At 36.7% G+C, this 288,358-nt stretch overlaps 5 protein-coding genes and 1 long non-coding RNA gene across 13 annotated transcripts; 2 read left to right on the forward strand and 4 right to left on the reverse strand.

Moving 5' to 3' along the window:
* Positions 1–4,517: 4,517 nt before the first annotated feature.
* On the reverse strand, positions 4,518–21,794 carry PLK4 (polo like kinase 4). 2 transcript variants are annotated; one of them, XM_067735100.1, is made up of 16 exons: positions 21,510–21,794; positions 20,748–20,843; positions 19,913–20,008; positions 19,717–19,831; positions 16,480–17,506; positions 15,656–15,762; positions 13,390–13,526; positions 12,431–12,535; positions 11,955–12,057; positions 10,604–10,753; positions 9,554–9,687; positions 9,367–9,458; positions 9,068–9,215; positions 8,137–8,277; positions 6,561–6,667; positions 4,518–5,147 (listed from the first exon to the last, which is right to left on the reverse strand). In XM_067735100.1, the coding sequence occupies exons 1-16, from the start codon at positions 21,537–21,539 to the stop codon at positions 5,045–5,047; spliced, it is 2,691 nt and encodes an 896-aa protein (XP_067591201.1). In that variant the 5' UTR covers positions 21,540–21,794; the 3' UTR covers positions 4,518–5,044. The 2 variants fall into 2 exon arrangements, with proteins under 2 accessions (XP_067591201.1, XP_067591200.1); XM_067735099.1 differs by having other exon boundaries at positions 13,390–13,757.
* Positions 21,795–21,801: 7 nt separating this feature from the next.
* On the forward strand, positions 21,802–108,236 carry LOC137223418 (uncharacterized). Of its 2 annotated transcripts, XR_010942860.1 has the most exons (4): positions 21,802–21,954; positions 60,117–60,290; positions 106,312–106,377; positions 108,018–108,236. It is a non-coding gene; the product is annotated as an uncharacterized lncRNA (long non-coding RNA). The 2 variants fall into 2 exon arrangements; XR_010942861.1 differs by lacking the exons at positions 106,312–106,377; positions 108,018–108,236 and adding an exon at positions 98,446–100,285.
* On the reverse strand, positions 56,347–110,876 carry HSPA4L (heat shock protein family A (Hsp70) member 4 like). Its single transcript, XM_067735101.1, has 19 exons — positions 110,460–110,876; positions 99,690–99,747; positions 97,584–97,724; positions 94,152–94,274; positions 91,263–91,362; positions 90,767–90,900; positions 88,650–88,894; positions 88,431–88,507; positions 87,643–87,794; positions 87,062–87,168; positions 85,704–85,837; positions 83,866–84,065; positions 77,991–78,089; positions 75,938–76,075; positions 72,095–72,220; positions 71,689–71,796; positions 69,174–69,293; positions 64,616–64,777; positions 56,347–61,621 (listed from the first exon to the last, which is right to left on the reverse strand). The coding sequence occupies exons 1-19, from the start codon at positions 110,564–110,566 to the stop codon at positions 61,430–61,432; spliced, it is 2,523 nt and encodes an 840-aa protein (XP_067591202.1). The 5' UTR covers positions 110,567–110,876; the 3' UTR covers positions 56,347–61,429.
* Positions 110,877–117,753: 6,877 nt separating this feature from the next.
* Positions 117,754–143,562, reverse strand: SLC25A31 (solute carrier family 25 member 31). Its single transcript, XM_067734661.1, has 6 exons — positions 143,319–143,562; positions 134,676–134,803; positions 125,571–125,688; positions 123,309–123,463; positions 121,508–121,633; positions 117,754–118,065 (listed from the first exon to the last, which is right to left on the reverse strand). Exons 1-6 carry the CDS (start codon positions 143,560–143,562, stop codon positions 117,865–117,867), a joined length of 972 nt encoding a protein of 323 aa, XP_067590762.1. The 3' UTR covers positions 117,754–117,864.
* A 3,185-nt stretch (positions 143,563–146,747) lies between these two features.
* INTU (inturned planar cell polarity protein) lies at positions 146,748–228,322 on the reverse strand. 5 transcript variants are annotated; one of them, XM_067735115.1, is made up of 16 exons: positions 227,849–228,322; positions 204,898–205,436; positions 194,272–194,357; positions 185,600–185,803; positions 181,132–181,250; positions 177,884–177,973; positions 175,480–175,557; positions 172,955–173,144; positions 169,144–169,197; positions 162,418–162,480; positions 161,366–161,587; positions 160,283–160,738; positions 159,171–159,268; positions 155,162–155,351; positions 152,287–152,444; positions 146,748–149,788 (listed from the first exon to the last, which is right to left on the reverse strand). In XM_067735115.1, exons 1-16 carry the CDS (start codon positions 227,935–227,937, stop codon positions 149,677–149,679), a joined length of 2,748 nt encoding a protein of 915 aa, XP_067591216.1. In that variant the 5' UTR covers positions 227,938–228,322; the 3' UTR covers positions 146,748–149,676. The 5 variants fall into 5 exon arrangements, with proteins under 5 accessions (XP_067591216.1, XP_067591215.1, XP_067591213.1 ...); XM_067735114.1 differs by lacking the exon at positions 227,849–228,322 and adding an exon at positions 218,344–218,601 and having other exon boundaries at positions 172,955–173,096; XM_067735112.1 differs by lacking the exon at positions 227,849–228,322 and adding an exon at positions 218,344–218,601.
* Positions 228,323–280,438: 52,116 nt separating this feature from the next.
* On the forward strand, positions 280,439–282,321 carry LOC137223420 (ski-like protein). Of its 2 annotated transcripts, XM_067735119.1 has the most exons (2): positions 280,439–281,926; positions 281,996–282,321. In XM_067735119.1, exons 1-2 carry the CDS (start codon positions 281,150–281,152, stop codon positions 282,152–282,154), a joined length of 936 nt encoding a protein of 311 aa, XP_067591220.1. In that variant the 5' UTR covers positions 280,439–281,149; the 3' UTR covers positions 282,155–282,321. The 2 variants fall into 2 exon arrangements, with proteins under 2 accessions (XP_067591220.1, XP_067591219.1); XM_067735118.1 differs by having other exon boundaries at positions 280,457–282,321.
* The last annotated feature ends 6,037 nt before the right edge of the window (positions 282,322–288,358 follow it).

Genomic DNA, 288,358 nt, shown 5'->3' on the forward strand with positions numbered 1-288,358 from the left:
TTCCTTATCCATTCATCTGTTGATGGACATCTAGGTTGTGCATCGTTTCTTGGCTGTTGTGAATAATGCTGCAATGAACATGAGAGTGCAGATATCTCTTTGAGATCCTGCCTTCATCTTCTTTGGCTATATACCCAGAAGTGGAATTCCTGGATCACATGGTAGTTCTTAATTTTTTGAGGACCCTCTATACTGTTTTCCATGGTGGCTACACCAATTTACATTCCTATCAACAGGACATGAGGGTTCCCTTTCTCTACATACTTGCAAACAGTTGTTATTTGTATCTTTTTGATAGCCATTTTAACAAGCGTGAGGTGATATATTTCATCGTGTACCTCTGTTTGACTTTATTTTTAGGCATTCTCCATTTTGTGGCTTGTCTTGCCAAAAGGACCCAGGAATCAAATAAAGGGACTTATACTAGCCAAAAATGGGACAATTAAAGCATTGAGAATAATATCTGCAGCCAATTTAAACACATCAAATGTGTGAAAATCTGTGAGTTCATAATGATACTAAAAGTAAGAAACACACTGGTCACCTTTGGAGGTTGCTAGGGCTTTAACTCTTTACTCTAAAAACCAGGAAATAAAGACTTAAGCTTCTCTTCTGCCTTTCCTGTATCTAAACTTCAGGGTAATAAAATATTGATGAGGGAAAGTTATCTCCTATAGAATAATCCAAGCTAATAAATACAAGGGACTAATAGAATTAGAAAAACCCCCATCTAGCATCCTTTAGTGAAATAATATTATAGATATGGGCACCATTCATCAGTGAATGATAAAACTAGTGAGGTGGAAGATTATTGAGGAACTTTCCAAAGGCTGGATGAAGCCAACACCTGAACGCACTGATCACTCTTAACATCATTAAAAGTGGGTAAGCGTTACGTGCCTCCTGATTTGATGCAGCAAGTACTCAGCACCACCTATGTAAGTGTTCCTGCCAAAAAACACTGAGTCAGAATCTAATTAAGCCTGTAGATGTAAACTACCAGTTTATATAGGAAATACGAAAGCTACAACTAAAAGCCACCTCTAGGAAGTAATCATCTAAGCCCAGAAGATGATATATTCTATAGACAAATGGTCCAGTTTCTTAAAATTAAAAAAAAAAATGCCGTGGAAAAAATAAAAGTTGAGAGATCAGCAGTCATAGATGAAAAGAAACTTCAGATATATAAGTCAAATGCATTATATAGATCTTATTTTGGATCTTGTTTTAAGTCAAATGTAAAAGTATTTTTGAGGTAACTGGAGAAATTTGAAACTGGACTCACCATTAAATATTAAGGAATTACTGTAAATTCTGAGATGTGTGTTATTGGTTATGCTTTTAAAAGCTCCTTATCTATTAAAGGTACTAAAGAGTTTATGATAGAAATTATATGATTTCTGGGATTTGCCTCAAAATACTCCAGTGGGGGAAGGATATCAGTAAGAGAGATGTAACAGGATTGGCAAAATATTTGTTGAAGTTGGGTGGGAGACACATGGAGGTTCCTTATCCTGGTATATCTGTACTTCTGTTTTTAAATTTCCACAATTAATTTAACGTAAGTTAATAACATAATCAGCTGTGTATTTTAGAATGAGCTGGCTGCAGTGTGAAGTATGAATTGGAATGGATGTGGAGGACATTTATCATGTATGTGACCACTCTTCACTTCCTGCAGACCCTTCTACATTTGGAGAATTTCTCACATTGAGCCTCTCCTTTTAGATAGAAGCCAAAATGCATTCGTTCTCTCTACCTTTGCAGCCAGGCCATGAGCTTGTGTTTCTGGCTCTGCCAGTACACTCCTCCAATGTGAAACTTCGTTAAGGAACTGAGCAAAAAGAGGAAGTGAGCAACGTAAGCAAAACTTACTTTAGTGAGGGAGCAAGGTCAGTGGCTAAATTCTCGAGAAAGCCGTCAGAGCTCCCAGAACCTAGTCCCCTAGCTTCATCAGCATGGCTGTGGGATCTGTGCTGAGCAGCGTTGTTAGGATGTCTTCTTCTGGGGAAGCTCCTACATTATGATTCAGCCATTGTTTTTAGCTGCAAAGCCTGAATCTCTTTCCCTCCTCGAGGGTCTGTGAGCTGATATCCTTTAATAAATATATTCTCTGTGTAAACTAACTAGGTTAGATTTTGATGTTTGCAAGTAAAAACCCTGACTCGTATAGGAGGCAAGAGTAGATGTTTAGAGACGAGCAGCAGGCTATTGCAGTAGTTCAGATGAGTGATGCTGGTGACTTGAATTAGGGAACTGACAGTGGAATTGGGAATTTAAAGCATGTAAAATATATTTTAGAGGTAGACTTGGATTAACTGGTGATTAGATGAGGTAAAAGAAGGTGTTAAGAATGAGTTCCAGGATTCTGACATGAACAGCTAGTGATGCAGATGCCATTTACTGGAATAAATACTGAGGAGAAACAGGAAAAGTGCAGTTGAACTAATGTTGTCATAGACAACAAAGGCATGCCAGACAGATATGCCCATAAAACAGATAAAAACAGAATGTATTATAAAATGAGATGAAAGAAATTACGAAGTAATGGAAAGATTAAAAAATAACATCGTAATTTGAAAAACTGAGAAATGGGAAAATTTCCCAATGAACTAGAGAAGATAATAGGAAGGTATGAAAATATTGCTGGCCGAGCTCAGGAAAGAATACAAAACTTAAAAAATAATTTCAGACATGAAGAACAAATTAGAAGGAACACAAGAGTAAATAAGATGCCATAGATAACTTCTTAAGGGAAATTAAAGATGGAGGAAAATTAACAAATAAAGAGAAAAAAATGATGTGGAGAAAGTGATGGATATAAAAATTAGGCACAGGTGATTTAACATACATATAGCAGAAGTCCTTGAAGAAGAAAACCAAAAGCAATGAAACAGAACAAATTCTAAAAACTTTAATTCAGGAAAAATCTGCTGAAAGAAAATTTAAATATGCATATGAAAAGGAAATTCAACGTGAAAGAAGGGAGGAAAGGAAAATAAAAGCAAAGAAGTATGGTTAGTAGAAAACACAGAATAAGATGGGAAGTAAATGCAATAGAACTGTAATGACAAACAGTGAAAATAAATCAGAAATGATAATAAATGTAAACAAAGTAGACTACAGAGCTTATTACATTGGATTGAAAAAATTCAGCTGTATATTATATATAAGAGAAATACCTGAAACATAGACACATTAAGACTTATTAAGGAGATGATAAAAAAAATACACCTAAATTCTGTCAAAGCAAAATGTATTTGAGTCTTTAGCTTTCAAAATTAAGCTAGGACTTTAATTATTTCCATTTTTAAGAGGAAATTCTTTCTTCTAATCATATTTTTATCCCTAAGAGAAGGGTTTACATAATTTTCCTCCCCAAAGTTGGATTACCTATGTATTAAAATAATTCTAATAGATATTACCAAATTGCTTTATCATTTACACCGTAATCAACAACACCTGAGAAAGCCCTGCTCATTGTACCACTATTATTTTTTTTTACGAATCTTTCATAAAGGGAAATGATTTTTGTTTTAATCTTGTATTTCTCCAACTACAGATGTGGTTGAGTATATTATATGGATTTTGATTCATTATATGGATTTTCTCCTTTGTGAATTATCTGTTCATATCTTTTGCCTATTTTTTTATTGGGTTGTCTTTTCCTTATTAACTGTGCAACTTATGTTACAAATTATTATTTTTCTTCTCATTGCCATAGGTAACAACCTCCAAAACAATGCTGAATAATTGTGACATTGGGTATTCCTGACTATTTAATGGAATTGGCTCCAATATTTCTCTGATTATAAAAATCAGCAAGAAGCATTAACAGTCTTTATATTTAAGTAGTTTCATTCTATTCCTATTTTACCTTGAGTATTTCATTAAGAATTGCTGTCCCACTATCAAATATTCTTTTTCCTCATGTTAGTTAATTGCATTGTTGAGGTCTTCAGTGTTAAAATGTTTATCATTAAAATATACAGATATTTTCAGATAAAGGTAGAGAAACAATGTACTTACCATTTGAAAAATTAATTTAAAAAATTTAATTGGGTCTTAAACAGGCAAAAAAACTAAAAATGAGTTTACTATGTAAATTATTTTAAATTATATATTTTTCTTTTTTAAAAAAAACTTTTGGCTGTGTTGGGTCTTCATTGCTGCACGCGGGCTTTCTCTAGTTGCAGCAAGCGGGGGCTACTACTCGTTGCGGTGTGCGGGCTTCTCATTGCGGTGGCTTCTCTCGTTGCAGAGCACGGGCTCTAGGCGTGCAGGCTTCAGCAGTTGCAGCATGTGGGCTCAGTAGTTGTGGCTTGTGGGCTCTAGAGCACAGGCTCAGTAGTTGTGGTGAACGGGCTTAGTTGCTCTGCAGCATGTGGGATCTTCACGGACCAGGGATTGAACCCCATGTCCCCTGCATTGGCAGGTGGGTTCTTAACCACTGCACCACCAGGGAAGTCCCTAAATTAAGTATTTAATTAAATAAATCAAAAGATAAAGTAACACTGTATTTATTATTTTTTAATAAAATGCATTTTCAGAAATGTTTCATCACAAACTAGTGCTACAAAAATAAATATAAAACAAATATACATGTTTACATATGTTACTTGTAACATAAATACACATTATTTACATGTTCAAAATTCTGAAACTCCAGCATGTTTTGTCCATGATTCTTAACATGTCTAAGAAGTAGGGAAAAAAATAAAAGCACAAATATACTACACACCATTTATATTTTTGCTTTAAAAGATTGTTCAATACAAATATGTGAACACAGTAATTTTAGGAGTATATGTTCTAAGAGCAAAGTTAGGTGTCCTATTTTAGTCTACGACCACATTTTGTAAGTGACTCAAGTTTCATTCTGCTTTGTTCTCTCATTAGAATACATCTGTTATGGTATAGATTAAAATTCTCTTTTATAGAAGGGCTTTCTGAAGAAGTTTTTTAAAATGAAAAAAGTCACTTTACTTGAAAGCCAACAAAAACGTTATTTATTAAACATATATATATCTAAAAGGAGCTTTAATCAATGAAGACTAGGCGTTGAATTAGAAAACATCAAAAGGATGGAAGAAAGACACTGTAATTTCTGTCTGATGTATTCTGGTAATTTTTCATTTTCTCCATACCTAAGTGAAGCAAAAGAGAAAAAGATAAAATTATAACTTAGTCACCTGGTTTGTAAGAGTACCAAAAGTCACATTATATTTTTCAGTAATTCTTCAATGGCAAAGGCACTTCAGAGAGATCATACAAAATTATTAGATACTTAAATTAAGCATACTCAATTTGTTTCCTTTACTTATTTTTTAAAGATTTTTTTGATGTGGACCATTTTTTTTAAAGTCTTTATTGAATTTGCTACAACACTGCTTCTGTTTTATGTTTTTATTCTTTGGCTGCGAGGTATGTGAGATCCCAGCTCCCCGAACAGGGATTGAACCTACAGCCCCCTGCATTGGAAGGTGAAGTCTTAACCACTGGACCGCCAGGGAAGTCCCTGTTTCCTTTTAAAATAGACCAATTTCTAAATGTATTTAAATAATAAAAAGAAAATTAGGTCAAAAAACTTGAACAGACTTTATAATTTCTAAAGCAAGCTGAAAATCTGGATTCTTCATTCAATTGAAGACCCTAATTTAAAGAAAATACTAAGCTAAACACATTATAAATACATTTCTATTAAATATTAAAAATTTCCAAATGACCATATCAAGTAAAATCTGAACTTTTATCTTCTGAACATGGGTTCTACCCATTTTATATCTGTATCTTTTCACTTTCTGGATCATTTGAAAGAGTTGATTTAACAAAACCTCTCACTTTATGAGTTCTTTAAATGATGGTACTGCATATATACACACAAAAGCAGTTGGTAGATATCCACAAGTTATATTTGTACCAAGTATTTTCTCTACAATATGCACTTTTCATAAAGTAGCATGTTTGTACTGGTACTGTCGGCACCCTACCTCTTTTCAGTAGGTTATGGTTTGAAATGTGGAGACCAAACTACTGCTTATTGTTACTATTCCCAGATCCTCCTTGTTAGCATACTTATTAGCCTGGCATACATCCTCATTTAGAATGAATATATACATTCAAAAAAGTCTTTTAACATTAATCACTTTACATTAGATCAGGGGATACAGCCTTTCATTTGGGAAAAATAATCTGGTTACCTTTTAAAAGAAAGCTTCCTTGTTTCTATGTTCTTTTATGTAAATTTTCTAAGTATATTTGAACTTAGAAGTCCATTACTTATGAAAAGGGCCAACCTAGTTAGACTGAAGGAATAAGAAGGCTAAAGGAGTCTAACCACTTGGAGTGGATAATCCATACCAATTACCCTGCATTCCTGTAAACACTCATAAAATATGCATTAGACTATATGAGCTGCTATGAATATTTAACAGTTTAAATAATAATATGAACTTTGTCAACATGAAAATAGTAACTTTATTAAGTCATTTATTTCATCATATAGATAAAACAAAATTAGAGCAAAGAGCTGAATCTCAACCAGTATTTTAAGAACTTACCTAGTTGTTTGACCATCTGGAGATGTATAACTAATAGAAGACACTCCTGCTTGCACGACCAACTGGGACCCATCATTAAACTGAACCCACACAGCTCCACTAGTTAACTAGAAAGTAATAAGCAAGCAAAATTACTACAGAGGATATGAAGTTCTTAAAAGGTACTCATGTTTAAAAGGATTTTCATATAGTTTAAAAAGAAAACAAAACAACCCTTCAGGTAACTACAAATTTGGGGCTGTGATGGTAGTAACATTTGAGAATATTCATATCTTTTTCAGATTATTCCTTTAATGGATAGGGCATCATAAATTAAAATTATTCTACATAAATCCTGTTTCCCATTCATTTCCACTAGGCTATCTAAGCAACCTTTTTTTTTTTCCTTTCCCATAGTATTTCTAACCAAGAAGAGATTTAGGAAATAACCAAGCAACACTTTCTTAAATTAGAATTTCCCTCTATTCTTTGTTCTTAGGCCAAAAGAATTTCTATTCTGCTTGAGAATGTTACATCTTTGCTTTTGAAATTGGTTTCTTTAGTCACTGATGTTTACAATGTGCCACTCCAAACAGAGTACAGAGAAGACATGGACACTGGAATCAAATAGACCTGGGTTTACATCCAGATTCTGCAAACTAGTAGGAATGTGCAAGTCAACCATACATTATGAGCCATAATTTTACTATCTATGAAAGGCGATAACATCAACTTTACTAGGTTTTATTTTGGGAAATGAGACAATGTATGTGGAAAACATGGTACCACATAGCATGTACTCAACAAATGCTGAGTTCCCTTCCCGATATTTCCTACCCCCCATAAAGGACTAGGCTATATTTTACTTCACTGGTAAGTAAAAATTACATGTGCTGTGCTCAAACATCTCCAAAGTTCAAGCTTTCAGAAAATATACAAATCTAAGTTTACACCTACATAAAATTCTTTAAGTTTGAAACTCAATGTAGACCTAATTTTTAAATGCAAAAATTCTTTTCTGCCAAATAAAAATTACTCTATTAATATAGATTACAAATACTTTCTAAAACTTACGATGCCCTGGGCATTCTCAAATCCTAATGTTTAGCCATCATCATGACCTCTACTTTAAAAACAAATGGCAAGGGCTTCCCTGGTGGCGCAGTGGTTGAGAATCTGCCTGCCAATGCTGGGGACACGGGTTCGAGCCCTGGTCTGGGAACATCCCACATGCCGCGGAGCAACTAGGCCCGTGAGCCACAACTACTGAGCCTGTGCGTCTGGAGTCTGTGCTCCGCAACAAGAGAGGCCGCGATGGTGAGAGGCCCACGCATCGCGATGGAGAGTGGCCCCCGCTTGCCGCAACCAGAGAAAGCCCTCACACAGAAATGAAGACCCAACACAGCCAAAAATAAATAAATTAATTTTTAAAAAAAATGGCAAGAATAGGTCACCTAGGCCCTAGCAGGCAATTTGTTATCAACAATATCTAGAGCTTTCCATCTGTATACAAATAAAAAAATGTGAAAATTATTAATGATATAATCAATGCAAAAAGTGTAAAAACTGTCTTGCAAAGAGAAATCTAACTTCTCACCTGTGTAGCCCAACCGACATTTTTCACAAAAACAGACTTGAAAAGTTGTGCTGATTTAGGGAGACAATCTTTTAGACTACTAGGAGAGCTGTTAGTTCCAGAAGCTGCACCTGCAAGGCCAAGTCCTTCATTTGTAACCATCTACAAATAATAAAAGAAAGAAAGATATTATTCCTTAGCATTCTAATAAGCCAACTTCAGCAAAAGTAGATGATGACCAGATTTTCATTATCTTAAATTAATTTTTAAAGGACAAAATTAAAAAAAATACAATCACATTACAGAAAATTGGAAAAGTATAAAATAGGAAAAAAAATCACAGAACTACTGTTTTGATTTTGGTAGATTTCTTTTGTCTTTTTTTCCCAAGGTATAATTTTTCATAGCTTCAATTATAGTATGTATGTTTGTGTGTGTGAATACACCCATACCCATATACACAAACAGAGATCTATTTCTTTAATCTTGCATTTTACTACATTGCTATATAGTTTTTATTGGCATGATAGTTCATTGAATAAAAATATAAGTTTGTTTAACCATGATTCTATCATGGATATTAAGGCAGTTAATGATATTTTACTAGCAAAAATAAAGCAATATATATGTTAATATATTTAGCTTTTTCCCAGAGGAGTCAGGTTAGGCCTTGCTGACGTAATATTTAAACTGAGTCCTGAAAGATGAGAAAGAATTAGCCATTAAGAGGTTCAGGGAAAGAGTTCCAGGTCAAGTGAAGAGCATGTGAAAAGGCCCTGAGAGTTTGGCTTAATCAAAGAACTAGGCACAGAGAGTGTGGGGTAGCTCAGGATGAGACTGGAAAAGTAGGTAGGTGATAGTAAGGCCACAGTAGGGTGTTTTAGTTTGATATCAAGGACATTAGGCAATCATTGAAGAGCTTAAAGTACAGAAGTGACATATATTTACTTACAGAAGGATTAAGTATTGGTGCCTGTTTTGGAGAAGCTGCACTATTTATGATCATTCTATTCAGAGATGGTGTCTCTCTCATTGGGTAGTTTGGATCCACAGAAGGAGGAGGTGTTAAGGCCTTAGGTGAACTAGTACTACTAGGTTTTCTGAAGGAGAAAGATATGTCAAATACATTCTTTTAAAGCTTTCAATTTATAGAAAACAAAAGAATGTTCATAATGTAAACATTAAACTGTTTTTTTTAAAAAAACATTTCTACACATTTTAGCCATATTTAATAAATTTTCAAACATTTACCTTCCTACAATTATTGGGAAAAAGGGAGCACTTCCACTTTTCTTTTCCTCTTCTGAAATTATGGATTCCAGTGCTAAACAAATACGGTGGCCCTATTTCAAAAGAGTGCTTTCTGTCATTACTTCATCTATGTCATTTGTATTATTATTAATTGGTAAGAAAAAACCTACTAAAAGTCGGTACATACCTCATTAGCATGGTTCATATACATTTTTATTTCCTCTTTCAAGCTATTAACTTCACTTTCACCTTTTAAGGTGTAAGATTTGCCAGTCTTTTCGATCACCTGAATTAAATCTTCTGTTTTGTGTATCTTTGCTCCTTAAAAATTAAGCAGAAAACCCTTTATTATTTCTTTAAATATTACTAGATTTATATTCATTATCATACCCCAGTACATAATGACTCCCAGATCAAGGTAACATTTATATTCACTTATTGGCCATTAATAAAATGAGGCTCTCAAAGTAGTATTCAAAAAATAAAGGCCATTTTTCTTTTCCGCATATAACTGGCTTAAGTTTGATACTTTTATATTTTTAAAAAACCACTACTCTCATACAAAAACATAAGTGAAGGACAGCTATAATTATGTGTACTGTGTGAGTGCATGTACTATGTGTCCCTTAAAGGAGGAAACTTTACAAATTAAAAAGTAAACATCTTTATAGATTTAGAAAATAAAATTCTCTGGTTCAACCTTATCCTTTTGTGATATTTATTATCCTAAAAATTTGGTATGTGTCCGTTTAAATTTCTAGTAAGAAACAGGATATTGTTTATTTCATGTTATTTTTTTATAATATCAATCAGAATGTTGTTAAACTGGAGCCAAAAGGGGAAAGAGAATTAATATACACATTAGAAAATAAATTGTTTACAAGCAAGTATATACAAATTTTGATTAACATTTGACATATAGTATAGTGTGCTGTATAATTTTTATGTATGGATACACACACACACACACACACACACACACACACACACACCTCGCTGTGTTGGGGAGTTCCCTGGTGGTCTAGTGGTTAGGATTCAGAGCTTTCACTGCTGTGGCCTGGGTTCAATCCCTGGTCGGGGAACTGAGACCCCGCAAGCCATGCAGCGCAGCCATAAATAAAATAAATAAATAAATCTCATTGTGTTGAATTTACAACAAACAAAAAACCAAAAAACCCCACAACTACTAAGTTACAAACTAAAGGGAAAAAAATTACCATTTCTAAATGGCACTTACCATCATAAAACCAAACCTCAAAATCAGCACCAGGGGAATTCTCCATCAAAACACATTTAGCATATCTTGTAAAATAAGTGATTTTGGGAGATTTAGATCTTACAAGCTGCACAAATCTGGAAGCATATTGATATTTTCGCCAGTACTTTTCTAGGGAGAGAAAACAAAAAAGTTACCTAACATTAGGGAATAAAGTGTTGACATAAATTCCGTAACAGTCTAACATTTATTTCTACTCTTCCTCAAAAATTCAAGTCGAAAGTTAATACTCCCATTACCCAAAGTTAACAGTTCCATTATCCAAATAAAAATATTTTAGAGATGTAAGTCTACTATTTTAATGAAAACTAAAGACAGTATAATAAAATTCCTAAGAAGTATATAACAAAATCTGATGATTAGTATCATGATTATTTATTAAAGATTTTTTTGATGTGGACCATTTTTAAAGTCTTTATTGAATTCGTTGCAACATTGCTTCTGTTCTGTTTTGGTTTTTTGGCCATGAGGCATGTGAGATCTTAGCTCCTCGACCAGGGGATAGAACCCGCACCCCCTGCGTTGGAAGGTGAAGTCTTAACCACTGGACCACCAGGGAAGTCCCAGTCTCATGATTATTTTAAAAATCTCTTACTTTGAATCACTGACTCCTTATTAAAAGTAAGATAATGACTCCAGGAAAGTTTTAATAAATGAAATGAAAAGAGTTCTACCTGAGATATCAGAACCAAATGACTTTAGGAAAAGAAATGTAGCACTTTTTATATTAGTAAAACATAGAGTAGTAAATTTTAGCAGTTCCCTGTAACTATGGTCATTTATAATATTTGATAGTCTTGCTATGTGTCTTAATTTCTAACAGAGTTAGATTAGATAGGTTCTCTTATTTGCTTCTAAGTTACCTTAGGGAAGTCTTACTACTCAGTAGTTAATTTCCCAATTCATAATATCCAGAAGCTAAGCTAATTTAGTTAACCACAATTACAAGTGATCATTATGTAGCACAGTAATGATTTCAAAAGTCAAAAACCAGATACTTCATGTTGAATTTTTAACATGATTCTAGACAAATTGTAACTATACAAGTGTACAAATTATATTTGTGTGACACATGACTAATATTCTAGAGTTAGTTTTTACTTAAGTAAACAATAAAATACCATTATAACACAGAATATGACTAAATATTGGATTAGTAAGGTATAGCACATCTCACCAGATATAAAGTTATAAGAACATAACCTGCATCCCAACTGAAGCCAAAATATTTACAATTTATGATACCCACAGTATAGAGTTTATGTATATATAAATCCATTATCTAAATTTATTCCCTGGTAAATTTACATACCTGGTAAATTGTCAAAACTGTACCTACTGATGTTGTCAGTAGGTGAGGGCGGTCTGTCTGCAAGAGGAAAACCTCTTCCGTCATTTGGATAATAAATAGTGATCTGGCAAAAAATTTTTAAGAATTCTGATTATATGCCATTAAGTTAGAGCACTATATTTTGTTACTAAAATTATAAAAAGAGCTCACATGTATATTATTTTTATTGAAAATGCTAAATATTCTCTAAAAGTAATTTTTTTGCTTTTTAAACTTAAGCCTAAAGTTTAGATTTTGTTCCTGGTTATAATTATTTTTTACACCACACTAATTTATTTAAAGGTATGTAGTATACTATTTTAGTTTTTGAATTCCAGAGATACTATCATATCAGGAAAAGCGACTAAAAGCTGTTTTTTAAGTATCATTATAGAACGAATGGAATGATAAATGCTTAAGTGATAAAGCTGCAAGATAATAAAGGAAATCCACATTACCATATTTCCATCACTAGATATATGAAGAACTTCTTTCACATATTCTTGAGATGCATACTCCTTTAGAAGCTCCACACATACCTCCTCTGAATCAAGTATGCTCACCTAGAAAAAAAAAAACTAAAATCAGTAACAATTCTCTTATTTACCAGAACAGTTCTGACATACATATTAGTTAAGAGAAAAGTACTTAACCATGGCAGAAACAAAAATTAAAGTAAAAATCAAATAGCCGCTTCACTGCAATTGTCTAGACCACAGGTGTATTTCAGCACAACTGTGAAACATAAGGAGCAAAGGAAAGAAGATATAATGAATGAAGTGTGAAATGATAACCAGTGAACAGAAAGAAAGCAGAAGGTAGGGTGGAGAATTTAAGGGCTTGAAAAGACAATAGCACGCCAAATAAAGGCAAGACTGGGTGAAAGGGAAAACAGGGACAAACAGGATGAAGACAGAATTAAAAAATCAAAATCACCATTCCCAGTGCACACATGACATTAAAAAAAAAATGCTGTACTTAATTTTGTGCATACTCCTTTTCTTTAAATAGTTTCAGATGTTAAAAAAAGTGATATTTTCTAGTTTGTCTTTTTGAGACTAGATTAAATGTAGAAACAATGAAAACAAAAGCAAAAGATAGTATTAAATATTAACTTAGTTATTAGGATTGTGGATAATATTTAACACAGTATTTAGCCAGTATTACTTTTAAATGTTTTTCATTATCAATAATTTAAAATTCAAAAATTACTATCAATTCACCATTCTTAAAGTATCCAGAAGGAAACAATAGCTATTTTCCCATAAATACCCAGTCTCTTTTAAGTGAGTTTATCAAGTACGTATCAAAAATACAGGGACATTATAGGGAACTGAAAAGATATTATTATGTTTGATACCAGAAACCATATACTCAAGGAAAATATCATCCAGTGATTTAGAAAAATAAGACATACCACAGCCTTCTTCGTTTTCTGTCTGATTGGTTTTAACCTGTAAGCAGTCAAAGGAGATGTAATGCTTCGTAATGTATGTTTCTGATACCCCAATGGTGGCTCCACACCCCTCGTCTTGCTTTGTTCGGAAGAAGGATCTAAGCCAAAAATAGATTCTTGTTGAATTATCTCAGGTTTACTGTGAAATGCAGTCATGTATTTCATGGTATTCAACTGTTTTGCAGAATGTGCATTATCAGAAGCATCAGGGCTCTTTTTGGCTCTTATATCAGTCCAGGCATTTCTTGTTGTGTCCTGCAAATCTGGATGGCCCTGGAAATCTCTGTTTGGGCTAATGCTGTTGCACTCAGTAGTTTCTCTTAAATGAGCTATAATATACATAGAATAAAGCAATTTAGTGAATAATTAAAAAGTCAAGTCTACACAAAACAATGTCATGCTGGTTACAATAGCATTCTTTTTTCCTGAGGAACAAAAGAAATCTAGTTTTAAAAAAAAGCTTGTAATTTTTCAGTTTAAGATACGGCATAAGGGAATTCCCTGGTGGTCTAGTGGTTAGGATTTGGCGCTTTCACTGCCAAGGGCCCAGGTTCAATCCCTGGTTGGGGAAATAAGATACCACAAGCTGCACGGCTTGGCCAAAAAAAAAAAACCAACAAAAAGATATGGCATAATAAAAGTGACTTTAAAAGGACATTTTAAGCCAGACTGCAAAGGAATACCTTTAGTCTAAGACTAAGAAAGAAAAGATATTAATATGAAATTAATGTTTCAATCAAAGCAAAAACTAGTCACCTAGGGTCACTTACTAATACTAAAGCAACTGCCAATGCTGCAACAAATAATAGATTTGAGAGGAGTTCCCAGGTAATCATTCTACATAACATGTAAATTCACTCTCTTTAAGCTAAGGACTATTTCATCTTTACTTACAAAATATGCAACTAAAACCAAAACACTCTAAAATATATGAAATAGGTTTATTATTAATACTTAATATTATAAATGTATTTGTACCCACATTTCTAAAACAGTTCTTGAACTTTATCCATTTAAATTTTATATAGTTTTAGAGTTCACATGGGAACATTATTTTTTTTAAAGCCCTTAAAATGATTAGACTATATAAAACTTTGTAAGGCAATTTTTCTAATGCTAAACTATAAAAATCTATATCACAGCTTTCCCCTTAAATGACTTTTAAGTGCCTCCCTCCATAATTCCCATTATGACAGAAAATATCCTACATCAAATAATATACTTTAAAATTGTAGCAGCACTACTAGAGTATTATAAACAAAGTTACTTCAGACATGTCCATGTTTACCAAATAAAAGTATCTATAAACACAATAGAAGGTTAAGTGCAAGATTAAGCACATGGCAGTTCTGTAGTTTTAAAAAACATAAACTTGAATTATCATCTTTAACAAGTACACATGAGAAGATTAATTCTCTTTTGGGCCCTTGAAAATAATATACATGAAAAAAATAGACTCTTGAGGTGACATAACTCTATGCTTAAATTACAGCCATATTACGCACTTGTCTGAGGTAACATGATACTTAGTAAAAAATTCTCTCCTCCTCTCCATGTTTCTTTTTTATTCTCTTTCTTCCATCATTATTTTCCAACCCATCTTCTGTGAATGTCATGTTCAATAATGAGAAATGTTTAACTTTCAAACTCTGTATCTATAAATAAAATGACTTGGATGAAAGCTGTTTAAAAATGTTTAGGTTTTAGTAGCTGTGTATTTTAGTGTATGTGAGGTCCCATTGGTACACTATGATGGTCCACATCACCTTCTACTTAAAAATAAAGTCAACCATCTTTTGATTATTTTATAGGCACTGATAGTAGGTACTTATTACAGAGAGGCTGCAAGAGCGGAGGGGTTAAGAGTAAAGTCTCTGAGCCAGACTGCTTGGGTTAGACTCCTCTCTCTTGTATTTATGGACAGTGCAGCTTGGCAAATTAACCTTTGCGTACTACTATTTCCTCATTTGTAAGACAGGGCTAATAATAGTATCTTCCTCATATGGTTTTTGTGAGAATTATTAATAAGTTAATAATATATGTTAAGCATTAAGGACAGTGGCTGATACAGTAAATACTCAAACTGTGTTAACAGTAATTATTACTATTATTGTAACAGTTTATTGAAAATGTACTATTTTCTTAAGAAAACCCAAATAGAAAACTGCAATGCTTGGTAAGTGGCCAAGTCATTAACTTTTTATTAAATAGTCCATTAAAAACTCACCATTTATTTGCAGATTCCCAAACCACTGTTGCACCATTTCAGTCTGAGCTGTCTGGTCTGGAAATGGAAAAGGAGTTTTTCCATTTTTTGGACAAAGATGATTGGAGCTAAACAAAGAAAAAAAATTTCCCATAAACTAATAAAAAATTAAAAGGTAGTAACCTTTTAAGATAAAAAAACACTAAAAAAGGGAGCTCTCTTCTGATATGAATACCTAAAAATTTTTACATTAACTGTAGAACCCAACATTTGCATAACTAAATTGTGTCTATGAAGCTAAATTCCCATGCCAAAATGCCCATGGCACTGTGACATTTCTATATGGCTACTGTCCTCTTTTAATTTAAACATAAAAATCAAAGATCAGAAAAAGAAAAACACTAGTCACTAAAAACTTGCCTTCATGTGAGAAGCAGTCAATATGATTACTCATCACTTAGGGTCAACTTCTCTTTCTCTATTTGTGTGTGTGTGTGTGTGTGTACAGTTACTGTTAAGAGTACTTTAGGAATCAGACATGTTTAATATATGATACATCGCACTGGAGACCTGCTTCATATAAAATTTAAAATGACACTAGAAATTCCCAAGTATTAAACACATACTACAAATACATTCATGAGCACATATACTCATTTTAAGAGATTCTTAACCACAATTCAAAATCATCATTCTGATTCTCTTCCTATTAAAAAACAGAAGTCATAGTTAAAAGTGCCCCAGGAATATGTGACAAGGTAACCCTTAGTTAGATGCAGCTTCATGTTTGTGCTAATACAATGTTTATTGAAAAGTAAAATGCTTTTTGATAGAATTATTCTTACAGTGCTTGATTGTTATCAGGTCTTTCAAAAGATCCAGAACCATTGGATGTCTTTTCTTTAAAGAAGTGAAGAATATTAGCATTGCTGTTTGTGGATGAGTATCTTTCTTCATCTTCATCTACTCCTGATCTTTTGGATTTTGGAAGCATTTCTGCTGAGTAACATCGTTCCATTGGATACGTTTTCGCTCGCGACTGACTATTAGAGATGCCAGATCTATCAGAGGAATGGGCTCTACGAAGGTATCGAGAATGTGGCCTTTCTTCTGCCTCTTGGATTGCTCTTCCCCTTCCACTATTACTGGTTTCTTGTTCTTGATTTCCCCACTGAGTATAAAGGCTGCTTCCATCTCCTGAAGAAGAAAAATCACTTGAATTTTTATTCTTTGGAAATATAGTCATTTTATTTGGGAGTGGCTGGTCAATCAAAAGTCTTCTTCTGTCAAATAAACTACCACTCATACTGGTACTGGAAGAAGCCGTAATTGCAGTAGAAATTGTGGCATGTCCACTATCAATAGAGTCTTCTACAGTTCCTAAATCTTTACTTTTTGTTGAAGAATTTCGGGACATAAAAGGATGGTCTAATACTGAAGACAGACTTAAACGATCTGCTGGATTTCTACGAAGTAACTGGTGAATAAGGTCCTTGGCTTCTCTTGACAAAAAAGTTGGCATTTCATAATCTGCCAATACAACTTTATTTAACGTGTTCTTGATGGTGTCAGTGTCAAAAGGTGGTCTTCCAATAAGTAACGTATAAAACATACAGCCCAAGGACCAAATATCAGATTCAAGTCCATGTGCACTTCGAGTTGCAATTTCTGGGGAAATGTAATTAGGAGTTCCACATAAAGTATAGTGCTTTTCGTGTGGCATTTTCAATTGAGTGGCCAGCCCAAAATCAGCGATCTTGATGTTCATATTACGCGTAAGTAAGAGGTTAGAAAGTGTGAGGTCCCGGTGTAATATACCATGAGAATGGAGATACAGCATTCCTGTGATGATCTGGTGCATGAAGTGTCGAGCTATTAGAATGCAAAAATTAAAACTACAATTTAGAAAATCTGAAGATTCAGTATTTAGAATACATCATGAAACCCAAGTACATATGCCAGTATGACAATTAGTAAACTGGTTTGTAGCTTAGTTTTACCAGCCAAAATACCACTCTGATAATTTCATAATATTCTTTAATAATTCCTATTAAGACAACTAGGCACTCCTTTTAAACTCTGTCCTTTCCAACTAATGAGTTTTCTAAATACAGTTAAGGGAGGCTTAATTTTAATAGGAACTGGGAGTGACCAGAGTTAACTAGGGTAACCAGAAGTCCATAGAAAGAGAAAATATTTATAATTAAACAATTCATAAATAATTCAAATTGTAAAAAAGAGAAAAAAAGAAAAGCAAGCTGTATTTCCTTTGATGTCCTCCCAAACCCTCCTAAAAAGTAGTCACTATTAACAGTTTATATATATTCTTTTAAACTTTTCTTCCATGTGCTTATGTACACTTAAATCTATAGAAATACACTGTAATAAATGTTTTTAAAATATAAAAATGGTATAAAAATGGTATAAAAATATAGTTTATTACTTTTTTTTGCCACTTCACAATATTTCTTGGAGATATTTCTATGTCAGTACACATAGATCTCCATCTTGTTAAATTGCTATTGATTAATATTTGGGTCATTTCAAGATTATAAAAAAATATAGCAATAAACATTCTTGTACATGCTTGTTTTCTTGTGCATATAAATGGGGTGCTTCATTATGGTAAATTCAAGAAGTAGAATCACTGGGTTCAAAGATAAAATTTAGTATTTTAATACCTTGCCAATCGCCCTTCAAAAGGCTGTTATTTTCAAGCATATCCTTGTTGAAATTAGGTAGTCTCAATCCAATGGGTAAAAAAATGGTACTCGTTATTTTAGTTGGCATTCTTATGATTACTACTGATTTTGAGCATCTTTTCGTATGTTTATTGGCCAATTATACTTTCTCTTCTGTGAACAGTCTGCTTACATCCCCTGTCCATTTTCCTATACAATTATCTTTTCTTTTAAGGCATGCCTTACATTTTAAAATTAATTGGACAGCCACTTGTTATACAAATATTTTCTTCCTATCTTTAACTTTTAAATTTGTTGACAGTATCCTTTGTCATACACATTCTTAATTTTAATTAGTCAAATTGGTAATTCATTTCCTTCCTATCTTTTGCAAGTTGTCTTATTTAAGAAGGCCTTACTATTATACAGTATTATGAAAAATGCAGTACTCATCATCAATATGTATATGAATTTATTTTCTTATTATGTATTATGTTCTTATTTTCAGTCTAAGGATATGAACATTTCCTTAACTCTTAACACATATGACCAAATTGTCTTCCAAATGGGTTAAATATAGATCAAATGGACAAAAAGCCTATCAGCAACCACCTTTCTTAGCTTTCAATCTTAGCCTGCAATGTCAGTTAGCAGGGTAAGATAATTTGAAAACAATCATTTGTGTGATGATATACGGACCTTACTTGATCCTGATCTGAACTGTAAAAAAAGTTACTTATAAGAAACTGGGGAAGCTGAAACTGACAATGTGTTTGACAGTAAGGAATTATTAGGTGTGATAGTGACTTTGTGCTTACGTTTTTTGTTTTTTTTTTAAAGTCTGCATTGTTTAAAGATAAAAAGATGTCTATGATTTGCTTCAATATACTCTGAGGAATTGGGGGAATAAGAAGGGTACAGATGAAACAATGAGTTGATAGTTTTGGAAGCTCAGTGGTAAGTTCATAGGGGCTCATTATATTACTGTCTCAACTTAAGTGTTTGACATTTTCTATAATAAATGGTTTCAACAGGTACTGTGTTTGACTTAGAAACTACTTTATAGTCATCAACAGCATCCTAAAAAGCTTTTTCTAAATTTGAAAAGATACACATTCAACTGTGACCAATGACTTAATTTAAAATGTTGTTTTGGCAAAAGATGGATAGCAAATTTCTTCTTCTACTTTATTTCTGTAATGCCTGAATTACTTACATGAATTAACAACTTTCTTAATTTGGGGGGGAAAAATCTCTTTTTATAGCCCAAGTAATAAGTGAAACAGTTTTACTAAATATTATAAAAAGTACATTCTTCAAAACTACAAAGAGTAAAATTTGTATTTTCCAAAACCAATTTTTTTTAAGAAAAATGAAAGAAAGAAAAGAAGCACAGCCTACCTTCATTTTCTGAGAATGGTTTTCTTCTGTTTTTTATATACCTGTTCATCTCTCCATTATGGCACATTTCTAATACTAGGTACACATAATTGTTATCTTCAAAATAGTTATACAGCTGAAATGTAAAAGGGCATAATAAATTATAATACAGAAAAATTCAATGCCCTTGGCCACTTTTAAAAAATTTGTATCTTACCTCCAAGATAGAAGGATGTTTCAATTGGCAATGTATTTTCACCTCATTTTGGACTCTCTGTACCATTCCAGCTTTGTACATGGCTTTCTTATCTATCTAAAAATAACATGAGAGGTTTAAATGTTAATGATAAACTTTCAAATGTGAAGTTGTCATGTTAACTTTGAAAAGAGAAAGTATACTATAAAATATTCTGAAGTCCTTTTATCTTCTTTTTGAGATCAATTTATTTCGTTGTCTATTTTCCCCATGCACCTAGCAAAGTGCTTGACAGGGTGGACATTCAATAAACTTGCCCAATGCATTCTAATACACTCTACCAACTTAAAGAATTTAATAGCTCAACCATCATATCTATGATAATAACAACAAATAAAATTTAGCAAAGCTTTAAAACAAATCTTCCCTTTTCCTACTGGTTTAGGTGTTTCTTAATTTCCTTATGTTACTCCTATTAGACTGACTTCTAACAATCAAGAATAGTATTTTAGCTTTTTACAGTGTAATACAGAACTATGCACAGTGTATTCTTCTTCTTATAAACAAATTATTATTTGTTCTTTGACTGCTACCAATTACTCTAAGTACATATAATTAGAACAGATACCAAATCTAATGAACACGAGTAAAGATAGAACACTTATTTAAGCATGGTTAAGGATCTCCTAAGAGATCCTTAAGTTTAACTGTTGGAACTACTGTCTTCTGCCTAAGCAATGGGTTTTTTACAGCATAAAGAAAAGGCTGGCAGGTAAGGAGTTTCTAACATCTCAAGTAGCAAACCTCTCTAGTTACTTGCAAAGCAGAAGTGAGAAACTGATTAACATATTCTTACCATTTTGATTGCAACTTCCAAACCAGTGTGAATGGACTCAGCTCTATAGACACCAGCAAATGATCCTTTACCAAGCAGATTTCCAACTTTAAAATCCTTAAAAGTTAAAATTAAAGAATATGTGTAATGATTTGCGACGCAGAAAGGAAGAAAAAATAGGAAGGGGCTGGAAAAAAGAGGCTAAAATGGATCGGGAGGAGAATTTGCATTCAAAATTCAAGCAGGTATCACACCTCGATACAGCAGGTGTCTGGGGTGGACAGCATGTTGACGCCTTGCGGGTCTCTGAGCTTCCAGGCTGGTCTCTGGATAGAGCACCCTAATGGTCTGGTTCCTCAGCCTCAGCGTAGCCTCAGCATCCTCGTCCCACCCCCAGCCTGCCCCCGAGAGCTAAGGCCCTGAACGGAATCCCGCCGCAACTCCCGCCGGAGGTAACCGCCATCCCCTTGGAGAAGGGGAAGACAGCCTTGCCCTGCTCTAGCGCGGCAGCTCCGGCGGGATCCCTGACAGGAAGCCGCGGTGTCTAGGGACAGAAGGGCGGGGCCGCGAGCAACACACCTGTCCCACCGCCCCCGCGTCTCAGAGGGGCGGGCCGCTCCGCCCTCAAACAGCCGGGCCCCCGGCGGTTGGGACCCTCCCAAAGCACTCCGGCGTCCAACCTGCAGCCGTTAGCTGCGCTCTATCCCCTTCCTGCCAGGGTCTCGACGAGTCCCGGCACTCCGACTCCCACCCGCCCTACTGGGGACTGCCGAGTCTTTTCACCTCGATCTTCTCCCCGATGCAGGTCGCCATATTTCCAGGCCGCGGTCCGTGCTCCCTGGATTAACTCCCTTTACGCAGTCCTTTCGAGGCAGCGCTCCAAGTAGGCAGCGTGTCTTGGCGTCCATCAGGCTCGGCTCTTTAGGCCGCCGCTCCCGGCGACGACACCACAGCCACCGAAAGGTCTCCCGGGCACCTTCCGAGGCCTGGGCGGCGCCTCCGCGCTCCCATTTTGAAAAACTCCCGCCGGTTGCCGTTCTAGCGAGGTTGGAGGGGACGTAAGGAGGCGGGGCGTTCCGCAGAAGCTGCGCCTGGGCGCGCATGCGTGGCAGGCTCCTTATCCGCTCGCCTCCGGGCCGAGGACCGGAAGTGCTTCGGCGGCCTAGAACTTGGTTGGGAGCGTTGGCAGTTCGGCTCTTGGAAGACCCGCGCAAGACGGATAAAAAAGGTAGCCTAAGATATGAGATATTCACAACTAGTCAGTTACTCACTTCACGGTCTGAAAAGCTACTTCTTCCAATTCTGTAAAGGGTTTAAAACAATTTTTGAATTCCAAATGCTTAAACTTGACGGAGCAGCGTAGGGGAAAAAAGTCAGTACCTGACTTAACCACCCGTTTACACCTCTGTACTTACTCCAGTTTTTCATATCTGTAATGAATGGATACGGTGCTTTAAGAAAATTGACTCCATTATTTATTTTGGTAAATTTCTATTAATTATAATGCCATCTGTAGAATAACACATTTGAGAGTTCTCACACACGTGCGATAATGTATTGATCAAAAAAGACCTCCGACGGGCTTCCCTAGTGGCGCAGTGGTTGGGAGTCTGCCTGCCGATGCAGGGGACGCGGGTTCGGGCCCCGGTCCGGGAAGATCCCTCATGCCGCGGAGCGGCTGGGCCCGTGAGCCATGGCCGCTGAGCCTGCGCGTCCGGAGCCTGTGCTCCGCAACGGGAGAGGCCACAGCAGTGAGAGGCCCGCATACCACACACACACACACACAAGACCTCCGAGGGCTTCCCTGGTGGCGCAGTGGTTGAGAGTCCGCCTGCTGATGCAGGGGACACAGGTTTGTGTCCCGGTCCGGGAAAATCCCACATGCCGTGGAGCGGCTGGGCCCGTGAGCCATGGCCGCTGAGCCTGCGCGTCCGGAGCCTGTGCTCCGCAACGGGAGAGGCCACAACAGTGAGAGGCCCGCGTACCGCAAAAAAAAAAAAAAAAAAGACCTGAAATTTTTAGAAGTTTATAAAAATCTTATATGTTCTTGTATAATGTTATGTCATAATTCTTGTTATTACTTTAAAATGTATATCTCAGAAATAACTAAAAAAAATGACCTCTGAGGTTGGTATGATACACTTTATGCAGATGAGAAGATGGTGATATTCAGCAAGGACATGTAACAAACTGAGAACTACTCCACAAACTTAGGTCAGTTTCTAAATGGAAAGCTCTTTTCTTCTACATTAATGGGTATATCAGGTTTATGTAAGTTTGTCTACCTGCAAGCTGTATAAAAGCCGTTCAGAGAAAAGTCAACTTTTCCCTTCGTTCCTGGAAATCTTTCCTTTAGGGTTATATATTACAACGCTTGAGCGGTTGGTTCCAGAGTCCAGTCTTCCAATTAGACTTGCTTTTGCTGTTAAACTTTCAGAAGTTCCTGTAATTTGCTGTCACTGTGGGGTTTTTTTTGGGGGGGGGGGGTGTGGAGGTTGTGGTGTTTATCCTTTATTCTGTTAGTATCAGGGATTATATCGACTTAAAAAGAAAAGAATGTTTTAGAGCGGTTATAGGTTCACAGGAAAACTTAGTGGAAGGTACTGAGAGTTCCCATATACTCCCTCCTCTCAAACATGCATAGCTTCCCCCATTATCAACATCACTCACCAGAAAGGTACATTTTTAGTAAGGATGAACCTACTTGACTCATCATAATCATGCAAAGTCCATAGTTCACCTTAGGATTCACTCGTGATGTTGTATATTCTATGGGTTTGGACAAATGTATAATGACATATATCCATCATTATAGTATTTTCACTGCCCTAAAAATCCTCTGTGCTCCTCCTATTCACCACCCTCACCCCACCCCAGCAACCACTGATCTTTTTACTTTCTTAATCGTTTTGACTTTTCCAGAATGTTGAATAGTTGGAATCATATAGAATGTAGCCTTTAAAGATTAGCTTCTTTCTCTTAGTAATATGCATTTAAGTTTCCTCCATGCCTTTTCATGGCTTGATAGCTCACTTCTTTTAGCGCTGAATAATGTTCCGTGGTCTGGATATATTACAGTTTATTTATCCATTTACCTATTGAAGGACATCTGAGTTGCTTCCAAGTTTTGGCAATTATGAGTAAAACTGCTATAAATGTCCACTTGCAGGATTTTCTGTGGACATGTTTTCAGCTCCTTTCAGTAAATACCAAGGAAAGCAATTGCTGGATCTTATGGTAAGGGTATATTTTAGTTTTGTAAGAAACTTCTAAACTGTCTTCCAAAGTGGCTGTACCACTTTTCATTCCTACTAGCAATGAATTAGTATTCCTGTTCCACATCCTCACCAGCATTTGATGTTATCATTGTTCTGAATTTTAGCCTAGAAATTCTAATAGCTGTGTAGTTGCATCTTGTTTTAATTTGCATTTCCCTGATGATACATGATGTAGGACATCTTTTCATATGTTTATTTGCCATCTGTATGTCTGTCTCCTTTGGTGAGATATGGATTAAACTCTTTGCCTTGGTTTTTTAATCGTGTTGTTTGTTTTCTTATGGTTGAGTTTTAAGAGTTCTTTGTATTTTAGATAACAGTCTTTTATCATTGTTTCTTTTGCAACATCCTCCCAGTCTGTGGCTTGTCTCTCATTATCTTGAGATGTCTTTCGGAAGGGCAAAAGTTTTTCATTTTAAAGAAGTCCAGCTTATCAATTATTTGTTTCATGGATTGTGTCTTGGTATTGTATCTAAAAAGCCATTGTCATACCCAAGGTAATCTTAGTTTTCTCCTGTGTTATCTTCTAGGAGTTTTATAGTTTTATTTTTAGGTTTGTGATCCATTTTGAGTTAATTTTTGTGAAGGCTGTAAAGGCTGTGTATAGAGTCATTTTTTTGCATGTGGTTAACCAGTTTTTTTATCACCATTTGTTGAAAAAACTATCTTTGCTTCATTCTATTGCCTTTGCTCCTTTGTCAATGATTAATTGACTGTATTTCTGTGCATCTATTTCTGGGCTCTCTGTTCTTTCCCATTGATCTATTTGTCTGTTCTTTCACCAATACCACACTGTCTTGATTACAGTAGATTTATATGACCCAATACCCTTAGTAGTATCGGTCCTCCAACTTTGTTCTCCTTCAATACTGCACTGGCTATTCTGGGTCTTTTGCCTCTCAGTATACACTTTAGAATCAGCTTGTTGATAGCTATAAAATAACTTGCTGGGATTTCAGTTGGGATTGCATTGAATCTGTAGATCAAAGTTAGGAAAAACTGACATCTTGACAATATTGAGCCTTCCTATCCATGATCACAGAATATCTCTCCATTTATCTAGTTCTTCTTTGATTTCTTTCATCATAGATTTGTTGTATTCCTCGTATAGATCTTGTACATATTTCGTTAGATTTACACCTAAGTATTTCATTTTGGGGATGCTACTGTAAATTGCATTGTATTTTAAATTTCAAATTGCACTTGTTCAGTGCTGGTATATAGGAAAGCAATTGACTTTTGTATATAAACCATATATCCTGCAACCTTGCTATAATCACTTATTAGTTCCAGGAAGGTTTTTTGTTGTTGTTGTTTGGTTTCCTACATAGGTGATAGAATAATCGGTGACCAAAGACAGTTATGTCTTCCTTCCAAACCTGTACATGTGTTCTTTCCTTTTCTTGTTTTATTGCAGTAGCTAGTACTTCCAGTATGATGTTGAAAAGGCATTATGGGAGGGGGCATACTTGCCTTGTTTCTGATATTAGTGGAAATGCTTCTAGTTTCTCACCATTAAGTATGATGTTAGCTGTAGGTTTTTTTCTTAAAATTTTTTTTCTTTTTTGGCCATGCCATGCAGCATGTGGGATCTTAGTTCCCTAACCAGGGATCGAACCCCCCCCCCTTGCATTGGGAGTGCGGAGTCTTAACCACTGGACCACCAGGGAAGTCCCTGTAGGTTTTTTATAGATATTCTTTATCAAGTTAAGGAAGATCTCCTCTACTGCTAGTTTATTGAGCGTTTTTATCATCAGTGGGTGTTGGATTTTGTCAAATACTTTCTCTGCATCTATTGATATGATCATGTGATTTTCTCTTTATCCTGTTGATGTGATGAATTACATTAATTAAATTTTGAGTGTTGAATCTCACTTGGTCATGGTGTATAATTCTTTTTAATTCAATTCGCTAATATTTTGTTGAGGATTTTTGCATCTGTGTTAATGAGAGATATTCGTCTGTAGTTTCTTTCCTTGTAATGTTGTCAACTGGGTTTGGTGTTATGGTAATGCTGACCTAAGAGAATGAGTTAGGAAGTATTCCCTCTGCTTCTGTCTTCTGAAGGAGATTGTAGAGAATTGGTATAATTTCTTCCTTAAAAGTTTGATAGAATTCAGCAGTGAACGCATCTGGGCCTGGTGCTTTCTGTTTTGGAAGGTTATCCATCATTGATTCAATTTCTTTAATATAGATATAGGACTAAACATTGTCTGTTTCTTTTTGTGTGAGTTTTGGCAGATTACGTGTTACAGAAATTGGTCCATTTCTTCTAGGTTATGAAATTTGTGGGCGTAGAGTTGTTCAAAGTATTCCTTTATTATCCTTTTCATGTCCATGGGATCTGTAGTGATGTCCTCTCTATCATTTCTGATATTAGTAATTTGTAACTTCTCTCTTTTTTACTTAGTTAGCCTGGCTAGAGTCATATGAATTTTTTGATCTTTTCAAAGAATTAGCTTTTGGTTTTGTTGATTTTTCTCTATTGATTTACTGTTTTCAATTTCATTGATTTCTCTAATTCTTTTTTTTTAATATCTTTATTGGAGTATAATTGCTTTACAGTGTTGTGTTAGTTTCTGCTCTATAACAAAGTGAATCAGCTATATACATATGTATATCCCCATATCCCCTCCCTCTTACGTCTCCCTCCCACCCTCCTTATTCCACCCCTCTAGGTGGTTGCAAAGCACCGAGCTGATCTCCCTGTGCCATGCAGCTGCTTCCCACTAGCTATCTATTTTACATTTGGTAGTGTATATATGTCAGTGCTACTCTCTTACTTTGTCCCAGCTTACCCTTTCCCCTCCCGTGTCCTCAAGTCCATTCTCTACGTCTGTGTCTTTATTCCTGTCCTGCCCCTAGGTTCATCAGAACCATTTTTTTTTCTAGATTCCATATATATGTATTAGCATACGGTATTTGTTTTTCTCTTTCTTACTTGCTTCACTCTGTATGACCGACTCTAGGTCTATTCACCTCACTACAAATAACTCAATTTCGTTTCTTTTTATGGCTGGGTAATATTCCATTGTATATATGCGCCACATCTTCTTTATCCATTCATCTGTCTATGGACACTTAGGTTGCTTCCATGTCCTGGCTATTGTAAATAGTGCTGCAATGAATATTGGATTTCGCTGATTCTTATTGTTTCTTTTTTTTTGCTTACTTTTGATTTAACTTGCTTTTTTATTTTTCTAGTTTCCTGAGGGGGAGGTTTAGATGATTTTATTTACTTAATTATTTTATTTTTTTCTTTTCCATTATGGTTTATTACAGGATATTGAATATAGTTCCCAGTGCTGTACAATAGACCTGTTGTTTATCCATTCTGTATATAATGGTTTGCATCTGCTAGTCCCAAACCCCCAATCCATCCCTCCCCTACTCACCCTCCTCCTGGGCAACCCCAAGTCTGTTCTCTATGTCTGTGAGTCTGTTTCTGTTTCATAGGTAAGTTCATTTGTGTCATATTTTAGATTCCATTTATGTGATATCATATGCTATTATCTTTCTTTTTCTGACTTATTTCACTTGGTATGATAATCTCTAGGTCCATCCATGTAGCTGCAAATGGCATTATTTCATTCTTTTTTATGGCTGAGTAATTTTCCATTGTATATATACCACATCTTCTTTATCCATTCATCTGTTGATGGACACTTAGATTGTTCACATCTCTTGGCTTTTGTAAGTAGTGCTGCTATGAACATTGGGGTGCATGTATTTTTTTGAATTAGAGCTTTGTCTGGATATATGCCACAGAATGGGATTTCTGGATCACATAGCAACTCTATTTTTAGTTTTTTGGGGAGCCTCCATGGTGGCTGCAGCAATTTACATTCGCACCAACAGTGTAGGAGGGTTCCCTTTTCTCCACACTCTCTGCAGCATTTATTATTTGTAGACTAGACTTTTTACTGATGGACATTCTGACCAGTATTAGGTGATACCTCATTGTTGTTTTGATTTGCATTTCTCTAATAATTAGCGATGTTGAACATTTTTTCATGTACCTATTGGCCATCTGTATGTCTTCTTTGAAGAAATGTCTAGTTAGGTCTTCTGCCCATTTTTTAAATGGATTTTGTTGTTGTTATTGAGTTGAATGAGCTGTTTGTATATTTTGGAGATTAACCCCTTGTTGTTTGCATCACTTGCAAATATTTTCTCCCAGTCTATAGGTTGTCTTTTCATTTTGTTTACTGTTTCCTTTGCTGTGCAAAAGCTTATGTTTTATTAGGTCCCGTTTGTTTATTTTTGCTTTTATTTCTATTGCCTTGGTAGACTGATCTAAGAAAACATTGGTATGATTTATGTCAGAGAATGTTTTGCTGTGTTCTCCTGTAGGAATTTTATGGTGTTACGACTTATATTTAAGTCTTCAAACCATTTTGAGTTTATTTTTATATATGGTGTGAGGGAGTGTTCTAATTTCATTGATTTACATGAGGCTGTCCAGCTTTCCCAACACCAGTTGCTGAAGAGGCTGTCTTTTCTCCATTGTATATTCTTGCCTCCTTTGTTAATTGGCAAGATTAATTGACCGTAGGTGTGTGGGTTTATTTCTGGGCTCTCTATTCTGTTTCATTGATCCATATGTCTTTTTTTCTGACAATACCATGCTGTTTTGATTACTGTAGCTAATTGTAGTATTGTCTGAAGTCTGGGAAAGGTATGCCTCTTGCTTTGTTCTTTTTCCTTAGGATTGCTTTGTCAATTCTGGTTCTTTTATGGTTCCATATAAATTTTAGGATTATTTGTTCTAGTTCTGTGAAAAATGTCATGGGTAATTTGATAGGGATGACATTAAATCTGTATATTGCTTTGGGTAGTATGGCCATTTTAACAATATTAATTCTTCCAAGAGCATGGGATGGCTTTCCATTTGCTTAAATCATCTTCAGTTTCCTTCATCAATGTTTTATAGTTCTCAGCATATAGTTCTTTCACCTCCTTGATCAGGCTTATTCCAAAGTATTTTATTTTATTTTATTATTATTTTTTTTTGTGGTACGCGGGCCTCTCACTGTTGTGGCCTCTCCCGTTGCAGAGCACAGGCTCCGGACGCACAGGCTCAGCGGCCATGGCTCACAGGCCCAGCCGTTCTGCGGCATGTGGGATCTTCCTGGACCGGGGCCTGAACCCGTGTCCCCTGCATCGGCAGGCGGACTCTCAACCACTGCGCCACCAGGGAAGCCCAGTATTTTATTTTTTGATACCATTTAAAAAGGGATTTTTTTTTTTACTTCCTCTTTCTGATATTTCATTGTTAGTGTAAAGAAATGCAACCAATTTTTGTATGTTAATCTTGTGTCCTGCTACCTCGCTGAATTCGTTTATCAGTTCTAGTAGTTTTTGTGTGGAGTCTTTAGGATTTTCTATATATTAGTATCATATCATTTGCACATAATGATAATGTTACCTCTTCTCTTCCAATTTGGATACCTTTTATTTCTTTTTCTTGTCTGATTGTTGTGGCTAGGACTTCCAATACTATGTTGAATAGAAGTGGGAAGGCCTTCAGCTTTTCACCATTCAGTGTTAGGTTGGCTGTGGGCTTTTCATAAATAGTTTTTACTATGTTGAGATATGTTCCCACTGTACCCACTTTGGTAAGAGTTTTTGTCATGAATGGATGCTGAATTTTGTTAAATGCTTTTTCTGCCTCTGTTGAGATGACCATGTGGTTTTTGTCTTTTCTTTTGTTTATGTGGTGTATCATACTGATTGATTTGCATATGTTGAACCATCCTTGTGACCCTAGGATGAATCTAACTTGGTCATGATGTGTGATCTTTTTTATGTGTTGTTGGATTCAGTTTGCTAATATTTTGTTGAGGATTTTTGCATGTATATTCATCAAATATATTGGCCTGTTATCTTCCTTTTTGGTAATGTCTTTGTCTGGTTTTGGTATTAGGGTAATGGTGGCTTCATAGAATGACTTAGTGTTCCCTCATATTCAGTCTTTTGGAAGAGTTTGAGAAGGATTGGTATAAGTTCTTCTTCGTATGTTTGGTAGAATTCCCCAGTGAAGCCATCTGGTCCTGGACTTTTGTTTGCAGGGATATATATATATTTAAATTACAATTAAGTTCAGGTTTATCCTTACTGATTTCTTCCTGCTGTATATGTTCATTTCTAAGAGAGTGTTTGAAGTCTCCAACTATGATAGTGGTTTCATCTATTTCTCCTTGCTGTTCTATCAGTTTTTGTCTCACCCAGTTTATGCTCTGTTGTTAGGTGTATACACATTAAAAATTGTTATGTCTTTTTGGAGTATTGACCCTTTTATCATTATGTAATACCTTTCTTTATCCCTGTTAACTTCCCTTACTTTGAAGTCTGCTTTGTTGCAAATTAATATAACTTCTCCTGCTTTCTTTTGACTAGTGTTAGCATGATATATTTTTCTCCATCCACTTACTTTCAATCTATGTGAGTCTTTATATTAAAGTGGGTTTCTTGTAGGTAAGTTTAGATAGTTGGGTTTTCACTCTGACAATCACTTGTCTTTGAATTGGTGCATTTAACTATTGAGCTGCAAAGTAATTATTGATATATTTGGATTAATATTTACCGTATTTGTTGCTGTTTTCTATTTGTTGCCTTTATTCTTTGTTCCTATTTTTGTCTTCTACTCTTTTTCTGCCTTTTAGTTTTAATTGATCATTTTATTTGATTTCATTTTCTCTCCTTTCTTAGCATATCAGTTATACTTTTTTTTTTAACATTTTTTAGTGTTTTCCCCAGAGTTTGCAGTGTATGTTGACAACTAATCTTAGTCCATTTTCAAATAACACTACACCATTTTGCTGTAGATTTAATATTTGTGTCCCTCCAAATTCATATGTTGAAACCTTATGGTATTTGGTGATGGCACTTTTGTGTGGTGATAATGCCATGAAGGTGGAGACCTCATGAATGGGACTAGTTCCCTTATAAAAGAGAACCCAGAGAGCTCCCTTGCCTCTTTTACCATGTGGAAGTGAGAAGACAGCCGGCTCTGAACCAGGAAGCAGTTTCTCGTCAGCCACCAAATCTTCTAAAGAACTTCTTTTAACATTTTTGCAAGGCATTTTTGTTTTCAAACTTTTTATTTTCAAATAATTTCAAACTTAGAGAAAATTTACAAACATAATAGAGAAATTTCTCTATCAGTGACTTCACTGTGTAGCCCCAGGTGTGCTGTGTACTCTGTAGGACCTGTGAGTAATAAACCTTGTTGTTTTTTTCAAAGTTTCCTGATGTTTATTGCTGAAGGCATCTTGCAATCATAATAAGAACCACAAGGGCTGATCCAGCCACAGCAGTGGTTCTGAAAGGGGAAATGTCTGTGTGTGGGACTCACTGTGGGCCTGGGTGAATGCCTCGAGGCATTTCTAGCCCATAGCATCACTATTGATATGCTGATACTGGTGCAAAACACACATATGTTTTATATCACAGGTTACTAACAAACAACAAAGAAGCATCCAAAAACAGCCGTTTCTGTTCCTCAGGTGCAACCATCTTCAATTTATTTAACACCTTAGTTTTGTATATTTTACCTTATTACTAAATAGCATGCTTATGTTCTTTGTTGATTTTTTAGTTTTAGATTTAAATCTATTTTCTATTGTAGATGAGGAATTATGTATTTAGTTGTTTTTACTTTCATCCTTCTCTGTCCTCCCTTCATCTAATCTCATCCTCCAAATGTAGTTACCTCATAATTTTTGTTTATCACAATATTCAGTTTATATTATAATTAAGTAAATATCACTAACTTCCAGCTGAGACATAAAATCCTTTTTCCTTTATTTATGTAACTTTTGGTTTTCCCTACAGTTAAAAAGAATGAGAAACAATGCTAGTACCCTGAACAATGCAAAGAATAGTGATGTATAGCTCTGAAGAAGCTATTTTAAGAACATCTCTGCTTTAAACTTATTCAGTGATGTATGTCAATTATTTCTCAGTAAAACTGGGGAAAAATATCTAATTTCTTAGGACAATTAGTTTCCCTCTGAAGTAGCCCAAGTCAAGAGATAAGAGTACTTTATTACGACAGTCTGTTGGCTATATATAGTATTTACAAATAAATGTGAGGATCGTAGGGAAGCTTCATTTTCTACCTTCTGTAGCCTATAATTTTTAAAATATTTATGTTGAACAAAATTCCCTCTCTCACTCTCTCTGTCTCTTTCTTTAACCAAGGGCTGGGTTCTCAGGGTAAATGCTCCTAGTTGAAATACATGTCCTCAAGTGGCTTACCTATGTGTCTCTGTCCATGGGTGACTTTGAAGTGTGCATGCTTTTTCAAGCAGGATCATGCTGTATTTTATGAGACTAACTTTTTTCTTTGTGGTCTGTGGCTTAGTAACTGCTCTTATTCTATAGCAAATGACGAATGAGGACAGGCAAAAATGAGTTTTCATGGCTGCTTGTCTCAGGATGTGAACAGACTGTCTCCAGCAGCTGAAAACATTTGTGTCCACACAACAGGCCACCAGGCCTGGGTGCCGAATCTCCCTTACATGGCATCATTTGCCTCTAATCAGGATACATTTTACTCTTGTGGAGTGTTTGGTATAGAAAACTGGTATGGGTAAACTGACTTTCTCCACTGCTTATAATAAAATATTCCAGTTGACTTTATGAGGTGAAAACAGTTTTCATTTGGTGAGCTAATCAGTTAACAGCTACACCGAGTGTCTTTTTTGCAAAGGATATAGACACCTCAAACAGATTCATTGGAAAAAAATGCTGTCGTTGATTAGTTATATATGCCTAGGTATATGTAGAATGTAGCATATGTGCTAACTCTTATATAGCACCCTTATACAGCTCTTATTCTATTCTAAGTGCCTTACATACATCAACTAATCTTATCCTCTCAATAACTATATGCAATAGTTATTATTTTATAGATGAGGAAACTAAGGCATAGAGATGTCAAGCAACTTCACCAGGGTCACATAGCTAGTAAGTGGCCAATGCATGATTTGAATCCAGGGAGTCTAGTTTCAGAGTTTGGGTTCTGAGCCACTATGTTTCTTTGTATTTATTATCCCATTTTGTATTTATTATCCCATTTTGATCAAGACAGACTACCTGGGTCGGCCTGGTTCAGTAAAGGCCTCACATTTTTTCCTGGCCTAGAATGCAAGAAGCAGTCTTCTCCACTGTGATGCTTACTAAACATGAGCTTCATAGGTCTCTATCACCCTTCTTTCCCTCCAGGCTGATAAGAATTTAGGTTCCTTACCTCACAAAATGAGGTGACTTTTTCAAACAGAAAAGTAGCACCCAGAATGAATAGGTGCTCAGAGTGCACGATGGTGACAGTTCACCCCAGGTCATTGAAATGCATTATGTCTGAAAGTGACAGGCAAAGTTGAAGACAATGCTATAGTGTAAAATGTTTCAAGCCCGTTATTCACCCCAAGTTAGGTGACCCTTTTGTCTTTTAAGTGACCATTTATTAAGTGCTAAGTGCTTAACTGCATTATTTCATCTTATCCTCTCAACAGCGCTTGTAGGTTGTGGTTTATCTGCATTACACAGATGAAGAAACTAAGACTCAGGGAGATTAAGTAAATTTTCTTTGACTCCAAAGTCCCTTTCAATTGTATCAGAAATTTTCAACTTCTTTTGTTTTTGTTGCTGCTGAATCCTAAGTTTAATGAAAATCCCAATTGCAAAACAGACAGTGGCAGTGGGGTCCCAGAAGTTCACCTGTTAGCCTCATAACTCCCCTTTCCCAGACTCTCTAGTCCTTCACAGACCACATTTGGGAAACCACTGAATGTCCCCTGCAGTTTAACAGCTGAAAATCACATCCTGACTTGGTGTGGTTGACTGTGGTTGATGTCTCGTCTTGTAGGAAGATTTTCCAACCTGGGACACTTTGGGGACATTCCGCAGCCACTTAAATGTAGACTCCCCTTTAGACTAAACAGGAAGATACAGAAGGAAGTACACCTTCCTTGTCTACAAGGTTTTCAGACTTCTCCAGCACCAGGTGTTTTTTTCAAATTTCATTTTAATTTGTATGTAATATACTATTATTTTGAAAATATTTGTTAAACTATTACTCTCTCTTAGGTAATCAATGTTAACTTTGAAATGGTTCCTTCCATACCTTGCTATTTTTGTACAAATATATACATATTTCCTGTTACTTAAAGAAATGGGATCATTATATGTACTGCAATTTATATTTTTAAACTCCCAGTGTATCAAATTAATTACCCAAGATCACCACATATAAATTGAACTTATAATTTCCCATAGTATGGACATACCAAAAGCCTGATATTTTCATATAAGAACTTGTCACATTGGCTACTGGAAGTCTAAGGCCTTGTATTTTTGGTACCCCCTCCTTTTTATTCCTGAGAGAATTCTGAGTGGGGCTTCTGAATATTCTTGGGGCTAAGCTGCTTACAACATAAAGCTGGTGACCCCAGGAATAGGGGACTGACCTACCTTCCATGGTCTAAAGTGCAGGATACCTTCCTTTCAGGCACTTTCCAGTATCCCCTACATTGGAGGGACCCATTGTCCCCTCCATACCTATTCTTTTTTTCTTTTTTAAATTTTTGTTTAACCTATTTAAACTAAAAAAGAAAAAAAAAAAGCACCAACCCCCCCCCCCCCAGTTCATCTATTTCTCCTACCCCCACCACCTGCCTCTTGGAACCACCAGTCTGTGTTCTGTATCTATGAACTTGTTTTGTTCATTTGTTCATTTTTTGTTTAGATTCCACATATAAGAGAAATCATGTGGTATTTCTCTTTCTCTCTCTGACTTACTGACTTGTTTTACTTAGCATAATGTCCTCGAGTCCATCATGTTATCAATTTGTGCAAGATTTTTTCTTTTTTATGGTCAAATAATATTATAGTATATATGTAAAATACCATATCTTCTTTTTTTTTTTTTTTTGCGGTACGGGAGCCTCTCACTGTTGTGGCCTCTCCCGTTGCGGAGCACAGGCTCCGGAAGCGCAGGCTCAGCGGCCATGGCTCACGGGCCCAGCTGCTCCGCGGCATGTGGGATCTTCTCGGACCGGGGCATGAACCCGTGTCCCCTGCATCGGCAGGCAGACTCTCAACCACTGCACCACCAGGGAAGCCCACCATACCTTCTTTATCTAATTATTTATCAGTGGACGCTTAGGTTGTTTCCATATCTTGACTATTGTAAGTAGTACTGCAGTGAAACATAGGGGTGCATGTGCATGTGTAGTTTTGACTTAGTGTTTTTTTTTATTTGGATAAATACCCAGAAATGGAACTGGTAGTTCTATTTTTAATCTTTTAAGGAAACACCATACTGTTTTCCATGGTGGTTGCACCAATTTATATTCCCGCCGTCAGTGCACATGGGTTCCCTTTTCTCTACATCCTTGCCAACACTGGCTATTGACTTTTTGATGACAGCCATTCTGACAGGTGTAAAGTGGTATCACATTGTGGTTTTGATTTGCATTTTCCTGATTAGTCATGATGAGCATCTTTTCATGTGCCTGTTGGCCATCTGTATGTCTTCTTTGGAAAACTCTATTCAGATCTTCTACCCATTTTTCAATTGGGTTGTTTGTGTTTTTGCTGTTGAGTTGTGTGCGTTCTTTCTATATTTTGGATATTAACCCCTTACCAGATATATGATTTGAAATTATTTTATCTCATTCAGTAGGTTGCCTTTTTGTTGATGGTTTCCTTTGCTGGGCAGAAGCTTTTTAGTTTGATGTTTTGCCATGTGTTTTTCTTTTCTTGGCTTTTGCTTTTGGTGTCAGATTTAGAAAGTCATTGCTAAAACCTATGTCAAGGAGCTTACCACCTATGTTTTCTAATAGGAATTTTATGGTTTCAAGCCTCGTGTTCAAGTCTTTAATCCATTTTGAGTTAATTTTTGTGTATGATGTAAGATAGTGGTATAGTCTCATTCTTTTGCATGTGATTGCCCAGTTTTTCCACCACCATTTATTGACAGCTTGTCCTTTCCTCACTATATATTCTTGACTACTTTATCATGAATCAGTAGATTGTATAAGTGTGGGTTTATTTCTGGGTTCTTGAGTCTGTCCCATTGATCTATGTGTCTTTTTTTTTTTTTTTTTTTTCCTGCACTGTGGGATCTTAGTTCCTTGACTAGGGATTGAAACCAGGCCATGGCAGTGAAAGTGCCAACTCCTAACCATCGGCCCGCCAGGGAGCTACCTATGTGTCTTTTTTAATCCCGGTGCCATACTGTTTTAATTACTATAGCTTTGCAACATAGTTTGAAATTAGGAATCATGATGCCTCCAATTTTCTTATTCTTTCTCAAGATTGCTTTGGCTATGTGGGTTCCTTTGTGGTTCTATACAAATTTTAGGATTGTTCTGTTTTTGTGAAAAATACCATTGGAATTTTGATGTTTTAACAATATTAATTCTTCCAATCCATGAGCACAGCACCTCTTTCCATTTATTAGTGTCTTCAGTTTCTTTCATTAATATCTTGTAGTTTTCAATATATAGATGTTAAATTTTGGGGTCAAATTTATTTCTAAGCATTTTATTCTTTTTGATGCAGTTGTAAGTGGGATTGTTTTCTTAATTTCTTTTTCTGATAGTTTGTTATTAGTGTATAGAAGTGCAACTGATTTTTGTGTATTGATTTTATATTCTGCAACTTTACTGAGTTCATTTATTAGCTCTAACAGTTTTTTGAGGGAACCTCTACTCTTTTCTATATATAGTATTATGTCATCTGCAGATACTGACAGTTTTATTTCTTCCTTTACAATTTGGGTGCCTTTTATTTATTTTTTTTGATTAATTGCTCTGGCTAGGACTTCATGTACTATGTTGAATAAAAGTGGCAAGACCGGGCATCCTTGTCTTGTTTGTGATCTTAGATGAAATGCTTTTAGCTTTTCACCTTTGCATATGATGTTAGCTGTGGGCCTATCATATATGGCCTTTATTATGTTGGGATATGTTCCCACTGTACCTGCTTTGTTGAGAATTTTGTCATAAATGGATGTTGAATTTTGTCAAATGTTTTTTCTGCATCAGTTGAGATGGTCATATGATAATCCTTCATTTTCTTAAAAAAGTTATGTGTATCACATTGACTCATTTGTGGATGTTGAAACATCCTTGCATCCCTGGAATAAATCCCACTTGATGGTGTATGATCCTTTTAATGTATTTTTGGATTCAGTTTGCTAATACTTTATTGTGGATTTTTGCATCTCTTTTCATCAGGGATACTGGCCTGCAATTTTCTTTTCCTTTGGCATCCTTGTCTGGTTTTGGTATCAGGGTTATGCTGACCTGTGAAATGTGTTTATAAGAGTATCCCCCTCTTTTATTTTTTAGAAGATTTAATTCTCCTTTTAATGTAAAAATTTATCAGATACTAAAAATTTTCAGATATCATAGAATGATAATGATTTCCAGTAGTCAACAAAAATTTTTAAATGTGTGGTGGAGTTTTTCTTTTTTATGGAGGAAAAAATAGCTCAAAAATTCCCAAAGTTTTTGAAAGACATTATTAAGTATACATATTCAAGAAACTCTTTAGATCCCAAGCAGGAAAAATACCATGAAAACCACACCTAGGCACATTGTGATCAAACCTATGAAAACTAGAGAAAATGAGAAAACTTTGAATGCAGCTAGAGAAAGGCAATATATTGCTGCAGGGAAACAATGATGTAAGTGATGCTGACTTCTCATGAGAGATAATGGACCAAGAAGACAGGGAATTGACATATTTCAGTGCTCGGGCGGGGTTGATGGGCAAACCCTGCCAACTCAGAATTTTGTGCCTAACAAAATATTAATTCAGATGAATAGAAACAAAGAAAATTCATCATCTGTTAACCTGCATTACAAGAAATGCCAAAGGAACATTTCAGGCTGAGTGGAAATGATACCAAATAGAAATTCAGATCATGAAGGAATAAAGAACACCAGAAATGGGAAATATATGGATAAATATAAACAAGTATCACTTTTTCTTAATTTCTTTGAAGTTTACATCAGTAATTAAAGTAAAAATCAAAACCTTTTACTTCGAGTTTTATGTTGTATATAAATGTAATATATATGACATTTACAGAATAAGTGGAAATTGGGTAAGTTAAATATGTTTGGAAGATTCTTTGAAGTGGTACAAAAGTAACCCCCAAATAGACTATGAAAGTTAAGGATATATATATTGTGATCCCTCGAGTGACTGCTAAAAACAAAAACAAAAAATAATGCAAAGAGGTGTGACTAGTAATGTCAGTGAAAATGGTGGAGTAGGAAACTCTGGGGTTTTGTACTTCCCTAGAAACACCCACAAAAAAACTGGCAAATTGTCAGGATCAAATTTATTGGAATCCTGGAAGGTAGTCAAAGGTTTATAGCAATGAAGTGAATGCTTTATTAGGAAAAGGGTGACTTAAGCACATAGGAGAGCTTTGTGGCATTTAAGTTACCTTTCCCACACTTCTCTGTTCCCAGATTGGTCCTGGTTTTGAAGGCATCAACCTGTGTTCTTGGTGTGGGTTCCTAGTCCCAGAGGGAACAGAATAGACCTTGTTCTCAAAGAATTTTGATTGTCTGTTTTGATTTGTCTTTGGTTCCTTGACATATAGATGTTTGCCTTTGTTTTACCCAATGTGGAACTCTCTGGGTGGAGAATTAGCTCCATGGAAGGCATCCCTTAAACACATTGAGAGACAAATGAATGAACCACTGCCACAAGTGAACAAGATGCTGTGGCAAAAGATAACAGTTGGGACAAGCAATAGTTGCACAGTAGTCACACAACCTCAGAGGACAAACTGGGAATTAGATACTTTGGGGCAATAGGAACTTTCAGAATTTCCTTTGTATACCAGGGAATCTAAAAGGTTATCCACATGACCAGGGCAGAACACATACAAAATACTTGAGAAGACCCTAGCCTTTCAATATTGGTTGATCTTTAGTCTCAGCATAAGCAGGAAGTGAAGGCTAGAGTAGAGTTTTATATGGCCCAGCTAAATGTTGAAGGAGTGCCCTCAAATCTGAAAAAAGAGAAGAATCCTTTTTTATCTTGTTTCTTTTCTTGGCTCCAGCATCCAGAAATCTCTGTCAAAGCATTAGCTGAATACTAAGCTAAAGAAACATATACTTCTGAGAAAAAAGTATAGTCTTCACAAAAATAATTTAGAAAGTTTACTAAACAGTCAGTTACAACCCACCGTGAGTAACAACAAATTCTGAGGAGGGGGTGGTGAGAGAATATTATTTCCAGAGATACCACATTATAATACTAACATGTCCAGTTTTCCACAAAAAATATGAGGAATGCAAAGAAACAAGGTATGGCCCATTCACAGGAAAAAAAATTCACAGAAACTGCCCCAGTGTCTGAGGAAGCCCAGACATTGTACTTACTAGACAAAGACTTAAAATCAAATGTCTTAAATATGTCAAAGTGCTAAAGAGAACCATACACCAAGAACTAGAGAAAACCAGGAGAATGTTGAAATGTCTGAACAAATAGAGGATCTTAATATAGAAATTATAAAAAAGATTCAAATGAGAATTCAGTAAATAACGAAAATAAAATTTCACTAGAGTGTTTCAACAACAGATTTGAGCAGGGAGAAGAAAGAATCAGTTAACTTGAATAGGTCAATTGAAATTATCCAGTTTGAGGAGCAGAAAGAAAAAAGCATGAAGAAAAAGGAACAGAGGTTAAGAGACCTGTGGAACACTATCAAATATTCCAACATACACATAATGAAAGTTCCAAAAGTAGAGGAGAGAAAGGGACAGAAAGAATATTTGAAGAAATAATGGCTAAAAAGTCCCATATTTGATGAAAGACATGAACCTTCACATCCAAGAAAGTCAACAAACTTCAAGAAGAATAAATTTAAAATGATCCACACTAAGACACATTATAAACAAACTATTGAAAAACAAAAACAGAGAAAACCTTGAAAGCAGCAAGAGAGAAGTGAATCACCACAAAGAAGGGATCCTCAATAAAATTATTTCTTATTAGAAACCATGGAGACCAGAAGATAGTATGGTGACATATTTAAAATACTGAGAGGAAAAAAAAACAAAACAAAAGTGAAAACCCTGTAAACCAAGACTTCCATATCTGGCAAAACTATTCTTCAAAAATGGAGAAAAATGAGCTTCCCTGGTGGCGCAGTGGTTGAGAGTCCGCCTGCCGATGCAGGGGACACGGGTTTGTACCCCGGTCCGGGAAGATCCCACATGCCGTGGAGCAGGTGGGCCCGTGAGCCATGGCCGCTGAGCCTGCGCATCCAGAGCCTGTGCTCCGCAATGGGAGAGGCCACAACAGTTGCCACAAGAGGCCCGCGTACTGCAAAAAAAAAAAAAAGAAGACGTTCCCAGATAAACAAAATCTGAAGGAGTTTGTTGGTTATAGAACTGCCTAAAAGAAATGTTAAAGGGAATCCTTTGATTAAAAAATGAAAGGACAGGGACTTCCCTGGTGTTCCAGTGGGTAAGACTCTGTGCTCCCAATGTAGGGGGACTGGGTTCAATCCCTGGTCAGGGAACTAGATGCTGCATGCGTGCTGCAACTAAGAAGTTCGCATGCCACAACTAAGAACCAACACAACCAAAATAAATGAATAAATATTTTTTTTTTTAAATGAAAGGACATTAGACAGTAATTTGGAGCATATGAAGAAATAAAGAATACTAGTAGGGATAATTACATAGTTAAGTATAAAATATAATGTATTTTTTTGTTAGTAAATTTTTTCCTATATAATTTAAAAGACAAATGAGGAAGTGATAATAATAAGCCTATATTAATGGACACACCATGTATAAAGGTATAATTTGTGACAGGAACAACATAAGAAGAGATGGAGCTATAAAAGAGTAGATTTTTTTTTTTTAAGAGTAGATTTTTTGTATACTGTTGAAGCTAAGTTGATAGTTATTGGAACTAGGTTGTTATAAGTGTAAGATATTAATTGTAATCGTTAGGGTAACCACTAGAAAAATGACTTAAACTATATATATTGAAAGGAAATGAGAGGAAGTAAAAACAGCATGCTATATAAAAATCCATTAAACACAAAAGGAGGCAGTAATAGAGGATAAAAATGATATGACATACAGCAAACAAATAGCAAAATGGCAGAAGTCCTTCCATATCAGTAATTGTTTTGAATGCAAATGAAGCTGAAAGGATTTTAAAAGATAATCAAGTATATACTGTCTATAAGAGACTCACTTTGGATTGAAGGAAACAAATAGGTTAAAAGTGGAAAGATGAGAAGATATTCCATGCAAACAGTAACCAAAAGAAAGGTGAGTGGCTATACTAATATGAGATGACATAGACTTTAAGTCTATGTCTGTAGTTATAGGAGGAAGGGGGATCAAGTTGGCACAGTAGGAGAACCTGGAGCTCACCTACCTCGCAAACATCAAAAATACATCTATATGTGACACAACTCTCACAGAAAACTAACTGGAAACTGGCAGATCTCCTATACAACCAAAGTTGCAAGAAAGATCTCCATGTAACTGGGTAGGACAAAAGAAAAAAAAAAAGGGCCTCAGGTTGGGACTGGTGCCCCTGGGAGGGGTCTGGAAGGAAAAGGAGGTCCACATGGATAGTTCCTCAGACTAGGGAGCCCCCTTGCCTACTGGTAAATCCACTGAGGCAGATAGAAGGGCTGGAGAAGCCTAGACTCTACTCAGGAGCAGTGTCACACGTGCTGGCTTGCTAACAATCAGGGTGGAAATAGACTTAACACTGTCAGCTGCCGCCTTGCTGCATTTCCCAATCTGAAGGGGTGAACACCCCCATCCCCCTCATTTCACACCACAGCCTGGCACAGATCAGGGCAAAGATTCAGTGTCTCTGCGTAGAGACAGACCAGGGTGCCTGGGGTGTGATCTCGGTGGAACCACAGAGAACATTGTCAGTGCACCTAGCGGGGTGGTTGGGCAAGCCAGGCAGACGCTGTCAGTGTGCACATGGGGTGGTACCACAAGGACACACAGCAGCTAAGTGCCGAATCTCAGGCAGACAGGCCCTGGCAGAGGACTCATCTAGCCACGCAGAGACAGCCTGGAGGGCCTGGGGTGTGATTCACGGGGTGCTGAGGAGCTCTTTGTCAGCCTGTGCATGATGGTGGGCCCAGCCACAGCACACATTGTCAGCACATGCCCCGAGCAGCACCACAAGAATGTGCAGCAGCTAGGTGCTGAATCTCGGGTAGTCAGGCTCTGTGCAGTAGCATGTGGCAATTAGTTTCCCAGCAGGAGTGCCCCAGTTCTGCCCACTCTATGCCACAGCTTCATGCCAGATCTGGGGCAGATGGGTTTTGGGAGAGGTCGGCCAGAGGCAACCCAGGTCTCAGGTGGCAGCATAGCTGCAGTGCCTCAATCCCCAGCCACAGCCTATTCCACACCACAGCCTTTCACTACATCTGGGATGAACACAATGGAAAAAGATGCTACCTTGGGCTGCTGAGCAGAACCATGGATGCCTGCACAGGCAGCGCATAGGGTCACTGTGACCACAGGGGCCTCGTTTGCTTCAGCAATCACCTCCTTTGGGGTAGGGCACACACTCAAGAGGACGGAGCCTGATTAAACCCAACCCTCAGGGCTTCTACTTCAACAACTGGGGAGTAGACCCTGCCCCCAGCAGGGTGGTGACAGCCACAGAACAAAGAGGAGGCCCTGCCTCACATCCAGCGCAAGCTTTGAACACCACAACAGCAGTCACACCCCCTCTCAAGGAGATAATGACCAGCACACATTGAAAAAGACATGGCTGGCATCCATACCAAAACCAGCCCTTGCATCAAAAATATTGGACACACACAGTCTACACAGGGACTCTCCTACATAAAAACACCCCTTCAGAACCGTAGTGGGTAACTGTTTCTCCTAAATTAATAGAGACAGAGAAAGTTAAGTAAAATGAAAAAACAGAGGAACTACTCCCAATTAAAGGACAAGAGAAATTCCTTGAAAGAGAGGATTCTAAAGGCAGCAAGAGAAAAACAAGGAGTTACAAGGAAACCCCCAGTTCCCCTATCAGGTGAATCTTTTGCAGAAACATTGCAGGCCAGAAGGAAGTGGTATGATATATTCAAATTACTGAAAGGGAAAAACATGCAACCTAGGATACTCTGCTCAGCAAGATTATCATTTAGAATAGAAGGGAAAATAATTTCTAAGACAAGCAAAAACAAAGAATTCAACAATGCTAAACCTACCCTAAAAGAAATATTGAACGATCTCTAAAAAAGAAACAAGAATCTAAAGAAAAGGGGAAAATCCCAGTAGGAAAGGCAAATATATGGTTGAAGATCACTTAAGCCATTAAGTGATCTTGCTAGTATTCCGTTGAGGATTTTTGCATCTATGTTCATCAGTGATATTGGCCTGTAGTTTTCTTTCTTTGTGACATCCTTGTCTGGTTTTGGTATCAGGGTGATGGTGGCCTTGTAGAATGAGTTTGGGAGTGTTCCTCCCTTTGCTATATTTTGGAAGAGTTTGAGAAGGATAGGTGTTAGCTCTTCTCTAAAAGTTTGATAGAATTCGCCTGTGAAGCCGTCTGGTCCCGGGCTTTTGTTGCTTGGAAGATTTTTAATCACAGTTTCAATTTCAGTGCTTGTGATTTGTCTGTTCATATTTTCTATTTTTTCCTGATTCAGTCTTGGCAGGTTATGCATTTTTAAGAATTTGTCCATTTCTTCCAGGTTGTCCATTTTATTGGCATAGAGTTGCTTGTAAGATTTTAAAAAATCAATTTTTTTTTTTTTGCGGTACGCGGGCCTCTCACTGTTGTGGCCTCTCCCGTTGAGGAGCACAGGCTCTGGACGCGCAGGTTCAGCGTCCATGGCTCACGGGCCTAGCTGCTCCATGGCATGTGGGATCTTCCCGGACCGGGGCACGAACCCGTGTCCCCTGCATTGACAGGCGGACTCTCAACCACTGCACCACCAGGGAAGCCCTCAAATAATTTTTGTAAAACATTATAACTACAAGTAGCACTAAAAGATAATCATGAAAACGTAAAATAGGACATTAAAATAAAAAAATATGAGGGAGGGGAGTACAAAAATGTAGATATTTTAGAATGTGTTTAACTTGTATGACTATCAGCTTAAAGCAAGCAGATATTGTTATGGGTCGGCATTCTTGAAATCCAGAGTAATCACCAATCAAAACCTTACAATAGATTCACAAAAAGAAAGGATCTTAAGCATATTATTGGGCTGACCAAAAAGTTCCTTTGTTCTTTTTCTTTTTAAATAAATTTATTTTAGTTATTTTATTTTTGGCTGCATTGGGTCTTCGTTGCTGCACGCAGGCTTTCTCTAGCTGCAGCGAGTGGGAGCTACTCCTCATTGTGGTGCACAGGCTTCTCATCACCTATGGTCTCTCTTGCTGCGGAGCACAGGCTCCAGGCGCACGGGCTTCAGTAGCTGTGGCTCTTGGGCTCTAGAGCACAGGCTCAGCAGTTGTGGCACAAGGGCTTCGTTGCTCCAGGGCATGTGGGATATTCCCGGACCAGGGACCGAACCCGTGTCTCCTGCATTGGCAGGCGGACTCCCAACCACTGTGCCACCAGGGAAATCCCATTCCTTCAGTTTTTAAGTAAAAATAAAAGACATTTTTTATTTTCACCAGGAACGTTATTGAACAACATATTCACCATTTTGTTCTACTACCTTCTGCCATTTTTCACGCAACTTCATAATTCCATCTTCCCCAAATTTTTTTTTTTACATCTTTATTGGAGTATAATTGGTTTACAATGGTGTGTTAGTTTCTGTTTTATAACAAAGTGAATTAGTTATACATATACATATTGTTCCCACATCTCTTCCCTCTTGCGTCTCCCTCCCTTCCACCCTCCCACCCCTCTAGGTGGTCCCAGAGCACCGAGGTGATCTCCCTGTGCTATGCGGCTGCTTCCCACTAGCTATCTATTTTACGTTTGGTAGTGTGTATATATGTCCATGTCACTCTCTTGCTTTGTCACAGCTTACCCTTCCCCCTCCCTATATCCTCAGGTCCATTCTCTAGTAGGTCTGTGTCTTTATTCCTGTCTTACCCCTAGGTTCTTCATGACATTTTTTTCCCTTAAATTCCATATATATGTGTTAGCATACGGTATTTGTCTTACTCTTTCTTACTTCACTCTGTATGACAGACAGAGTGAAGGTCCATCCACCTCATTACAAATAGCTCAATTTTGTTTCTTTTTATGGCTGAGTAATATTCCATTGTATATATGTGCCACATCTTCTTTACCCATTCATCCGATGATGGACACTTAGGTTCTTTCCATTTCTGGACTATTGTAAATAGAGCTGCAATGAACATTTTGGTACATGACTCTTTTTGAATTATGGTTTTCTCAGGGTATATGCCCAGTAGTGGGTTTGCTGGGTCATATGGTAGTTCTATTTGCAGTTTTTTAAGGAACCTCCATACTGTTCTCCATAGTGGCTGTACCAATTCACATTCCCACCAGCAGTGCAAGAGCGTTCGCTTTTCTCCACACCCTCTCCAGCATTTATTGTTTCTAGATTTTTTGATGATGGCCATTCTGACTGGTGTGAGATGATATCTCATTTTGATTTGCATTTCTCTAACGATTAATGATGTTGAGCATTCTTTCATGTGTTTGTTGGCAGTCTGTGTATCTTCTTTGGAGAAATGTCTGTTTAGGTCTTCTGCCCATTTTTGGATTGGGTTGTTTGTTTTTTTGTTATTGAGCTGCATGAGCTGCTTATAAATTTTGGAGATTAATCCTTTGTCAGTTGCCTCATTTGCAAATATTATCTCCCATTCTGATGGTTGTCTTTTGGTCTTGTTTATGGTTTCCTTTGCTGTGCAAAACCTTTTAAGTTTCATTAGGTCCCATTTGTTTATTTTTGTTTTTATTTCCATTTCTCTAGGAGGTGGGTCAAAAAGGATCTTGCTGTGATTTATGTCATAGAGTGTTCTGCCTATGTTTTCCTCTAAGAGTTTGATAGTTTCTGGCCTTACATTTAGGTCTTTAATCCATTTGGAGTTTATTTTTGTGTATGGTGTTAGGGAGTGATCTAATCTCATACTTTTACATGTACCTGTCCAGTTTTCCCAGCACCACTTATTGAAGAGGCTGTTCTTTCTCCACTGTACATTCCTGCCTCCTTTATCAAAGATAAGATGACCATATGTGTGTGGGTTTATCTCTGGGCTTTCTATCCTGTTCCATTGATCTATTTTTCTGTTTTTGTGCCAGGACCATACTGTCTTGATTACTGTAGCTATGTAGTATAGTCTGAAGACAGGGAGCTTGATTCCTCCAGCTCCATTTTTCGTTCTCAAGATTGCTTTGGCTATTCGGGGTCTTTTGTGTTTCCATACAAATTGTAAATTTTTTTGTTCTAATTCTGTGAAAAAATGCCAGTGGTAGTTTCATAGGGATTGCATTGAATCTGTAGATTGCTTTGGGTAGTAGACTCATTTTCACAGTGTTGATTCTTCCAATCCAAGAACATGGTATATATCTCTCCATCTATTTGTATCATCTTTAATTTCTTTCATCAGTGTCATAATTTTCTGCATACAGGTTTTTTGTCTCCTTAGGTAGGTTTATTCCTAGATATTTTATTCTTTTTGTTGCAGTGGTAAATGGGAGTGTTTTCTTCATTTCACTTTCAGATGTTTCATCATTAGTGTATAGGACTGCCAGAGATTTCTGTGCATTAATTTTGTATCCTGCTACTTTACCAAATTCATTGATTAGCTCTAGTAGTTTTCTGGTAGCATCTTTAGGATCCTCTATGTATAGTGTCATGTCATCTTCAAACAGTGACAGCTTTACTTCTTCTTTTCCGATTTGGATTCCTTTTATTTCCTTTTCTTCTCTGATTGCTCTGGCTAAAACTTCCAAAACTATGTGAATAAGAGTGGTGAGAGTGGGCAACCTTGTCTTGTTCCTGATCTTAGTGGAAATGCTTTCAGTGTTTCACCATTGAGGACAATGTTGGCTGTGGGTTTGTCATATATAGCCTTTATTATGTTGAGGAAAGTTCCCTCTATGCCTACTTCCTGCAGGGTTTTTATCATAAATGGGTGTTGAATTTTGTCAAAAGCTTTGTCTGCATCTATTGAGATGATCATATGGTTTTTCTCCTTCAGTTTGTTAAGAATGTGTATCACGTTGGTTAATTTGTGTATATTGAAGAATCCTTGCATTTCTGGAATAAACTCCACTTGATCATGGTGTATGATCCTTTTAACGTGCTGTTTGTTGGATTCTGTTTGCTAGTATTCTGTTGAGGATTTTTGCATCTATGTTCATCAGTGATATTGGCCTGTGGTTTTCTTTCTTTGTGACATCCTTGTCTGGTTTTGGTATCAGGGTGATGGTGGCCTTGTAGAATGAGTTTGGGAGTGTTCCTCCCTCTGCTATATTTTGGAAGAGTTTGAGAAGGATAGGTGTTAGCTCTTCTCTAAAAGTTTGATAGAATTCGCCTGTGAAGCCATCTGGTCCCGGGCTTTTGTTGCTTGGAAGATTTTTAATCACAGTTTCGATTTCAGTGCTTGTGATTTGTCTGTTCATATTTTCTATTTTTTCCTGATTCAGTCTTGGCAGGTTGTGCTTTTCTAAGAATTTGTCCATTTCTTCCAGGTTGTCCATTTTATTGGCATAGAGTTGCTTGTAGTAATCTCTCATGATCTTTTGTGTTTCTGCAGTGTCAGTTGTTACTTCTCCTTTTTCATTTCTAATTCTATTGATTTGAGTCTTCTCCCTTTTTTTCTTGATGAGTCTGGCTAATGGCTTATCAATTTTGTTTATCTTCTCAAAGAACCAGTTTCTAGTTTTATTGAACTTTGCTATCGTTTCCTTCATTTCTTTTTCATTTATTTCTGATCTGATTTTTATGATTTCTTTCCTTCTACTAACTTTGGGCGTTTTTTGTTCTTATTTCTCTAATTGCTTTAGGGGCAAGGTTAGGTTGTTTATTCGAGATGTATCCTGTTTCTTAAGGTAGGATTGTATTGCTATAAACTTCCCTCTTAGAACTGCTTTTGCTGCATCCCATAGGTTTTGGGTCGTCATGTCTCCATTGTCATTTGTTTCTAGGTATTTTTTTATTTCCTCTTTGATTTCTTCAGTGATTACTTTGTTATTAAGTAGTGTATTGTTTAGCCTCCATGTGTTTGTATTTTTTATAGGTCTTTTCCTGTAATTGATATCTAGTCTCATAGCATTGTGGTCAGAAAAGATACTTGATACAATTTCAGTTTTCTTAAATTTACCAAGGGTTGATTTCTGACCCAAGATATGATCTATCCTGGAGAATGTTCCATGAGCACTTGAAAAAAATGTGTATTCTGTTGTTTTTGGATGGAATGTCCTATAAATATCAATTAAGTTTATCTTGTTTAATGTATCATTTAAAGCTTGTGTTTCCTTATTTATTTTCATTTTGGATGATCTGTGCATTGGTGAAAGTGGGGTGTTAAAGTCCCTTACTATGAATGTGTTACTGTTGATTTCCCCTTTTATGGCTGTTAGTATTTGCCTTATGTATTGAGGTGCTCCTGTGTTGGGTGCATAAATATTTACAATTGTTATATCTTCTTCTTGGATCGATCCCTTGATCATTATGTAGTGTCCTTCTTTCTCTCTTCTAATAGTCTTATTTTAAAGTCTATTTTGTCTGCTACGAGAATTGCTACTCCAGCTTTCTTTTGGTTTCCATTTGCTTGGAATATCTTTTTCCATGCCCTTACTTTCAGTCTGTATGGGTCTCTAGGTCTGAAGTGGGTCTCTTGTAGACAGCATATATATGGGTCTTGTTTTTGTATCCATTCAGCTAATCTGTGTCTTTTGGTGGGAGCATTTAGTCCATTTACATTTAATGTAATTATCGATATGTATGTTCCTACTCCCATTTTCTTAATTGTTTTGGGTTCGTTATTGTAGGTCTTTTCCTTCTCTTGTGTTTCTTGCCTAGAGAAGTTCCTTTAGCTGTTGTTGTAAAGCTGGTTTGGTGGTGCTGAACTCTCTCAGCTTTTGCTTGTCTGTAAAGGTTTTAATTTCTCCATCAAATCTGAATGAGATCCTTGCTGGGTAGAGTAATCTTGGTTGCAGGTTTTTCTCCTTCATCACTTTAAATATGTCCTGCCAGTCCCTTCTGGCTTGCAGAGTTTCTGCTGAAAGATCAGGTGTTAACCTTATGGGGATTCCCTTGTGTGGTATTTGTTGTTTTTCCCTTGCTGCTTTTAATATGTTTTCTTTGTATTTAATTTTTGAGTATTTGATTAATATGTGTCTCAGCGTGTTTCTCCTTGGATTTATCCTGTATGGGACTTTCTGTGCTTCCTGGACTTGATTAACTATTTCCTTTCCGGTGTGCAGAGGCCGGTGTGATGTTGCACCAGCCTGAGGCGCGCTGTGTGTTCCCCCCGGGGAGTTGTCCCTGGATCCCGGGACCCTGGCAGTGGCGGGCTGCACAGGCTCCCCGGAAGGGGGGTGTAGATAGTGACCTGTGCTCGCACACAGGCTTCTTGGTGGCAGCAGCAGCAGCCTTAGCGTCTCTTGCCTGTCTCTCGGGTCCGCACTTTTAGCCGTGGCTTGCGCCCGTCTCTGGAGCTCCTTTAAGCACCCTTCATAATCCCTTCTCCTCACGCACCAGGAAACAAAGAGGAAAGAAAAAGTCTCTTGCCTCTTCGGCAGGTCCAGACTTTTTCCCGGACTCCCTCCCGGCCAGCCTTGGCACACTAACCCCCTGCAGGCCGTGTTCACGCTGCCAACCCCAGTCCTCTCTCGGCGCTCCGACTGAAGCCCGAGCCTCAGCTCCCAGCCCCGCGCGTCCCGGAGGGTGAGCAGACAAGCCTCTCGGGCTGGTGAGTGCCAGTCGGCACCGATACTCTGTGCGGGAATCTCACTGCTTTGCCCTCCGCACCCCTGTTGCTGTGCTCTCCTTTGCGGCTCTGAAGCTTTCCTGCTCTGCCACCCGCAGTCTCCGCCCGCAAAGGGGCTTCCTAGTGTGTGGAAACCTTTCCTCCTTCACGGCTCCCTCCCAGAGGTGCAGGTCCCATCCCTATCCTTTTGTCTCTGTTTATTCTTTTTTCTTTTACCCTACCCAGGTACGTGGGGGGTTTCTTGCCTTTTGGGAGGTCTGAGGTCTTCTGCCAGCATTCAGTAGGTGTTCTGTAGGAGTTGTTCCACGTGTACATGTATTTCTGTGTATCTGTGGGAGGAAGGTGATCTCCGCCTTCTAAAAAGTTTTGATACAAATATTGAATCATGAAGTTGTACACTGGAAACGAATACAGTGTTGCATTTTAATTATACCTCAGTTAAATGAACAAACCTGTAGTTTTGACTTTCACAGCTAAGTCTTTAGTCTACTTGGATTTGATTCTTCTTTATACTGTGACATAGTACTTAGTTGTGTTTTCCCCCATGTGGATGACAACTTTCCCCTGTACCTTTTAGTGAGAGTCTGACCTTTGTCCAATGTTCTATATTGTCACCAAATGAATGGTCTTTTTGTGGGCCCTCTATTCTGTTCCACTGCATTCCTGCACCAATATTACGCTACTTTAACTAAAGCTTAATAGCTTTATATGTATAATGCTGTAGCCAATACCCTGTTTTTATTTTTCTTTAAAAGTGTCTGCAGTTCTTGGCCTTTTGCATTTCAATATAAATATTAGCTTGTCATTCTCCAAAAGACACCTGCTGAAATTTTGACTAGACTTGCATTGCATTGAAATTGGAACTGTATTGAGTCTATGTAGCAATTTTGGGAGAACTGTCATTAACAAGATCAAGTCTTCCAATCTTTGAACATAGTATTTTTCTTCATTTAGGTCTACTATAATGTCTCAGTAATGTTTTATAATTTTTTCTATCTATGTAGATTATATAGAGACCTCTATATAGAGGTCCTTTTTTTTTCCCCTGAAACGTTGATTTATCTTTTAATCTTTGTATTTTCCTGTTTTTACAGTATTTTTACAATGAGTATGTTACCTTTTAAAATTTTTATTTATTTATTTGAGGTATAGTTGCTGTCCAGTATTCTATGTTTGAGATATACAACAGTGATTCATAATTTTAAAGGTTATACTCCATTTATAGTTATTATAAAATATTGGCTATATTTCCTGTGTTACACAATATGTCCCTGTAGTTTATTTATTTTATCCATAGTAGTTAGTTTGTACCTCTTAATCCCCAACCCATAACTTGCCCCTCCGCCCTTCAGTCTCTTCATGATAACTACTAGGTCGTTCTCTATATTTGTGAGTCTGTTTCTTTTTTGTTACATTCACTAGTTTAGTTTTTAGATTCTACTTATAAGTGATATCATACAGTATTTGTCTTTTTCTCAGCTATTTCACTTAGCATGATACCCTCCAAGTCCATCCAGGTTGTTGCAAATGCAACATTTCTTTTTTATGGCTGAGTAGTTTTCCATTGTATATATATACCACATCTTCTTTACCCATTCATCTGTTAATGGACATTCAGGTTGTTTCCATATCTTGGCAATTGTAAATAATGCTGTTATGAACATTGGGGTGCATGTATCTGTTCAAATTAATGTTTTCATATTTTTCATTTATATACCCAGTGTGGCATTGCTGGATTATATGGTAACTCTAAGTTTTTTAAGGAACCTCTATACTGTTTTCCATAGTGGCTATACCAATTTACATTCCCACCAACAGTGCAACTGTTCTCCACACCCTCTCTAGCATTTGTTGTTTGTAGAGTTTTTTTATGATGGCCATTCTGACTGGTGTGAGGTTGCTACCTTATTGTAGTTTTGATTTGCATTTCTCTAATAATTTGTGATGTTGAGCATCTTTTTCATGTGCCTATCGGCCATCTGTATGTCTTCTTTGGAGAAATGTGTATTTAGATCTTCTGCCCATTTTTTGATTGGGTTGTTTGTTTTTTGATATTGAGCTGTATGAGCTGTTTGTATGTTTTGGAGATTAATCCCTTGTCAGTTGCTTCGTTTACAAATATTTTCTCCCATTCTGAGGGTTCTCCCATTCTGAGGGTTGTGTGTCTTGTTCATGGTTTTCTTTGCTGTGCAAAAGCTTTTAAGTTTCATTAGGTCCCACTTGTTTACTTTTGTTATTTTCATTTCTCTAGGAGGTGGGTCAAAAAAGATCTTGCTGCTATTTATGTCAAAGAGTGTTCCGCCTATGTTTTCCTCTAAGGGCTTTATAGTGTCCAGCCTTACATTTAGGTCTTTAATCCATTTTGAGTTTATTTTTGTATATGGCATTAGGGAGTATTCTGATTTCATTCTTTTACATGTAGCTATCCAGTTTTCCCAGCACCACTTATTGAAGAAACTTTTCTCCATTGTATATTCTTGCCTCCTTTGTTATAGATTAGGTGACCATAGGTGCATGGGTTTATCTCTGGGCTTTCTATCCTGTTCCATTGATCTATATTTGTTTTTGTACCAGTACCATACTGTCTTGATTACTGTAGCTTTGTAATATAGCCTGAAGTCAGGGAGCCTGATTCCTCCAGCTCCATTTTTCTTTCTCAAGACTGCTTTGGCTATTCAGGGTCTTTTGTGTTTCCATACAAATTGTAAAATTTTTTGTTCTAATTCTGTGAAAAAATGCCATTGGTAATTTGATAGGGATTTCACTGAATCTGTAGATTGCTTTGGGTAGTATAGTCATTTTTACAATATTGGTTCTTTCCTGGGCTCTCTACTCTGTTCCATTGATTACTGTAGCTTTGTGGTACAGTTTGAAATCAGTGACTGTGCTACCTCCAAGTTTGTTCTTCTGTCTCAAGATTGCTTTGGCTATTCGGGGTCTTTTGTGTTTCCATATAAATTTGAAAATTATTTGTTCTAGTTCTGTGAAAAATGCCCTTGCTATTTGATATGGATGGCATTGAATCTGTAGATTACCCTGAGTAGTATGGTCGCTTAAATTATATTAATTCTTCCAGTCCATGAACACATTATCCCTTTCCATCTGTTTGTTTTGTCCTCAGTTTATTTCATCAGTGTTTTATAGTTTTCTGAGTTCAGGTCTTTTACTACCTTAGGTAGGTTTTATTCCTAGGTATTGTATTCTTTCTGATGGGATTGTAAGTGGGATTATGGGTAAATTTTTAACTCAATCAATCTCTTTAATGTTTATGTTTGTTTTCCTTGATTAACTTTGGCAGAGGCTTGTCTGTTTTTAAAAATATTATTTTCAGGGCTTCCCTGGTAGCACAGTGGTTGAGAGTCCGCCTGCTGATGCAAGGGACATGGGTTCATGCCCCGGTCCGGGAAGATCCCACATGCCGCCGAGCGGCTGGGCCCGTGAGCCATGGCCGCTGAGCCTGTGCGTCCGAAGCCTGTGCTCCGCAACGGGAGAGGCCACAACAGTGAGAGGCCCACGTACTGCCTCTCTCTATATATATTATATATATAATTATATATATATATAATAAAATATATATTACTTTCAGATACATGTTTTCATTCTTTATTCCATTTACTATTGATTTCAGCTCTTATTTCCTTCTTTACCTTTTAATTTTCTTCAGGTTCATTTTGCTGTTACCTACCTTTTTACTGGTATTCTTAAGTCATTACATCTTTTACATCATTTTAAGTATATGCATTAAAGCATACAGGCATACCTCAGAGATGTTGCAGGTTCAGTTCCACACCATGGTAATAAAGTGAATATGACAAAGTGAGTTTCACACATTTTTTGATTTTCCAGTGCCTGTAAGTTATCTTTGGGACCTCCCCAGCAGTTCAGTGGTTAAGACTCATGCGTCCACTGCAGGGGGCACAGGTTTGATCCCTGGTCGGGGAACTAAGATCCTGAATGCCATGCTTGGTGCAGAAATAAAATAAATAAATTAAATAAATGAATAAATAAAAATAAAGTTATGTTTACCCTATACTGTAGTCTGTTAAGTGTGCAATACCATTAAGTCAAAAATTACATACATACCTTACGTAAAAAGTACTTGATTGCTAAAAAATACCTACCATCCTGTGACAACACACGGTGGCCATAAAGCTTCAATTTGTAAAAAAAACAGTAAAATGAGGTATGCCTGTATAAAATTCTAAATTAGTGCTTCAGCTGCAAGTTACCAAGTTGCATTTTATATGCAGGTTCATTGACTTAAAGATTGCTGAGTGCTTATTATGTGCATGCTCATGTACTGCAATGAGAGAAAGAGTAGGTCCAAAAGAGATTGAGGTTTAAGGGGTACAGCTGCCATTTAAAGCAGTTTATATTGTCATTCAAGTAGAAGTATGTTCTGATTTTCAACAGGATTTGACTTTTCTATAAGTTCATTTTTTTTCAATTCAAGCATATGGAATTTCTTTTGGCTATGGTGTCATGTTTACTAAATATTACATATTTATGTAAAATAGTTTTACCTGATAGCTGAGTGACAGTTCATATAATTATATTAGATCTAGGTTTTAAAGTTCTATTCATTTCTGTTTATACTTATAGCCTACTACCAGTTATCACTGATATTGTGGGCCTAAACTTCTTTTCGTAGTTGTCCAATTGCTTTATATATTTAGAGGCTGTTGTTTCAGAGTTACATTTCTGGTGAATTGCTCTACCATTATTAAAACTCTGTATACCAATACTCCCCCCTTTTTTTCCCCACTGTAAAGGCAACTTAATCTGATTAATAAGTTTCTTTTGATTGGCATTTTTTCATTAATTTACTTTCAACTATTACATCATTATGTTTAAGAAGTGTATTTGTAAACACTACATGTAGTTCTTAAACTGCTAAGTTTATGGTACTTACGTTGTCATAACTAGTGATATTTGGACTTCTATTTTATTTCTCTTTGTTCTTTGCTTCTCGTTGCCTTCAACAGGGTTAATTTTCTTTACTACAAATTCCTAGTTATTTGTTCTTAATTTAACGTGAATCTTGTTATGTCTAAAACGAATACACAAATCCTTTTCAGTGAGGTTAAACAGGAGACCAAATATAATTGTGAAGAAAAGTAAGGAAATGCTGCTCAACAGAACTGCTTCAAATTGCCTTTTGGCATTTGCAGGATGCATGAACCATCCTGAACCGATTTCTTTACCTTTCAGCAGAGGGGAGAGCTTGAGGATAAAGTATTAGGAGGTACTTACAGTCAACGGACATTCCTTCTTCACCTCGGGAAGGTTATCAACTCTTTGCTGTTTAATCACTAGGGATTGTGGGTTAAAAAAAAAAAGAGCAAAATCCTCTCCAGTTCTTCCCCAAATCAGGATAAGATGAACAGGAATGAACTGCCAACTGTTCAGCCTTCTAGACTTTGAAAGTACTCATTTCCATTTCATTGGAAAGTTAAATGGGGGTATAAATATTTTTCTGAGTTGAGGATTTATTATCCTTCTTATTCTCACAAATTGTTCAAGCACCAGAAGATTAAGCACCAAATGCTGTAATCTAGACCAGGGGACCTCAGTTGTTTCCTTATCCCAACATGCTATTTGACACATGTTCAACTGGAATAGCAATTCTCAAAAAGAGGTCAGGAGAAACTTGGGCAGGGAGCTCCTCTTTGTGTACTGAAAATTTCTGAAGTCTAGTTCATTTATCGCTAGATTTTCTCTTCTAATATAAAGTTAAGTTATTCGCTGACAACACAGTATTAGCAAACTACTATTGTAGTTTTCAGAATCGATATCATTTGATGGTTTAAAAAGTTTGTCAATTTACTCAGAACCCTCACTGCCAAGCAAATTTATGTAAATGACTCTGATGACCTGTCCACAAACCACCAAGTCAGTGAAGTTCAGTATGTGAACATTAAGCCTCAGGTGTGTAAAACTCATGGTTCAAAGAGTAAGTAGATAAATATATTTATAATTACATAACTTCTTGACAATGTGCACTTGCCATCCAAAACTGAAATGCATTTATCAATTGCTATTTGTTCACTAGTATGAAGATGCCATTTTATATATATAATGTTTTATATACTTTGATTCTGTGAAATGTAAACATTTTAAATGTGAACCAAAATTGTATGCCAGATATATATTAGCATCATATATAATAACATTAACGACTTAACATTACAAACCATTCTCAAGTCTGCTTATTGAAACTAAGGGTCTGTTATATGCAGTTTATAGACACATCACACTTCATTATGATTTTCTGCTTTGCACTGGTCAATCTGTGCTAAAAACAAACTGGGAAATTGAGAAATCAAATGCAGTAGTTTTCTTTAAAAAAAAAAAAAAAAGCTAGTAGGTACTAAACTGCCAGAAGGTATTTTATACTAATGACTGGAGTCGGAGTCACTATGTGTATAAATTATTTTAATAATGGTTGGAGAAAGGAAAAATGACTTGGATGCCATTTTAGTACTAAACAATTCAGTAACTTCATTAAAAATTTGCTTCTATATTAAACAACAATGGCTTCATCCTGCCAAATATAACATTTTTTACTTTTAATGTGAGTCTCCTTCCAAGACACTAAGCCATAAAAGTATTATTTCAGGTGAAGAAACCACAACACTTTAATGTTTCCTTTGCTTAGCTCTCCATTTCTAATTACATTTTTACATCTACATTCTGGGTGGGTCCATAAGATTTCAAGAGCATGTTAACTCAAGGTCTTGGAAGCAAAAAATTTAAGAAATTCTGAAAAAAAACAAGAAGGATGCACAACACATGTACGTAATCAGAAAGCAGCAAAGAATTGAAGTTGTCTGATCTTTAACAACTGTTTTGAATTTCTGACCCTTTTTGTTACATTGATATCTGGATTAAAAACGAGGGACGTTGGTTACTTAATACACAGTACTCACAAAATTGACCTCTTTTGGTCTAGAACTACTTAAAAGTATTCAAAGGCCAGAATATGAAAAATCTATTAAGCCTTATTAAATTTTAGAGAAATTACATATGGAAACTTATAACATGGCTTTTCAAGTATAAATTTAAGAGTCAAAAAATTCTTAACAGTAAGATTTGGTTTTAAAGTAAAAAGACAGGTAATAAAATTAGCCATCAAAGTGATCGTAAAAGTATTTTTTTAAATCCATGAAATAAAAGGCTTAAAGAATAATCCAAAATAAAACAAAATATAATTGAGAGAAATATAATGATTATTTAAGAGTCCAGAACTGAGAGATAAAACAAGGTAACTGGAAAGACTAAGATAATTTCCACTTATAGTGTAATATACTATAAAGCAATTAAACAATCTAAAACATGTTGAGGTTCACTAATCTCTTTATAGGATGGGTAATCAATACACTTCCCTAATACTCATCATGTGACCTAGGACATGACAGTAAATTAGAGATTCCAAAGCAAAGATCATTACCATTTATTTTTGTTGCTGTTGTTGATATGGATTTTGACCTGCCTGACAGACTAAGTCAAATGTTCGTGATTCAATTATTAGTTTTCTTTCTTTGACTTGAAAGCTCCAAGTTATTTCATAATGTATCTGAACAGACATGCCTTTTGTTTTAATGCTTACTCGAACAATATGCTAGAGGTACCCCTAGAGATCTGGAAGGTGAAAGAGCCATTACCACTTATAGGTACTGACTACTGCCATAGACATTTAGGGGTTTTTCTTCTAAGCAGTTTGTTAATATTCTAAAAATTCCAGGTACCCTGTTATTGTATGAAACAATCACCCTTGAATTTAACAAGGGAAAAAAACTTAAGACATCTGGCTATATTATAAACCCAGAGCTGTCTGGTTAAGAAACATGGAAGAATATTAATTTTAGTTTATTGTGTATTAGAGATGTGAAAGTAAAATAACTAAAGCTTTTGTTTTGGTTAAAGACCTGGTCTTGATCTGCATTAAATCTTATTACTTTTTATCAAAAGAAAAGATTATGTGCTTCCTGGAAGTTGTCTTAAAATTATACTTTGGCTTAACCTTGACAAAAAAAAAAAGGTAGTTTTAAAACTGTTTTCTTTTTTTTGATCAAAAAGTCTGTCTCTTCTGAAATTGACTAAGAAGATTAGTTTGGTAAATGACTGATAGTTATAAAACATACTGTAGTTAAGAGGATAATAAAACATTAGAATCAGACTTTATAAGCATCCTGACACCTGTGTCATTTGAAAAGATATCAGTGGCTGACTTTAATCAATGCCATCAGATTTTAAATACTGAGGTATCAATACAATTAGATATGCCTCTCATTAAGTTTTACAGAATCCACTATCACAAAACCAAATTCCACTTAGAAGTTCTGAAGTCTAACCACAAAATAACATCTACTTTAGAACTGAAGTTTTTTTGTTGTCAGATTCTAAAAGTTGAGAAAGATGAAGTTATATTTGTCTATCACTTCTAAATCTGTGATATGTAAAGTTAATGCCAAGACTTTAATTGTTGTGGACTACCAAATACCAACTATTAAAAACAAAACAAAATCCTAATGGGAATGTTTGTAGGCTTAGTATTACAATTCAAATTTATGAAAACAAAGGGATGGTTAAATCTGTTTTGGGTCAATTGAGGGTCAATTGAGCACTGTATTCAAATGTCTATTATCTTTAAATATAGTCTTTCAAAACAGTTGCATCTGTGCTAATTTGGATAAACTGTTTTAACATATCACTTTATTATATTGATAATTGATCCCCAAAATTCACTTTAAAGACTTCTAGCTAGGAAATATAATCATAAGTATACTAAAAATTGACCCCCCAAAGTCTAAGAAATCTTTATTTCTTCTTAAAGTCTAATTTTTACCTTTTTAAAATTGAGATTATCTGTTATTCCAATAGCCTCATTCTTTGGTGTGCTGTTTGTATTGATAGTTGTTTTAAAACTTAAGTATTCTGTATATTGCTAAGGAATTAAAACATCACAGACTTTCTTTTGTTACATTATTTAGCAATCTGTTTTTAAAATCACCATGCGATTGGCTATCAGGAGTTGATTTCTAAAACCAAATAATTTATACTTTTCCAGAGTCGTAGTGTATTAGATTAATACATTAAATTAATCATTTCCTATTAATCCTATTAATCATTTCCTACATACTTAGTTCTTATTTGTTTACTACAGGAATACATCCTATTTTGCAATGTATTTTTAAAAATAACTTCTAAAATAGTGGCTTTTTATTTTGAAAAAAGATCTTTAATTTTTCATCTAAGCACTGCATATTTCATACAGATTAAAATTAAACTGAACCCATGCCTTCTACCCAAAACTATATTGAGAACATTTTCTCTTTTATTACTGTATTCAATAAATAATTATAAGGTTAAGGGCTTTTGAAAATCATTTAAGTTGAATAAATGGGTAGGAAAAGTATACATATTATCTTTGGATATATTTAACTTATTAAATGAAGTGTTACATAACTGCAGGAATTGGAATGTTATAATTCTGACTAAAACACAGAACTATATAAACTGACTTATGGAACTGGAAAATGTCAGGAGGTACTACACAATTCAGATGCAGAAAGCTTTGTTCCCATATATTCCCAATTAGTTTTGGAGGTACAGCTCCTAACAAAGTGGGTGGAGATTTTCTTCTTAAAAAGCTGTGAATGCCCTATGTGTACTGTTATATATTCCCTTTCATAACTTTTATGCTCTTACTGAAGTGAACCTATATATTCAACATACAAACGAAAAGTAACAAACATGCTTTTAAAAAAATGTATTATTTCATCATTACTAATGTATATAATTACTTCATTAGTTTGAAAACATTAAAAAATATATTGGGTCTATATGATTTTTTAATGCAAAAAAGGGACATCTCCCTCAAAAATGATGAATAAAAATCCCTGCAAAATGCACTGCTCCATACTTTCCTTTCAGTGCAGACTACACTGTAGAAACAGAATCTCTTAGAGAACTAGTTGTGAGAAGTAACGACTATCCCTAAAGATATTAAACTCTCAATTTTTATTACTTAAGAAAAGTCCATATTAATTTTTTTTTAATCCTTAATATAAAGATGATGTAGCTTTGGGGAAAACTGAGCCTTTCAAAATTTTAACCTATGTCAATCTAGTCGATTGGCATTAAGAACACAAGTGCCCATGCATTGTCTATGCTTCTTTTTCTTGTAGGTTGAAAAGTCATTTCATTCTGCTCCCGTATCAAGCTTCTGCACAGAACTGAACAGTGTGAACAAGTCTGGTGATGAAGCACAGATTAAGTCTTTAAAATATCTTAATTTCACAGCCCTTCAACACATATAATTTATATATGAAGCACCAAAACTGGAGCCAAGGTCTGAACAGGTATTGTAACAGCAGGAACTATAATTTAATCACATCATATCATATTACACTATGTAACATTCTATATTTTGCCTGTTGATGTGTAACACAGTTAAGTTTATTACAAGCAGTATTTCCTAAGACCTATGGTATAAGTGCTTCTTTTCAAGTATTACTGCTTATTTAGTGTTTATATGTTAACATTAAGTAAATCAGTGATAAATGTATACAATGCAATACACATTGTGCCGTTTCTCCCTGCCCTCTGTTAACATATTAACAAAATCAACTAAGAAGACCAAAACAACTATTAAAACTAAAACAAGGTTATCAACATCACAGATGCATGTCTGAGTAGGTCAACAGCATTTTCCCCTTAACATGAAGGTATTTTCATCAAAAATGCTTCATCATTTTTGGGCCAGCATCACTTTAGCAGCAACTGGTCTTCAGGACAAGTAGATCAGAAGTTTCAAGTGCTAAAGACACTGAATTACTCTAAGAAACATCAATCCACATGACTAATGAAAAGAAGCTAACTGCTGGTGTCACCTTAACATAAAATTGTGCATTTTCCTTTTCAATGTGTGATTTAGTTCATTTATATGATGAAAACAAAGTTTTGAAGTTCTCATGGCACACCAACGAGATGGACTAATTTGTCAAGGAACCTCTTATTTGTTTTAATATTTAAATTATAACAATACCATAACTAGAAAAAGGTCAGTGACTTGGTGGCTTTAAACCACATCAGTTTCAATATTTGTTTTTCAAAATAATGATGCAATTAAATCTATGCTTCTGCAACAGTAGCACAATACAGTATCCTTTCCTGAATAAAGGAGCTGAGGTTTATCCAAGTAGAAGCTTTAAATAAGGTTGCCAGCTACTTATCAATCTTGCATGTTTGACATAAAATATATTAGGAAAGCTTAAACTGACTTGTTAATGTATATTCAGCTAAATCTTCACATTAAGCAGCAATGGAAATGAACAAGAGGTGCACTCAATATAAAACACTTTTCAAAACTACTCCAAAAAACAAATGACAAAAAGTGGTTAAGAACAACTAAATGTCTGTTGTGTGTACCAGATGTAAAAGAAGAATGGACCCTGTGGTTACTTGCACTGTTTGAATTACGTGAAGGTGAAATTAAGACTTAGTCCACTTCCATCTCTCCAGAAGATTTAGTATGCTGTGTGCTGTCTTTTGTTGTATCTGGTTTAGTTTCAGTCCCACTCTGTCCATCCACTGGTCCGTTGTGTTCACTATTAGCTTTTGCCTTGTCTTCAGCAACCTCTACTTTTGGTTTGGGCTTATAAATGATGGGGTTACAGAAATGATCCAGTTCCTAAAGACATGAAGAAAATTGATTATATTAAAAATATTATGTAACAAGTTACCATTAACATTCTAAAGTCCACATTAACTTTCTAAATTTCCACATAATTCCACATTCCTGAATAGCTGTTGGCTCAGCTAGATAACCAACTAATTCTTAAACTACCGATTTACCTTCTCAGCTAGTGTTTGTCAGGGGTGATAAGAAACTATTCAGTCTTTAATAATATATTCTGTATTTACTGTTCCTAAAATTTTTTCCTCATAATTTGAATACAGTGTATTTTGGCAGGAATCGTTTTTATTTTATTTATTTTTTTGGCTGCACTGTGCAGCATGTGACATCTTAGCTTCCCGACCAGGGATTGAACCTGGGCTCTTGGCAGTGAGAGCGCAGAGTCCTCACCACTGGTCCGCCAGGGAATTCCCAGGAATAAATTTTAATTCATTCCTTTAAATTATGCCGAGAGCTCTGTTATGAAAATTACATCATGTAATACCTATTGCATAAATTAAAATTTCTCAACATTTACAAAAAACAGTTTTAATAAATGGAATTATATAAATATACACACTGACTTCATTTACTTTCTGAAAACAGCTCAGTAGCCTTTTCTGTTGAAGGAAAAATAAGCCATGAAAGTAAATTCAACTTAATAACTTAAAAGAGATATATTTTCCATATCCTTGCTTTTTCTACACAGAAATAAAAGACCATTTCAGATAAAGCTACTGAAACACTTTAAGTTCTTTCAAGACCAGTGTCACAGATATTGGGATAGGGACGGAAACATAGAAAGTAACATCCTTGGAGAGTGTTTTAGTGCAAACTGTTCTTATCACACTCTGCATCTCATCTGATTAGGAGTAAATTACTATAGATTCTTTGTCAAACTTTCTCAAAAGGAAAATACTCTTATTTTATGATTTTAAAAAATACCCATTTTGGTACAGGAAAAGTTGCTCAACATCACTAATAATCAGAAAAATGCAAATCAAAATCACAATGACATATCTCACACATGTCAGAATGGCTATCATCAAAAAGAATACAAATAACAAATTTTGGCAAGGATATAGGGAAAAGGGAACTTTAGGTACACGTCTGGTGGAAATGCAAATTGGTACAGCCATTATAGAAAACAGTATGGGGGTTCCTCAGAAAGCTAAAAATAGAATTACCATATGATTCAGCAATTCTACTTCTGGGGAAATATCCAGAAAAAATGAAACTACCTATTTGAAAAGATACATGCACCCTAATGTTCCTAAGCAGCATTATTTACAATAGCCAAGATAAGAAGCAACCTAAGTGTCCATCAACAGATGAATGGACAAAGAAGATGTGGCACGTATATACAATGGAATATTACTACTCAGCCATAAAAAAAGAAAGACAATTTGCCGCTTGCAACAACATGGAGGGTATTATGCTTATAGAAAAAGACAAATACTGTATGTTATTACTTACATGTGGAATTTTAAAAATAAAGCAAATGAGTGAATATAACAAAAAAGAAATAGATTCACAGATATAAACAAACTAGAGGTTACCAGTGGGGAGAGGGAACTGGGGAGGGGAAAGATACGGGTAGAGGATTAAGAGGTACAAACTAATATGTATAAAATAAATAAGCTACAAGGATATATTGTACAACATAGGGAATACAGCCAATATTTTATAATAACTTTGAAGTATAATCTATAAAACATTAATCACTGTGTGTACACTTGAAACTAATCTTGTAAATCAAATACACTCCAATTAAAAACACCCTAAAACCTGTTTTTGTTTTAAAAATGAATCAAATACCTACAGACATAGTGAACTAGATTAAAAAGAATCACCTGAAATTCCATCTCCTATAGATTAACATAACTAACCTTTTGGTGAACATCCTAGATGTATGTCCATGCACACACACATCTCCAAACATACAAATCTATGAACATGCTAATTGATACAGTGAGATTACAGAATCTATATAAAGTTATCTTTCCTTTTTCACTGAATATGTTGTATAAATCTATATATCTAAATAGATTTACCTCTGATATCTTAAATACTATATTTAATTGTTGAAATGTGTTTTAATATTGAAATATGCATCAATTTATTTATCTAGTTTCTTACTGATAGGTATTTAGGTTGTTGCCAGTTTTTTGCTATCATAAGCAAGGGTATTTATCTGCATATACTTATGCAACAGTCAAATTAAGGTGAATTCCTAGAATTGTGATTTCTGCATTAAAGGGTAAACTCATTTTAAATTTCTATACATATTCTGAAATGATGTCCCAGAAAAACGGTAACAAATTTAACCAAGTTGCTCAGGAAGAGCATCCATTTCTTCACACCCTTGGCAATTATGGCAAAGATTGTGAATGTAAACACACAACCAAATCAGAAGAGATTCGCATTTCTTAGATTAGTAATGAAGATGGACACCTTTTCATGTTTATTGGATATGTATTTCTTTCTTTGTCAGATGTTTTACCAATGTCTTTACTCATTTTTCTACTTAGATGCTGATCTTTATTATCATGTTTGTCCCCGTGTTTTTCATAGTGTTTTCTATAACCTCTGATATTTTCAGTAGTAGTGTTTTTTAAACTGGAAAGTTTATCTCATAAGTAAGATTTTACCATGGAATTTTACACGTTTCAAACTACGTCAAAGACAAACATATATTGCAGTTTTACAATGGAGGCTCAGAAGTATTATACAGCCTAGAAAAATCGGACATATTTGGAGTTGTCACATTGCTTTACTTCATTCTGTATTACACTTAAAATCTAAAAAACAGCTTTGTGTATATGACTAATTAAATCAAGGAACAGAGATGTCCCACCTAGAATGTTTTTTTTCCCCCAAATTAAAGATTAGCCTCAAATTCCTGTTTTTCTATATTCTTCTGCCAACTGATTATTTCTCAAAGTATGGCTCCTACTAACAATGTTTAGTGACTGAACCCATGAAAAAGCGAAGTTTATAGTTTCTTACCTTTGACTTTGCGACTATTTCTGAAACTTTGACCACAGGATCTTGAGTGAGACTTAGTTTGTTCTGTGCATTCATCTTACTGTTCAGCCAACTCATGGCTTCACTGATATATTTTTCAACTTTTTCCATTTCAGCAGGATCCAAATGATCGTATCTTTCATCCTATTAGGAAAAAAAAAAAACTTTACTTAATGTAACAGGTTTTTCAATAAGCACCAATTTATTGATAATTTCTGCTTAAAAGAGTTAAGACTCTTATTGAGTGTATACCTCACACATACGCATGTGAAGAAGCCATTTACAGACTACACAGAACTGAAGAAACTGGGAGAAAGAAAAATCAGTATGGGGTTTTAAAAGGAAAGGCCTTCTGAAGAAGTCAGGTTTGGAAAAGAATGGTGAAGAGTATTAGAGGAAAAAGTAGTATTTAGCCAAGAAAGAAGCTGCATGGACTTAAATTTGTCAGGGAGTAAAGAAAAATAAGTTAAGCAGGCACATAGCAAGCTAGACAGAAAATTCTGACTGTACAACAGAATATGTTTAAGTTGTTGACAAGAATTACTGGGTTGGCCAAAAAGTGCCTTTGGTTTTTAAGTAAAAATAAAAGACACATTTTCCATGTTCACCAAGAACTTCACTGAACAACGCATTCACCCTTTTGTTCCACTACCTTCTGCCATTTTTCAGGCAACGTCATAATTCCATCTTCCCCAAACTTTTTCTTTATGAGCAAAGAACCGTTCCAGGCCTTTTACAGTCTTCCAGGGAACTGAAATTTTTTCCATTAAGAGAATTTCGTAAAGACCAAAATAAGTGGAAATCCGAAGGTGCAATATCTGGTGAATATGGCAGATCAATTAGAACCTCCCAGCCAAGCTGTAACAATTTTTGCCTGGTCATCAAAGAAACACGTGGTTATCCTGATGGAAGATTATGCGTTTTCTGTAGACTAATTCCGGACGCTTTCCATCGAGTGCTGCTTTCAGTTGGTCTAACTGGGGGCAGTACTTGTTGGAATTAATCTTTTCGTTTTCCAGAAGGAGCTCATAATAGAGGACTCCCTCCCAATCCCACCATATATGCAACATCACTTTCTTTGGATGAAGCCCGGCCTTTCGTGGTGGTGGTGGTGGTTCATTTCGCTTGCCCCATGATCTCTTCCGTTCCAAATTATTGTACAGTATCCACTTTTCTTTGCCCCTCACAATTTGTTTTAAAAACGAAACGTTTTCATTACATTTAAGTAGAGAATCACGTTTGGAAATATGATCAAGGTTTTTCTCGCTTAACCTATGTGGAACCCAAACATCAAAGTGATTAACATAACCAAGCTGGTGCAAATGATTTTCAACACTTGATTTGTATATTTTGAGTATGTCGGCTATATCCCGCGTGGTATAACATTGATTGTTCTCAATGTCTCGATTTGATCGCTATCAACTTTAACTGGTCTACCTGATTGTGGAGCATCATCCAGCGAGAAATGTCCACCATTAAACTTCACAAACCACTTTTGACACGTCTGTTCGGTCACAGCACCTTCTCCATACACTGCACAAATCTTGTTTTTCAGCTGCATTTTTACTTTGCTTGAAATAATAAAGCATAATATGCCAAAAATGTTGCTTTTTTCTTCCATCTTCATTATTAAAATGGCTACACAAAAATCCACCAATTTTGATGTTGTTTTTAAAATGCATGCTGATATGACAGCTGTCAAAATACAATCTAATAAAATTGTTTTGAATGAAGTTTAAGACAACTAAGTGCTAGTAGAGCCATCTTACAAAAAAACCGAATGAACCTTTTGGCCAACCCAATACATAATAAAATTTTGTCTGAAAGAGACAACTGCAGCTGTCACATGTAGGCAGCGATCTAAGATGTGATGATTTAGACTGGCAGTCTCAAAACCAGAAAGAAATGACAATGCAACATATAGAAAGAGGATCTCCTCCCCATTCATCCCTCTATCTGCATGCTTTTTTAATTTATTTTTTATTTTATTTTTTTTATTTTTTGCGGTACGCAGGCCTCTCACTGTTGTGGCCTCTCTCGTTGCGGAGCACAGGCTCCGGACGCGCAGGCTCAGCGCAGGCTCACGGGCCCAGCCGCTCCGCGGCATGTGGGATCTTCCCGGACCGGGGCACGAACCCGTGTCCCCTGCATCGGCAGGCGGACTCTCAACCACTGCGCCACCAGGGAAGCCCCCTGCATGCTTTTAAAAAAATCTCTAGCCTGAACCTCTTCCCTGAACTCCCTACTCTATAGCCAACTTCAAACTTGAATTCTTATTTGTAATGTTTGAAACGACTTACCTATGTTTCAAACTCATGATTACCTCCCCACCTACTCTTCCAAGTTCTCCCCGTCTCAGTAAATGGCAACTTCACCCTTGCAGGCCAAAAATCCTTGGAGTCATTTGACTCCTCTTTCTGTTATATTTACATAAAATCTATCAGTGAATCTTATTGGCTCTGCCTTCAAAATATATGCAGCAGAAATCCAACCACTTCTTCCCCCTCCACTCTCCGGGTTCAGGGCTCCGTCACTGCTTGCTTGTGTTATTCTAATGTTTTAACTAGTCTCTCTGCTTCCGTAGCCTTTAAAAGAAAAGTCAAAATTTAAAATTCTATGCTCAAAAGCCTCCAGTGGATTCCTATCTTAGTGTAAAATCCAAACTTTTATAATGGCCCACTAGGCCCTTCATGATCTGGCAGCTGATAATCCCATCCCCCAATGTTCTGAGCCACACTGGCTTCCTTACTGTTACGCCAACACATTCTCCCCTTTGCAACTGCTATTCCCCCTTTGTTAAGGACATTCTTTTTATAGTTATCATACGTCTTGAACCCTCACGTCCTTTAATTCTCCCCTCACATGATGTCATCTTATTAGTCTATATTTCTGACAAATCTCCTCCACCTATGGCAGTCCCTTACTTTTCCCATAGCCCTTATCACCATCTGACTACTTCATAGTAACTCATTTATTGTCTATCTCTTCCCACTGAAGCATATTAGAAACAAGTTCAGTGTTTTGTTTGATGCTGTAGTTCCAGCACCTTGAAGAGAGCCTGGAACGTAGTAACTCAAAATTCTTGAGCATAAGTGAAATCTTGCCTTGCTTTGAATAATATTTTAAACCTGCATCCTCAAGAAGACTGCTACAGCCTGGCGAACACTAGGTTATAGTAGTTGTATACAGATCTTCCAATACCAGATGTGAAATACTCTTGGTGTTTTTATTTGTCTGCTTGTTCCTTCTTACTTTTCCATTATCCTTACATTCTATTTGTACTTATATGGACACTGATATTGGCAGGCACATTCACAATCAGTACCTGGATTATTCTTTTAGGCAGGCTGGATTGCACTCTTTATTTTACAGAATTTACAAATCTTTATTTCTAAAATAAGTAATCACCCTCCACATTGTGTAGTGAAAAGCAGTATAGTTGTTAAGGGTCTGCATGTTTCAGATTGCTTAGGTTTTATCCTGACTGCTTCTCTTAACCTACCTGTGTAATCCTTGACAAGTTTGCTTAAGCACTCAATTCTCTTACATAATACATTCTTGTGAGAATAAAGTGAGATAATTCATGCAAAGTGCCTAAAATTTAGTAAGTGCTTGATAAATGTAAGCTATGATAATACCCTGCCTAAATCTTTCTGGTGCTGGCCTCTGCAGCCCACTGATGCAATTTTAACATCAGTGGTAAAACCTGGGGGAATTATAGTGGATATCTGTTTAAAACAGGAGTCAGCAAACTTGTCCTGCAGGCCAAATCCAACTTGCTGAATTTTTAAATAAAGTTATTCTGGAACACATCAATGCCCATTCATTTACACATTGTGTGCTTGCTCTTGCGCTACAATGGCAAAGTTGGGTAGTTGTATAGAGATGGTAGGCCTACAGAGCCTAAAATATTTATTATTTGTTCATTTAAAGAAAAAGCCTACTAACCTCTGATTTAGAGGGCAAAAATCATCAGCTTAATTTTGTCAAATCTTACTGTCACATCCAAATGGAGATATTATCTATACAACTAAATATTTCAGGCTGAAAAACAGTGGAAAGGTTAAGGGTAGTAAGATAGATTTGGGCACATATATAAAACAATAAATGATACGGGAGTTACAGATGACTGAAAGACCGGAAGACAAAGTGCAACCAAAAGAAAAAGAGGCCAAGGGACAAAATGAATGCTAGCAGAGTCCAGATTCAAAGAGGCCTGTAAAGTAAAAAAGGTCCAAAAAAACCTTCTGCACTATAATGGAGCACCTAAGAAGAAAACAATGCATTTGGTCACTGGATTAAATTTATAATATAGTTTTAGGGAATTTTAAAAGATTAAAGCCACATATCTGCACTGTATTTGAAATTATCAGTATCCTTTACTGATAATTTTACAATAAAGAAAAAAAAGTTTAAGTTTGGTGCACAATGTCTCTGGAATTTGGTAGCAACAACTGCTATAGCTTTGTAGTTGAGAATTTTTAGATTTACCCCACCCTCTCTGCGTAATACACACCAGTTTACTTTATGAATTCAATACCTTGTTTCTGTATGCTTCTATAACTTTCATGACAAGTTGGATCTTTTTTCCCAAGTCGTTTAAAGCTTTTGGTCTCTCTTCATGTTCCACGTACCTCATTTGAATTGGCTGGCCATATTTCTGTTAACACAAGTTTTTTAAAAAGAAAAAGTTATTAACAGAAAACAACTTCTATTGGGCCCTTACAGAATGATGAATAGGAAAGAAAGCTGGTCAGATTAAAATATGTCCCCTCTTGTTTTCCTACGTGGAGATGAGTTCCAGTTGTTATTTGCTTACTGAATCCTACACAGGAATGCCTATCTTCTCTCATTCATTAAGATTACCTCTTGATTCCTCTCAAATCCAAAGAAAAACTTTAATTACTTTAAAGTTACATGTTAAAAGTCTATAAAACCATTAAGAAAACCATAAGAACTATATACTGTGTGCAGGACTCACGTATTTGAAACTTGGTTTCAAATATTTATAATGCATATAACTCTCTAAAAGCAACATGATTACTGGGATTTCCTGATATTTAATACCTATTGAATATTATTTGTTATATTTATTCATTAGATTAAGATGTGTATTTTAAGTATAGTGCTTAAAAACAAAAAAACCCATTCAGCCCCTTGCCCCAGGTGCCTGGTAGGAGGGAGTTTCTAAATTTTAAAACAGCCTCCTATAACTTTGAGGAGGGGAATGCATTAGAAAGACAAATATTTTCTTTCAAATCCTTTACATATTTAAATAAAAATCAGCTTATTTTAGAGCAATTTTAGGTTTTCAGAAAAGTTACAAAGGAAACAATAAGAGCCAAGCACCTTTTCTCTAATGTTAACATCTTATTCCTCGTGGTAACATTTGTCAAAAATAAGAAACCAACACTGGTGTATTACTATTAACTGAACTCCAGATTATGTGGATTTCATCTTTTTCTGTTCCAGGATACCATATTGCATTTAGTCTCTTTACACATCATACTTTTTATTGTTAATGTTTTTGAAAGCATTTTAATTCCTAAAAGCCATCTCAAAAAAAACAGTAAAGCCTGTGAAAACATCTGTAACATTCATTTCTATGGTTACTTATATATTTGAAGTGAAATAATCCATTCTGGGAGCTGCTGGGCTTTTCAGTTATTTCTATTAGCCTCAGCTGCCTGGTTTGCGCCTCCAGCCCCAAGTATATATATTTTAGGGAGATGGGGAGTAAAAACCACCAAGATAAAATACAGTAAAGCTAGTTTTGCGTTCATAAGCTTAGGTTTTCAAGTTGCTTTTTAATTATTCCCTTTGAAAGTAATTTATTGGCATGAAGGTAATTTTTGCAAGGTATTAACTTCTTTTGCTTTTAAGTTAAGTAACTTCTTCTGCACACACCACCCCCGCCAATCCCTAAAGGGCTTCCTTTTCCCATACGCTAGAAGTCCTTATTAATGTCATCACCTAGCATCTGTGTATTCACTTGCTACTCAAAGAATGGTTCAGGGACCAGCAGCATCAGAATCTCCCAGAAGCTTATTAAAAAGTGCAGAATCGGGCTTCCCTGGTGGCGCAGTGGTTGAGAGTCCGCCTGCCGATGCAGAGGACACGGGTTTGTGCCCTGGTCCGGGAAGATCCCACATGCCGCGGAGCGGCTGGGCCCGTGAGCCATGGCCGCTGAGCCTGCGCGTCCGGAGAGAGGCCACAACAGTGTGAGGCCCATGTACCGCAAAAAAAAAAAAAAAAAAAAAAAAAAAAAAGAGTGCAGAATCATGGGCCCAACTCGGATATACTGAACCATAATTTGCTTTTCAGTAAGGGCCCCTGGTAATTCATGTGCACATTAAAGGACTGCTATGATTCACACTAAGAAGGAAAATTTCCTGTCATCCTTCCAATCTGAACTTCTAATCTTTTAAAGCATTTTTTTTTCTGCGTGGGGGGAGCGCTGGGTAGCAAGCAGGAGGAAAAGAGTAATAGTGGTCTTTTCTTAAAGTCAGACCACTGACCTAGTAGAAGAAGGGCAGCTGGTGGACACATCTCCTTATTTCTTTGTAAAAGGACACTGAAGAGCAGGGGTACTATTTCTGAAGTTCTTTGCTGGCCTGGTGTCCCACTAATTTCACATTAGTTATAATGTGAAAATAGGAAAGGGCAGTGTATTACTCCTCAAACTCAGAGCAGTCAAGGGGGAAAGAAGCAGAGCAAGGGTAACTCCTTTAATGGATAAGGGGTCAGGCTGACAAATCACTTATTAATGACATCTCAGAAACATATGGCTTGTATGAAAGTAATATTAACACTCTGGTCATCTGCTAAATTTTTATATCTGAGTATCATGATAGACAAATGTGATTATACATTATTTAATTTCAGTTATCATGTAGCATTACTCACCTCAAATTCAGAGAACACTTCCTCTTACACACACCTGCCTTAGTAATTTCTTATATATTTATTAAACACATACACTGTGCTCTTACACCATAATTTTTAGGACAACTTAATGTTCTGTTCAACACTAACATGGACTTTAAAAAGTTTACCTTTAGTTCTTGAAGCTTATCCACATAAATCTGTTTAGCTTGGTCCTCTCCTTCTTCATAAAGCCAATTTTCTGTGTCTTCCAATATTGCAGACAGTTTTCTCAAGTCCTAGTTATACATTTAAGAGATACTGATTGAAAATGCTCTCCTTAGAAATAAAAGTCATCAAGGAAGCACAAAATGTTTTTCAAGTGTAAAAAATTATTTTTTTCTGACTTTTTATTTATAAACATCTTTCTCACCAGCCTTCTGTAATTTGGAAAAATAACTAAGAACCATTCCTAAATGTGCTCAAAAAGATTGACAACAATAACACATTTGGTACATTTATTTACATAATTCGTATTAGCATTCTCAAGCAAACATTTAAATAGTTCTCATAAAAAACTACAAAATTTAGACTTACTTCTAGAGTGATGAATTTTTCATAGACAGTGCCAAGCTTGTCCCTAAAATCATATACATATTCTTCAACAGCATTCTTCGCATCATTTCTTTCTTTCTCTAATTTGTCCTGCATTATCATCTTCCCCTATTCAAAAAGTTTCAGATTAGCTGCCATGAAAACACTAGGGAAATACAAACCAAAACTGCAATGAAATACTACTTCACACCTACTAGGATGACTATAATCGAAGAAATGGAACATAGTAAGTGTTGGTGATGATTTGGAGAATTTGAAACCCTTGTACATTGCTGTTGGGAATGTAAATACTGCAGCTTAGGAAAAAACAGTATGGTGGCTCCTAAAGAAGCTAAACAAAGAATTACAATATGGGGCTTCCCTGGTGGCATAGTGGTTCCAAGTCTGCCTGCCAATGCAGGGGACACGGGTTCAAGCCCTGGTCTGGGAAGATCCCACATGCCGTGGAGCAGCTGGGCCTGTGTGCCACAACTACTGGGCCTGTGCTCTAGAGCCCCCAAGCCACAACTACTGAGTCCATGTGCCACAACTGCTGAAGCCCGTGCACCTGGAGCCCGGGCTTCGCAGCAGGAGAAGACACTGCAGTGAGGGGCCCCCGCACCGTGGCAAGGAGTGGTTCCCCACTCACCGCAACTGGAGAAGGCCTGCGTGCAGCAACAAAGACCCAATACAGCCAAAAATAAATAATAAATAAATTCTAAAAAAAAAAAAAAGAATGACACTATGACCCAGCAATTTCACTCCTAGGTATATAACCAAAAAATTGAAAGCAGGAACTCAAACAATTATTCGTATGCCAATGTTCACTGCAGCATTATTCACAATAGCCAAAAGGTGGAAATAACTCACTTGATCTGTAACAGATGAATGGATAAGTAAAATGTATATATACAAAATGGAATATTACTCTACTATAAAAAGAAATAAAGTTCTGATACATGTTACAAAGTGGATAAACCTTGAAAACATTATGCTAAGTGAAATAAGCCAGACACAAAAAGACAAATATTCTATGATTACATTTATATGAGTTATCTACCAAATTCATAGAGACAAAGTATCGATAGATTGGTTTACTGGGGATTGGGGGAAGGGAGGAATGAGAGTTATTACTTAATGGTTACAGTTTCGGTTTGGGGTGATGAAAAGGTTTTGGAAAAGATAGTGGCAATGGTGGGACTCCCCTGGTGGTCCAGTGGTAAAGAATCTGCCTTAGAATGCAGGGGACACGGGTTCGATCCCTGGTCAGGGAACTAAGATCCCATGTGCCACCGCTATTGAGCTCACGTGCCTCACCTACAGCCTGCGTGCCGCAAACTACAGAGCCCATGCACCACAACTAGAGAAGAGAAAACCCACACACCACAACGAGAAAGAAGCCCATGCGCTGCAACGAAAGATCCTGCATGCCTCAACTAAGATCCTGTGTGCCGCAACTAAGACTCAATGCAGCCAAAAATAAATAAAATAAATGAATAATAAATAAATCTTTAAAAAAGATAGTGGCAATGGTTATATAACTGTGAATATAATTAATGTCACTGAATTGTACGCTTAAAATGGTCAAAATGGCAAATTTCACGTTATATATATTTTACAATTTAAAAAATTAATAATACCAAAAGCCACTGAACTGTACACTTTAAATTACTGAATTGTATGGTATGTGAATTATACCGCAATAAAAGCTTTTTTAAAAAAAAACCATAGGGCTTCCCTGGTGGCGCAGTGTTTGAGCGTCCACCTGCCGAAGCAGGGTACATGGGTTCGTGCCCCGGTCCAGGAAGATCCCACATGCCGCGAAGCCTGCGCCTCCGGAGCCTGTGCTCCGCAACGGGAGAGGCCACAACAGTGAGAGGCCCGCGTACCGCAAAAAAACCCAAAAAAAGCAAAAAAAAACCCCATAGACTATGTCATTGTACATATTGGTGTTCAAATCCCAGCTTTCCCACTTACTACCTTTGAAATTGCAGCGAAGTCACCTAACCTAAGCCTCAGTTTTCTTATTCTAGAGCGCTAACTTCTATCTGTCTCGTATGGCTGTTAATAAGATTGACGTAATTCACATAAAATATTTAGTACAGTGCCTGACACATAACTGGTACTGAATAAATGTTGGTTTTGGTAAGTGACACAGTACAGTGGCTGTGATCTTGAGCTTTGGAGACAGACTACCTGGCTCCAAAACAAAAGGTTACTCTTTGAACTTCGGTGATTCAGTCTACCTCTGCCTGTTTCCTCATCTATTAAATGTAGATCTCTAACAGTACTTACACTTCGTAGGTTTGAGGATTAAATAAGATATCAAAGTATTTAAAGATGTTAGCAAAAATCATTATTGTCAAATCAAAAGCAAAGAAAGAATCTGAAGACTAATAAAAAACAAAATTTGTACTTTAACAAAAACATAGTATTTTAAACGTAATACTACAATGCACTGATATTTGTGAATTTAAAATAGTGAGACAGGAAATCTAAGAAAGAGTGGATATATGTATAGGTATAACTGATTCACTTTGCTGTACAGCAGAAACTAACACAACATTGTAAAGTAACTATATTCCAATTTGAAAAAAAAATAGTGAGACATGGACTTCCCTGGTGGCACAGTGGTTAAGAATCCACCTGCCAATGCAGGGGACACAGGTTCAATCCCTGTTCTGGGAAGATCTCACATGCCCCAGAGCAACTAAGCCCGTACGCCACAACTACTGAGCCTGTGCTCCAGAGCCTGCGAGCCACAACTACTGAGCCCGCATGCTGCAACTAGTGAAGCCCGTGCACCTAGAGCCCATGCTCCACAACGAGAAGCCACCGCTTTGAGAAGCCCGCGCACTGCAATGAAGAGTAGCCCCCGCTCACCACAGCAACAAAGACCCAACGCAGCCAAAAATAAATAAATAAAATAATTTTATTTTAAAATTTAAAAAATAGTGAGCCATTTAAAAATTTAAGAAAAAATCTTATACACAAAATTTATCATTAGCTGCACTTCCCCACAATTCATTCCTTTGAGAAAATTAGTCTCAAATCATACAAATTCAGAATTATTCAGGATTATCTCAGAATTATTTCTAGAGATAGAAATGCTTCACATAAAGTGTAGCCTTTAATAACTAATGAATAGGTGATATACTTAGGTACTAGAAAGAGCAGCATTGTAAAGTCAAAAATCTCTTTAGGAAATTCCCAGAATAACATGCAGCAAGTGGAGAATATGTGGCACTTCAAAGAAAACTGACCTTCTTTAATGCCAGTCAAGCCTGTAGAAATTAGTAACTACCACTTAAGTGTAAATTTTAATATAAAAAAATTACTTTTACACACAACTATTGGTAAAGAAACCAAACTCTTTTCCTCAAGAGACTGTAAAATGAAGCATGTAAATACGTAAAGAAAATTTCAAGAATGACAACAGATTCTAAAAAGTATTAAATGGAAGTCAGAAAACATTCTGAATTGAACGTTAATCTTTAAGGACAACACATTAGAAGAGGGGAGCTGGTAATACTTTCCTATACAATGTCTGCTGGGTGTGCTACTGTTAAGACATAATAAAAGGGGGTAAGAATTACTAGTATTGGAAAGGCCTTTCTCTGTAGTGGAGACAATCCATGTTTTTCATGTAACTAACGTGAAAGTTACACTGTACATGACACAAATACAGCTCAGCATTTTGTCCAAAATAAAATAGTTCAATAATCTATTTAATAATTCCTTATGAGTTATAGCCTAGTTCCACAAATTTGACGGATAATCATTTACTTCTACAAAAATTTCAGAACACGCCACCACCTATTTCAACATCAATTCTGATTTATATACCTCATTTTCAATGTAGATGTTGAGAAGATCTTGGCCCAATTGCCTACACAGGCTACTCTGGATGGGTAGATCAATACTCTTGATTCTTCCTTTTTTAATGGTCTGGTTTAATCGCTCTTGTTTATCTGAGGGTACAGACTGCAAAAGAAATGCAAGAAAAGTATAAATTTCTAAAACTAGCTTAAAAATATATTTAAGAGACTGATTTCTGATGAAACAAAGTAAAATCAAAACTATTATCATCTACTATACTTTAATTAAAAACATTATTTTAATATTGATAGTATTTTACACCCTGTATACACTAAATATTGTGCTGGAAATGCAAATTAAAACCACAATGAGGGCTTCCCTGGTGGCACAGTGGTTAAGAATCCGCCTGCCAATGCAGGGGACATGGGTTCGAGCCCCGGTCCGAGAAGATCCCACATGCAGTGGAGCAACTAAGCCCGTGCGCCACAACTACTGAGCCTGCACCCTAGAGCCCGCATGCCACAACTACTGAAGCCCGCATGCCTAGAGCCCATGCTCCGCAACAAGAGAAGCCACCACAATGAGAAGCCCGCGCACCGCAACGAAGACCCAACCCAGCCAAAAATAAATAAAATAAAAACCACAATGAGGTGCCATTTCATACCCACTAGGATGACTATAATAAAAAAAAAAAAAAGAGGAAGAGTTGGTGAGGATATAGAGAAATGGAAACCCTCATACATTTTTGACAACATAGTAAAATATTGCAGCCATTTTGGAAAACAGTTGGGCAGTTCCTCAAATTGTTAAACACACAGATACCATATGACCCAGCAATTCCATTCCTAGGTACACGCCCAAGAAAAATGAAAATATCCATCCACACAAAACCTGTATATGTTCATAATAGCATTATTCGTAATAGTCAAAAAGTAGAAACAATCTAAGTGTCCATCAGCTGATGAATGAATACATGTGGTATGCATCCGTATGATACATTACTCAGCCATAAAAGGGAATGAAGTACTGATATATCCTACAACCTGGATGAACCCTGAAAACACGCTTAGTGAAAGAAGCCAGTCATTAAAGGACTACATATTGTATGACTGTTTTTATATGAAATGTCCAGAACAGGCAAGTCAATGAGACAAAAAGATTAGTGGGTGCCTAGAGCTGGCAAGGGGAGGGTTGGGAGGAAAATAAAGAGTTACTGCTAATGGGTACAGGGCTTCTTTTTGGAGTGATGAAAACGTAAAATTGTGATAATGATTGCATAACTCTGTGAGTATATTAAAAACCTTTGAATTGTACTTTTAAATGGGAGAATTGCATGGTATGTAAATTATATCTCAATAGAGCTGTTGAATAATTAAAGGCAAACATATTGAATAAAATAAAAAAATTAGAAAAATTAGTTTCAGGTTTTATATTACTTGAGCAACTAGGATTTATAACTGAATCTTTATAGCCTTTGGAAAAAAATCTATACAGCTAACCATCACAGATTAAATTCTGCTCAGGTTAGAAAAATCTGTCAAAGATCATAGTTTAGAGCTGTAGCCACATTCATCGGGGTGACTGGGGCAGGGTGTTTCTCCCTTCTCTTCTATCAGCAATCATTTTCTTAATAAAATAATGACTCTTAATAAGAGAGTCATTTATCCTTTAAAATTTTACTTCAAAAATATTATTTTGCACAAAAAAACAGCTTTATGACATGCAGCAAAATGCTTAGAGTGGTTAATATTCAGATGCAGCATTATTGCTAATTTAAGTTTTCTTCATTTGTCCTATTCTGGTTTCTATTTTCTGAGATTACATGATTATTAGTGAGGAAAAAAAAAGTAATGAAAAACATCTTTTTTCCCCGCCAAAAAAATAATTTTACTCATATTAGAGTTCATTCTTTTAAAAATCTTCTATAGTGAGTCACTGAAGTGTATTTATTCTGGTTATATACTTTCATAATACGAAATTTAAAACACCAGGTGTATTAAAAGCATGCATTACACAGCAAATGTATTAACTCAAAATATCAATCTCAAAAAGACACAACCACAGTAATAGTATAACAAACCTTTGTTTTGGTTCCTGTATGATCAATTTCTTCTTCTGGAGTGTGTTCAGCATGACATTTTTGATGACCCTCTTCTTCCTGGTCAACCTGCATTTTATCCTGCAAAGAAAATATGTAATTGACAATATCTGTAGTCTTTTTCTTTCTTTCTTTTTTCTATTTGTTTGGTAATGAACAGCATCTTAGAGTTCAAGCCTGTTTTCAAATATGTGAACACAGTGAAGTAGAAGCTGTTTTTGAGAGTAACTATAAATAACTAGATTAACAGGTAGTAAGTAAAATGAAAAGATCTATCTGATGCTATGTGAATAAATCTTGTTTCATTTACCTGTGGCCAAATAACTGCAAAATAAATGGAAAATTGTTCTCAAGTCAAATTCACAAACGAAGATTCACAAAAAAAGAGAACATTAAACTTGACATGAAAAATGTTTATAAAGAACTTAATGTGGGAAAATAAAAAGATACAAAATTTAAGTATTAACATAAATTCAATTACATTTTTTAAATGTAGGAAAATACTCAAACGAAATGTATCAAAACTGTCTAAGTAGATGTCTCTGAATTATTACAATTTAAACTTTTAATATTTTTCTTAATGTCTAAAAGACAAACTTTCAACCCATAAGATTGCCAAGATGGACTCTCCGCTTGGCAAACAATCACAAGTATTAAGTTTTTCTGGTCTTTCATAATCTCACCCACCACCATCCTCCTAAAAAGGAGAAAGCTTGGAATTCAGGAATCAGGATAATTTAGGTCTTCATATATATATATATATATATATATATATACACATATATATATATATATATATATATAGTTAAGTATACATATAATGTCCAGAAGGCTATCTTGAATAAATGCTTATTTGTGCCAAAGAGAAAAACAAGTTAGAAGATAATTTACACCACTGTTCTTCGTAATTAAAAGGTCAGCTACTGAAATTCCACCCCCAATCCTCCCTGCCCTACCACCTTCCAACTCTACAATTTTCCCAACCCTATGATGGAAAAGCGGTGGAAAATGTGTTATAGTGGTGAGTTGCGGTAATGCAGAAAGACACAAATACATTAATAACTCTATTTCATGTAATACTAAGAAAACAATGCTGCCAATTAAGGCCAAAATACTTTATCACTTGGCATTTTTATTTTATACTTATTGAAAAAGTTCTTCTATTGTGTATATATTCATATCTCTAAAAGAAATAAACCAAATAATATGGTTAAGGTATTTCTAAAACGACTCCACATTAAGAATCCAACTCTTCTAAATCACTTAAGTTGTTGATGTCTGAATTTTTCTACACAATATTGTTCTCTGTGCCATCAAGAGCATTAGTGACCCAGCCATTTGTTTAAAAATTGCTCCTGTATGGTCTCTAATGTTTTTTTATAAGCCACTGACACATCTTCTACAAGTTTTTTTTTTTTTTTGGCCGCGCCATGTGGCAGGCGGGACATTAGTTCCCCGACCAGGGATTGAACCCGTGCCCCCTGCAGTGGAGTCTTAACCACTGGACCGCCAAAGGAAGTCCCCTATTCTACAAGTTTTATGATGTTTTTTTCTCTGTCTTACCAGAAGGAGTCAATAGATTATTTTCGGACAACAACCAGGACTGATATTCCTTCCTTGAATGGTCCTTAAGTTGTTTAATGTCAAGGGGTTGCAATTGCCTACTCATGCCATTAGGAATAACAACCAAGTTCACACATGTACAGATGATGAGAACTTCTCATGATTACTGCCATAGGCAACAGTGAATATAAGATATTATCATTTGCATGACCCATCCCAATTTCAGATATATTAAGTGGAAAACTGTACATCTTACAATTGATATGAGAGTAATTTGTTAGTCTTTTAAAATAATTTTAAGAAGGTTCATAGGAATATTATCACTAGTGGGTAAGTTAATGGACGTGCCTCTAGGCTGGCTTCTCTAATTGATTTTAAACTCCACGAGGGCTGAGACTGTCTTTCTATTCACTGCTATATCCAAACACACAATTTAGGTACTTCTAGTTATTTGCTGAATAAATGAAAAAGCACTTAAGAATAAAATCCAGAATAATTATCTAATCTGTCCCTTGATCTACCTTCTCAATTTCTTTTTTTTTGGTCACTCTCCCCTTTTCTGTATTTTATATTATCAGCTACCTTAGTATCTGTAACAATAAAAAAGGATATCCTGCCATCAGGGCCTTTGTTATTCTCTCTGTCTGGACAACTACCTACCTGATCCTTACTCTCAAACTGCCTTTTCATCTTTCAGGCTAGCGTTCCTTTTCCTTCCTCACAGGTGGCTTTCCTCATCACTTAATTTCCACTATGCATCCCCTGCTGTTAATTTCCTTTATATTTATATGGTATCTTGTTGCTTCTAGCCTATCCTCTTCCATTAGAATGTAAGTTACAGATGGGTGGGGACCTTCTTTATCTTGCTTATTACCACTGTATCCTCAGTGCCTGGAACAGTACCTGGTACATATAAGTAATCAGATGTTTTGAATTAAAAAATAGAAAGATAAACAACCCAAATTGTCAACAACTGGGGAATAAATTGTGGTACATTAGTACGATAGTCTCTTTGATCCTTCACTGTGCCATGAAGCCTAAGTTGTAATACCTTCCTAAAATGTCCAGATATTAATAAATACCTAGAAGAAAAGTGTCCATTTTCTGAGATATCCTTATACTGTATTGAAGAAAAGTTGGCAATCTATGTTATGGTTTTTCAGGAAAATCGAAGCCATCTTAATTTTTAATGAAAAAATGAGGCCCATAAAATAATCTCTCATAAATTGACTCTCATGCAAAGAAAGACAAAAACAAAGAACTCCTACTGTTGCTCACTGATATATGTCTGGGTTTCATCGACCTAAGAGCCAGCAATGTCAGCAAATAGGGAACAGTAAAAAAGAACTTATTATCTTCTTACCTTCTGCTGTAAAGCTTAAAACAATTAGCTTCCAGAGTCTACTTTGAATTTGTTCACATTTTGGGAGCGGGTAAGGGAGAGACTGCTTTATAATGGTATTTAAGCCTTAAGCTTTTTTTTTTTTTTTTTTTTTGCGGTACGCGGGCCTCTCACTGTTGTGGCCTCTCCCGTTGTGGAGCACAGGCTCCGGACGCACAGGCTCAGTGGCCATGGCTCACGGGCCCAGCCGCTCCATGGCATGTGGGATCTTCCCGGACCGGGGCACGAACCCGTGTCCCCTGCATTGGCAGGCGGACTCTCAACCACTGTGCCACCAGGGAAGCCCAAGCCTTAAGCTTTTAAACTTCTGGATACAGAATTAAAGAGAAAAGTCCTAGAGAGAACCATTAAGCAATACAGTACACAGGATGTTTTCTACACAGTAGGGTACTCAACATCACCCCTTATGTTAAAAGCAATGACAAGGAAATAATTTACGTTATTAGCAAGAATAAGGAAATAAACTACAATTTATTCAACACCTATTGTATCAGCTAAGGTAGGGATTTAAAAGGAGATTAATATATGTGAATGTGCTCACCAACAATGCTAAGTATATGATCCATAATGTTAGTTACCTTTTTTTTGGCTCTTGATTATATAAATTATAAAAGAAATAGGAACATCTCACTTAAGAAGAAGAAATACCTTATATGGGACACCAACTACCTGGGTTCTAGTAAGCCGAAAACACTCTTGTAAGCAAATCAATCTATGAATGGCCAAAGCAGATGTTATAAATTCATACATTTTATTCACAAGTGAGTTTTTTAAGTCCACATTCAAGAGATCATCCTAAAGGACTGGCTAACTGGATTTCAAGCCCACAGACAAATAGAAGCAGCAAATAAGAAATGCCAGGAGAGGTAGAAAATGGGTGCCATACTCTCCTTGTTTTTAGTGCCCAGGATTCACTAACATTACACAGAGAAAACTAAAGGTCTAAGACATTACACAGAGACTTTGAAGAAAAAGAGGTGACGAAAGTGAAACAGCTTTTAAAGAACTCACTCTAAAAGGCACTGCTGGTGGGAATGTAAATTGATACAGCCACTATGGAGAACAGTATGGAGGTTCCTTAAAAAACTACAAACAGAACTACCATACGACCCAGCAATCCCACTACTGGGCATATACCCTGAGAAAACCATAATTCAGAAAGAGTCATGTACCACAATGTTCATTGCAGCTCTATTTACAATAGCCAGGACATGGAAGTAACCTAAGTGTCCATTGACAGATGAATGGATAAAGAAGATGTGGCACATATATACAATGGAATATTACTCAGCCATAAAAAGAAATGAAATTGAGTTATCTGTAGTGAGGTGGATGGACCTAGAGTCTGCCATACAGAGTGAAGTAAGTCAGAAAGAGGAAAACAAATACCATGTGCTAAGAAATATATAAGGAATCTAAAAAAAAAAACGGTTCTGAAGAACTGAGGGGCAGGACAGGAATAAAGATGCAGATGTAGAGAATGGACTTGAGCACAGGGGTAGGGGGAAGGGTAAGCTGGGACAAAGTGAGAGAGTGGCATGGACATATATACACTACCAAATGTAAGGTAGATAGCTAGTGGGAAGCAGCCACATAGCACAGGGAGATCAGCTCGGTGCTTTGTGACCACCTAGAGGGGTGGGATAGGGAGATGCAAGAGGGAGGAGATGGGGGATATATGTATATGTATAGCTGATTCACTTTGTTATAAAGCAGAAACTAACACACCATTGTAAAGCAATTATACTCCAATAAAGATGTTAAAATAAAAGGCATAAAGAATGCTTTCAATTTTAGCAAAAAAAAAAAATATTGAATGGATTAAATGTCTGCCATACATTGTTGTGAACTACAATTAGGAAAATTAACTTTTCACCTATTACTCTTATGTTTATTTATGAAACATTGACTGTATCTTCACTAACATATTAGGACAGTATTTCCTTCTCCTCAATTCAAGGAAGGGAGGATGTAATAGGAAAATAACACACGGGAAGAAGAATGAAAGAAAATGCCATGGTCCTTAAATGAAGTACTTTAAGGAGTAGTGGTAGAATTCTGATCAATCTGGAAGAAAAGATTTTATAGTAGCTGTTAGTACAAACAGACAAAAAGACAACTTTCACAAAAGGGAGAAACTGTCTTGAAATTTAAAATCTTAAAATCCATTCTTAACATGCAGAAATATATGAAAAAGCTAGGGCAGACCTCCAATTATGATTTGAAAAAAATCCAGCAAAAGCCATTAAAAATAACTTACAAATAGTATACATAAAAAGACGAAAACTTTATGTAATGGAATATAATAACTTTCTCCTAAGATTCCTTCATTCATAGTATGCCAAGAGTAAATACAATGTTAGAGTCATATAACTCTTTCATAAAGAAACTGTCAAAAATCTGTTTTAATGTTACTGAATGTACAGCACATTCTTCTGCTCAACTGCCACAGATATCTCCTAACTAAGCTCTGAAAATTTCTTTATTAAGCATGTATTCTCAATCTAAAAACACATATGTATACAGTTCAGAATTTATCATTCCGAATTGGATTTATGTGTAAGCTAAAAAGCTAGCTATAATAAATGTTTTTAATAGAAATAAAGAATTTAGGAACAATGACTCCAGACACACATATGCACATTTTCCATATAATGCTACGAAAAATACACAAACCTCCGAAAAGCATGTTACAATGTGAAAAGATGTAGAGCATTTAAAATAGAATTATTCTTTAATGATTTTATTTTTAAAAGTTTATATACTTATTCCTATAGCAGAACTTCAGAGCAAAACCTCAGATATTAATATTTTCAACTATTAAAAGTACCAGGTAGAATTAAGATACTGCATATATTAGAGGAACCTTTTTGAAACAGAATTTCTACATACCACATCATCTTTGCTTTCATTCTTAAAAGAAGTTTCTGTCTCCATAGGAACATCACTGTGATCCCCTTCTATATTCTGCTTCTCAATTACTGATGCACTAGCCACACTGAAGATTCCATGGATGTTAATACGAACTTTAACCTTAACTTTGGAACTATCACCATCAGACTGTGGGAAAACATTCTGAATAGTGAAGCTCCCTTAAGGAAAAAAGAGCTTTGATCAGTACATAGGCCTCAGATTAACTCATTCAATTCATTTATTCAATAGTTTTACTATCATCTTTCAGATGCTGGCAAAAGAAAATCATAAATTATCATATGCTGATTAATTTCTGTGGGACATGCATTTCCCCCAGATTACCTTTTTAATATACTAATAAACCTGGTATAAACACTCAGACAGGTTAAGCAACCTGCCCAAAATCATCAACAACAGGAAAAAGGAGAGTTGGGATCTTAACCAAGGACAATCTGACTGAAGGCAATATCACTTTTAAGTTTTACAATGTTGCTACACTAAAACCAAAATAACAAAACACAATTTCTGAGTTTGAAAACCAAACAGATATTACCTTTTTGCTATAAACTTTGCAAATCATAATCATCTTGGTAATTCATAAATAAAGCAATTTAAAATTTTTTCTGGATTTTTCCTATAGCAAAATTGCTAAGTTATCCAGTCACTACTACCTACTGAGGTCACTTTAATTTTTCACTTTAAGAAATCTGATGTTTTATTTTTCAGAAAAAAAAAATCTCAAATATATAATGTTATCCATAGTAAAGAGACACTACCAGGCAGAAAAACTGTATATAAAAAATCTGGCTGACCTATATTAGAGGTTGAATTGTGACCTCCCTCTGGCCCCAATTCATATATTGAAGCCCTACTCTCCAGTAACCTCAGAAGATGACCTTATTTGGAGATAGGGTCTTTACAGGTAATCAAGTTAAAGTGAAGTCATCAGGTGGGTTCTAATCAAATGACTTGGCGTCCTTATTTGGAGACAGATACATACACAGGAGAACGTTATGTGAACATGAAGAGAGCCATTTATGAACCAAGAACAAACACCTGGAATGGATCCTTCCCCCACAGCCCTCAGAAGGAACCAATCCTGCCAACAACTTAATTTTGAACTTCTAGACTCCAGAACTGTGAGATGATAAATTTCTATTGTTGAAACCACCTAGTTTGTGGTACTTTGTTCCAGAAGCCCTTGAAAACTAATACCATTTTCAATAATGTACTTCTACTGCTTTAAATAATGTACATGAAAAATTAATATTGTCTCCTTTTTTAGTCTATCAATAAAAGTAGCACATATAGAAAATTTTTTAATTTACTATTCCTTTTCTTTTAAATGATGTAAATCATACTTTGTTTTATATCTTCTAAAAGATTACTCAGCTAAAATGGATATTACAGTCTCCTATTTCCACTTTTGTATTAATCTAATGATTAACTGGCTTCTAGTTGTTGCCAGTGAACATAAGTTTAAAATCAGAATATGTAGTCAGTCTGGCAGCACAATTTCAGTTTACCGATTAAAGAGTTCTTCCATTAAAAAATAACCCTCACCCAAACTTTTCAGGTCAATTACAGAGCATTTTAAATATACATTTCAAAATGAATTAAAAAGATTCAAACTTGCTGTTATTCCAGAAATAAACTCTGAGCACTAAAAAGTGCACATTTAGAAAAAAGTATGATTATTTTTCTTTAAAAATCCAGTGCTGGCTTAGCTGAAATGTTACTCTGTTTCCTTGATTCAAATATTAACATATTTGTAAGAGGCTAAAATTTATGAAAAAAAAGTTTTGGAGTTCTCTTACCAATTCTTGGATCTGGATAAGGCACTTCATGTAAATTAGTATAAAATGCTTCTAGTTCAAATGGTTCTTTCTTGTGGAAAGTAATGACTTTTGAGAATGGGGCAGGATGGTTCTTACAGAATACTTCACATTCCCTAAAATGGAGCGGGAAAACAGTTTAAAATAAATAGAAAGTTGCCTATGAACCTAATTACAGAATCCATCTCATTTTTAATTCATGATAAGCAGCAATTTTAAAGGCCTCTGTGCACAAATTTTAAGAAAAAGCATTACTGGTTTTGCTATAAATAAACATGCCTTTTGACAGGTTTAGGGCTCAAAGTTCTAGAACGTCTGACATAGTAACAGACAATTCTATCCTACTGAGAAAAATTATCTGAGAATAGGTATATTTTGTTTGTTTGTTTGTTTGTTTGTTTTGGCGGTACGTGGGCCTCTCACTGTTGTGGCCTCTCCCGTTGCGGAGCACAGGCTCCGGACGCGCAGGCTCATCGGCCATGGCTCACGGGCCCAGCCGCTCCGCGGTATGTGGGATCTTCCCGGACCAGGGCACGAACCCGTGTCCCCTGCATCGGCAGGCAGACTCTCAACCACTGCACCACCAGGGAAGCCCTGAGAATAGGTATATTTTAAGGCAATATATAAGGATGTTTTTGCTCACATCTGAGGACCAAATTCTATCGATATTTTTGAAATTTGTGCAAAAATTTCAATTTCTTGGGGGTGCAGATGTATAGAACACAGAACAAAATCTTAAAAGCAACTTCAAAACCTAAATACAGGTTTATTTTATTATACCAACTATACTTCTGAAAAGCAGTCAAATATAATATTTGAAATACAGATTTTTATTTTAGTAGGAAAGTAAACAATTTATATCCTGGGCAGTTCATGGAAAAGGAAATGTTAATGTCAAAGCAAGAAAAGACTTGCAGCTCACAACAGTCAGAAATGCAAATTTAATAATAAAGTACAATTTAAAAGTGATGCTTTTATTTGGATATTCAAAGAAAATGACTGGATAGATATATACCCAGCTGTTAACAATAGTTAGTTACCTCAATAAAATGGGCTAAGGGAGTTGGGATATGGCAAATGCAAATTTTTAAGTTTTTATATTTCTATACTGTGATTTTCATTTGAAAATGAGAATGTTTTACTTTTGTAATAAAATACTAATTAAAAAATATGCCATAATGGTTTACAGATAATATATCATTTTCATATTCTCCTTGTTTCTAAGATAGTATTCTAAAGTGTTTGACAAGTTTAAGAAGTATAAATTCCTCTAATTTAGAATAGTAGGTTCAATTGATTATTTATGACAAGCTCTAACCAAGGCTTTAGAAGTAACTTACCCAGTCCCATCTTCAAAAGAGGTCTTCCAACTTAATGTGATTGAATAGGGAACAAGGTCTGTTATGGAAAATTCACGCACTTTAAATGCTGGTGAGAGAATCGCACACTGAAAATAAGATGTATACCATATTTAAATCAACAAACACCAAACATATCCTAGGTTACCATGATTGAACTGCTTAATAAAGTTCTTATAATAAAATAGTTACATTTTAAAAATTTCTGGGTTTTTGGTAATAACTAGTTAAAATTTTAAAGTGTCAGAGCACTCTTTCTGTGACTTTACAAAAACTGATGTAAAATATGTTTAAATCTCAAAAAAAAGAATTTTAAATAGGAATAATTATAAGAATTAATAAAATAAATGCTTTTTCGGTATAATTACAGACATACTGTCCTATGATAGTTTAAAAACAAATGGGACAGACACAACCCTTATATTTTAGGAATAATTTCAATTTAATTTTAGCTTATTGATAACTGGTTGGACAAGATAATATTAAAAAGTTCTTTGAGGCCTATCACCATATTTCTGGCAAAATATACATTCTAAAATTAAAAAAAAGACTAATAATCATACCTGTAATGCACACCCTCTTGCAACAGCTTCATCAGCATTTAATGTGGTACTTATGTCTTTAAGAAAGAATTTAGTGATTTGTTCCTTCACAGCAGGAATTCGTGTTGCTCCTCCTACAATTTCTATACTACTTATGTCTTCACATTGTAAGTCTGGAAAATGAAAGGTTTAATTGAGAAAAATAAGACAGTCTTTATAAAAATGTGAACAGTAGACCCCAGAAAGTACTTTTTTAAAAAAATGTATTTTTTTATTTGCTCAAAACGAGGTAAAATGGAAAGAAGTTAAAAATAAATTTTGGAAAAAAGCAAAATTTAATAGATATTAATTATCTACTTATCAGGCACTGTACTTGGTCTAGATGATGTAGTGACCACAAGAACAGACATGCACCTCATGGACTTCAGAGTCCTTCAGTTTTAACTTCCACCTCACAAATTGCCACAGAAGGTAATTTTAATTGATTACAAAAAACTCTAACAAAAAGCAGTCATGTCCTCATTTCAACTTTCAATCAATCTTTAAAATCTTACATATAGACATCTTCAAATATAACTAGCATTAGTTTTATGATGTAAACAATATGAGTCAGAAGGAGTTCTCATAAACTTTGATTTCTAGTGGCCCTGCTCTTATGAATAAACAATGAGTTATAATCTCCTTCTCTAAAACAAGAAATATAAGTCTTCAAAAAGCACATGAATTTTTTATTGTTTTTACCATTTTCTACCCCATTCAAGTAACACCATGGTACAGTTTTGATGGTTAGTTCAGTAACTTCCACTTACTAGCTTGTTCCATTACTGCTTTTAATGGTGGGTCAACTCTGGCTAAGAGGGAAGCACATAATTGTTCAAACTGAGCCCTATGGGAAAATGAAATAAAATTCATTATTTGGGGATATAAAAATTGAGCATATCTTCTAAAATAACAGAACGAAGAAAAATCAGACATGAACTAAACATAAAATAAGGAAACACTTTTCAAACTGAAAGCATGCATGGTACCTGTTCATTTTACTAGAAACATCAAGGTCATTCATGAAACACTCAATGTTCAGTGGAAGGTCTGATGCATTTGCACTCATTAGCTTCTTTAGTTTTTCACATTCCTGATATAAGCGCAACAAGGCCCGAGAGTTTTCTTTTACATTTATCTTATATTTTGTCTTGAACTCATCACAGAAGTAGTCTACTAAAACCTCATCAAAGTTCCTGCCACCCAAATATGGATCAAAGGTAGTAGCCAAGACCTGTTTAATTGAAAAACCAGAACTGAATTTTCAGAAATATTAGATGTTTTCAGCACCCCCTCCAAAATACCTTTTAAAATTAAAATCAAAACCAAAGACCTTGACAAAAATCACAGGGGTACCAAATTTGGAACCAGTTATATTAATTATTACTTATATTTAGCCAACATATCTAACCACTCTGAATTATCTGCTTTAAGTTATAGATCTATATACCTACGTGAAAGAATAATTCTAATTCTGAAATAACTGAGTTACAATGACTAAAACTTCATTATCTCACAACCCATGGTTCTATAACAACACTGAACAGGTGGGCCAAAAACCAAGTTTAAGAGAGCAAAGAAAGGGTCCTAAGTATGTAACCAAAAACAAAACAGCCAAGAAGAGCCAATCCAAAGATTAAATCTAAAATATTGTAATTGGTCAACTTACAAATCAGGAATTAGTGCCCCCATCCCTCATAAATATACAGAAGGAACAAAAAAGCACGCGAGGGAACAAAAAAGAAAACAAAAAAAATGAAGAGGAGAGACAAAAATTTAATAAGCTTGTTGAGCAATAGGCCCCAGTTAGCAGTCGAGTGGAAAAGGAATAGACGAGTCACAGCACTTCAACGATATAGTTCTTGAAAACAGGACCAAGACATCTAGTCTCTCTCCCCGAGGTAGAGGGCAAAAATAACTACTTATAATAGTCATGACTAAAAAAGTAGAATCCCACTGTTGGTGTGGTTCATCAACTTCTTTTTCACAAGGATGGGTGGTGGAATAGTGGTAAACATCACAGTAGGATGTGAGCACAGACTGATTGGGATGTTATCCCAGATTAGCATGAAGAATCCATGGACAGACTTCTCATGAGGTCCAGTATTACCCAAAATTAGATGTAAAATTGTGTAGGTATGTGACTAGTGCAAATGTGCATCATTCTGAGAGAAGGGCCATAGCTTTTATCAAACTTCCAAAGGGGCCTGTGATCTAAAAAATTATAGCTCTATACTCTAGGGTATTCACTAAAAAGGAAGAAAGGAAAATGTTCTTTTTTAATTAAGTTAAAATTCAACACTAAATACCAAGGATTAAATCAATTTGCAAGAAACTATTCTACATTCACTATGAGTCATTTCCCTTTAATTTTCTTTTTTTTTTTATTTTTATTTATTTATTTATTTATTTTTATTTTATTATTATTTTTTTAAACATCTTTATTGGAGCATAATTGCCCTTTAATTTTCTGATTACAAGGATGTTAACATAGTACTATAAACGGCAAGACGAAAGGCTCTAAAAGGTGCTGGATAACCCAAAGCATTTACTCTTCTGAGCTAATCTATACATGTGTGTAATGGGGGGAGAGAGAGAGTGTGTGTTAAGTCTGGGTAAGATAATCAATGTAGAAATGAATACAAAACCAAACAAAGGCTGTAAGAAGATAAGCATATAGAGGTAAATAATACCACACTGTAGAAAATTTTGATTAGGACTCCAGGATAGAAAGGTTTCTAAAGACAATGGGAATCATTTTAGAAATGTTTCCTATGTACATTTATAAATATGTAATTTATGCTCCCTGATAGGTGACTGAAAACCTCAACAATAGTAAAAATAGCTAACACGTAATATCTGCTATATGGCATTCCAAGCATCTTATAATCATTAACTCATTTTATCCTCAACAAGTCTATGAGGTACTTACTGATAATATCCTCAGGTGAGGAACCTGAGATTTGGGGAGGTTAAGTAACTTGCTCAAGGTCACAGTTTTTAAGTGGCAGAGCCAGGATTTAAACCCAAGCATTAGGGTTCTCTATATAGTCTCATATGCTCTTAGACATTAAAATTAAATATAGTAAATCATTTATTTACTTACTTTAAGTTTTCCTTTGTTAAAAGCACAAACTGAGATCTGGTAGGCAGAATGTCCCATATCAATAAATATTACATTTCTTGGTTTCTCATCTAACGGAGGAAGATCCTGTTTATAAATTCCATATGCCAGTGCAACTATGTAAGAACAAAGAATTAGGTTAATTCCAGCCTAGCAATCACTTGGGAAACAATAGGCAAGTCATGTTGATACTACATTTTAACATACAGTAGAGTAATACAAATTATTAGTTTCAAAGTAAATTCACTTTTCACAAATTGGTTAATGTTTTTCTCTCTACCCATCTATAACCCTATAATATTAATGACTCTTATAGCCAATGAAAGACATGTTTAAACTCTGCCATAATGTTGTGCTCCAAAATGACAAGCTTATATCAGTACATAATAGAGTTAAAAAATAAATGCTTTGTATTAATTAGAAAAAAGACTATAATAATATTTTTCTGACAGTAATTTTCAAATTGCAAACTGCTCACCTGCAGTAGTTTCATTCATTAGCCTTAAACAATTTAAGCCTGCAACCTGGGCTGCAGCCATCACAGATCTTCTCTCAGCATCAGTGAAAAAGCTCGGAATCTGGTGTTGCAAAACAATAATTGTTATTAGTTCAATGTAATAGATTTTACTTAAACATTTCATCAATTGAAAAATGAACTTATGTACAGCTTAAGGCAAAGACTGGTGTTCTAATAAAATAAATGAGGAAAAAATACTAGTTTCTTTTTTAAGGTTGGCAATTTCTACATCATAAAGTTTGACCTAAAGTATGAACACAAATTTAAAGCAATTAGTAAAACAGAATTAATATTGTAGGATTTCAAAAATATGTTAAATCCTTCTCATGTTGGTCTATAAAAATACTTGTTAATCTTTAATAATGAAACACTAAAAACCCAAGAGTCTATTAAAATGAGATTGGTTAAATATGTTATATCCACATAATGGAATCCTACATAGATGTTAGAATCAGATCGATCTGAATTGTCATGGAATAGTATCTTTATTACATTAAAAAAAGGGGGCATGTAGAGCATGATTTCATTTTTGTGTATGTATGTACTACTAGAAGAATATATTTCCAAATGTTTACAATGGTTGTATTTCAAAGGGAGGGGGAACTATATTGCAGGGGACTTATGATGAGCATGTGTTTCTTTATAAATCACGAAAAAACATTAAATATATTTCTATTAAAAGATAAACTCTTAATTTAAAACTAATAATTAAGATTACATATACTTATTACTGTCAAACTAAGAAGCACTTTCACTTGGTCTACAGACAAATTTCTAAAAAGCTAATTAAGTATATCCATGTATAAAACTTGGGGCTCTTCCAATTTTAAGTAAGTAGTCTCCTCCAATCTTAGTGCTTTTTGAATTTAGAAATTTCATTTAATAGATAATAACACAAAAAGAACTTGAATTTTGATAAGTTTGTATATCCTGATTTTGGTATTATCCTTCAGACAAAAATCTAAATTATAAGGTATGGTTCACTTAATTTTCACTAAGCACTTATGTACCAGTACTCTTCTAGCCATTAGGGATATGACAGTGCATAGAGCAGAAAATACTTCCCTTTGTACAGCTCACATGGGTCTACTGCACTGATTACAAAGTTAATAATGCCCAAGAAGTTCACAATGCCATGTTCTGATACTAATTTCTGACATGAAAGTAAAATCAAGTATGGCTAAATAAATAGGGATGGATTTGAATTTAAGATACATTTTTAAAATGTGCACCATTCTGACATATACTTTCAAGTAGCAGTATAATGGAAGCGTTATGACCACAAGTTATTTAACTTCTCTGTGTCTCAGTTTTTTCATCTGTGAAATTGAGGTTAATAATATCCTACCTACAGAGTGGTTCTGAGGATTAAATGGGTTAATACACGTTAAATGCCTTTAATAGGGCCTGGACAATGGTAAACTCTATCATTTACTATAACAAAATGACTGGAAAACAAAATACTAAGCTAATATTTTTCTCTCATTTAAAAATTCTATATACACCTGACAGGGACTTCCCTGGTGGCACAGTGGTTAAGACTCCATGTTCCCAATACAGGAGGCCCAGGTTCGATCCCTGGTCAAGGCTAGATCCCACACGCATGCCGGAACTAAGGAGCCCGCCTGTCGCAACTAAGACCCAGCACAACCAAATAAATAAATATTTAAAAAAATAAATAAATACACCTGACAAATTTTAATTACTAAATTCATTGAAGAGTTCATAATACGATTCTATTTTTCTGATGACATGAGACTCCTGAACTTACGTAGTCAAGTTTAACAATACTAAGAATATATTCACATTTAGGTGACAACATATAACTTAAAAACTAGTTATCAATATATAATGGGATCTCAAGAGATAAAACAGGGGATAAAAGATTAAACGCTTTGTTAAGAATCTTTAAAAGACAGATCTTTTCTTTCTGAAAAGTACTGCATGATCTCACCTATATGTGGAATCTAAAAAAGTCTAATTCATATGATAGAGTAGAATGGTGGTTAACAGGGGCAGGGAGTCGGGGAAATGGGGAGACAGTGGCCAAAGGGTACAAAATGTCAGTTATGTAGAATGAATAAGTTCTAGAAATCTAATGTACAGCATGGGGACTACACTTAACAATACTCTATTATATACTGGAAATGTGCTAAGAAAGTAGATCTCAGGTATTCTCACCACACAAACACAAAAAAGGAACCACAGGAGATGGATACGTTAATTTGCTTGACTGTAGTGATCATTTCACTATGTATATAAAAGCATCATGTTGTTCATCTTATATAAAAACAATTTTTATCTTAAAGGCTCAAGTGGATTTTGAGGGGTGATAAATGTGTTTATTATACTGATTGTGATGATGATGGTTTCACGGGTGTATGTGTATGTCAGAACTTCTGGAAGTATACACGTTAAATACATCTAATTTATCATTTTAAAAAAAGGATCTTTTATTTCTGATACAGAATATACAGAATCTCAAATTCCCAGCTGGGCATTTTCAACCTTTGACATAAATGTTACTAAGGTCGGTCCCTAGGAGTGGGACATTAAGTGCTACCTGGAAAGATTCTTAGGGATAAGTGGCAGGTACAGCAGTCACCAACTAATCAAATACATTAGTTTTTATTTTAAGATTCACTGATTATCACAGTTAACTTTATGGGAAACTCAATCCTGAACTTTATCAAATAAAATAATTTTTTAACATAAAAGTAAAAATGGATTTAGGTTATTTACTGGATAAGGGCAGAAGGAATAAAGAAAAGGGAAGAAAAATATTTCATTACAACATTAATACACTGGAAAATATGATTCAAGAGTGTTCATTACTGAGGTAAAACTTACTGAAATCACACAGTCAGCCACTGGTTTCTTCAAAGCATTTTCTGAAGTCTCTTTAAGCTTAGCCAACAGCATTCCAGTAACTTGCTCGATTGCAAAAGGTCTCTCTTCTTCTAGGTATCGCGCCTAAAGCCAAAAGAGGAGATATTTATCAAGAGTCATTTATTGACCTAGTATTTTATGAGCACCTACCTTATACATGATCGATACACAACAGTGAAAAAGGCAAAGTCCTTGCTCAATGAAGTTATATACCAAAAGGATTGCTCTCGTATCATTATGTCTCATCTCTGAAGTTCCAGTGCCTTACACATAGTATTACAACCAAATAAATTATCAAGAGTGTCTTTACATGCTCCAGATCCCCATCTCCCAGAAGAGCAAGTTTTATCATTCACTACTCTTATAAACAAATAAGGGGAAAAAGATCAAATAATCTTTCTTTTGGAAGTTAGAACTCTTCTTGGGTTTAAAATGAAAACTTTAGTAATACAGTTTTTGTGAAAAGGAAATGAGAACACAGCCAAAAAAAAATTCCTTATTTAAAAAAAAAGAAATTTAATATATATTACTGTATATAGATGTATACATGGAATTTTTAAATTATTTTTTAAAATAACTACTTCATCTCATACACAGGTTTAAGACTAGGTTGAATTTAAGCACCTAAAATGAAACTTTACAGTGCTTCTTGACCAAGGAATACTGTGCTTTATTCAAGTAATCAAACCCTTTCATAATGACAACCACAATATTTATAAGCAATACAAAGTTACCTTAGAACCCATATGATAACTACATCCAACTTACAGAAGAAAACGCTATGCCTTTTAACTTTGTACCCCAATGGAGTGAATACACTAAACTTTGGAAGAGCTTTAAAGAACTTCTCAAGCAGCACAATGCATGTTTGTATATAAGTGTATAAGTATGCATAAATAATTATTTAAATTTACTTTGAAACAGACTTAAAATTGATAGTCATTTGTTTCCATATCAATTTACAAGTAAGTTCAAAACCAAGCATTACATGAAATTACTGTCTTTAAACATGGGAAGAAATCAAGCACATTGAAACAAGGGAAAATGAATCAAGTACCCATGTGTCTTAGTCTGATTATAGGAGGCACAACAGTACAGTATTTTAAAAAATAATATAAAAGTTAGATGAAATAAACATCAAAGTTTATTCAAACAAATGTCAGAAAAAATAAGTGGATAAAATGCTTGAGAAGTTGAATGCTAAAGATCTTCAGTCTTCAAAAGATGAAGAAACTTAGTTTGACACAGGACTGATTAACGTTTTCAAAGCCTCTTCAGCTAGCTTACATGCACTCACTATGACTGTATAAAAATTGTATCACTTAAAAATTAGGTTTTGGCCTAGTGGTCCGGTAGTTAGGACTTGGCGCTTTCACTGCTGTGGGCCGTGGTTCAATCCCTGATCGGGGAACTAAGATCCTGCAAGCTGCACAGCCTGGCCAAAAAAAAAAAAAAAAAAAAAAAAAAGACATACAAGGTGTTAAAACTTTACTTTGGACTTCTCTGGTGACATAGTGGTTAAGAATCTGCCTGCCAATGCAGGGGACACGGGTTCGAGCCCTGGTCCGGGAAGATCCCACATGCCATGGAGCAACTAAGCCCATGTGCCACAACTACTGAGGCTGCGTGCCACAACTACTGAAGCCTGCATGCCTAGAGTCCGTGCTCTGCAACAAGAGAAGACTTTACTTCTAGTGCATTCTTTCATAAGACATGGCCACCAAAACTAGAGGGCAAAAAAGATAGAGAAAGTTATGGAGTAGGTGGTAAAAGTTCTCATCACAGGGGAAAAAAATTGTGCAGTGATGGATGTTAACTAGACTTACTGTGATCATTCTGAATGTATACATATATTGAATCATTATGCTGTACACCTGAATTAATATAATGTTATATGTCAAAAAAAAATTAGGTTTTGGCTTTCTGTAAAAATAATTTATTTTGTTTTTATCAAACTACTCATAAAGCATAATTTTTAATTTTCTTTTGAAAGAATAAAAGCAAAAGAATTTAAGTAGTTTAGAATAAAACTGCTCCACAAAGAGTCATTAACCAGAAGTTATCATATCTAAAGGACATGTGAATATTATTCTTTATCTCATTTATTGCTATCATGACCCATCCAGCTTCCTAGTCAGAAACTCCTGATCCACAAATTTCACCTCCTGATCCACAAATTTCACCATTTTTCAACTTGTCTTTAATCTCTCATGTTGTCTTTTTTGAACTACTGTAAGTCTCATGTCTCCTTACTATAACTCATCATCCATCCTGTAGTCAGAACCCTCTTCTAAACATGGAAATATATATCAAGTTTAAAATCAGCTATTAAAATTTTTAACTTTGAGATATAATTCATATCACATAAAGTTTATCCTTCTGAAGTATATAATTCAGTGGTTTTTAGTCTATTCAAAGCTGTACACTGATTACCGTTAACTGTAGTACATTTTCATCACCCTAAAAAGAGTGACCCATTAGCAGCAGTAGTAGTAGATTCACCCATTCCCCCTTACCCTTAACTCCTAGCAACCACACATCTGTTTTCCATGTCTATTGATTTGCCTGATTCTGGATAGCCATAAAAATGGAATCATACAATATGCGGCCTTTTATATCTGCCTTATTTCCAGTTAGCATGTTTTCAAGGTTCATCCATGTTCTAGCACATATCAGTACTTCACTCCTTTTTATGGCCAAATAATATATTCCATTGAATAGCTATACCACATTTTGTTTATCCACTCATCAGCTGATGGACGCTTGGGTTGTTTCCACTTTCTGGCTATTATAAATAATGCTATTATGAACATTAGTGTACAAACTTTTGTGTGCACATATGGTTCAATTCTCTTGTGTATATACCTAAGAGTAGAATCGCTGAGCCATATAGTAACTCTGTGGTTTGGGGTATTCTGTTAGTTTTTGTTAACCAATCTATAACTTTCTGTCTCAGGATGTAGAAGTAAAAATTCAGAATCCATCTCTTACTTGGAAGAAGAGTTTGCTTTAATACTTCTGTAATATAAGATTCTTCTAAATTCGAGAAAGCTCATTATAGAAATTAACATACTTTTGGGGTCTATTTTTCTAAATCACATCTGCCTTTATTCCTTAAAAGTGGTTCACCTCTGAAAGTTCTCCAAATAATAATCCTTTTTTCTTGACAATAAAAGTATTTGGATTAAAAAGATTATTATTCTAAATCAGATTCTTTTTTTGCATTCACTAAAGCATATTACGAAAACTGCCTGTATTTTTGGTATAAAGGTACTGCATCCAGAGGAAAGGAGTTAAATTAAAAATTTTTTAAATATTTAAAAACAGGCAATATTATCATATTTGGTTTCTTTAATTTGAACATATGTTTGCATTCTGGGAATATAAGCTTACCTTAACTCCTGCACTTCCATTAGACATCTTCTGCAGCTCATAGGGAAGCCTGATCCTTTCAGTTTGCACAACAGGATCATCAAATGATCGCCCATGAAGCTTTTTGAAACCATGAATTGTATTTCTTACATTCGTGATTATCTGTTGGCAGTAAACACTTTTATTTATCAATTACTTAATTAATGCAAAATAAACACTATGCTAATACTTGAGAATCACCAAGTCTCCTCATCCTACATATCCAAGTTCAGAATCACACACAATCATTCATTCTTCTGGTTTCTAATTGATAGAAAAATTACACTATTGCCCCTCCAACTCTGCTCCTACCTTAGGAATGTTAGATTCAAAAAAGAAAACTTTAAAACTTTTCAAATAATACAATGAAAATCTATCTACAACTCATTTCTGGCTTTCTTCAACACTTTTCGGCTAATAAAGTAGTATCTTTGATTTCTTTCTTTCCACTTTCATTTGTGTTTTTATTTAAACTATGTTTTTTATTTCCATGTTCTTCTTTTACTCTCAATATCTTATTCTTTGTGGTACTATGTTGCTTCCACTGCTGAAAACTGCTCCTAGGCTAGTAAATTAAAACTCCTTCCATGTAACATGATGCTAAGTTAAAGTGTCTTAATTTGTAAATAGCTTGTATTTTGGCAAAGTAATTTTTTTCTTTAACTAGAACATGTAGTTCAAACTATAGAATATTATTGAGATCCAGTTGCTTCCCTCTCAGTGATCTTTAAAGCCAAGTAGATCTTGATCTTCAGTTATGAGATGAAAACTACTGGGATGCTGAATTACCATGTTGATCTCTTTAGCTTTTTTGGAGAAGTAACTCATAGTTTGCTTTCTTCAGAGAGTCTGAGGTCTACGATACACTTAGAACATCAGCCAGGGGACTTCCCTGGTGGTCCAGTGGTTAAAGAATCCGCCTTCCAATGCAGGGGACACGACTTCGATTCCTGGTCAAGAAACTAAGATCCCACATGCCGCGGGGCAACTAAGCCTACACGACACAACTGTTGAACTTGCGCGCCTCAACGAGAGAGCCCATGTGCCGCAAACTACAGAGCCCAGACGCTCTGGAGCCAGAGAGCCCATGCACCACAACTAGAGAGAGAAAGCTGGCATGCCACAACTAGAGAGAAGCCCGCAAGCTGCAACTAGAGAGAAGCCCGAGCACCGCAACGAAAAGATCCCGCATGCCTCATCGAAGATCCTGTGTGCCGCAACTAAGACCCAACGCAGCCCCCCAAAATAAGGAAAATTAAAAAAAAAGAAGAAGAAGAAGATCAGCCAGAATACGAGATGTAAACTTTAGTGAAGGGGTCCTTTTGGCACAAACAACATTTGTTTATATGTAATATGAAAATGGAAAAGAAAGAAAAAAACACATTCATACACAGGCCAACTGTAAGACAATCTTGATTAAAAAAAATCTTAAGCAAAAATTCGTGGATAAATGAGTCAATTGAATAATTGAGTACAAAAAGTCATGAGGAAAAATGCCCCATTAAACAGACTTATTTTGTAATAAAGAAGACTCAGGTATATATTAAAATGTAAGAAATAATTGTTAAGGGTTTTGGTTCATGGTAATAAACAAAGTCCAAGGAAGATGAACCTATAGCATGGAATGTTAAAAGTGAATGTTTTATGCAAACGGATTTCAGAAGCCTAGAAATATAAATACTTAAACAGATTCCATGTAAAGTAGTAGTAAAATAGTAGCCACAGAGGATTACTCTGGATATTAGTTTCTCCATTTTTTCCCACCTTCTTTTACAAAGACATCATTCACTTGTTGTAGAAGTATATATTCTAGATAGGAGGATATCCCTCATAGAAAGTGACCATACAAGGAAAAACTGACGCCATTTGGTAGCATACTCTGACTTCACAACTAAGATTTTTTTAAAATAAAATTCAAGAAATATTTTACAACTCAAAGCAAAACATATCTAATAAGATACAAAGATATAAGGACCAGTCATCTTCTTTATTCTCTTTTTTCACTCTCAAGTACATAAAATGGGAGCTTAGTTACCAATATGAAGTTAACTCTGCCTGTAAGTCAAAACATCTACAGGAACAATTTACCTGGCTCTTAGCTGCATTTCCAATGGCTCGCGTTCTTGATCCCAAAGATATACAGGCTCTAAACAGGAAAAAAACAAAAAGTTTGTTCTCAAGGTTATTTTTATACTAATGTGCTATTACTCTGCTTCTCTCTATATAAAAATGAATTAAAGGAATGAATATAATTATGTATTACTCAAAAAAATAGGTTACTGAAATCAGAATTTTACATATTTTTAAACTTTCTTAAGTAATAGAACAGTGGTCAGAATAAAGGTTAGAATTTTTCTTAATGGGCTAATACTTGGCAACACTGTATTGGTCCCAAAATTGTTTTTCAAATTCTACTGGTCTATGACTTACTAAAAAGACTAACTGTATTTAGTAAGGCCAGGCTCCTTGGATCTAAATCCTGGCTCTGCCCATTAACAGCTGAGTAACCTTGTAGAAATTACCTAACCATTATTTGCCTCAGCTTCCCATCAAGAAGATAGTGTTGATAATAATACCTACTCATAGAGTTGTGTGAAGATTAAGTGAGTGAGTATAGGGAAATGCTTTGAACAATATGATTGTTGCTTTTATTACTGCAAATGTAATTTGGCTTATAAAAACAAGTGTAGAGTAACATTTTTATCAAAAAAACTTTCAAAAAAAAATTTCATGTTGTGATTCGAGAAAATGTTTCCATGGTTTCAGTTGTAATTACAGGTAATTATTCATTCAATCAAAAAATATTTACAGGCATTGTGTGTATACTAGCTACAATCACTATGCTTGGAGAATATAGTCTATCAAAAGAAAATCAACATATAAAATAAAATTATGAATGATACTAGCAAAAAAAGAGAATAATCACTTCTAGATAATAAGGCTTAGGAAAAGCAGGTGGAAGATGTGATTTCTGAATTAAGACTTGAAAGAAAAGAAAGCATTTTAATATGTATCTGTTTTGTGGAAAAGGACATTCCCAGTATATGTCTATTTTCAATATGACAGCCTGAGTGATCCTCTTAAAGACAAACTCCTCTGCTAAAAACCCTTCAATGGTGTCCTATCTCCCCAACAGCCAATAAAGCCCTTCATGGTTTGGTTCTTAGCTGCTCTACTCTGGAACTTCAATCTAGGTACACAGGTCTCCTTGCTATTTCTGGAAGAGGGCAAGCACATTTCTGCATCAGGGGCTTTGTACACGCTGTTCTCTCTTTCTGGAACACATGCCATGAGCTCTCACTTCTTTCATGTCTCTGGCTCAAATGTCAGCTTATCTGAGATACCTTCTCTATCTTATATAGATAACATTCTTGCTCCTCCCCAATACATACATCTCCTGTTTCCCCAATTTTATTCTTCTCCATAATGTATCACCATCTGATACAATTTATTTTTTTACTATCTCCACAGTAGGATGTGAACGCCATGTAGGTAGATAATGTATGTCCCATTGCCTTGATCTGCACTATCCAATATGGTAGCCACTAGCCACATGTAGCTAGTAAAATTTAAATTGACTAAAATTAAAAATTCAGTTCCTCAGCATTAGTCACATTTCAAGGGCTCAAGAGCCAAGTGCTTAACAGCTACATATGGCTACTGGATATGCAGAGAACAGAAAATACATAGAACATACACTGTAGAATAGAAAGTTCTGGATAGCACTGGTCTAGACATCTGGTACATAACCAAGGTACTTGCTGAAAGAAAGGGAAGATGGCTCCTAAGGTTAATGCTCACTTGGAGACTAGGAAGAATACAACTTTGCTAGTTTCATAGGACATTTTGGTAGATACATCAGAGGGCCAGATTATACAGTGTCTCAAATGATATATTATAAATTTGAAATATATTTCAGTAGGTTATGAGAGTTCATTAAAGGCTTTTGAATAATAGAATGAACATTCCATGCTTACATATAACACAAAGTGGAAAAAAAAAAAGATCCCAGAACAGTGCTTTTCAAGGGCTGAACAAGATTATACTGTTATACTGGGGACACAGGATTTTTCAGGGAAGGCAAGCAGTTAAGTTCATTCAGTCAATTTAACAGATGAATGCTGAGTAACTACTACATGCCTGGCACTCTGTTGGGTACTAAAGCTATAATAATAAGGGGAAAAAAGTCAGACATCGTTTGGCTCCCTTGGAACTTATATTGCTATAGAGTCACAAGTGAAAGTAAACTAGGTGGTACAAAAACGGGTACACATGGTGCAACAGCACGAATTGACCTAAAAGAGGATCAGGAATGGCTTATCGGAGAAAGTGATGAGATTTGAAGGAAGAGTAAATGATGATGGATTCAATTAGGGGAGTGTTTGGTGGAGATCATTTTTTTTGGGGGGGGGGGGTTCGCAGGCCTCTCACTGTTGTGGCCTCTCCCGTTGCAGAGAACAGGCTCCGGACGCGCAGGCTCAGTGGCCATGGCTCATGGGCCTAGCCGCTCCACAGCATGTGGGATCTTCCCGGACCAGGGCACGAACCCGTGTCCCCTGCATCGGCAGGCGGACTCTCAACCACTGTGCCACCAGGGAAGCCCTGGTGGAGATCATTTTGACTACAGGAATGGGAGGAGGGCTAGAAGTTATCAATAATCTCTATCAGTATAGTAGCAGCTGAGACAGAAGGAAAAGGAATTAAGAGATTTTAGGAGCTAAAACTCAAAGGACTTTGCGATGAACTAGGTCTTCGCGGTGCAATCCGGCAGCCACCAGACACACGTGGCTATCAGGCACATGAAATGCAGCTAGGCTGTATAAGTACCTCACTAACCAACTGTGACACTGGAGCTCCAGCGCAGTTAATCTGAATTGGATGTATTTATTTTAAGTGTGAAATACACTCTGGATTTTGAAGATTTAAAATTTAAAAAGAAATGTTACAATATCTCATTAATTTTAAAACACTGATTACATGTTGAAATAAGATTCTGAATATAGTGATTTAATCAAGTATATTAAAACTTTGCCTGTTTCTTAGCTTTTTAATGTAACTACTAGAACATTTAAAATTATGTATGTGGCTCACATACATTATATTTATTTTTATTGAACAGTGCTGGAATACATAATAGAAGAGGTATCAAGAATAATGTCTAGGTTTCCAGTTTGTGTAAGAGGGTAGATAGTGGTGCCATGCAATGGGACAGAAAACACTGTAAGAGAGACACGTCTGGGGATGGAACTTCACAAGTTCTATTTTGGACATGTTGAGATTGAGGTACCTTTGAGACATCCAAGCAGATATATATGTAGGACTAAAATGTTAAATGTGATGAACAGATGAACGAAATGGAAGTTACTTTTAATTGTGATCTGGCCAAAACAGGATATAGTAAGAATCAGTGGTTCAGGTGACATCTTCATTTCTCTTGCAAATAACTCCTTGATTCAACACAGTCTTTGCCAGAGTAGATATCTGCATACCTGATATAGCAATCCACGTGGATGGTTGGCATTCCACCCTAAAACTCATCAGAGAAAACATGGATTTGCCATCTCTTAGCCTGTTTATAGTTCATCTTACTCTCAACTCCATTATTTGGATACACTTCTGAATACTTTTTTCAATACGAGGCTACCAACATTTCAATGCACAGAAAATCTTATTCTTAGGTTGATTCTCAAGAGTTTAACTTGTTAGAACACTTAGTTCCAAATAAGATTGATTCAACTATCATTTATTAAGTGCTGTATTCACTGAAATATGTTTTGCACCTGTATCACTTCACAAGGAAAGCTAAACAGTTATCATTATCAGATATTCTTTTAGGTTAAAAGCAGACAACTTTTAAAGTTTAAAAATTTAATGTTATAACTTGGAAATACCCAGTTTCAATACAGAGAAAATTGTCCTCACATACTAAAGTTCTTCAAATTCCTTCCTTCAATTTTTTTTTTTCAAAAAGATTCTAGAACACAGCCATTAAATAAATACCTGCCAAGGATTCTCAGAAAAATCAAAATAAGTTAAATACCTATTCTCTTTCAACACTTTTACCTGACCTTTAGTAATACCAAGGAAATTACACACATATTAGGTTGATATAAAAGTTCTTATAGAAAAGGATATTCAACAGTTTATCCAACTATGTATCACATAATCCAATTATATTATACTTTTTTATATATTATTTCAACTACTATTTAGAAATTCCATTTTATACCTAAAAGAAAAAAAAAAGGAGAGTTCACAATGCAGCTTAAATATATTATATCCAGTCTGATGTTGCCACCACAGTGGTAGTCTTAGATTCTCAAAGAATGCCACAAAACTCTAAACAAATAAGCAAAGCTTCTGAATGTCCTATATCACTTTTAGTAGAGGAGGGGCATAAAAATCAAATGACAGGATATTACTTTAAGAAAGATGTACTTGTATTTTCCCTTAAAATCTAAGATTAACTTTCTGTCTCTCTTATAAAGCCTATTTTTATAAAGCCAAGGCATGGTTAGGTTGGAGAAAACACATACTGCCAATAGACTATGAAACTTCTCACCTAAGAGGGCAACACTAAATTTGTTTGCTTCTTTATAAAGCAAAGGATTCAGAACCTCCTGATCTTACCATTTACACTTTAAAAATAGCCCTATTTTTAGAAATCTCTGCTTTCCCTTGCCAGTCCCATGAGACCATAATTACTATTTATAGCCTCTTTGGCTATCATTGAGTAGATGCTAAGAAATACAATAGCTGAATTAATGATATGAGAGGACAATCAATTAGTTTAAATCAAAAGGTCCGCTCCTTGCATGGCCAATTTGGCTCTGAATCAAATTGTCAACCGCTGATATGGTTGCCAAGATGTCTATAGAGCAGGGTTTCTCAACCTTGGTACTGCTGACATTTTGGGCTAATTTTTTTTGAGGGAGTGGGGCTATTTTGTGCACTAGAGGATTTCAGGAGCATCTCTGGCCTCTACCTGCTGGAAGCCAGTAGCACTCCTCCTTTCCCCCTCCCCGTGTGACAACCAAAGTATCTTCAGATATTGTCAGATACGCCCTAGGGGACAACATCTCCTCCAGCTGAGAACTACTGCATCATTTCCCAAATAGTGTTCTGTACAAAATGATTCCTTAGTGGTTCAAATAACTTGGAGACAACATTCTTAGAGTGTTTCAATGCCTATAAACAAATTAAGGGATCTGAGAGTTTGACAGTAAAGAAAACATCTAGTTATTATTTCTCAAAATTAACTATCTGGAAAAAAGTTGCCCTAGAAGGGGTGGGGGAGGAATGTTCTCAAAAGGACTCATTGTTGCCATTTCCTTTTTAGCTTGCTACTTAAAAGTATAAAACTTCTAGGCACATATGATTTAGTAATAATATAAACTTTCAAATCTTTCAATATGGACAATGCATAAAACATTTTAACAGATAAAAATAATAAAAATTCCTTTAATAGTTTCCAAACGCTTCTAATAAGCATAATTCACAAATTAGTTTATAACTTGAACCCATTAACAGAAATCACAGACATTTATATAGGTAGACACAATAATTAAAAAGCTGATTAGATACATTAAATGAGACATATTGTTTATTTAGATTAATTATTAGATTAGATACATTATTTTAAAAGCTGACTATCTTCCTTAAAATTCATCAGTTCAAAGACAAATATCCATGCACAGTAATTTTAAGTCTTTTGATTATGACTGCCTAGAACAGAGGTTTGCAAATTACCCCTTGCCACTTATTTTTGCAAATAAAGTTTTATTAGAACATGGCTATGGTCATTAATTTGTATTTTAGTGATCACATACTAAAAAGACTACCAATGACATGAAACACCTTCAACTCGTAATAGATATTATGTAATTTGTACCTATCATTCCTTGACTTCTAGAAACTTTTCAGAATTTGTCACCCACAAATTCAAGGCAATGACTGGAGATTCATTTTGTTTCGTGCATAATATTCATACTAAAAGATTTTATAGTTCTAGCTTTGGGCGTGCTTAAGTGTGAGATACCTGCCCACCCACTCCTTTAGGCACAATTTCATTTTTTAAAAAAAGAAGGGTGTGGGAAAGCTGTTCATTGAACTTTGTTTGTCAACAGCAAAATATTTTGAAATGTACACTAATGGTAGTGTATAGATAAACGGAATGCTGTACAACCATTAAAAAGATGAGATAAATTAGAGTCATATGAGCAAGTCTGAGATGTCCACAGTATATTTTGAAAAAAGCAATTGCAAAATATGTATAATGTAATTCTACGTTAAAAAAAAATCCCAGTTATATACATATACTTGCAAATGTATAGAAACACACTAAAGTTTAGGAGGTGTCTGGGAAGAGAAAAAGGAGATTTACTTTATGTAATTCTTCAGTATTTAAAATATTTTAAATCAAAGTTAATGTAAGCTAATAGTAAAACATACAAACAAAACCATTTCATATAGTAAAAGAATATTTAATTAAAAAACTGCAAAAATATTCTCCTACTCCAAACTGCTATTATCATAAAAAGTCCTCCTACCCAACTAGCCACTGTTAATGTCTGTAGTTTTGTCATTTTCTGTGTACAAAAATTTTTATTTTCAATACCCCAAGGTAAGTGATTTCTACTTTTGTGCATTGAAGAGGACATCTCACATATTTGAGGTGTAGTGTATAAATAATATTTTCGCATATTTTCAGATTATACATACACTGGAAAAGAAATAGGGAAAAAGTAATGAAGACAGAAAAACAGAGAATTGAACAGTAAGTCGGATCCTACAGAATGTTGATGACAAAACAAATACGTACACCTAACAAAAATGTCTTGAAATAATAGTTTGATTAAAAGATCCATTTTCCTTACTGTAAAATAAGTTCATAAAAATTCAAAACATTACAGACTATGTATTAAAAGCACACTCTATAATTCTACTGTCAAGAAATATCCATTGTTAATAGTTTATAGTCTTTCCACACTACTTTCCTCCATAGGTTTACACTAACTTATTTTGTGTACATATTTTTTAATGAATTTCTAAATTGAAACAAGATTTTTACATGTTCTTAAAATAACTTAAAAGCATATTAAAACATTTTAAAACAAGATAATACTTCTTAAAAAAACAGCCAAAAATAGATGACTTGACTGGTATTAAAGATCCTTCTCTCTACAGTAACTGCCCAAACAATTTGTCCCATGACACCCCCATGAACCCAATATATAGATACCATCCATATGCCAATGGATAATGTAAGGACATTGGGGTTCAGGGGTCAAAGCAGCCTGAAACTGAATCCAGTTCACTGCTTACTAGTTCTTGGCCAAGATACTTAACTTTGCTTAAGGCTTCTTATGGAAAAAGATAGCTAGTATTATCAAACTCATAGAACTGGTGTGATATGTGTGACAGCGCAAACACAATGCTTAGCACCTAGGCATCACTATTATCAATACAGGCAGGCAGCATGTTTTAGCTGACCACATGCTTTAATCTGATACTGAATGAGGATTTCTGGCTGCAGTTTTCTTTTCCCATGTGTGAAACTAATCACTTTGATATAACTGAGTCTAGCATGGAAATTCCAATCCCTACATCTATACTTAATCAAGCAATACAAACATATCTAAGGCCTTAAGAATGTACACACTCAGTAATTCTACTTCTAGGAACTTATTTGAAGGAATTAAGGGTCAAAAATTTAGTTATAAAGATAGTTATCGCAACACTGCTTATAAAAAGAAAATATAAACAACCTGAATATCCAATAAGGGATGAATTAAATTAAGGAAATGATTATACAGACACTAAAACTAATAGTATAGAAATATATTTTATATATAAAGAGGACACCAAATAGAATATAAAATATAATCTACCCTTGAAATACACACAGAGAAAACCATCTGGAAGTTTTATTTCTGGATGGAAAAATTATAATTTTCATTTTCATCTTTTAACATGCCTATATTTCTACAATAAACATGTACTATTTGCATAATAATTTTAAATAAGAAAATATTCAGAAAAAGTAAGTTAATATTTTATTCAATTTATGCATGTTAATTTCTTTCTTCCTCTTCAATTTATGCACGAGATAAGAGAGGCTAGTACAAGCACTCCCAACTTTACAGAAGGTGAATCTGAAAAACAGGTTTAACTACTTGCCCTTGGTCCCTTAATTGTACACCAAACTTAAGGAATTATCTTTTTCATTAAATTGTTCTTTGTTTATACGTGGGATTCTCCCATGAATCCATAATCAAGTTTGTTAAAGAATGAAACAAATGTGAAAAAGTATGGATGTTGAAACCAACTAAATCAAACATTTCCTACCTCTTTTCCACAGGACCTTTTTATCAATATTTTATCCTATTTTAATCTATTCTATTCTATTCGCCTCAGGTCACGTGGGATATTAGTTCCCTGACCAGGGATCGAACCCGTGCCCCCAGCAGTGAAGCTCGGAGTCTTAAACACTGGCCTACCCAGGAAGTCCTCACAGGATCTTTTTATAATGTATTTGCATCTCAGAAATACCTGTGTCATATTACCTTGATGTCAGCAACTGGAATATGGGAAAAAATTTTTTTTGAAATGCTAGTTTTTGTGTATTATTAAACACTGTGGTGTATTAGAAAAGTTACAGGTCCTCTAATAGTTATGCTTTTTGCAAGACAGGCATTTAACGAATAAATGTCTAGGGATCAGAAAGGGCTATGTTTTCACTCAAAAATGTAAGCCCTGCAAAGCAAATATACAGTATAAGAACACTGGACTACAATGAAGTATTAGTTCAGTAACAATAAAAGACATATTTCTGAGATAAATGACAGTACACAGCCACAGAAAGAAGGGAAGAGTTGCTGATACAAGCTAGGAATACAGTCCTTCCACCTTTAGAACTTTCTACTTTGGATTAGGCTCATTAAATCTAGATATTAGAAGTGACTCTCTTACAATCAGAAAGATCATTAACTCTCAGCCACACAGAATTTGCCAGTGTGCTTAAGAATATTAACAAAGAGACTTTTAGAAGACTTAAATAAGCAGCCTAATTCCTAAATAACTCTCTTTGAAAGTTTGGCCAGGCTCTTTAAATTTAAAGAGTCATGGACCCACTACTAAGATTTCTGAGCCTGGAAATGCAGTATCTATTTTACAATTCTGGTTTATGACCTTTTAGGATAAGGCTTTAAAGATAAGGGGAACGTCCATCCTACCTCTCACTTTTTCTCCATAGGCTAAGTCCCTGAAGCCAAAGACTGCCCCCATTAATCTTTACTCTGCTGAAAGAGCAGAGTGGAATTTCCTAGTCCTTTTCTGGCAGAAGCCCATATCTGCTGTGGCTTAAAACAAAACGTTGTAGAGATGAAGTCATAAATAGTTCACAATTACTACTTCACCTTCTCATTGTGCATAAAAGCCAGAAAAAGATGTAAAAAGAAGAGTTCTAACAGTACTATGAAAATTAACTGACCTATGCTCACATTTGAGAATACAACGATCCAAAATTTCAGTAAAAGAAATGTAATGCATATAATCTAGAAAAACGTGGTATAAAACCTTATAGAATATTCTTGGAAAGAAACCAAAGCACAAAATGATTCAAGTAAGCTATCGTCAACATCTCCTTGACATAATTTAAATTACTCATAAAAGTGTAGTAATATAATTATTTAAAGGCTTAGCTTAACACTGATAAGATTAGTCTTATATTTAAAGTATTGTATTTTGGACCATTCAGAAGGGTCAAATTAACATGTTTAGTTGCCTCTCCATAGGAAATAAGATATGGACAGTTGGTTTCCTCATAAAATTACCGGTAACAGGAGTCTACAATAAGAAGCTAGTTTTTCATACCCTGTCTTACTTAATTCTATTCTTTGCTAACTTCCCAGATCAGAGAAACAATGGAACTATGGAAACATGTTTCCATGACATAATGCGACTCCTCCTAAGTGTTTCGTTAAGTGTTCGTAAAGGAATCACTTCACAGTCATGCTTATACAGGGCAGCGGCCTCTGACTCTCCAACGGTTCATTCTGTAGAAATATGCTTTTGGTAGGTTCTAACTCCCCCACTTTCCTTTAATGGATGAACATTACCAATACTTGAGGCCAACGACTCCCATCCCTGATTCTCTCCCTATTAATGTACCATTAACCTACGCCCCTGGAAACAGATCCGATTACCTCGAATTCTCAAGGACACTGAGATAAAAACGTGAATATCTCAATCTCTTCTTTAAAAACAAACAAAAAAGGTTTTCTGGGTCAGATGAACTTGCAACTCATCTTCTGATATTTGCAGTCTAAGCTTTCATTTCCTACTTTTTTTGAGAGAAAGCTGTCACGCTGACAGATGGGGAAAGCAGGAAGGGAAAAAAGAATAAACAGTTTTTCTACTGAGCGAGCGGCGATGCCCGCCCGCGGCCAATAATCCCACACACGCCCCACTAGGGGTAACCAAAGATCTTTCTCCAGTGTTCCGGACATCGTGGTGGTACCACTCCAATCCCTTTCCCGAAAACTAAAGCAGGGCCGCCGGCGGACAGAGGCGTGGTGGGCGGCGTGGGGGGGGGGGGAGAGGGGGCGTGGGTACAGAAAGGAGAGATGGGCCAGCTTTCCGAGTTAAGTCCCTTGTCCTTGAAGGAAAAGCAGCTGTGCGGAGCGAGTACGTCCGACTCCCACCTGGGCGCGCCAACCCGCGGTCCCTAGAGATCGCGGTTGATGCACTGCACCTGTCATCTCAGAGTTCCGCGCATCAGAAGAAACCAGCGGGCGGGACAAGCGTAAGGGTCGGGAGGAGACGTTTCCTAGGGTTATGACCAGACAAGGCACTTACGGGGTACACCTGTCGCTGTACTCATTGGCGATGGTTTCGATGCCGCCACTCCTCGCTACCGCGATGTAGCAGTTGAGAAAGCCGAGGTCAATGCCGACCACAGACATCCCGCCGCCTAATGGTCGGGGGGATGGTGCTGAAGCCCTCTGTGCGGGGACCGCGTCCTCTTCTAGGCTGTTGTTACTGGAACTGCGACTCCTACGAGAAGCAAAGGAGAGATGACCCGAAGTCGCTGCGCATTAAAACGAGGGCAGCGCGTCGGGGAACCCTGGAGGAGGTGGAGGCCGCCCGCGCCGCAGCCCCCTCCAGCCAGGTCTCTCTCCACTGCGGTTCGGCCGCCTCCAACCGGCAGTTACTTGGGTCTGCGCCTGCGCGTTCGGTCGCTGGGGAGGCGCGCCGGCTCCCCCTCCGCGCCCGAGGCTGCTCCCGGCCTCGACTTCGGCCGCTTCCGTCAGCACTCGGGCAACGGCTGCCCGAGGAGCTACGGGTTCGAGAAAGATCTGGAAAATGGAGGCGGCTGAGGCCGCCGGGAGTGGGAGGGAGGAGAAGGGGGAGTGGGGAGGATCGGGCAGGAGAGGAGGAGGGGAAGCAGAACTAGCTAGCTCGGTCGCCACCGCGCGGCAGCGGGGCGCACTGCGGCTGGTATAGGTGAGAGCGGCCGCCGGCGGTTTGCCCACGTGTTCGGAAGGACCCCTTCCGATTGTTTTGGCAACCGGGGGTGGCCGGTCGCAGGGGCAGGACACTGCCCAGGCCTGCCCGGTGTCGGGCGCGCAGCGTGGCGGTTGATGACCCGGCAACCACCTCCTCGCTCTTTCCCCCGAGGGCCCGCCCGCAGCCTTGGCTCCCCCCGCAACCCCCGCCGGCCTCGCCGCCCCGAGGTGCCCACGTGCCGCCGGCCGGCCCGCCCGCAGTCCTGCCGCGCCGCGCCCGCCCCTGTGAGGTGGCTCCCATTGTGCGGCCGACAGCGGCCTCGCCTCGCCCTACGGGGCACCGCCGATCCCGGGCGGGGGCGTGGGGGAAGGAGTCCTTTTCTCCTCACAACTGACAGTGTCTGGTATGAAAGCCAATGGGACTTTTTTTTCCCCCCCGCCTCACCAGGGCTTGAAATACCAAAAAAAACTTATGTCAAGAAACAACACACTGACAACTTTCCCTTCGTTTAACTTCCCTCATATCCTAAAAGGTGCAGTCTCATCCACTAACCCTTACCTCTGAAAACCAGTTTTACAGGAAAGCAACCTTACGCCTATGTGTCGCCGTGACACCAAGCAAGCCTGTGCGTGGCCTCCAGCCTCTGCCCTTTCGTCCGCAGAAAATGAGCCTCCGCTGCCCCAGCTGTCTGCTTTCTTCATTTGATCAGCATCTGTGTCTGCCTGAAGTTTGGCTGTCCTGTTCCTTCTCATTCGTTTCTTTGTGAGTTTCTTCCTTGTTCACTTCTTCCTGGAGTTCCTGTTCCTTGTCATTCGGTGCTTCGTGGTCCTGTCCCTTGTCGTTCAGTTCTTCTCGGGTTTCCTGTACACTCTCGTCCAATTCCTTGTGTGATTCCTGTTGCTTCTCGCCCGATTCCTCAGGTCTTTCCTGTTTCCCGTTGGTTGGTCTCATGAAAGAGACTTTTTTACGAGGTTTTTCCGTACGCTCATTGTCCTTATTTGTCCACTTTCTAAAAGAACATAGACTTCTTACCACTATCAATGCTGCAACAGCCGCAGCAGCAAGGGTGGCTATAGCTCCTGCTGCTGTTGCTATGAGGAATGTGAAATCCATTTTCAAGGGCGGTACTGTGGAAACCGCAATGTAATGTTTTGGCTCTGGTCTTTCTACGTTAAAGAATCACACCGCTCTTCCGTCTCACAAGCACACCGGAGAAGTTGGTGACACCCGTCGACGCCGTCCTCTGTCCTCTCCGACGCGGCGGGGGGTCGCGGCCTCGCCTCCCAGCAGGCAGTGCGTGAACAGCGAGGGGACTGGGTGCCGCTGCTCCCAACAGACCCCGGGCCCCAGTGCTGCTGGGCGGCTCCCGGCTTCTCCCCGCTCTCCTCAGTTGCCCCTGCGGCCACCATCCTTTTAGGCCCGCCACCGTCCGGATTTTGTCCAGAATATCCTGAAATTCTCCTAGGACCATTTATTTCTCCATGTTGTGTGTACAACTTGAGGGTGTGAGAATAATTTTCCTATTAAAAAAACACAAAATATCAGAGTAAAAAGAAAGATTTGGGGTCAGGCGCAAGGGATTATTATCATTACATTCTCTACATTTACTGGGAGTAAATGAGAATACCTCCTGGCTAGGTTTGGGGTCACATAGACTTGGGTTGTAGTCCCAGCCTCACCTAAGTTACTAGCAGTAGGACCTTCGGCAAGTTACTTAACTATCCAAGTCCCATGTTCAAAACCTGTTAAAAGGAAGACGACAAATACACCTATGAGGCTGTTTTTATTATTAAATAATGTGAGCATAGCCACAATGCCTGGAACCAAAAAAGCCAATACATGGTAGGTATGCCCAGCTGCTGCTACAACATAGGGATTACGTTGATTTATGTATATTGATCAATGTATCCATCAATCCTGCTGTATTCTCAAAAATTCTAATATTTGTAGAGTTTCTTGGATTTTCTGTATATAGAACCATATGGCCTGGGAAATAACCAAATTTTTTCTTCATTTTTAATACTACTTCTTTTTTCTTAATTATGTTGCCTAAGCTCTTCAGTACAATGGTGAATATAAGCTATAGCGGTGAGCATCCTTGTCTTGTGCTTAACGTTAAAGAAAATACTTCTGCGTTGATATAAAAAAGCTAAAATTATCCTCTTTTCCTTGCTAAGAGTTTTTTCTCGTAAGTGGATACTGAAACTTAACAAACGCTATTCATCATCTATTGAAATGATCTTTTTTTCTCCCTAAATCAGTTAATGCACTGAGTAATACTAATAGATTTTTTAACATCCCTGTATTCCTCGGATAAACCTGTTAGGCCACCCATGATGGTTCTGTTTTTAGATATATTGGATTTAGCTTGTGATTATTTTATTTAGAATGTTTGTATCTATAAGGTTTAATTTTCCTTTCTTTACTCTTCTTGCTAATATCAAGATTATACTAGCTTCATAGAAGAAGTTGAGGAGGTTTCCCCTTTTTCTTTTCTCTGGCAAAGTTTTGGTAAAACAAGCCTGAAAACCATCTTGGCCTGGAGCTTACAAGTAGATTTATGATCATGGGTTAAGTTTCTTTAGGGGATACAGTCTTTGTTTTCTATTATTTCTTGTATCAATATTGATTTATATTTTTATTGAAGATTGACCATTTCATGTAAGCCTTCACGTTTGTTGGCATAAAGCTGATTATTCATTTATTTAAAAAATCTTTTCTATATGTCCAATATTCTCATTCTTAATATTATTTGAATCTCTTTTCTTGGCTCCTATCACTAGTGGTTTCTTAAAGTGCTTCTGGGTTTCTTGCCTGTTTATTATGTCTTTGTTTTCTATTTCATCTGCTCTTTATTATCTCCTTCTATATTTGTTTACTTTGTCCTTTTTCCAACACCCAGCTCATTAATTTTGTCTTTCTTGTTTTCTAATACATATATTTGCAGCCATAAATTTCCTTCTACATACCATTTTAGCTGAATCTCTACCTGAATTTTCAAACAGTTGAGCTAGAAGAGTGGGCAGTGTAGAAAAAAAATCAACTTTACTGATATTACAGAAATGTGTCTATGGGCTTATAATTATTGCACTCCAGAATTAAGCAGACTTACCTGCTTAGTTATAGTAATATACCTAGTTTTACATTGGGGCCTGCCCCTGAAAAAATGCAAGAAGAGACCAAAATGTGTGTAGGCTCCCAAGAAAACTGAGAAAGAGTCTAAATTATCCCCCAATTCACCAAGTTACTTCTCCCACCAAAAAGTCTTTTACAGCCAGTGTTTATCTTGGTTTACCAATATGTTTACCAATTTGTTTACTTCATTGCTTCTTGCATACCTCTTTCCTTCTGGGTTTTCTTTCAGTAAAGGTCTCTGAATGGTGAATTTTTTGTTTCTGTCTAAAAATCTTTACCTTTTGAATAATAATTTGGTTGACAATTCTTGATTGACAGTAACTGTCCCTTATCTTTTGGCATCCATTATTATTGATGAGTCTAAATAGTGTTCCTTTGCAAGTCATGAGTTTTATTTCTTTGATATTTTGTAGTTTCATTAGGATGTGTCTACTGTGGATTTTAAAAAATATATGTATAGCTGATTCATGTTGCTGTACAGCAGAAACTAACACAACACTGTAAAGCAACTATACTCCAATAAAAATGAAAAAAAAAATGATTTCCCAAAGTTATACAGCCAATAAGAGCTGAGTAGGGATTTGATTCCAGAGCAGGTATACCCAACCTTTACCTGACCCTGTTTCCTGAAAAGAGGACTACTGCAAGAACCAGATGCTGACCTGATTCCAATGATGGAATCAACAACAACTACCTGTGCCTCTCTGGGCAAGCCACACAATCTCTGGGGTGTAGTTCCTTCTTCTGTAAAATGAAGATGTTGGATTTTGCATTCTACAAGGCCAACTGTGAGCTCTCAGGTTATATTATCCTAAAATATACTAGTTGTATAGTATTAGTAAAACAAATTTAAATTAGATATAGGGAGTCCAAGATTTGCCACTAACTTTTGTGATTCATTTAACCTCCCCAGTTATCATCTACCTTTATTATCTACCTCACTTCAAGGGTTATTTCTAATATGTATGTCAGTGCTTTAGAAATGTGTTTGTGTAATACAGCACGAATATAAAGTACTATCCCAACATCTTCAATAAAATTTATAGCATTATAAATTTTTTAAATTTACTGGGAATTTTTTATTAACCTGAGGATGGATGGATTTTTTAGGTTCTGGAGAAGTCTCAGACATTGTCCTTTGATTACTGCCTCTCACCCCTTCTTTTCAGTTTCTTCTAGATCTCCTATTAGAATGTGTAGGGTCCCTTTATTCTAACTTCTATGACTCTTAGCCTCTTTTTGTCATGTTTTTAATTTCAAGCACTCTACCATTTCTAGATGTTCTTTCAAACTTGTCTGTTCTTTCATACTGTACTATTTGTATTATTTTGCTTCCTTTAAAAAATCTATTAAATCATTTTAAACATTCTAACTTTATAGCCTTTTAGAGTATTTTATCACATTTTTAGTTCTTAGAATTAGGGTGCTAATTGCTAATTCTGATTGTATCTACCAACTCTGCTACACAGTGCTTGTTTCCTCATATGATTTATGTTTTCACCATGAATTCATCCTCAGTAAGGCTGCTTTTTCTGTGGGATTTTTGTGTGCCCTGGGTCATAGAAGTGTCCCAGAGAGGTTTTGTATTTGTTTCTTTCAGAGCCCTTAGGAAGTCTCACTGGTCCTAGAACAGTTTTACTTATTCAGTTTGGAGTTCCTGTATCACAGATAGTACTTATGTATATATTCTATACTTTGTTGTGATACAAGCCTGGGGGTTATGATTTCTCACAGATGACTTTCCTTTTTCCTACTCACTGCTTTGAGATGGTTGGCAATCCTCCTTGTCTATTATGGTTTGGTGCCTATCTTCCTAGTTTTTCCTCTTAAATAAAACTCCTTCCAACCTTTCAAAACTTTATTGGACAGTTTGTGTGGTTGGTAGGCACAGCATGTTCAGTTTCAGTCCCCTAGGTTAACATTTTATTTTCTTTTGTCCTAACTATATACATGTTGCAGGATTCAAAGAACAGGCTTTTGGTCTAGCAATTTAGTAATTAAATTGTTTGCTCTCTATGGATGCCATTTTTAAAGACTTTTTGCCTCTAAGCATGTCCCCAAACAAATTAAAAACTTTCATCTTTTCTTAGTTTATCTTTTTACGGGACACTATTCCTAATTTTTATTACTTTAACTGATTTTCTTTGGGCCATCTTAAATCTTCCTTTTGTTGTGGTAAACAGAACTAATGACAGTATAGAAGCGTCTTCTATCTTGTTATATAACTTTCTGTGTTATGTTGACCACTGCAAGAAATCATGTTAAGAGTTTTCAAAAGAGTTAACTTTTTTCCTCAAGTGATAACACCAAGTATATTAAAAAGTATAGTTTGTATTATTTTCCATGAAATATACTTTGCCCTGTGCACCAGTAAGTTCACTCACCCTATTTTGGTTTTGCCCACTCACAGCCTCACAAAATCCTTCTATAGTTTATCCCCACTAGCTTAACATTCCTTTACCCACTAAAACTTTTAAGTCTTGGGGATTTCAAATGTACTATCTTCTACAACATTTCTGAAAAACAAGACAGACTCCTGTACAAAACCTTGAAAACCCTGCTTTCTGTCTTTAAGCCAGTTCCCAATTCTAACAAAAATTTGGTTACTCTCTGCTTATTACTAAGTTAGAATCAAGGAAAATAAAGCTCAGGAATAAGTTTTAAACTTCCTTTATTATCATCAATACAAAGTACACAAAGTAATTTTCAAGGGGATATTTTTTGTTCAAAGATATATTCACATTAGCAAGAGTTTATTTATTTTATAGATAAAAGTTAGCAGATATGCCATTTTTATATCTTTTACTTTCCAACGACAGTTTGCAGTGTCATTAAAGTCATTATCAATTTTTTTATGATCAGATCTAGAATCTGTGCTTATCAAAAGCTATATGATACCATAAACACAATACATAGTAATAACCTGAACTGCTTTAGTAGAGATGTTGTAGGATAAAGCTTACTTATGCCCACAGATATCACGATGACATCTCCTAATAAGCTCTGAAGAAATATTTGTCATATCATATGATTTTAAAAGATGGGGAGACAGTTACATTAAAAGAATATCATTTTAAAAGAAGATACTTTCATTTCTTAGATTTTAGCATTATAAAATTTACTTTTTTAATCACAAAAGAAAAAGATTTTAAACTAATAAAAACATGTACCACTTAAGTAAAATTCTTCATTAAAGTGAGTTTGAGTCTAAGTAGGAAAGAAACCACATTTATTTGATCTTTTAGTATTTAAATCCTTGAAAAAAGCCTATGCTTTGGGCTTCCCTGGTGGCGCAGTGGTTGAGAGTCCGCCTGCCGATGCAGGGGACACAGGTTCGTGCCTCGGTCTGGGAAGATCCCAGATGCTGCAGAGCGGCTGGGCCCGTGAGCCATGGCCGCTAAGCCTGCATGTCTGGAGCCTGTGCTCCACAATGGGAGAGGCCACAACAGTGAGAGGCCCGTGTACCGCAAAAAAAAAAAAAAAAAAAAAAAGCCTATGCTTCACTGCAGAATTAGCACTTTAAGAAAATACTGACAGTAATAACACACTATCAAAATGTATACAAATGGCAGCTACGTAATTTGTATGTTTAATAAGTTAACTATATCCATTTTTCAATTTAATCTCCCGATGAACTACCTCCAATATCAATATTAAGGAGGTCTTTAATTTTATCATATAATACCAACACCAAAGCACCCCCTGTACCACGAAGGATATTGGAGAAGGCACCACGAAAAAATGCGCCAATTCCCTCATGTTGGTATATCTTCACAAAGCAGTCTAAAGTTCCTTTATATTGCCGTTCAGCCTCACCACTCTATACAAAGAAAGACAAAGAGTTTGCCATTATCTTAACATCTTTTATCATAAGACAGATTTAATTTAGCAACAGGGATAGATTAAAATTAACACTGTGTTGAGTAAGTATGTTGAGTTAATGGTCATATGTTGAGTATTGTTCCCACTGACTGCAAAATACTCACGCTTTTCAGGCACACTTGAAAAATGGCCACATATTACACTTAACAAATTTTAAAAGATTGGCATCACATACCATGATTTATCCTCTCACCACATTGCAATTAAGAGAGAAATCAAGAACAAAAAAGATAACCAGAAAAATATCACGTTTGGGTATTAAGAAAAACACATCTTAGAAAATATTTAAAACCTAACTAACAACCACAAAACTCCTCAACTAAATTTGTAAGACGCAGCTTGAGTGGTAACTTTAACCACCAGAAATAAAGGAAATAATAAATGCAAGAGAAAGCATAAAAAGTCAAAAGTTAGTTATCTGAAATACTTTGACAAATTTCTAGAAACACTGTTTCAGGAAAAACAAGAAAAGGCGCCCAAATTATTAAAAGTGGCAAAGGTAACATCATTGCAGATGACCCAGAGATTAAGAAAGAGCAAGATGATATTATGAACAACTTTATGACAATTATTTTGAAAACACAGAGGAAATAAATTCCTAAAAAGTATAATTTACCAACAGAATATCAAAAAACTTTAGAATATACTAAATTTGTTAAAGAAATTCAATCAGTTGTTATAAATCTTCTCATAAATTAGAAAACCACGTGTCCAGATGGCTTTATATGTGAGTTCTACTAAAAATTCAATGGAAATTTAATTCCAATCTCACAGAAATTATTCCAAAGAAGAGAAAAAGTGGGGAGACTCCCTAACATATTTTATGAGGCTTGCATAGATAGGCCTGATACCAAAATTAGACTAGGATAACGCAAGAAGGAAAAACATGACAAGCTTATGTCACAGAAACCATGGATACAAAAATCCTGAACAAAACCCAGCAAATCAAACCCAGCAAGGGGTATAAAATACAATACATCATGACCAAGCTGGATTGACCCCAGGCATATAAGAAAAATATGATCATCTCGATATAGAAAAAAACATGACCACCATTCATGATTAAGAATTACTGGAATCCATGGGCTTCCCTGGTGGGGCGCAGTGGTTGAGAGTACGCCTGCTGATGCAGGGGACACGGGTTTGTGCCCCGATCTGGGAAGATCCCACATGCCGTGGAGCGGCTGGGCCCGTGAGCCATGGCCACTGAGCCTGCGCGTCCGGAGCCTGTGCTCCACAGCAGGAGAGGCCACAGCAGTGAGAGGCCTGCGTACCACACACACACACACACAAAAATTACTGGAATCCAAAACAGAAAGGACCAGTCATAATATAATAAAGGATAACTACGAAAACCCCACAGCGAACATTAAACTTTGTAATCTGTAACATTGAAGGCATTCCTGGTAAGACTAGGACCAAAACAAGGTTGCCAGTTATTACTTCTTTAATGTAACACTGAATCAGAGGTCTCAACCAGTGCAGAAAGGCAAGAAAAGGAATAAAAGGCATAAGAACTGATAAGGAAGGGAAAAAAGCCTGCTATTATTTGCAGATTATATCACTCTGTGTGTAAAAACAAAAAAAAAACTTCAAAGGGTGTACATATAGATTAGTGTTTGTAATATGGCTTAATAAAGTTGTGGGATATAAAATCAAAATGCAAAAATTAAGGAATACTGTTATGAATTGTGTCCCCACAAAATTCATATATTGAAGAGCTAACCCCAGAACCTCAGACTGTGACTAAATTTGGAGACCGGGTCTTTATAAAAATAATTATGGTTAAATGAGCTCATTAGAGCGGGCCCTAATCCATTATGATAAGCCTTATAAGAAAAGAAACAGAAAAAGGACCATGAGAAGACGTAGAGAGAAGAAGGCCATCTACAAGCCAAGGAGAGAGGCCCTCAGAAGACACCAACCCTGCTGGACACCTTGACTGACTTTTAACCTCCCAAAGTGTTACAAAATAAATTTCTGTTGTTTAAGCCACCCAGTCTTTGGTACTATGTTATGGCAGTGGTACGGTTTTATACATATAGCAATGCACACATATATATAAAAATCCACACCCACAATTTTTTTTCTGAATTATTTTGACAGTAAGTTACAGGTATCATTGCCCCTTATTTTTAAACATTTCAGTGTGCATTTTCTAAGAATATTTTCTTACATACCCGAAGTACAGTTATCAAAATCAGACAATTTAACATTGATACAGTACCATTTACTTAATCCACAGTCTATTCGCAAATTAATTTTCAAAAGTGTTTCAGTTTAGTAAACTAGAGCTAGACATAGATCAAGAGGAAACACAGATATAAAAGGAACAACTTTAAGGATAGTCCATAGATGAAGCAATAGGTTAGATATGCTTTACCCTTTCAGGTGGCCCACTGGGTTCTTCCAGGACCATTTTGTAGAGGATAATGAGGATAACTACACCTCACAGCATTGTTCTGAGAATTAAATGAGTTAAAATGCTTAGAACAGTTCTGACACATAATAAACACAGCTTTCTGGCCTCATTATTTTCACTTGCCCTCATGAAACCTATCATATGGGTATACTGAAATTCTTCTCAAGCCATACCTCTAGGTATGTTTTTTACCCCTATGCTGAGAATGTATTCTTCACTGTCTGGAGAAAAAGCCTATTTACTGAGATTTAGCTCTCTAAGAGGCCATATCTGATTACTTTAAGCACTTGGGTACCCCTCCCCTATTGCATTCCTGGAACCTATGCACATTTCTACTTAAACCATTAACAGTATGCCTTCAATACTATGCTATGAATTTGGGTGCAGGTTCTGCCTTATTTTATTTGTGTCACCAGAGTTTGGTGAATAGGCACTCAATTATTTGTTGAATGAATGAATGTAACAAGTAACAGCAATGGAGATTGACTTTATCAAAATTTTGGTTTGGGTATTTACATTTAGAACATACATCATTATAAACAAGTCTTCATCCTTGGAGTTAAAATTTATTTACTTTTATTAAAATATACTACAACAAATGATTACATATATCAGTGGCCTATGACTGGGCTTATTCTACTTAATCTAATAATATTCAGTTAAGATAGACACATGCTCATCTAATCCTTGCCATGCCCCTCCACTCTCCAAACAACAATACATGCTATAGGAGTAAAAGACATTTCTGTTCTGATAGGAGACATGGAAGAAACTTTGCTGGATGATGGCTGCTTTGGGATAGGAAAGAATACAAGACAGAACACATTATGTATTTATTTTAGTAAGTAAAACAAATGGCCTATGCCTTTCAGCCAAAATGTCTCTAAAATTTTAATAAATTACATGTGAATATCAAATACTGGAAAACTCAATTAAGCTTACAAATAATATAAAATACCTGCATCATCATACGTCTTCTAACTGTGTCAAAGGGATAGGAGAGTATTCCAGAGCATGTAGTCACAACTTGAGCAATGAAAAAGGAGACAAGAAAAGGAGTTTCCTTTGGTTTTGGTAATAAGCCCTAGAAAAGAAAAATTATCAAGTAACCATCGAAATTTCCAAAATATCTTAAATCATTAAGTCAAAGGATAATTCTTATAAATATATGAAAGAGGGCTCAGTTATACTTAAAATGCAGTAAAAAAAAAACAGTTGGATTTAATGTGGTAAGATTAAAATAATAGCGGGAGATCAATAAGAAATGAGAATCCCACACATGGCTATATTTTAAAAGCGTATTTGAAAAAGAATAGCATATCTGCTATTACAGGAGAAATGTTATTAATAGCACTGAAAACTAGAGATGGCAGCCAGTGACCAAAAAAGTTCCTTCCTGGTTCTTCCTCATAGAGTTGGAAAAGATGAAAGAATGCCTGTTATTATTAACAGATGATGTTTGATAAGCAGCTTTAAAGCTCTAAGCTAGTGAAGAAACATTCCTAAATTTTACAACTACTACAGGTGATAAGAGGAAAGCAGAGGGCGATTAAACATAAATTTTTCTGTGATTAAATAAACATATATAAGATCCTGTAATTTCAATTAATCTATTTCTCTGTCTAAAAAAATACACTACAAACTAAAAGTATTATGTCCAGACCACAATAAAAATAACATTCAACTACTGATACATTTATACTAATGAGGGAGGGCCGAGATAATATATAAAACTATTATAAAATTTCCCTCAAGTTTTAATCTTATTTAGTAAATAATACTGGGATTAATTTCATTGCTTCTTTTTAGAAGCATTATGATGTAGTGATTAAGAGCATGGGACCTGTGCTTGCCACATAAATAAATGACTTAGCCATTCCTAGGTTATTTATCTTTAAAATGGGATATATTAAAAGCTATCCTAGAACACTGTGAGGATATAAAGTCCTTAATAAGGTTCTCAAAACTACGCAATAGCTCAAAAAATGGTAGCCATTATTACAATCTTTCTCTTTCCTACCTTATGAAGCGCTATTTACCTCTGAACTGACAAGGCAAATTGCAGAACAACCTGGAAAATACAATACAAAATCTAACAGTACCCAATAGATCACTGAGCTATAGTAGCATTTATCATATTTAACTAATTAATTATGCCTTGCCTGCTTTCCATGGATGATAGTAAACTGATAATATGCATGTAAAAAAGTGATAATAAGGGCTTCCCTGGTGGCGCAGTTGTTGAGAGTCTGCCTGCCGATGAGAGGGATGCGGGTTTGTGCCACGGAGCGGCTGGGCCCGTGAGCCATGGCTGCTGAGCCTGCGCGTCCAGAGCCTGTGCTCCGCAACGGGAGAGGCCACAACAGTGAGAGGCCCGCGTACCGCAAAAAAAAAACGGATAATAAAATGAATGTAAAATCAGAAAAACTCTGTTAGAAGATGCCTTCCTATATACCAAAGATCTAATTATGATATAACCTAATCAGCATGTTTTCTATTTGAGTCTTTCGGTGCAAACAGCACAAAAACCTAACGTTTATATTTATGCTTTATATCCAAAGTCAGATCCATAATACAGTTGTAATTTAATTAGGTTATGGCAAAGTCATGATTAAACAGAATGCTATAATATCTCTTATGTCATCATTTATTTTGATTTCTATAATTAAAAGTAAACATACCTGCTGAACATATTACTAATTAGAATAAAAAGAAACAAACAATTTATTTAATATATACTAGTTAAAGTACCAAATTACCTTAACTGTGTCGTAAGTTCCAAAATAAGAGGCTCGGTACACAATGATGCCCTGAACTGAAACACCAAACCCTCGGTATAAACCAACAATTCCATCTGATTTTGCTATTTTCATAATACAGTCACCTAAACCCTTGAATTGTCTCTCTTCAGGACCTAAAATAAAGCCATTTAAAATTTATTAGCAACATTATATCAGATAAACACTTTAATCGAAGTAAATTAAACATTTTACAGATTTAAATTATCTGGAACTAACATTTAGAAATCTTTATAACAAAAAAAAAGGCACAAGTCAAAACCTTTCCATTCATTTAAAGATAATTAAGATGTCAAGTAGTATCTTAAGATATTTTAACTGAAAATATTAATCTCTTATAAAAGCAATCTAATTCAAGCAATCTGACTGGCTTAAAACATTTCAATAAAATTATGAGAAGTTACTAGTCAGCATTCAGAAAATACTTAGGCATGCAACACTCTACAACTTGCCTCAGCTGAAAAGCAAAAGGACGGATGAAGCAAAAAGACAAAGCTAAAAACTAGTAACTTTAAGGATCACTGGCATTTTAGATGAGGTGTCATATTTTTCTAGTGTTTGCTGGTTTTGTTTTTATTTTCCCTTGACCTAGAACTCCTTGATATTTTACAAATATTATATATAGAATACAATCTTTCAAAATAAACTAAGTTCTCCCAATTTTGAGAGGAAACAAAACTACAGAATTGAAATTAAACCAAGGCACGTGTGTTATTTTCAGTTTCTTAACAATAACAAAAAAATTTGGAATGCCAGTTAAACATCATAGATGAAACTCCTATTCCCATCTTTGTTCAAACTGCCACCCCATCTGAGGCATTTTCTCTAATCACTTATCTAAATTGATGTCACTCTCTTCTCCTAGATTTTTTTCATGGCACTTTTTTGCTGACAGTATATTTTAGCTATTTATTCTTTTTTTTTTTACTACTCGTGATCTCCACTAGACTGTAAGGTACATGAACCAGGAGCTCCATGTTTAATATGGTGTGTGTGTACGTGTGTGTCTATTACACATACACAACCTGTATATCAAGCAGGGCCTGGTTCACCTCACGCACTCAATAATACTCATTGAAAGAATCTCTGCTCCCTTAAGAAATTCTATTAAAATAATAATAAAGAAAAAACAGGTTTAAAGCCAAATAAGCAAAAAAGAGTACATGACAAGAATAAAATCCACAAATTTTAGCAAGATGGAAAGGAGGTGGAGGATGGTAACTCACTAAGTGGAGCAGAGAAAGTTGAAACCTAATTTCTTGCAAAGGGAGATATTGTTGAGAAGCGAGCCATTTGATTCCAATAACCACAGAAAGACTTAAAATTAGAGGAATTAGGTACTATTGTGGTGAGAACAAATTAGCATCCGGATGCTCAAAATCCACAACCTCACCCTGAGTAGCCAAGTGACTTACTCCTCTGTCATCCTCAGAACTGAACACAAGGCTCCAACTTGTGTTGCAGTCACATGGGGCCAACTGAGTGACCTCCACAATTACTGAAAATGACTCACACAAAGATACATCATTGTGAATGTCAGATCATCAGAGATATAAGGTAATTAAAAAGAAAAAAAGCCACATAAAAAGGATCAACAGTAAGAGAATGATTTCTTAAGAGCAGTATTAGAAACTAGAATCCAGATTAATGCTTTCAAAATTGTGAAAGAAAATAATTTTAAATCCAGAATTTTACATATGGCAAAATATTAAAAGGATGAAACATAGACATTTTCAGATATGCAAGATCTCAATTTATCTCCTATCCACCCTTCTCAGAAAGATATCAAAGAACATATCTACCAAAACAAGGGTGTAACAAAAACACAGAAAGATGTGATAAATAAGTAAGGACAGAGGAAAAGGGAATCTCTAGGATGAGAGTTATACACCTAATGTAGAGAGAAGCCACAGTCAAGACAGGAAAGTAAGTGCATGAAGGGATCTAGGGATCTCTCTAAACAAACAAACAAACAAACAAACTGGAAATAAGTTATAAGCAGTCTCTGTGCTTACTCTTCTTGTTACTACAGTATTGGCCTTCCCCTTCCCTCTTTTAAGAGAAAAGAAAAAAGTAGTACTCTTTAGGCTCTATAACTTTATCATTTGGTTGAGAATAAAATTTTTAGATGGAATACAACACTGTTGTTATAAGCATAACTGAAATAGATAATACAGTGTTCAAAAACACAAAGAAGAAAGAGTATTTCTAAAAATCCCATACCTTTTCCAATATCAACACCTAATCGGGTTCGGGCAAAATCTAGTGGATATACTACACATAAGGATGTTGCCCCAGCGGCTCCACCAGAAGCCAGGTTTGCCAAAAACCACCTCCAGAACTGAAACATATTAATTAAAACATGGTTATTAAACTATAGAATCTGATTTTTAAATACCTTTGTTTTTATAAGGTTAAAAAGCCAGATTTACAAACTGCTTTTATAAAGTGAACACCTATAATAACGCATATATTATCATGCAAAATACTTCCCTTCATGTCCATGCAGCCTTTATTTCTTACCAGGTGGTCTGGGAGATACAGCTTAGATGCTGACATACTAAAATTCCAAGATATTTTAATGTCCTCCAGCAAAAGTAGCCCAAGTTAGCAAAAGAGGCCACATAAGATATTCTGCTCTTTAGACTGTATAAAGTTTTTCGTTAATAATATATTTTAGTTATGACTAAAATGTTAGGCATCTGTGGAGGCTTTAGTGGTTCCCCTTCTTGGCGGCAGTGGAGAGGGACAGTAATACATCATAATGCCACAATTTCACTTTGTATTTTAGTAGAAATAAATGTAAGTAGCTCAAAAATATAATTGTGTTCAAATGCCAACATGTAAATTGGCAGAAATCAATTATAATGTGGTTGAGTGGCATGTAAGACCTTATTGATCTACTAGTTCACGTTGGCTGTTGAAGTTCTTTTTTTTTTTTTTTTTTTGCAGTACGCGGGCCTCTCACTGTGTGACCTCTCCCGTTGCGGAGCACAGGCTCCGGACGCACAGGCTCAGCGGCCATGGCTCACGGGCCCAGCCGCTCCGCGGCATGTGGGATCTTCCGGGACCGGGGCACGAACCCGTGACCCCTGCATCGGCAGGCGGACTCTCAACCACTGCGCCACCAGGGAAGCCCATGAAGTTCTTTTTGATAAACCTTTGAAATGTGCCCTGTTTAAGTCCAATAAACTGCTTTTCAACATCTAGAGCTCACTGGAGAAGAAAGGAATATTTGAATTGGAACTGTCATAGAAAATCTAGGGTACAAGGCCACAGTAACCATTCTAGCTAGTCAAGCTCAGTTTCTTGCTTCTCTAGCTCTTATTTCTAACAATTTTAAGTCTCAGATGCTTTGGGACTCTCAATTTTCTCTTGGCCTGGAATGCCCTTATTTTAATATTTTCTTCCTATCTTTTTAAAACAAAAAGTTATCAAGTTATGCTCTAACTCAAATTCTATTTCTTCCACAAATTCTCTGATCCCCAACCCACCCCAAACTGTATGTAATCATACCCTCTCCCCATAAATACTTCATCTCTCAGAGAATTAAAGGTGAATCATGTGATCAATATGTAAAATGTGTCAACATGTTCCAGATTCTCATTTTTTTAAAATAGTATTTACAATAACGTCCTACTTTCAATTTATAATTATTTGTGTACCTGTCTTGTCTTCTACGGACTATAAATTTCTTCAGGCCAGAATTTTTATTTTTACTTGTTGAGATATATTTACACACCATACAGCTCACCCATGTCAAGAATTCAGTTCAATGGACTGTTGGCATATTCACAGAGCCGTGCAACCATTACCAGTTGCAGAACATTTTCTTCACCCCGAAAGGAACCCTGTACCCACCAGCAGTCACTTCCCATCTTCCCAATTCCCCTGAGCCCTACATAACCATTAAGCTACTTTCTGTCTCTACAGATTTGCCTATTCTGGACATTTCCTATACAAGAAATAACACAATATGCAGTCTTTTGTGACTGCCTTCTTTCATATAACATGTTTACAAGGTTCATCCGTGTTGTAGCATGTGTTAGCACTTCATTCCGTTTCACTGGCAAATAATATTTCACAACCACATTTTATTTATCCATTCATCAGTTCATGGACATTTAGGTTGCCTACATTTTTATGAGGCCTAGATTCTTAATTCATTTGCTTATTTCAGAAAGCAAGTCATGGGGCCTTGCCCAGAGTAAGAGTAATGCATTCAATAAATATTTGTTTAATGAAGAGTACTCAGACTCCCATCATGCCTTTTAAGTGAAACTCATAAGTTCTACTGTATAGGTAGCCACGGTTCCTAATCACACAGAGATTAGACCAGAAGGTTGAATCTCACCCCAGGGTAGCTAACCCATAGTCTAGAATAACCTGATAGAAAAAGTAGAACTGGGCCATAGTTTAAGTCTTAGGAATTTGACTCCAGAAGTTCTATGCCGGTTATCAGTAGGACAGAAATGGAAAAGATATTAAATAATTTTTTTTTAGGTTTCAGTCTACTTTGAGACGGCTGAAACCTATAGATACTCTTCCAATAAAAATCACATATATATAAACATATACTTTTAGTGTAAGTTATTCCTCAAGCATGCATGGATCTCTGGTAAAGAACCTCTCACCATCTGAAAGGTTAGAAGGAATCACTATGATAATAACACTGAACTTAAAAGAAACAAAGAAAATATAGGTAAGTAAAAAAGGGCAATAATGAGAAAACACAGAGCAAACACACACAAAAAGCAGATCATTAGAGACAGAGATAGACTAAGTGACCTGGGAGACAAAGATAAAGAATACAGTTTGATCCCTAGAGCTGTCTTTGGTTCAAATTCCAATGCCAGTGTATCATTGCAAGAAATACCCATTTTTCTTGAAGTAATTTAAGTCTCTGTTTCTTACAAGCAAATAAGCCAAACCAAATATGATATGCAGCACAAAGATTTATAAAGTACATCTTAAATTCTATTTAACCTTTTTCTTTCCTTCCTAGATAAAAGAAAACAGATCCATGACTTTCTGGGTGAATGATCATATAATTTATTATTCAAATGAGGACCCCTCTGATAGTGAAAGTGGGGCCTATGAAAAAGCAGGCAGGCACAACATGTATAAACATTATGGCCAAACTACTAATGGAAGGAAGGAAGGGAGGAAGGGGGAGGGTGGAAGGGAGGAAGGAGAGGGAGATAAGAAATAAGAATCTATGCTGAATGATAATCCTGCAAGTGTTTGTGTAACAAGTCTGTCCCTCCACAATTAAGCTTGAAAATAAAACAGACCCAGGAGAGGTTGTATATCAGCATAAATGACTTTTTAATTATAAGTTAGTAATTTCAGATATTACTACACTATAAAAGGAGAGGGCATGAAAAAGAATCAGGCAAGGAGAGGAGAACAAAAGAGTCTAGGGGGTTTGGAGGTAAATAATCCTGTTTATTTGCCACTGCTGACAAATAGATGATAAACAGACTTGATGCCTCCAAGAACAAATACCCTGAGACCAAAGTTCTTTCTAACAGTTTGTCTGGGCATGGAAGAGTGCTGGAAGTTCTAGTCTTCTCTACTGAGGGTTGTGCTGGTAGCTGCTAAGGAGTGGCAGAGGCATATTTTATGCCCAGTTCAGCTAATACTCATCTAGTCTAGTCACCTCAGCTGCGAGAGGAATAGAGTGCAGTAGAAAGAACTAAATTTGGGAATTAGAAAGACATGAACACATGACTAGGGTAAGTGCTTTAAGCTCTGTCTTGCTTTCCTTATCTGTACATTTGGGATAAAAATAAGGATGAGGTAAAAATTCAGTGAAACAGTATATAGTAGGCACACATCTCCCTACCATGGTTATTTTTTTTAAACTTTTTACTTTGAGATAATTGCAGATTCACATGCATCCTAATACATATGGAGTTTATGAACTTTTCAACCAATTTCCCCCAATGGTAATATCTAGCATAACTATAGCAGAGGAAATTAACACTGATAAAAATCTACCTTATTCATATTTCACCAGTTACACACACTTATTTGTGTGTATATTTAGTTCTATGCCATTTTATCACGTGCGCAGATTCATGTAACCACCAATCACCATGGTGAACAGTTCCATGATAAAGACCCCTCATTGCTACCCTTTTATGGCCACCTCCCTCTCTCCTAGCAACCACTATTATAATTTCCATCTCTATAATCTTCTCACCTTAATAATGCTATATACATGAAATCAGAAAGCAAATATAATTTTTGAGATTGGCTTCTTTTCACTTAGCATTCAAAGTTGCTGTAGGTATCAAAAGTCTGTTCTTTTTTAAAACTGGTAAAATATACATAAAATTTACTGTTTTAACCATGTTTCAGTATATAATTCAGCAGCACTAAGTACAATACTGTATAAGCATCATTACTATCTATTTCCAGAACTTTTCATCATGCTAAATATAAACTGTGTACCTATTAAATAATCTCCCTCCCCCCCCAGCTCCTGGTAACCTCTATTCTACTTTCTGTCTCCATGAATTTGCCTTTTCTAGGTCCCTAAGGGGATTATACAGTATTTGTTTTATCAAAGGGTTGTTCCTCTGTATTGCTGAGTATTTGTTTTATCAAAGGGTTGTTCCTCTTTATTGCTGAGTAATCTTCCATGGTGTGATGTACCATAGTTTGTTTAAGCATTCACCTGTTGAAGGAAATCTGGGTTATTCCCAAATTTTTGTCTATAATGAAACAATCTTCTATGAACACTGTATACATTGCTTTTTTTGTGAACAGAAGTTTTTATTCTCTGGGATAAATGCCCTAGAGTTGGACTGTATGATAAGCATATGTTCAGTTTGTAAGAAGCTGTCATACTCTTTTCTAGAGTGGCAATATCATTTTACATTCCCACCAGCAATGTAAGAATGATTCAGCTCCTCTGCGTCCGTGCCAACATCTGGTGTTATCACCATTTTAGCCATTCTGGTAAGTGTGCAGAGATACCTCACTGTGGTAGATCAACCACTTTTAAAGCACATACACTGTACTTGTTTTTTCTACCTTCTCTGCTTCTTTTAAGACCAGGTAAGAAACCAAAAATATTGACTTTTCTTTTTCAGTTCTTTTTTTTTCTTCCCCACTTTTCTTGGTAGGGGGATGGGAGCAGAGATAGGATACAATTTTGATGTCCAAGGGGAGAAATAAAATGGTCATTAGTATCCAGATTTAGTAAATAATATATATTTAAACATTACACTATTACTTGTGACTGAATACCTTTACATTCTAAATAAGATAGCATGCTCTTTATAGGTATACTAAAAATGTTTTTACCTCAGGCTCTACTAATTTGAAATTTATTACAGAATTTTAGCACGGATCAAAGTTAACTTCAAAAATTTTAGAGCTATGTTATTTACACTGTTAGAGATAGATGTTAGTAACATAAATTTTCTGGTTAATTCTGGAGTTAATTGCTCCATTTGGCTTAGTCTTATAGGAATTATCTTTTGGGGGAGATGGGGTGGAAAATGTTCAATAAAGAGTTAACTCAGCTGGCCTGTGTTGCCCAAACCCTATACACACTGAAAAGATCTTCAGGACCACCCTTGCTCAAACTCAAAGGTTCCTTTGAGATAACCGTCTGAGCCCTTGGAATATCCTACCTAATTAGAGTGTCTTTATATACCTGAAGCTTTGGGTAACACCAGATAGTTTATACTAACCTTGATTTATGGTGAACACCCCTTTGTATGCTTTGGGCTAAACTATATCAGTTTGACCTCTTGAGTGGGTGGGGGCAGCGGCTGGAGACTGAGTAGCTAAGGTCAGTCACATTACACATGCCTATGAAACTGACTCCCCAAAAAGCCTGGCCACCATGGCTCAAATGAGCAACCCTATTTGGCAGCACATTATATGTGCTGTCATACATTATTGCTGGGAGAATAAGTGCTGTCCAGGTGACTCTACAAGGAGAGGACAGCTAGAAGCTTGCACCTAGTTTCTCCTGGATTTTGTCCTATGTGCCTTTTCCCTTTGTTGATTTTAATCTATATCCTTTTGTTGTAATAAACCATTAGTATAACAGCTTTTCTGAGTTCTCTGAGGCCTAGTGAATCGCTGAACATGAAGATGGTCTTGAGGACCCTCTGACATAGGTTCTTAGTCAAGAGAAGTTCCAACTATTAGAGTTGTTACCTAAAGATGACAAACATTTTTCTGAGTGCCTACCATAAAAGCACAGCACTGGGACTTCCCTGGTGGTGCAGTGGTTAAGAATCTGCCTGCCAATGCAGGGGACACAGATTCGAGCCCTGGTCCGGGAAGATCCCACATGCCATGGAGCAACTAAGCCTGTGCACCACAACTACTAAGCCTGCGCTCTAGAGCCCGTGTGCCACAACTACTGAAGCCCACGCACCTAGAGCCCATGCTCTGCAACGAGAAGCCACCGCAATGAGAAGCCTGCGCACCGCAATGAAGAGTAGCCCCCACTCACCGCAACTAGAGAAAGCCCACATGCAGCAACAAAGACCTAACACATCCAAAAATAAATAAATAATATTTTTTAAAAAATACCAATTACTTAAAAAAAAAAGCACAGCACTACAGTAAGCACTTTATGTGTCTTTACATGTTTAGTCTCATCTAAGCCTTACTCATCTAAACCTCATGAGGTAGGTATTCTTATGTCCAATTTTCAGATGAGGAAACTAAAGATCAGAGAGGCGATATTCAAAAATTCACACAGCTAAATAAGCTGAGTGCCAGGACCTAAATCCAGATCTTCTGAATCTAAGCGTAAAGAATTTTCTTTGTTACCTTTATACCTCCAACTGCATAATAGCGCAAAGCACTCAATAAAGGAAATAAAGGGTCTAAAAGGAAATTAATGGAAATAGCAACAAAGAAATGTTCCATAAATAGTTGCTTTTAAAGAATCTGCTAGGACAGCTTGGTTGGTTGGCTGGGGGAAGAGAAAAAGACAAAGGATGAAGGGGTAGAGAGACTTTATAAGGGCAGGTGAGGGGAAGATCTTTACAGTAATGTAGGTGGTCTAGTGTATACGGAGGTAACAAAACAAATGGAGACCAGGACAAATGACACATAGTTCATACAAGTAGGAAATTTTGAAAATGAGATTTTATAACCAAGGGAGTGATTACCCTGAAAAGTAAAAGCACCTTTGTGATTAAAAAAAAGAGAATTCTCTAACTTTTTTGAAATTAATTTTTATTGGAATATAGTTGCTTTACAAGAGAATTCTCTAAGTTAAATTTATCATTTTCCTGTATTTGACTTGATCTTCCTACACACTTTAATCTCAGCCAAATAGAGCCTCAGTCATAAAGAAGAAACAATTTGCTTCTTTAGGAAATAAATTACTTCAGAATTAGGAAATACACATTTGTTGACTGCTTTTTTTGCTTATCAAAACCAGATTAAATGCTGAATTTTTCTAGTGCAGAATAGGGATTATAAAATGTAAATTATATTAAAATTAATATTTATTCAGAGAAATATTGTGTTGAGACAAAACATCTCTTAGTTATTAAAACTGTGTTAAGAGGTTTAGAGAAACTGGTAAAAGTTAATACAATTCTATGTTTTCCATATGTCATTTCTATAACTTAATACATATTATAGTATGCTAACAGTTACTATGTTTTTTCTCAGGTATTATTAATCTTTTTTTTAAGGTATTTATTTATTTATTATTTTTATTTATTTATTTTGGTGTGCTGGGTCTTCGTTGCGGTGCATGGGCTCTCTGTTGCGGCATGCGGGCTTCTCTAGTTGTGGTGCATGGGCTCTAGAGCACATGAGCTCAGTAGATGCAGCTTGTGGGCTTCTCTAGTTTTGGTGCATGGGCTCCAGAGTGCGTGGGCTCAGCAGCTGCAGTGCATGGTCTCTTTAGTTGTGGTGCGTGGGCTCCAGAGCAGGTAGGCTCAGTAGTTGTGGCGTACAGGCTTCTCTCTAGTTGTGTTGCACGGGCTCAGTTGCCCTGCAGCATGTGGGATCTTAGTTCTCCAACCAGGGATTGAACCCATGTCTCCCATATTGGAAGGCAGATTCTTAACCACTGCCACCACCAGGGAAGTCCCTAACAGTTACTATGTTTTAACTATTATTTTTTTCCACCATTTGAGCACCTCCTCTCCAAATAAAACCCCACAGGTAATGAATGGATAAAGAAGATGTGGTACATATATACAGTGGAATACTATTCAGTCATAAAAAAGAATGAAATAATGCCATTTGCAGAAAGATGGACTAGAGATCATCATTCTAAGTGAAGTAACTCAGAAAGAGAAAGACAAATACCATATGATATCACTTATATGTGGAATCTAAAATATGACAGAAATGGACCTATCTATGAAACAGAAACAGACTCACAAACATAGAGAACAGACTTGTGGTTGCCAAGGGGGATGGGGGTGGGGGAGGAAGGAGGGAGAGGCTGGGGTTAGCAGATGTAAGCTGTTTTATAGAAAACAGATAAACAACAAGGTCCTACTGTATAGCACAGGGAACCACATTCAATATCCTGGAATAACCATAATGGAAAAGTATATAAAAAAAGAATATATATATATATACATATATGTATAACTGAATTGCTTTGTCATACAGCAGAAATTAACCAACACTGTATTGATAAATCAACTATACTTCAACTGAAAAAAACTCTCAAGTAAGACAAATCCAACTACTTCTTAAAAAATTTTAGAGATATTAAAATATAATTACCTGTTTTTCCTAAAAATAAAACTACCATATGACCCAGCAATTCTACTCCTGGGTGTATATCCAAAAAAATACAAAAACACTAACTCGAAAAGATACATGCACCCCAATGTTCAAAGCAGCATTATTTACAATTGCCAAGGTATGGAAGCAATCTAAGTGTCCATCAACAGATGAATGGATAAACAAGATGTGGTATACATAAACAATGGAATACTATTGTGCTATAAAAAAGAATGAAATTTTGCCATTTGCAGTAACATGGATGGACTTTGAGGGCATTATGCTAAGTGAAATAAGTCAGAGAAAGACAAATACTGTATGATATCACTTATATGTGGAATCTATAAAATACAACAAACTAATGAATAAAACAAAAGAGAAGCAACTCACAGATATAGAGAACGAACTAGTGGTTACCAGTGGGGAGAGGGAAGGGGGAGGGGCAGACAGGGATGGCAGAAAAAAGGGGTTACTATGAGACAATATGAAATCATGTGTGTAAAACTTTTGAAAATTGCAAAGTATTATATAATTTAAAGAATCTTTCATTCAATTAAAAAATAACAAAATAAAATAAACAATAATTACCTGTTTTTCTTTATTAACTCCAGACATGAACAGTTGTTTGTATTTGTCTTTGAAAGCAAAGTTTAGAGCTTGTGTTGGAAAATACCGGATAACATTTGCCAAATTGCCACGCCAATAACTGAAGAAACCTACAAAAGAAAATATAATAAATATAAACTTATATTGTATTATTGTTAAATAATTTGCATAGTTTTAACAAACTTAGCTGTTCAAACTATCTAAAACATCTTTTCTCATGAGAAAAAAAATAAAGTTTATATGTGTCTCCAACTGAAGAAAAAAGGCAGTGTTAACTCCACATACCCCATTTCAATTTTGTTAATTTCCAATAGGAAGCCTTGAATGCCTAAAAACCTATGGAAAGCATTACCAGTTGAATATAGGGCTCTTTAGTAGTAGAAAAACAGAGCTTACTAGTATTTGTCAGAGAAGCTAGTAATCCTTAGCCTCATTTCCAAATCATAAAATACAATTCCTATGGTGACAAGGCTATTGGAACAAAACTGTTTTGTATCTACACTCCTGAGAATGAGAAAGGGATAAAAGAGTCTTATCTTTATATTTTAAAACCTAGCCAAAAAAGAATCAATTTACAATTCAAGGCAGTCTCCAGAGGCTAGATGGAGAGATAGTAGGAAACTTTCAAGGTCAATAATCTTCCCACTTCAAATCTCCATGGAATGACCAAACTTTATAATTCAGTCACTGTGTTACCCTGATAATTCAAAATTCAAAACTGCCTTTATAATCCATAGCTGCCCTGGAATACAACAGGCTAGCCCTTCAGGACCCATAGCTGTTTTTACAGATGGTTTGACTCTGCTACTCTGAATAGGATACCTCTAGTCCCAGCTGGGAGAATAGGATACCCAGAATCAGTCTTCTAAAGATAAAAATACAAATGAAGATAATCTCAGTTGACTAGGCCCGGTGCTCAGAAACTGAAAGTTAGATTAGATAAACACACAAAGGGAAAGATATTTATTTGTTAAATAACTATACTTTGTGGGAAAAAACACTGAATATTGGTGATCCCAAGCTAAATATAAAGCAGTTGCACAAAGGCAATTAAGTACATTAATAGCAAGAAATCTTCTCAGTCCTCACAGCTGATTCAGTTACAAGGCATTCAGTTGTAGGCATAAATGACTAGGGCATTTAACACATAATGGTAATAGCTACAACTTCTTGAGCAATTAATATGTGCCAGGCACTGGCAAACGCTTTATATATTTCATTTCATCACCACACTATGCTTATGACATACGTTCTCCTATAATACCCATTTTATGCATGCATAAATTGAAACTTTTATAAGTTTGGAAACTATAACCAGGATTTTGAATCAAGGCTTCTGTCTGTCTCCAAAGCTCTACTTCAGCTTTGGGTTTCTGGAGAAACAAATCTTAGAGAACTCCTAAAATTATTAAAGTATGGTAAATAAAGCTCTATTTTTTAAAAAATGGAAAATGATTACTGTAAAAATTTTTGAGGCAATATTAACAAAACAATAATACTAATTTCTAGGAACTGCTTTTTATTCATTTAATTCTCATAATCACCCATGATGTAGGTACTATTAGTCTCTCCATTTTAAATATGGAGAACTGAGTTAAAAAAACTTCTACGGCAGAGAGAAGTTAGTTAAGTAACTTGCCCAGTGTCACTTAGTCAGAAAACTGTAGACTTGGATTCAAACTCAAGCAATCTGGCTCAATAATTCAGTCCCTTAACTATAATACTTTTCCATAAATAATTTAATCATACAAATATTGTCTGTACTAAGAAAGGTTAACAATTTTTCTTTAATGGAAGCAAAATAAAAATCTTAAAACATGAGAAATATAAGCAAATTATAAAGGAATATTTCTTGCTAGTTATGGCCACATTGAATTACTGAGGGAAGTTGGTGAATCTAACTTTTGGAGGTATTTTTAGAGATTTTTAAGTTCTTCATAGTTAATAAAAAACATTTAATAACATAGTTAAGCATTTTTATTTTCTGAGGTCAGACCTGTGGAAGAGAAATGTTGAAAGTACAATGTGACGGTGTAAATGATACTGAAGAATAAGGTTTGATTTTCTAGACCATGTTTTATAGTAACACAACAACAGACTACTTGCAGAGGATCTTAAAAGGATAAAGAAGAACATACTGGCTGAAGAACTACAATCTGATCAAATGGGATTTAAGTTGAAATCATCATTTGTTTAAAAAAAAACAAAGTAATAAACTGAGTTTAAAAAAGTGTCATGGGGCTTCCCTGGCGGAGCAGTGGTTGAGAGTCCGCCTGCCGATGCAGGGGACACGGGTTTCTGCCCCGGTCCGGGAGGATCCCACATGCCACGGAGCGGCTAGGCCCGTGAGCCATGGCCGCTGAGCCTGCGCGTCCGGAGCCTGTGCTCCGCAACGGGAGAGGCCACAACAGTGAGAGGCCCGCGTACCGCAAAAAAAAAAAAAAAAAAAAAAGTCATGTATCAAAAATGTATTAGAATTCCCATTTTATACATGGCTCTTATTTATTAATAGTCATTCTGGAAATGGTTGATTCTGCTAGATGGTATTGAGATATTATAGGTTTCAGATTATGAGTTATTAGTTATAATTATGATTATAGTACTGAATTAATATTTATTTCACAAAAAGTATCATATAAATATAAGAATAGGATAAAGGTTTGTAACTTTGGCTAATGTACTGAATATAAATGGAAGATTCTGATGACAAAGACATCTGCAAATTAACGAGACCATGACAGAGTGACAGATTTATGACTAAAGGGGTTTGCTAGCATTGACAGAAGAACATATTCCTTTTAGCAAGATTGTATTTGCATGAAAAAACCTAGAGGATTCATCAAAACAACTGTCAATGTCTCAATGAAAAATCTAGAAATAAAAAAATCCTTAGAAGTATAACAGTGGCAGCTCTTAAAGAGTTATATATGAAAAAGTATCTCACACACATAAAATACTTTTGCATGTATTTCTCAGGATTCATGGATTCCCTGGAGCTACAGATATCAGGTTAAAAACCCCTGCTTTAAACTCTTTTTCCACAGATCATACTTAAAAAACTTATTCCCTTCTTTGCATCTCACTGCTGTACCATGCTTTTAGGAGCTCCAATGTCTTAGTAGGAGTGCAAAGAGGAGGAACCTCAAAGTGGAACTCTGAATGCATCTTCTATAGAAATATTATTTCTGGGGACCAGGTTTCAAGGTTTTATCCACATGTACTCTAAGTACACTGTGTACTATGTAGGTTCTTTAGATAGATTACAAAAATCTACTCTACATGTAATGCAAATTTATCCCAAATACATTCATTTACAAATGAACATAAGGAATACATGTTTCTAAATTCAGGAATGTATTCAAAATGATAAAAGAGTTAAAATTTATTGAGCACTAACTATGCAATAGATACGTGGCTGAGTATTTTACAGGCATTATCTTGTTTAACCGTCGCAACTACCATATGAGGTAGGTAATATTTTTACACCTTGTATAGAACTGAGAAAATTGAGGTTGAGAGAGGTTAAATAAAAATTGTTCAAGGGGCTTCCCTGGTGGCGCAGTGGTTGAGAGTCCGCCTGCCGATGCAGGGGACACGGGTTCGTGCCCCGGTCCGGGAAGATCCCACATGCCGCGGAGCAGCTGTGCCCGTGAGCTATGGCCGCTGAGCCTGCGCGTCCGGAGCCTGTGCTCCGCAAAGGGAGAGGCCACAACAGTGAGAGGCCCACGTAACGGAAAAAAAAAAAAAAAAAAAAAAAATTGTTCAAGGTTACAAGGTAAGGGAAAGGTTGGGACTTAACTCCAGAATTTTCTAGATCTATCTGACTCCAGACCTAGAGCTATTAAATCTCTATTGCCTCTAGGTAAAAATCCATTTTGGATAAAAACAGTACTTTGTGGTCAGAATAAAACAAGGGAAAAGCAAGTGTGATGCAAATGTAGCAGTATTTGACTCTCTAGTTACACAGAACAAAATGACAGTTTCCTAATATATAATCACAAAACTGATAGAGACAAACATAGGGGTTGTGGTATATTTCTCTGCTAATAGCAGAACATCTAAGTTTTTTTTTTTTTTACTTAATTGCTAAGTAAAAATAATCTCTTCAAAATTTAAGGGTGAGAAAAACCTACTCTGAACTTAATTCTGAGAAAATAATTAAGAATACAGAACTGATGGGAAAATGGGAAAAAGTTACTGGGCCATTTACTTGTCCACTTACTAGCCAAGAATGGAAATGCTAGGCATGTTTGGGTATACAGTTGACCCTTGAACAACGTAAGGGTTAGGGTGCTGATTATCCTTGCAGTCAAAAATCCAAGTAATAACTTGTAGTCAGCCCTCCCTATATGTGGTTCTTCCATAACCACGGTTCTGCAACCATGGATTCAACCAACCAGGGATCAAGTACTGTAGTATTTGCTACTGGAGAAAAAAAAAAATCCATGTGTAAGTGGACCCACACAGTTCAAATCCGTGTTGTTCAAGGGTCAACTGTATATTCTAGACTAGCAGGCTCCAACATGCTTTGACAGTCTGCCTATCAGTTAAAAAAATGTAATCATGACTCTCAAATATGTACATACTTAAAAAAGTAAATAATATACCTTTGCTACTATACTACCCTGTTATGTACATTTGTAAAACTATTCCAAAAGAGAAATGAAAGAATGAGTTAAAGATTCTTCATATACACAGCACTGTAAATCAACTATACTCCAATAAAAATTTTAAAAAAAAGATTCTTCATTTAAACATCTTTTATTTGGTACCAAGTGCATAGGAACAAAGTTCTTGGTCTTATGGAGCTTACATTTTGAGAAAGACAGACAATGAACAAATAAATATGTTCAAGAAAAAAATAGTATATGTAGTTGGAGAATGAGGAAGGGCTATTTAGATAGGATGGTCGGGAAAAACTTTTAGATATTAGGGCACAACTGAGCATTTGTTTTAATAGTTAAAAAATAGTATTTTCAGATATCTTGCTAATCATGATGTTTTCATACTATCATCTGCTATTATCTCAAGGCACCCTTAGGATGAGGTCCATTCTTAAAAATAGCGTATGTGAATCTATATTTCAAATAGTATTCTTGACAATTTCAAATATTCAAATAGTCTTCTTATCTCTATAAATCCATTTATCTGAGCCAACATAAACTATAATATGTTCATTATACAATAATTGAGTAAGGGTACCTGTTATCCCCTTTACCCTGTGTAACTCCTACTCTTTTTTTCAGGATACCTTAGCATCCTGTGATATATAACTGACATTTGGCCAACCATAGGTGCCAGTGCCAATTCATTTACTAAATATCAGTAAAGTTTATGTTCCCATTTTATTTAGATAACACATATACCTAACATTTTCTTTCCATACCCCAAAATATCATCTTCAAGATATAAAAACCTCCCTGCTTTAGCCTTCAGGAAAATATGTTTGGAAAAGTTCAGATTAAAGACAGCTGATGAATTCATGGCCAGGAATACCTAAAAGAGAAAAGAGTTCTGGTAGGCTCTTAAACATGAGATTTAGAGATAACATCTTTAAAAGCCTATGTTACAATATATTAAATAAAACAATTATAATAATTAAAATATATTTACCGATGCATAGCTTGCTCAGTGAAAAAAATCACAGCACAGACACCAAAATGTTAACTGTGGTGATGTTAGCAGTGCTTTTTAAAAACTTTTTGTTTCTCTATATTTTTCAATTTTCTATAGTAAACATGCGTTATTTGTGTAATACAGGTTTAAAAAGTACTAAATAAAAGTACACATACAAAGTTGGAAGGTCATAATACCAACTAAAGAATAGAATAAATTTTTAAAAAAGCATTAGTCAGGATAAATCCAGAAGCTTTCATAAGCCAAGGAAAGCTTATAAGAAGTATCAAAGACACCCAAGGAGGTGTTTAAAGCTATGTCCAGAGGAAGAATGAAGAGCTCTCTCCTTGAGGTGTAAAGAAAGAGATAAGGTAAGAAGATAGTGAGAGAGCATCTAGTTGTGCCTTCAGAATTCATTGTCTCTTATGCTTATTCCATATTGCCTAAAGAAAGGGAAAGTTATCAGTAAAACTTGAGCAAACAGGAAAAACAAGAGAAACTTCAGAACACTGAGAATGTAATGTATCTTGACTTTCACAAAAGAGACAGAAGGTAAATTCCAGAAAATAACAGCCTCAGAATATGATTGCCTAGTAAAGTTCCATAATGATTTAGCACAGTGATTCTCAGCGCTACCAGGTTCAAGTCTTCTATACATAATAAATATTTTACAATGTTTCCTTTACTATCTAGAAGTAGAATTCAAAGACAATGACCTCTTCACTAGTTCAAAAAAAATCAATATAATGCCCTTTCTGCTATATACAAAGAGAAAATAAGAGTTTATAATAAAATATATATATTACTTAGTAAATTGGTGAGGCGTGATCACATCATAGACATAACAGTCCAATGCTTGCCTCTATTTATAATGAATCAGTTGTGCTTAAGACACACGTTGACATTTGGAAAAAAGGGCTTAATAAATATATCTATACAATCATCATGAATTCAATAGTTAAAAATGCAGATGATATAAGTAGTGACTAAATATCACACACAGAATTGCTAACATGAGTTTTCACAATGATGAACAACTCTCAGTAAAATTCTGAATAAAACAAAATATAATCTTTCCTCTACTTACAAGATAGCTGCATTACTAGATCACTGTGTGATTCTGCCCCAGACAGTTTGTGTTTATAGGTAAATAGGAGTTCGTTTCTAGGCTTAGATAATCATAAACAGGTTTTACTGCTACGTGAATGTCCAGTGGGAGATCTGAGTCATGAGGTTGCAGGGCAAGTCTTTGTTGTGTAGGACTGGCCATGTACAGCAGCAGCAGGATGTTTAGCAGCCCTGGATTTTGCCTTTCATATCATTGCAATTAAGGATTACTCCCTTCTATCTTTGTGTTAAACAAAAAATTCCTCACAAGTTTCCAAAAATGCCCCTAGATGGCAATATTATCCCTGTTTTGAATTACTAATCTTTTAGCATAGCATATACCATGGTGTACTCATAACATGGCCTTGTATACACTAGAAAACATTTTCTTAAAATTCTGCTTAAAGGAAGCTGGAACCAGAATGCTATTCATAATAGTCTCAATTTACAAGAGCCATACGGAATAAATTTAGGTTTAAATACTACAAAAAACATTTAAAATATCAAACGATTTAGCACTGGTCAGCACAATCTATCCAGAATATTTAACTTTACCTGACTGTATATTTAAAGCAGATTAGCAAATAATAAAGAGGCTCCTACTTCTCCGAAGAGGAATGGGAAGCTTGCTCTGATAAAATGGGAGTGAGAAGATGTGAACCACTCACTTACCATTAAAGATCTAAACTCAGCTCCCAGATGGGCACTTTAAATCCACAGTTTAGATGATGCCTTAACAGTCTACCCTCAACCTGAAATACTCTGCTTGTGCGATCCTAGCTCCCTGACCAGGGACTGAACCCGTGCCCCCTGCAGTGGAAGTGAGGAGTCTTAACCAATGGACCACCAGGGAGTTCCCAGGAATCCTTTTTTATGGGAAGAAGAGTAACCTGCCCTAGACTTAGGAGTGAAAGAAAGGACTGCACTGGAGTTGAAGCCACTACACTTCTTGTTCAGAATACACAATAAATAGACCTCTTTCCTTTTTAGAGTTCATATAGAGGTTTCAATTGAATCCAACTATATCAGAAAATTTCTGATCAATTTATCCTCTTATCCACTTAGCTAACTTAAGGAGCCATTCAGTAAGAAGAGGGCATTGAATGATTAATAAAGCATTTTCATTATCTAGTCCTTGAAATCATTTCAATATTAATGGAAAAAAACTCCACAAAGAACCAAAATATCAAAACTTTAAGTAAAAACAGAGCCTGACGCAAAAAAATTAATACTGATCCCGCCTTTACTTAAAATTTTTATATCTTGCTCATCATGGGTTTTTCGCATTAATTTCGATTTTTAAAAATACTGCATTAAAATATTATTTGTTTCTACCACTGAGGTTTTTGGCGTCCCCCTAAAATTTGGGCATACGTGAGTGCCTCCTTGGTCTCAGCCCTGGTCTTTAGTAGTTCTTGAGAATAAACAGAACCTCTTTTCACTGAATACGTACTAGATACTGAGAGGCCCCAATGCTTCCATATTTGGAATACTTCTCTTAATATTTCAACAAATATTTAAGCAACTTAAAGCACCTATTAACATACAGCCAAGGGCCTGATGGCATCTACCCCAATACGGGGAGGTCAACCATTTTCCTCCTGAGCCAGACACAGGTGCATGGAGGTGCAGAGCCTCCTGCGAAGGAGAAATTTAGCGAAAGAGAAGGTGGTGGTCTCCCCTGTCCCAGGACTGGTCACGTGTAGGCCTTCTTGGCCCTGGGAAACCAGAGCCTCTTAGACCGGTTAAGAAATTGAATTATCGAAGTCAAAGAAAACAAACTCATCACCGACACACACGGCCGTGGCGACCGCAAGCGTCCCCGCCCGGGCCACCCACCCGCTTTTCTGGAAAGCTGAACCGGCGCGGGGAGAGGCTGGCGCGGCGGCCTCGCGTACACACCCTGTTCACGGGGAATCCGCACCAGGCAGTCCACGAGGCCTTTGTACTGGGCCTCGGGGCTGATCTGCTTGGACGACGCCTGCACCTGCAGCAGCAGCTTTACCCGCTCGACGGGCGCCACCGTCGTCTTGGACACGGCCGCCGCCACCCCGCCCGCCAGCAGGTCCTTCCCAAAGGACGCGGCGTCAAAGAGCTGCTTCTCCGCTTTCTTCTCCAGCTTCTTCTTCGGAGGTACACTCTGCATGGTGGGACGATGGACGTAAAATCGGGCAGCAGAAGCTCAAAACGAGAGCGGGGGAGACGGACGAAGGGAAGCCAAAAACCGCTTCAGCGTCGTCCCGGCTGGAAAACGGCGCTCAGCACGCCGGGAAACCAGCGCGCCGGGGGTGCGGAGCTGCGCAGGCGCCTCCAACCGCCTTCCGCCACCCGGCGCCGGCCACGTGACTCCCGACACGTGGCTACTCCGCGTGGTGCAAGTCTCTTAAAGTGTCTTGGCAAGTGTTGGTGCGGGGCTGTCCTTGCGGCAGGCAGGGCTAGGAGGCCAGTGGGTTCTGACCCAGGAAGGTGCGGGAACGGTCGCGGGAAAACCAGTTCTGTATAAGGAAATTTAGTAGCCCAAACCAGGACAGAGCAATAAACCAACTGTGTGGGATTAACCGAGTTTAGTTTTAGTTCCCAGGGTAACCCTTAGGCCAGGTACTGGGACGCTGCCTGTTAAGAACCCTGCGGCAGAGCAGGGGGTGAGCAGCGGGCTATCCAGCGAAGCTTCATCTGCCGCTCCCCATCGCTGGAAGTACCGCCTGAACCATCGCTGGCCTTACTGCCTGAACCATCCCCAGCTTCCCTGTCCTCGGAAAAATTGTCTTGCATGAAACTGGGCCTTGGTGCCAAAAAGGTTGAGGACCACTGCCTTACACCTTCTGTTAGAAATTGCTTTAATTTCTGCTCGTCTAATTTAGCAGGGGTCATTTGTCTAGTCACTGTCTGGTTTTACTGACTGCACCCCATAACACAAGATGTTCCTCTTTCTCCTGTATTTTATTTTAATTGGTAATTCTGTATAGAGCAGTGGTGCTCAAGCCAGACTGCACACTCAAAGGTGGGGAGTGGGGGAGTGTTTAGTCTAACTGATGATTGGCTTAGGTCCTGTTAAATCAGGATATCTAGAAGTGAACCCTGGTGTCTGTATTTGAATTTGAATTCCCCAGGTAATTCTTTTTTTTTTTTAGATTTTTTTTTTTTTAAGCCTTGTATTTTCTTTTCTTCCTTTTTTAGGAATAGTTAAATTTTGGCTGCATTGGGTCTTCGTTGCTGCCCATGGGCTTCCTATTGTTGCGGAGCATGGGCTCTAGGCACCTGGGCTTCAGTAGTTGTGGCACTCGGGCTCAGTAGTTATGGCTCATGGGCTCTCGAGCACAGGCTCAGTAGTTGTGGTACACAGGCTTAGTTGCTCCACGGCACGTGGGATCTTCCCAGACCAAGGCTCGAACCTGTGTCGCCTGCATTGGCAGGCGGATTCTTAACCATTGCGCCACCAGGGAAGTCCTCCCCAGGTAATTCTAATGTGCAGGGCTGAGAATCAATGACCTGTTCGAGAACAGTGGTCCACAAACTTTGATTTTAGGATAGCTTTTCACTCTTAACATTGAAGACCACAAAGAAGCTTCTGTTTTGGTGATACGTGTTGACATTAACCATTTCAGAAATTGAAACAGAAAAGTTTAAAAATCAACTCATTTAAAGTAACAATAGTAAACCCCTACATAAGAAACATTTTAAAATAAAAAATAACTATTTTCAAACAAAAAAACGTAGTGGGAACAGCCTTGTTTTATATTTTTGAAAGTCTTTTTAAATGTCTGGCTTAATAAAAGACAGCTGGATTTACATAGCTGCTTTTGCATTCCATTTGCTGCAATATCACACAACATGTAGCTGGTGGAGAACTCCACTGTACGCTAATGAGTGAAACAGGCAAACAATGTCTTAGTATTATTAATAAAAGAATATATTCCTGATTCATCTTTACAGCTTGTTTGATGGTTTCTAATAAAGGAAGATTCCATCTTATCATCTCTTACTCTGTAGGACTTGCAGTCTTGAAAGACATCTATAAAATGTGAGATGAGTTACTGGCTTTTTTGAACTTGAGGTTACATTTCTTTATTATCTTAAGTGTGTCCGAACTCTTTTAATAGTACCTGTCACTAATAAAAAAACAAATATTTAGGCCAGAAGGATTCCAGAGCAGGAATTCTGTTAATATTTTGATTACCTCACATAAAGCTAGTTGGCAAGTCCTACTGGTACCATGTTTGGTGCTACCTTCCTTTCCATAGTGGCTTATTTGACTCAGCTGGTTTTTCAGCCTGAGTCTCTACATTTTACATGCTGCTGCCAGATTAATCTTTCTGAAGCAATTGCATTAATTATTCCTAGCTTGAAAAATTTAAAGTTTTCTCATTGTGTTGACTTCAAAATCCTTTGTGAAACCCATTGCAAATTCAAGAAATGATGGGCATTTTATCTGCAAAAATCTGAAAAATGAAATGTTTCATTCTCTTTTAAGGTAATTCGGAGGACTTAGGGAGAAATTTAAAGGGTGAATTGCCTGAACCACACTCCAAGCCAGACCGTCTTTTTAAGGTGCTAAGAGAGGTCAACAGAACCATCTCTGGTCACAGGGAACGTAGTATCTCGGAGGCCACAAAAGCAAGTCTTCTGCCAGGGCAATTTTCTGTCCCTTCCTTTCTTGCCTCCCTTGCCCCTCTCCCCTGACATTTGACCCCGTAGTTGACATGTTCATAGCATATTCCTTTATGATATCCTCTAGCTTACTTTTGACATGTATTCTTTGTTAGGAGACAGCAAAAGTGAAAGTACTTAGAAGTGTAGCTTTTTTTTTTTAACCCTATTAAGAGCTCTGAATCAGCTCTTTTCCATAGATATAACTGAAAATGTTTATTTTAATTTGCTGCATTGTATTTTATTTACTGATTTAGGGAATGAAAAAAGTTCTGGTGATTTATATGTTGATATTAAAAGTATAGAGTCTCAGGGCCTTTGCACTGTTCACTCTTCTTTCCTTGGCAATCAGCTTGGTTAGTTTCCTCACTTACTTGAGATGTGGGATCACCTCAGCACCACTTTCCCTGGCCACCCTGTCTCCCACACCTCATATCTTATTTTCTTGCTTCACTTTTTTTTTTCTCTTAGCTTTTGTCAACATAGTTACTTATTTGTGTTACTTGTGGTCTACCTCCCCCACGGGAACATAAGCTCTATGGGGGTAGGGATTTTTAGCTGTTTTGTTCACTGCTGTATCTCTGGCATCCAGAACAGGGCTTGGTACAGAGCAGAAATGTAATAAATGTTTGTAGGGTAGGATGAACGGACAAAAAGGCAACACAACTGCAAACAAACCTCTAAACCATCTTTATTAAAAACTATCAATATAGTATAAAAATATCTTCAATTATATAGAATATAGAAGTATAACTCTACAAAATTAAATTATTTCCACACAGTTTAGTATACAGATTAAAGTTTTAGTAACATTCAATAATATATTTTAAAATATCCAAAGTATAAGTCATCGTTTTAGAAGTGTTTAGTGCAGAATACTTTTTCTTAGCTTTCCAAAATTTTGTACAGTAGAAGGTATGATTTAGCTGACTCCATGGTTTTCAACCAATGGATATTTAATAATAGTAATAATAAATGGTGGTGGTAGTAGTAGTAGTAGTAGCAGCTAACACTTTTATAGCACATAGCATATGCCAGGCACTATTTAGAGGGAAATCACACAGACAACACATGATTATTCACAATATTATTTTCAAGAATGTTCAAAGTGGACAAACCTAGTAAATTGATTTCATAGCCTTTCCCATTTGTATTAGAAATATAAAAAAGCAGGCACTGCAAATTTACTATCTTGCCAGCATGCATCACCATCAAGGGTCCCTTGGCACAAATAAGAAACATTCTCTTCTCTAACCTGACCAAAAGAAACAAAGAGTGATAAAGAGAAAGGGGTTAGAAGCTAAAATGTAATTTTGTGGGGCTAAAAAATATGTGATGGTGGTAAGACAGCACTTGACTTTTTTTTTTTTTTTAAATGCTGGTTATATAGGCTTTTGCATTACAGTCTTTGGTAAAAAAGAACTTTTGCAGGATGCTAATAAACTCCAACTTAAGAATGCTTCTATATCTGCTAAAATATTCTTTGTCCCTCTTTATTTAATAAAATGGCAGATAGGCACTTCTTGTCTAATAATCAGACTGATCTGATTATGTGTGTTCAGATGTGAGTCTGAACATATATGGAAAAATGGGCAGCTAAGTTAACTTATAATGCTTATTTTGATATCCATTTAGAGATAAAAGCCAAGATAATGTTTAGTTTTATTTCTTAAAAATGTAATGTCTCTGCAACATGGTCATTACAGAGCATATCTACAATGTTGCAAATGACTTTGCCCTTATTACCATCAGTAGTCTGCTTTGTCTTTTTATTTCAGTTATTAAATGGTGGTCTCATGATTCTTTGACACCAGGAAAGCAGTTCAACAAACCAAAATTTCATTAAATGAAACAAAAAGTTCCTGATGGTAAAATCCCAAGTCTTAGTTCAGTCTGTTTGAAAATCTGAGGTGATCAATAGCTGCATTTATAAATAATTCCCAGTATTAAAAATAGCTCATGCTGTTTTGGAGGACATATCAAGAAATTTAAGACATTTACTAAATACTTTTAAATAATACCTCAGTACCTATATATGTACACAAGCAGTCCTAAGACAGTAGTAAAGAGTCTATCTACCATTTGACCAATATTATAATCTTAAGGGGGAGGATATTGCAAGCCATTTTCTACATTTCAAGAACCAAAGTTTCTTTCCCTGTTTTGAATGCCAAAATTAAGGCCCACAAGTCACTAATGGGACAAGTATAGTGGTTTGCATCTTAAATGACTGGGTGAAAATCTCTTAAACTCATGACAGAGGAATAATAGTGTTTCTTCTAAGACCAAATGTTTCAAATGGTGCATTCACTACATTTTGCAGTTAATTCAGAGTAAGCTGGAGGTCTCACGTTTGAGGTAGGGGAAAGGCAAGGGACTGGCTTTAGATGTGCCGACATAATTTGCCTTCCAAAGTTAAGTCCTGAAGGATGATGAACCCAGTATTTTAAAGTCTTGGGGGCATCTGAGACTTCAATAGAATTCATTGGGTAAATGTCAATTAAGAATTGTCATGTTCTTCCTTTCTTTCAATCCACCAAATTCTGACAGCCAATGAAAATTTTCATCTTAGTACTTTTCTTTCTCTACTCAAAGTCAAGTAAACTATTGTTCATTAAAATGTCCCCCTTTGGGAAAACCCAATACATAATGATCCATACTTGTAAGGCAAAAATTTGTATTGAACAAAAAAAGTCGCCATAGAATTTCTTTATCAGCTTTTTCAGTGTTTTCAACATGATTAGGTTTTTAAAAAAGGTTTACATACAACTTTCCCAAAATTCATGAACTTGCATAAAATGTGGGTGTATACCTGAATATATTTCAACAAAGAGAAAAACAATGAAAGTTTATGGACAAATAGTTTAAAAAAATATATCCTAGTCAAAATAGAATTGACCTGGAAGAGTAAAGAAAGTCAAATAAATAAAAAAAGAAGTTTAATTTTCACTCCTCTCTTCCCCCACTGTGAGGTATCTACTAAAACACCTAAACTAAAGAAAAGTGTCTGATCTAAGAAGGAATCAGTACTTGGACGTTACAAATTTAGGTACCAAACAATAGGCAAGAGGGAAAAAATTGCACATTTTAAACTTAAGAGGGCCTTTAGACACCTCAAAGCAATCATTTCATTTGTACATGAAAACTCTGAGCTCACAGAGGTACAACAACTTGCTCATGGTCACAGCACTAATCAGTTACAGAACCTGGTCACCTCCTCCCAATTTCATGATTGTTTCGCCAGATATCAATATTAGTCTTAAGAAAAATATACAACGAATTGGGTATTTTTCCCAGATAAACATTCCTATATTAATTTTACATAAAACACATCACAGTATTTCAAACTAGTAAATAAATTAATGGTATATACCAAAATGGAAATAAGTTAACAATCCCTTCTTCATATTTTGATCAAGTATCTTCTTCAAAAGTCTCACAAAACGATTTAGTGCATCAAATCCAGCAGCATATCATCTCAGTCTTTAACAATCTTATGTTCAGTATTGAACAGAGGAAAGAAGTTAAACCTTATCTCTTTGTGAACGGATTTCAGCAGTTCTAACACTACTTTATGGTCTGTACAGTGCTGCTGTACAACAAGAAAACACAGCTACAAGGTTAATCCAAAGAACAATTTAAAAGCCATTTCAATGGCAATTTCTGTGACTGAGTCATGAAAACAGACGTAAAGTTCTTGAAGTCTGGGATGAAGAAAGAGCCTCCTGTAGAGGAAAAGAACACACTCATTTCAGAAATTCCAAAAACAAAAAACAAAGGAAAAAGACTCCAACTCTTCAATTTATTTTACTTAATTTTTTTGTTTCTGAAAGAATAAGTAGTAAATTCAAAACCACTTATCTAAATCTACAGTAGGGGGAAATGCAGCTAGATTTATTGTAAAATAAATAATATATGCCTTAGGTCAATTATGTTTATTTTTCCAGAGTGTAAAAAGCCTATTTTATCAATATGTATAATCATGTCCCTCAGTTTTAAAGTATTAAATATAGTCATTATTATTACAATACAGCCAATGGTGTACCATCATTCTAAGTACAATAGTTATTAGACATTGAATTGGGATTAACATTGAAACTTTGATTGTCTTAAAGAGTTAAAATTTTAGTCTATTTAATCAATACTAATGTATACAAATCAAGCCGTTTAAATCAGGTGTAGTTCTGCGTGACTGCCTTAAATTTCTCTATTCTACATAGATCAGCAACGTCATAATTCAACACCTATTGATTTTTTTCAATTCCAATTGTGAATGTAGTTAAGGCTCCACTGTACACCTGCATGTGTGCCTAACTGGTCTTCTTATCTCTGTTCTCTCCTGTGTCCACACTGTTTTCATATGCTGTTCCCAGCTTGATCTTCCAATAGCACAGCTCTGATCACACTACACTGAGTTTTGATCATGCTGATGCTCCCAAGCTTGGTTGGTTACACATCAGAATCTCAAGTGAGCTTACTAAACATACAGAGTCCCACTCCCATAGATTATGGTTCAGTAGGTCTGGGGTGGGGTACAGGCATCTCTGATTTTAATAAGTGACTCAGGTGATTATAAATCCCGTGGACCAGCACATGGGAATTACTGCTTTGGATAACCTTTGTAAAGCGTTTGTCATACAGCTTAGTACTATATGATAGGTGTCCAGTAACATTAGTCCCACCTTACTCTGTGCTCATTCCTCCACCAATTCTCTACCGCAACTCAAAGAACTGTCAGTGGCTCAATATTTCCCTCAAAATTCAATTCCTTAGTCAGGAATTGAAAGCTCTCTGCAGTGGTCCTAACTTAGCTTTCCAGCTTGATCTTTCACTTCATCTTTGCATATGCTATTCCCCTACCATTCTAGCAAACCAGTCTACTCACTGCCATGCCTTATGATTTCCCTTGTTTGGATCTTTATTCATCCCATCCTTTTCCTAGGATGCTCTATCCAAATCCAATTCATTTTCTAAAGCAGATCAATGGAACCTCTAAGCCTTTCTTTATAATTTCAGCTTAGATTTGCCCCCCTTCCTCGGAATTCCCAGAGTGTTTGGTTGTATTACCTAATTTATTATATATAGCCAGTATCTTTCTCTCTATCTCCATAGAATATGCATCCATATATACATAGGTATTTAAGCATGTTTCATATTTCTTCTGCTAGATGTAAGACCATCAGATGCAATGACTGTGTTTAGCTTTGCGTTTGCCAGTCCACCTACCCACCACCACATTTTGCCAAGCACAGCTCCATTTACTAAATCCTTACATATTTATCAAGTGACTGTGTGCCAGGTGTTGTTGCAGGTGCCAGTGGTGGACAAGACAGATCAATTCCTGACCTCATAAAGCTGACATTCTAGTGAGGGGGAGAAAGATCATAAACAAATAAGAAAATTAAGAATAAAGCGGTGATAGAGAATAACCAAGTAGCCACTTTAATGTGGGCAAGAGATCATGGCTTGTCTCTTTAACAGGGAATGGCATGCTAGCACTGGTCTGAATATCCAGGAGCCAGATATGCAAAGGTGAAGAAGTAGACCATCCCCCATCCAATGTAACTGTGCACAGTGGACGGAGGAAGAGAGTGACAGGAGGTGGAAACAGACAGGTGGGCAGGGGCCAGGGAGGGCAGGGTCTTGTAGTTAGTTGGGGGTAGGAGAAGGAGAGGGGAAGAGAAGAGGGAAAGAAAGGAGGAGAGAGGGAAGAAAGGAAGTAGGGACAGGGGCTTCTCTGGTGGCGCAGTGGTTGGGAGTCCGCCTGCTGATGCAGGGGACACGGGTTCATGCCCCGGTCCAGGAAGATCCCACATGCCGTGGAGCGGCTGGGCCCATGAGCCATGGCCGCTGAGCCCATGAGTCCAGAGCCTGTGCTCCGCAACGGGAGAGGCCACAACAGTGAGAGGCCCGCGTACCGCAAAAAAAAAAAAAAAAAAAAAAAAAAGGGACAGAGAGAAGGAAATAGCAGTGAAAGTGTGGACTCATTACCTTTTAGTGTATGACTAATACAATTTTGTAAGATAACTGAATAAGTTGTCTTCTTTTTTTTGGTAACAGAAAAAGAGTTGGGAGTAATTTAAAGGAGATACTTAGGAAATAAAGTAAAATTCTAAAATACATTAAAATATTATAGTTAGATTAATAATTCCATGCCTATATCTGAACATGTTTATCTCCATTACCACTTTTCTGTCACCTATTAATATTTTTTTCCACTTACCCTACTACCCAGTAAGCCATAACTGGTGGTGTTTTTCTCTGATCAGTCCAGTTTTCAGGTGAGCATTCAAACAATACACCATGTTCTTTCACAGGGTTAAGAGAAGACACTGAATTTGTAGAACCTGAATGATCTCCACCATTTAGTGCTTTCTTCTTCTGTAAATTAATAGGTATTATTAATATTAACTGGTATTAATAATGTTACTTTAAAACGTTTTATATATAGATTTGAATTGGTTGATCGTAATACTTTAAGTGCCTGCAATGACATTCTTCTCTTTACCTGCAGGAAAATTTCTATTCTTCCTCATACTTACTTTATTATTATTTTTTATACATTTATTTATTTATTTTTGGCTGCGCTGGGTCTTCGTTGCTGCACGCGGCGAGCGGGGGCTACTCTTTGTTGCGGTGCGCGGGTTTCTCATTGCTGTGGCTTCTCTTGTTGCAGAGCACGGGCTCCAGGCGCACGGGCTTCAGTAGTTGTGGTGCACAGGCTCAGTAGTTATGGCTCGCAGGCTCCAGAGCACAGGCTCAGTAGTTGTGGCGCACGGGCTTAGCTGCTCCGCGGCATATGGGATCTTCTGGGACCAGGGCTCGAACCTGTGTTCCCTGCACTGGCAGGCCGATTCTTAACCACTGTGCCACCAGGGAAGTCCCCTCATACTTACCTGAAACACCATCTCCTAAAAGAGACTTCACGGATAAAGTCTCTCTTGACTCTCCAAGGGAACATTTTGTTCATAGCCCTACCTTATTAGTAGTTACACTATATTATATCAGCAGTTTAGAGGTTTGTTTTTCCCAGTACATTAAAATCTCTTTTCCAGGGCAGACAAAATATGCTATTCATCTTTGTATTCTTTGAAAGCAGCTGTGCTTGGTACACAGTAGGTGCTTAATGAACAGATTACTAATGAGTTACTAAATGAATAGATGATTTTGTAATATACTTAAAACACATATACTTAAAGCAGTATTGTCTCTTCCTCTAAAGCATACTCTAAATTTCCCACTGATCAAATCATTAGCAAACCAGTGACTCATTTGGAATATAAAGACTTTTTGTAAAGCTCAGGCCAAAACAGTGGAGTGATCCTTGATTCTGCTCTTTCTCTCAAAATACTTATTTAAGACATCAGCAAATCCTTTTGGCTCATCCTCCAAAATATATTCAAGATCCAGAGGCCACTGACTTCTTGCTTTGAGAGTTTCCACAGCTCCTAACTGGTCCCTACCTCCACCCTCTCTACCCTACAAGCTCGTTCACAGTAGCATGAGTGATCCTTTCAAAACTAAGGATCATGTCCCTGCTCTGCTCAGAACTGCCCAAGAACCTCCCATCTTCTTCCAAACAAAGCCCAGACTCCCTAACCTATTGGGCCATGCATGACCTGGCCCTGCTACCTTTGCCATCTCATCTCCTACCAGTCTTCTCCCTACTCAGCCCATTACAGGGCTCTCCCAGCCACCCTACCTCTGTGGCTTTGTACTTGCTGTTCCTTCAGCCTGGAAGCTGTGCCTCCACATCTGCCACATGGCTTGGTCCCTCACTTTATTCAGGTCTCTGTTCAAATATTACTTGACATGATCAGAGGCATCTTTCAAAATAGTTACCCCCACCTCTCAACCTTACTCTGTTTTATTACTCCTCTTGAAACTTACCCTACCTGATATATTACACTGCTTGCTAATTCATTAGCCTCCCCTGTTAGAATACAGGCTTCATGAGGAAAGAGACTGTTTTGTTCACTGCTGTATCCCCAGCATCTTGAGTAGTATCTGGTGTGTAGTAGGTCCCTCAATATTTAAATAATATGGGGAAGCCTAATTTATATTACCAAATATTACTAAATAAGTTAATGAAATAAACCTTATAGAATCTATCAATATGTTAAACAGGAAAGGAGGAGCCTAAGAATGCAAAGCACATAGAGATATATAGTCAAACATAACATTTTGTTGAATACCAATTTCTGATAGCTCGAAGAAGAAATCCTGTAAGACAAACAATTTTACTGCTGAATGAGTCCTAAGAGATGATATAATTCAGCTCACTCACTTTATAGCTGAGAAAATAGGAAGAGTTAATAAGGCTCAGTCCAGGATTCCTTACTCCCAGCCCAATGTTCTTCTACCTTTAAGCCTAAATTCTTCACAAATTTAGCATCCTTAGTACACGTATTGCTATGTGCATTACAATCATTCTTCAGGCAGGTGGTTTTTTTTTTTTTTTTTTTTTGGCAGTATGATGTTTGACCAGTCACAAATAAACTTCTGCATGTTTATCCTTTTCAAGAAATCAACACTTATCTTTCCCTGCTATTAAAACTATCTAATTGATATTTTAATTGTATACAACATTACTACTTCTCCAGAGGTACAATATTAAATGAAACTTCATCCTGGATTGAAAAGCAAGCAAGCAACCAACCAAGTGGCTGAAACATAACAGTATTGCACCTACTGCTATACTTTATTCCATTTTGTTCCAAAATACCTTATCCTGCTGGTTGAATACTTAAAGAATTATCAGTTACCAAGTGGTAGAGATAACTGTCCGAGAAATGGTTGGGTCAAATATGGGAGGCAAGTTTACATTACCAACTATGTTCTACTTTGCTACAGAAAACACACAGGTCCACCGTTTCCTGAAACAGTAATCTGGGACATCAAACTCAGAATTATGAAACAAAGCTTTAAAGTTAAGTACAGTGAATATAATCCTTTGGCATTCAAGGCAGATGGAATGACTGTTAAAAAAATAAATGAAAATAGTCATTGCTGGACATACTGATTAAAGAGTTTTAGAGAGAATATTTAGAGGTCTGGAAATAAACTGGCAGAAAATTATATTTATAGCAGTGCCCTACCTCTTCAACCAGTGTCTGTTGGAAAACTGCACGAATGGAGAGACAACACTGATGGAAATTTTTTATCAGCTGAGGATGGATAGAGCCACTTAGCTGTGCCACCTCTTCGTGGGTAGGAGTAATAAAGATCCCTTGCACTGTTTCTAAAGCGACATAGTGGAAAAGTGTGTTCTCAGGACCAGATGTCAATCTTGAAAAGAAAAAAAAAAGATATTAGAAGTAAACTTAAAAATGTTGCTTCATTTTGAATGCTGTAGACATCTAATAAGCTTTTAACTACAATAGAATATTAGGAGTGTAATTAGGGAAGGGAAACTAGGCCAAACATTGAATTCCTTCTTCCTCCTTATCTGAAATACAGGCTAGGGTTATTGTCAATTCCCTTAATGGAGGCAAACACTACATGTTATGCAAGGATAAATAAACACCAATTCGTTTGCAGGTAACTTAATCATCCCTTTGCTAAACAACCCAAACTGGCTAAACTCCTCTTTTTCCATGGTTGGTAATGAATAACTCAGCCCATGTCTGGGCCAGATATCTACAAGCCATAAACAAGGTATGTCTAGCGTGGACCACAAATAAAAATACCTTCCTAAGCTTTTCAGTTAGTAGCACTAAAGTCTCTTCCCACGATAGTCAAACTGATGACCCTGAAGAAAAATAAAATTATTATTACCAACTGCAAAGCTGAGTTAATATTCTAGAATACCATGGCAATTGCTAGAAGTATTCTACTACTTATCATTACAGTCTTCCTTCTCTTCTATGTTCTCTTACTATTTTCACTTCTCCATTCTTCTTCTCCATCCTTTCTTCCCCTACTGAGATCTCAGACAGGCCAGCAGAACCTATAAATACTGCTTATTTCTACCAGCAGTAAGAAGAGCTAAAGAGCAACAATAACGGCAACAGTGAAATAATGGCAATAGTTATCATATACTGAATGTCTTCTATGTTCCAGGGTAGATGCTTTAAAAATACCTTAGACTTAATTCTCATAATGACCCTGTAAGATATTAAACATTACTATCCTCATTGCAACCGTGAGGAAATCAATGTTCAGAGGACTTGGATTAACTTGTTTGAGGTCACATAGCTAAGTGTCAGAGCTTAACTGACTCTGTTCCACTATACCTTGCTTTTTCCTGATTGGCAATCTTTAAATATATGGACAGCAATTCCCCAGCTGCATCTCACTCAGGCTGCTCTATTCTCATTCTAATGTCTATTAAAAAAATTCATTTAGTTGATTTTTCTTCCAGCCATAGCACAGAGGCAAAGCAAAGGCATATTTCAGCTCTTAGCCTAAATACTGCCTCAATCATCCATGATAACCAAATTCCTGTTAAACTGTTACTTAGGCAGCAAGATCAGAATAACTTTTGATCACTAACTAATGCTCTTGGTTCTCTTTAGAGACCAGGGATAGGCAGGGAAGGAGGTCATCTACAAATTTTTCTCATACTTTTCCATAGGGTGTTTGGCTCATTAATACTGGTGGCGGATATTTTTTCAATCAAGTAAAAAATAATCAAAATGAAAAAAATTATAATTATTCAAAAAGGAAAATAATTTAAAACATACATTTTAATCCTGAGGTCACCAAATTCAAGAAAAGGTATAGAACAGAAATGATTCTTAATAAGAATCATTAATTCTTAAAAGGAATCATTAATTAATAAGATTCCTATTTAGGGAAGTTTAGAATTAACATTTGTGTTAACTTCTTTAATTTTCTCTGAAAACAACCCCATGACAAAATGAGTAGGTCTAGTGCTTGAAAACCATAAATCAACTCAGTGTATATTAACTCACTCAGTGTATAAACCAAAAGTTTAAAAATCATCAAACAAGCAATTACTCACTGGGAAGACAAATATTTGTTCAAAAAAATGTAGATTAAATCAGATTAGTTCTTCAGAAAGGTCACTCCTACAGCAGAGAATGGATTCAGGGTAGGCTGGGAGTTGGGAGCCCATTGCAATAAACCAGGTGAGAGAATAGGAGCTTGATCTAGGGTAGGATCATTAGGGGTTGAATCCATGCAGAATGGATAGGATTTGGTTACTGAATGAAATGTTTTCTGTATATTATTGTTTTTAGTATGTTATATATTTTTATTTTACAAAAACAAGTCCAAATTAGGATAATATATTACACACTGGTTTATATCACACTTTTAAAATTAACTACATAGTTTGAAGATCTTTCCATGTTAATAGAATAAATATGCATCTGTAGCATCCTTTTAAATAGGAGAGCCTATGATTTACATCACATATTACTTTATGCTTAATTTAACATAATTACACATTTATGTTAAGTTATAATATAAACTTAAGTTATAAAGTTGGAAAAAGAGTTTCTTTTTACTAGAGATAAAGCCCAAATAACACACATATATATTTAAAAAATAAGATATGGAGGTAATAAAAATTCAGAGCAGTAGTTTTTGTTAAATGGAAGACTAGGGTTTGTGGAAGGTATTTCAGGCTTCCAACAAAGGTTTGATTTAGATTTCCTTGATTAAAAAACATTTTTAACTATTAAAAAATTAAACATCATATTGGAAGGCATTAAATTCCAAATTTTAACACATTATATCAATATTTCCAGTGTATTATTTTATGTAGACAAATTACCTCGATTTTGCCCTGACTTCAGGAAAAAGGCTTTTCCTGACAACTCTGTGAGATATGTATTTGAACTTATTATAAAATGTTTCAACGATCAAGAAGGCAGTAGCTCTGAACTTCTTTTTTTTAATGGGAATTCTGTTTGTATATGTCTACTTGTTCAAATAAAAGTGTGCAATTGAGGGAATGCCCTGGTGGTCCAGTGGTTAGGACTCTGCACTTCACTGTACAGAGTCCTAACCACTGGGTGCGGGTTCGATCCCTGGTTAAGGAACTAAGATCCCACAAGCTGAGGGTGGGGGTTCGATCCCTGGTTAAGGAACTAAGATCCCACAAGCTGCGTGGTACGGCCAAAAAAAAAAAAAGTGTGCAATTGACTTTTCTACACAAGTTGATACCATGCATGACATCGTAATTAAATAGCAGATGAAGCTCAGGAAGACCAGCTTGTCACCACATAACAGTGCTCTTGTTCTTGCCCAACAAGAAGTAAATATGTAACATTTCATATTTTAATAGTTAAGCTGTTAAACATGCTCCTCTCACTTAGTTCCTTTTACACCAGAATTCCCTACTTACTGTAAATTTGAGGTTTTACCTATTTTCTAAAGAGGGTGTCACAGGCTCAGTTCTCTGGCCCCAGACTCTGATCAGGAGATATGCAGGGAGGAAGTTTATCAGGGAGGATGCTTGGAAACAACACCTGTGGGGGTAAGACTGAAGGACTGAGCAATGGGAGAAGTTGAACCATGCCGCAGTTGAGACAGACGTCTCAACAGATACCACTGGGAACGCTGAAGCTTGGATGGCCTTTTAGAGTTGTCCTGAATTTAAGTAGGGGCCAAGCCTTTGTACTTACTTACTATTAGTCATTAGATGTAGGCTACTCCTAGAGAGAGGTTGTAACCTTGGCAGAGTCAGTAAACTTCCAAATAGGACAAGGCCAGGGGAGGGACTCAGCCATGCATGAGCCATTAGCGGCCATGACTCTCAAGCACTGGGAATGAGTATCCGGGGCTAAGGACTATCTGCAAAAACACAGCATCCACCAGAGTCTAAAAATAGTAAACTCTAATGTAAAAACTAGACACACAAAAGGGAGGTTACCTGTGGAAGAGACATAAGTGGGAACTTTCATATTTTGAAGTATTACTTTGTATGCTTTTTATTTCTTATGAGTATGTTTCCTATATGTATAATGAAAGATATTAAAGAAAGAGCATAGCTATTACCTTCCATATGTAAGAGATATCATAATTACATTTGTTGAATAAAATCTCTATATATTATGGAATAGCACTTTTTCATTGCAACATTTCCTCGAAGACATAGAGTTAAGTGAAAAAGAATAAAACAAGGAAGTTTCTTACTTCATTGTGTTATATATATCCAATTCTTTTTCTGAAAGGTCCTTTTTCAGGTTCCCCGAATGAAATGGATTTGGAAGAGTAGACTTCTTTTTAGTGACCTAAAAAGTATTATTAAGTAGATCTGTTTATATCTAAGAATGGAATCAAACAGGAGAAATGACGTAAAACTAAAAATCCTTCTAAGAGAACTACTTACTATTTTGCAATGTTTCTTTTAAATATTTTTGATGCCAACTTGTACTTCTTGGGTTATCCTATGTTAACAGTGACCCGAGAGCCATGTCATGGGAAGACATGACAGTTCTCCCTGTAAACCTTCTACTGGAGCCATGATGGAGCTATCACCAAATTTTGTTACAATTTATATGTATGCACACTTGTCCCCCTCTCTAGACTCTGCACTCCTCAAAGGCAAGAGCTGTGTCTTACTCATCTTTTTATCTCCTTTGTGTAGCATAGCCCTTGGCACATAGTAGATGCTCCATCAATATTTGTTAAATGGCTGAATCTTAAGAGATTAATTCAGTTTCTTTTAGGAGTTGTTCAGGGCTCTTTAAGTCTATCCAAATCCTATCTTATCCTCCTCCTGTATTTCCTACCAATTTCACAGACTTGGATAATGAGTACCACCAATGTGAGTACTTCCTAAATATACCCACTTAGGGCTCCAAGAGTGCTCTATTGTTTGGAATTAGGAGATCGAATCTATCTACCTATCTATCTATCTAATTTTTTAAGGTTTCTGATTCTTTTGTTTCTACTGAACACTTTCTAGCTATTTAATTAGATCAGCCACCAAATGCCCCACAAGTAGGATGTTTTCTGTTACCACTGTGAATAGAAAAGAAAGAGTTGAACATGGAAAGCGGGATTAAAGAGTTTCCCTACTTGTAATTACTGTCAAGTAGATGTCCTAGCTGTCAAGGGGCTAATGTTTTATTACTTGACATTTTCTTCTTTCTTTGGTCCTAAATCGTTGGTTTGCCAACAGTGACTAAAACCACTAGTACAAATGAAGAAGTATCTGCCATTAAAAATTCTCTTGCAATTATAAGTAAGGACTGGAGAGACAGCTTAGCTCCCAGAACGTACACACTTGAATGAACACACACCTTAAGCAAGGCCCCACTTTCTTCTGAACCATCAGAACCCTGAGATGCTGTAGTGTGGGGACTCAGGCCAACACCTTCTCCACCTTCACAACCACTGTCAGATCCTCCACTTCTGGATGGACTGGGCTTACGTGTCTTTAGGGAATAGTCACCAAAAAGAGCTCTTCTGCATGTTGGAGAGGTTGCTACTTTGGAAGTACCTTGTAGCCTACTGAGGATAGGTGAGGTTGTTAAATTATCTAATTTTTCATGTGATCCAGCAAGAAACCAGTCAGCACAAGACAAACAGGGGGTTGCAGAAGAGGCTAGCCGTTCATTTATGCGGGAATCTACCCCTTCCAGCTGGTGAAGAGTTGTTTTGACCTGATCCACATATATACAGTCCGGTCCAGGATTCCCAACAGCTTTGGATGCACAGCCTCCAGCTTCTAATAGTACACACAACATATAATGTCTCTATAAGAAAACAAATTAATATAGGTTTAGCTACATGAAAATATTTGTATGTAACATGCACGTATATATTTATGAATACTAAACAGATATGGGCATGTGGCATAATCGTGTGATGATTATTGAAAAATCCTCCCTCCCCTTCTTAGTTATCCTCAATGCTTCTTGATCACCTGTGAAAACAAATCTCACATTGCCTTATCCTGATATACCATCAACTGCCACTTTTGGCACATGGAATTCCCTAAGGTAGCTTTCAAAGAGGCTCAATAATTGGTAGTCCTTTCATTTACAATCACATATTTATTCTGTTTCTGGTTCTATATTCTTTTCATGTCTCTCTCTACTTCCCAAAACAAACTAGAAGATAAAACCTCTGTTTTTATAGAAATGGGAACAAAAGATCTTAAGAACCTGCTAAAATCTTATCTTGAGTTTCATTAATATTTCTCTATGAGTATTAAATGGATACAAAAGAGAAGAAATAAGGGCACATAACATTTTGTTTAAATACTACTATTTGACATGCTTATAATTTTAAACTATCATTTTTGTTTGTGTATTTATTTAGTCTGTAAATGGCAAAAAAAAAAAAAAAAAAACCCCGAAGAAAAACTAAGGTAAACTTACCAAGCCAACAATTAGCAAAAAATACCTCCCTTCAGGTTCCTGAAAGACTTCAGTGTTTGAGTCTGCAGAAGGTTGGAGGTGATGTCGAGGAAATACTTCTCTCCATATTACCAACTGACCAATTCTTTGTTTTGCTGCTAAAGGCAGTAGGCAATAGTGGCGACAGTATACAGCAATATCAATAAGATCATCCTTAGGCAAATGACTGCATATCAAATAACCCTTGAATTTAACCACAGAGAATAAAAGTCAACTAGTGACGTAAAGCAATAATCCTATAATACAGTTCTAAGAGTTTTATAGGTATTTCTTCAGTTGGCTTAAAATATTCCAGTTTCAAATGGAATAAATGAAGACATAGTAAAAATAGATGTTTTTTTCAACTAGACATCAAGTATTTGGGAGAACTTAAGTCTATAATAGGTACACTTTAGCATAAAGCAAGATCACCTCTAAGTAGCACTAGCCTGAGAATTTGGCAAAATTACCAAAGCACTGAATTCTGAAGATGAAAAGTGGAGAAGCAGGAGTCAAGGTGGGGAGAGACTTACTTTTCACTGCTTACAGTTCTGTATTGTTTGATTCTTCTTTAGATATGTTTTATATTGTGCTTAAAAATCTTTTTTAAAAATTAAAATACTTAAATTCATTTGATGTTTAACTTGCTTTACATGCAAGTCAACTACTTAATGTTAGAAAATTTACCAGAAAGATGCATAGTTACTTTCTGAAGATAAGGGAAAAAAACACATGATTGTAAAAGGAAATCAACAAAGCAGTACTGCTCTTCTCTCATATACACTTGGTTCTTTGAGTACTGTTTCTCTCTTACACGTTTGTAAATGCTTTAAAATATAATGAAACCAGAAATATTTATTGTATTTGTAAATATGTAGGTACAAGTCTTGTTTTAAGATCTAATTTTATGGTACCTACATTCACAGAAAAAGAGATAACTGTATTTTTCATGTTTGTAACAATTTGAGAAAATTTACTTTCGGTCTGTTCATATAGCAGTATGACATATATAAAAATTTCAAGCTTCAACTTACCTTGTAAAATAGAGAAGAGCCCAAAATTGTATATAGCCGTCTCATGTCATAGTAATCCTCAGACTGGGGGAAAAACCACAGTGGATTTATATATATATAAAATTTTATATATATGTAAATATATGTATTTATATATTTTTTATGATTTTTAAAAATCCTAGTTAAGCTACAACAGTTAAAATGGAAATTACATTCTTAAGTAACTTATCTCTTCTTCTTTTGGTATTTATTTATTTATTATGGAAGTATAGTTGATTTACAGTGTTTCAGTTGTACAGCAAGGTGATTCAGTTACACAAACACAAACACACACACACACACACACACAAACACACACCTTCTTTTTCAGATTCTTTTCCTTTATAGGTTATTACAAGATATTGAATATAGTTCCCTGAACAGCAGGTCCTGTAGTAACTGAAGTTTTCATAGTGCCTTCTTTAGAAATCAATATACTAGGCTATTGGGGTGAGACATATGGTGCCTATATATTTATTTTTGACTGAGAACAATCTTATTTTTGATTCTTGTAAGATAATGTTGATTAGAGACATCTAAGAGTAGAACATAAGATTTGTTACCCCAAGAGGGATTGAAAGAAATCTACCAAGACAAAATGCTTCTACTGGACATCACCTAAAATATCCAATACTACCATATACTATTTTTGAAAGTACAAATTGGTACAACCTATTTGGGAGCAACTGAGCAGTACGTAAAGAAAAAAAATTAAATACACATACTCTTTGAGTAATTCCTCTTTTAGAAATCTACAGAAATACTTGAATAAGAGATTCAAGATGTTTGTATAAAAAGTTAAGAGTAGAATTTTTAATATGCAAAAACTGGAGAGAAAGTTCAACAATGGAAAATGGTTAAGGAAATAAGGTTATGTTCACATCACAGAATATCATACATCTGTTTAAAAAAATAAGGTTGATCTATATGAGCAAGCACAAAAGGTTTTAGAATACATTGTTCAGCAAAGAATGCAAGCTGTGGAACAAAGTATTCATTATGATTTAAGTCTTGTTAAAAACAGCACCCTCAATCACATACATGTATGTATATACATATGTGTTGGTTTGTATGGGGGTATGTATGTGTATAGAGAAGGGTCTGGAAGAATATATTCCAGACTGTAAGAACAGTTGTAACTGGGGATGGAACTGGGGGAGAGGGATGAGGAGGGAGGACATTTGTTTTTAATAGTCATGCTTGCATTTATTTTTAACCAATATGCATGCATTACTTTTGTAAGTTGAAAAAAAACCCCAAAACACAACGAAACCTAAGGAAAACTGAAAACTGGAAAAAAATCTAAATATCCCTCAGTTGGGGAATGGATAAACACTGTGATATCATCATACAATGGAATACTATCAGCAATAAAAAGCACTGAACTACTGACATAGACAACATGAATGAATCTCAAATGCATTATGCTAAGTGAAAGAAATCAGGCCCACCGTTTTTCATTTGTTTTGACTGCCTTTTTGTCCTCATATTTAAGAACAAGGTATTTAGTTCACTGGAAGCTTTTTGAGGGTCTGGAAGCTCTGACTGGCTTCACCATAGGTAAGCTTTTAAAAGCTTTTATTTTATGCATGCAGTCCAAGAGGATTTCAGGTGAGATACATTCCCTTAAGCAATCAACTGGATGTTCTTGGGTCATGGTAGTAAATGTGATTGGGGAAACAGCTGTGAATACCATTCTTTCTGTGCCCCAGAAATGTCACCCTTCTCTGGAATGCGATTAACTGGGTGTTCAGTAATATTAAAAAAGCATGAAATAGAAATTAATTAATTAAAAATTGTTTTATTTTAATTAAAATTTTGATCATGGTAAAATACACATAATATAAAATTTACCATCTTTTTTTTTTTTTTTTTTTTTTTTGCGGTACGCGGCCCTCTCACTGTTGTGGCCTCTCCCGTTGCAGAGCACAGGCTCCGGACGCGCAGGCTCAGCGGCCATGGCTCACGGGCCCAGCCGCTCCGCAGCACGTGGGATCTTCCTGGACCGGGGCACGAACCCGTGTCCCCTGCATCGGCAGGCGTACTCTCAACCACCGCACCACCAGGGAAGCCCATCTTAATCATTTTTAAGCGTACAGCTCAGTAGTGTTATGTACATTCACACTGTTGGGCAGCCAAATCTCCAGAACTCTTCCTCTTGCAAAACTGAAAAACCGTATCCATTAAACAACTCTCCATCCACCCCCTCCCACCCCCCCAACCCGCCCCGCCCCCCCGCCCCGCCGCCTTCCTGCAGCCCTTGGCATCCACTCTTTTACTTTCTGTCTTTATGAGTTTGACTACTTTAGGCATCTCCTGTGGGTGGAATTGTGCACTACTTTGTCTTTTTTTTTTTTAAGATTTATTTATTATTTATTTTTGGCTGTGTCGGGTCTTCCTTGTGGCACACGGAATCTTTCTTGAGGTATGCGGGATCTTTCATTGCAGCGCGCGGGCTCTTCATTGTGGTGTGCAGGCTTCTCTCTAGCTGTGGTGCACAGGCTCCAGGACACGTGGGCTCTATAGTTTGAGGCACACAGGCTCTCTAGTTGAGGCGCGTGAGCTCAGTAGTTGTGGCATGTGGGCTTAGTTGCCCCGTGGCATGTGGGATCTTAGTTCCCTGCCCAGGGATCGAAACTGTGTCTCCTGAATTGCAAGGCAGATTCTTTACCACTGGACCACCAAGGAAGTCCCTACTTTGTCTTTTCATGATGGGCTTGGTTCACCTAGTGTGGTATCTGTCCTCTGGGTTCATCCACGTTGAGGCCTATGTCAGAATTTACTTCCTTTTTGGGGCTGAGTCATGTTCCATTGTATGTATTTTCCATGAATTTGTCTATTTGTTTGTTCATTCATCTGTTGGTGGACACGGGTTGCTTTCTCCTTTTGGCTGTTGCGAATGATGCTGCTGTGAATGTGGGTGTGCAAATATCTCTTCAAGATTGTGCTTTTAATTCTTTTGAGTATACGAAATTGCTGGGTCATGTGGCAGTTCTGGTTTTGATTTTTTGGGGGGCCACCATGCTGTTTTCTATAGCATTTGCACTGTTTTGCATTCCCACCAACAGTGCATGGGGGTTCCAATTTTTCTACATCCTCGCCAATACTTCGTGTTTCTGGGGTGTTTGTTTGCTTGTTTTTAATGGTAGCCATCCCAATGGGTGTGGGCAAGCTGTTTTATGTGTATAGTTTTGGACCCTGCTTTTTCCTTAGAAAATGATCTTGAACATTTTTTCATGTCAATGGACAGTTTTCTAAACATGATTTTAATGGATGTATTATTTAACAGATTCCATAATGTGGTATTTTAATTTGTTTCCAGTAATTTTTCAGGGTATAAATAGTGTTGTGCAGATAATTCCTATGAAGAAAATTTGTGTATATCCCTGATATCTTCCTTAGATAAGGTCCTGGAGGTTGAATTCCGAGATCAGAGGATATATATATATTTTATTTTATTTATTTATTTATTTTTTTACTGGTACGTGGGCCTCTCACTGTTGTGGCCTCTCCTGTTGCAGAGCACAGGCTCCGGATGCGCAGGCTCAGCGGCCATGGCTCATGGGCCCAGCCGCTCCGCGGCATGTGGGATCTTCCCGGACCGGGGCATGAACCCGCGTCCCCTGCATCGGCGGGCGGACTCTCAACCACTGCGCCACCAGGGAAGCCCGAGGATATATATTTTTAACGTATTTTGCCAGATTGCTTTCCTGAAAGGTTGCATCAGTTTATATGCCTACTAGCAGTGTGAAAGCATCATCTATACTGAACATTATCAGACAAAATTACTTCAGTGTATGATCATAAATACAAGGTTACCAACTGTTATCAACTGATAACAATGGTTAACTCTAAGAATCGGGCTGGTTTTGATGTATGAGGGGTCAAGCAAAATGCTAGATTTATTTTTGTTGTTTGTACTTTTCCCTAAAAATGTACTCATGTAATATTTGTATAAAAATACATATTTTAACTTCCTACTTAAAAAAAAGTCAGACCCAAAATATTATCTACCATATGATTCAACTTATATGACATTCCAGAAAAGGTAAAACCATGTGGACAGAAAACAGATCAGTGGTTGCCAGAGGCTGGGGCTAGGGAGAGGGACTGACTATAAAAGGGCACAGAAGAATGTACTGAATATAAATTATACCTTAATAATAATTTAAAACAACTAAAGAAAAGAACACAGAATTAAAATATAAGATTAAATCTTAAATCTAATTTCACAAAAAGTTTAGAATAATCCTCCTTTTTCTTTAAATTAGGGTAAAACTCACTGTGAATTATTCTGCAAATTCTGACAAATGTGTACAGCTGTGTGCCACCAAGATCAAGATATAGAACAGTTCCATCAATACCCCCTGCCAATTTTCTTGCTGAATATTATTCCATTGCATGAATATACCACAATTTGTTTTGTCTATTCACCTGTTGATGGACACCTGAGTTATTTCAATAGTCTCTGGCTATTAAAAATGAAGCTCTTATGAACATTTGTTTACAGGTCTTTGTACTGACATAGCTTTCATTTCTCTTGGGTAATTAGATAGGAATAGAAAGGCAGAATTATATGGTAGGTGTATGTTTAGGTTATTAAGAAACTGCCAAACTGTTTTCCAAAGTAAATGTATCATTTCACATTCTCAATTTATCAACTTTTTTCTTTTATGTACTGTGTCTTGACGTTGTATGCAAGGAATCCCAATAGATCGTTTTCTAGCCATAGTTAGTTCCACTGCTCATTAAAACGATGTTCCATAAAGGCAGGAATTAGAGTTTTAATTAAATCTATTGGATATAGGTTCCTAAAAACCCAGATATTTGCATATTTTAGATCTAAACTGCTCCTAATGATTAGTATTTAGCTAATTTTTTTTCCATTAGTGAAAAAATTTATGACCTATGAAGAGTTCACCTTGCTTAAATTTCCACTATTTTTACAAACAAAATACCCTTCCATTTGCTCAGGATCTTAGCTAAGACTAAGCCACCCCTTAAGCTAATATTCTCTCTCTACATTTACCAGCAATCTGCTGAAGAATGATCCAGCCTCACGGCTTCTACTTCCTAACTTCCCGTTTACTTTTTAAAGACTTTTATTACTGAAAATTTTAGCATATACAAAAAAAGAATAGTATAATTAGTTCCTATGTGCCCATCATCACCCAGCTTAAACAGTGACCAGTACATAGCTAATCTTGTTTCATCTCTATCTCTCTCTCCTTCTTCCCTCTCCCTGGTGAATTATTTCAAAATCAATCCCAGATGTTATATCATTTCATCTGTGAATACTTTAGAATGCATCTCTAAAACAGAAGGACTTGAAAAAAATACATAACCATAATATCATTACCACATCTAGAGAATTATTCCCACCTAATATCCAGTTAACACTGTTTTCATTTCCTTGATTGTCTCACAGATGTTTTAAAAATTTTTGCTTGCTTGAATCAGGATCCAAGTAAGGTCCATATACTGAAATCGGTTGATATGTTTCTTGAGTCTCTTATGACTGATAGGTCTCTCTCAGCTTCTCCTAACCCCACACCCACCCCCCCACCTTCTTCAACAAAGTTATTTGTTGAAGAAACCGTCCTGTTGTGTCTAGTCTGAATTTTGCTAACTGCAATCCCCCTCCCCCAAATGGGGTCATTTAACATGTCCCTCTTCCCCTGTATTTCCTGTAAACTGGTAGTTAGACCTGGAGGCGTGATCAGGTATATTTCATAGGTGGTTTGTGTGCTTCCGTCAGGAACCACATACTATCTGGCTGACTTTCTTTTTGTGATAACAGCTACTGATGATCATTACTTAGATCCTTTAACTTACTGAGGGGAATTGAAAAATGATGGTATTCCAATTCTGTCATTCTTTCTTGATATGTTAGGTAGACCACTTCCATAAAGAGAAACTCCCCCCCCCATCTCTATTTGGTAACCCTGAGGTATGGTTCAGATAGGAAAGACAGATAAATGTTTGATTCTTTCTCCTTAATTACCAGTTTTCACAATAATGAATTAGTTCCTTAGCATCTTCAAAGTTGACCAAGAACTTTCTTTTTTTCTTTAGTACCATTATGAACTCATGGATTTAGACATATCTGATGTGCTTCAATCCAATGCAGTTATTGTCCTTATAGATGCTCAAGAGGGAGCCTCTTCAAGGTCTCTCCTGATTACTTGAACCCTAAATTAACCCTAGTACTTTTTGAAAGCTTCCTGGATGTCTGATATAACAAGATGTTGCCAGGTTTATCTTGTACACTGTCAGCCCTAAATCTGGAATCAGTCATTTCTCATAGGAGTCTTGGTTCCCTTTAGTGAGAAATATTATTTATACACCATGGCCTGGGTGATAGTGGTGCTCTAGTGGACAGAGCTAGGAAATATATCAATAGTTTTTTAAAAAGATTAAAAACCATACTGCCAGCCAATGTTACATGTGTATCCTTTCTCTCAAAGCCCGGTTCCAAACGGTAGTAATGTAATTAATCATTATGTATACATGACGTAACAAATATTTTTAACTGAACAGAAAATCTTAAGGCAAGCAAAATAGATTTTGTCCATTTCAATATAGAAACCTAATGTTATGTATTCCAAGATTATTACATGCCCCCTTGGAAAATACTTAGAATAATGATTGATTCACAAAACAAGAAATCAACAATGAACCTTTCCTAAAATCCACTGCTTCTCTTACCAGTTCTGCAAAATCTGCAGCCTCCAAGTCACTCAATGCTGTGTCTAATTCCACCTATGTGAGAAAAGAAAAAGAGTAACACAAACATTTAACTCATATTACTTACTTTTTAGTAATGACCATATAAAATTGCTTAATAATTACTTGAAGAATTGAATAAATATATATCTCTCCTTTGTGTTATTTAAGAAATGTCCCCAAATGGAACATCTTGCTTTTAAGCTTTGCGATTACAAAAAAAAAAAAAAAAAATTAATGTATTTTAACCTATAGGCATTTTTCAGTTAAATCTCAATTATTGCAAAATGGGCTTCACTCTGTACTCAATGCAAACTAATTTATGATGTTAAAAAGCTGCTTTACAGTTCTGTTAGAAAAATTTTTAACATTTTAAAAATCTTAAGAGGAAAAACAATCAATCTGAATGTAGCCAGTCTGTTATGAATTGTTTTAATTTTTCTATTTCCTATGTATTTTTCAACAGTTGGATTCTTGGAAAATCCAAGAATCCAACATTCTTCCCTGTCTCCCTCCTATGTTCTGTATAAAAAGGCTGTTCATCTTTATTCACGGATTAAATCATGAAGGCAAGTGTTCCCTTGGAATCTGGCACAGTTTAACCACCCTAAAGAGTTATTAGAAAAATCTCTTACTTAGGATTTAGCTTTCGTTTCTATGGAATTTGCCTGAACTCTTTCATGTATTTGTCCCTCCCTGAAGCATTCAAAATTTAAAAACAGAATAAATTTAATCTGCAGTTTAATCTGTAATGCATATACATAAATTGGAAACTACTGACAATCGAAGCTTGTAGCATATACGGTATTTGTGAAAAATAATCCTTGTTTTGTTTTTTAAGGCCAAGGCACTTTCTGCAGGACTGTTTCACAAATGTGTCTTACTGAGACAACAAAAGCTGTGGAAACATTAGTCATGCCTTTCAATGCTTTTCATATGGTATGACTTATTACTCATTTGTGACCTACTTTTTTCTGCATCTAGCAAATACTTCATGTTCTCCTTCTTGTGGCTACAGTTTCCCTTGTGAAAGACTACAGGACAAAAAGAAAATTACCTACTTGTGATTTTCGATCTCAGAGACACTAATGTTTAACAGGTTGCTATTCCTGCTACTGAACTCTACAGGCTAATATACAAGGTTACTATAACTGCTTCTTCATATTCCTTAAGAGAAAAAGTAAAATATCTTTTCTCTTTATTATTCCAGTGTATCTTAGGAAAAATTATTTTTTTAAAAACCTGACAAACAAACAAACAAAATAAGGAAGTTCTCTGGGAAAGAAAACAGAAGTGTGACTTCATCATATACTAAACTCAGAACAAGTACATTTATTTTCCAAGTTAAAAACAACTATTTCCACCTAAAATTTACCAGGCACAAATTACCTTACATACACATAAGTTTTTAACTAGATTTCTCAAGGCATAAAATTCCTTAATATTTTCCATTAGAATATATATAGTCAATAAACCCTACTATTTTTCACACAGTAAGAAATCTCAAAGGCAAAAGGAAAGTGTATGAGTTCTTTGAGTTTGCTGGTAAAGCAAAAACAAAAACTTTAAGGGTTATTATGTATTTTAAACTTTACATTCATCAGAGACTTTTAGATCACTTTATCAGAAGATATCTATCTCTTGGCAAAAATATTGTTCTTAATTCTCTTAACCAGAATACAAAATATAGAAAATGTCTAAGCTATATCCTCATTGTTTCCCGTGTATTAATTCCACCTACCCAACTAAACTGTGAGCATCCAGAGGACTTTTCTGGATTCCCAAAGCACAGCACAAATCTGAGTACCTGGCACAATGAAGGCTGATCTGCATACAGTAGTGTCCAACTCAACAAGGACAAAGACAACCAGAGCTTTGGTGAGATAGCAACAGGTATGGTTTAAGTCAAAAGATTAAAAAATATATACAGTAGAATTCACACAGTGATTTCTCAGACTGATATTCTTTTAGGTTGAAATAAAAGCATACAGTCCTTTTAATCAAATATATGTCAAATTAAGGGAAAAAAACGCCAATAAAAAAGAAATCTGAATACAGAAGGTAGCCTTCATATGGAATTTATAAGACCAAAATAGGCTATATTTTAAATGTCTTAAACAAGAACTCTTAGAAGGAAAATAATATTTAATCTTAATATATCCGAAGTCTAAAAACTTTGCCCCTAAAAACATTAAGTACCTCTAATCTCACAGAAGAGACTATATATTTTGAGGGAAGAGATTGCTTTAGTGAAGAGATTCTGAGACAGGAGAAAGAACTTGGGCAAGACCAGACCGACAGGCCTCATGAGATGGCAACTCTGACTCGCGAAAAGCGGCCTTGTGTCTTTCAGAAGAAAAAGACCCCAGAATGGGCATGAGACAAACTGTGGAAACAGTGTCTTTCTATCTTAAACGTAAGGTTAACTAGTTAAATTCTGTCTATTTTGAACACTGTCTATTTTGTTTTCTTATGAAAACACTGATGGGAGTAGAATTATATATCTCATACTTTTAGTTTTATCTCGTACTTTTTAGTTTTTGTATGATTTAGGAAAATGATAATCATTGGCCTGAGATACAAAATGCAACAGGGGGCAGTTGACAAAGGCAAGGACAAAAAAGAATACAAGAAGGTAAAGTTTCCTTTAAATATGCTTTAACCCCTCAACTCCCTCCAAATAATCATTATATAACAGTACTCTCACAGCTATAATTACAACTACAAAGTGCCAGGCATGGTTCTAAGCATTTTATGTGTGATAACTCATAACTTCTTTATGAAGTAGGTAGTATTGTTGTTCCCATTTTACACATGAGGAAACTGAGCAAAGGGACTGCTATATCTGTTTAAATTATTATTAAACTTCAAAAGGCATTTGTTTGATCATATATTGTAGAATTCCATGAAGCGCAGAATCTTGAATTGGGATATTACAACAACATAACCTGGGTTTCTTCATGGGCAGGGAACTGCTATGGCATAGTGCCTCATTAATACTATTACAAATGCTGTGGCTAAATACATTATTGTTGATGAAAACATCTGAAATGAGCTTTTCAGTCATTCAACAGTAAAGTTATTTTGGATGTACAGAAATGACTGAAGTCACATTGATAATGCTTAACCACCATGAATCTTACCTTTAGCGATCTATCTCTGGCACAGGGCAAAAGCTAGTTACAAATGTTCACGTAAACAAAGATTTTGCTATTATTAATTTGTTAGCCAGTCATTTCATCTACCTAACTTGATGACCCTGCATTATAAAATCTAAATCACAAAATTCAAAAGTAAGACACACCATATAATTACGATTTCTGAAAAGTATTCCAAGTTTGAACAAAGCTTAAATGTTAAAGTAAGATGAGATAGGTAATTTCTATTTAGAAAGAAAAACTTCACTGCACTGAACCTCCTACTTAGCAACCAATTGCCCCTTTAACTCTTACCCATAACCCTGAAAATAACAAAAAGCCTAAGAGAAAAAAAAGAGAGAGAAGATAAAGAATATAAGGCGGGCTTCCCTGGTGGCGCAGTGGTTGAGAGTCCGCCTGCCGATGCAGGGGACACGGGTTTGTGCCCTGGTCCAGGAGGATCCCACATGCCGCGGAGCGGCTGGGCCTGTGAGCCATGGCCGCTGGGCCTGCATGTCCGGAGCCTGTGCTCCACAATGGGAGAGGCCACAGCAGTGAGAGGCCCGCGTACCGCAAAAAAAAAAAAAAAAAATATATATATATATATATATATAAGGCAACTGGCTCTGATTCTTATTTATGACACCTAAGATTACCTTAATATCCTGTGGAAGTGTGAGCCACCGAACTCCAGGGAGATTGTCTAAAAGTACTGCACTGGAAGCATCATATTGTTGTGTACTGGGACTGGCACTGGAATGTAGTTTAGCAGGCCGAAGTGCTCTTTGAAAGAACAAGCTGAAAAAATGATCCAAACGAGGAACATTCTCAGCCTGGCAAAAGGCACTGAAAAAACAAGAGCTGTAAAGTTAGAACAACACACAGAAATGGTAGTCATTGCTTGTACGCTCCTAAGGGGACTGGATCTTTCCTAACTACATAGGTTCTCTTCCTTACTTCTCCTCCCTTAATAAGAATTACTGCTATGTTACTGATGGAGTGTGTTAAGAAATTCACCCTGTCAATATTTTTTACCCTAAAGCCTATTCTCAAATACATAGGGCAGATGGTACTACGGGAAAACCAAAGGGCTAACAAAAGTGGTATATCTGTAACAGAATGGGCTGAAGTTCCCTTTTTGCAAAAAGTGTAACTCTCTTTTACCTCTATCTCTCAACGATTTATATCTTTAATTTGATCACAACACTAAACTTTATTAATGTATAATCAGTTTTCTGTGGCTCACAGGGAACTAACCAGCTCACAACTTGAAAAAGATAATTTAAGTTTTTGGACATTTTAGTCTTTTCATAATTTTTCACAGTGGCCTTTAATATCTTTCATAATCTGAAAAAAACCTTGTGGTTAAAAAAAATGTTGTACAATATCTTGGATCCATACTGCTTCCTGGTGTTAAGAACTCAGTGGATCTTCACATTTACTATCTTAGTTTGCCTTTCAAATTCCCACCTAGGCAAGAAGAAACTACTTAAATTTGCTGTCAACTTGGAGCTATTTCAAATTTCAAAATGAAATTCAGAGAAATTAAGAGGCCCTCTGCCCCCAACCTACTCCATTGGAATTTGCAGAACAACTCCAATTGCTTTATCTTCATATACAGAATTCATTACAGGAATTTAATCTTTGATTATCTCTCGTTTTATGAAAATAGAAAGCTTCAATTAGCGCAAAACATAGTAAGGTTTGCTCATCTATTATAAATTTAAGGAGGTAGTTTATAACCACCTTAAGAGTTTATATTCTTCATTGGTTAAAATTTTTCTTATTAGTAAAAGGTAAAAGCACTGTATATGGCTGCCCAGTCTTTTGTAGTTCACACATTTGGAAAATGCTAATAAGTAATTGGGTTTGAGAGGGAGGTGTCTATATTTTCCTGGAGGAAAATACTGCAAATTAGACACTTTTCCCAGATGGCATCATCATAAAAAAGTCCTTTAGGCGGCTTTGAGAACAGTGACAATAAAGATCCACTCTAGATAAACAGAGATCTGATACTACTATGGTTTGGAAAAAATGTATAAACTGTCTTTGAATCTTTATATTGATATACGCTTAAAGCTTTGAAAGCAAAGGCATCATTTTAGCCCTCTGAAGTACTGGGACTTACAAACATCGATTTTCCATCCATAATTTTACATGTTCAAATATTAAACGGTTACCCCAAATTTCCTCTTTCAGATCAAGAAAGATACATCACATACTGCAAGGTTATAAAAGCAGGAAGCAGGGCTTCCCTGGTGGTGCAGTGGTTAAGAATCTGCCTGCCAATGCAGGGGACACAGGTTCAAACCCTGGTCCGGGAAGATCCCACATGCTGTGGAGCAACTAAGCCCATGAGCCACAACTACTGAGCCTGCGCTCTAGAGCCCGCAAGCCACAACTACTGAGCCCGCGAGCCACAGCTACTGAAGCCGGTGCGCCTAGAGCCCATGCTCTGCAACAAACAGAAGCCACCACAGTGAGAAGCTCGCGCACCGCAATGAAGAGGAGCCCCCGCTCGCCGCAACTAGAGAAAGCCCACGTGCAGCAACGTAGGCCCAAGGCAGCCAAAAATAAAAATAAAATAAGTTATATTAAAAAAATTTATAAAAACAAAGCAAGCAGAAAAATATGCATAATATGAGCCCACATGTGTAAAAAAAGAGAGTATGTATATTCATATTATATAGAAAATATATGGAAGAATATACATGAAACTAAATAGACAATTACCTTCTCTACCATGTCCTTATTTTAATAGCACATTCATTTTTTTTGCTAAAAATTTTTTTAAGGAAAAAGTATCACATTTTAGGATAGTGAATTTGACAATGCTATAATCAGAGGAAAACACAGAAAACTTCTTACTCTTTTCTGTATCTGTTCTGAAGAAATGCTCTTACATTTGCCCCTACAAAAATACATCAAATCAGAATATAATTGTGGTTACATCACTATTTCACAAAAGTAACATATGACACCAAAAAAGAAAAAGCAATGGATCCAATGAAAAACTGCCTGGAGCTGTAAAATAAAAGCCAGTCATGAAGGATGAGAAAATAATAATAATAAGAAAAAACCCAAACAACTAACTTGACAACCAAGGAACACTATTAAGTGCCAAAAAGTGATTTCAAATCATATACTTAAAACTTGAGGTTCAATTCCAGGAAGTACTTACCTATCTAAAGAACCATACATAAATTTTAAGGTTTGGGCAACATCTTCAATCATATTCCTTAGCTGAGGAAGAGGAACTCTAAAAAGAAGCAAAAATACATCTGTTCATTTATAACATAATCAATTGATTCATAATATAAAAGAAGCAGATCATCTTTACATTTTATATGTAAAGAATATGAAAAGCATGTGTGTTAACTTTGAGTATAGCTGTGTATAATGGTTGTTTCCTGCATTAGCAATTAAAGCGTTTGATGTCTAGATCTGGGGTTCTAACATGGGTCAAGGAGGCCAGATCTCAACTTAACCTCTAATTCTTGTGACAAAAAGACACCCCTAAATGAAAGAGAAAGGAAAGAAAGTAGGAGAAAGGAAAGAAATGAACTTAACATTTTCTCATTGAAGACTTGTAAGAATTTTACAAAGCAGGTCTTTTATTCCCATTATACCAGTGGGTATAACTGAGGTTTAAGAAGTTAAGCAACTTCTACAGGCACACCCAGGGAATAGAACCTGCTGGTGGGCATTCATTTCCTTAGCTCCAAGGTTACTCTCTCCACTACCTCACACTGTCTTCCTGGTTAGGTCCCCGCTATTGACTGCAGCTGTCACAGGAAGATGACCTCCCCCCGTGAAAACACATGTTCCTGGAGTATCTGCTCCACCGTATCCTGGATGGGGCAACACTTTTCTCATCCTGCTTGTAAAAGGCACAGTGGTGAAGAAAGAAAGGACAGACTGTGGCATTAAGACAGACAAGGGAAAAACAATCCCAGGGCTGCCAGAATTCAATTACAAACGATCTGTACGATGCTGGAGATACAGAGACATATAAATTGACACTGAGGAGGTGCCTGTGCATGACCTCTCAATACTCTGTTTCCCAGTCTAAACAAAGGAGAATAATAATAACTACCTTTCACAGTCATGTGAAACAAGATGCAATAAGGAAAAGAGTTTGGTATGGGGTGGTGGCTATGAGCAGTAAGAGAACTGGGTAAAGAGGTGGCTAGGGTTACTTCTGACCTGAAGCTCAGGATAGGGAAGGAGGAGGACCTTCGAATTCATTCCAACTTAACAAGCCAAGTTCTCTAGGATAGGGATGACATAAGTATTTAGGGAAGATCCTGCCTCCCCACTCCCACCCTGGGAAGCAAAGGTTGAGAAATCGGCTAGAGCATTCCCTAAACAGCACAACCTGGATCCAGAGCTCAGCAGTGACAGTCCTTTTTTGGCTTCAGGGTAAAACCTCTCCTGGAAACTGCCTCTGTCTGCCTAACTAATCTGGCTGGTGGCATCAGAAAGTGGGGAAGCAGCCTCTGCTCAGTTCCTTAGCTGGGCCTTCCTCTCTGCTGTCTAACTGCCCACGCTACCTTATCTCACCATTGTATTATCTGTGTCTTGTCTTTTGCGTTTTGGGCTACTATGGAAGTCCAAAGGCAGATGTTTCACCCTGCCACCACACCCTAGGGTATCTTATTCTGGATGTTCTCCGATTCTTGTTCTTTCAAAACAACTCAGTTTTTCACGATCCAACCCATTGGCATAGGGCAGTCTCCGAGCAGGGTTTTTAGACAGAAAAGTGCACATTAGCTCGTAAAAGAGAGCCATAATTTAACATATATAATGGCACCACTGTCCCCTCATGTTAAAAGTTCTGAATCCCACATTTATGATAGATCATATCTCTTTCTGTCCAAAATTAAAGACCACTTTAAAACATAATAATTTTGATATTTTTCACTGCAGCCTCCTTTGGAATTCCTCTTTGTGGTGTTAAAACAAGTCCACAATTGTTTGATACTCTTCCCCTTGAGTGTGGGCTGGATTTAGTAACTCACTTCTACCAAATGTATAAATGGTCAGCCCTGCTCTTACCTCCAACTATTAAAATAAGACATTTTTCAAAATACTTGCAAAAAAGTTAAGAAGGAGACCATGATAATATAAGACATACCATTAGAGAAGTCACTTTAAAGATAAATATTCATTATTTGGTCAAAGGTGCTCAATGTCGAGGCAAAACACCTTTCTGCTGACCCTTAATTCTCTAAAATCACCAACAGTAAAAAACTGTAAACATGCAAAATCCAAACCACGATACTGTCAAAAGTTTGAGCAGAGGACAAGCTCATCTCTCAGCCACCTCTGTACTGGCCATATCTCAGAGGAAAGTGTATTGACAGCCTCCACCCTTACTAATTGGTCTAGCTGGGCCTTCCCGGTACCTTTCTGTACTATTCATACCAAATGAACACAGGTAGTCATTATACTAGTGCAGCAAACCTTTAAATCGTAAAACTTCTTGAATTTACCTTTGACAAAAATGTCATCATTTTAATGAAACAGACTTTGTTAGCAGTATTTTAGAAATGATTTTAAGGTAAACAAAAATCTCAACTTACTCCTCAGCAGGCAGGCCAATTAACAACAGCTTGTCAGATTCTTTCCAATAAGCTACATGAATTTGTTTCCCATTTAAAAGAAGGGATGAGCTAATAAGAAATAGAGTCAAAATGAAATTAGAACATCTTTAAATGTCATAAAATTATAAACAGTCATTCATAAAAGATTACATATGGTATGATTTAAGAAATGCATGCTTAATCAGCGAATTTCTTGGCATATACCTGCCACACAGAAAACACAAGGAATTGTACAACAAAAACATATTCTGAAATATAAAAACCCACAAAAAACTCTAGGTCAAACAAAAGTAGACCCATTACAGCAAAAATATGTTGAAATTCTTTTCCTAACATTAAATGACTATATGCAATTTTGTTTTTCAAAAGAAAGCTTCCATCCCAGTGTTTTAATTTAACAAATCTTTTCTGATTGTCTATTTATGAACATGATTTACTAAAAGAGATAACAAAGAAACAAAGATGTGGTCCCAGCTCAAAAGTTGATCATTCAGTATGGCACACAGATACGTAAACAAGTAACCAAAATATAAGTCAGATTTAAACATATTCTCAAGGAAATGTTTGGAGTGATGGTTATATTCATGATGGTGATAGTTTCAGGGTCTATACCATGTCAAAAATGATCAAATTATACATTTTACATATGTGCAATTTACTGTACTTCAATGAAGTTGGAAAACAAATTAAATGTTTTCTAAAAGAGAGATACAACAATAAACTGTGGAAATACAGAGAACATGATTCCTTCTTATAGTGTGAGTAGGTGGTGGGAAGAAGATAAAATAAAAATATAATGTAAAATAACATTTATTGATTTGGGAAAATGTTAAATGATATACTGCCACACAAAAAAAGTTACAATACAGTAGGTAGAATATGATTCCATTTGTATAAAATAGATGGAAAAAATTAAGTGAAAGGTTATCATTTAATTTGGCAATATTTACTGAGCACTTACTACATGCCTGGGCCCTGGAGTTACAGAAATGAACAAGATCAGCCAAGTCCTTTGCCTCGTGGAATCTGTGGTGGTTATCTATGAGTGGTAGCCTTCGGGGTAATTTTAATTTTTTCCATTTGTTTTTATATTTTCCATGTTTTCTTAACTGATCAGATACTTCTTTTTAAAACTACTTTAAAATTAAACATAATTTTTAAAAATTAAAAAAATATATATATATATTGAGTGTTTTCTTTGAAATTAAAATACACCCATCAGTCTTTATCTGTTGAGTCCTAGGATATAGTGTACTTCTATACTACAGTAGATAAGTGTGTGGGATTTTAAATATGAATTGCTAAATAGATTTTTTAAAGGGATATTACTTCTGCCTTAATAAAGTTTTAAAAATGCATATACTTTTAGACAAATATTAGACTCCTTTATAGTCATAATTCATTTCACTATAGTTTCAAAACAGTGTATGCAACAAAAGATATGTTGCTATGGAATCCCTGAAATAATAATTATTTTCATATTCTTTCACAAAAAAGTTTTTCTCTCTATATTTACTGGTTTCCACATGTCTAACGCATATTTTAGCTAACAAGGTCTAAATATGAAGTAAAATATCTATACTTTGGAGAAAAATAAAATAAAATCCACATGGGGAAACTTAAACACATTTTCTTACGAATAAGATTAAAAATGAGTCCTGCACCTTAGAAACATTACGCTAAGTGAAAGAAGCTCGTCACAAATAACGACATATTTCAATTCCATTCTTAGGAAATGTCCAGAATAGCGAAATCTATAGAGACAGAAAGTAGATTAGGGGTTGCTTAGGGCTTGGGGTGGGGTAGGTGCATTGATAGCTAAAAGGTACAGGGTTCCTCTTTGAGATAAAAAAAATGTTCTAAAACTGACTCTGGTGATGGTTTCACATATCTTTGAATATACAAAAACCATTGAATTGTACACTTTAAGTGGGTGAATTGTAAGATATATGAACTATATCTCAATAAAGCAATTTAAAAAAATGTAAAAGGCCTATCACATGCTTTTATAAATATGAATTTATAGACTAAATGGAGCCTCGGTTACAAGTATTCTGAAATGAACTAATCTTTTCTATATACATTATACTAAAAATCCCAGAGTTAAACATCACTTTCATTTAGAAAAACAAGGAAATTCTTCCCGTTATCTTGCAGATCCCATCTATTAAAATCCTAGACAAGGACCTACTATAGAGCACAAGGAACTACACTCAATATTTTGTAATTACCTATTATAGAGGGAAAAGAATCTGAAAAAGAATATATATATGTGTGTGTGTATAACTGAATCACTGTGCTGTATACCTGAAAATGACACGACATTGTAAGCCAACTATATAATTCAAAAAAAAAAAAAAAATCCTAGAGGTGTCATTTTAATCAGAAGATGGGAAAAGAAAATTTAAAGCCTAGAAAATCCAATTTGATATTCTATCAATATTAAGGAGCTTTTAAAGTTTGAGATAAACTTTTTTGGTAAAGTCTAAAATTGTTGAAATATTAAGGAAGAAAAATGGTTTATAATCTATAGATCTGTTTTATGAAATAAAGCAAAAACAAAACTCAAAAAACTTTGAGCCCCCTTTTTCCATAAGTTAACTATAATATTTCAAAGTCAAGACTTGATAAATCAACATGGATTGGGATGTGTGGCTCTATAATCGACTTTCAAAAGGTTATTTAACACCAGTTTGCTTATCCATCACTGAGTGAACTTGCACAGATACTGCCTTCTGAATACTCTTCCTAAAGTGTATGTGTATTGTGTGTTTTCTATCATTGCTCTAAGAACAGAACAAAATATTTTGAACTATATGAAAAATTCAGTATTCAGTCATCCTTACCAACCACAAAGCTATTGTCAAGCAAGTTAATAATCAAGATAAAGTCATAAAAAAGCCCAAACTCATCATAATGCTGTGCTTAAGAGAGACTGCCTTCATGAAGAAAGTCTAAAGTAGAGTCATTAATCCAAGTTTGTTAAAGTCCAAAACATCCAGATCTACAGCTGTTCTCAGAACTTACATTTTAAATAGATGATTAGTAGAAATAACCTAGGTGAGAAACAAAATATCTGCAGACATCATACCTGCCATATAAATATTTACATTATAGATACAAATATATTTGTATAATAGATACCTGTATTAGTATTTTGTTTGTCAGAATTAAGGTAAAGAACTTGGGAGAAAGAGAATTAAAGCTAAATAAAAATCAATTATTACCTAGTAACTTGTGTCCCAGTTACATTTTCCAACATGTCACAGAGTGTGAGAAATATCCCTCTCACACTTTTAAGTTTCTGAGATGCATCAGATACTGGATAATGATATAGGATTTCCTGCTGTTAAATAAAAAGAAATAGAAATGTCAATTCCCCCCAAATTTTCCAACCGTTATATTTTTCATGGCAAGTTCAGACTTCAAATTAAGGAAAAAATAAAAAGATTCCTTTCAGCTTCAGTGGGAGGTTTATTCAAACATAAGGAGAGGAGTATGCCTGGAATTTTTTTTTTTTAATATGCCTGGAATTTTAACACATTACCTAGTATTTAAAATACCACATTTGAAAATAAGTTAGAGACTGTCAAAATTAGTCATGATACATATGCTGAGTAGGATAGTGATTAGTTGGAATAATTACAACTAATTGCAAACAATGTTTCAAACATTAATCTCCCTTTACAATAAATTAAAATATTTATATTTCGTTATATAGATATTCTTATCTCCTGTGGTTGCATATGCACACAGACACCAAATGTAAATTTTAGGAGTCTTTAAGATAAGCTTCATCTTTGGTGACACCGTTAAATCTTTATTTAAACACAAGACAAGACTGCAATTAAACTTACAGAGTGAGAATACAAAATTAAATTAAAGTCATGCAGATAGGAAGAAAGAAGTATTATGATATTATAAAATCTTCTGTTTAAATTTGAAATCGTTTGCCCACCACAAATTAATCTGTATTCAAACTTTAAAAGAGAGACATTTTAAATTACGGAAAATACTAAATCCATAAGATTTTTCACAAAATGCTTAATAGTTTTCTATTTTCAAGAAGAGCATATTCCCAGGAAACACACAGTTTTTAAAAAATTTCATTTTTATAAATTGCAAAATCAAGATGTGCATTGCTAGTACTTTTACATGACGGACTGAATCATTCTCTGCCTCACTTTTTTGCTATTACTTAAAGCAACATGCTATTTTTCTCACAAGACAAATTAAAAGCAGGCAAAATTAAAATTTCTAGATAGAAACCATAGAGAATTCAGAGTAATTTCCAGTTATGCTACTTAATAACAATATTCATAAATATTAACATAGCCATTATTGAAAGCCCAAACTCTTAAAATACTGTATCTTTTCTTTGGTTCTCTCTCTAAAGAGCATTCTACACTTTGCTTTGGTCTCTCTTTATATGAAATAATTATGTGACTTGGAGTCCATGCCTTCGCAACTTTTACATTAGGATAAAATATAAATAATAACAAACTGGACATATCTGTTTTTTTTACTTATTAAGCACATTCAGTATATGAAAATTGCTATGGAATTATGTGGCCAAATACAGTCTGCCTAACAACTCAAAATTTCTGTAATAATGTAAAAATATTATAAAACATTTTAACTCTAGAAATTAACTCAAACACCAGTGAAGATCTTCTGTTACGTCTACTTGATAAATTTAAACCTTAACTGGTAAATAAACTTACTGTATTTAGCCAAATACCAAACACCACTTTAAACAAATAACTATATAGTCTTTGATTCATTTTTTTTAAAATGTCCAAATCTTGTAACTTGAAGAAAACAAGCTGTTATTAAATATGTAACTCACATGAAAACAAAATGACCCTATGACATTTAATTGTAAAATAAGTAATACCAGAATACAAAGGTCATTTGAGAAAGTCTCTATTCCAACCTCTGCTGTGACCAGACCAGAAAGCCTCACAATTCAAGACCTGGCAAGCTCTACAGTTCCTAACCAATGTAATTAGCTGTATTTTAAAGCACTCGTTAGTAGCATGCATTTGCAGCAGTTTCCACTCTGTTCAGTAAGAATAAAAAGCCTCTCCTAATTACAGTGTTGATACAGGGCTGTCACAGACAGAAACCTGTTCATTAAAGAAATATCTACACATTTTCCCATGGAAAGAAAGGCAAGGATGACAAAAGGCCTCAGCACTATCCTACTCCAAGATGACCTTGAAAGATTCAGGATGCTACCATCCCAGAAATATGTTGTGTGTTCTATTTAATACATGGTTAAATTTCTTATTGTTCTAAAGATACAAAGGACTAGTAAAACGTGCAAGAAATTAGAATTATCAACTCTAGGTCTCCATGTATTTTTCAGAACACAGAAAATTATAAAAATATGTAGAAGTAAATCCCTTCCTTTCCAGTTCAATTATTGGCTAAATTTTGACATATGAAGAAACAACACAAGGAAATACACCCTTTGGATAAAACGGGTTTGGCATTGGGAGTATAGGCTGCAAGGATTTCAAAAGGAAAGAAATGTAAACTAGGTAGAAACTTTTTAGATCTCGCTTCTGCTCAAAGCATTATGGTAAACTAGATGCTCTGAGACCCTTGTGCTGTAAAGCAACTGGATTCATGGCCAAAACACACTTGTTAAACTGCTGGATATATAACAAGTAGAGAGGTTTCCAATGATATCTTCTCCATACCTTCCAATGACATCTTCTCCATACCTTTCCAACCCCCTTCCCCAGCACAGCAAAGCAAGCTGGGGCCTCAGCTGGGAGTGGTGAGTAGTGGGCAGAAGGACAGAGGCAGGTTGTCTTGAGGGCTGATACCTACAGTGTCTTCAGTCAGGACACTGAGCATTGGGCCAGTGGCTAGGTAGGTGAGCTGGGCCTAGGACCACTGCATTAAACCTAGACCCTTTAGTGAGGCTTAAGTGCTCCATGTCAGTGATAGAAGCAGAAGAAGCAAATTCTCTTTGAAGGAAGGCATTTCCCATTTAGAACCACAGGACTCCCAAAGATAAAATCAAGCAGTAAGTTTAGTCAATGATACCCAAGGAAATAACAAGGTAAGCCACAACAAGTCAGAGTCCCCATTAGGACTTAGAGATATTGGAATGGGAAGATATAGAATGAAGAAGAGCTACGTATGAGATGCTTAGAGAAATAATATATAGAATCACTAAGACAAGGAAACAACAAAAGACTACTAGGAATATCATGGCAGATTTGCATGTAGATTAGTTAAAAACTTTTCAGGAACTTCTAAAAATAAAAATAGGAATGTTTAAGCAAACAAACAAAAAAAACACTATGGAGAGGTTAAAAAATAGTTTGAACATACCAGAAGCAAGAAACTGAGCAAAGAAAATAAAAGACAGATTCCTTAAAAGAAATGACCAACTGTAGACTTATTAACAGCAATCATAAGTCAGAAGACAAAGAAATACTATCTTCAAACAGATTAGAGAAAATAACTTTCTACCTAGTTGGCATAAGTAATGCTGTGTGTTGACTTCATTTTCTTCCTGGCCACACAGGAAGACTATATTTCTCACCTTCTTGCACTGGGAGAGACTATATAACTAGTTCTAGGCATTGGAACATGAGCAGAAGTGATGTTCCTACTTTTAAGCTAGGCCTCTGAAATGTCCCATGTGATATTGCATGCTTTCTCTCTTCTCTTATTGGCCAACTAGATGGAAAAGATCCAAGAGAGGACTCTGAAGTGCTTGGGAATAATGGAACCACTGGATGAAGGGCTCAAATCATTGAGCCATTTGACCAGGAACATGTACATTGAAATGAGAAATAAATTTTTACTATGTTAAGCCACTGAGACATTAGGATTGTTTGTTATAGCGACTGGCCTATTCTCACAATGTTTAATTATAAAGCTACCCTTCAAGAAGGGGTGAAAAAGACATCATCAAATAAATAACAACAAAAAGAAATTATCACCAACAGATTTTCATTAAAAAGAGATGCCTAAAGTATACGTTTTAGGAAGAAGAAAAATGATCAAATAAGGTCAGCCTGAGATTTAAGAATAGTGAATAAAGGAAATGGCAAGCATATATGTAAATTTAAAGATGACTCATCTGTACAAAATACGATGTACAAAATATGCATTTTATCATATATAGTTTATATATTTTATAATGTATAAAATATGATAATAATAAGTAGTAGTACTAATAGTATAATTATGCCCAACTTGTGGAATTTAAAAAAATGATAGCACTGAAAGATTGATGACAATAGCATGTAGGTGAAGAGGGGGAAATTGGAGTTAAGGTGTACTAAGGGTCTTGAATTATTTTGAAAAGGGGTTAAGATATTATTTAACTTTAGAATCTGTTAAAAGAAATATAAAATTTTTAGAGTAATCACAAGAAAATAGAAATAAGAATATACAGCAAGAATAATAATGATACAAGCAACCAAGTTTAGTTTAAAAAATATCATGGAAAAAGCAATTCAAATAGAAATTTTTAAAGAAGGTAGAAGAAACAAATTCAAATATTTCAGTAATCTCTATAAATGGACCCATTGAGCTTGTCAATTTGAAGACTGCTGTGTGTAAGAGACATACTAAAAACATAAGACACAGAATGACTGACAATCATTTGGAAGACTATAAAAAGGTCCTTACTTTTTTCCTTTGCACTTTTGAGAAGACACTCACCTCTTCCTTTGATGTTTCCGAGTCGAGCTGTAGTGTGAGATACATAACGATGTGAGGAGTGTTTAGAATATTCTGCTGGGTATCTTTGTCCTCGTCCCCCCATGGAAGTTTGATTAAATCACTTGTGTTTGACTGTGCCTTTTTCTGTCTTGGTTGAGTTGTTTGCTTTTTCACAGCATATGCATTTTCGAATGTCAGTTTCACCTTTAAAAAATTAAAACGTGTTGATTTTTCAACAAGGGAAAATCAGCTGTGGTTTTCACAAAGGATCTGTACATGCACATTCACTCAGGTACGCACATTATGCATAAAAATCATTCTAGAGTATGGGCTCCTTGATGGCAGGGACTGTGTATTCTATTTATATTTGTATCTCCAGGTCCTAGGACAGTATCTGGCATGTATTATTACAAATATTTATTAAGAATATATAATTCTCTGTATATAAGTTCATTAGTTTAAACTTAATCATTTTATTCCAAGTACTGACAACAAATACAAGAAATGCCATGGAAAAACAAAAATTAGTATGATCTGATAGCGTAATAGAGAGTAACATTACATTAAGAATGGTAATAGCACTGACTCATCTGGGGAAGGTAAAAGGAAGAGATTCAGGATTAAAAGCAACCTCTTATAACCAGAATTAGCTCTCCTTTCAAGTGAGGTGATATTCAAATATTCTTCTCTTAGACACTCTTTGTGGTCCTTTAAAATAAAGGCTAAGGACAGTAAAAACCATCAACATGCCAGATCTTGAACCATGACCCTAAGAAGACTATCTATCAGTTTTGTCAAGATAGTTTTAATTTCATGGCCTGATGTCAAACAAGATTGGTAAGAGTCCAGAATGTGGCCATTTTCCAGTTGTTGAAAGGTAGCTTCCACTTCTCAATTAACTTTCCTTGAAAAAGGAGATATGTGTCTAGATGCCAGCTGGCCAAAGATAACTTGCTTACTTCAAAGAAGCACCAGTGTGTATCTTGACTAAAAGAACTTTTCACTAAATATAGTTAATTTTGTGTAGCAAGGACATCATCACAAGCTATATAGGCACAAAATGTTCCTAATGTTTAAAGTCTTATCAGAATACAGATAAGTTAAGACAGGACATTCTAACTGTAACAACCTATAAAATTTTAAATTTAGACATTAAAGTGCAACAACTCCTTTAATTAGATTAAATTTTAAAAGTCAAAAAATAAATTCATGCTTGATCAAGAATAAAGAAGTCTGGTCAATATAGGATATTAAATCATCACACTGTACAACCTAAACATATATGATTTTTATTTGTCAATCATACCTCAAAAAACTGGGGGAAAAAGGAAATGTCAATATTTAAAAGAAGATAAAATTGTTTGTATGCAGTAAGTTGCATTTTGAGAGGAAACATTTAAAAATTATTATCAAGACAATAATAAACAATACCTATTTTTAATAATTTATTAAAAGAGGTACTATTTTCAAGGCCAACTTTAACTATATGATAAATATGAATATATTACTACTATCACTCCTTTAAAAAATGAGCCTTACATATTTATACATTTTTATCAAAAATGTTAAGCATATTATTTTAAAAAATTCATTCATAATCCCATCAGCCCATCTAACTATTGTTAGTATTATACTGTAAAATAAATCTATCCTGATGAATAAAATCTTTCAAATGAAGAAATATCTAGATTACTTTTTTTGATTGGCAAAGAGTGACTATTTATGGTTGTATTCAATTTTGCTTATATGTAGCTGTCTGGCACTTCAGAGGCACTAAGTTATCTTTGTCTACCTAAAGTGAATTTAGTTAAATAAACATATTTTCTAAAATAAGTTTCTTGGACTTCCCTGGTGGTCCAGCGGTTAGGAATTCATGCTCCCAATGCAGGAGGCCCAGGTTCAATCCCTGGTCAGGGAACTAGATCCCACATGCAGCAACTAAGAGCCTGCATGCTGAAACTAGAAGATCCCGCATATCAACTAAAGATTCGGCATATCAAGTAAAGATTCCACATGCCGCAACTAAAGATCCTGTGTGCTGCAACTAAGACCTGGCGTGGCCAGATAAATAAATAATTTTAAAAAGTAAGTTTCAGATTTTATTTTATTAACAAGTAGAAAAGAGACATGAGGTCTAAATTCATCAATATATATATATTCAGAGTTAAGATGAACCAGGTCATGACTAGAGAGTAGGAAGGGAGAAGTTCCTCATGAAATTTTTCTGAGGCCAAACGATCATGTTTCTTTACAAAACATTTAATATTCCAAATGGAAAAGATCAACCTTTACTAATTTTTAATGTTTTCTGTAAACTTGATGTTGAAAAATGGGCCCTTGGTATTATTAGAACACTGTATCTAAAAAGGCTAATAGAACACTAGTATATTTTGGGGGAAAATATTAAGTAAGCTAAACAAAAACATAAAAAGTTAGAGATCCTATATGAGAACAATCAAGAGTTATCTGAGGAAAATTAATATAAGGATAAGGTGAGGAGAGATGAAGAGACACTGTTTCCAACATAATCTTAGAAATATGTGAAAAAGAATATCTGGTGTGAGGTTTTGACCCAAACAAGCAACATGGAAGCATTATATGGCCTGAAAGACTATGTTCTGAGGATGGCATCTGTTCTAGTGGGTAATGCTCAATATATGTATACATAAGTAAAAATATAAGCATAAGCATAAATATATTAAATCCTTGAAGAAGGATCCAATGAAGTAAAAATGGCTTGGAGCTCAGGGGGTTCTTTCATTTGAGAAGGAGGATTTAGGAGTGTCCAAAAGAAAATATATGGGAGTCTTTGACGGGAGACATTCCTTGGGAATGTGAGAAATCTTTCAAATTGGGGGAAATCCCGAGTGCAGACTTTGTACCAATATAGAGGGGAGCTTTGAAGATTGTCCCCAGCACTGGGCTTTGGGGAGGAACTAGGTATATGAATGGAGTGGAGGGTGAGAAATCTGACTGTAGGAAGCAGGAGATGAGCGACATCCTAGGGGAGCAGGTGTCACAGAGGCGGGCTGCGTCGGCTGGAACATCTGTGAGAGCTGTGCGCCCCAGTGGTCCTCAGAGAAAGAAATATGTGTCCGAAGAGACAGAAGGGAGGGCATCTTCTCCGGTTGAGATTCTTGTGGGTGGAGAGGTCAAAAGATAGGGTATGACTCACCAAGAATGACAAAAGGAAATGAGTTGGTAGACTTAAAATAAAAATTTACCAATTTTACTTTAGGCAGCAACGGCAACCTAAAATTTAAGAGTGGTTTGCTATGCTTGGTGAAGAACGACACACTTGAAAACTAACTTTAATGCTACACTTGGCAAACATCAGAACTTCTTTTCTGTGGGGCAAGAACCTTTTCCCCTCAGCATGACAAAAACTCAAACAAATACACAAACTACAGAACCATCCATTAACATTCTCTAAGGAACTATCTTACCCACCATTCTTCTGATTTAAGTAAAGTTGGCTCCATAATGCAAAGATAACTACACTTTAACAAGACATTCTGAAATGCTTACATGTTAAGTAGCTATAAATGTCAGGAAATCTGGTTGTCTTGATAAAATGATAAATGGGTAAGACAGACAACCAAATTAAGAGTTAAGTGCCATTTTTAAAAAGGGGTTGATATATGTAAATATTAAGGATACTATGCGTTTTACAGGAAAAAACTTTTATTAAGAAGCATCTGATATAAGATAGTTTATAGCTTCTTATAAAAAAAGGTTTTTATAAGAGTTCATATGAAGGTTCTTATAAAGAGGGTTTTTCTGTTGGGTTTATATGAGGCTTCTTATAAAAAGTGTTTTCTGTTGTTCCTCCATGGACATTAACTGGTGACAAGTTTCATCATCTCCTGTCTCCCTCAAAAGGTTTTCTTATTTGTGCAATTTTCCCATCCTTTCTTTCCTCGGTCCCCCGCCCCCGCCCCGGCCCCTCAGTTCAGGAGCTGATATGTCTTACCTCAGGTCCAAGGATATGCTCTCTATAACTCACCACTTCCAAAATCTTGTTGCTTTAATTATATCCTCTCTCTACTCCCGCCTCCAACCCACCCCACATGACAAGCAATGTCTCTTCAGCCTCTGCCAAACCAACCAACCGACCCTTTTTCCCCATTAGCTACCATGCCATCCTCTTCACACATGGGACCTGGGGAGGCTGTCAGAATCTGAAGCAGCTCCAGAGCCAGACCACACTCTCACTTCTGCCCCATGGTCTGCACTCTCTCTCACAACTTCTTCGTTGCTCTCCATGTGTCTGATCTTTTCTCCTTTCTGGCAGATGCTCTGAATATTCCTTAGTGAAAACTCTGAAGGAATTGAGTCTACGTGGCTCAGCAAATTCTCTCTCTTCCATCCTCCTCTTCCGGGTGATCTCACAAGATTACTCAAGACAAAACTTGGAAGGCATCTTGGACTCCGCTCTCTCCTGCAGGAAGTACTGTCCTCTTTATTTCCCACATACTTTAAATCTAATCTACTCCTTTTCCTCCATATCCACAGCAAAGGCCTTTGCTCAGGCCTTCACCCCTTCTCTTCTGAACTACTGGAAAGTTGACCACCTGGTTTCCCAACCTCCAGTCCCACCCAGAGGGATACATTCCTAAATGCAAATCTGATCACATCAGTCTTCTTTAAAACACTGACATAGCTGGTTACTTCTGGGTTCTGAGAATAAAAAAAACACTTACAAATACTTTTTTTTTTAATTTGCCTATTTCCTAATCTTTCCACAATATATATGAGCACCACTTTTTGTGGAACAAAGAAATAATAAAAGTTAAAATATCCTACTCAAGTGTCATCTCCTTTAAGAAGCCTTTTCTCCTCTCTCTTAGGCCTAAGAAGTACTTGAAAGATGAGAGTCTAAGATGAATGTTCTGCAGGCTGATCTCCCAGAAAAGGAGTTGGTTTCCTCCAAAGTTCCAGGAAACACGGTGATGGCCCAGGGCTTAATGCAATCAATCCCGGTCAACTGCAATGTTTGGACCCAAGTTTCCTGATTAAGCCAGGGGAGGGGATGGCATAACTGCGTCATTATGTGCTTGTTGAATAAATGAGTGAACAGAGCTGTGACAACAGGCCAAGGTCACAAAAGTCAGTAATTAGAAAAGTACTTGCACCTTTGTTCTTGTCATTTTGAATTTTTAAAACATTTTTTTTTAAACCCACAACTTTTTATTCAAAAAACGTTAAACCTACGGAAAGTTGCAAGAAGTGTACGATTATGCATATATTTCTCACGCAGTTTCAGCAATTTTTAACATTTTGCCACATTTTCTTCCTCCCACTCTTCTCGCTTGTGTGACTCCCCTCTCCTTCCATCCTCACCCTCTCTCTCTATTTAAAAAAATTTTTTGCCTGAACTACCTGAGAATTATTTGCAGCTCTTTTAATGCTTCATTGCTAAGTACTTTAGTCCATGTCTCCTAAGGATACAAAACCAAATACAATTATGATACTTAAGAATTTTAATATTAAACACAATACTATTCTCTAGTAAAGGCTGTATTCAAATTTCCCCAAATATCCCAATACAGCTGTTCCTAAGTGCACTACAGGATCAATAAAGGATTAGTCACTGCATTTGGTTGTATGTTAGTTCAGTCTGTCTTAGTCTAAAACAGTTGTCCAGCCTTTTTTTCTTTCATGACATTAACATTTTTGAAGAATCTAAGATAATTGTTTTGCAGAATCTTAAAACTTGGCTTCAAAAGAAATGATTTGGGCTTTTTGTGCCTCATGTAGTATATAGGCTTTGCCTCTGGATTTCATCCTGGTGTTCTGAAACTATTTATAACAGAACTTATTTAAAATTCAAACACAGAACTGTAGAGTTGGAATGGGGCTCAGAGATTTATTCTCTCAAATCCCCTCTGATTATAAATGAGGAAACTGAAACCCAGAAGAGTTTGGAAACTTGCTCAGAGCGAGGTTTAAAATAGAGATCTGCCCTCCTTCTCCTCAGTGACCTTTCTACCACATTATACTCTCCTCCAGGGCATCTTCTGTTGGATGACAAGAAGGCTTTCAGGCTATTTTTATACTCTAAGTTTAAAATGTTACTGTTGGCTATTTCCAAATTTAAATGTTAAGTCTGCTAAGGTATTCTTTATAAACCAGCATTCCTCTCCCCTTATTGCTTGCATAAGGGTTTCAAATGCCATAGATACAAACCAGGTAGAACAGCTTTTTCTGAGACAAGTCCACTGCAGTTAGTTCTGGCCCAACAAGAACAAGGGGATGCAGACACAAAGATCCACCCAGGTTGTGTATGAAATGGGAGTATCACGCTCTGGAGTCAGTTTCAGTTCTAGCTCTGAGCTATTAATTCTGCACCCTTGGACAAATCATTAACTCTCTCTCAGATTTTTTTTCTCATGTATAAAACAGGAATACAAATGATCAGATTCTTACAGTTTGTTATGGGGAACAAATGAAATTATCAAAGGGAATGCTATTAGCAAAGCACTGACACACTTGATGGCACATACAAACACTAGTTCCCTTCCCAATTCTCAGGTTGTATATAGTCAAAATCCCCTTGAAATTGCAGTAGGAAGGCAAGGCCGTGCTGGAGTACAACATACTCTCTGAATAGGCTAATTCCAACTCACAACAGTTTTTCTTCCGTCTTTAAAACAAATGGCTGTTTCCTCATTTCTGCACAAGATGTAAGAATTGGCACTTAAGAGCCATGTTGTTAAAAAATATATATAAAATAAACATAAATATATATACAAATACATATATTTGTGTGTGTGTGTGTGTGTGTGTGTGTGTGTATATGTTTAAGCACAGAACCACATTTAATGCAGTTGTAAGGCAAACCAGGCAGACAGCAGATACACTGCTATTTCACGCTTAATGAGGACATGGAAATGGTGGATGAAATTGGTCCGAAAATATTTAAATCATTATTTCTTTTTCTTCTTTTTCTGCCAAGGGTGCATAGCTGAATTTACAAATGTTAATTAAATATAAGTATAATGTGACTCCACTGGAAACATAATTCTTTTTTTGAAGACAGAACAGATGTGGTTGAACTTTGGTAGTACTGACAGGACACCTGCCACTGACATAGGCAAGAAAGGAGGAGCCCTCACTTGGGGCTGATACGCAGCCAGTTTACTTGGGTGACACTGTTTCAGTCATTAAAATACTGTAATTCTTCATTACTGACTGGCAAGCAGCTGCTGTCTGGACCCCTTAAGGTGCCCTAGTACCTTGGCCCATCCCTGTTCCTCCCCTCATCTAGCAACTAAAGGGGATACCAGCACACCCTACTAAAGCACTATGTTCCCCTGATTGCTATTATTTCACACAGCACCCCACCTCCATCCCCATCTCTCTATCCACTCCTAGACATTGCTAGTCACTGGCTACCACAGTTATTCTAGCACTTTCATTTTGCATTTCTGAAGATAGCTAAATTTACAGAGCATCTGTGTGTGTGTGTGTGTGTGTGTGTGTGTGTGTGTGTGTGTGTTAAGAGAAGGAAGTAAACATAACAGGAGTCTTTTTTCTTAGAAAACAAGAAATTTCATAATGGGTCCTATTATTTCAGAATCTCAAATCAGATGCAGGTATGATTCTGATTTATCAGGCATTCTGTTCTTCATCCTGATCAATCTGAAACTTGCTTCATCCTCTCACTGCCTGATGGAGTCTCTAACCTGTCTAAAACATATCACCGTCCCTACCCCTCGAAAGAGAGAAAGCCAATTCCTGATGATAACAAGAGCAGAACATTCTTAAACAGGAGGTATAGCATTTTAAAAATACATCTAATCGAGGATGGATCTAGAGACTGTCATACAGAGTGAAGTAAGTCAGAAAGAGAAAAACAAATATCGTATACTAACGCATGTATGTGAAACCTAGAAAAATGGTACAGATGAACCGGTTTGCAGGGCAGAAGTTGAGACACAGATGTAGAGAACAAACGTATGGAAACTGAGGGGGGAAAGCGGCAGGGGGTGGTGGTGGTGGTGTGATGAATTGGGAGATTGGGATTGACATGTATACACTGATGTGTATAAAACTGATGACTAATAAGAACCTGCTGTGTAAAAAAATAAATAAAATTAAATTAAAAAAACAAAACTAAAAAAGAAAAAATACATCTAATGACATAAAAATGTCATCTGTAATACAAAATGTCAATGCTTAGAGAATCAAAATAACTTATTATGAAAGAGATTTATTTTTACCTACAAGGAATGAAAAATAATTCATTAAGCTAAAAGCTCAGGAGTAAGGCTAAACTAGATAACATAAAAGAAAAAAAATCAAGAAAATAGTATAGCTTTTAAAATAAACAAAACCACAATAAAAAACTTTATAGCAATTATGATTTTACTAAGTGAGAACATAGAAAATTCCATGACTATTTTAAATGGCTTTTCTAGGAATTGGATTTTCATCAGCAGGTATGGTACTTATAATGGCAAGTTGGTCATTATGTATGTTATTATTGTTCTTGTAGATATTTCTCTCTTTTTGGAACAATCTCTAAGAGCTAAAATTTTAGAAATATCCTAGCATGTTAAGTATAACTCGCCCATTATACATGACTATTTTCAGAATTTCATAAAAAGATAGCACAAAAACTTATTTCATGTAATTCATCATAAAACACAGAAAAAGAATGTCCACACCTGCATAGGTCCAGGAATGCAAGATAGAACTCTCTCTATGTTCTCAGAGGTCACATCTACATCATTCACGGCAACAAGGACATCACCTGAAAACAGAATCACAATAAAAGACAGTTGTGTGAGTATCCAAAATGGAAAAAGATCTAGAATTGGAACATTATAAAGCAACTATTCTGATCTTCAAAGTACAATGGAAAATGTGGTACAGACATTCAGGGACTTGTTCAAGGTTATAAAGCTCATTAGTGGCAGAACTAATCTCCCACCCCACTCTTTCTTAAACTGTAACACAGCCCAACATTGCACCATAACTTAATACAACCTATGAATATTCAAAGAGATGAATATTCTCATTTTTGATACAATTGGGAGAATTACATAAACCCAAGGGACAAATGGAAAATTTGTAGCCAAATATTGCAATTAACAAAATTGAATCTAACCACTTAGACTCACAGTAAAAAAAATGCAGCTGACATTTTAATTAAATCCATGTGGTATATCATAACTCAATATGCTGTGCATTCACTGTTATTACTGATATGTGCCTACACACGTCTTTGTTTCAAAAGCCCCCAACCGCAATAAAACCTATAGCATGTTTCGGTAAAAAATCTCCTTTTCCATGGCTTTTCTTTAAATGTGTATATTATCAAATCAGGTGGCTTTAATAAAGATCAGTGTTAAAATGGAAATTTACTTTCACAACATAAAGGTAATATCTAAACACCAGTCAGTATATTAATAGAAATACACATACCAAGGTTATTTTTTTCTCCTCATTCCCATCATTAGGAAATTGACTAAATAATTCATACTCATCCATTCATTAGTCTATCCAACAAATACTTATTGAGCATCTGCTGTATGCCAGGCACTGTTCTAGGCACTGCAGATAGAGAATTGAACAAAACAGACAAAAAACTCTACTCACATGGAGCTTAATACTCTTTGGGGAAGACAGATAATAAATATATATTGATATATATAGACAAAATAGTGTTGGTAGACAATTCTCCATTGGTCTCTCATATTTTCGTATATCTTAAAAGCCAAGACACTGAAAGTCTGTGTTCTGGATTATCTTTTCAAGGTTGTCTGTATAGCGAACAGCTTTGGATGAGATAGTGTCTCCCTCCAGAGCAAACATACAGTATAATAACAGCAAAAAAAAAAAAAAAAAGTACTGTATAAGATATATTAACAATATCTTATTGTTAATAATTGTTCTTTATAAAAGATTTATGTTCCCTAAGCTCTAAGTTCCTGTCCTTTAATGCAACCCACTATGTGTGTACGGGTCACCTGGCCCTTTTCATGATGCCCTGTGGGAATGAGGGTTGGGGAACAGGTGAAACTGCCATTACTTTAGCTACTGCTATTCCTCACCACCCCCCCATCCCTTCATTCCTTGCTCTCCCTGATGTGTATCATATGGGAAAGGGGCTAAGTGCAGAGTGAGCATGAGTTTCTTAGGCCAGCCCTCTGAAAGCTTGCAATGACCTACACTAGGTTCAAATGCTCAAGAGATGCTATTCAGTTGAGAGTTCCTCAGGTTTGGGCACCAAGCCTTATATGATGGTCTGCTGTTGCAGCACTTTGAGCAACCTGGTAACTTTTCTTAAAAGAATTTTGAAATGTATAGAAATATCGAATCACTATGTTGTGTAACAGGAACTAACATAGGGTGGTAGGTCAATTATACTTCCAAAATAAACAAACAAACTCACAGAAAAGAAATTGGATTTGTGGTTACCAGAGGCGGGGGAGGAGAGAAGAGGGGAATTGGATGAAGGTGGTCAAAAGGTACAAACTTCCAGGTATAAGATAAGTAAGTACTAGGAATGTAATGTACAACATGATCAATATAATTAACACTGTTGTCTGTTATATAACAAAGGTGTTAAGAGAGTAAATCTTGAGTTCTCATCACAAGGAAAAAAATTTTTTTTCTATTTCTCTAATTTTGTATCTATATGAGATGATGGAGGTTCACTAAACTTACTGTGGTCACCATTTCATGATGTATGTAAGTCAAATCATTATGCTGTATGCCTTAAATTTAGTGCTGTATGTCAATTATATCTCAATCAAACTGGAAGAAAAGAGTAAGAACCTGCAAACTAAAATAAGCTTCCAACTTCAATTCAACTTGGAAAAATGAAAAAGCAACATACTCCCCTAATTATTTTTAAATAAGATATTAAACAAGTGTACTATATCAAATTATTTATAGCTATCGTGAGTTTAAAAAGGAAGGAAGCGGACTTCCCTGGTGGCACAGTGGTTAAGACTCCGCGCTCCCAATGCAGGGGGCCGGGGTTCAATCCCTGGTCAGGAAACTAGATCCCACATGCATGCTGCAACTAAGAGCTCATATGCTACAACTAAGGAGCCCACCTGCTGCAACTAAGACCTGGTGCAACCAAATAAATAGATAAATAAATAAACATTTTTTAAAAAAAGGGAGGGAGGGAAAGAGAGAGAGAGAGAGAGATTGGGAGGGAGGGAGGTGAACACAATATAGAAGTACTGATGTATTGATAAAACAAAATCCCTTCTGGACCGTACCAACCATGAGTTCTACTGTCTATAGATTATTCTATCCTCAGGACACCTAAATGGTGAAAAGATTTAAACCTTGCTCCTTTAAACTAAAACTCCATTGGATAATGTCCCAAATGACTCTTTGTTTTTTTTCCCCTCCAAACCCTAATGAATACAGTTCTGTAGTTGAGTGTTGTAGGAAGTATCATCTAAAAGCATCATGTCCAACAAACCTCTAAAAATAGGAGACATGTATCATCACAAAAGATATGAAAATAAATTTTAGAACAAGTGTAGTATATACACAATATTTCTAAATGTTTAGTAGAAAATTGTCTCTTTCTATAAAAGAAATGGTACATCCACTTCTCATTTTCCAGATACTTGCTTTCCTCACATTTTTCTGAGTCCCTCTGTGAGGTGACTCAGAGATGGCAGGCTTCCTGGACATCACATCACTGCAGTGGGCAGCCTGCACTCCAGGAAAGTTCTTTCTCAACAAGTGCATGGGAGTCATTAGTATGCAGGGTCCCATTTCAAAGGCTGAAAGGAAATGAACTGCATGAATTGATTTGAATTGTTAAATAAGAAATAGTCTGAGAATTATTGATGGGTAGAAGTAAGAGGGAAAATTTATCAAGTTTATCAAGAGATTTCATTCAAGAATCAAATAAAACATAAAGGGGGAGATCAGTTTATCAAAATGCTTAAGTAAATCCCTTTGGGTGACTGGGCTTTTTCTTTGTTTTGTTTAATTACATTTTCTAAATGGTCTACCATAAGCATATATTATTACTACTGCAAAGAGAAAAAAATTAAAACTCACACACACCGTGGTAGGCAGAATAACTGTCCTCCAAAAATGTCCACACCCTAATCTCTGAAATCTGTGAATATGTTACTTTACATAGCTAAAGAGACTTTTCAGATGTAATTAAGTTAAGGATCTTGAGATTGGGAGATTATCCAAAAGAGCCCAATGTAATTACAGGGCCTTTATAGGAAGGAGGCAGGAAAACCACAGAATCAGAGAAAGAGAGACATGGAGATACTACGCCGTTGGCTTTGAAGATGAAGGGACCACAAGGCAAGGAATGCAGGTGGCCTCCAGCAGCTGGCCAAGGAAAGGGGTTCTCCCCTGCAACCTCCAGAAGGAATGCAGCCTTGTGGATACATTGATTTTAGTGCAGGAAGACGCATTTTAGACTTCTGACCTCCAGAACTGCAAGATGATAAATTTGTGCTGCTTTAAATCACTAAGTCTGTGGTACTTTGTCACAGCAGCAATAGAAAATTAATATACCCGCTTAACAGAACAAAGCAACTTTGGCTAAGCACCAAGTGAGAGTCAGGGACCATGAATGCTAAAGAATAGAAGGATATACAAGGTACACTTGGCAGTCATTGGAAAAAGAATAAATCAGTCTTGTTAGAATCTGGTATTTACATACAAGAGGACTGGGAAATAGGTATGAGACAGTGGGGTGGGATCAGATTGTGCATTTAAATTGATCATTTAGGGACTTCCCTGGTGGCACAGTGGTTAAGAATCCGCCTGCCAATGCAGTGGACACAGGTTTGAGCTATGGTCCGGGAAGATCCCACATGCCACGGAGCAACTAAGTCCGTGTGCCACAACTACTGAGCCTGCGTTCTAGAGCCCATGAGGCACAACTACTGAAGCCTGCATGCCACAACTACTGAAGCCCGTGAGCCTAGAGCCTGTGCTCCGCAACAAGAGAAGCCACTGCAATGAGAAGCCCGCGCCCCGCAACGAAGAGTAGGCCCCGCTCGCGGCAACTAGAGAAAGTCTGCGCGCAGCAACTAGAGAAAGCCCGCGCACAGCAACGAAGAACCAACAGAGCCAAAAAAAAAAATAAATTTACATAAATAAATAAATAGATCATTTAAATTAAGCTGAATTTGACTTCAGAGGGGAAAGCATATGGTTTTTGAAACATAGTTACATACTGCCATTTTATACATTCAAGTTAATGCATTTACTGACAAATTCTTAAGTTTTGAGAGAATAAAAATTATTGTATTTTTTTAACTTCAATATCAATCCCTCAACTATAACATGTAAGCACTAAACCAGAGAAAATTAAGGTCCCTCCCAACCTACCATTTTAGAATTCCTTGAATAAGGATAGCTCATCTACTGTAACTACCATTCAGAATATTAAGTAAAACAGCACATTCTCTGAAGATGATGGATAAGAAACTAGTGCCAGGTTTTTATTCCTCATTAAAATAGAAAATAATATTGCAGAAATGTAAAAATTATTGATAGCTATAAATTATTGATGGCATTATAGCCATGATTGTTTCTGCAAATTATTTTTAGTCTTTACATTTGTTCACACAAATGAGGCATCAAGGATTTTTTTCCTTTTAAACTTCTCAAGTAATAAGAATTTTTATGCTGGTATACAGTGTTTAGAATTACAACTTTAATAGTCAAATAACATACAAATTTATTAAATTATAATTTAAATAATCAGACCCTTGGTTTGACATTTTCATGCTTTTTATTATTATTAAAGAATGCTCAAATAAATGTTTTCGTGCACATAGCTTTTCCTGTTTTTACATCTAGGGTCAGCAAACTTTTTCTGTAAAGGGTCAGATCAGTAAATATCTTAGGCTCTGCAGGCCATATGGCCTTTGTCGCAACTCCTCAACTCTGATATTGTGGCTTGAAAGCAGCAATAAACAAATGAATGTGGCTATGTTCCAATAACATTTTACTTATGAACACTGATATCTGAATTTCATATAATTTTCATATGTCATAAAATATCACTCTTGATTTTTTTTAAAAAACCATTGAAAAAGGTTAAAACCATTCTTGGTTTGCTGACTGTACAAAAATGGGTGGTGGGCCTGATTTGATCTGCTGGCTGCGGTTTGCAGATGTGTTTTAGATTACTTCTTAAGGACAAATGTCTCAGAATGAATTAACTGGGTTAAACAGTACATTGTGGTAGTTTAACACTTATTTCCCAATCACATTTTGAAACGATTAAATCATTTCTTTCCATTTTTGTTTCAAAGAGAAATCTTTTGGCACTTTCCCCACCCATTCAAGTGAGCAACCTGGCACACCCATTCAAGTGAGCTCTGTGAATGGAATTCACAACCCATGGGTCTCAGCTGTATCACTGACTGGCTGTCTGCTCTCGGGTAAGTCATGCGATTCCTTTGGTGCTCATCCGTAGGGGGAAGTAACAACCAGACGCTCTCAACAAAGGCCTAAAAACTCTAAAATACTGTCTTTCCAGTGAACACACTGCTTCAGTGTCTTTCTTTTACTAGTGGTTCAAGTACCATGGGGAGAAGTATGGGGAAAAAATGACGTGCGAGAGGAGAGACAAACAAGTAGAGTTATTTTCATTAAGAATATCAAAATGTTACACCTATTAGAGGAGAAAATAAAAATGTATACCAAGTAATAGTCTGCAAAACATTAGAGAATAAAACCATGCGTTATGTGTTCATAAAAACCAAATATGTCTTTTCAAAAGAGCACTTCAGATATTTTAATTGGAAATAACCAAAATGTCCATCAACAGTGGAATGGAAAAATAAATAGTATGTATTCATACAACGGAATACTACATAGTGAGAACATGGTTATTTCTCATAGATTATAAGCTAAAGAAAATATAATAGAAACAAGAGAATACACACCATACACTTTCATATACATGAAGTTCAAGAAGAGGCAAAATCAACTCTGTTGATAGAACAGTTCTGACTTTTAAAAGATTACCTTTGGGAGGGGGTACTGACTAGGAGGATGTACCATGGAGGCTTCTGGGTACCAAAAACATTCTATATCTTGACCTGGGTGGTAGTTACACAGGGACAAACATATGTCAAAATTTACTGAGTATACATTTAAGACTTGTGCATATTATGGGTCATACCTCAATTAAAATGATTTTTTTAAAGTAAATCCAAAAATACTTCCAAAATTTTTTAAAATTTAAAAGAGAAACAGCACAAGTATTATACAAATCTCTTTAGTGATCACAGGTGAGAACATTAGAAGTTGACATGAAAAGAGCTTGAAATAAAAACTTTGTTTATTCTTCATCAGAAAAAGTTTCCAGGGGTATGTGTGTCTAGAATATTAATGTGGGGACTTCCCTGGTGGTCCAGTGGGTACAACTCCATGTTCCCAATGCAGGGGGGGTCTGAAATCGATCCCTGATTGGGGAACTAGATGTCACATGCATGCTGCAACTAAGAGTTCGCATGGCGCAACAAAGATCCCGCATGCCGCAACTAGATCCCGCATGCCGCAACTAAGACCCAGCGCAGCCAAAATAAATAATTAATTAATTTTAAAAAAAGAATATCAATGTGTAATTTCTCTAACCCTATCCTTCCCAATCCTCAAAAAAACATCTAGTTTAAAATGACCAAAAAAAGGGTAATCTTGAAGACAAAAATAAATCACTGAGATGATACGCAGTTTCTAGGATGTAGATAAAAGGGGAACTTCTATTTGTTCTGGACTGAGTCAGAGGCTGGCTACAGGTAGTCCAGGAGCTATCAACGGTCAAACTTTAACAGAAACGCAAAAATAGAAATATAAAAAATAAACATGCAAGCCCTTGGCAGCAGGAACAGCAAAAATGGCACCAAAAAAGGTAGCAAGACCCCCAAGAATCCAGCAAAGAAGAATGAGAATAGAACAGAGTTCTGCTGTCATAAAAGGAAAGAAGAGTCACCCGTCTCACTGTGCTGGTCAAGGGACTTTAGTCAACAGTGGGTCACCCTCCAGCCAGACAACAGCGGAAGTCACCCTGAGCAAACTGCATTGACCCGGACAAAGCATTCATGATCTTCCTACCTGTGGGGTGACTGCAGTGTGAAATGTCGCTATGAAAGAAGCGAGTGAGAAATTACCACCACAGAAGCACCTTGTGCGATTAGCAAACCCACCATGACATTAAAATCATCCATTCTTGCAAATGGGTATGAACACATACCCAACTTGGAATAGGATTTCTGATCTTGATAAACAAGAGCATCTGCTCGATGAAGTATTCAAGGACGAAGTCTCTTTCCTAACAGCGATTTATATCTCTGCTCTAAGGGGCATAAGATAATATTCATTATTTATAAGCTTAACACCTGTGACTGCTCAGAGACTTTTTAAAAAATTAATGCTGAAAAAAAATCATCCATTCTTTAGTCCCCAAATTATATAATTAAAAAATATGGAACATAATCAAAAAATTAAAAACTTAGAAAAGTAGAGATAACAATTACCCATAATGCCCCCACCCTAATCCAACACTATTAGCATTTTGCTGTATTGATATTAACTTCTAATTGTTTTCCCTGCATGTATTCTTTTTTTACATGGTTTATTCATTCATTCAGTAAATGTTTTTGAGGGCTTATTATGAGCCAACCATTTTGCTACGCATCAAAGATGAAATAATCATTTTATTCCGACAAATTTCCTTTCTACTTATTAGTAAATCATAATCTTTTCTATTACAAAATTGAACTCATGAGCCTCATTTTTCTAACTTTTTATTGCTATTTAATACACATGCAGGAAAATGCATAAATTGTAGTACAACACAATGAATTATCACAAAGTGAATGCATCCATGTTACCTGACTCAGGTTAAAAGGTAGACTACTAGCATCTTGTGTATCTTTAAATTACTTTAATGATAAACAGTAGGACCACCCTGGTAGTCTTCCTCTCTCTGGTTCATTCTCTTTCCTCCCATACAAATGGTGCAAAGATCACGGCCAGAGGTAACTGCCATTCCTAGAAGGTTCAGCAGACTGGAGTATCAGGGGAAAGGAAATATGGAATAGGAGGCTCACTGGTCATAACCACCACTCTGTTAGGTTTCAAGAGAAAAGGGTAAAAAGAATTTTAGAGATCCGTCTATAACTCGGTCCAAATAGGCATTCCAAGCAGAAGCCCCAGGTGAGTATAAGGAGAATGTGTAGCCGAGGTTTCCCAGCATGTGGGATCATACAGTTATGGTGGTGGGCAACAACCAGGCAGGATTTCATAAGCAGGAATTCTGGTCTCCTTTGACAGAACTAACAGAACAAACCTTAGAGATATTTTAGTCCAATTCTGTAAGTTGACAAAAAAGGAAGGTGAGGACCTGAGAGAATGTAAGTATGCATTAGCTCCTGTTCCAGTTACCTATTACTGCATAAGCAATCACCCAAAAAACTCAGTAGCTTCAAACAACAACCATCCTTTGCAACTATGTGTGGAGATGGATGTTAACTAGACTTACTGCAGTGATCATTTCAGAGGATAAACAAATATAAAATCATTATGTTGTATGCCTGAAACTAATGTAATGTAATATGTCATTATATCTCAATTAAAAACAAACAAAAAACGAAAGAAACAACCACCACCATTTATTGTCTCTCCCAGTTCTGGGGTTGATGGGGCTCAGCTGAGGTTATCACTCAGGGTTCCTTGTGTAGCTGCAGCCAGATGGTTGAGGCAGGGGTTACCCGGACGGCTTCTTCACTCACGTCTGATGGCTGTTCCTGAGCGTGGCTGGGGCCTCAGCTGGGGCTATCAGCCAGAATGCTACGACTCAGGGCCTCTTCAAGTGGCCTGGCCTTCCTCACAGAATGGGGACAGGCAGAAGGTGCATCCCCTTTTATAAGCCCACTCCTTAAGTCTGTGTGTACAGTACCAATTAAGCTGTAGTCACAGACCCACCCAGATTCAAGGCCAGGGCAGTGGGGCACAGAGACACACACACGTACCACAACTCTCCATGGGAGGAGTATCAACATCACGCTGTAAGAAGAGAATGTGGAGATCTTGTTGCAACCATGTGGAATACACGCTTTGCACAGATGCCCTTCCTACAGGGTTCCTCCCTGCAAACCTTATCGTGGCACTTATCACACTGTGGGAAACTGTCTGCTTATTTCTGACACTACGTGAGCTCCACTACAGCATAAGCTCCTTAGGAGGAGTAACTGGATCATTAGAGTAATCTTCGTGCTCCTGGCATTTAGCAGGTGCTTAAAAAATTATCTAATGAATCAATGAACAAACAAAAAATCTGGACTTAAAGAAATATTTTGAAATGTTTCTAAAGAATCTATAAAAGTTCCTTTATCAAAATCTCTCAGGCTGGATCAACTTAAGACCATCAGCTTGGAGAACTGTTACTACCTGTAAGTTTTGTTAACAACATATACTCATCTTTAACTACTCTATCTTTAGGTAAATAATCTATCTCTAGGTAACTAGTCTATCTCTAGGTAACTAACCTATCTCTGGGTAACTAATCTATCTGTGGGTAACTAGTCTATCTCTAGGTAGCTAATCTATCTCTGGGTAGGGTAATCTATCTCTGGGTAATGAATCTATCTCTGGGTAACTAATCTATCTCTAGGTAACTAATCTATCTTTGCTACTAACTCAAACATATCCAACAGCTTAAAATGTATCAGCAACACAAAATGCTCATCTTAACATATATTCAGAATAACTTGTGGATTTCTTATTTTCCCCTCAAAATTGGTGGGATATTTTATGACAAGCGCCCTTAAAAGGAAATTTACGTATAACACCAATGTTCCTACATATGCCATAGGAAACAGTTTAAAACTACTCCAAGAACTCAGGGCACTTAAGTGCAAATATACAATTTTAAAGTATTTTTATTCATAAATTATATATTTTTGTATCATGTTATTGGATATAGGTCATTCAAACCTAAATTATCACTGTACAGTTAACTTTTCTTTTTCTTGTCAGCAAAGAAAACCAAGATGAAATAAAATTATATAAAAACTTGAAAATTAGTTAAGCTGTTCCCTGGCCTAACAAGGCACACATGTGTATTCACGGCACTAAAGCGCTTGTCTTAAGAATGCTGTGCATTGCAGTACACAATCCTTCCAACTTCACTACTGTCCCAAGTATCGTCAGGCAGTCCTTTATTGGTTGAGACACTGGGTATAATTCTGTTTTGATCACTTTCCTCACAAAGCAGCATCAACCATTAACTCTGCAAACAAGGACTGATGCTCACGAGCAGGACTTACCAATTAATATCTGACCACTCTTCATAGCAGATCCTCCTGGCAGCAGGCCATGGACCACAAGCTTCTCTCCACTGCCCTGTTTTCCACTTCTTCTCCAGCTCCACTTGGTCTGATGGATAATCCCAATCAGTACTTCCAGAAGCTTGAGCTGCTCTTTGGCTTTGGTGACGGTTAGCTTTTTGGGGTTCACGTAAACGTTCACGTCTTTGTACCGCTGTTGGACAACAACTCCTGTTTTCTGATTGGACTGATGCTTTAGAATGGATACTGGCCCACTGGCATTGCTATTTTTTTTATTATAGCGCTTGGGTAAAAGTTTTTTACTTTTTAAAATCTTGGTAAACCGCCTGAGTTTGGGTTCATACTTTTTTCCTTCTTTGTAATCATCCTCTTCAATAATAATCTCGTTTTCGCTGAACCTGACATGGTTCACAGTAGGTGTCTCAGGAAGAAGGCTTTCTTCTTCATCCTCACTCAACTCCAAATAAAATAGCTCTCCATTCTTCTGCACACTGTCCAGCCATTCAGGCTCCAGGTCACTGTGAAAAAGAGAAAAGATAATCTAAATCGCAGCCAAACATGGGAAAAACAGTTATGCCTTTCCGGCAGGCGGGTGAGGGTAGGGGTTGGGGTGCGGGGAGACGGGAAGGGTGAAAGTTCTTTGATTATTTCAGAGTCTCCTCACTGATTCTAATTTATTGTGAGCATCAACATTATTTCCTGTAGAATAGTTTTTGTAGAGCCTTGAAGAACTGGGGTTGGAGGAGATGGAATCAAAATGGCATAGTGATAGAAAAGAAAACAAATTAAAAAAGAGATGGCCCCCTTCTAGAATCTAAGGTTCTATTTTGTTTTTTAAATTTAATTCAGTCCCTGTGTGGTTACTGTTCACTTTAGACAATTTCACTGGACAATGATTTACATTAGTAGATGATTATACAATTATATCCACAGATGTGAGACATTCAGAAATTGCACATAAAAACATCCTATTTGTAAAGAAATTATTCAGCATGGCTGACACGTTAAAACAAAAGTGAAAGCCTACCAGTATTAAAAGACTTTGTTTATATAATAAGTTTTCAAAAAAGGAACATTCACCCACCATGAACTAAAATCTTTGCTGAAAACAACTAGTTTGTAATCACAGTTAATAATAATCACTTCTGTAGCCTATAATTTCATAAAATTCCTTTTAATGAATAATTGTAGTAAGAAGAGTAAACCACACATGACATGATTCATCATGTGATTTTTAACTGGGAAATAGGCCATTGAAAAAAACAAAATTATTATTATTAAAATGATTCAAAGAGCATTAAAAAACAAAAATACCCATCTTAGGGTAACAGACCTAACCACAAACTCTACCCTGTTCAATGTTACGAACAGTTTACCTTTCAAACTGCTATTCTTTAAAGCAAAACTGGTTACAGTGGAAGAATTAACACGTGGAGAGACTTTTCAGAAACATGAGCTGTAATATCCTGGCACGTTATAATTTGTGTTCTAATCATTCAATCAGTTAGAAGACATCTGTTTTCTGCAGTGTTTATTAGCAATCCTGGTTCTTTTAACTTAAAAGTCAAGTGTGTCTTTCTAAATACTGTGAAAATTCATCCAAAAAATGCACTATTCTATTAATCAGAAACTAACCACTACGCTGGTCTGTAGTTGGTAATTAACATAGAATTTTTCAACTATATATGAATGGTTAAAAAAAAAGGCATAACTATCCCCAGATATCAAAACTAACATTTCTTTGGCACTTGCTGGTTCCCAGTGTGTGGCATCATTTTAGGCACTTAGCACCACTTACTGTGGATTATTCACCATTATCAGTTGTTTTGACTATATCTGTCTGTACCTGCAGAAATCAGTATTTAATATCTCTGTAGTTTTACTCTGATGAGTCTAAATAACTGTGTCCTCACCATAAAAAATTTAGATAACAATGTACCGTAATTTAAAATGGCACAGGGACTTCCCTGGTGGTCCAGTGGTTAAGAATCCGTCTTGTAATGCAGGGGACGCTGGTTCGATCCCTGGTCAGGGAACTAAGATCCCACGTGCCACAGGGCAACTAAGCCCGCACGCCACAGCTAGAGAGACCGTGTACCACAACTACAGAGCCCACATGCTCTGGAGCCCGCATGCTACAACTAGAGAGAAGCCCACATAGTGCAAGGAAGAGCCTGCGCATTGCAACAAAAAATCCCGCCTGTCACAACTAAGACCCGACGCAGCCAAAAGATAAATTAATCAATTATTTAAAAAATAAAATAAAATGGCACAATGAAAATATCATAATTAAACACAATTACTTATGAAGATATATATTAATTAGAAAAATGAATGAAATTTACTTGCTTTATAATCTCACCCTTTTAATATGGTCTGTTGTTCGTATGAGAGATATGTGACGCCAAAGAAACATTTTTCCCTCTCTGCTAAACATGAAGATGGTTCACCTAATTCTCCAAAATTTGGAATTTATACTTTTTTTTTTTTTTTTTGGGTAGTGTGGTGTGGCACGCAGGATCTTAGCTCCCCACCAGGGATCAAACCCGGGCCCCCTGCAGTGGAAGAGCAGAGTCTTAACCACTGGACACCAGGGAAGTCACTTATTCTCTAAAATATGAATGCGAAACCACTTTTTGGTTATGCTTTAAAGATCCCTGCAGGTGGAGGTGCCACAGGGGGTGGCATTCAGTTGTAGAACAAATAAACAGTGCCAGGCATGGTGGACAGTACTGGAATTACAAAGATGAAAACCTCAGTTCCTTCCCTTGTCTAGTGGGGAAGAGAAACTGAGAAGGAATTCATGACAATACACATGGTAGGTGCAAAAGAGAGGTCATCCAGCTTAGCCTGGGGTTGAGGATGAGGTCAAGGGAGACTTTCTGGTAGAGGAGACCCCAGAGGTGAGTTTTAAAGCAACAAGTGTCTGGGGAGGAGGGCTTGGGGAGCTGAGGGGGAAGACAAGAAGAGAATCCCAAGCAGAAGTACCAGCACAAGCAAAGGCCTTGAGGGGTAGTCCCCATGGCCTATGTGGATAACTAAAGCTAGTCTGCGGTTGCCAGAGTGGAGGTGGTGAGGTGGGGAATGACAGGAGAAGTCTAATTTTGCAAGTTGTAATTTTGCAAGCCCTTCTGGACCCTGGCAAAGGGTTTGGGTTTTGTTGTGTAGGTAAGAGAGTATCAATGAAGAGTTTTAGGTAGAGGGGTTTACATGTTAGAAATCGCTGAATAGATCTACTTTGACAGGACAATAGAAGAAGGAATTGAGGTAGACAAGATTCAAGATAAGAGGCCAGGGGCTGCCCTGGTGGCGCAGTGGTTGAGAATCCGCCTGCCAATTCCGGGGACACAGGTTTGTGCCCTGGTCAGGGAAGGTCCCACACGTCGCGGAGCAATTAAGCCCGTGGGCCACAACTACTGAAGCCCGCGCGCCTAGAGCCCATGCTTCACAACAAGAGAAGCCACCACAATGAGAAGCCTGCGCACAACTAAGAGTAGCTCCCGCTGGCCGCAACTAGAGAAAGCCCATGCAGCAACGAAGACCCAACTCAGCCAAAAAGAAATAAATTAATTAATTAAAAAAAAAAGATAAGAGGCCATTTAGGGGGCTGTTTCCGTAGTCCAAGCAAAGATGATAACTAAGGCAATTGTAGAGGAAATGGAAAGTAGGAAAAACATTTGAGAAATGCTTGAAAATCACCAGGACGTTGAGACTGATTAGACGCGATGATGAGGGAGACGAAAGAACTGGTGTTGATTAGATTTCTAGTTGGTGACTGTACTTTCGTGTACACATACGCACAGACTCATTTTATATAAATGGGCACGTAATTATCATACATGTCCTTCTCCCTTCCTACCTTTCACTGACAAGTTAAAAATCTGTGTTCTAAACAACAAGGTCCTACTGTATAGCACAGGGAACTACTGATATATTCAATATCCTGTGATAAAGCATAATGGAAAAGAATATGAAAAACAATACAGATATATATGTATAACTGAATCACTTTGCTGTATACCAAAAACAAACATTGTAAATCAACTATACTTCAATAAAAAAATTTTTTTAATCTGTGTTCTTATAATCATATAAAACATATATAGGGTTATTTGTTACTGTTTGTTTTGAAAAAGTGAGTGGAATCTATACATACACACACACACCCCTTTATCATTTATCACTAAAAAAACAATTTAAAAACCTCTAATGGCTACATTAAGGGATGTAGCACATTTGGTCACCTAATGATAAGCTTTGTGTTCACTTTTTTTTGCCCCTATGGACAACAATACAGTAACCATTCTTTTTTTTTTTTTGCGGTACGCGGGCCTCTCACTGCTGTGGCCTCTCCCGTTGCGGAGCACAGGCTCCGGACGCGCAGGCTCAGCGGCCATGGCTCACGGGCCTAGCCGCTCCGCAGCATGTGGGATCTTGGCGGACCGGGGCACAAACCCGTGTCCCCTGCATCAGCAGGCAGACTCTCAACCACTGCGCCACCAGGGAAGCCCAGTAACCATTCTTTTATGTAGGGGGATAGAGAGATAGATAGATAGATAGGTAGGTGTCTTTACCCTAAGACTATACCAATTCACATTTCCACCAGCAATGACTGAGATCCACTTTCTTAAGCTCTATATTTAAAAAATATTTCACTTGAAGCAGAAGAAATTTTTTTAAAAAGGGAGAAGTTAAAAGAAGGGAGAAAAGAGACAGGAATAAAGACAAGGAAATGAACATAGGAAACTGTAAAAGAAGACAAAACATATAGTAAAAAGAAAATGACCTGAGAGGTCACAGACCTTGGTTCAAACACTGTTCTATTGAGATTTTCACTTTTCTAAGCTCTAGGTTTCCTTTTCCAGAAAACAGATTATAGCTACCTCACAGGGCTGTTATCAACAGCAAATAAAATAATGTGCCTGGCATGGTAAAGGCCAAATAAATGACAGTTCCCATCCTCTTGTACCACAGTCAGAACTGGAGAGAAACTTACCCCTTTATTAGATATAGCTCCTGTACTTCTGCACTTTTCCAACCCCTAGCAATAAATGAAGATGCCTCCAATGATCTCTACTAGATTCCAGGCTAAGTGCTGGTAACATATGAACCAAAACTAGATACTGCCTTTAAGGCCACAGTTCAGGATTCCCAAAAGGTTCCTTATTCCTACTACAGGTGATTACTTCCTCTTTAGAAAAACATCAAGAGCATAACTGATTAACGTATCAGAAAGTTTAACAGAGGTGGAACGACTGTACTCTCAAACTAGTTCTAGAATGGAGGGGGTGTATTAAAAACAACAATAAAACAAAACCGCCAACTTTTCATTGTAACTATTAATAATGAAATTAATATTATATATAGACACTCTTCACTCCAGGAGATGGAGCTTAATCTTTCCTCCTCTTTAGTGTAGACTGGACTCAGTGACATGCTTTCAAAGAACAGAGTATGGAAAATGAAAAACTGTGACTTCACAGTGAAGAAACCTGGCAGACATCACCTTAACCAAGTGATCAAGGTTATGAAAAACAAGGAAGGACTGAGAAACTACTGCAGACCAGAGGAGACTTAAGGAGACGTGATGACTAAATGCCATATGATACCCTGGATTGGATCCGGGAACAGAAAAAGTTCATAAGTAGGGGAATGGTGAAATCTGAATAAAGTCTAGAGTTTAGTTAACAGTACTATACTAATGTTAATTTCTTAGTTTTAAAAAATGTACCCTATTTGTGTAAAAGGTTAACATCAGAGAAAAACTGGGTGAAGAATTTACAGGAATTCTCTGTACTATCTTTTCAACTTTTCTGTAAATCTAAATTTATTCCAAAATAAAATATTTTTTAAAGTTTTTTTTTTAATTAATTAATTTATTTATTTTTGGCTGCGTTGGGTCTTCATTGCTTCTCGTGGGCTTTCTCTAGTTGCGGCGAGCAGGGGTTACTCTTCGTTGCAGCGTGCAGGCTTCTCCTTGTGGTGGCTTCTCCTGTTGTGGAGCATGGGCTCTAGGCACGTGAGCGTCAGTAGTTGTGGCATGTGGGCTCAGTAGTTGTGGTGCACAGGCTTAGTTGCTCTGCTGCATGTGGGATCTTCCCGGACCAGGGCTCAAACCCTTGTCCCCTGCATTGGCAGGCAGATTCTTAACCACTGCACCACCAGGGAAGTCTAAAATATTTATCTTTAAAAAGGAATTAAATCTAGCAGTTTTAATTAAGATTTTTATAATACATGGGTTACATTAATCAATATTAATATAAATATTCTTTCATTTTTTTCTGAGAGCCTATGGTGCAAGCTGCAAAGCTGTCATTGTGCAAATGTCTTTCAATGAGACTTTTATTTTGTTCATTCTACTTTGCTCTAAACAGAAATAACTATATATTTATAGTCTGCCTGCAAAGTTTGACTGCACTTTAATTGGTTTCAAGGCCCTAAATAATGTGGTAAATGTGACCAGAGTCCTTCTTACCAAAGAAAAACTTGCTAATTTGCAAATAAACAAGTTCACTTACATAAGCTCTAACAGTATATTAAAGAAAATGAACTTCAGATAATGCTTTTAATTTTCTCAATTACTCAGGTGTTTCAAATTTCTATGTTGATACTAAATCTTTTTTTCTTCTTCTAAGTTACGGAATCTCTCAGGTCCTTAGTTGCGTTAATGTCAGCATTTTTCACCAAATGAAGTAGTATCACAATTTCCTTGGCCACCACAAGAAAGAACATTAACAAAATAGCCAGCCCTCATGGCACATTTCCTTAAGGAAAACAGACTTTTGCTACCACTTCAAACCTGTTACAATACTTTTTTGTTTCTTTTTTTTCGTTTTAGTGGGGAAAGCACAATGTGCTTTACCAAAGTGGCCAACACATGTAGTTACATAGTTATATAATGCTAATAGGTACAGCAAGACAATCCTAGGTACAGAGACAGACCACACAAGATAAAAACACCACGACAAATTATCATGGATTCTATCTGGGGCTTGTTCAGTAAGTACGGGTCTGCCTAATGCTTTTCTATGTTTTCATTTCTGTGTTCTGTCTACCAGCAATATCTAATTTTCATCCCCAAAGTCTTTTGATTGGTTTCTAAAAGGAAACCATGATTTTAAGGGTTAAAATCTATGCTAGCTATTTTAGCAGCTTGAGGAGGTGGGGAACCTAGTGGGAGCTGATGATGCTGCTTCTAGCCCAGCCAGTTACCACTGGAACAAATGTGGAGCATGTCAGAGAAGAAGGGATCAGCCAGTGAACTACTAACTGTGTAGTCAATGCATGAAATAAATTTTTACATCAGGAACACATCTCCACTAGAACTATGCTAATAATGACCCCATTCCCTACCCCAGCCCTTCTGCTAAATAGGGTATGTCTACACATCACTAAGTTAAGGATACGATCTAACTCTGGTAGAACTGAAATCAAAGACCAGCAAATCATTTTTTGATAGGGCTTTATTGTGCTTTTAAAAAGATGTCAGGTGGACACAGAGCTCATCACCTAGCTGAAATGCAAGTGACAAAAGTGAGGAATGAAAACTGCTATTGGAGAAATTAAGTCTAAGAGGGATCAAATAAGGTCCTACGAGAAGGTGGCACTTAAATGAAAACTTGAATGATTGTGACAAGCAGAGATAGGAAGAAAAGGTGTTTCAAACAGAGAACAAAGTATCAATAGGTATAAGTGTAGGTATGAAAGAGAATGTTAGGAATGAGAATGGGTGAATATTTCAGTGTAGTAATATTATGAACTGAATGTTTATGTTCCCCCAGAATTTATATGTTGAAACATTTCCATCCAATGGGATGGTGTTAGGAGGTGGGGCCCTTGGGAAGTAATTAGAATTGGATGCCATCATAAGGGTGCAGCCCTCACAAACGGGATTAGTGCCCTTATGAGACACAGGGAACTTGCTTCTCCTCTCTGCTATGTGAGAATACAATGAGAACTTGCAGTCTGCAACCTGGAAGAGGGCCCTTACCAGAACCTGGCCATGCTGATATCCTGATCTTGGACTTACAGCCTCCAGAACTGTGAGAAATACATTTCTATGGTTTATAAGCCACCCAGTCTAGGTTTTTTTTTTTTTTTTTTTTTTTTTTTGGCCACACCACATGTCTCGTGGGATCTTAGTTCCCTAACCACGGATCGAACCCATGCCCCTTGCAATGGAAGTGCAGAGTCCTAACCACTGGACAGCCAGAGAATTAATTCCCTAGGATGTTTTTTAAATAGTGGCCAGAGCTAAGACAAACAGGAATACAGGTGACTTAAAGGAAGATCATCAAAGATGAGATCAGATAGGCTAGGGACAGACCTAAAAGAGCTTTAAAAAGCATCGTAAGGAATCTGGAGTTTATTTGGGAGGCCATCAAGCTTTTGAGTAGAAAAATGATTTAAAAGACTTTTCTTTTTTTAGAGCAGTTTCAGGTTCACAGCAAAACTGAGCAGAAGGTAGAGTGACTTCCCATATACTCCTTGGCCCCGCACTTGTATGGCCTCCTCCATTATCAACATCCCTCACGAGAGTGGTACATTTGTTACAATCGATGAACCTACATTGACACAACATAGTCACCTCAAATCCACAACTTACATTATGGTTTACTCTCATGGTGTACAATCTATGGGTTTGGACAAATGTATAATGACATGTATCATCCACCATTATAGAATAATTATAGTATCATACAGATACATACAGTATCTGTATAGTATTATACAGATACTATATGATATTATAGTATCATATAGTAACATACAGTTCCACTGCCCTAACACAATTGTCCTAATATTTTAAATTTTGAAATAAAAGTCAAAATAGATGAAGGCCCATCAAGTTTCCCAGTACCAGGAAGATAGTTTTCGTGTTAAAGAAAAGCATGTCTTTTCTAGGTCATCTACACAAAGACTTCATTTCCAAAGAAGTAGAAATGCTTACATATTCAGCCTTTATTTTCTCTTTAAGTACTTGCCCCTTAGTATATAGGAGTCTTGAGACATCTTGTAAAACAGTAAATTATAACCAAGAATTCTCCTAATTCTGAATCCCTCAAGACCAGAGAAAACTTGATGAAATGAAAATGTTAACACTTTCAGGTTGTCTGACTCCTACTCTTAATCTAGTACTTATTACTCTGTACTAGGATGCCTCTCATAATAATCTGTTGAAAAAATTATTCCGACACTGTAAATGTGCTATGAATACTAACAGAATTAGTCTCATTTTCAAAAGTCTCAGTTATTTCAGGCTACATTATAAAGACATTCCATTGTAATTGAAGTGGTTGAATTCTCTGAATAACACAGTCATCAGCAAACAAACCTGAAGTATTACTGTTAGTTTTTAAATCTCAGCCTTCTCCTCCTGATCACAGGGATGACCTGGTTAAGCACATGGATATTTACTTCATTTTAGTTAGTTTCACTGGTAATATTCATGCATGTGTTTAATTCTATTTTTGATCCAAACTGCCACATTATATCTTTTTGTAGTAGGTTCTCTAAGAGAAAAATTATTTTAGAAAGCAAACTCTGGCAGCTGTATGGGAGAAAGACTGAAAACAGGAGAAATTAGAGGCACCCAAACCAGTTAGACAACTGGTGTATGGGAGACGCAAGCCCTTTAAGTAAGGCAGTGCCTGTGAGAAGCAGGAGGAGGGGGTGGGGTGGATATCAGAAAAGCAAGTCAACAGGACTGGAGACTTACTAGATCTGAGGACCTGAGTAAGAAGAGAGTGAGGTCAGCAAATGAGATGGGCAACACTAGAGGAGAAACAAGGCAGACAATGAATTCTCTTCAAACATGCTGAGCTGGAAGCATACAGAGATGCTGGCAGAGAATTACCATGTCTCATCATAAACCTAGTTACATACTATTTGACTTTTTAATCTATATAATTTGATAAAAGAAAAATTAAATTAAAAGGAAAAAGTCAAGGTTCAGAGCAGGAGAGGAAAAGGAAAATATTATACTAAATTGATATTAATATATTGCATCACAACTTTGAATGAAATATTTTTATTCTTCGAGTAGCACATTCCCAAGTTAAAACCCAAGAAAAAGATAAATTTTGATATATCCATGGAATCCAGTTCAGAAATAAAAAGGTAAGAACTACATCTAGGCAACAACATGAATGAGTCTCAAAATAATTATGCTGAATAATCACAAAGAAAAAAAAATAATTATGCTGAATCCTATTTAGAAATAAAAAGGAAATCCTATTCAGAAATAAATGGAATCCTATTCAAAAATAAATCCTACTCAGAAATAAAAACGAACGAACAACATATAGGCAACAAAATGAATGGTCTCAAAATAATTATGCTGATTAAAAGAAGCCAGACAAAAAAGGGAGTCCATACTACATACCTCCATTTTTATAAGACTCTAGAAAACACAAACTCAGCTATCATTACAGAAAGCAGATTAGGGGTTATAAACAGTGAGGCAGGCATGAGTAGTATGAGGGAGGCACACGGGGAAACTTTTGGACGAGATGGATATGTTCATTATCTTGACAGATATATACATGTCAAAACTTATCAAAGCTTAACCGTACACTTCAAATATGTAGTTTATTGTATGTCAATTATACTTCAGTAAAGTTGTTTAAAAAACCCAGAAAAAAAAACCTTAAAGGACGTATTTTCCTTCTTCTCCAGTCATTCTTCTTATTGTCAGTGGAAGCTCCTTAGCATTTTATAGCTAAATTCTCTTTTCAAAGTATTCTTTTTTTCTCTCCATCAGTCAAGGCTTTAAAACTCACAACAATAAACAATTCACTCTGAAAAATCAAAAATTTAAGTCATAAAATGGATGACTTTGGCCAACATGAACCAATGTGGCTTCAGTGAGTTGGGTAATTGTAAACCAAAGCAAAGAAGGCATGGCATTATTGCAAGTAAATGTATGATTTCTGTTATTTCAACATTGAAACTAGTCAGGACTTCCCTAGTGGTGCCGTGGATAAGACTCCATGCTCCCAATGCAGGGGGCCCAGGTTCAATCCCTGGTTAAGGAACTAGATCCCTCATGCATGCCACAACAAGAGTTTGCACGCCACAACTAAAGAGCCCACACACCGCAACTAAGGAGCCCGAGAGTCGCAACTAAGGAGCCCACCTGCCTCAACTATGACCCGGTGCAACCAAATAAGTAAATAAATAATTTTTTTTTTTAATACTGAAACTAGTTAACAGTTTCCTCAACCCAACCCACCCTCCAGTATTACCTCTGAAGCTTCCACAGGAACTTGCCAATATGCCAGGTTAAGATGTACTGCACCAACCTAAAAATGTTCTCTTATAAGTCTTAAACAACCCTATTAAAAGTACTATACCAGAATTACCCTAAAGACATTTTATCTAAAAAATGATAAACTTATTAATTCTATATTGACAATCACTTGCAGCTCAAACTGGTTTTCAGTTTCAAAGCATGCAAGAAACAATGATAATCTCCAGAAAGAATATGCAGAAATTAACTAGAACCCTGAAAGTTCAGGATACTTTATGTGAATCAATAAGTAGCATAACTTCTTTAATAACCTCCATGTAGGCAATGAAAGACAATAGGCAATTCATATCTCTTAGCTTTGATGAGAAAGCTTAGGTTCGCCTCCCTATACCTTGGATCCACATGTTCCAGTGTCCTGTCCATGCCGGGAAGCCCACCTTTTGCATTGGTGACGCTGCAGCTTAGCGAAGTAAATACCATAAGGAAGAAACAGAACAGAAGGCTACCTGGTCAGTGTATATCAACTCTCATGTCCTAAACACCAAGAAGCGACAGGCATAAAATCTGAATCTTGGTAGGGCTTGAAATACAGACCAGCCAAACAGTTTGCAATCGAGATTTCCTGTACTTTTATTATTAGGATGATAAAGACACTGGAATATGTGGAGTGATCAGTGAATGACTGATATAGAAAGTTTAATGCCCATTTTTTTAAAAACTAAAATATTATATATATGTGTATATATATATATATATGCACACATGTATTCCAAATCACAAAATGCTTTGAAATAAGTTTTCTAACTCGAGTTCTCAGCTTGCTTATTTCCTAGAAAAAAGGACTAGCTCATTTATTCACTCATCAAAATCAATGCACCCCATTTGAAATCAGGTCTCTTAAATTTCTCCACTGACAACATTTGGCTGTGTGACCATGGGAATATTATAGATTCTCTCTGGGTTAAAAATGTGTGATTCTAAGATGTAGAGAAAGCAAGAATTTGAATCTCACACTGTCTATGGCTCCCATAGCAAGACCAAATAAGGTTCTACATAATCCATACTTCCTTCCAGCAGCCTTGCTTGATAGCCATGAATTTTGTAATTATTTTTTAAACGACCACAGTAGAAGATTGTACAAAGTATTTGATCCTTAAATTTGTTCAAGTCTTCCAGAATATAATCTGTCCTCATTAAGCCTCTAGAATATAATTAAGCAGCCATTAGTGATGGTTTTCTCCCTTGTGCTTTTAAAGATAATGATAAAAATGTTTTACATACCTATGGGTGAAAATAATTGCCAAGTAACTGATACTCCTAAATACACATTAAATACCTGTAACTGTTATTTCTAAATACACATAAAATGTCATCCTAAAAATGACTATATATGGCAGTCACTGATTGATGTTTTGGCACCAGAACCTTTTCAATGCTAGTCATTTCAAGCTACAGCTAATTACTTTGACTTTTCTAGTGCATAGCAGTAAGGGATAAATTCCTTCAAAACTGAAGTAGCATTGGGTACTGTGAATAAAAATAACTTTTTCATTATTTTTAGGGATAAGAAAGTAGAAAATAACACTTAGATATTCTGTATTTAAAAATTACATTATAACATAAAATAGAAAACAAGAAAACCATGGGAATGTATAGGAAAATACAGCAGAAATACCCCCCAAAATGCTGAGAGGTTGTTCTCGATGGTGAGGCTAGGGTGGATTTTCTTTCTTTTATATATATATTCATTTTTATAACCAGAAAAATCTACATAATTTAAATAGTTGACATAAAACGTGGAGGGTGTCACTTCACTCTAAACACTGAGGTTAAAGTCACAAAGATCATGACACCAAAGCAAGAAGACACTGAGACAGAACAGAATTTTATGAACATTCTAACAGATAGATACACTCTCATATATTACAGAATCCACCACAAAGAAGAGAACCTCCTCCTCTGAAAATCACAGAAGCCTAAAGTAACAAAGAATGGACAGTCATTTCGTCTCACATTATCACACAATTGAAACGTGGTGCAAATAAACCCCACTTATTATAGAACCTCAAACACTCGGTCTCTACCACGCCAACACTCTCGAATTCCCCCCAGCCCACGTGTACACTCTCGAGGCAGAAGGAATGGATTTAATTGTCCCTCTTCGAGAACCTTACTCATGATCGGTACTTGTAGAGGAGTATGAACCCGAGTCGCTGACCGGATCTTCAGGATCACAATCCTCATCTTCTTCTTGTGAGGAAGGGTCTCCAGGGAGTCCCTCTGGGCTCTGACGTGAACCGCACAACGCCGGAGACGCCATCAGCAGGGACGCAGCAGCTACAAGTAGGGTAATTCAAATCTCGCAGCTCCTGCTTACCGGGGCCGCCATGTTGCCTCCGCTCGGGAAGGGGTAGGGGACACGTGACCACCAATCCTCAGCTTCAATTGGTGGCAGCTCAGGTTGCCAGGGAGACGAGGAAGCTTCCCTGAGAGAACCGAGACGACTGAAAGGAGCCAAGGAACTCGAATTTCCAGGAGGGTATCCTGGAGGAATGGAAGAAGCTGACACTTAACCATTTCCGCTCTCCTAAACACTCCTTTGGAGCAGCGTAACTTATTAAAACTGGCGGAGGCCCACTGTTTTGTTTTCTTGCAGTTTGCACTTTGTTTCTACGCTGAACAGCTGTCCAAAACCTTAGAGGCGCTCCGCCTGAGTTTCCCTTGAGGTAAAGAAAGCTACCCTTTACTTCTCCATACGCGCAAGGAATGGACGCCTTTAAGCAATGCCTTGTTGATGTAAATACGCGCCATTGTTTCTTTGGTTTTCTTATTGTTTCGCAGTGGCAAACATTTTAACAGTTCTCCCAAGCAGATGTTGTAGAGGTGCTTCAAACTGGTGCCCATATTGTGAAATCTATTGCGTGTTCATTTTCTAACTGAAATTTTATAATTTGATAAAGTGTTATCACAGAAGTTGGAAGTGTAAACAGATAAAATTTACCTGTCATTTGCGAATACCTACATCAAATATTTTTTGTAAGTACAAAATAATAGCTAGCATTTATTGAGATTCAGCCATTGTTCTAATTACTTGTTCTGTTCATATGTATATAAATATATAAACTAAATATCCCTATACTAAAATAAGGAAACTGAAACTTAGAGAGTTTATTCATCTTGTTAATGGTCACATGGCTAGCGGGCATCAAAGCCAACAGAGAACTGAACTTAAGTCATTAACCACTAGATTATATTTACTCTTCAGGACCCAGTAATTCAACTATTAGAGATATATTTTTAAGAAAATAAGGGATATGTGGGGCTTCCCTGGTGGCGCAGTGGTTGGGAGTCCGCCTGCCGATGCAGGGGACGCGGGTTCGTGCCCCGTGCCGCGGAGCGGCTGGGCTAGTGAGCCATGGCCACTGGGCCTGCGCGTCTAAAGGATATAAATAAAATTTATAAAATTTGTAAAAGTGATAAGCTGAAAGCAATCTAAATATTCAACAATAGGGGAAAAGTTAAATACACCTTTATGTATAAAGTATGATGAATAATATGATATGAATAGAAATGTTTTCAAAGAGTAATGCATGGGGAAATGTTCCTATTGTAGCAGGTAAGAGAAGGATATAATGTTATTTTATGATCTCAACGGATGGGTGCTGGGGATTCAACTTAAACTACATGGGTAGATGGTAGAGACTGAAAGGTGAATGGGCAGCTTATAACATACAGTGTCCTATGATAAATACAGAGTTCTACTGGAATACCCAAAGGGAAACAAACTAGGGCATGTGGGGCCACAGCAGATTTCTTAGAGGAAGGCTTAACTTACGGGATATTATGTTCCAAACAGAGAAGAGTAGTGAAGATGAGGAAGATGAGTCACCCCATGGCCCAGAGAGATATATGCATGAAGAACTCAAAAGAACCTGGGCAGTAGCCATCAAATATTTAAACTTTCAAGCTGCAATTTAGTATCATTTGTCACATTAAACTACGTATTTGAATATCCTAAGTTTTACGGTTTTATTTGTATTAATTTCTAAATTTGCTTTTTTATAACTGTAAACTAGCTATTGAATTTTATTTTGTAGTTTATTTGTATTAATTTATAAAATTGTTTTTATCTTATATAAGAGCTATAAAGCACAGAGCTTATGCCTGTTTATTTAAAATTATAATAAAGTTTGTCATCCCTGGAAATCTGCAAGAGGGAAAAGAGAGGTCCATATACCACTCAAATTAGAGAACAGGGGACTAGTTCATAAATGGTAAAGGAGGTTCTTGAGGTGGCAGGAGGATATGGCTCCCTAGGAACAGATGGAGGGCTATGACCTTGCTTAACACCTCTTCCCTGAAGCTGATACCCAAAGGAGGGTGCCGGTGTGGATGCTGACTTGCCAGTTTCACTCAGGAAGCTGAGGCAGTCTCCATGTGATGGTGTTTATTTTCTCTGGTAAGTAGAAGGCAACCTTGCCAGCTAAAAGTGATGGAGAAAGTAATGGGGTCAGAAGCCTGAAGACAGTGGAACCAGGAAGGAATAGAAACAAATATTTCCATCAGTATTGAGGTCCCCCCCAAAAATACGTATTACTTTTAAAATCAGACATACTATTATTTTAAAAGGTGGAATCACTAATAGTTATGTTTCACGTTAAAACATACATACTTATTCTCACCACAATCCCTAAGATTCCATTCTAAAATTAAAATGCTTTAGGCACCTCTTTAATACTTAGCCTTTCATCATTTTAAAAGCAACTTATTGGAAGTAAAAAAAAGAAAAAAGACATTTTAAATTTCAACAAAACTCCACATTTTCTTACTATAAATAACACTTCATTTTTTTCTATAAGTATCTAATAATTTCATACCCTGCTCATAAGTCTCAATGCCACCCCATTAAACAGAGAATAAAATCCAAACTGTGTAGTCTCTTAAAAAAACTTTCCAATTCTACAAATAATTGAGCACCAACTAGGAATCAGAGGCCTTATTTCCTGCTATGCATTAATTAAGTTAATCAAGTGTGTCCAACTTGCTAATCAAAATATCTTACCTGAGGTGCTTGTTAAACATACAGACTTTAGGGTCCTGCCCCACTTCAACAGGATCAGAACCTCCAGGGGAGGGGCCTGGAAATCCCTATTTTAAAAAGTAACCCCAGTGATCCTCAAAGGCAAACTTGGGAAACACTGCCCTTAGCCTTACCTCAGTTCTATGCTTCATACCTATAAGTCCCACTGACCATTTCGCAAACAGGCTGGAACCCACTCCCACCTCCTGGTTTTAAGCCTGGCAGGCAGACCTCTCCCTGCCTCAGCACCCATCTCTGCAAGCTTCACTTTTCCTACCTGCAACTTAGGATATTGGTACCTCTTTCACGGGACTGTTTGGAATCCAGTGAGTTAATGCACGTAAAATACCTAGCATACAAAGTGTCAAAAAACATTAGCTATTCTCTGGATCATTTACTCACACAGTTCCCTGTCTGTGGAGCACTGCTTATCCGAAACACTACATTTTCCTTCAAGTCCCAATTTAAGCTGTACCTTTTCCAAGAAGTCTTTCCAGACTCTTTTCCTACCTTATAGTAAGAATTCCTCTTTCCATCTTCCCCTCATAACATATCCCATAACGTTCTGGTATAATTAACTGCCAGTCTGCCTAGTATCTAAACTATTTAGGAATGTGTCTATCTTTGCTACCAAATGATAACTCCTAGAAGACATGACTTGGTTTTTTTTTTTTTTTTCAGTCTTTTATCTTACACAAAGTTGAACCAGAGCAAGAAGTGCCACATAAAAGTATATCTTTTAAGAAATGTCCTTGGGACTTCCCTGGTGCTCCAGGGGTTAAGAATCTGCTCTTCTACTGCAGGGGGCTCCAGTTTGATCCCTGGTCGGAGAACTAAGATCCCGCATGCCGCGCAGTGCGGCCAAAAAAAAAAAAAAAAAAATGTCCTTTCACACTAGATAAACCTCTGAGTTATGTCGACTTTATTTCCGTATGTTTAATGAACAAAATTCCTCCCCTGCCCCCAGAAAAAGTTACACCTTTGCTTGATCTTTCACAAAAGAAGAAATAATAGCAATCATTTAAAATTCATAATTAAATTTTCAGGGTATGGTAATCTGATTTCCAGATTTCTAACTTTATATATCATATTTATACTAAATTAATATTTGATACCCTTAGATATACTGGAGAGGATGAAGAAAGGAAAAGAATAAAAATGCCATTTCAGGAGCTTTATAAGAATACTGACTTTGTCTGTCTGTTTCATAATTATCAACTGCAGGAAAATTTAAAAGATTGAGACCGGAGTATATTCTTTTTTTGGGGGGGGGGGCTGCACAGCATGGCTTGTAGGATCTCAGTTCCCCGACCAGGGATTGAACTCTGGGCCATAGCAGTGAAAGCCCAGAATCCTAACCATTAGGCCACCAGGGTACTTCCAGGCCAGGGTATATTCTTATTTTCTATTTTCTACTACACAAATGGCCAGCCATCTTCTGAGGCCCACATACATTTAGTTTAATATATATGAGACATAAGGTCCTTATTTCCATTGATTACCATCTCAATTAGGCAAACAATACAATTCTGACATTAAATACACCAGATAAGAGCATAATTAAATATTTAGTATCTTTAGCAGGTTCAAGAGCTCTTTCCTAAATAGTAATATAAGCTAGCAATGAGAACCAAATGAAAACAGGGCCACAGGAGGTCATGTCCTTTAAGAAAAATTTAATTGCAAGGTAAGAAATTCATGTCACAGAGTTTTGTTAGGAACTAATTCATAGGGCCTTAATTGTGCACAGGGAAATAATAATTCATGAACTATGTAGTAATACTGACAACTGCAGTCATTTTAAAATCATGAATAATTAATTTGGTAGACTCAGCAAAATAGCATTTTAAAAACAGACTTCATAATGTGGAATTTTTCAAATTTGGGATAGAGTCATAATATATAAGAATAACATTTTGGCAATCTTATGTTTATAGAACTGCATTATGATTGAAAATTCTCATTTTCCTATATAAAAATTGAATTACCCGTAAAAATGTATGGAACTTGTTCTAAGATCATGCATGCTGCGTTTGAACAATAACGGAATATAGATGAGAATCCAGAGGCAAACGTAAAAGTAACTAAAGTAAAGGGCACAGAGCTTAAGCCCCAAACCCAATTCATTTACTCTTACTTATCCTCATTTTATATTTTCATTTACAAGTTCTAACAAATTTGGTAAACTATTCTACTGCCATAGATCAGTAGCTGCCAACCAAAAGGAAGGAAGGGCTCCTTAAAACAGGAACACACAGCAGCAAAAATCCTTGATGCCTGACAATCTGCTGATGAAGAAAAAAGTAGGACACACATGAGATTTACAAAAACCATAGTTTATAAATTAGTGTCATGCGGCCTCAGAAGCACCTAAAAAAACCCCACTATGTTTGTCAAACTCTACAGTAATTTGATAACCACTATGAAAATGCTTGATAATCCGTAAGTGCCAGGCATTCCCCAGTCAGAGGAGCCAGGTTCTCATCCTGATTCTGTCACTAATAACCAAGTGACCGGGAACAAGATCAGTGTCTTCATCTGAAGACAGCAATAATAGTCCCTGCCTACTATACAGGCTTGCTAAGAACCAACTGAGATAACCTTTGTTTTTTGTTTTTGTGGCACGCGGGCCTCTCACTGTTGTGGCCTCTCCCTTTGTGAAGCACAGGCTCCGGACGCGCAGGCTCCGGACGCGCAGGCTCACCGGCCATGGCTCACGGGCCCAGCCGCTCTGCGGCATGTGGGATCTTCCCGGACCGGAGCACGAACCCGTGTCCCCTGCATCGGCAGGTGGACTCTCAACCACTGCGCCACCAGGGAAGCCCTGAGATAACCTTTGAAATCTGATGTCTTACACGTTAGGAAACAGAGCAGTGTGTGATATATACCATATTTTCAAAGAGCTTTGCTTTTATTATTTATTTTAGATCTTACTTTTTGAGTTTAAAAGGATATTTTTTTCATCAGGAATTTTATCTAATGGGGCACACCTTTACCCCCGAGAGTTTTGGATATTTGAGGTATTTAAAATATGCTTATTTTGCTGTTGCCAAAAGCATGAAGTTTAGGTCATCAAACATTTTAAGAGACTCGCCTTTAGCTCACTTTCTCTGCTGGTTTAGGTGTCAAAATGTCGGCACTCTAGCCTGGACCAGAAGCATACATTAGCCTTTAGGCTCTGGGCAAAAGTCACTTAGCTGAATCTTCTCAGAGCCTTTAGGAATAGCTGTCTTTTTGGGTTTTGTTTTAATTCTTTTAGGACAGTTGTAAATATAATCCCTTCTGTTTCAGAGAACTTTACTTTGATAGAGCACTTAAATAACACCTGAAATTCACATTGCCATCCTGTGAGGTGGGTATTATCCCTTTTTATTATAGAATGAACAGGAAAATATAGACAAGTTAAACCTTGCCAAATCCCACAACTATGCAGTATGCAACAGAATAGGACTCCAAGGGAATGATTAAATTGCAGTAACCTAGTGCATAAATTTTTGAAAACTCTTTGCAAAATTCTAATGAGTGCTAATATGATTATTTGAGTACTTCCTATAATCAAGAGTGACACAAATATTTGTTGATTTACTTAAGTAAAAATAACTGAGAAATGCAATACTGAAGTTTTCCCTGACTCAGACAACCTATATGTAACTTTTTAATCAAAAAGTAGGATAGGGCTTCCCTGGTGGCGCAGTGGTTGAGAATCTGCCTGCCAATGTAGGGGACACGGATTCGAGGCCTGGTCTGGGAAGATCCCACATGCCGCGGAGCGGCTGGGCCCGTGAGCCATGGCCGCTGAGCCTGCGCGTCTGGAGCCTGTGCCCCGCAACAAGAGAGGCCACAACAGTGAGAGGCCTGCGCACCGCGATGAAGAGTGGCCCCTGCTCGCCTCAACTAGAGAAAGCCCTCGCACAGAAACGAAGACCCAACACAGCCACAAATAAATAAATAAATAATTTAAAAATAAACGAAGTAGGATAGCTGAATATTTTTAGCTGAGCTATTGTTATTTTAATATTGACATATTTTGAAGCTAACACCTCATGCAGAGAAAAATGTGCAACTTTGCTTCAGTTTTGGTTTGGCTGAAGTATCTTTTTCAAGAGCACAGCAATTTAATGCTAACACCTCATGCAGAGAAAAATTTGCAACTTTGCTTCAGTTTTGGTTTGGCTGGAGTATCTTTTTCAAGAGCACAGCAGTTTAATGCTTTACATTTTGAAAACCATATTTACAATGGAAAATATACAAGTAATTAAAAAATAAACACTCATAAGGGTTATCCTTTAAAGTAAGATGTAAAAATAGAATAGTCTGCTATTCTTTCTTGTCTATAAATGTTCTGTGGCTCAAGGCTACCGGTCTCTTTAATGTAATTGCCAAAATTTTGTGGATATCTTACAAGGGATGTTTTAAAGGAAAAACATGAAAATGTTGTAAAACTGGCGTAAAAAAAATAGGCCATGCACTGGTCTAGAGCCTAAGAACTATGATGAGTAGGTGAGTGTAGTTTAAAGGTTATCTGTTTTCTCTAATTTCTATTACATTATGTCTCAACAAACCTTTACATATATGAGCAAAAGGCATTTGATTAAATATGAACTTGTGTGAAAATCTATCTTAATGAAATGAAACAGAAACCTCTACAGATGTTTCCAATTTTTTAATAAGTGTGTTTGAAAACATTAAACAGTAAATAACCACTGATAAAAATAATGCATTGCAAAAGCAAAAAGATTTTCACATATTGTTAAAAATAGAGAATTGTAGCCATCATACTGACTGAAGTTTCAGATTCCATTGGTTCCCATAGCATGTGGGTGCAGTTATTTGTAATTCAGATAAAGTAGCTTTTCATATACTGAGCAGGTTTATTCCAGAAACACTCCACTACTTACTTCTGAAATAATCATCTCAGTTTTGATGGCTGTAGTTTAAACATATTCTTTTGTCCTGGTTCATTCAGACAGGTTTGTGCTTTGGATGTGAAACCCTGCAGGGTTAATCAGTTTGGAATTTTTTGGCACCTGACATTTAAAACATGAAGAAATTCTGTTGCACCAGGGTTTTAAGCATTTAAAACAAACACCCCTCCCAGCTTTATCAAAGTCATGCTGTGAATGAGTTTCTAGTTAATAAATTGGGGGATTATTCATGGACTGTAATTTTTTCAAATGCAGGGAGAACTGTCTTTGGGAATTTAGCAGAATCCCCTTTTAGCTGCTCATTTGATAATATTTTATCGTATATGGCAGGGGCTCTCTTGGGGAGAGAGGGGAAGGAAACCAACTGTGGAAAATTGCAGGTTTCAGAAGACAGTTTTTAAACTGAAGAGACGGGATTTCTTCCTTGCACACTTCCAACAGAACAGGATTGTATAAACCTTTAAATGTCATTCTTTACTAAGTTCATTTTTTCTATTTATGTACTAAGCCATTTTTTCCATTTATGCCTTTATTTCCTCAGAATCGAATACCATTGTCTAATACTTTTAAATCCATAAGCATTATCCAATTTTCTCATTTCCAACCTTATCTTTGGCTAACAGAATAAGTAAAACAGGATACTATTTATTTATAGGCTAAAAATGTTGAATATTGGTTTTTTCCTTCAAAATATTGCTTTTTCTTCAAATACAGAAACGTCTTTCTTCTCTATTCACACTTCCAACAGAACAGGATTTCTACAGCTCATATGGTTTTGTACAAAGACTTAAAAGAGTCACTTGAAACGTTTACAGATGAGAGAACTCACATAAGCCTCCCCCTGACAGATATTTACCAAGCGCCACTTACTCTTTCAAGAGATACTTTTGACATATTTCTAAGCGAGTTTTTCCCAGATCACGTATTATGAAGGCCAGGCTCTCTTAGAGTCAAAGCAGCATTAAGCTGCCTGGTGTTTCAACCATCCTCTCTTAATCTTAAAATGGAAATAGAATTTGCTCTCCATGTGGATTCTTAGTTCTTTTTCTTCCATAAACCTCTAACCGTTACAATGGGGTTTAATATTTGTTAGTCTATTTTCCATAAAGTATAAGGTTCGACAGAGTAAATTAATACAGTAGCAGTTTACGGCAAGTTGGGATTCTCATCCTTCTGAGAGGCACTCCTAAATCTCTTTTGTGTAGTTACATGTGTGGATGCGCACGCGTGACTGTACGTGAGTGTGTGCTTGGGGAGGGGGATAGAATTTAGATTTGTTAAAAAGTGCCTCCTTCTAATTCCAATCACAGCCCCAATCCAAACAAACCTCTCAGTTCGTTTTCCTGGAGAAAGTCTAGAGGTGTTTAAAACACAGGTTTGCTTAATTGTTCTATCTCTTCTAGAGAAGGTGGTGTTCTCTGCAGTGGGATGGGTAACCCCGTCCCGCGCGGGGCCAGCCTCGGAGCGACCAGAACGGGTGAATCCCTAGCGTCCGATTCTGGAAAGGGCGGAGGGCAGGTCCCGACTACCCTCCCGCGGCGAGCACCGCCCCAAGGAGAATCCCAAACGAGACTTTCGCCGCAAGATGCCCGAAAGAAAGGTCGCCCCTCCCCTCGCCCTCATCCCCGGGAACTGAGGGCTGTCTTTTCCCGGATCCCCCGGCCCAGCACTGACCTGTGGAAGAGGACGCGCTGCACAGAGTCCAGGTCCTCCAGGTTCCGGGCGGCAGGTTTGGGGATGCTGGACCTGCCCACCTGAAACATGCCCACTTGAGACTCGGCGGCAAGGGCGCGCAACAGGTAACAGGCGCAGAGGACGGCGAGGTCTCACCCCCGGCGCCCGTGGCGCCGCCTGCTTCCGGCACGGCTCCGGCCGCCGCCGGGAAACCGAGAGCTGAAGGAAGAGTCCGCCAGCTTCGGTCGCGCAGAGACCTGGGACTGAAGGGCGGCGGTGTCAGCAACCGCCCTCCCTCTCCTTCGCCCTCGGGCCGAGCCGCGCGGACCTCGGAAACCCCGCGGCCGGCGGCCCGGCTACCTTGGCGCCGCAGGACCGGGACAGGTGGGCGCTCTGTTGGCCGCCACCCCGCCGGGGCTGGCCCAGTTCAGAGTGCCCCTCTTCCACGGCTGGGCGACCCCCGCCTCTCCAACTTGGTCGAGCGCTCAGCAGGGTCCCGGGGGCCCGCGGCGAGCCGTCGAGCGCCTCCAGCCCGGCCGCCCGAAGCCGCGCTCTTTCGCCGCCTAGTGCTCTTCACTCTTCCTTCTGGGCTGCAAGGCTGTTCCAGGCGAGGGACACCGGTGTCCAGGCACCGCCCCCAGCAAAGGAAGCTACCACAGGCAGCCTGGAGGGCCACGAACAAGAGTGGAGGGGGTACTGAGGGGCTCCGAGGCCCCGCCGCTCCGCGGAAGGCCAGGAAAGGAGCAAGAGAAGCGAGCTGGGCGTCCGTTATTGGTGGGAATTTAAATGCTGACCAAAAAGGCCATTTACATTCATTCATCCAGGTGAACATATACGTCTTGATTACTTGCTATGTGCCAAGCTGAGTTTTAGTCTTTGGAGATAACAACGATAAATAAGAAGTGGTGGCTGACCTGCCTAGTGTGGACGCTTTATTTTCGTTTGGGGCTCTATTCGCTTTAAAAACATACTTGACACTAGAATATAACACAGGAGAAAATCTAGATGACCTTGGGTATGGTGATGACTTTTAAAATATGACACCAAAAAGCTCAGTCTACGAGAGAAATAATTGATAAACTGGATTTCATTAAAATTAAAAACTCCGCTGCGAAGATGCTTGATTATCTTGATGATAATGAGAAAACAAGCCACAGGCTGGGAGAAAATATATGCCAAAGACATTTGAAAAAAGACTGTTATCCAAAGTATACACAGAACTCTTCAAATTCAATAAGAAAAGGAACAACCTGATTTTTTAAAATGGGCAAAAAACCTGAACAGACACCTCACCAAAGAAGATATTCAGATGGCCAACAAGATATGAAAGGATGCTCCACATCATATGTCATTAGGGAATTGCAAATTAACACAAGGAGATACCACTACACATCCGTTAGAATGGCTGAAATCCAAACACTGGCAACACCATGCTGGTGAGGATGTGGAACTCTCATTTACTGCTGATGGGAATGCAAAATGGTACAGCCACTTTGGAAGACAGCTTGGCAGTTTCGTACAGAATTAAACATACTTTTACCATACAATCCAGCAGTAACATTCCTTGGTATTTATCAAATGAGTTGAAAATTTATGTTCACACAAAAGCCTGCACAAAGATGTTCATAGATGCTTTATTCATAATTGCCAAAACTGGGAAGCAACCAAGGTGTTCTTCTTCGGTAGGTGAATAGATAAATGAACTGTGTACATGCAGACAATGGAATATTATCTACTGCTAAAAATAAACGAGCTGTCAAGCCATGAAAAGACATAGAGGAACATTAAGTGAAAGAAGCCAATATGAAAAGGTAACATAATTTATAATTCCAACTATACGGCATTCTGGAAAAGGCAAAACTACGCAGACAGTAAAAAGATTGGTGTTTGCCTGCGGAGGGAATGAATAGGCAGAGCACAGAGGACTTTTAGGGCAGTGAAAAGTATTCTGTAGGATACTATAATGGTGGACAAATGGAGAGCAGACTGGAAAATGTAGTTTGAGTTGTAAGGTACTACTGGTTGTAGATGACAGATATAAAGAGTAATAGATTAGTTTTAAAATGTAGGATTATTAGATGGGATTTAGCTATTCATTGTAGGATTTCCAAATGTCATTGTTGTAGGACATTTCTCTTGGGTCAGTTTCTTGAATCCTGGCTGCCAGTGTTCTGGGAGCCAAGTGGGTGAAGAGGGTGATTAATGAGGGTCTCATCTCTTAATATACATAGACTTTGACCTATTACTTCTTTTCTTTTTTTAAAAAAGTAAATCTATTTATTTATTTATTTTTGGCTGCGTTGGGTCTTCGTTGCTGTGTGCGGGCTTTTCTCCAGTTGCGGCGAGCGGGGACTACTCTTTGCTGCAGTGCGTGGACTTCTCATTGAGGCGGCTTCTCTTGTTGCGGAGCACGGGCTCTAGGCATGCGGGCTTCAGTAGTTGTGGTGCGCGGGCTTAGTTGCTCTGTGACATGTGCGATCTTCCCAGACCAGGGCTCAAACCCGTGTCCTGTGCATTGGCAGGCGGATTCTCAACCACTGTGCCACCAGGGAAGCCCCTTACCTAACACTTCTGTTTTCAGTAAGGTACCTCACCACTGCTCTACACTCTGCCTGGTGTCCTTGAGTCCAAGAGTTTCAAGAAACTGAAAATGTTTATATCTTTTGATTCAGAAATTAATCCCAGGGAAATGGTAAAAAATGTAGATCATGATGTTTATCCCAGTATGTTATCATAGCAAATATATTAAAAGTATAAATATCCAAAATTAGTGTAATACTTAAGTAGATTAAAGTCCACTCATACAGTGAACTAATACGTATTTATTAAACTGAAGTTTAAATAGAAAGCTTAATGGCGTTCAGTTAGGAAACTGGATGCATATTCACCAAATCTTAAAAATGACTGCATCTGGAAGTAGAAATGAGTGATTTTTATCTTCTCCATTATTCTTTTATGTTTTTTTTTTCAAAATTTAAAACAATATATATTACTTTTAGAATCAGGATGTATTCAAATATAAATATGTAAAAAGAATAATTTGAAGTTGGCATTCTGCACATGAAAACTTTCAATTATTATGTATTATAATTTCCATTCTCAGATGTACATAAGTGGTTTTGCAACATATTGTATCATTTAAGGATACATGGGTAGCCTGCTTTTTAAAGAAAGCCCATTACAAATATTTTATATACAGAAGTTATTTTGTAACTATTTCAGGTAATTACTATTTCGCCTTAAGTGTTCATTAATTTATCTTTTGTTTGTAATGATTAGATAACTTTTCCTTCTGACTTTAAATTTTGTGAAAACCCATGATATTATAGATCACTATTCAGTTGTGTTTTCATAATAAATCTGGATTTTACATGTGTCATATTTTCATAAAGTGAGATGTATCTGTAGCTACTTGTTTGCCCTTAAAAGCAAAAAGCCTACTCTGGCTGGTGGAAGAAGAGGAAGTTAGAGAGATCTGCATGAGAAAAACGTACAGGACATCGCTGGTTTGGAGATGGAGAGGGCTATGTGAGAAGGGCCTCTAAAAGCAGAAAGTGGTCCGTGACTGCCTGTCTGCAAAGAAATGGAGAGCTCAGTTCTACAACTGCAAAAAGCGAAATTCTGCCAACAACCTGAACAAGCTTGGGAGAGTGTTTTTCCTCAGACCCTTCAGTTAAGATCTTAGCCCCACTGAAACATTGATTTTGCCTTTATGAGGCCCTAAGCAGAGAATCTAGTGGAGCCCTCCTGGACTTGTGACCTATGGTATGGTAAGCTAATAAGTGGGTGTTGTTTAAGGCCGCTACATTTGTGGTATTTTTTATGCAGGAACTGTTTGCATAATAGAAAACTAATACAGACTGTCTTCAAGTTTGGTTATGGGAAACTGTTTATGGAACCAGCTGGTCCTGTGGGTGGGAATCTCTCTAACTGTGCTTGGCAGCTCTGATGCAGGCATGGTTTCCAAGACACCACACTCTTCTGGCCCTAAAGTCATATTGCATGGTCTGGTGCCTCTTCCTTCTCACAAACTCCCCGAGGCACATAATAACTGCCTTCAAACAGCCGAAAGGCCATCACGTAGAACAGAAACTGCTTTACCCAGTACAGCTTCTGAGGTCAAAATTAGGACAAGTGGACTTTTTTATACGAAGGCAGATTTATACTTTATACCACAACTTGGGTTCCTTGGGAAACTGACTTTAAGGAAGTTTATCAGGAAGTGGTGTTGGAGTCAACAACTGTGGGGGGAGTGAAGGGACCAGGATTGAGCAGAGTGAAAAGCTGAATGGTAGTGCAGTCTCAACAAAGGCCTCAGCCAATCCCATGGGCTTGATATGGGATGACCCTGCAGAGCTGTCCTGAGTTGAGGCAAGAAGGACAGGCCTTTGTATCTTCTTATCAATTCAACCTAGAAAAGAGGTGTAATGTTGGGCAAAGTGACTCTCTTCAGCTGAGGACAGTTCCTGAAGAGAGACTCAGCTGAAAGCCTCACCTGTCAACATTCCCAGCAGGATGGGGAAGGGATGCCTCCCTCATAAAAGGGGCAGGGAGGGTGCAGCGAAGAGGGATTGGAGTGGTACATCATGGCATTTAATGCAATACAAAAGAAGACTCACTAGCCTGCTGAGGCTCTCCGTCATTGAAGGAGTTTATCAACAGAGGTTTCAGGACCTGGCAAGGATGCTGCACAGTGGAGTCCAGTATTGAACAGAAAAATGAAGTGGAGTGTGAGTGTCTGGAGAATTTCCAAAACGCTTTTCCTTCTCTAACATTTCTGGTTGCTTCAGCACTGCTCTACCCTTGCAGCTTTGAGGTGGTGACCGTTCGTGGACTCTCTGCTTTAGGAAAAAGGTAACAATGTGAAAGCATGGAGTGGAGTCTTAATAACTCACTGCCCTTCACACATCAGACCTGATTTTGTCCTTGTACCTCCCAGGACAATACATATATAGGATGTCTACTTTTTTTTTTTTTTTTTTGCGCAGTACATGGGCCTCTCACTGCTGTGGCCTCTCCCGTTGCGGAGCACAGACTCCGGACGCGCAGGCTCAGCGGCCATGGCTCACGGGCCCAGCCGCTCCGCGGCATGTGGGATCTTCCCGGACCGGGGCACGAACCCGTGTCCCCTGCATCGGCAGGCGGACTCTCAACCACTGCGCCACCAGGGAAGCCCTACATTTTTTTAAATTATAGAAGTATCTTGATCTAGTCTTTACTCTACACCTAGAGAGGTAATCCTTCAGTTTTCTTTCAGTTTCTTATCTTTTAGGGGGGTTCTTTTAGCCTAAAGGTAGATTGAAGTTATTATCAATAATCTGGAGGATTTCATTTGTTAAGGTGCTCCTTTGCGAAGAATTTGAGGATCCACCATTGCACCAGCAAATGGAACCAAAAACAGACCTCGAACAGCCTTGACCACAAAAGACACCAGAGCGATGGGTTCCCCAGCAGGGGCAAGTTGTAATAAGTGGGAGGAGTGAGGGAGGCTGAGAGGCTTGAGGAAGAGAAATAGGACTTCTGAGTACACACCAGCCTATGTAATATAGGTAGTAAATAAATATTTTGGACCCTATGGACTCTAAATATGTTTAAGATTGAATTCTGGTAAGATTGTGTTCTTTCTGCTAATGATCTATGCCTGTTTGTATGCTCTTCCAGACACTGAAGGGGCACAATGACAAGGTTATAACAATTTAGCATTTCTGACTTTTTCTCATGTATATTTATTTAACAATGATTTAATGAGTACTCTTAAATGCATTCCTGTGTTATCATTAAAAGAGCTTTTAAAACCCTCTATCACTTGGTTCCTGTTCCATCTTCCTAACCAGTGGGGGCATCTTGTTTGATTTTAAGCCTCGCATAAGGCCAGGAACGCTAGTCACTTCCTCAGGAATTGGCTCTCAGCTCTGACCCTCCAGGTTCTGCCCTGTCTCAGGATCTTCCCACTGCTGTCCCACTGACACTTAACATGAGCGTCTAATACCCCCATGATCTGATATCTTATTGATACACCCTTGCCATTACCCAGGCCACTGAACCTGCATTCAGGCTTTTTCATCCTAATATTTAATGAATGTGTAGAGTGATGGATACATAGGTAAATAGATGATCGATAGATAGAATGATAGGCAGAGAGGTGGATAAAATTTTATTTGTCTGGATCTAAATTCTTTCTGTGTGTAAATCCTTAGAACAAAATAGGGGGAAAGGGCTCCTCCACCAACTCCTCTCCCTGGCATGTACCAGCTTCTTCAGGAGCCGGGATCAGTTGAGTGGCATAGAGACCACTGGTAACACCCCTCAATTTTTGAGTTGCAAGATACAACTCAATCATAGAATACAGGAACGTGTTTTGAACACTCTCTTGGATTCTGATTGTGTGAGCTGCTGATAATAATGCAGTTTAATAATGGACTGTATCACCTTCACTGAACCTTTGAGGGCATCACAGAGATAAAAGTGAGGCAAGCCATAAGCATGCGTAAGAACCTGTGTGAGAGGTGGGAATAGACAGAAGAGCTACAAAGCCCCTGTGCCTTTGTTAAGTACCTTTCAGTCTGACGTGGTCCAAATATAAACAATGACATAATGCAGTGGTAAAAATAAGGATGATGCGTCCACATAAATGAGCATTAAGGACATGAGATGAAACCTGAAAGGAAATAAGGCAATGGCTGCACAGAACGTCCGTGTTCTGACCTCCGTGGACTAAATGGAATTTAGAACACTTAAACAGATGTTTCCTATAAGGGAAAGACAGCACAATTTATTTAAGGTTATTACATCTGGCTCATATTTATTTGGGGGACATATATGAATGAGGACATACAGAAATGATGCATAATCTGTTTTATCATTCAAAAAGTCTTTCATGAGATTTCCAGTGTTACAATGGGGTGAAGTGATGAGGAGGGTAGACTACTTAAAAGGTGTAAAGAATAATATTAGAAACATAAAACAAAAAGTCTCTGGGGAGAGAATTGTGAACAATAGGGGCCTCCAAAACCAAAGCTAGGGCTGGATAGGTTTAGCAATTTATAAATAATGGAAAGCAGGCATGGGCAATGTCATTTTTATACTTGAAGATATCACTTGTCACTAAACTATCTTGGGAATTCTAATTACTGTGGGATAAACTATAGGAAGAACTTGATAACTATATGAATGGACAAAAACAATTGGATTAGGGTTTACAGTTTGGGTTTAGGATTAGGATTACAGTTTGGAAAGAATGGCCAGGGAATGTGATTTATTAATTGTTTTTTGATTTTTTTTATTTTGAAAAATGCCAAACCTACAGAAAAGTTGGAAGACCAGTACAATGAACACTCATATGCTTTTCACTTAGAATTAATCAATTAGCATTTTTCCACATTCATACTCTGTTTTCCCAAATCATTTGAAAATAAGTTGCAGACAGATGTTACTTTATTCCTAATACTTTAGGACATTTTCTTACATAACTTCAATACCATTATTGATATACCAACAAGCATTATCTATTAAAAAAAGTTATATTTTCAAATTTCCAAATTGTTCAATAATATTTCAATAGATTTGTAAAAAAAAAAAAAAGGAGCTAATCAATTACTATTTGTTGCATTTAGTTATCATGTCTCTTTAATATTTGATCTTGAACACACTATCAGTCTTTTTTGGTGGGGGTCTTGACTTTACATTTATGAAGAGTCCAAGTCAGTTGTTTTGTAGAATGGTCCACAATTTGGATTTATCTTAGTTTTCTTATGACTGATTTCAGATTAAGCATTTGATATGAATACTTATTGCTTTCAGTGCATGGCATTGGGAGGCTGATACTGTCAATTTGCCTCTTCATTGCTGATGTAAAGTTTAAACATTTCGTTAAGGTGAAGCTTGTCAGATTTCTCCTCTATAATAGTAACTCTTTCCATTTGCAATCAATAAACAATCTCTGGAGTGATGTCAAGGTTGTATTCCCCAACAACTTTTTAACCAAGAGTTTTGGCATTCATTGATGATCCGTATTTATTTTCTCATTCTTTCATTGCTTCTTCATGTATTAGCTGGCATTCTTCTGTAAAGACGAACTCCCTCCATCACCCTTTTAAAGGATTACTGTGGTATTGTGGATTCTTTTTATATTTAATGTGTTATAATCCATTCCATAACTATTCTTTTTGATGCTCAAATTTTTCTAGCTCCTGTGTGCCTTTGAATGTCTTCATCTGTTTTTAAGGATTCCCTTGTTTTCTGACATCATAAGTTATGCCAGATTCACCTGTACTTTCCCTGCTCCAAATTCATAATCAGCCATTTATCAAAGGAGTCTTTTTTTTTTTTTTTTTACTAGGGGAATAGTATTTAGACACCTAGATCTAGGTGCTGGTTCTCTCATGTTTCTGTACATCTTATGAGTGATGCAGTAACTGCCCTTTGTTCTGAACTGTCTTTTCAAAGATGTTTGTGTAGTTAGTAAACAGCCTTAGAAGACAGAGAAAATGTCTCCCTCCAGAGCCAAGGACAGGTTTGTTTACTGTCCAGTATAATGAAGACAATGTCTCCCTCTGGGGCAAATGTCAGACAGCCTTCCCATTCTACAAGATTCCGGTTCCCTAAGTTCAGGGTCCTTCTGTTACAGAACCCACTGCATGTCCAGACATCACCTGGCCCTTTTCACACTGCCCTGGGGAACTGGGGTTTGGGAGCTGGCACAAATAATACTAATCTGGTGACTGCTATTTCCATGAATAATAAAGTCCTTTGTTGCTGACCCAGAAGTTCCTTGTGTTCTGCTAGCATTCATGAAACTCTGGCTTGTTGGGTTGCAAGTGGAATAAAATCTCAGACCCCGAACAGTTTTTGACACTGAGAAATAGGTGTGTTCACTTATTCTATGCCCTTACAGTGGAGAGAACTAGAAAACGTATTTTTTAAAAAACATATTTTGATACACTAATATCTCCTATTCCAGAACAATGCCCCAAGGTTCTTTTTTTTTTTTTAACATCTTTATTGGAGTATAATTGCTTTACAATGGTGTGTTAGTTTCTGCTTTATAACAAAGTGAATCAGTTATACATATACATATGTTCCCATGTCTCTTCCCTCTTGCGTCTCCCTCCCAACAAGGTTCTTCCTCTCCATTATTTACATCTCTTTTCTCCCACAGAGAACCTCAGTTCCCAAAATATCAACATATTCATTCCTTTGCTCTTTCTTATAATTCACATAAATTTTAATTAGAATTATTATGCCAAGGCCACTACCAAAGCCAAATCTTCTAAGTAAAGTTCAATATTGGTTTGCAGTTCTTTTTGTCCTTTGAGTATGTCACACTAAGGATACAGTCAGATTACTGTACTTTAAAGATACTTTAATTCTTTTTCTGTAATTATGTTATCAATTCGATATATAGTTAGGTCCTTTTGTTTTTATTAAAATCCAACTTTAGAGCTACAGAATACTCAGTTGTGTGGATGTTCGATAACTTATTCAACCGGCTTCTATGGATGGCCAATTAGATCATTCCTTATTTTTGCTATTATCAGTAATGCCACATTGTATAAACTTCTGTTTGTAGGTTTATCTTCAGGGTAAATTCCAAGAAGTGAGAATGCTGGAACAAAGAATAAGTGCATGTACAGTTCTGGTAGATATTGCCAGTCTCCACTGAATGGATTATACCATTTTGCACTACCAACTACCTGGAAAGTTTGAGAATGCCAGTTTCTCCATAGTTCCAAGTGTGTAGTGAAAAGCTCCTGAATTTTAGCCAGTATGAGAGGTAAAAACAATGGCAAGTATCTTGTATTTCTCTTATTATAAGTGAAGTTTTTCATCTTTTTGTATATGTAAGGGTATTTATCTTTTTTTAAACTGTCTGCTCCTGTCTTCCCATTTCTCTATTGGGATTTTGGTTTCTTTTCTCTCCCTCTTAATTTTTCAAAAAGTTTTTGCCCTTACAGTTTTATGCTGAGGAATGATCAACATATGATAAATTGCACACATTAAAAATACACAATTTTTGAGCTTTAACATATGTAATGAACATACTGATTCCTTCCAGTTTTCCTTGAATCCTTTGTAATCCATCTCTTTTTCCTCCCTCACTCCCATCCCTAAGCAAACACTGACCTCTTTTCTGTCGTTACAGATACATATTCTACCAGATTTCCCACTTATTCAATATTTTGAGGTTTCCCCACTTTGGCTGGGGGCAATAAACTCTTTCCAGTACTGTGTACACTCTGAGATTTGTTCCATCTGCTCCTTTCCAGTGGTTCTTTCTCTGGCCTCAGGAGCTTCCTTCACATGCGTGTTCTTACCAGTGCTTAGCTGACTCAAGAGGAGTCCTCTTTAGCTCTCTAGCTGCACAGCTCTCTCCTCTCTGAGCATCTTTCCTCTCACTTGTGCTCTGCTGCACTCTAACCTCCCCCAAATTCTAACTCTGTCTCCTCAACTCAGTGGAGACAGCCTGGCTTTGAGTTCTTCCGCCCTTCTGCTGTGGCCTGTAAACTCTCTCCAGGCAGTAATCTGGGGCCATCAAAGGCATGACTTCATTTGTTTTGCTTCTCTCAAGGATTATGCCGAGCTGCCTGTGATCCAGTGTCTAAAAACAATTCTTTCATGTGTTTTGTTTGCTTTTTCAGTTGTTTAAGATGGGAGAGTAATCTAGTCTCTGCTACTCTGTTATGGTCATGGTTTTCATGATGGGGACTTCCCCCCCCTTAGTTTTTATGATTATTTTACATGTTAGATCTGCCCTTTATGTATGATATCTGTTCAAATATTTTCTTCTAGTTTGTCATTTATCCTTTGACTTTGCTTATGGTGTTTTGCTTTTTTGTTCATGCAAAATATTTTTCTCTTTGTACAGTCAAATTTATTTAACATCATTTGTTGCATCTGGATTTCAAATCATTTTTAGAAAGCTTTTCCTATGCTCAAATTATAAAGGGATTTACCTAATTTTTCTACTATTTTTTATTTTTTTTAAGAAGATGTTGGGGGTAGGAGTTTATTAATTAATTAATATATTTTTGCTGTGTTGGGTCTTCATTTCTGTGCGAGGGCTTTCTCTAGTTGTGACAAGCAGGGGCCACTCTTCATCGTGGTGTGTGGGCCTCTCACTATCGCGGCCTCTCGTTGCGGAGCACAGGCTCCAGACACACAAGGTCAGTAGTTGTGGCTCACGGGCCTATTTGCTTCGTGGTATGTGGGATCCTCCCAGACCAGGGCTCGAACCCGTGTCCCCTGCATTAGCAGGCAGATTCTCAACCACTGCACCACCAGGGAAGCCCTTTTCTACTATTTTTATGGTTTCTTTTTCCTTTTCTTTCTCATTTCTTTCTTTCTTCCTTCCTTCCTTTCATTCTTTCTTTCACATTTGATAGGTCTTTAACCATTTGGACTTTATTCTGGTGTATGGTGAGAAGTGTGGATCTAATTTTATCTTCTTCCAAATGATTATCCAGGCCACCATTTATTAAGAATCTCATCCTTCTCTAGTGATTTGAGATGCCACCTTTGTTACAGTAACAAAGTAATTACCATGTGTACTTGGATCTATCTCTGGAATTTCTGTTCTGTTCCACTGGTCTACTTGTCGCTCTCACCATGTTCTTTTCACTCTAGAGCTTTCAGTTTCTGAAAGTTTCAGTTTCTGTTAGGGCTATTCTCTCCTTATTGCTCTTACTTTTCAGGGTTTCCTAGCTATTCTTCCATGTTTATTTTTCCATATAAGCTTTAGCATCAAATATCTGAGTGCTAAAAAAAAAAAGAAAGAAAACTTTGGGCATTTTTATTGAGTTCACATTACATTTATGTATTAACGTGGAAAGAATTGATATCATTATTATGTTGAATCATCTTATTTATCTTATCCAATAGAAAGACAAGTCTTTCTATTAGTTCAGGTCTATTTTTGTATTCTTTAGGAGTGTTTAAAAGTTTTCCTTATGTAAGTTTATTCCTAGGTACTTTGTATATATTTTTAATTGCTTTTTTAACTGGCATTTCCCCTCCCATTAAAGCTTAAAAAGGCTTCAACAAAATTTTATATTCATACCTGACCTTCTCATCTCTAAAATAAATAAATCTAATTTTACACACTTTAGTCTTAAAACTGGCCTCTTACTTATAGAAGAATACCAGAGTCATTCCTACAAAGACTTGGAACAAAGCAAGGATGCCCTTTTCTTTTTTTTTATCATTTTTAAAAAAATTTATTTATTTTTGGCTGCGTTGGGTCTTTGCTGCTGCACTACGCGGGCTTTCTCAAGTTGCAGAGAGCGGGGGCTACTCTTCGTGACGATGCGTGGGCTTCTCATTGTGGTGGCCTCTCCTGCTGTGGAGCACGGGCTCTAGGCACACAGGCTCAGCAGTTGTGGCACACGGCCCAGTTGCTCTGCGGCATGTGGGATCTTCCCAGACCAGGGCTCGAACCTGTGTCCCCTGCACCGGCAGGTGGATTCATAACTGCTGCACCACCAGGGAAGCCCAAGGTTGCTCTTTTAACTGGCTATTGTTTGACTATATAAAGGTCATTGATTTTTGCTATATTATTGAGTACTTTTATTGTTTGGGTTAGCTTTATTAGTGATTCTCCTGGGCTAGCAGGTACACTATCATGGTATCTACATGTAGAAATTGTTTTACTTCTTCTTATCTGAGTAGTATGTCTGTTTGTTTTCTTAATAACTCTGTTTTTTTCTATACATCTTTTTAAACTTTCTGTCTTTACTGGTATCAGTTTAGTAAATTGCTTTTTCCTGGGAAATTATCCAGTTCATTTATTTACAAAGTAATCTCTTATGACTTAAAAATATCCTGTTTTAATGGTTATTTCTCTTGTATAATTTCTTTTCTTTTCTTTTTTTTTTTTTTTTTTACTTTTTGGCTGTGCCACATGGCATGTGGGATCTTAGTTCACCGACTAGGGATCGAACCTGCATCTCCTGCAGTGGAAGTGTGGAATCTTAACCGCTGGACCGCCAGGGAAGTCCCTATAATTTCTTATTTTGTGCAAACTTATTTACATTTATTGACATGTCTCAAATATTTTATTTCAACTCTGTCCTTTGATGGACACCTATTCCTTAACTGGTGACATTATTTCATTCCTGAAAACCATACCATCACATTAAAAACATGCCATAAATTTAAAAATATTTCTGTGAATTTAAAGGGGAAGATGACAATGTATTCCGTCTCAACTCAAGATAACCAAACACTTTTCACAGGGAAAAACATACAGCAATTGAATGATGTAACTAATGTAATAAACAAAATGTGAAAGTAAGTAAATTCGGATTGTACGTAAAATGTAACATAATGAAGATTTCTTCTATTTTCCAAAGGAGAAAGAGATGATTGGTAGTGGGTGGTGAAAGAGGGTGCAAGGAGTCACTCTTTGGAAGGTTCAGTCTTCCTTCTGCATGATCTTTACCAGTTTTTAACCTTAAGGAGGCTCATGATTATTTTGCGCCTAAGAAGACAGAGCAATTAAAAACAACTTTAGAGCAAAATAAAAGGTAAACATCACAGTGTTTTGAAACACATGGAAATAGCCAATGTGTACCACAACCTGCAGAGCCTAGATCTCTTGGCATAGATAGGTCTGCTTAGCAAAATATTTTGGATCATCTAATCTTGGAGCTCAATTCAAATTTCCCCATTAGAAATTTCCTGCCCAGAAATATATTGGGTAAATTGGTGACTGACCTTTTCTGAAACTGTAATGTTGAAATTTCACTTTAACAGTGAATTTAATTTGGGTGCTTGGGGTATAAATATAATTACACCAAGAAAAAAAGAGAGAATCTGAAAGACAGTACAACTCTTCAAAGTCATCAAAGTCAATAGTAATTATACAAATTGAGTCTATATTTCAATGTTATTGTTCTAATGGATAAGAAAAACTGAAATTACCACGTCTAAGCAGTTTATTTTAGTAGAGACATTGATGATTCATCCATAGACACTGAACGTTTCTTAAGCTGGTTACCACAGCCTTTCAGTTTTTAACTCAGAACCTTGATTTCTGCTTCCCATTGTTGTTGGATAAAATTCAATTTTCTAAATTCAGTCAAAAGATCCTCCGCTTTCTGGTGGTCACAAATATCTCCTGATCTTTCATTTTTTTCCCTTCCTCTAGAACCCTGTATTTTAGCTATGTTGAAATGTTTTTGCTTTCTAGAATTTGGCCTACTCTATCTCACCCCCAGGCCTTTATAAAAGCTGTTTCTTCACCTTAAACACCCTGCTTTTTGTTTTTCGCCTCATTCTCTCCTACTGTGACATCTCAGCTAAAAATTCACTTCTTTGGGAAGGTCTTCTCTGTCTCCTAGATTAGGACAGCTGTTAGGTTTCCTTGCTGTGCTCCCACAGTACCCTGTATTTCCTTAATTACAATAGCCTTTATTATAATTGATTGCATCATTGTATGCTTTCTGAACTCTCAAGCTCCAGGGGGGCAGGCAGTGTTTGCCTTATTCATTCCTATCTCTTCAGCAAAAGCAAGCTCTCTGTAAGTATTTCTCGAATGAATGAAAGAATAAATAGGTATTCAAACTATTCCATTAAATATGTTCCTTTAAGTGTATGTCAACCCTATCATTTAAAAAAATGTTTTTTCGATTATAAAAATTTATGTATTTGTATCTGTATGTGTCTCCTTGCAAAGAGAACGAAAGAACACTGAAGCAGAGGCACAGAACATACGACTCCCATAGTCACGATTTACTTGTAGAAAAGCATGTCTACATTATACACATTCTTAATTTAATCCTTTAGCTTCTTTTGAAAACTGGCACAGAAAAATTGTCAAAAACATTATACTTTATAACCTGAGAGCTGTTTTTACAACAATATCTTTCCTATAGAGAAGGTATTTTGGATAAAAAGAGAATGATTATAGAGCAAATTAGAGATTTGGGAGAGCATTTTCTGTAGTTGTTGATTTGTTTTAGGATTGACTATGAGATTTAAATTAGGTTCTTTGCGCTTTCCTTTAGAAGAATGTAGACATTTACAACTTTTAAAGATTGAACAATATTTTTAGTCTTGGTTTTATTTTAACATTGCAGTTTGATCTAGTTCGTGGTATTTGGAAAAAATATCAGGTTTACAATGGTGACAAATATGGTGGGAACGCACTAAAGTGATTTTAAAAGATGACTTAAAAGCTATGAAATAATCAGCCTAAACCTGTGTTAAATTAAGAAAATTATATTCTCTTTCACTGTTTTAAAAAGCAAAAGAGCTCCACCTGGTGTTGAGCAAAACTATTGAATGATTTTTATTTGATGATTTAGAATTGTTCATTTCATAAAGGTGTAATTCAGAATGCTTTTCTCAGTATTCTGTTTATAGTAATGCTGTTGATATTGTGCCCAAATTATGTGCAATTGGTTCTTTTATGAAATAATTAATGCATTTCTGATAAAAACAGGCCTCTTTAACGTTTTAAAGGGTTTTGGAAAAGTTTTTCCCCTACACCTTCCCTTCATACTATGCAGTGGAGCAGTAAGAACACTCTTCAGAGACCGAGGGCCACAGCTGCTGTGATTTGAAATCCATCCACCCCTTGATTTGGCCCAGGCCGTACCTCCTATTGGCGACTCCCACCAGGGACTGAGTGCAGTGATGTACTGAGGCCGACCCTGCCCTGGAAGACAGGTGGGACTCCTTTGTTGGCCCAGTTTGGCTCCAGGCCTTCCCCCACTGTTTTGCCAGACCTTCCTTAGACTGCACAGCAGTCTCAAATGCGTCCATTCATTTTGTCTCTCAATCTCTTATTCTTGCAGATTAGACTTGTATGCAGTCTGACAGCTCTCCCAGCCTTTCCCAGCACCCTCCCCCCACCCATTTCTTTTTACACAGGCATTTTCTTCTAATAGAATCCTTGCATTTTTAATCCTGTCTTGGTAGAGATCCTGCTTTTAAGAAATCTCAGACTAACAACAGTAACCGTTCCGGAAGTTTTATGGAAAATGTGAAAGTGGAGACATCCGTCTTATTTCTAATATTTGGGTTAACTAATATCTGGTTCGTACGCATTAAATTAGATTTTGACATCTTAAACTCAGATCTGGGTCTCTCCTAGCTTGGCTAATTAGTGCATGTGTGGAAGAGGCCACTGGGCTCTGACGCTCCATGGCCAGAGGTTGGACTCCTAACTTAGCTAACCATCTTATTGTTTGTACCAGTCAAAAGAGCATTTGGCAAGAGTGATGATGAATCAAGGCAAATCCAATGCCTCTTCGAGAAAAATACCTCTGTGGATTTTTTTTTTTAATGTATGGAGGGAGGGACTTTAGTGTCATATTTGTACGAACACAATAAATTATATTCAGTATTACATTTAAATATTAAGTGTTGCTGATGAGTCAAATGCAGATTCAGATTTGTTTGGCTTTATCATTGAAATGGGACGTACATTATTGGAATATTCTAGAAAATAATCAATGTCGTGGAGTAAAAGACACTTTGCAGTTCCTGATAGAAGGACCTTGAGCTCCAGTAACTTACAAGTCCTGGAAACTGCCCAGGGGTCTTGCGCCATGGCTATGTTCTTAGTTTACTTCCGTCTCACTGATACTTACACTGAAAGGTAATACAACTCTAGGAAAATAAAACTTCACACTACTTTGTAGTGTGGTATATTGGAAAGAACCATAACCTGGAAGATAAACTACCTGCATTTGAGTTGGCTTCACTACGTAATAAACTGCAAGGCCTTGGGTAACCCACTTACACTCTTTTAGCCTCACTTCCCCTATATGTAAGATGCGGATACAAATCTTTGACTCTTTCACACAATCATTAGGGTTAAAGGAAATAATCCACATAAAAACATTTCTGTTAACTAAAGCACATGGCATATTCAGGTTACATTGTCATTGTTTAATTGTATTTCTAATGCAATTATCTGCTAAAGAAGCAAGTAGGTGTTCTGACCTTTTACAGGAGTTATGGATTTCATAGTCCATGCTAAGACATTTCTTAAATAAAGATGTTCTGAAACAACTATTTACATAAACAAAATTGGCCTTATTTTACTTTGTATCTTTCATATAAAATATATGAATTGTTTAATAATAAAGAGAAAGATTTTATCATTTAACTATGCTTTGAAAGATTAAAAATGGAAACAAAAATGAGTATAAATTTAAATTGAATGAAAGATTTGGATGAGATAGAAAAGCAATTTTCTCCCTTCAATTTTGGATGGTCGTGGTGGATGGGAAACATACTTATACCTACCTGACAATTAGAGCAAAGAATGAAAGAAGGCATTTTTATTTATCTGTAACCATAAGAAGTAAAAAATATTTTTGCTCTAATACTTTTAAAAATTGTGCTCTTTTGGAGGTTTTTATGAAAGTACATTAATAATATAACTTATCTCCACAAATTCTGCTTTAAAACGGTAGCTAACAATGTTATTCTAAGATAACAAAATATTGTCCGTAAATTATTCATTTATAATTAAAAGACAACATAATTATATCATTTAACTTTATTCTTCATTTTTTTCCTTTTATTCTCCATATTTTATGCAACTGCAAATGTAATCAGTGTAATGTCATTGTTATAAAATAGTTCAGTTAGGCATTCTTATTTTGGTTAGCTTAAGCAAAAAGGGAAAATAATAAGACAACTGGTGTATCACACAGATTCCAAGGAAAAGTTGAATGTCTGTGCCTTGGGATGTGCAGGAACAGGCAGCTCTGGGGCCCTAGGGAGGAACTTTTCATCTTCTCTACTCTGTCCAAGATTTATATTCCTCAAAGTCTGGCCAAGGTTGCATTCCATGCCCACCCTGTGGTCTTGAGAAGGTAAAGTGCCCTCCATTCAATACCAATTCCATGCACTAGAAGAGGGAAGGTGCCCTAAAAGAAAGTGAAAGGATACTGGGCAAGAAAAGATAACAAATATCTGCTACTTGATGTATTCAAGTCAAATATTTTCTAATGCTTTTTTTTGTGTGTGATAGTTACAATCATTTTCCATAGTTACTGAGATGATCTGTTAAGTTGTGACAAGCTCAGATATTCACGAACATGCTTTTTAGTGCCCTTGCTTCTCTCTAAGGAAAGACCAGTAGGTAGACCAGGCACTCGTTCTTGACCACTGAGGCACTCACATTTTTTATTCTTCGTGTGATTGCCATTGTGTAAAGTTAAGGCAAGGCATACTGGTACATCACAGTTTTGACACGTCCAAATAAATTGTGTTCCTTTATTGCTTTCTATTTTCATCATGGCTAATACCAACAGAGGCAGAAGATGCCCATGGAACTAGTGCTTTTTTTTTTTTACATCTTTATTGGAGTATAATTGCTTTACAATGGTGTGTTAGTTTCTGCTTTATAACAAAATGAATCAGTTATACATATACATATGTTCCCATATCTCTTCCCTCTTGCGTCTCCCTCCCTCCCACCCTCCCTATCCCACCCCTCCAGGCGGTCACAAAGCACCGAGCAGATCTCCCTGTGCTATGGGGCTGCTTCCCTCTAGCTATCTACCTTACGTTTGGTAGTGTATATATGTCCATGCCTCTCTCTCGCTTTGTCACAGCTTACCCTTCCCACTCCCCATATCCGCAAGTCCATTCTCTAGTAGGTCTGTGTCTTTATTCCTATCTTACCCCTAGGTACTTAATGACATTTTTTTTTCTTAAATTGCATATATATGTGTTAGCATACAATATTTGTCTTTCTCTTTCTGACTTACTTCACTCTGTATGACAGACTCTAGGTCTATCCACCTCATTACAAATAGCTCAATTTCGTTTCTTTTTATGGCTGAGTAAAATTCTATTGTATATATGTGCCACATCTTCTTTATCCATTCATCCGATGATGGACACTTAGGTTGTTTCCATTTCTGGACTATTGTAAATAGAGCTGCAATGAACATTTTGGTACATGACTCTTTTTGAATTATGGTTTTCTCAGGGTATATGCCCAGTAGTGAGATTGCTGGGTCATATGGTAGTTCTATTTGTAGTTTTTTAAGGAACCTCCATACTGTTCTCCATAGTGGCTGTACCAATTCACATTCCCACCAGCAGTGCAAGAGTATTCCCTTTTCTCCACACCCTCTCCAGCATTTGTTGTTTCTAGATTTTTTGATGATGGCCATTCTGACTGGTGTGAGATGTTATCTCATTGCAGGTTTGATTTGCATTTCTCTAATGATTAATGAAGTTGAGCATTCTTTCATGTGTTTGTTGGCAGTCTGTATATCTTCTTTGGAGAAATGTCTATTTAGGTCTTCTGCCCATTTTTGGATTGGGTTGTTTGTTTTCTTGTTATTTAGCTGCATGAGCTGCTTATAAATTTTGGAGATTAATCCTTTGTCAGTTGCTTCATTTGCAAATATTTCCTCCCATTCTGAGGGTGGTCTTTTCGTCTTGTTAATGGTTTCCTTTGCTGTGCAAAAGCTTTTAAGTTTCAAAAGGTCCCATTTGTTTACTTTTTTTTTATTTCCATTTCTCTAGGAAGTGGGTCAAAAAGGATCTTGCTGTGATTTATGTCATAGAGTGTTCTGCCTATGTTTTCCTCTAAGAGTTTGATAGTTTCTGGCCTTACATTTAGGTCTTTAATCCATTTTGAGCTTATTTTTGTGTATGGTGTTAGGGAGTGATCTAATCTCATACTTTTACATGTACCTGTCCAGTTTTCCCAGGACCACTTATTGAAGAGGCTGTTCTTTCTCCACTGTACATTCCGGCCTCCTTTATCAAAGATAAGGTGTCCATATGTGCGTAGGTTTATCTCTGGGCTTTCTATCCTGTTCCATTGATCTCTTTCTGTTTTTGTGCCAGTACCATACTGTATTGATTACTGTAGCTTTGTAGTATAGTCTGAAGTCAGGGAGCCTGATTCCTCCAGCTCGGTTTTTCATTCTCAAGGTTGCTTTGGCTATTCGGGGTCTTTTGTGTTTCCATACAAATTGTGAAATTTTTTGTTCTAGTTCTGTGAAAAATGCCAGTGGTAGTTTCATAGGGATTGCATTGAATCTGTAGATTGCTTTGGGTAGTAGACTCATTTTCACAGTGTTGATTCTTCCAATCCAAGGACATGGTATATCTCTCCATCTATTTGTATCATCTTTAATTTCTTTCATCAGTGTCTTATAGTTTTCTGCATACAGGTTTTTTGTCTCCTTAGGTAGGTTTATTCCTAGATATTTTATTCTTTTTGTTGCAGTGGTAAATGGGAGTGTTTTCTTGATTTCACTTCAGATTTTTCATCATTAGTGTCTAGGAATGCCAGAGATTTCTGCGCATTAATTTTGTATCCTGCTACTTTACCAAATTCATTGATTAGCTCTAGTAGTTTTCTGGTAGCATCTTTAGGATTTTCTATGTATAGTGTCATGTCATCTGCAAACAGTAACAGCTTTACTTCTTCTTTTCCGATTTGGATTCCTTTTATTTCCTTTTCTTCTCTGATTGCTGTGGCTAAAACTTCCAAACCTACGTTGAATAAGAGTGGTGAGAGTGGGCAACCTTGTCTTGTTCTTGATCTTAGTGGAAATGCTTTCAGTTTTTTACCATTGAGGACGATGTTGGCTGTGGGTTTGTCATATATGGCCTTTATTATGTTGAGGAAATTTCCCTTTATGCCTACTTTCTGCAGGGTTTTTACCATAAATGGGTGTTGAATTTTGTCGAAAGATTTCTCTGCATCTATTGAGATGATCATATGGTTTTTCTCCTTCAATTTGTTAATATGGTGTATCACGTGATTGATTTGCATATATTGAAGAATCCCTGCATTCCTGGAATAAACCCCACTTGATTATGGTGTATGATCCTTTTAATGTTCTGTTGGATTCTGTTTGCTAGTATTTTGTTGAGGATTTTTGCATCTATGTTCATCAGTGATATTGGCCTGTAGTTTTCTTTCTTTGTGACATCCTTGTCTGGTTTTGGTATCAAGGTGATGGTGGCCTCGTAGAATGAGTTTGGGAGTGTTCCTCCCTCTGCTATATTTTGGAAGAGTTTGAGAAGGATAGGTGTGAGCTCTTCTCTAAATGTTTGATAGAATTTGCCTGTGAAGCCATCTGGTCCTGGGCTTTTGTTTGTTGGAAGATTTTTAATCACAGTTTCAATTTCAGTGTTTGTGATTCGTCTGTTCATATTTTCCATTTCTTCCTGATTCAGTCTTGGTAGGTTGTGCATTTCTAAGAATTTGTCCATTTCTTTCAGGTTGTCCATTTTCTTGGAATAGAGTTGCTTGTAGTAATCTCTCATGATCTTTTGTATTTCTGCTGTGTCAGTTGTTACATCTCCTTTTTCATTTCTAATTCTATTGATTTGAGTCTTCTCCCTTTTTTTCTTGATGAGTCTGGCTAATCGTTTATCAATTTTGCTTATCTTCTCAAAGAACTAGCTTTTAGTTTTATTGATCTTTGCTATCGTTTCTAGGTATTTTTTATTTCCTCTTTGATTTCTTCAGTGATCACTTCGTTATTCAGTAGTGTATTGTTTAGCCTCCATGTGTTTGTATTTTTTACAGGCCTTTTCCTGTAATTGATATCTAGTCTCATAGGATTGTGGTCAGAAAAGATACTTGATACAATTTCAATTTTCTTAAATTTTCCAAGGCTTGATTTGTGACCCAAGATATGATCTATCCTGGAGAATGTTCCATGAGCACTTGAGAAAAATGTGTATTGTGTTGTTTTTGGATGGAATGTCCTATAAATATCAATTAAGTCCATCTTGTTTAATGTATCATTTAAAGCTTGTGATTCCTTATTTATTTTCATCTTGGATGATCTTTCCATTGGTGAAAGTGGGGTGTTAAAGTCCCTTATGCTGAATGTGTTATTGTCGATTTCCCCTTTTATGGCTGTTAGTATTTGCCTTATGTATTGAGGTGCTCCTATGTTGGGTGCAGAAATATTTACAATTGTTATATCTTCTTTTTGGATCAATCCCTTGATCATTATGTAGTATCCTTCTTTGTCTCTTCTAATAGTTTTTATTTTAAAGTCTATTTTGTCTGATATGAGAATTGCTACTTCAGCTTTCTTTTGGTTTCCATTTGCATGGAATATCTTTTTCCATCCCCTTACTTTCAGTCTGTATGTGTCTCTAGGTCTGAAATGGGTCTCTTGTAGACAGCATATATATGGGTCTTGTTTTTGTATCCATTCAGCTAATCTGTGTCTTTTGGTGGGAGCATTTAGTCCATTTACATTTAAGGTAATTATATATATGTATGTTCCTATTCCCTTTTTCTTAATTGTTTTGGGTTCGTTATTGTAGGTCTTTTCCTTCTCTTGTGTTTCTTGCCTAGAGAAGTTCCTTTAGCATTTGTAGTAAAGCTGGTTTGGTGGTGCTGAACTCTCTCAGCTTTTGCTTGTCTGTAAAGGTTTTAATTTCTCCATCAAATCTGAATGAGATCCTTGCTGGGTAGAGTAATCTTGGTTGCAGGTTTTTCTCCTTCATCACTTTAAATATGTCCTGCCAGTCCCTTCTGGCTTGCAGAGTTTCTGCTGAAAGATCAGCTGTTAACCTTATGGGGATTCCCTTGTGTGTTATCTGTTGTTTTTCCCTTGGTGCTTTTAATATGTTTTCTTTGTATTTAATTTTTGACAGTTTGATTAATATGTGTCTCGGTGTATTTCTCCTTGGATTTATCCTGTATGGGACTCTCTGTGCTTCCTGGACTTGATTAACTATTTCCTTTCCCATAGTAGGGAAGTTTTCAACTATAATCTCTTCAAATATCTTCTCAGTCCCTTTCTTTTTCTCTTCTTCTTCTGGAACCCCTATAATTAGAATGCTGGTGCAATTAATGTTGTCCCAGAGGTCTCTGAGACTGTCATCAGGTCTTTTCATTCTTTTTTCTTTATTCTGCTCTGCAGTAGTTATTTCCACTCTTTTATCTTCCAGGTCACTTATCCGTTCTTCTGCCTCAGTTATTCTGCTATTGATGCCATCTAGAGTATTTTTAATTTCACTTATTGTGTTGTTCATCATTGTTTGTTTCATCTTTAGTTCTTCTAGGTCCTTGTTAAATGTTTCTTGCATTTTGTCTATTCTATTTCCAAGATTTTGGATCATCTTTACTATCATTATTCTGTATTCTTTTTCAGGTAGACTGCCTATTTCCTCTTCATTTGTTAGGTCTGGTGGGGTTTCTTCTTGCTCCTTCAACTGCTGTGTGTTTTTCTGTCTTCTCATTTTGCTTATCTTACTGTGTTTGGGGTTTCCTTTTTGCAGCCTGCAGGTTCGTAGTTCCTGTTGTTTTTGGTGTCTGTCCTCAGTGGCTACGGTTGGTTCAGAGGGTTGTGTAGGCTTCCTGGTGGAGGGGAATAGTGCCTGTGCTCTGGTGGATGAGGCTGGATCTTGTCTTTCTGTTGGGCAAGTCCACGTCTGTTAGTGTGTTTTGGGGTGTCTGTGGACTTATTATGATTTTAGGCAGCCTCTCTGCTAATGGGTGGGTTGTGTTCCTGTCTTGCTAGTTGTTTGGCATAGGGTGTCCAGCACTGTAGCTTGCTCATCATTGAGTGAAGCTGGCTGCTGGTGTTGAGATGGAGATCTCTGGGAGATTTTCACCATTTGATATTATGTGGAGCTGGGAGGTCTCTTGTGGACCAGTGTCCTGAAGTTGGCTCTCCCACCTCAGAGGCACAGCACTGACGCCTGGCTGCAGCACCAAAAGCCTTTCATCCACACGGCTCAGAATAAAAGGGAGAAGAAGTAGAAAGAAAGAATTAGTAGAAGAAGAAAGAAAGAAAGAAGGAAAGAAAGGAGGGAGGGAGTGGGAAGGAAGGAGGGATGGAAGGAAAAAAAGAAAGAAAGAAGGTAAAGTAAAATAAAATAAAGTAAGAAAATAAAATAAAGTGATTAAAATAAAAAATAATTATTAAGAAAAAAAAAAAACAAACAAAAAAAACAGACGGAAAGAACCCTAGGACAAATGGTGGAAGCAAAGCTATACAGACAAAATCTCACACGGAAGGATACACATACACACTCACAAAAAGAGGAAAAGGGGAAAAAAATCATAAATCTTGCTCCTAAAGTCCACCTCCTCAATTTGGGATGATTCGTTGTCTATTCATGTATTCCACAGATGCAGGGTACATCAAGTTGGTTGTGGAGATTTAATCCGCTTTTTCTGAGGCTGCTGGGAGAGATTTCCCTTTCTCTTCTTTGTTCTCACAGCTCCCGGGGCTCAGCTTTGAATTTGGCCCCGCCTCTGCGTGTAGGTTGCCGGAGGGCGTCTGTTCTTCGCTCAGACAGGATGGGGTTAAAGGAGCAGCTGCTTCGGGGACTCTGGCTCACTCAGGCCGGGGTGAGGGAGGGGTATGGAGTGCGGGGCAAACCTGCGGCGGCAGAGGCCGGTGTGACTTTGCACCAGCCTGAGGCGCGCCGTTCGTTCTCCCGGGGAAGTTGTCGCTGGACCCCGGGACCCTGGCAGTGGCGGGCTGCACAGGCTTCCCGGAAGGGGGGTGTGGATAGTGACCTGTGCTCTCACACAGGCTTCTTGGTGGCGGCAGCAGCAGCCTTAGCGTCTTATGCCCGTCTCTGAGGTCCGTGCTTTTAGCCGCGGCTCGCGCCCGTCTCTGGAGCTCCTTTAAGCAGCGCTCTTAATCCCGCCTCCTCGCGCACCAGGAAACAAAGAGGGAAGAAAAAGTCTCTTGCCTCTTCAGCAGCTCCAGACTTTTCCTCGGACTCCTTCCCGGCCAGCCGTGGCGCAGTAACCCCTTCAGGCTGTGTTCACGCCGCCAACCCCAGTCCTCTTCCTGTGCTCCGACCGAAGCCCGAGCCTCAGCTCCCAGCTCCGCCCCCCACCCCCGGCGGGTGAGCAGACAAGCCTCTCGGGCTGGTGAGTGCCAGTCGGCACCGATCCTCTGTGCAGGAATCTCCCCGCTTTGCCCTCTGCACCCCTGTTGCTGTGCTCTCCTTCGCGGCTCCGAAGCTTTCCCCCTCCGCCACCCGCAGTCTCTGCCCGCGAAGGGGCTTCCTAGTATATGGAAACCTTTCTTCCTTCACAGCTCCCTCCCAAAGGTGCAGGTCCCATCCCTATCCTTTTGTCTCTGTTTATTCTTTTTTCTTTTGCCTTACCCCTACGTGAGGGGTTTCTTGCCTTTTGGGAGGTCTGAGGTCTTCTGCCTGCGTTCAGTAGGTGTTCTGTAGGAGTTGTTCCACGTGTAGTTGTGTTTCTGGTGTATCTGTGGGGAAGAAGGTGATCTCCGCATCTTACTCTTCCGCCATCTTCCCGGAACTAGTTCAGAAATAGTGTTTTGTCTTCTAGAGGTAGGAGCTCTGTATATGCATACCAGTGGACAGGGAAAAAGTGTGGCTTTGATGACTATTACTTGTATATTGATGCTTTAAGAAGGCCTCCTGTAACTACTTTAGTTTGGAGTTTGCTAGAAAGGTAGTACTAGAAAGACAGTATGTGTTTTTCAGGGGTGTCAGCTACCCCATATCTGAAAAACTAACAGCTCTGATTTCTATCACCTTTGTGTATACATTATAATAATATCTATTATTTAGGTAGGACAACATTTAATGAAATGCCTTGCTATTCCATTTTTTGGTAACATTTAAAGCATACACATTCAGAGTCTATTGTTTATGAGTTTAATTTTTTAAATAGCTATGAAAATATCATATACATATTCACATTTGCTATTATTAAACTGATATTCTAGCAAGAAACACTAGAGGGCATTCATTGCTCTGTTCAAAGACATTTGTACACTTTGTTTTCATACTTTCCAATGCAATTTGTTCATATGCTTGAGAAATAAAATATGAAAATTCTCATTTTCTAAATTATGTCAGTGTATCACTGAATACTAAAACAAACAAACAAAAGTAAAACCAAAAATGGATAAGTGGGCCACAGGGTGCAAGAATATCCAATATACACTGAGGTTATAATAGAAACAAATCTTTAATTTTAATGTGACAGTTTCTCTTAAAATATAACAATTTAACATATTGTATTAACAAGTAATACAAAATATCGTTTTTAGAATTTCTAGCATAGAAAAACAAATTTGACATAACTTTAGACTTACCTTTATTTAAATGCTCTTGGAATTTAAAAATACAAAAATGAATTATGAAGTAGAAGTAACATAAATGAGTTAAATGAATCTAAATATTACACAGTTGTCACTTTATTATAAAATATCACTGAAATTGTCCCACTTTTATTTCCATTTCAATTGTTCTTATACTTACCAATTCTCTTGCTCCCTATACAATTTAACTTATTCATTTACAAATTCACCTCTTTTTTTGGACACATTCTCTATGCATAAGTATTGTGTTGGGTGTTGCAATTCTCAAAATATTGTGTGTAGGCCACAGCAAAATGTGCTCAAATAATTTGAGACTCAGTACCAGTCCTCATGAACTTTTACTAGGGAGATGGCTGAAAGAAACAGCAATTTCTTTTAGCCTTAATTTCCTTTGGATACATTTATTTTAGTCTGGACATAAGGCTAAATATTTATTTGCTTGGTTTAAGACCATAATATGTAAAATCATACAAACAATTTCATAGGTAACTTTATAAAAATGCATGGCTTAACAAAATCCAAGAAAACAAACATTTTCTTAGCATTTTTACCCCTAATTTTTGTATTTACATGTGAAGAAAAAATTTTAATCCAAGTATCATAAATATGAATCTTAACATATCCCACCCCTGCCTTTAGGAACTCACTTTTTCAGATCAAGGAAGACTCTAATGAAAGTTAAACAAATTGAAATAAAACATATGAAATAATACACTTTAAAAAGTATAAAGTGCAAGAAGGTGTCCTTTATAAGCTCAGTGTTTTCATCTGTAAAAATGGAGATGGCTCATTTAGTGTCTCCCCTCCTTTTTTGCTTCAGTGCTTCCTTGAGAAATGACGATCTAGTTGATGGATAGTGTCTGGGCACATCAGAAGGTGGGAGAGCATCTGAGCAGCTGAGGAACAAGAAAGGTAAGAGCAAGGGGAAATTATGTCAAATAAGGGAAAATTACAAAACTGTAAGAACGATGTTTTCAACTGTATTGTAATGTAATACTACCAACCTAAAAGATGAGAAAAAAATTACAAAGGAAAGCATTTGCATCTATTTTAAGTCACTAACCTTATAATATCTTGGTTCTCAACTTTCTGTATATGGGTTATATGTTTTATGGATTACTCAGACATGTTCTGGAACTTCCAGTGGCTTCTTCAAATCAGCACTGTTTTCAGTCTCTCTTACGTTATAAATTAGTGTGGGAATAGGAGATACAATAATAGATTAGGTTAAACAGTATTAGAAAAGTATACCAGTTAGCATTCCAAAGTAAGAAATATATGACTTTTGGATTATTCATTGTTATTTTTTCTTTCTGTCTTTAGTTACCTCCTTTAGTGTAGATAATTTGGAAGTTTAACTAATAAATTTGCCCTCCTTTGAGTGTGTAATTAGCTCTGAGACAGCAAAGCGCTGTTTTTGTAAGCAATGGCACTGTTTTAGAGTCAGTGTTTTGTTTTTGTTTTGTTTTTTCAAATATTTTAGATGTTTTTGGTGTGTGTGGGGGGAGGTATATCCTGGGAGGTAGCGGGTGGTGACATCAGAATGCAAACAAACATATTTAGTTTTAAAAAAGTATTTAATTGTATAATTATTTTGGTGTATTCTTAATACTTATTTACACTGAACTTTCAAATAACATTTAAATTTAAATGGTTTTAAATTTAAAGGGCCTGAGATTTTTAGGTTTATTAGAAAGGGGCAACAGGTTTAAAAGAAGTTTGAGAAACAAACTGTGAACAGTGTTTTTTCGTACAAAATGATCTTTTGTTTTGCAGCATACAGAATACAATTTGATCTTTCAAACGTTTATTTATCCACATTTTGCGGGGAATTATATCTACTTTGGGAATGAGGCATATCTGGAACAATTTTAAAATTTTAATCTTGATAATATACTGGGCAACTCCTAGTTCTGATAACTACCAGGGAAAATGTGGCATTTAGGGTAACACTATGAGGCCAGCAGGGCAGCTTCTCCCACAGAATCCATTAAGAGCATTTGGGACCTTGAAAAAGTTCAAGAAACTTGAATCTAACCTACCAGCAATCCTGTGGTCCATGTCTAATTGCTTCCGTTGATATTTGACGGCCCCCATATTTTTACTTCTTCTTAAGCTACTGACATTATCTTGAACCCGTCTCACCCCAAATCTTTAGTGACCCACAAGCCTATTTCAAATTGAGTACATACGTATTCTTCAGCCTGGTATTTAGGGCCCTCCATAATTTACTTTCCCAATATAACCTCTCATGAGTTCTTATGCAGTTTTCTATACTTCAGTCAAACCTATCAGTTTGCTTTTTTCTAAAATTATGCCACATTTTCTCACCTTTGCACATTTGCTCTTGCTGTTCCCTTTACTAGGAATACTCTTTTTCCATTTCCATCTGCCAAAATTCTATCTGTCTTCATGAAGCATCCAAGTACCAAATTCTTGATTAAGCCCTCCCTGTTCTTGTTTGGATGTGACCCCTCCTTTTTCTGAATTACACCTTTAGCTTATGGCTTTGCCAGGTCTTATGACCTGCCTTATATTATAGTTATTATATCTTTGTTTCATATTCTGTGTTTGAGAACAGGAGTATCTTATCCATAGTTTTATCTTTTCATACAGTGTCCAAAACAGGACTTGACTCACAGCAGGTTCTTAACAAATATTTGTTGAATTGGGGTAACTCCCAGGTCTATCCTTGAACTATCTACTGGCTCATTTCCCATTTAATAGAGCTTCAGAATAATGAAATTATGTGAAATTACACATGAATTACCTGAAAAGTAGGCATATTTAAAAAAATATATATTTTAATTAATTAACTCTTCAAAAATTACTCCTATAGTAATGGAAACAAAAGTAAAAATAAACAAATAGGACCTAATTAAACTTAAAAGCTTTTGTATAGCAAAGGAAACCATAAACAAAATGAAAAGACAACCTACGGACTGGGAGAAAATATTTGCAAATGATGCGACTGACAAGGGCTTAATTTTCAAATATATACAAACAGCTTATACAGCTCAGTATAAACAAAACCAAACAACCCAATCCAAAAATGGGCAGAAGACCTAAATAGACATTTCAACAAAGGAGACATACAGATGGCCAAGAGGCACATGAAAAGTTGCTCAATATCACTAATTAGAGAAATGCAAATCAAAACTACAATGAGGTAACAACACACACCAGTCAGAATAGTCATCCTCAAAAACTCTGCAAATAATAAATGCTGGAGAGGGTGTGGAGTAAAGTGAACCCTTGTACACTGTTGGTGGGAATGTAAATTGGGGAAGTCTCTGTGGATAACAGTATGGATATTCCTTAAAAAAAACTAAAAATAGAGTTGCCATATGATCCAGCAATCCCACTCCTAGGCATATATACAGACAAACTATAATTCAAAAAGTTACATGCACCCCAGTGTTCATTGCAGCACTATTTACAATAGCTAAGACATGGAAGCACCCTAAATGTCCACTGACAGATGAATGGGTAAAGAAGATGTGGTACATATATACAATGGAAAATTACTCAGCCATGAAAAAGAAGGAAATAATGCCACTTGCAACAACATGGATGGACCTAGAGATTATCATACTAAGTGAAGTAAGTCAGACAGAAAGACAAATATATGATCTTACTTACATGTGGAATCTAAATAAATGATATAACTGAACTTATTTACAAAACAGTAATAGACTCACAGACATAGAAATCAAATTTATGATTACCAAAGGGGAAAGGTGGGGGGAGGGATAAATTGAGAATTTGGGATTAATGGATACACACTATTATATATAAAATAAATAAATGACAAGGAGCTACTGTATAGCACAGGGAACTATATTCAATATCTTGTAACAACTATAATGGAAAAGAATCTGAAAAAGAAAAAAAAAATATATCTGGATCACTTTGCTGTATACCTGAAACATTGTAAATCAACTATACTCCAATTTTAAAAATGTATTTTAATTAATTTTAAAAAACAGACTTTTTAGGCAGTGCTTTTACTTTCATTCATAGCACAATCAGAAATAAAATGTTTTGGCATTACTTTCTTATTAATATGGGGTGATTTTAAAGACTGTTTTTCAACACATTATATCAATAGTTCAGGAAACCATATTATAAAACGAATTATTACAAACTAGATTGTATTCTGCATGGGAGCAATATAATTCTCAGACTCCATATGTGCCTGATCAAGGACTTTGGTATACTTTTACCAAAGCAAGTTAAAAAGATAGGTTAAAAAAAAAAAGCAAGCCCATAAATTCAATATTTCTCAAGAGTCATTTTTCAGACTCTAAATATACTATTGGTTATATAGCATTTTGAGGTTGGGAAGAATCACACAGAATCATCTACTCCAAACTTTCTCAGTTTATTAGATGAAGAACTGAGATTCAGAAAGGGTAAATGACTATGATTAAACAGTAGAGTTCTACAGTAAACTAGGCATTAAAATTATTCTACTGAACATTCTTAAAACACAAGCCAAGTATAGAGAACGGAAATAACACTAGTCTAGTCTTCCCTGAATATAGACCTTCTTCCCTCCCCTTCTTTCTGAAGACTTTGTGTATAAACAGGGAGGGTTGATAGTATTTATGTGTTTCTTTTTGTTGTAATAAGATGTCTTTGAACTCTCAGTGACAAACACAGTGTAAGTTTATTTTCACTTGTGTTTGAGGCAGATCAGGCACCTCTTCTCAGAGGGGCCTCAATTATCTGAGCTATTTTTGTGTGATTCTGCCATTTTGGAGTCCTATGTCCAGGCTGGTACATGGGGAAACAGAGGAAGACAGAGAGGGAGAGAGATTGAGAGAGAGAAGAAAAGGTGTGAGAACTTTGTTAAGGACCAGATTTAGAAGTGGTGTACATCACTTCTACTGACATTCCTTAGGCCAGAACTAGTCATATGGGCCCACTCAGATGCCAGAGTGCTGGGAAATGTAACCTTCCTGTGTGTCCAGGAGGAAAATGCAAATAGTTTGGTGTACACATAGTATTGTCTTTGCCACAGTGTATGAACACAAAGAAATACAGGCTTAAAAAGGAAGTTGCAGAGGGTTTTTTTGTTTTGTTTTGTTTTTCATTTTTCTCTTCCTTTCTGCTTCCTTGAGTGTTAACCTATAGATTCCTGGTACAGAAAACCATGAAATAGAGAGTAAAGACGCAGAGAAATGAAGAGCAGTTCATTATTAAGCAGGCTGAAGAAGCAGAGCAGAATATTGAAAAACAGGATTTGGGAAATTTCCTAGTGGTCCAGTTGTTAGGATTCTGCCGTCTCACTGTCGAGGGCCCAGGTTCAATCCCTGGTCGGGGAACTAAGATCTCACAAGCCGTGTGGTACAGCCAAAAAAAAAAAGGGAAAAAATAGAAAAGAAAAACAAGGGTTAAAAGGTTTGCATTTATTCCTTGGGGCAACCCATAAATTAAGCTTAAATCATGAATAATAAAGGATATATTGAAATATGTGGCCATAAACACAATCTGAGGGGGACTTCTCTGGTGGCACAGTGGATAAGACTCCACACTCCCAATGCAGAGGGTCTGGGTTCGATCCTTGGTCAGGGAGCTAGATCCCACACACATGCTACAACTAAAAGTTCACATGCCACAACTAAGGAGCCTGCCTGCTGCAACTAAGGAGCCTGCAAGCCACAACTAAGGAACCCTGGAGCCATAACTAAGTATTCCACCTGTCACAACTAAGACCTGGCACAACCAAAATAAATAAATAAATAAATATTAAAAAAGAAAGAACAATCTGAGCTTAGGCAAGTTTCTTTAATAAATAAACTCCATAAAACAAGGCTTAGAGCTGGCATTGTGCAGGCAACTTGCTGGGGTAGTACCGGGGGTTGAGGGGGATGGGAGGCAGCCCTGGTGTGGAGTTTGACAATTCCCCATGGTGTAAATGCTTCTACAACTGCCAAGCTTGAAAAATTAATGAATATTTCCAGTGGGCACTCCAAGCCAGACCAAGCAAACAGCAGTACACTACCACTTAAAGCCCTTTCCCACATTCAATTAGTGAAGCTCAGGAAATACTGTCTATGTTTTCCTTTGTGGTCAATCAGCAGCCAACACCGCCATCAACTCTACCTCCACCACAGCTGCCACAGTGGGCCAGGCCCTGTGCTAGGCACTGTATGAATATGCTTCTTCAAATCCTTACAACCACCCTATGAGGTAGGAATTGTTATTTACATTTTACAAATGAGAAAACTGAGGCATTGACTATCCCCAAGTCAAACAGTGAATAAGTAGCAGAGCCAGGATAAAAAAATATAAATCTTAATACAGCCTAAAACTAGGAAAGCTTTGGAGCTAAAATCTGTAGCAGACATCTTGACACCTGAGGAATAAAGAATCAGTTTTGGAAAAGTTCTAAGGGACTTTTGAGAAAGTTTCAAAGAACAAAAAACTATTATTCAAGACTTATAATATGTCCTAATGCTTTCAAACTTTAGCTAGCTTTGAAGTGTTATGAGTGCCCTTAATATATCTTTTAATTTTTTAGGATTTGGAAATATTTGTATTCTTTTTTCCTCTCTAGTTATTTTAAATTTTAACCAGTGAATTTGGAGACTGTATAGAAAAATGTCCTATATAGAATAATGTATATAAAATAAATTGCATATTTTGGACAATAAAAAGTGAATATGAATAACTAAAAAATGATTTTTTTGAGAGAAGTAGTTACTAATTAAAAATAGATACTAACAAAGAAATGAGATTTTATTTATTTGGGAAATGGATTATACAGAAGCCAGATACTTAACCATATGTTATTGATTTTTTCCTGTTGATTCACTTAATGAAAATTAATTACACAAAATCCATACACTTAGTGAATTATTCTTTAAGGTCAATGAGTATTTAATGTTCTATGCAACTTTCAGCTAAAACTCTATACATAGATCAGAGCCATCAGGGATAATACTTCGATTAAATTAATCCTTGTAACACACACATAGTATATGTTTGTGCTGTGATCTGAAATCCATTTTTATAGTCAAAATAACATCTGGGATTTAAAAAATATTATCCATGAAATCATATTACTTATTTTTAGAACTTGGGAAATTACATAAATCCTAGGTCTCACTTGCAGATTGTCCACTTATTTGCATGTATAAAGTTGCTTAATTGGAGAATGGGGTTTAGTCATGTGTGGCTTTCAGTCATTGCCCTATTGCTCCATTCCAAACATAAAACCATTCTGAAAGTGAGTTATATGTTTATCTCACACAGGATTTGTTTCTTATTGCCTGAAACTTGAGTTTTGACTATCTGTTCAAGACAGTAAAGTGGATATTTATAAATTATATGATAAATCAAATGCAGTACAACTGGTTTCACTACTGATTCTTTTTAACTGCATCTGCATAAAGAATTCTGAAACTCAAATACCAGATAGAAACATGTATTTCTTGGTCCCGAAACAATATCTCCCTCTCTTTCTCCCACTGTCCCACTTAGTATACAGCTGTTTTGCATAATATTTAATGGCAATATATTTATCTACAGGTAAATGTGGCATTTTGCTGCAGTTGAGAGAGAGCGAGAGAGCTTTAAGATATTGAAAGACATTGAAAAGCTCCCAGAATTCATAGGTCATCACAAATCTCCCCTGCTCCCCTCCCTTCTTTTATTCCTTCATTAGTTATTGAGCATATATCATGGGGATAGAATGAAGTTCCCATTTTTCTGGAGGTCCAGGGTCTAGCCCTCAATGCTTATTGAGTTCCTTACTTCACCTATGGGGAGGTTGTGAAACTTCTGGATTTTAATCAAACTTGTAAACTGAAGGCCAATATTTATACTGAAGAATGTAACTTCTGAGTGAGTAAAAATTCTGGTATTGACTGGTTACCTTATTCTCTTCTCAATAAAAAATTATCTGAGGTCAAGTTGGGATCAGACAGTTGCTTGATGATTATAGTGTCAATATGAGCAATTGGATGACCCTAAGGAATTGAATCAAACTCTGGAGACCGGTGACATTCTTCACCAAGTGCAACTGATTTTCCAGGACACCCTCTTTCCAAAGTTTTTCCCTCTAATTCTTTTTTCTAGAATCCACGCAGACCACAAAGCGTGTCAGAATGTGGAGAAATTAGTGGAAAGCAGCTTTAGTGGAAAGGGCTTTCTATACCAGCTGCTATTGCAGCTTGAACTTCTTATCGGAGGGAAAAAAGCTGAATTCATTCATTCAGCACATTTACTGATATCTGCAGATCATGACTTTGGGTACCTGGAACACTAAAACATGTCCACTTTACTTTATGTGGATATGTTATAAATAATTACATTTCTATTGACTTTACGTTTGCTTTTGCAGTCTGGGTATAAATTTCCAACTGCCAGTTACATAGTGTTATCTGTGTGCACCATGGGCATCTCCATCTTGGTAAGACACTTAGATTTCCTCAACTCTGTCCACCCTTAGGCTACCTAAGCTCCAATTCTGAAGGAATGACATTTATAAACCATCTCATGGCAGGTTATTTCCCATCTTGGTCATGATTTTATGTAGAAGGAGACTCCTACTAATCTTATAATGATTTCAAATGCATAGAACCATTCACTTTAGAAGACAGAGGCATCCTATGAATAAAAAGTTCACTTCTTTATCTGAGGTCAGTTTTTTGCGGAGGGGGCAGTCAGAGTGCACCCATGCAAGTGGGGAAGAAAAGAGGGAGAAAGACAGCAAAGAAGTGGATTGAGAAGTAGAGAAAGGGCATAAAGACAGGCAGGCAGGAAGGAAGGGGGAAGGAAGGGGAGGGTGAAAGTGGAGGGCAAGGAGAGAGAGATAAAAAGAAGTCAGTTAAAATACAAAGAATTAAAGGTAGATAGATGGATGGATGACAACTAGATGAATAAATAGATAGATAGGATTTTATAAGGAGGGCCTGGTACAAAAGACAATATTAAAAAGATTTTTAAAAGAGACTGTTAGGAATGAAAAGAATTTGATAGAGGAACCAGTTTTAAAAAAGGGAGAAGGGACTTCCCTCGCAGTCTGGTGGTTAAGAATCTGCGCTTCCACTGCAGGGGGCACAGGTTCAACCCCTGGTTGAGGAACTAAGAACCTGCATGCCGCAGAGTGTGGCCAAAAAATAAAAGCGCGGGGGAGTAAAAGAAGAGAGGGAAGACAGAGGGAGAGCAGGAGGGAGGAATGGAGTAGAAAGGAAGGGAAAGAAGGGAGGAGTTTAGGTTCACAAAGAAAAGACAAATCCAGAGGGAGAGGGTGAAAGGAATAAGGACATATAGAGACAAGTAATGAAGGAAGAAAGGTAGGAGGGAGGGAGGGAGGTGAGGAAGGAAGATGATGGAAAGAAAGTAGGAAAAAAGGAAGAAATAAAAGTAGTTTATAAATGATGAATCAGTAAGGAAAGGAGCGAAATAAAGGAGAATAAGAGAATGTGAGTAGGAGGGGCCAATAAGAAAATGAGGTACAATTTTGTGTGATGGGGAGGATATTTTAAAAGTAGAAGTCAATATTTTTAAAAAGAGTAAAATAAACAAGGAGACAGAGAAGAAGGGAGAGAGAAAGAGTGGGCGGGGGGAGAGAATGGCATAAGCCAATATAAAAGACAGTACAAAATAAATAAACACAAAGAATGAGAACAAAAGAAATAGAGATGAAAAGAAAAATCTTTAAAAACAAGAGCCAATACATAAAGAATGGAAAGAAAGAAGGAGGGAGGAATGGAGGATGGAAAGAGGGAGAGATAAAAGGAAAAGGAAGGAAGGAGGGTAAGAAGAGAGAAAGAAAGACAAAGAGAAAAGGACAGTGAATGAAATGGAGCTAGAAAGGACAGAAAAAGCCTACTAAAGAAAGAAGAAAAGAAAGAAGGGGTAAGATAGAAAGGAGTAAGTGGGAGGAAAGAGAAGTTTAAAGTGATGTCTGTAGGAAAGTGTAAAATACAAAAGAAATGAAAGAGAATGTGAGAGAGAGAGAAGGATTTGAAAAGGAGGCACTAGTAAGAATATTAAGCACAATTGTGGACAGTGAGGAAAGAAATCTAAAAAGAAGTCAGTTAAAATATTACAGTGATACAAGATCAATGGATGAATTGACAGCTAGATAGGAAAGTAGGTAGATAGGTAGGAAAGTATATAACATGTAAATAAATAAGGCCATAGATAGGTGATTGATAGATGATGGATGGATGACGAATAGAAGAATGAATGAATAAATGGATGGATGGATAGATAGAACTCATTTTAAAAAAGAGAACTCAGTAAAAAATAGTCAGAACATAAAAGATGGAAAAAGAGTTAGAAGGAAAAGAAGAAATGAAAAACATTTTAAAGGGGGCAGTACATAGAGAATAAAAGAAAGAGGGAAGATGGATAGGACAGGACAGGACAGGACAGGGTAGGAAAAGAATAGAGGAAGGCATGCAGGCTGCGTGCAGACAGGCACAGAGGTGAAAGAGAAATACAGAAAGGGAACAAGAAAAAGATGTAGAGAAATGAAATAAGGGGAGGAAAGAATGAAGGAAGAAAGAAGGACATATGAAAGCAATAAAAAGCAGATGTTTCAAAATGGAATAATTTATAAGAAAATGTAAAATAGAGAAAAATATGGGAATGAGACACAGAAAGAAAGGAAAGAAGGAAAAAGGAAAGACTCAGAGACAGAAAGAAAGGAAGAATGTTTCACAAGCAGAAAAGTTTAAAAAGTAGGCGTCAATCATAAATTTAAAAGAGCGATGTTTAAAAAGGATGAATAAGAAAAGACTGCAAAGATGATAGTGTTAGAGAGAGAAGGTAAGAAAGGAGAAAAAAGATGTTTAACAAGGAAGATGCAGTAAGAAATGCCACCACAAAGAATAGTGAAAGCAAGAGAGAAGGCGAGTAGGTTCTAAATGGAGGAGCAAATAAAGAAAACACAGTGCAAAAAAAGATAGAATTAATAAAATAATGAAAGTGGAAGTGAAAGAGAGAGGGAATGATGACGGAGGAAGAAGGAAGAAAGGAAAAAAGAAAGGGACAGAAGGAAGAGAGGGATGGAAGGAGGTAAGAAAGAAAGTTAAAATTTTTAAAGGGATGAGGCTAGGGAGAGTAGCAAAATAAAAAAGCAGAGAGACTGTGACTGTGACAGACACAGAGGAGTTTCAAAGGAGGCGCTACTGTGAAAATTAAATACAATTGCACAGAGCAGCAGAGAGGGGGATATAAAGCGAAGTCAGTTAAAATTAGAGTCAAAAAAGACATGTAGATTGATGACAGCTAGACAATTAGATAAATAGATAGATAGATAGGTAGACAGATGATAGATGATAGATAGATAATAGGATTAAAATTTTTTAAAAAAATTTATTTTATTTATTTTTATTTTTGGCTGCACGTGGGCTTTCTCTAGTTGTGGCCAGTAGGGGCTACTCTTCTCTATGGTGTGCGGGCTTCTCATTGTGGTGGCTTCTCTTGTTGCAGAGCACAGGCTCTAGGCGTGTGGGCTTCAGTAGTTGTGGCACATGGGCTCAGTAGTTGTGGCTTGCGGGCTTTAGAGTGCAGGCTCAGTAGTTGTGGTGCATGGGCTTAGTTGCTCTGCAGCATGTGGGATCTTCCCTGACCATAGCTTGAACCTGTGTCCCCTGAATTGGCAAGCAGATTCTTAACCACCATGCCACCAGGGAAGCCTGATAATAGGATTTTAAAAAGGAGAATCCAATAATAAGACAGGACAAAAATTATAGTAAGTGAGAGAGGTGGAAAGAAGTTTTTAAAAGGAGCTAGTAAAAGAAGAAAGGGAGAGTGGAAGCAAGGAAAGAATGGAGGAAGCAGAAATAAAGAACAGTTTATAAAGGATGAATCAGTAGGGGAAAGAGTTATATAAACAAAGAAAAGAGGGACTTCCCTGGTGGTCCAGTGGCTAAGACTTCACCTTCCAATGCAGGAGGTGTGGGTACGATCCCTGGTCCGTGAGCTAAGATGCCTTGGGGCCAAAAAACCAAAACATAAGCCAGAAGCAATATTGTAACAAATTCAGTGAAGATTTTAAAAATGGCCCACATCAAAAAAAACTTTAAAAAAAAAAAAGGAAAAGAAATGGGAGAGTAAGAGGAAGGGCCAGCAAGAAAATCAAATATAATTATGTGGTGTGTGTAATTTTAAATAGTAGAAATCATTAAAATAGAGACAGAAAGAAAGTGAGTGATAGCTAGATATAGAGCCAGGCAGCTAGGTAGGTATATAGGTAGAAAGGACTGATTTTTAAAAGGAGAAGGCAAAACAAACAAATATAAAGAAAGAGAGAGGGAAAGAAAGGAAATGTTTTGAAAGAGGAGTAGTATAAATAAAGTGAAAGAAGACTGGAAGGAAGGAGGAAGGGAAGAAAGAAGGAAAGGGAAGAGAGGGAAGAAGGAGAGATGAAAGGAGGAAGGAGACAGGAAGGGGCTGAAGGAAGGAGAAATGAATGAAAAAGGAAAAGAAGGTGGGTAGATGGATGGAGAAAGGAAAGGAGGGGGCAGGAGGAAGGAAGAAAGAAGTGAGGAAAGGGAGAAGATGAAGGAGCAGGAAATAGGAAGGGAGGAGGGCGGGAAGAAAGAAGGAATGCAAGGAGGAAGGGAGTGAGGGAGGGAGGCGTGCATGCAGGCAGGGGAAGAAAAGAGAAAGACGGAGACCAGGAAAAAAATGGAGCGAGGAAAAGACAGAGAAAGGGTAGGGAGGGAGGGAAGGAAGGAAGGAAGGAAGGGAGGAAGAAAGACAGGAAGGAAGGAAGGAAGGAAGGAAGGAAGAAAAGGAAGGAAGGGAGGGAGGGAGGAAGTGGAGAGCAGGGAGAGAGGGAGATCTAAAAAAGAAGTCAGTTAAAATCCAGTGTAATAAAGATATACAGATGGATGGGTGACAGCTAGGTAGTTTGGTAGGTTGATGGATAGGTAAGTAGACAGGATTTTGTATGAAAGGTGTGGTAAAAAAAAAAGTCAGTGTTTAAAAGATAAAAGGAGAGAGAACAAAGGGGAAGAAAAGTCTAAAAGAGGAACCAGTTTAAAACCAAAAGAGTGTAAGAGGGAGGGAGAGAGGGAGGGAGGAAAGGAAGGCAAGAAGGAAATAAGGAAGGCAGGAAGTAGGCGGAGGTAGGGAGGGAAGGGGGAAGGCAGGCAGGCGGGAGTTCACAAAGAAAAGAGGAAGAAGTCCAGAGCGAGAGTGAAAAGGATAAGAATGAGACGTAGAGACAGGTAATGAAGGAAAAAGTGAGGGACAGAGGTACAGAGGGAAGTGGGGAGGGAGGGCAAGTGCGAGGCAGGAAGGAAAGAGAAGAATTCTAAAATGTGGAGAGGCTAGGAAAATACTAAAATTAAAAAAGAAGAGACTGTGAAAGACAGGAGTTTAAAAAGAGGACCTAGTAACAAAAATTAAATACAGAAGGCAGGGAGAAAGAGATTTAAAAGAAGTAAGATAAAAATGGAAATAAAGATAGAAACATAGGTAGGTAGATTAGATAGCTAGATGGCTAGATAGCTAGGTGGATGATTTTTAAGCCAGTACTAAGACAGGACAAAATTATAGAAAATGAGAGAGAAGGAAAGAAAAAAGTTTTAAAAGTAAGCTAGTAAGGGCTTCCCTGGTGGCGCAGTGGTTGAGAGTCCGCCTGCCGATGCAGGGGCCACGGGTTCGTGCCCTGGTCCGGGAAGATCCCACATGCCGCGGAGCGGCTGGGCCCGTGAGCCATGGCCGCTGAGCCTGCACGTCCGGAGCCTGTGCTCCGCAACGGGAGAGGCCACAACACTGAGAGGCCCGCGTACCGCAACCCCCCCACCAAAAAAAAAAAACAAAAAAATAAGCTAGTAAAAGAATGAGGGAGGAGGTGGAAAAATTGGGAAAGAAGGAAGAGTGAGGGAGGGAGAGAGGGAGGAAGAAAGGAAGGAAGGGAGGAAGGCAATAAGTTTAGAAAGGATGCTTCAGTAGAGAAGAGAGTTAAAGAACCTAAGAGTGAAAAGGTAGGAGGCATTACGAAAATCAAGTATAATCGTGAGGGACAGATTTTAAAAGTAGGAGTCAGGAAAACAAAGACAAAAGTAAAGACAGAAAGATAGATGATTGATAGCTGACTAGATAGGTAGGTAGTTATACTGATGATAGGTAGGTTGGTTGGTAGATAATTTTAAAAGTGGAAGCTCGTAGGGAGGAATGTATGAAAAAGAGAGAATGAGAGAGTAGAGAGGGAAGAAAAAGAAGTTTTAAAAGGGGAGCCAGTAAAAAGAGAGTTAAGGGAGAATGGGAGGAAGGAAGAAATGAGCTGAGGTCAATTTTTAATAATTAGACTTTTAAAAGCCTTACCCCAAATCTGTAATTGTTCTTAGGTACTGTAGTCGATATGCAGTAGCACACCTGATCTAAATATATAGCCAATTATATATACCTCTGGAAAAACAGTACCCTGATTAAGTCTTTCGGTGTTAGTAGTATCCTGTTCAATGTTCCAGAAAAAGAATAATACACATGACTTAATAAGTTATCAGTTTACATACTTCTCATCAGTGTGCTATTATTTTTAATTAGTATAGCATTTTCTTATTAATCTAAAGGCATTTAAACAATTCTTCATATATAAAATGAGGTGAAGTCTGAAGAGAGATTATAAAGAATAATTGAAAAGCCATAAGAACCATATTAAACAAGATGAATAAGGAATATTTAAAAGGTAAAGTGTGCTTGGGGTGTGTATGTAAGCACATAGGTGTGTATGAAATCTTTTTGCTTAGTACAGGTTTGACACTACACTGTAAATAGAAATAGTCCATTAAAAACCTCAGTCCAATGAAGACAGCGGTATCATAGCATTCCTTAGATTGCCTGGATAATGAAGTGTTAGCTGAGACACTTTGCACAAATACCGACTCTGTTGGGGAAGGATTTGGACCAAGTCTTGGTTATGCTTTGTTTAGAGCACAAGTTGAACAAATGCCACCAATCTGGCTGATTCTAAGTGTAATTTTTCTTAGCTTAGCTATAAAACACATGTCAAACATGATTCCAGCTGCTTGCTCACTTTTAAGCCATGTAAAGTTAGTTGGCAAGCAGGACATCATCTAAATATTATATGTTGAAAATCATGGAGAAATATAAGAAAAAAGACACAGTAATAGTACTGTGGACTTCTAAATTGGGTGAGCTTTTTAACCTAGTATGTATACTTCTATGGATATAAGTGTATCTGGTAGTGTTCATCTAGAGAAGCAGAGCTTGTAGGAGATATATATTAAAAGGTTTATTTCAAGGAACTGGCTTATGCATGGTGGGCACCGACTAGGCAAGTGTGAAATCTACAGGGCAGGCTGGAACTTTCAGGGATGCGCAAGCTGTATGCAGTCCGTAGAAGAAATCTCTTCTTATCCAGAGAAGCCTCAGCTCTGCTTTTAAGGCCTTTCAACTGATTGAGTGAGGCCCACCCAGATTACCTAGGATAATTTCCCTTACTTAAAGTCAATTGATTATGATTTTAATCACATCTATAAAAATGCCTTCACAACAACATCTAGATGAGCATTTGATTGGATAACTGGGAATTGTAGCCTGGCCAGGTTAACATATCAAAAAAGACCATCACATTAACCCAGGGAAATAAACCTAAATACAGAAAAGCTTTATGCATAAATCTGTTCATTTTCTCTAAAAAACCTAGAAATGTAAAACATTGATTAAATTATAATATATTTATAGGAGAGGTATCATGTTATTAAAATGATGTTTTTAAATTATATGGAGGATTTTTAAATTTTCAAAGTTTCAAAAATATGGAGACAATGTGTGATTATAACTTTTAAATCATTTGAACAGAAAAAAATGGATATTCAGCAAAATGTAGAGAAAGTATCTTGGGGTGGTAACACTATTGCTAATTGTTTACTTTCTACATTTACATTTTCCATATCATCTCTAAGAAGCATGTATTACTTTTATAATAGGAAAAACTAATGTTGTAAAAATGATTGCTCTGAATTTTCAAAATATGCTAGATCAAGAACATTTTATTTCTATTAAGCCAGTTGATTTTCTAAACTTTTTGCCAATAAGTTTATAAAGTTATTAAAGATGTCTAAGCTTTTATGCCATGGTCGCTATCATAAAATAGGGAAGGAATATACAACTTGCTTGGCGTCCTTTTAAGAAAAGCAGAAAAAATAATACAGGTCTCAGATTTGTAGGGATTCTTTGTTACAGGTGAAAATAAGAAATTCTCAGGCTAACTTATTTGTACAAATGTATTCTGCTTTAATAAAGCCTTCTGGAGAAAAGTTCAGTGTTAGATGAATTTCTTAATGCATATATTACTTTGTTAGAAATGACAAAGAATTCCTTGAAGTGGATTATATGTTATTGCAGACATGATCACATGGAAAGGTTGTGTGTACCCCTTTAGGATGTTTCGTATTTCTTTTTTTTTTTTTTTGCGGTACGCGGGCCTCTCACTGTTGTGGCCTCTCCCGTTGCGGAGCACAGGCTCCGGGACGCGCAGGCTCAGTGGCCATGGCTCACGGGCCCAGCCGCTCCATGGCATGTGGGATCTTCCCGGACCGGGGCACGAACCTGCGTCCCCTGCATCGGCAGGCGGACTCTCAACCACTGTGCCACCAGGGAAGCCCCATATTTCATTTTTAAGTAAAAAATGCATGATACAAAACTGTATACTTTGATGCCAACTATGTATAAAGTGTACGTTTGTATAAGTGTGTATGTGTGTGCACATATGTATATTTATGTGTGTGTAATACAATGGATTATTAACAGAGATTTTTGTGGGGGTGGTAAAATCATTGTTATACATATTTTTCTGTATTCTCCAAACATTTTATAGTGCATTACAGTTATAATCATACAAGCATTCTTTAAAAATAGTCCTTATAATTCATATAACTTTTAAAAACATACATAAAACTTTTTAGGTACGCATCTGGTATGTAAAAAGAATCTATAAGGTACTGTGTAAAAAAAGCAAATGGGCTTGTTTGTACTTTGTAAGTGAGATGCAGAAAATAGTATAGGTGGTACTCAGGATTTTTGTAACAAGAACTGAGAATATTTGGTATATAACAATGCCTTGTAGGAAAGCTTTCAATAAATGTTGACTACATGAAGGATCTCCATATGGCCCCTGCATACGTCACATGCGACCTCCTTCCAGTCCTGTTGACTATTCTCCACTACCCTTTACTTCCCTCTATGACCACCCTACTCTGTTTCTCCTCCTAGGCTGAAAACTTCCCAAGTGCAGGGGCTGCTTCAGATATAGCCATTGCTTCTGGTGTCTAGCTCCAAACTAAGGACATATTGGTATTCAGTGAAGGGTTGATGAAACAAGCCATTGTATTTATCATTGACAAAATGATAATGATAAATATGAGAATGTCTATAAACATAAGCATTCCTCCTATGACTGCTTTTTTGTTTTGTTTTGTTTTGTTTTGTTTTCAACATCAAGAACTCTTGTTCTTTGTTGGAGTATTTAGCGGGAACAATATAGAAAGAGGCAAGAGCCATGGGACTAGACATAATGCTAGGAATTCTTTGAAAAATCGTCTTTCTGCCAGATCCTGATCTCTCTTCACACCAGCAGGGACAGAATGAAGTCAATTCTGTATTTGGGAGCAAATTTGAAAAAGAGTTCTCTTTACAAATTTTCCATGGAATCTGGAAGTAAATTTATAGTTGCTTAGACTAGTAGGGCAAGATAAACTCAATTCCTGGTTGTCAACTTAAAACTTAAGGGAAGGGACTTCCCTGGTGGTCCAGTGGTAAAGAATCCTCCTTCCAATGCAGGGGACGTGGGTTCGATCCCTGGTCAGGGAATTAAGATTCCACATGCCGCAGGGCAACTAAGCCCCCGCGCCATAACTACTGAGCCCACACGCCTCAGCTAGAGCCCATGTGCCACAAACTACAGAGCCCACATGCTCTGGAGACTGCGCACCACAACTAGAGAAGAGAAAACCTGCACGCCACAACTAGAGAGAAGTCCGCTCACTGCAATAAAGAATCCTGCATGCCACAACTAAGACCTGATGCAGCCAAAAAAAAAAAAAAAAATCTTAGAAAGAAAACTTAAGGGAAAAAAAACAAGAAAATCTTACTGTGAATAAAGGCAAAAGTGATTGTATTTTTATGATATGGGTTAGTGCCTATCTTCATTTAGCTCAAGGTGAAGAAGACTAAGAAGAAATATCAAAACCCATTCCCAGCACCCTGCCCCCAGCTTTCCCTTTAAAGAGGAGCAAGCAATGCCTTTAAGGGGAAGAAGGTGGCAGCACTCCAGGCAGCAACTGGAGATGGGCTTCCACATCTTCTAAAGTCTCACAGCTCACATTTTTCTCCCCTTTACTGGATAGCTGGACACAGGACCTCTAGGGTCAAGAATCAGGATAAGCCAACTGGGTAAGTTTTGGCTCAACTTAAAACCCTCTCTTTTCCTACTTTTTCTTCAGGCAATCAAACATATAACTGAATTAAAAGTATTCCTTCTCCATAAAGTTGGGAAAAAAAGGAAAAAAATATTCCTGGCAGTTGAAGTAATTAGGGCTCCTAATAGATTGTACACGTGTCTTTTAGAAAGGGGGTAACAAATGACCCCTTTATTCCTCTATCCACGCTTCATGGGTCCTTCCTCCCCCCTCCCTCCTTCCCTCTTCCTTCCTTTCTTCCTTCCTCCCTTCCTCCCTTTCTTTCTTTCTTTCTTTCTTTTCTTTCTTTCAGTCAAATGTTTACTGAGCTCCTACTATGTGTCAGGCATATTTCCAGACTCTGGGGATCCAGTTAGGAACAGGGACAGAATCTCTCCCATTATGGAACATACTTTGTAGTGAGGGGCATGAACAAGAACAAACATATATGAAACATATGGGGTGATAAATACCAAGGATGTGGGGATAGAGACTGATAATGAGGAAAGTTGTGGTTAAGGCAAGCCTTTATGATAGGAGACTTGCATGCAGTGAAGGAGCAAGCTATGTGAATATTTAGGGGAAGGACATTCCATGAAGAGAGAACAGCAAGTGTAAAGACTCTAAGTTGGGATTGTGCATTGTGTGTTCACTGGAATATCAAGGGGACAAGTGAGTCTGGGGAGGGCTGGAGAGAGAGACTATTGTAGGAAAGGAGCTCAGAGAGGTGGAGATAGGGGAACAGATCATGCATTTGTGTGTATGTTCTGTTTGTTACTGAGTTAAATGGAGTTTGAGGGCTCAGTTGTCAGTTAAGGTGATATGCATTTAACTTTGCTGATGAGCAACATATATTTTAAAATCTAAAGCACTATGATTAAATGTTAGATATAGGTGCAGATTTTGTGCTTTCACAGTATTTTAAATGTAAGATATTTGAATTAGAAGAAACTGTAGTAATTATCAAGAAATATCTTATTTCATAGATGAGTTAATCGTGATTTAGAAAGAATATGTAACCATAATAATATAAGCATAGCTGTAGCATTCAGTGTCAAACACTGTGCTGAGTGCTGTGTACATTTAATCCTCACAGCAACTCGGGAGTTGGCATTATTATCCCCATTTTAACGATGAGGATACCCAGGCTGAGAGAAGTTAAATAACTTAGACAAGATCAGAGCCCTAATAAATGGCAGAGCCATGATTCAGAGGCACAGGCAATCTTCCTCTTGACTGGCAGCAAGATTGCCTTAAACAGAAGCCTTCTGACAATTAATGTTTTACTTTTAGACACTAAAAATTCCAGTATCCAGACTCCTTGAGTTTTGGAACAAAGCCTTCTATTTTTCCATTGCTTGACTCCAAAGCCTGGGCTTTTGACTGCTATACTCTATTGCTTCTAAGTGCTAATGTGTCCCTAGTTGATAGTTGGAAGAGTTAGGTCTCAGACCACAAACCAAAACCATTATATTCCCAATGTGGTATCCTTTTCAGGATGCCACCCTACTCTTTGAACACCACCCTTCTACTCCGACCAGCAAGCCCTGGACCACTCAGGGAGGTGAAGGAGTGGGGAAGCCTTTTCCTCTTAGTTGCTCCTGCTGCCACAGCCCTGCCCTGAGATCACGGGGTCCTCTGACAGAACCAGCCATAAGTGATCACTTGAATTTTGGTCAAGGTCAACTTCACCTTTTTCACTTGCCCTAGATTACTTTGGATATAGGTCTAGTAATGTTTCCAAATTAAACTACAGAGAGATTAAGGAAAATAATTCTATCAGTAATTTTTTTTCTAAATTATTAACTAGGGGAGAAACTGGAGGAAAAACAGAAGACAGAGCACATTTAATGGTGCAGATCATACTGTTCTGCCAGAAATTCTTCCTTGTTTTTAGTTCTTTTCTTTTCTCCAGAGGCAACATTTTAAAGAACTTTGAGAAGGAAGACATAAAAGACCAACATTGTTGGAGAAGAGAAATATGTGTTATTTGAGCAGAATAACCTGGGCCATCATTTGCAAATGACATAATAATCATCAAAAATGCTGAAACCAAAGAATAGCAGCTTAAAGCCTTCCAAAGTTTCCTCTGAGTTTTTTCTGTGTCTCTGTTTTATTTTCCTTGTGAGAGTAGACCATTATGCACACATCCCAAGGGATTTGAGATAGCTGGCTTGTTCTTTCTCTGTCCACACCTGGCTAAATACTCGTTGTCATTATACAGCTTGGGTAATACTTGGATTTATTGACCAACAGGGTGGTCAAGAGAATGTCAAAAGAATGCATTTAATCATTTTTCAGAAAGTCAAATGAGTAATTAGATTCCAAAGAGTTAAGGATTTTGAAAGTTAGAAAACTGACTTAGCAATACTACATCTAGTCATTTATACTCAGGAAGTAATGGAGCAAATAAAGTTGTAAATTCAGAGTTGTTCATTGAAGAGTTGTTTATAATAGAAAAAATAGGAAACAACCTACATGTATAGGGAAATATATAAGGGAATTTAAAATGTTTTAAAAATAAATTGTGGGGCTTCCCTGGTGGCACAGTGGTTGGGAGTCCGCCTGCTGATGTAGGGGAGGTGGGTTCGTGCCCCGGTCTGGGAGGATCCCGCATGCCGTGGAGCGGCTGGGCCCGTGAGCCATGGCTGCTGGGCCTGCGCGTCTGGAGCCTGTGCTCCGCAACGGGAGAGGCCACAACAGTGAGAGGCCCACGTACCGCAAAAATAAAAATAAAATAAAAATAAATAAAAAATAAATTGTGGGAGTGATGTCAGCATCATGGCAGAATAAGATGTTCCACATTTTTGTTCCCCACCCCAAAACAGCAATAATTTGGCATCCATCCACAAACAAGAGTACCTTTGTGGAAGCTGTGGGATCCAGTACCAGCCAAAGAGGCTCATTTCTCTCTAGCCCCATCAGAGTACTGAACTGTGAGCTGCACAGCTGGGAGGTGAAAAGAGGCTGGGAGAATCAGACAGATAGGACTATTGGAGGGCATTAAAGGGATGCAGATCCTATTAACTGTGTCATGAATTCCATAGAAGCCCTTCCACAAGTGACTGGGAATACCTCATCCACAGATCCCCCAGCTGGCCCATGGGCAGCCCTAGCACTCAGCATGCTTCCCTCCCACCCCACCCTGTGGCTGGCTCCCTGTGTGCACATCTAACAGTGGTGATGAGAGCAAGTTTTGGCAGATAGCTACTGAGCATATGCAGAAAGCCTGACCAAATCTGTGGTCCAGGGAGAGTTGACAAACTTGAGCTTTAGTGCCACCTTTGGGGAAAAAAAGGGGGGCTGTCAGCACCCAGCATCGTGCATTGCAGGAATGAGAGAAGGCATATAAGCTTAAGAATTCTGCCACAGAGGGAGCAAGAAGCTTGGAGTGTATCCATGTGCTGAGAAAGCCTCAGAATTGCTAGCTGAGCTGAGAGAAGGTATTTCTCTCCCAAAGACAGTAAAGACTGGAGGATGTAACTACAATTTTACATGTGGAGATAGCAATGCGAAACTTTGAGGAACATGAAAAAAGCAAGGAAGCATGACATCACCAAAGGATCATAGTAATCTTCCAGTTATCAACCCTGAAGACATGGAGATCTGTCATTTACCCAATAAAGAATTCAAAATAGTTTTAAGAAAACTCAGTGAGCTACAAGAAAACACAGAAAGGCAATTTAATAAAATCAGGAAAACAATACATGAACAAAATAAGAAGTTTAACAAAGAGATAGAAATTATAAAAACAACCAAACAAATTCTGGAGCTGAAGAATACAATGAAAGAATTGAAAAATGCAATAGAGAGCATCAGCATCAGAAAGGTCAAGGAAAAGAAAAAAATCCATGAGATAGTGTAGAAGACAAGAACTTTGAAATTATCCAGTCAGAGGAGAACAAAGAAAAAAGACTGAAGAAAGCTTATGTGATCTATGGGATATCATCAAAAGAACCACTTTGTGAATTATTGGAGTGCCAGAAAAACAGAGGGAGAAGGGAGCAAAAAGCTTGTTTAAAGAAATAATGGCTGAGAACTTCCCAAATCTGGAAAGAGATTTGGGTATCCTAGTTCATGAAGCTCAGTGGTCACCAAACCAAATCAACTTAAAGAGATCCTTTCCAAGGTACATTAAAATACAGCTGTAAAAAATCAAAGACAGAGAGGAAATCTTAAAAGCAGCAAGATAAAAGAAACCTGTAACTTAAAGTCAACCCCCTTATAAGGCTATTAGCAGGTTTCTCAGCAGAAACCTTACAGACCAGGAGAGAGTGGGGTAATATATTTAAAGTGCTGAAAGAAAAAAAAAGCAACTACAACCAAGAATACTCTATCAAGTGATATTATCCTTCAGAAATGAAGGAGAGATTAAAAGACTTTCCCAGACAAACAAAAGATGAGGGAATTCATTGCCACTAGAAATACCGTAACAAGAAGTGATAAAAGGAGCAGCAAGAGAAAAACAACTTGTAATGTACAAGGGAAACCCCATAAGGCTATCAGCAGATATTTCAGCAGAAACCTTACAAGCCAGAAGGGAATGACATGACACATTCAAAGAACTAAAAGGAAAAAAATCTTCCAACCAAGAATTCTCTACACAGCAAAGTTATCATTAAGAATTGAAGGAGAGATTAAGAGCTTCCCATATAAGCAAAAGTTGATGGAGTTCATCACCACTAAACCAGCCTCACATGAAATGTTAAAGGGATTTCTTTAAGCTGAAAGGAAATGGCACTAATTAATAATAAGAAAATACATGAAAGAAAAAAATCTCACTCACAATATTAATATACAATATTAATTATACATAATTATTATTATATATAATAAAAGTAGTGGAGCAATCACTTATAAAGCAAGCATGAAGGTTAAAAGATAAAAGTAATAATGTTAACTAAAATTACAATAATTAGTTAAGGGACACACAAAATTAAAAAATGTAAAATTTGTCAATAATAGTATAAAATGGGGAGGGGGAAGTAAAAAGCTAAAGCTTTGTAATATGTTCAAATTTAATTTGCTCCCAACTTAAAACAGACTGCTATTTACATAGGATGTTATATGTGAACCTCACAGTAACTACCAGGAAAAAACTCATAGTAAATACACAAAAGAAAATGAGAAAGGAGTCTAAACATTACACCATAAAAATGCAAGGTAAGAGAGGAAGAGAAGGAGAAAGGAACTACAGAAAATTCAGAAACAATAAATAAGATGACATTAATAAATCCTATCAATAATTACTTTAATGTAGACTTAAATATAAGACATGACACCATAAAACTCCTACAAGAGAACATCGGCCAAACATTCTCTGACAAGCCATACCAATGTTTCCTTAGGTCAGTCTCCCAAAGCAATAGAAATAAAAGTAAAAATAAGCAAATGAGACCTAATCAAACTTACAAGCTTTTGTACAGCAAACATAAATAAAATGAAAAGACAGCCTATGGGATGGGAGAAAATATTTGCAAACGATGTGACAAACAAGGGCTTAATTTCCAAAATACACAACCAGCTCATACAACTCAACAACAACAAAACAAACAACCCAGTCAAAAAATGGGCAGAAGACCTAAATAAACATTTCTCCAAAGAAGACATACAGATGGCCAACAAGCACAAGAAAAGATGCTCAACATCACTAATTATTAGAGAAATGTGAATCAAAACTACAATGAGATACCACGTCACACTTGTCAGAATGGCCGTCAGTTAAAAGTCTACAAATAATAAATGCTTTAGAGGGGGTAGAGAAAAGGGAACCCTCCTACACTTTTGGTGGGAATATAAGTTGGTGCAGCCACTATGGAAAACAGTATGGACGTTCCTAATAAAACTAAAAATAGAGTTGCTATATGATCCAGCCATCCCACTCCTAAGCATATATCCAGACAAAACTATAATTCAGAAAGATACAGGCAACCCTATGTTCATAGCAGCACTAATCACAATAGCTAAGATGTGGAAACAACTAAAATGTCCACTGACAGATGGATGGATAAAGAAGATATATAGTACCTCCAGTACTATACTAGAATACTACTCAGCCATCAGAAAGAGTGGAATAATGCCATTTGCAGCAACATGGATGGACCTAGAGGTTATCAAACTAAGTGAAGTAAGTCAGATTGAGAAAGACAAATACCATATGATATCACTTAACATGTAGAATCTAAAATATTACACAAATGAAATTATCTACGAAACATAAACAGACTCACAGACATAGAGAACAAACTTGTGGTTGCCAAGGGGGAGAGGAGGTGAGGGAGAGATGGAGTGAGAGTTTTGGATTATCAGATGCAAACTAGTATGTATAGAATGGATAAAAAACAAGGTCTTACTGTATAGCACAGGGAACTATATTAAATATACTGTGACAAGTCATAATGAAAAAGAATATAAAAAATAATATGTGTGTGTGTGTGTAACAGAATCACTTTGCTGTACAGCAGAAATGAACACATTGTAAATTAACTATACTTCAATTAAAAAAAGAAAATATGATAAGCCTGAAAAAAATTGACCATTTAAAAAAGAATATTTTAAAATAATTTTTTTGGATTATTCAAGAATAATTTTAAGAAGTCTTAAAGTAATAGCTATTAAACAAATATTAATAAACAGGGCCTTGACAAAAAAAATTAATGTAAATGGATTAAATTCTCCAATCAAAAGGCATAGTGTGACTGGATGGATAAAAAAACAAGACCCAACCCAACTATATGCTGCCTATAAGAGATTTACTTCAGCTTTAAGAACGAATATGCTCAAAGTGAAGGGAGAGATCACATATAGGCCACAAAACAAGTCTTAGCAAATTTAAGAATAAAATTATACCAAGTATCTTTTCCAGTCACAATGGTAAGAAACTAGAAATCAATAACAGAAGGAAAGCTTGCAAAGTCACAAACGTGAAAATTAAGCAACACACACCTGAACAGCCAATGGATCAAATAAGAAATCAAAAGAGAAATTAAAAAATATCTTGAGACAGACAAAAATGGAAACACAACAGAGCAAAATTTATGGGATGCATCAAAACAGTTCTAAGAGGGAAGTTTATAGTAATAAATGCCTATGTAAGAAACAAAACAGTTCTCAAATAAACAACTTAACTTTACACCCCAAGGAACTAGAAAAACCAGAACAAACTAAGCCCAAAATTAGCAGAAGAAAGGAAACAACAAAGATCAGAGCAGAAATAATAGAAATAGAGATCAGAAAAAACAATAGAAAAAGTAAGTGAAACTATGAACTGTTTTTTTTTTTAAAAAAATAGACAAAATTGGCAATTTAGCTAGGCTAATTAAGAATTAAGGGCTTCCCTGGTGGCACAGTGGTTGAGAGTCCGCCTACTGATGCAGGGGACACGGGTTCGTGCCCTGGTCTGGGAAGATCCCACATGCTGCGGAGCAGCTAGGCCCGTGAGCCGTGGCTGCTGAGCCTGCACGTCTGGAGCCTGTGCTCCACAATGGGAGAGGCCACAACAGTGAGAGGCCTGCGTAACGCAAAAAAAAAGAAAAAAAAAAAGGAATTAAGAAAAAAGAGAGAAGACTCCAAAAAATAAATAAATCAGAAACAAAAGAGGACACATTGCAAATGATACCACAGAAATACAAAGGATCATAAGAGATTACTATGAGCAAATTATACACCAGCAAATTGGACAACCTAGAAGAAGTGGATAAATTCCTAGAAATACATCCTGAGACTGAATCATGAAGAAATAGAAAATCTGAACAGACCAATAAGAAGTAAGGAGATTGAATCAGTAATCAAAAACCTCCCAACAAAGAAAAGCTCCCCACAAAACCAGATGGTTTCACTAGTGACTTTTACCAAACATTTAAAGAATTAATACCAATTCTTCTCAAGCGCTTCCAAAAAATTGAAGAGAAGGGAATACTTCAAAACTCATTTTAAGAGGCCAGCATGAGCGCCGCGCGCCAGCCGCCCAGACGGCGCGCGGGGCTGGGAACGCCGGGCGCGCGCCTGGGGGGAGGGGCGCGCGCGCCAGGCGACGGGCCGGGGTAGCCCTCGGGAGCTACAATAGTCCAGACGGCGCGCGCGTCCCCGAGGGGCTAGGAGCCGCGAGGCGGCGGCCGGCCCGCGGGCAGGGTGCCGCTGCTGGCTCCGTTCCCCTCCCCCCCGCCCCTCCGCCCCTCCGCCCTCCCTCTGCCCCGGGCGGCCGGAGACGGCGGCGGCGTCTGCGGGAAGCCGTGTGTCTCCGCAGTGACGTGGGCGGGCCGAGGACTCGGTGACGTCAGAGGGCTGTGTGTAGCGATGTGTGTGGGGTTCGGAGCGGCGCCGGCACAGCCGAGGGGAGCGGGCGAGCGGCGGCGGCGGCGGCGGCGGCGGCGGCTGGCACAGATTAATTAAAAGAAGAATGAACAGTAATCCTGAAGATAACTGGGCAGTTTTTCTTTAGGTTTCATTTTTAATTGTAGAAGTTCAAGTGGAGTCAGAGACTCTTCTTAACTGGTGTGAGGATTTATACAAGCCTTCATTTTGTCCACACAGACCAACAGATCATCATTTTTAGAGAAGATACTTTTTTCCCTCTTTTTTTGGTGTCCTTGGTGCCAAATACTAAATTTGGGTGCATAATTTTGCCTCAAGTAATTGCATAAACTTTTTGCGTGTTGTGCTTAAAACCAAACCAAACTATTGCGTTGAACTTGGACATCTTGAATTGAGAGAACTGATCACCCGACAAAAGGACTTGCCACTGGGGCTTTGAATCAGCCAAATGGCATTGCTATCTTCACGTGAACCAAAAATACTTAGGGACACCTGAAGAAAAGAAACTGAAGGTAATTTTAGAAGAAATGAAGGAGAAATTTAGCATGAGAAATGGGAAGAGGACTCAATCCAAGATAGATACACCACCAGGAATGGAATTACAGTCATGGTATCCAGTTATAAAGCAGGAAGGTGACCATGTTTCTCAGACACATTCATTTCTACACCCCAGCTACTACTTATACATGTGTGATAAAGTGGTTGCCCCAAATGTGTCGCTTACTTCGGCTGTATCCCAGCCTAAAGAGGTCACAAAGACAGAGGCAAGTAGATCTATACCAAGGCACTCAGAGAAGCCTCACAGTAGTGGGAAACTTCAAAAAATAGTGTCTTATCCAGATGTTTCACTGGAGGAACAGGAGAAAATGGATCTAAAAACAAGTCGAGAATTATATAGCCGCTTAGATCCATCAGTCTCGAATAATTCTACAAGCAAAAAGAAACCTGAGCCTACCACTTGCAACTTAGCCAGAGACACAGGCAAGGCAGGAACTGACCGTGATGCTGCAGCTTCATCGCCACTTCTTGTCAAAGATGTTATATGTGAGGATGATAAGGGAAAAATCATGGAAGAAGTAATGAGAACTTATGTAAAACAACAGGAAAAACTGAACTCAATTTTGCAGAAGAAGCAACAACTTCAGATGGAAGTTGAAATGTTGAGTAGTTCAAAAGCTATGAAGGAACTCACTGAAGAACAGCAGAATTTACAGAAAGAGCTTGAATCTTTGCAGAATGAACATGCTCAAAGAATGGAAGAATTTTATGTTGAACAGAAAGACTTAGAGAAAAAATTAGAGCAGGTAATGAAGCAAAAATGTACCTGTGACTCAAATTTAGAGAAAGATAAAGAGGCTGAATATGCAGCACAGCTGGCAGAACTGAGACAGAGATTGGACCATGCCGAGGCTGATAGGCAAGAACTCCAGGATGAACTCAGACAGGAACGAGAGGCAAGACAGAAGTTAGAGATGATGATAAAAGAGCTAAAGCTGCAAATTTTGAAATCATCGAAGACTGCTAAAGAATAGAAACCTTTAAATAGATTCATCTGTGTGTTCCCAACAGGGTTTATTTTTGTTTGTTTGTTTATTTGCTTTGGTAATTGAATTCTGAACAATTTATCTGCATGAAAATAACTAGGCATTGTATCCATTTGTAGATCAGAGAAAGGGAAGAGATTATATATTACTATATAAATTTTTACATTTTCCAAATGAAAAAAAAAAAAAAAAAAAAAAAAAAAAAAAAAAAAAGAGGCCAGCATTACCCTGATACAAAAGCCAGATTAGGACACTATAAGAAAAGAAAATCACAAGCCAATATCCCTGATGAATAAAGTTGCAAAAATTCTCAACAAAATACTAGCAAGTTGAATTCAATAGCGCATTAAAAGGATCATACACCATGATCATGTGGGATTTATCCCTGGGATGCAAGGATGGTTCAACATGTGGAAATCAATAAATGTGATATACCACTTGAATAGAATGAAAGATAAAAATCATATGATCATCTCAATAGATGCAGAAGAAACATTTGACAAAATACAGTGTTCTTTCACGATAAACACTCAACAAGTTTCGTATAGAATAAACATCCCTCAATATAATAAAGGCTATATATGGCAAACCCATAACTAACAGCATACTCTATGGTGAAAAGTTGAAAGCTTTTCCTCTAAGATTGGGAACGAGACAAGGGTGCCCACTCTCACCACTCCTATTCAATATAACACTGGAAGCCCTAGTCAGAGCAATCAAGCAAGAAAAAGAAATAAAAGCCATACAAATCAGAGAGGAAGAAATGAAATTGCATTTGTTTGCAAGTGATATGATTTTATATATATAGACTCTTTATATATATAGACTCTACCAAAACGCTGTTAGAATTAATCAACAAATACATTAAAGTTTCAGGATACAAAATCAACATGTAAAAGTCAGTTGTGATTCTATACACTAAAAATAAACTATCTGAAAAACAAAGAAAACAATCTCATTCACAATAACATCAAAACCAATAAAATAATTAGGAATAAATTCAACCAGGGAAATGAAAGATCTGTACACTGGAAACTAAAAGACCATGATGAAAGAAATTGAAGAAGACGTGCATAAGTGGAAAGACATTCCAAGATCATGGATTGGAAGAATTAATATTTTAAAAATATCCATACTATCCAAAGCCATCTATAGATTCAATGTAATCTCTATTAAAATTCCAATGTCATTTTCCACAGAAATAGAGAAAACCATCCTAAAATTTGCATGAAAACACAAAAGACCTTGAATACTCAAAGCAATTCTGAGAAAGTACAAAGAGGGAGGCCTCACAAGGCCTGATTTCAAACCACACTGCAAAGCTGTAGTAATCAAAGCAGTATGGTACTGGCATAAAAACAGACACATAGATTAGTGGAACAGAATTAAGAGCCCAGAAATAAAATCTCTCATATACAGTCAACTAATATTTGACAAAAGAGCCAAGAATACTCAATGTGAAAGAATAGTCTCTTCAATAAATGGTGCTGAGAAAACTGGAAAACCACATGCAAAAGCATGAAATTGGACCCCTATCTTACACCACTCACAAAATTAACTTGAAATGGATTAAAGACTTAAACCTGAAACTGTAAAACCCCTAGAAGAAAACATAGGGGGATTAAACCTGAAACCATAAAACCCCTAGAAGAAAACATAGGGGGATTTTTTGGATATGACACCAAAAGCACAAGTAACAAAAGCAAGAATTAATAACTGGTACTACATCAAACTAAAAAGCTTCTGCATAGCAAAAGAAACCATTAACAAAATGAGAAGGCAACCCACAGAATGGGAGAAAATAATTGCAAATCATGTATCTGATAAAGGCTTAATTTACAAAATATATAAGAACTCATACAACTCAATAGCAAAAAAAAAAAAAAAAAAACCCAAAAAATCTGATTAAAAAATGGGCAGAGGAACTTTAGAAAATTCTCCTCCAAGAAGACGTAGAAATGGTCAACAAATACATGAAAAGATGGTCAATATCACTAGTCATCATGGAAATGCAAAACCACATTGAGAAATCACCTCGCACCTGATAAAAAGGCTACCATCAAAAAGACAAGAGATTACAAATACTGGTGGGAATGTGAAGAAAAAAGAACCCTTGTGCACTCTATGTAGGGATGTAAGTTGGTACAGCCACTATGGAAAATAGTATGGAACTTCCTCAAAAAAATTGAAAATAGAGCTACCACATGATTCAGTAATTCCAATTCTGGGTATATATCCAAAGGTGAAACCAGAATCTTAAGGAGATATCTGCATTCCCATGTTCACTGCAGCATTATTCACAATAGCCAAGATATAGAAACAACCTAAGTGTTCATCAATGGATGAATGGATAAAGAAGTTGTGACACACACACACCGGAATATTACTCAGCCATGAAGAAAAGGAAATTCTGACATTGATAACAGCATGGCTAGACCTTAAGGTCGGTAGGTTAAGTGAAATAAGTCAGACAGAGAAAGTCAAATACTATATAATATCACTCATATATGGAATTCAAAAAGTCAAACTCAGAAACAGAGTAGAATGGTGGTTACCGGGTCTGGGGGATGGGGGAAATGGGGAGATGTTTGTCAAAGGGTACAAACTGTAAGTTATAAGACGAGTAAGTTTTGGGGATCTAATGTACAAGATGGTGATTATAGTTAACTGTATTATATTCTATACCTGAAACTTGCTAAGAGAGTAAGTCCTAAATATTCCCACCACAAAAAGGACATGATAATTATGTGAGGTGACAGAGGTATCAGCTAATGCTACGGTGGTAATCCTTTTTACAACATGTAAGTTTATCAAATCAACATGTACATCTTAAATTTATGCAATGTTATTTGTCAATTATATCTCAATGAAGCTGGAAAAATGACAGTTCATCCATTTAATGGAATATTACCTAGCCGTGAAAAACTAATTTAGATATATATTTGTTTGGATGAAAAAATTTCATGATGTATTGTTAAGTTACAAGGCAGATTTTACATATATTTTATATTTAATATAGAGTAGTTGTGGAATTCTTTGGGTAATTAGGGCATAATTTTATCCTGATTATCTATAGTTTTATTTTCCTACTGAAAACTTAGATTTAAAAGATTTAATTAGCATTAAACACATTTAAAATCATCTCCCATGTGATATCCTTATTTCCTTTTATCCAAGTAAGATACATTTGTATGTACATGTATGTGTAGAAGTAAAATATTGTTTTTGAGTAAAGTTCTCTAATGTCTTGGTATTTAAATTAAGGGAGAGGCTTTTTAAAGTAAATGTCAATTTATGTCACTTCTCTGCTCAAAACCCTCCAAAGACTTCACATGTTACTCTGAGTAAAAGCCACATAGCATTGAAATGGCCCATGAGGTCCAACCTGAGGCGACCCTCCATTGCTTGTTTGACTTGGTCTCTTGGTACTCTCCCCTAGCTCACTCTGCTCCAGCCACACTGACCTTCCTGCCCCATTCTTCGTAGCGCTCCTGGTCCTCCTTGCTCTGGTCTAGTTTTTTCTATTGGGCAATGTGGTATTACTTAAGTGGAGGATGCAATGGTGATCATCATTTTTAAAGCACACCAAATTCTGTGTTGTTTGGTTGACAGTAAATATTGATTAACTTCAAATTTTGTTACATTAAATATGTATTCTTAGTTTATGGGGAGGCAGAGGAAAAATAGAAATAGAGAATATTTATTCCCAGCTATTAGAGGAGAATAACAGAAAGAAGGCAGGGGGAATTAGTTAATCCAAAAGAAGACAAGGGAGAAAAAAGGAACATAGAAAAAGAAGGTTAAAAAAAATAAAAGCACAAGTAAGAAATAAGTCCGAATATATACGTTTTCAATAAATATGTGTGTTTTCAATGGAAATAAATTAGCTAAATGCTCTAGTTAAAAGCAAACATTGTCAGACTGGATAACACGCACACACACACACACACACATGACCCTGAGAGCATAAGGATACCAAAAGGTTGAAAGTAAAAGTGTAGGAAAAGATAAGGAAATATGTATGAAATGAAAGCTGGTGTAGCCATACTAATATTGGACAAAATAAACTTTAAGTTTAAACAGTAAAAAAATAGATTAGCATATAATTAATTTTAAAAGGTTTAATTTATCATTCCAAGCTTAAATGTACCTAGTAACAACTTTATGTATATAAAGCAAAAATGAGTAGAACTGGAAATAGAAACTGACGTACTGTATTTACCATGTATCTACCATTTATCAAATTTGTAAATATCACCTATTACCATGGAAAATTTTAATAATCCTCTCAATAATTTACAGATTAAGCCAGCAAAAAAAGAAAAATCCAGTGACGATATAGAGTATTTAATTACACAGTTAAAAAGCTAAATCTAATGAACATATTTAGAAAATGGAGCCTTGGTGTATATACATTCTTCTCAAGCTCATGAATCATTCATAAAACCTGACTATACTCTGGGCCATAGAGCAAGAATTCAAGGAATCAATATCATATAGATAACGTTTTTTGACCTCAAGTCAATTATGTTAGAAATCAATAAGACAAGGAAACAATAAGATAACCAAATAAACCCCCTACATTTGGAAATTTTAAAAACTTTCTAATGTTCACTGGTCAAAAATATATCATATTGGAAATGAGAAAATTTTGATCTGTAATAAAAGAGAACTTGTGGGAAACTTATAACCTTAAGTAATTGTACTATAAAACAAGAAATTTAAAAATTATTGACCTATTCAGGTCAGTTTGAAAATTAGAAAACACAGGAGAATAAATATAAAGTAAGAGGAAGAAAGCAATAAAGATAAGAGAGAAATTAATAAAATTAAAAATAAGATACAATAAAGAGAATCAAGAAGTCAAAAATTGACTCTTTGAAGTACTAGTAAAATTATAAAAAAGACATCAAGATTTATATCAAAAGTGGATGAATTCCTAGAAAAATGTTTACCCTAACTGACTGACTTAAGAAGTTTAAAAACCTGAATTGACATATAACCAGTGAAGAAATTGAATCAGTAGTTATATATCTTTCTACAAAGAAAGCATCAGGCCAGAGTGTTTTATCTTTTGAGATCTAGTAAAAGGAAGACATAATTCCAATTTAAAAAAGTTATTTCACATGCTAATTCATTTTACAAGGATGGTACAATTTTATTTTAAATTAATTAATTTATTTTTGGCTGCATTGTGTCTTCGTTGCTGCATGCAGGCTTTCCCTAGTTGCGGCAAGCAGGGGCTACTCTTCATTGCAGTGCGTGGTTTTCTCATTGTGGTGGCTTCTCTTGTTGCGGAGCATGGGATCTAGGTGTGCAAGCTTCAGTAGTTGTGGCTCATGGGCTCAGTAGTTGTGGAGCACAGGCTTAGTTGCTCCACAGCATGTGGGATCTTCCCAGACCAGGGCTCGAACCTGTGTCCCCTGCATTGGCAGGTGGATTCTTAACCACTGCGCCACTAGGGAAGCCTGGATAGTACAATCTTGATGTCAAAAACCAAACAAAGACTAGGAGAAAGGAAAATTGCAGACTAATTTTATTCATTAAAAATGGATATAAAAATTCTAAACAGGGCTTCCCTGGTGGCACAGTGGTTGAGAGTATGCCTGCCGATGCAGGGGACACGGGTTTGTGCCCCGGTCTGGGAAGATCCCACATGCCGCGGAGCAGCTAGGCCCGTGAGCCATGGCTGCTGAGCCTGCGCGTCCGGAGCCTGTGCTCCGCAACAGGAGAGGCCACAATAGTGAGAGGTCCGCATACCGCAAAATAAATAAATAAATAAATAAATAAATAAATAAATAAATAAATAAATAAATAAAAATTCTAAACAGACTCATAAACCCAGTAGTGTATTAAAAAGTATAATATGTAGATTCTTCAGTGTTATATTTAAATATCTTTCACCATACTATGGATTAAAATATCAATATTAACCCATAAAGGAAAAGATCAATCATAATGCTTGTATTAAAATTAAGATCTGCTTGTCAAAATATATCTTTAAACACAAGATTCAACTTGAGAGAAGAAATTTGCAACATGTGTAACTGACAAAGAAATGTTGCCTAAAATATACTAACTCCTTTTAAAAGATGGATAAGAGAAAGGAAAGAAGTAGAACAGGAAAATGGGCCAGTGACATGAGCAGCTGTTGCCAAGAAGAAGAAACAGAAAAAACCAAAAAATTATGAA

The sequence above is a fragment of the Pseudorca crassidens genome, chromosome 4 (assembly GCF_039906515.1).
Source record: "Pseudorca crassidens isolate mPseCra1 chromosome 4, mPseCra1.hap1, whole genome shotgun sequence".
NCBI classification, from domain to species: domain Eukaryota; kingdom Metazoa; phylum Chordata; class Mammalia; order Artiodactyla; family Delphinidae; genus Pseudorca; species Pseudorca crassidens.

Excerpts from the sequence above, each read along its gene's own strand:
- SLC25A31 (XM_067734661.1), bottom strand. The coding sequence starts at position 143,562 with ATGCAGAGTGTACCTCCGAAGAAGAAGCTGGAGAAGAAAGCGGAGAAG. Across the intron at positions 125,689-134,675 it reads GAGTTAATAAAGAAAAACAG|TTCTGGAGGTGGTTTTTGGC; the intron begins GTAATTATTGTT and ends AATATGTTTCAG. Across the intron at positions 118,066-121,507 it reads GAAGACGTATGATGATGCAG|AGTGGTGAGGCTGAACGGCA; the intron begins GTATTTTATATT and ends TTCTTTGTATAG.
- PLK4 (XM_067735099.1), bottom strand. The coding sequence starts at position 21,539 with ATGGCGACCTGCATCGGGGAGAAGATCGAG. Across the intron at positions 9,688-10,603 it reads TGAGGTTTGGTTTTATGATG|GAGCAAAGATACACAAAACA; the intron begins GTAAGTGCCATT and ends TTAATTTTTAAG. Across the intron at positions 5,148-6,560 it reads CCAGATGGTCAAACAACTAG|GTATGGAGAAAATGAAAAAT; the intron begins GTAAGTTCTTAA and ends TGCTTCACTTAG.
- HSPA4L (XM_067735101.1), bottom strand. The coding sequence starts at position 110,566 with ATGTCTGTGGTCGGCATTGACCTCGGCTTTCTCAACTGCTACATCGCG. Across the intron at positions 94,275-97,583 it reads ATGGAAGTGCAGGAGTTAAG|GCGCGATACCTAGAAGAAGA; the intron begins GTAAGCTTATAT and ends TTTTGGCTTTAG. Across the intron at positions 88,508-88,649 it reads GTTTCTAGTAAAATGAACAG|GGCTCAGTTTGAACAATTAT; the intron begins GTACCATGCATG and ends ATTTTCCCATAG.
- INTU (XM_067735112.1), bottom strand. The coding sequence starts at position 218,489 with ATGGCGTCTCCGGCGTTGTGCGGTTCACGTCAGAGCCCAGAGGGACTC. Across the intron at positions 173,145-175,479 it reads ATGTATGGTTCTTTAGATAG|TGCCTTTTGCCAGGCTGAGA; the intron begins GTAAGTACTTCC and ends TTGTTTTTTCAG. Across the intron at positions 161,588-162,417 it reads GCTCTTCTCTATTTTACAAG|GGTTATTTGATATGCAGTCA; the intron begins GTAAGTTGAAGC and ends GTTAAATTCAAG.
- LOC137223420 (XM_067735118.1), top strand. The coding sequence starts at position 281,150 with ATGAAGGAGAAATTTAGCATGAGAAATGGGAAGAGGACTCAATCCAAG.